Source organism: Aythya marila (assembly GCF_965140915.1).
Source record: "Aythya marila genome assembly, chromosome: 3".
NCBI lineage: Eukaryota > Metazoa > Chordata > Aves > Anseriformes > Anatidae > Aythya > Aythya marila.
In genome coordinates this window covers 6,833,784-7,039,830 of record NC_139044.1, presented here as the reverse complement: position 1 = coordinate 7,039,830, position 206,047 = coordinate 6,833,784, and the positions used below count along the sequence as shown (strand labels likewise).

Sequence of the window (206,047 nt, the reverse complement as noted above, 5' to 3'; positions counted from 1 at the left end):
CTAGAGGCTAGCCTGAAAATAAGGAAAACAAAATTGCAGTTTAATCTCTTCTACTCCCAGATCTGACCTCTTTTTCCTGTTTCAAGCATAGCTCACTAGAAAGAAAATCAAGCACAGCGAATTTAAGCAACTTGTATTTGTCAACTCAGGAGACTATCAGTGTCAATTTAAGATGATTTCTTTTCCTGAGTATGTCATATCAAGTAACACTGGAGTTGTCTAAACTAAGAGCTGGAATGGTGGAGATGTTATTTTCATGTCGGACTCATAGGAATTTTAGAACATAAATTATTTTGATAACATGGCAGGCTGCCTTTCTGCCACACTTCCTGCAAATGTCAAAATTTTTTCCACGTTTCGACTTGGAAATGACATAGTGTTGGTGAAGGATAAATTGTGAAGAATTACATGTCTGACTTCATTGCTGATTAAATATGACAAATGTTGAACTTTTATTTGAGGTAAGATTTTATGAACTTATTTATCTTCAAGGGAACTATCGTGAACACATTTCGTATGGCATAAGGTGTTACTTTAACATAAACTTAATTTGAAAGAAGAACCGTGTTAGCAAATTACTCACTTTTTAAAAGAAAGCTAACAGTAAGAACCTTTCTCTAACAAAAGAACATTTCTCATATTAGAGAAAACTCCTTCCCTGTAAATCTTGCAGTTTGGAGAGGAGAAAACCACTGGAGCTGGATTAGAAAATCTAGTAGCCTTCAATTTAGGCCTTTATTTTGCTGAGGTTATCTCATCTGTGGGAGATGTTGCATGGTCTTTGTTGTGTCAAGGCCTTGGGCTAATTTAGACTAATGTGTGATTTCATTTATAGATGTCTACAAATTCTCTGAGGATATTAAAATGTAATATTGTTGCTATATATATTTTTTTAACTTTTACTGAAAGTCAAGTGTGCAGTTTGTATGCAGTTTATCAGGCATGCAATTTGCTTTTCTTCTGCACTTTACAGAGATGTGATCGTATATTTCTGCTTCTGCAAACTCCAGCAGAAGTGTGAATGCTGGGAGAGGGTGATGTTGTGTTCTCATCAAAGTCCTTTGATAGTAAAAGAAAATGTGAGTGTGGGAGGGCGGGTGACTGAGAATGGAGCCCCTGCAGGAAGCTGTTCATCTTTTTCATTGGTCCAGCTGTGCAGCCACACCGAACTAGAAAATTAAGGGCTTGAGAAGTGTGATACAGCTGAAAGTAACACGTGAAATGAGGTGTGATAGTGTGGGAGAAGAACGAGTGCATTTTACTTTCCGCGTCTGGTTCACCACCTCTTGTGTCTTACAAAATTAGTGTTTTTTGTGCCTGTCAGTCAGTCCTGTTGCTTCTTAGATGTGGAGCTAATTTCAGGCTTCTCTTTGCAAACCGAGGTACTGTGGCTTACAGGTGCTTTCTCAGCATTTTCAGGGCACAACTTTGCAGCTCACCTTAACAAAATTAACTCGGAATTGTACAATGCCTATTTTTACGGACAGATTTACTTAATGTGGTAAGAATTTCAGGTGTCACAAATCCAGGCCTTAAATTGCACCGCTAATGCTGAGAAGATTTTATTTTGCTAAGCAATTTTATCTGGAATTGAACAGTCTTCCCACCTTTTGCATGTATGGGTACTTCTAATTCATTCAGTCTCATTCCTCTGTGTAGCAACTCTTTTCCATTGCTGTACCTAACAGGGATTTCTCTTCTCTTGTTCTTCTCTACTTTTCTTCGTATCAGATAAGAGCAGCAGCACTGGGAAGCATGTATTGATGTAGGTATGTGGCCTTTGTAACACTGGAGCCATCACTCCTTTCCTTTTTCTGGAAAACCAGCTTTGCTGCATACAGGAGTTCAAGTCTGACACTGGACTAGGTTTCAACCAGTTTGGATAAAGTGAGGGCTGCCTAGAAGCTTTTCACAGAACTATAATCCATCTGAGGAACAAACAGCCTTCTTGATATTCAAAATATTAGCTGGAATATATAGTATTCCTCTGATTAAACTATGTCAGTGCAGTTCCTTGCTCTGGCTAAGAGGCAAAACAGAAATGCCAGAATTCAGATCCAGTATTACCCAGAATATTTTGGAGTTGGTTTCATATCTAGCTTTGGCTTCTCGTGAAGCTTTGTGCAAGTCATTTAATCTATTTCTTGGTATACTCTTGGTCTGTAAAATGGAGAAAATATGTGATGCTTGTGCAGGGAAATGGGGGGAATACATTCACTTATGTATCGAGGATTTCCAAAGACATTTAACCAATTTAGATACCCAGAGCCCTTTCAAAGTCAGTGGAATCTGGAGGCTTGTCTGTGAGGCTGATCTCAGGCCTGCTGTGGCACCTTGCCACTGCCTTGAAACGTGCATGTTTCAGAGAGAAGGATGAGTGTGGATGAGTAAAAACTCTCCAGCATCTCGGTTCCCTCTGTGTAGGAAGTGCAGTTTGCCTTCCCCTGAGGGTAGGTGGCTCTTTTTGTCCTGTGCTGTTGTCCACGTTTTTGAAAGGTAAGTGTGAATTGCCTGGAATCAAATATACCTGTTTGACTAGCACAGCTTTCTAACAGGCAGGTCAGCTTTAGCAGATGGGATGTGTAAGCTGTTAGTATGCCCTAGTTTTAATTTTGCAGTCAGTATTTCTTTATAGCATTTAGCAGCAGATTTTCAGAAGGTATTTTGAGTGCTTCTGAGGTTTATGCCTTCAGATAAGAGGACAGAGAGTACTCCTGATTTCAGAATGTGCTTACACCTTCAAGGCAGACATCCGTAAAGGGAGCCCTTTTTGAAAACCTTAACCTAGTGCTTCCTGCAAAACCTCCTGGGCCAAGAATGGAGTGTGACAGTGTCCTGGGTTTTCAGCCCAACAAAAATGAGGCATCTCAGAAATGCTGCAGCGGAGGGGGACCTCAGAGGAACAGATTTGTGGGCAGAGCTCTGGCTAGTGACTGTTCTGCTTTTTAGAATCCATAAGCATCAGGATCAGCAGACATTTAAAAAAGTAATTTGGTTTCACAAGTATCTTCTGAACTCCGAGTTTGCTTTTCTTTCTTTTTCTCTTTTCAGAAAAAGTTATTAATACTAGAACAGGAGCAACATTTCTTATTAATTCTGTGGGGGGTGAACTTGGCAGGCAACCCGCCCAGTTGACCTGTTAATCATTCTGCAGACTCAACTTTTCTGGTGAATATCTGCACAACAGTGCTAAGGAATATATGTCAGAGCATTTTATTTCCTTTGAATGTTAAATTTACTTAGTGCTAGTCTGTGTGCTGCCACATGGAAAGCAGAAGAAAAATAACAGTAGGGATTTTCCTTTCCGTGGGATTATAAAGGGTTATCCTCTCACCCCTTTTTGCAGATACATGCGGTTGGAAGGCATCAAAATTCTGGAAGAGGCTGGAAGATGATACAACCGAAAGCTGACACAGAAGAGTCTATATCCTTGCATGCTCCCAAACTGTTCTCAATGAGAGTTTCACCACATCAGGGAAGAGCTCAGCTCTGGGAGGGAGACGGAGGGAGCACTGCTGCTCTGAGTCCTTGAGGTATCCCTTTTAAGTGGCTGCAGAACAATACCGAGCATTTCCTCTGGGTAATAAACCAACACATAACTTGCAATATATACTCATTTTAAATTATATGTAACTTGGGGATTCTTTTTATTAATCGGTTCAAGTTCCCTTTCCCTGGAAGCCCAAAGCCCTGAGAAATTAGTTCCTGCTCATTCATGATTTACTGTGCTTTAGGGGCTATTAAAATTTGGAAGACTGCTAACACCAAAAGTGATAAAGGCCCCAAATAAACCGATCGATACAAAGAAAAACAAATACCCTTCTCTGCCCGTGTCCAGAGCAGCCTAGGGTTGTTCAGTTAACATGCTTATGTCACTCAAGAAACCTCAGCACTCTGTTTTGCCAACAATAGGCTCAGTGTGTACGGGGCTGTGGGCCTCTTTGGCACCACAGCTGCAGGTCATAAATACAGTTCTGCAGATTAAAATATTAAAGTGCCCCTCTTTGGAGGCTGCAGAACAACGCCTGGGGTATTGCCCCCTGCCTCCGAGGCAGCCCGGCCGCTGCGGGGCTGTCAGGTGACCGCATGGAGCACACTCAAAGAGGTTCCCACATGTGGATTAGCTCTTCTCAGAAATGACATTCCTGCCATTTCCTGTGTTAGCCAGTGAGTGTTTTGTACGCCCAAGTTCCATTTCCTGCAGAAGGCTCCTTAAAGGTGGTTAAAGTGGTTCGCTGAACGTGAAATCAGCATGCCTAAGATGAAGTATAGGTACATGCTTTAAGGGAAGCACTAGTTACTCTGTGCGGAACATGTTACAGCTGGAGCCCCAACCTGTCCTCTGGTCTTTCCGTGTGTTTGTAAAATAGTAACAAAGAAAAAGGGGCATTTGGAAAAAATTACTTGCATCACCGGAAAGGAGAGGGGGAAGGAATATACTTACGTGGGTCCTACTCAATGCCTTGCTAGTACTTCCAGACTCCTTATTTATTACCTTTTGTCCCATTTTACGTAGAGGATGGTTTGCTTTCCAGCTCCCTTACGCTTGGAAAAAAATGTGCCTCTCACTGTAATGTTTGACAGCACTTGAAACAGTGAACTGTGGTTGCAGAAATTTTCACTTCTAAAAGCAATGATTAGAATGTGTCAGAATTTTAGGCCTTGGTCCTTTATGCTCATGTTCATCAATCATTTTTCAAATGTGTATCTTTAAGTGAGAACAGGCTTTTATCATGTAAATTCATCCTCTGTAAAAGGAAAAACAAAAAACACAACAAACAAAACACTGGAGCAAGAAAAGCATAATTGATTGAGCCTGCCTGCACTTTTCTCAAATCTAAGGAGAGCTTTTGGTTCATCATTTTGTCAGCAAATTGTGGCTGAGTTATTAATTATCTGTCTCTGTTATTAAGTACCTGGAATTTATAAATCTTTCAGGAAGGCATTTAATATACAAGTCTATGAATGTTGCTGGATCTCCACACTGGTGTCTTTAAGTAAGCTGTGGATGCTAAGAAAGATGTCATCCTAATGATGAGGGAATTAAGCCTGTTAGAGTAGGTTGCTTGATTGTAAAATAGCTTCTTTGGCACTTCTTAGTTGAGGAACAAGGGTCAGATTCTTTCCTTGTGCTTGAGACTCATCAAAACTCGTGTGGTCTGACTGCTGTGGGTTTATGGAGCCTGTTACGGTTCTGTCAGTAACTGTGCAGAATGGCTTTGGGGGACAGGTTGAACAGTTGCTGCTACCTGGTAAATTCCTTGCTGCTTTAAAGGGGAGGGTGCAAAACCAGTGGAGGGGACTTTAGCCTTCAGATTGTGGCACTGCAGTTTATTAAGGAGGACATCTGCCTATTCCTCACTAAAACTTAAGACTGTTTCCAGGAAACTGTAGTAGTTATTGAACTTAGCACTAATTCAGAATCAGATCTCACCCTCTGTGGCATTAGGATGTAACTGGTGCGTGTGCATTTATAGCACAAAATCAGTGAAAACTGAGGGGTTTCAGAGTAACAGGTGATGTATCAACAGCCACTGTCCAAGTACTTGAGACTACTCTGCTGCTGTGTCCTAAGCTCTTCTACAGGGACATATCTTATTATAAAGAAGGCAGTTCTTTGTGTTTCATATCATCTGCTCAGTTGGAAGGTCTGCAGAGATAACAGTTCTGCCTTTTTCAATAGTGGCTTTATGAGGACAGCTAAATTTCATGAGTCGAACTATATGAAACTGAAAAATTGTGTAACAACAAGAAAAAAATCCTATGAGAGAAAACTTTCTAATGGTACCTGTAAGGAGAAGACTGTAAAAAATGGAACGTGTATGTACAGGTCATGTAACTCTGAAGTTGAATATAGCTGTTACTTAACAACTCTTCTTCCTATAACTGCAGCTTGTCTTTTCGTTCTTGCCTTCCACCAAAGATTTTTCTTTTTTCTTCTTTAATTAGCAGGAAAATTTAAAAGAGGATATATATATGTGTGTGTGTGTGTGTGTATTTCTCTGAAGGTAGATGGCCAAGAGGTTTTGCAACATTCCCTTAGAGCTAGTAATGTTTAAAAGTTAACAGTCACATAACATTCATTTTAGAACAAGTGTGTATAAAAAATGTGTATTACTTTGGGTGGGATTACTCCAGATTCTTGACAAGCTTCATCCAATTAACTTCAGTTTGCATCTCCAACACGGCTGTTATTATTTATTAAAAGCCTTCTATTATGCAGGAAATGTAGCTGTGATGTAGGCATGAAGTCCAGCTGGCTTCTGATGTTTAAAAGTTGACCCCTGTGAGAAGGGTTTTAATTGCTAAAACACACTTCATTTGTTGTGTCAGGCACACTGAGCATAGGTAGGCAAAGTGGTAAGGATAATTTTTTATTTCCAGAACCAGAACAAATAATTACTTGGGGCAGATTAACAGTTTCTCATTTTTAGGAGATACTTTGTAGTGTGCATTTTATAAAGGAGCTATTAAAATAGTTCTTTGGAGTCAGAAGACCTTCCTTCACTGCACTGCTGCCTTTTCAGACTGATTCCCTAGTGTCAGGCAAGGAATATCATGCAGATGTGAAAGAAAGTAGGATAGATTTATTTGCAGTAATGGCTATTAGGGAAAAGCTCCTTCATTTTCCAGGAGGAAAAGAAAATCAAACACACACTTCCTTCATTAAAAAAAAAAAAAAAAAAAGTTGTTTGTTTGTTCGCTTGCTTGCTTTTGTTTGGTTGGTTGGTTGATTTTTGCCATCTTGGGACCTGAATGAAATATTTATTTCCAGTTGGCAATATGTTACACGGCATACCTTTTGTAATGGAATGGGCAAAGGACTAATAATGTGAGTTTATTAACAGCAGTAACAAATTATTTTACAACTCTTAGGGATTCTCAGCAATTTTACTAACTTGAATTTAGAAGTAACTGAACAGTGTAAATGAATTATAAGACAATACTAAATAGAGATGTTTGCTCACAAGTTAACTTGTAGCTCTTAAGCTATCAGTTGTTTACTGGTTTGGACCAATGAAGTGCTAAAAGCTAAATACTGTGAAATGTTAAACTTTGATGAAAGATATGAGGAAAGAAGCTGTTTCTTTTGCCAACACTGTGGTCAACAGCAGTGCCCTGACCTGATTACTTAAGCTGATGTTTTTCCTAAATCTGTCATGAATCAGTAATTATCAAGTTTTGCAATACTCAATGATTCTCTTGTGAATAGCAAAAAGATTTGTTATTGTAGGTTGGTATTTTCTAAAAGAAGTGTTCAACTCTTGCATCTGCAAGCTCTATACAGTATGTTTTGCTTTTTGCCTGGAGAGCTGTGGAATGCCACAACAAATCTCCTGAAGAGTTTCACAAAAAGTGAGGAAAATTCAATATGGCCTAATCTGCAAGTGACCCTCCTGGTGTCTTTTAAAATGAACTTTCATGTCAGTGTGTTTTTCCATTCATGGTTGGAAGACAGCCAGTTCAAGTACTCAGTTGTAGGGCTTGACTTGTAGGGCTTGTAATAGGAAAAGGAACTTGTACAACGTATTATTGTTAGCAGGGTGTTTTCATCACATTTTAATACGGTATTTCCAGAAAAATTCCCCTTTTCTGTCGCACCAAGTGCTGTGCAGCAGTGTGAGGTGTGTTGTGGAAGGGATCAGAGGAGGGATTCGGCCCCTGAATGAAGCTGGAAATTCAATCCATGCTTCTCTTGAGTGTGGTGGCATAACTCTTAACAGCTGGCTTTGAAGCCCCAATAATCCTCGCAGCTCATGGCTGAGTTTTCTGAGGAATAAAGGACCAAAATTAGGGGAACTTCTCAGTTAACAGGAACAAGAGATGCAGTAACATGATATGTTGTTTGTTGAGTCACTTGAAAAGGATGGGATGGCAAAACCTCTGTGGGGCTTATTGAAAGGACGCTTTTGGTTTATGTCCATGCAGATCTGTGGTTAGAGCCCCATGGAAATCAGACGTCACCTCAAGCTGTGTGTGGAGCTGCTGCCGTCCCCTGAAGCCTGTATAAGGAATGCAGCTGAGGATGAGGTAAGTGGGACTGCGCTCCTCTTGTGGGAGAGCTCCTGTGGTCTGACTGACAGCAGTCACTTGTTGGCTCAGGCTAGATGAGCCTTAAAGAGGAGAACATACAAGCAGGCAAATATATAGGCAAATCTTAAATGTCCTAAATGTTGGTTTGAGGGCATGGTCTGACACTGGTGGAGATTTATACAGATGACAGGGGACTTGATAGCAGAAAAAAGAAAATGAAAAAAAAAAAAAAAAAAAAGAGGAAACTTGAACCAGCCAGTTCTTTGCTGGTGAAAATTGCTTAACATAGATTTGTGGTTTTAAGTAAACGTGCACATTAAAAGAATGCTGACCTTTAAAAACATGGTTTTCAATAAATTGTTATTGTTGCTTTTAAAGCATATGGACTTACAAGCAGCAGAAAAATACCATAAGCCTATGAGATAGGAAATGCACCATGGAAACAAACTGAACCCTGGCAAAATAAAGAGATGTTTCCTGAATGGTGCTCTCCATTAAAAAGTCAACTCAGCATAGTTCCTTCAGAAATCTGTGTATAAGGGTACTACATACTTCCTAAATCACACTGCATGATAAACTGGCGATTCAAATGACAAGCACTGTGTTTTGCTTTAAAACAAGGAAGATTTTTGGAAGATTCTTGAGCCAAAGTTCTATGTTGTGCATCCATTGCTTAGGAATGCAACAAAATTAATTCTTTGAGCTAATGAAAAAGATCAAGAAATGTACAGCTGCCCTCTAGTGGTAAAATAGCAGCATGAGGTGTGTTTGTTCACAGTGGTGAAGCCGACTGTTTACTGGAAGGTGAACAAAAATGTGCAAATATTTTTAAAGGAATTCTGTAGCCACAGTTCAAATGTCAGACCAACAATGGAGAAGATGGAACATTAGACAATAGAGCAGAGGCATTGTGCTCTCTGGGGAGGAGGTCTTTCACAATTCTCACGCTATAGGATGTAAGAAGAGCTCCACAAACTTTATATCCAGAGCTTGTTCCAAAAATTCCCAGTGTGTTAAAGAAGTTTGGATTTGGATATTTGCTTCAGCTTATTTTAGGAAGAGAGATATTCTCTGAAACTGGGATATAGCTTCATACTTGAACTTTCCCTTGTTTGGAATTGTTGAAATTGATGGCTTTGTCCTAGCTATTCTCTACTAGATGAAACAACTCTTTCCTGAATGCTGCATTGATCCTCTTCACCTCTAGTTTGCACAGAATTCTGCTCTGGTTCATGAAGTGGAGAAAATTGAGCCAAAACTATGAATCCTCTGAACAGACTTACCTTACAAACAAAGGCAATGCCTTTTTGGGGAGTGCCAGCTTATTCTAACATAATATATGCAATTAAACTCATTTTCATCTTGTTTAAAATGGGCTAATAACTAACACTCCCCCATTTAAGTCAATTTACTTATTTAAAATTACATGAAAGAGAAAAGAATCAGAGAAAGTTATGTAAGTGTTGTAGCAAGCTGTTATGTACAAATGTTATGTCCTTTGTGAGGCTTCATTTGGTGCTTTGTCAAAGAAATTAACTTGCCCTGTCTGGATACAGTTATTTGGGAAAGTGTTTGAATTTCTGTAATCACTGCAAAGGTAGCTTTCCATGTGATGTTAGAAACAACTAGACTGGTTAAAAAAGATTAAACTTTTCTGTCCTTGTGTTGTATTTTCTGAAGCTGTTGCTGTGTGATCATCTTTGCTAAATGTGATTTCTGTTGCAATTCGGTTAAACGGAAAGTTGAGCAAGATGAATTCAGGAAAAACATCTCAACCTGTCAAGATCAGGAATCCTAAATCCAATTATTTGTGTTAAGGTTCAGGTCCTGAATAGCAGACTGTTTCAGGTTCACAGAGAATACAGCGCAAGAGAATTTGGCAGTGGCTCCATTGTGCCAGTGTATTTTCTGAGATGACTGTGTGTGTGTATGTGTAAGAGTGAGACACAGAGAGAAGGTCAGGAAAGGCTCTTGTGCAGAAGTTTCTTTGTATATATTAATATCAGTGCGGATAAAAGAAGAAGTAAAGAGAATATTGATTGCAAACAGTTTCAATCAATGTTTACTGCCTGTGCAGAGTCTTTGAAAGATTAAAATGAGAGGGGAGACTTCTGCCCAGGGAAGTCAATGTAATAAGCAGAGTCTAAAGAGTGTTGATGAATCAGGTTTTCCTTTATCCACGCTTATCGGGTACATCTCCCTCCTATTCATGTTTCTTACAACCTCTTTTGTTTTCCTCTTAATGAATCCAATGCTTCTTAGAAGGCAAAAATCAATTTATCTGGGTGCAGAAGTCCTGGAATTATGGACAGACCTCTGAACACACACGTACATGCTGAAAAACGTGCACACATGCATATACACATAGAACACGTGCTGCTGGTTAGGGACTTTCTGGCAGCGTCTGCTATATTTCTCTGCATGGGTTCTGTAGAGGCTTCTCTGCGCCACACTATGTAAAGCAGGTTTGGAGAAAGCTGAAGGAACAGGTAGCTCAGTAGGGCCACTCCTTCTGACATGATGTGAACCAGAATTAGTAAAGGTGATGGTGCTTCAGGTTGTCTGTGGGATTAGCAGCTAGAGGGAGTCCCTTGTAACCTGATCGTGGTGTACCTGCGTAACTGGGGAGTCAGCGGTTGGTGCTGGAGGGCCATAAACATCTCTCTCCAGACAATCCTGGTCTTGTCTAAATTGCTGTAAATGAGGCAAAGTCTTCTCTTCCTGGGGGGGGACTGATGTGGGCAAATCTCTGCGACCCTCCAGAAGAATGTTCTCTTGTTTTTAATGTAAGAGTGGACATCTTGGCTCAGAATTAGTCAGCTCCAGAGGTCAGAGTGTTCTTTGATCTGTCCTGAATCTGAACGAAGAGGCTGGCTGTATCTAACGCTGATTTTTGATGTGGAGACATGCAGATGCTCCACTGAAGTGGCTTAGTGATTTCATAGAGACTTTAAGGTAGGCATGGGATAGAAACTCCAAGGGATAACTAAGTCCAGTTAGACTCTGTGGTGTGGTAAGAGAGTAGAATATCTGTTAATTCATTGGCAGTAATATTCATATACATGTCATATTCTTAAAATAACATCATGAGTCTTCAAAATTTATCAGACCCCAGTGCCTAGGAGATAGGCCCAACCACCTGACAGCTGATGCTAGTATGTATGCTTCCTTAGAAACAACACCAGTGTAAACAGTGCAATGATAATTTGATGGTGTTCTGTTACCTCTGCCCTTTGTGTGGGATATTTTATTTCCCATTTGCAGTGCAACATATCCAGAGGTAGGTCCTGTTTTCCTTGCTTTTCCCATCTGTCCCATCGCTCATGCCAACTTCTCTCCCCAGGGATCAGTGTTCCCCCCTGCTACCATGGTTCAGCGCTCCTCATTGATGATAGGTAAGGATTTAGTTCGCGGTATCTCAAACAAAAGAAAACAGGTGTGCCAGAGGAGCAAACAACTGCTTTGTGCTTGGGAACATCCTCACCTTTCATCAGGCCTTCCAGCACTATGCTGAGGGTGGACCCCAAAGTGCTTCCTTGCTCCTCTGGGGCCTGTTTTCTTTTGTGTGAGATACTTGATACAGATTATATTTCCATCAGACTACCTGTGGAGGTCAGTTTGCATGAGAACATTTACAATATCCTTCAGGTATATGGTAGAAGCTGCAGCCATTGAGTTCTCTAGGGAAGCTTATATTCTTCTGTAGGTGCATGGCCAAGAATATAACTTAGATTCCCAGCAAAGACACACTCTTGTTCCGGCATTCAGCAGGGAGTATAACCTCCGCAGTGGTCCTCCCTGTAGTTCCAACAGTGAAAAAACTGTAACCATCATGAACTGCAATTTGTTTTCTGAAAAGGCTTGGCAAATTTCCATGAACACTAGGTATCTGTCTAACTAAATTTGCAAGTTCCGCCAGCTGCCCTGGGGAGCTTGTAAGTTCCTTGAAACTTACTCCTGTCCACATAGTAGTTACAAGATGTGACTTCTTTGCCAGCAGAGCTGGTAAATTCCAAGAACCCTAGATACTGGATTCAAAGAAATTACAACCCTGCTGGCCACAGTGGTCAAGCTAGAAATGTTTTTGTGTTTCATGATCCTTAGCTGTTTCTACATGTAGTTCACAAGTTGCAATTGTGCATCTACGTAAAAGACTTTGGCAACAAAAAGCTGGAGTTCTTGGTGGTAGCAATTTCAGCCAGCACAGTGCATCCATGGGACTTGGAGAAGTTGCAGAGCTGCTGGTTTCACAGCAAAGCTTCTAAACCTAGTGGTCTCTGGGCAGAACGTTTCTGAGGCTGTCCTCCAGTTGGTTTAGCAGAGAAGATACTACTCTCATGGCCCTCAAAATTCAGGGATGGGTATAATCAGTCACATCATTAAACAACCTTGTACTTTGCATGGAGCCTAAAATTAGTGATTTATAGAGATAACATATTCTGCCTCTCAGCTGGCAAGTTTGGAAACCTCTCTATGTCTTGATTTGAAGGAAGATTGGGAAAGGCCAGTTTTCAATGAATGAGAATACAAATTCTTTGGCCCTTCTATGGGAAGTTTTAGCTGAGAAGAGGTTTCTACCTTTTGTCAGAAAGTTTTCCTTTGGTGCAAGACCAGACAAGCTGTATTCAGATGGTAAGGAGGGGAATGTTTAGGTTTAGAAAATTAGGGTAAATTGGGCAAAAACTGAATTTTACAGTGATTTTTTTTTTTACAGTCTAACACTAGTGTTTTGTTTCACAAAACTGAAAGTTCCCTACAGGTTTTAGTACTGCATTTAGAAAGAAATAACACTCTAAATTTATTATATCTGACAATTGAAGAACATCTAGCAAAAGAAGTAAAAATATTCCAAATTTTTCTTATGACCAGCATGCATTGTATTACAGTGACTGTTTGGATCAAGGGATCACGTATATTCTTGACATCTTTTCCCTTCATATTCTGTGGAAACCATGAAGAGGTAGAAACAACTTTTTTTTTTTTTTTTCCCTGTAAATTGTGTAATAATGTGCAAGTTGAATCCTGCACCTTCATGATGTTTGGAGGCTGGACTTCACAACTTAAAAATTCTTTCAACATTGTTTTTTATTTATATAGTGATAAACATAGGTGTTCATAAGTAGCATAAATTGATATGAATCAGTAGAAAATATTATATATAGAAATTATATGGCTGTCAGAATGGGTTGGGAAAAAAAGAGAAGATTATTGAAGGAGTATGAAGTTTTTCAAAATGGGATATTATTTATATCTGAAAAACACCTTCCAGAGTCCAAGGCTTTTGACCCAGTAACCATCACTTTTTTCACTGGAATAACATTCCTATTACTTAAAACACAAAATGTGTCTCTCCATCTTGCAGCACCTGCTGTGCCCAAGGAAAAAGTAATGTCCTATGTTATCAAAATTGCTTTCTTCTATTTTAGTAAATGTAGTAGAGAAAATGAATTCTGTAGTCCTGTTTGATAGTATGTGCTTACAGGGCAAATGATGCTTTCTGAATATAGGTGGGTGCCTGAGAAAACACAGCTGCAGAACTGGAGTCTAAACATATCGTTTTGTATTTATTGTTGACTACATAAGGTGTGTGCCACAATATGTTTATGCTTCACATTGCCAACCGTGCAAAGGGGCTGTTGCAGCTATGTACATCCACATCCAGACGTTATCATATGCACATTACCTAAAACTTTGCCTGTGTCATCAGGCAAACAGCAGTAAAGATAGAAAAGAGGATTGCTCATTGGATCCATGTTTTCAGTGTCCTCTTGCTGTTCTTTTTGCAAGTAAGAGCAGCATGGCTGTGGGGGTGTTGCAGTATTGTGGGGAGGTCAAAGAAAATGATTGATCTTAGAGGAATGCCTTCTTCATAAAGTTCTGTTCTCTCATAGCTGAAACATAGGTTGTTAATCTTTCCTCTTCGGTAAATAAGGGAGCATGGTAATGTATCTTAGTGTCAGAGCAGGTTTTTTTGTGTGTCTGTAGTGTCTCTCATTCTAGTTCTGTGCATTAGACTAGTTCGGGTGTGTGCCAACATAATCTTCTGTGGCCATCTTCTCTTCTGATGTGACTCCTTCTTCAAAATGTTGTGGGCAGTCATCTTCTGGGTGGCTGCTCTGTGTGTGGTTTCCCCATTATATTAGTAGTAAAGCCAACTGTCAGTTGTGAATCTTCGTGCCCTCCTGGCCCGCTTCCCCAGCTTTGATTGGCAAATCTTCCTCTCTTTCATAATTAGTGATTGAATAGGGTTTGCTGGAAGGAGTGAGAGAGTAGATCTGCAGTGTTTTGAAAATTGGACTTGATGTGTATGATGCTAAAATCAATTTTGTCAAAGCTATTGATGAATAAAACTTTAGTGATTTTTTTCCTTTTTTGATTAAACTTAACTCTTCCTGTACAAGCTTATTAGTCATCTTACATATATCTCAAGTATAATAGCTGTAACTGTTAAGACAATAATTAAACTTCAAAGCTGTATTATTGAAGGCTCAGCAAGAACACCCCAAAGCAAAAGAATTTGCAGTTAAGACTATACAAATCCATCCTTAACTAGTCCACAGTGAGTAGGGATTATGTAGCACAGTAATAGCATTTGCTGTAAAGAGGATACCTGCAAAATCTAGACAACGGACTGTGCAGAGTACAGAATCTGGCTGAATGTTCCAGGATTATGATTTGGGGATTTTCTTTATTTCTTCTAATAGACATGGCTTTGCCTTAAAGGGTGTAGCTGAAATTCACTTTAGATAAGCAGGACTCTTCGGTCCAGAATTTTGCCTTGACAGTCATCTGTAAAAAATGTTAGCTGATGTTTCATTCCAAAATAATGAACAAAAGACTCGATTCTGCTGTTGGATCTGGGTTTATGAATCATCAAAAAGTGCATTAACCTATGCGTGTGGGTGGCTAACCGCAGCGTGTGCCCCGAGCTGTTGCACCATCAGGACTGTAGAGTCGTCCAGGAGGGTGGACAGCTTTGTGCGTCTTCCCTGTCTGTGCTGAGATATGGTCCAAGAGGGAGGTGGATTGACCAAAACTGGGGAGACCATAGACCTCCGTGCTAGTTAGTCATACCCTGCTGTCCGAGATGGGCATCTCTGGAGCACATTGCTTGGGTGTAACTCATTGCATGAGCCTGATGGAATAAATATGGCATCTAAACATCTCCAAGTATGCAGTCAGGAGAGAGGGGGGCTGGTCATTTAAAACATCTCTCTACTTGCTTAGATACTTGGGCAGAAACTCAAAAGATGTCTAAACTTGTCTGGAAGACTTCTTTGTGTCCTTAAAGCAGGAATTACAGATTCTCTTTTTGATGCAATGACCTGTTTCACCGCAGATATTTACCTTCTTTTCTTTCCTTGTTGCTCAGTTTTTTTCCCTATATATATTTTTTTTTTCCTTCTTTGTTCTTTCTCCCACTTCTAGGAGGAATTGTGGAATAGCATAGTACAATTTAAACATATATATATATATATATTTGGAACAACCAGTGTTTTCCATGCATACTCAGCTGCCAGCTTTTCATACAAAGGAAAGCTTGAAGGAAGAAGCTCTACTGAGCGGAGGTACAAGAAGAAGTAATTCTTCAGATGGTGCGTAGTTAAGCTGGAGATGCTTGCCTCAGTTATTATGGATGCTGCAGCTCAAGGGGGTGCAGGACGGGTTGGTGACAAATAAATTTGTTAGAGATGCTAAATGTATAGGAACATATGTTTCAGGGAGTTCATGAGCCACAAACTTTTGGAGCCTGGAAGAGCTTTTGGGAAAGTATCCCTGTGCTTACCTTGTTCTGGCACCTTCTTTTAGTTATTGCCATGGGAATTGGATGGATCTTTGGTCTGATGCCATTATGGCCATTTATACTGGAGGGGAGGCCTGGCCCAGAAGAGTTTTCTGTGTGTGTAGATTCCTTGGAAATACCATCATGGATTTTATTGCCTCTCAGAAGCAGTGAGAGCAGAGTGGGAGATTCAGCATGTTAGCACTTCATTAATAACTTATCAAAAACTTCCTCCATCTTATCTCGTCATTGTTCTCCCATATTTTGTGTCACAAACGGATGCGGTGCTCTGTGGGTATCAGACCCGGTGGAGCATTACCTGTGCTCACTGCAGAGACTGAGCTGGGGAGTGGGTGCGAGCAGTGGAAGTGCTGCTTCCCACGGGAGGGCAAAGCTTGCCCAGGGCAAGGCTGGCTGCGCTCTGGGCAGTGGGAAAAAGGGAGTACAGTTAGTGCCATTTTTGGGGGCTGTCCCTGCAGACTGATTTCACAGTAGCTGAACTGCGTCAAAAGTGCGAAAGAGGAGAATAAACCGATCATGGGATAGGAATAAGTGTCCCCCTTTTGCCTCCTTACCTGTTCCCAGTGGCTTCAGTGAGGGAGCTCAGAGGCTGGCCCTAAGCATTCGGCAAGGAGGCAAAGAAAAAGCAGAGAGGAACCCATCACTGCCTGCTGGTAGGGAAGCTGAACGAGGGCTTCTTAAACCCTCTGCCCTGTGCTTTCTTTGTGAGATGCCACATTCAAAGGATGTTTCCAGCTCTGTGTCTTTCCATCTGGGTTGTTCCTGTCTTTCTGCAGATCCCCCCTGAAGAATGCACGGACATTATTGGGGTTCTGGGAAGTTCAGTGGTTTGCTTTCACTGAAAAGCTGCTCCCCTCCCTCCCTGGAGCAGCTGAGCTCCTGTGGGGGGAGGCTTCTTTCCTCACCCACCGAGATGAGTTGATGTCTGTAGGCTGCAGATACTCCCTAGGCTGATGTTGCGTGCTGCCACAGCAGCAGCCGGGGCTTTTCTCTGCTGCAACAAGTGTTGCCTCTTGACGCTGCCTCCCCTGAGGGATCATTAGCAGGGTGGAGGCTATTTTCTTTCCTAGAAACAGGAAGAAAAGAAGAGGATGAGATGGGAGGCCTGAAACAATCTAGAATTAGATTACACTGTGAACTCAATGACATCAGCTCCCTTCAGTCTTCCCACCCATTTGCTCTCACAGCATTTCTATTTAGGCTGAGCAGGATCTGACGATACCTATAATGTTGTGCTAATTCCTTGGTGGTTAATTGGGTCCAAAGCAGAGGCCCAGAGCTGCCAGCCCCACTCCCTGTACTGTGGAGCCCATAGTTTAATTAAGTGCATGTTGCACTGCACAGGCAACTGGATCTAACAGGCCCAAAAGCACTGGACTGCAGAGAACTTCAACTGTTGTCAAGGGACAGAATCACCTTGAAATCTAGTAAATTAAAACCAAACCTAAAAGTAGTAATAAGGTTTGCAGCTTCTGTTGTAAGAGATCTGTCTCTCGCTTGCCCCCCTTCCCTCCTTTGTGCCTAGCTACCCACAAAGCTGTTAGGTTCACAGAATACATTCACCTTTACTGTAACTGAAGGTCAGTGCTTGTTATTATTATTATTATTTTTGTTAAAGACTGACCAAAGAAAAGCAAAAGTAAAACGGCTCCTGTGGAATGAAGAAAACTAGCTCTGTGCTTTATGGCTATAATCACTTCTGAGAAGGACGTGCTTTTGTTGGTTAGGATTGACCTGGCCTCTGCCTAAATGGGAGTCTTGTGCTTTGAGAGGGGAGGACTGCAACTGTGTGCCATGAGACCAGGGGGCAAGTGGCACCAGCCAGTGCTAACTGCAGAGCGCTCAATCCTGTTGAATTTAGGGAGTGAATCTGTCCACACATTGCCAGCTGGCCAGGTCCTAACATCTCTTGCATCCAGGCCCCTGCAGAAATAAGAATGTGGAATCAAAGAACATGATGAGTGGGACTCCTCTCTTCTCTTCTCTTCTCTTCTCTTCTCTTCTCTTCTCTTCTCTTCTCTTCTCTTCTCTTCTCTTCTCTTCTCTTCTCTTCTCTTCTCTTCTCTTCTCTTCTCTTCTCTTCTCTTCTCTTCTCTTCTCTTCTCTTCTCTTCTCTTCTCTTCTCTTCTCTTCTCTTCTCTTCTCTCATAAAATACTTTAGTACACAAATAACTATTTGCTATTACTATTAATTATTTAATCCTTTTATTGCTAGCTCGTTTCTGCCACAGTTATTCCTCACATTTTGTGTATATGTGGCCTGTGGGACTATGCCACTTGGTCATGCATGATGTGATTCATTTTTGGCACTAGCAAAGGTCAGAATAAATAAAATAACAAATTTCCCTTTGAATAAAAGTGTTTTTTAAAAAGATAACCAGGCAAAAGTAGAGGAAAAAAAAGTGGAAGGCCAGTGTTTCTAAGTCTTGACAGGCGTGAAATATTTTCCGAGGAAGGGAAAGAAAGGGCTAAGAAACTCTTTGGTTTCTTTCAAACTGTTCCATCAGAATCTCGGTGCCAGCTGGAGACAGCATGGATCCCCACGTGCAGGAACCTGGGATTTGCTTGGAGGGAGGGAATTGTAGGTCACAGTTTAATCTGATCACAGATGCAAACCAACACAGGTGCTGTTGATTCCCCAGAGGGGCTGGAATAAATTCAGTGTCACTGCATAAACCACAGTGTTGTGAAGCTGGCACTTACCTTTCTGACCTTGCAGACAACATCTGCTTACTCAGGCTTTGTGTCTCGCTCCTAAAATTACTCTTGCCACAAGCCACGTTTCCTGCCTTTCAGAGAGCGCTCCGTGCCTCTGCATGCACAGCGGTGCCTTTAGATGGCTTTTGTGCTATGCAAATTGCCTTCTCACTGGGATGGTTCACTCCGAGGATTTAACCTGTGGACCCGTGCCAGAACTTCCGATCTCCGAAGACATGGATTCTGGACTGAGGATTTGAATATGGATTTTGCTTCCTACCAGTGTAATACAATAAAAGAAACCTTTGGTTAAGAAAGCCTACAATTTGTGGGATGGAGATCGGTTCCAGATCCCTGTTCTTTTCCAAAGTTTGTGGCCAGCCTAAGCTCTGTGTGGAAGAAATGGGTAAAACTGATGAGGAAACAGCCAGGAGATTGTAGTTACCATTTTTGAACTTCCGGTCTGAATACTAATAATGAATAAACAGTGCCAGATGACTCTGGTTGTACCGGAATTAAGTTCTTAGGCATCCATTTTCCACTCAGAGAACTGTGGAGGTGATGTTTTCTGGCAGAGTGCAGATATGATTTGCTGGTTATTTTTCTGAGAAATCCTTGCAAATAAATTCACTGGTAGTTGTGATATCCCACTGTACATCTTCCTGATTCGGTTTATCCAGACTTCTGCTGTAGATTGGTGAACACAAATTCACCTGGGATAAGATATGCTCAGGATAGAGCTATGAGGCATTCAGCATATCCACAGACGTACTGGAAGGCCCAGATGCTTTCCTCTGAGCCAGTACCTAGCTACGAAATTGTGCTCCAGATTGAAATTGTGATGATGATGACTGTGTCCTTCAGGTGAGATCTAAATCAAGGCTCAAATCATTTTTGGAGATGTAAAAACTCAAAGAACTTGGAAGATCTGTCAAATACATATATTCTGTAAGTTGTCTTCTACTTACCCAGATATCGTGTGCTCCTGACATTGGACATGCCTCATTCAGTTCCCGAGTGAATTGCTGGGCATTGCCATTGCATGCTGTCCTTTGCTGTGTTCCAGTTCAGTCTGGCCTCTGTGTCATCAGTGAAGAAAAGATTCCTCTCTCTATACTTTTCCATTCTTGTGTATAAATTAGTATGCATATTTTAAGTGCATATACTATAAAAACATGTAACAGATTGTAAATGATTTTGCAGTATGTTGAAATGAGTGGCTATTGTCATTAACAATGCCTATAATTTAGGTATGTCTCACAAATCCTTTATGAAGAGAAATCCATTGTTGAGTTAACCACCTCAGGCAAGAGCAATCGTCTTTTCCTTCATTTTTTTTCCCCTCCCAATCCAGTTGTAATGCACTGCCATGATCTGAAAGGGAGCGAGGTGTCCCATTGAACAGTTTAGCTTTCCTTCTTACACTTATCATCATACTATGATTTTGTGACAGAGCTATCAAGTTTTTGGTGGGTGGACATTTTGCAAAATATCTAATCATTACAATATTACAACTATTCGTGTTAGAAACTCACAGATGCTTGTTTAGATGCTGAAGGCAATGCATTAGGAACTGATGGTGACTGATTATTATCCAATCAGTTCCTGATGCAGTATCTGCGACATCAAAAACTCTGCAGTGGCTTTGGTTACATCCAAAATTTTTCAATTGCAGTGTCTCCACTTAATGCCTTTTTTGTTAATTTTAATCTTCAAATGCTGAGGCTCAACAAGGCCAGTGTACTAGGAAGAAAAAAAAACAAAAACAAAACTGCTTAATTGCACTACTCAGTTTTTTTTTAGGGAAGACAGAACTAACTTTCCATGAGCACAACAATGGTTTATCTAAGAATTACTAAAAACAAATATTGCCAAGAAGACTTTAAATAACACTGATAGCAAGCCATATGCATCTACAAGTTTTTCTTTATTCAGAACCATTGTGCGATGGTTGAATAGCTCGAGAAAGCAAGTCAGCAAGTGTTCTGCCTCTCCAAAACCCAGGAAATGATGTAGACTCTCAGCAGGGTGAGTCCACAAATTCAGTAAGTGAAATTCATGAGAAACTAACCTTGTGCCAGTTTGTGTGCGCTTTTTGCATGCAGAATTTCAGCAACAAGAACTAGAGACTGGTGCTAGTATCCTACTTCTCATATGTTTTCTGGATCTTGAACCAACACCACATTTGAAAGGAAGAATTTAGTTTCAGCCCTGAGTCTTGATAGCTGGCCTGTATATTTGCATTGGGTGTGTATGAGCCAGATGTGTCTGCCCATCTGCTGTTGACCTTACTGTACTGAGAGAAAATAACACACAACATAAGCAGAATATGGTCATCACAGCCCTCAGACATCAAGATTTCTGCTTCCATCCACTGTGTTTGAAAAAGTGCAGTCAAAGATTCTGGAGGCAGTTGTGTTTTGTATTTCTGTACAGGCCTAAACCGTAACAAAGTAATCTAATTATTAGTAATTTGGGAATAATCTAATTATTGCTTCTATGGCACAAATGTCATGCAATCTATTAGATCTGTCTGTGAAAATATTCTGCAATCTGTGTCCCACAGTGATCTGGATGTTTTTGTTAAATTGGACTTGGAGTGTGGAAGAAAAATAATTTTCAGTGTACAGAGCAGTGAAAGGTGGTTGGAAATTGCTAACAGTGAATACGGGAATTTAAAGAACATTTTCCAGGGAAAAACAAACCACGTCAGTAACATCTGTTGACTAATGAGAGTGATAACTAACTCTGCATAAACACAATGAACAAACTCTACACTTCTACATCAGAGGTACTTCTGTTAGCAGTTACTGAGATAGAAAAATCATCACTTCACCAGGGCTGTTTTAGACAGCTCACTTTTATCTCAGAATGATTTTCTTCTAAAGTTTTCAAGGCAAAAAAGAAGTTGTCTCACACCTGTTTTGCTCAGCACCAACTTCTGTATATCAGAGTGAAACATCCTTTATCAGGATCCTTTGATCCGTAGCGTAACATGAACAGATTTTGGCAGACTACAGATGCTCCTTAGAATCACACATGTAAATAAAACCTAGGAAAAAAGTCTCTAAAGATCAGCCAACTGGAGCTCTCAGCCATTAAGATGTAGTGAAACGAATATAACTATTTTATGTGCACTGGCTCTGTATAAAATTCCTTCCTGCTGGGTATCCATAGGCTGATCTAAAGCCATCTAGCATTAATGGGAGTCTTGCATTGATTTCTTCATCTTTGAATGAGGCTGTAAGTGCTCAAGTTGCAAGCACTGCAAACATGGATAACAATATTATAATTATGGCTAAGGAGGTCACATATTTGTTTGACAGTTTAAGAGAAATATATGAGTGGCATTTGGTAGCAAGGAGGGTCTTAGCTTTCCACAGTGCTAAATACGTGCTTCAGCATAACCAGATTTACACTTGATTACTTGATAGCTAACTAATGATCTTGGTAGCCACCCAGAGTCAGTGATCACCTTATCATGAAACTGTGGTGACTTCATAAATTGATGTGGCTGAACGAGAGACAGAAGATACTGTTTTAATTTGCTTATTTCTAATGCTATCTCTAGTTAAACTTCTGGTGTTAAGGCAAAGAGCTGAAGAAGAGTTACACAGAAGTAATTGTACATCTTATTTCCCAAACATTGTGTTAATCCATGTTACCATGAATATGGACACGGATCTGATAGCTGTGTTCTTGAAGTGGCAGGCTATCACAGGATCGGAGAATCATACAACATCTGAGTAGGAAGGGACCTCGAGTCCAACTCCTGGGAACTCTTCATCATTTGTTCCTCTTCAGCACGTTAACTTAAACTTTAAAAAAGTTACCAGAATCCCGACTGGTTTGAGTTGGCACATTATTAAGGTCATAAACCCAGGAAAAAATGTTTGCAATTGTTTTGGGTAATGGAAAATTCAAGGTAGATGGTGGTTGTGGTGTAACACTAATCGCTGAACTTGTGACAAGACAGGGAGGAAGGGAAAGGTCTGGGCACAGAACCTTGTTTATCTTAAAAACCTCAGATGAGAAGGATTAAAATGCAGAAAAGCTACCATCTGCCCTGCCGTTTGGTGCTAGAGCAGTGTTTTCACAAGGTGTTTTTGCAAGTCAACTTTTCAGTGGTGTTGAAATGTGATGTGAAACCAGCAGAACGCGCTAACCCCGTTGGCACCACGATTGTGCTGCTGCTGCAGATCCGGGGGGGCAGGAGGCATCGTGGCAAGCTCTGGAGCTCAGCGTGCTCGACTGGTGTGAGCCGCGGGGGGAATCCTGTGCGCATGGTTTGTTCGGGTGTTGTGCACTGCAGCGGTACGTCTTGGCTCTGTAATTTAGGTGCCATGCCGGTCTATTAATCCATTAGAGCAAAGAAATTGCTGTGTTTAGCATAATCCCAGGTACCACTGTGAGAGAATTATTAACTGCTCACAGTTGCCAGCTGAGATTAAGCCAATTCACAGCCATCCAGGTTAGGCCTGCAAGTGGATTCATGTCAGCTAAGTTTCTTCCCTGAATGCCTTACAGAAGAAAAAAATGGCAAAATTCCACAGACAGCAACTGGTGCTGTGAAGATCTGTCATTAAAACAGTTAGGGTCTCCTTGCATCTCCTTTGAGAGAAGTCCTATTAAGCAACGGCACTTGTTGAGTTAAGACCTGGTTTATTTGGTGATATTTGGCATGCCCCAAGTTGCATGTAAACTGATAAAGCATAACTCAAGCTTGTTCGTTCTGGTTCAGCCACTGCTTATTTGGCTTTTTTTTTTTTTGTGTAACAGGGAATACAATAAAATGCAAATTCAACTCTAACTGCTGAGCAAAAAAACATTTATGTCAATCTTCTAAAAATGATGTGCGTGTTTCTTCAGCTCCTTGCACTTACCTCCTTTCATGCTCCTGTAACTCTACTGATCAGTACTTTCAAGCCAGGGTAGCACCACTGTGCAGAGAACTACAACCAAATCCTGCTCTTGTGTTTGGGCAGTATGGAGCTGTGCCAGCGAATCTGAAGGACACAGTTAGTAACTGGAATCACAAATGTTTACAGATAAAATGCAGGAACTGCACACAAGAGCAGACAAGAATAGAAGAACAAGTTGGATGTACTGGAGACATCTGGGGAAGTTATAAGAAGAAAAGTAATGTTGAGAGAAAAGCTATAAGCAAGTTTTCTGAAGGGTGAAGTATAAGCATGTTTCCTAGAGCTGATTGCCTACAGAAGATGATAAGCAAGATCATTCACTTTGTTTCATCACAATTTGCTGCAACAGTAAAATACTGAAGCAAGGAGAACCAACTGCTCCTTTTCCCTGCAGGTTGTACGGCAATGCTCTGCTCTCAGTATCTTAGTGAAGGCCACCATCGCCCTGCCCCAGACACGTCTCCGCAGCCCGTGTTGCACTTTGCATTAGGTGGCTTCAGACCGGGCACAGCAGCCGTGTGTGCTTTGTGTCCTCTCCCTGGGGCTCTCCGGCAGCGCTCTTCTGCAGCACGATGGAGAGACAGGGGCCTCAGGCTGCAGGGGGCCGCTGGTAGTTCCCGGTGAAGTCCTTGTCTTGCATGAGCCCTCCCAGGATGTGTCTTTGGAGCAGACGTTCTTGCAGGGTTGCGTTGCTTTCCTTACCTTGCGCAGTGAAACCGTGATGCCCAAACAATACAGCCTGTACCATTGCTGCTGCAGAGATGTTGGTTTTGCTCTGGGAGAGATCCCACGCAAAGTGCAGCCTTGCAGCATGCTGGCAGGGGAGCAGTTCAGAAAATCCTCTGAAAAAACTGCCTGCTACTGGAACAAACTAAGGGCAGGCTTGGCAGGTGGTCCGATTATATTTGCTCTGCCAGTTCAACAGTATTTGCTGGACAAAAGAAGGCATCAGGTGATACAGAAAGTCCCAAACAAAGCTCCAGACGAATGCAGACATGACCAAACTTTCTCGTCTCTTGCATATCTGTGGAAGTGGAGGAAAACTTGTGGCTGAAGGAGTAGGCACATATCTCTGCTGTTGATTTTTGTATGGGTGGCTACAAAACACGACACAACTGAGAATTTGGTTTCTTTGTGTTTCTTCTGCGTTACATAAACTGTTTTCCATTGGTGACATAAGAGTTAAAACCATGGGGGCTAAATTCTTGTAACCCCTCTTCTTGCTTGGTCATTTGTGGCACGCCCATTGTTCTTGCTGCCACTCAGCGCACGCGGAATTGCAGCCTGGAGGAGGCACTGAAATCCTGCTCTGGAGGAGGCGCAGCGCGAATGGATGGATGCTACATAACAATTGCTTTGGTTTGAACTGTTCGGGCATCCAAATGTATGTTTGTAGGACTTCTGTGGAAAGAAAGGCCCCGTAGGAATAGGAAGAGACCATTTCTAAATAGGAATTCAGGCGAGCGTTACGATGTGGTATAAATGGATACAGATGAACGTTACATATAGCAGGTCCCTGAGCAGGTTAGATGTCTTTCCAAGGGTAAACATACATGTTCCCTTTTTGCCTTTCCAGCTGCTGGATGAGCAGGAAGGTGTTCTGAGTTTCTGAGAGATTGGGGCTACCTTTCACTTAATAATGGTGCATGAAAAGCTTATGGTAAAAGAATGATAATCTTGCTGTAAAGCATGTCATCCTGTAATGCAGAGAATACCTCACGCTGCAAATGCAATAAAGGAAGCACATTAATCCCACACAGGCTACCTTACTTCTGGCACTTCCTGATTTTTTCATGGCTCGACTCTTCAACCTTCATGTTCTTCTGACATAGATTTTTTTTTTCTTATTGTTAATGTGGATGTCATAAGATTATGAAACGAGCGTAAGACCGATTAGAAGAGTTCAGAACTTCCAGGTGAAAGATCAAACAATCATACCTCAATATTTTTGATAGTGTAATTTGCAGTGAAAATGCCTAATGAAAAGTTCAGGCATAACGAAGGTTTCTCTACATTTAGGGTTGGATAAATAGGGTGGTGCTCCAGTTCTGCATGGTGCTAAAAGGAAGGAACCAGACACTTTGGAAAAAAAAAGCCAATAAATAATAATTGATAGTCACATGTCACTGTATGAAACCTGAGCAGCTCTACAGGAAAAGTGACCTGTAGTAGTGGTTGGCAGTCCTCATAGCGTTGGCAGCCGCAGGGGAGGAGTTGTGTTACCAGTTCACACTGTGGCACATGCTCAACATTTTTTTAATGTATTTTTTTATAAAGGGATTTTTTTTTTTTTTTTTTTTTTAGTGTGTAGTATCTAATTTTCCACTAGTCCAGTGTGATGATGGGTTCAAACTAGCTCTATATCCATAGTGCTGAATGACAAATATTTATGTCATGTTTAAAAATATTTGCTAATAGATGGGTGGATGGAAATAGGTGATTAGAATAAGGATGAAAAGCTTCTGGAGGAATCCTGATTCCACAGAGGATAATGAAAGAATTTGTGTTGATTTCGGTAGGGCACAGGTTTTATCCAGAAAATACGTAGTCCATTGGCGTTGGCATAACAACTCCAGTTTTATGATAAGATCTTGAAACTTGCAGAAGAAATTGCTTTTCTCTTTCATGTGCAATATTTTAGTTAATGCGATGGCATCATTCTAAAAATAGAGGTGTGAAAGCATAGGTAATGCTGGCAACATAACGAGATAAGAAATATTTAGAATGATGGCAGCAACTCAAAATATACAAGATGAACCAAAAGAGCCTCTTAATCAGAAGAAAAATTCATATACAAATAATCAAGGGAGTAAAATTCTAGATCAGCCTAGAGTTGATTCGAGACAGTTCTTGGAATGAAATTTTGATTTCTTTCTCAGGGTTGGATTTGCCAGCATAGCTTCTCTTTGATGCATTTCTTTATGAATCTAAATGGATGGGCAGGCTGCGTATTATTCATTAACAGCATTTTGAGCAATGTATGGCACCATACTGATATCTCTGCAGGGCTTGTGCTGGCTGAATAATTGAAGATGGATTTAAAATATTAGAGTGGAATAGCCAGATAAATTTTAAAAAATCGTACAAGGTAACTGATGTTTTTGTTGCAAAGCATATTTTATAGCTTATTAAAACAGTCTCTGTCAGGATGCAGTAGACAAGAACTAGTTAGATTTAATAAAAGTAAGAATAATTTATAGGGGTCTGATGGGGAAAATGTGTTGGTTCCAATTGCAATCCTGCCTCCAGTCGCAGAACTAGTATTGAAGGCTTGTGTTGAAACAATCATGGTATTGACATGAACGGGGCTTTGCCATTATTTGAGTTATTCTAGGATATCACCACAAGCTTTATTTGCAAATGCTGACATACCATTTGTACCTGCATGCGTAATTATTGGCTGTAATCATGGTAACTGCACATGCATGCCCTCATCGTTTGTCAGTTAACACTTGGTTGAGAAGAACAGATTAAACGCGCACCTTTATTTCGGTTTTGAGGTAAACAACAATCTAGACTAAAGGTGGTAACTCTGGTGGAGGAATAGAGGCTGGCTGAGAAGTGCAGGGAGCTGGAAAGTCGCACAGCAAGGCTGTTGTGCAGCCTCAGCGCTTGTCTGTTGTGAGCAGGGAGAAGAGAAGAGATGTAAAAGGAAGAATAAAAAAACGTGTGAGAATCGTTTTTGAAAAAAAAAAAAAAAAGCCATCCAGCTGATCTTTTTCAGCAAGAGGTGGAGCACAGCTGCTGGGTTTTGTGGAGTTTTGTGCTTAGAGCTGGAACCTCTGCTTTTCCCTGCCTTGATGTCATGCCTTTGCCTGCTCTTCTGCCTAAGCAGGATTTGCTCTCTCTGCCCTCCCTCTGGAACTGTGCCCCGGCACCTGAAAATGCCAGCGTGTTCTCCGCTGCTGCCTTCCCCTGGAGCTAGTAGCAGAGCACCGAGGTCAGAGCAAGGCAAGGATGGCTAAAATTGCACACCCTCGCAGTTGCTGTCTGTGGAGTTCACCACCAGCACCTTTCTGAGAACGGGATGAAAGTAAGGCCGTGTGTAGGTATGGCATAAGATGAAAACTTCACGAATCAGATAATTCTAGGAACTCTTTAAGAGGGAAAAAAAAAAGTTCCTTTTACCATTCATCAAGACCTGCATTCATAGATATTCTCGTGTCTGAAAAAGAAATGCTTCAGAGTGACTTCTTGCTACCACTGTGTTCGAAGCTTGATCTGCAGACCACTCATCAACCAAACTGCTCTTCAAAACATCATCATTTAAAAAAGGCTGAGCTCATCCAGTGCTGTGTGAACCAATCCCCCCATGAAACCTCCGTTGTGTTTCAGCTTCAATTCAGTTTTAACAGTGCTTTTCCAACATCCAGTGGGTTCATATATGTAGTTTCTATGCTTCTGTTTTCAACCTTTGGCTCGTGAAAATTATTAAGATAAAAGCTCACAGTCAGCTACGTGCTGTTTAGGCGATTTGGACTGAATTCAGCTCAACTCAGCAGAGGTGTGGAAGATGAAGAACTGAACACTTTATAATTACTGTGTCTGAAGATGCCAGATTGTAGAATCTCTACAGGTAATTGTGAGATTGCTATAAAGACATCACATTTGCCTGCAGAGATTTCCCAGTCTGCGACTTATATCCAGGGTGAAGAAGAGAGAGAAATATTTTCTTTCTGCTGGTTGATGTCAGAGTTTAAAATGAATTTTCAATAAGTTCTTGAAGAAGAAGTTTTCAGGAGGACTAGATGACTATTATGGGTAATATATAAAGTGTTGTTTGGTTCCGACATACTTTACACTCACAGTTTGTGTGGATCCCTGTCTTCCACAGGCTGCCTTGTGGATGCCTCACAATCTCCTTGGACTTAACATGGCTACAGCTGAGAACACTGCCTTTCCTCTGCATTCCTGGGAACAAGTACATCTCCCTGCCCCTTGCTCTGCCACTTTTTGGGTCTCTTCTACAGCAAACTTTAACTTTCCCCTCTCCTCCTTGACATACACTCTGGTTGTAACCGAATGGCAGTGGTTTCTTTTCTGCAAATGTTTATCTTCTTTCCTTTCCTTTTTTTTTTTTTTTTCTTTTTTCCTAGTTGTTGGTGTTGGGAAAGAAAGGACAGAAAACATTTTAGTCTCTAGTCATCACCACACCACCCCCTTGACTGCTGCAGTCACCTGGAGGTTCTTTGGTGCTAACCTTCTTTCCCCTTCAGCCAATGTAATTCTTGTCTGTTTTATGACTCTCCCACTTGTTAGGTCTTGTTGTGCGTTTTTAAATGTTAATTGGGCATTCTCTGAGGCCCAGATTATGAATAGACTTGTATTGTGTGGGTGCTTTATAAAACAAAAAATGCAAAAATACAAATCAGTGAGAGGAGATTAACTGTGGACTTTATAGCTTCTCACATTTGTGCTAATTCCAAACACTAAGCACACATACACAAAAAAAAACAAAACAAAACAACAGAATAATATTAAAAAACAGACAAGAATTTGGATTTGAAGGCAAAGCAAGTTTAGCTGAGTGGCAGAGACGAATTTAGGCACATAAGTTATGCAGGACAAAAAAGATTTGGGTATATTTTAGGTGTATTTTGGTGTAGTATTGGGCAAGCAGTCACCTTCTACAAGATAAGCCTGTAATAGGGAATGGCAGAGCATTCAGAGACACCCTGACCTGCCAAGAGCCTTCCAGCTGGGCTCCCCCATGGCTCCTCACAGGCTGAAAGCGGGGGTCCTGCCTTTTCCTTGTGTGTGTGCAGTGTTTTGTGAGCACACCTGGCAGCTGGACATTGCTGCCCAGCCTCTGGGGAAGAGGTGAAGTGCCCGTCAGTCACATATGGCAGAAATTTCAGAGATTACAGTGACTTTATGGAATTTGCACCTCCTTGGGTAGTCGGTTCTGAGAGTTAAACCTGGGTAGCTGCAGAGGGGAGAAAGCAATCTGCATCCTCTGTGTGCAATTGCAATGATTTGAGGCAGCTCAAGCTACAAATTCAGTCCTTAAGATTGGACTTAGATACAGTGGAGTACTTAAGAACAGACAATTTACGTCAATGGATTACGATACCTCTGGATTGTAGGGAGAAAAAATATGCCGAAAAATTTGAGAGATGAAAAAATGTAAGCTATTTTAAGACTCTTTTTGTGAGCTGCAAAGGAGGCTATGAAAGCCTCAGGTTATTGTGCTTTGAATAATTTCCTCAGTTCTGGTGCATTTTACGAGGTTTGTTTCTGCCAATGCTAAGTGATCCAAAGACTTGAAAGGATGAGGGAAGATCTTTGGTGTCTGTTGCTGTGAAAAATCCTTAATGTGCTTTATATGGAGACCAAAGACCACTATTTATTTCCTTTTGTCTTCTGGAAGTGAAAGGATGTTTTGTCCCAAATTCTTGAAAAATCCATGAATCAAAGCCTTCCTTTTGTCCTGCCTTTACAGTACAAACAAATGAAAACCAGCTTGTGTCCTTGCTAAGCAGATTATCAGGAGAGGTTGAAGAGGTTCTTCCTAGGGAACAGCTCCTTCTCGTAATTTGTTGTAATACCAGCGGAGCCCTAGCATGGTGGAAGTGAACACACACAGCCACATTTTCCCCTTGCCACACCCTTCAGTGTCGGCGAAAGCAGCGTGTGCTTTGTGTACAAGGACTAAAGTGGAGAAGATCCCAGTTTTGCTGCAGCTTTTGCATGTCGGTGCTCCGCTGGTCGGGCACACGCTGCCTTTCCTGACTCTGCGTCTCTGCGCTCGGGTCCCCCTCTGCCCCGCATCGCCCCCCTGCAACCCAGCGGCAACCAGTTCTGGAGTGAGCGAGCAAATTAATTAATGAGAGGAGGACTCTCGTAAATAACAGAAAGAAGTCTTGGTCGTGTGGCTGTTACTGAGAGCTCTGCGCTAGGGTTTGACACCCCGTTAAAGCAAATAAAAAGGCAAAACCCAGCTGACAAAACCTGCAAAACATCCTTAAATTGCTCAGTCTCTTCTTAAAAATTAACCACTATAGTCAGCCAAATTCCATTTCAAAGGGAATTGAGAAATTTGACTGAAAAGGTGTTTCAAGACAGAGACATTAGCTATTGCACATCTCTGAGAAAATGACAGTGAACAGGGAGACAAAGCTGTGCCTGCCTTAGCGAGTGCTTTGATGCAAGAACACGGGCTCTGCATGCTGAGCCACTCGTGCGCACAGAGGTAACTTCTCTGAAACTTTCTGGTGCTCTGTGTAATTAATAATTGCAGTGTTTGCCATCAACTGACTTGAGCTCATTGCGTCAGAAAAATCCTCCTCCAAGTGAGAAGGCGACAGAGCCGCATGCACCGAATGACGAGTGGCTACCGATGGGGTGGTTTTAGCATCGTTACTCTTCTTTGGTTTTGGTTTATGTTGTACAAAGCCTGCTTTCCTGTCCCTTTATCTCAGCCGTACCTGCGGTGGAGAGGAGGACAGAAACTTCCCCAGGGCTCATCTCGCAGGGCCTGCTATTTCCCGATGATCTACAACAATGGTTATTCGGTAACAGCTGGGCCGTGTCTTCCTCAGACAAAGCCACTGTGGGGCTGAAACCTCCCATTGCTGAAGCATAACCGTTGCCCTGGTAACGGTTAACTAGCACGTGTTTTATTGTTTCAGCCTGCTTTCCTAGGGTATTTGCAGGTGGTAGAAGATGCTTTCTTAAAGAGGGGTCATAACCTCATGAACTTTCAGATGTCGCAACAAATTGGGGGACAAAAACATTTTTTTTCTTTCAAATGGATTAAGTAAATCTTATTATATAGCCTTTACGAGACAGATGTAACTCACAGTTTGATTTTGAGCATTATATCCAGATGCTGATACAAGCATTTCTGCTGTCTTTTTTTTTTTTTTTTTTTTCAGAATGTGAGTTAAGATCATATTATGATAAGAAGATTTCAAATAAACGCAGTGAGAACATGCAAGCAGGAAGATTACCGTGACTTCTTTCATTTTGGGTTTATTTTTTCTTGTTTATATGCTTGTAGGTATTTCTTTTGAATTTGATATTTCAGTGATTTATCCTAAAAATGCACTTTGAATGGACCAGAAATCTCAGGTTGGTTTGCTAGATCTCAGGATGAATACAAATTATCGGAGAGCATGCTGATGATGACAATGATGAAAAAAATCACTTGCCTGCTACTTTAATGTGGAAAGTGACAAAGTACACTTAAGATGCACACGTACATGCGACATGCGTTTGTATATGTACCAGTCAGTAGGAAAGCAGAATTTTGTAAATAGGAATTACATCCTCATTTTTTCCTATACCAAAATTAAAAGTGCCTTTATGATGTACTTAGTGCATTCACCCCCAAAAATGTCCTGTGGTACACAGGAATGTTTCGTGTTACAAAGTTGTTTGTTAAGAGCAGACAGTCCCAGGACAAAAGAATGACAAGAAGTAGCATGTGACATAGGATAAAAATGTGGTTAGATTTTAATCTATTCAGCAAAATCCATTCATAATCTAGTGGGATGAAGAGAGAGCTCCCTCTCCTGTCTGTTTCATAAAATTTATAGAAGCTATTTGCATGTTTACTTTGATTAAGGTGTAAATAAAAACAACGTTTAAATGACGTTCTGTGATGCTCCTAATAAAAGGCATGTCGTCTGAGTGAGCAGTGGTTAAACCCCGCTCTGCCCTTTCTAAGCCACCCTGGACTTGTTCGGTGGTGTTGGCAGCTTGAGGGCAGCTCTGAAGAAGGCACCGCGTGACAGCAGCAGGCCCGTGGTGTGCAGGGTGGCTACCCAGGCATGGAACCGTGCTTCCCGAGCTCCTACAGAGACGGCCCCGATTTTAATGAAATTAGCTCTCAACCCAGTGGGCAGGCTCCTGCCCTCAGGATCATGGTTAATAATTATTTTTTTTGCTTTATTTTTTGGTATCTGGAGAAAAAGGAAAGCATTCAGGGCCTTCATTCATGGAACTTATTTAATGTCACAGTTTGTAGATAGAGTTTTGTCAAAGGTGCAGAAGTGGAAGGTGTTCCTGGGCAGGCCCATCTGCTGCCTTTGTTGGGAAGCACATACCTCCCTGGTAGCCTGGATACGTAGCTGTGCCCTGGACAGATGTGGAGGTAGGGAGGACAGAGTTTCTGCTGCTCGCAGCAGAGCACTTCTTTATATATATGTATTTTTTGCAACTGATACTTAGCAGTGAAGAATTAGAGGCTACTGGTCATGTAATCATAAGAAAGTGAATAAATTGTTGCTATCTAGCTGAAAACAGCCCATCCTTTACTAAAGTGCAGGTGTGGATGGGGCTCTGTTTTCCAATACTGGTGGTGTCTGTGGCTCTTTATTAAAATGCTGATTTTTCAGTTTGTGACAGATGTACATGTATGCTGAAAAATTTGGGCATTCATGTATGAAGTAGTCAGTGCTACTCGGCTGCTAGCTTTTGTTTTATTTGTGGACTTAATCCAGCTTCCCTCCTGTGTCTGTCCATGAAAAATCTTTCCTCGTCCTCTCCCTGTTCCACATCACCTCTTGGCTACAGATAGGAGCTTGCATTTAGGTTGCTCTGTCTTTTGGTGGACACCTCGTGACAAGAATCACTTGTCACTGGTTTGTGTATATGTCCATGGGACTAAACTCAGAGGTGAATCTGGTGAGTAACCACAGAATCTTGGCCAATGTCATAATTTATTCCACATTCTCCTGAGGAGGGGAATTCCCCTCTTTTGGCAGGCGGCTCCCTGCCCTGACCCCTAGCGCTATGGCAAAGCCCCCCCTGGGACCTGCCTTGGGACAGGGAAAAGGGCTCCTGGGCCAGGGCTCCTTATGCCTCGGGATCAGAGAGCAGCTGGGCGCAGCCCGAGGGATCCCCCACCAGCTCCTGGAGAGCTGCTGCCGGGGGCTCTGTGCCCAGCGGTGCTGAGCCTGGGGCCAGAAGGAAAATTGCCTGTTCCCTGAGCCAGCTGTGTATGTCCTTGGGTTTGTGCTGAATAAGGGAATGGGAATCACAGCTTCTGCTGGGATACAGCATACACGTCCTGTAGCGCTGGGGGAGAAAACAGCTCTTTTTTTCGGTCTGTTTCACAAATACATTGTGTAAGGACTTCTTTCATCTGGGCTTATGGCTGAACTACATGAAAACTGGCAAAATAAATTTTTGGGTATGTAACGCTTCCTCTTGTGATTTCTACACGATCTGTTAGACGTTTGAACTGGGGAAGGGAATCTGATCCAAGTGAGGTCAGGTAGGGCAACAAGCAACAGGCTGTAGGCTCAGCCTATTCCCCCCTCCCTTTTTTAGGAGGGGGTTGCCTAAATAAGTTAGCACTTGAATTAATTAACTACATTTCAGGCCAGAATTTTTCCCTGGGAGTGGAGAATGAAAGAGATACCCTCTCTGCTCATTGCCTTACTCAAAGCAAGTTTTTGATGTCGATACCAGGTAAAAACACTCTGACACACAGACACAACATGCCTGGAGCTATATGCTTCAGGCACATCGCACTGGCTTTAGCTTAACCTTAAGATCAATGTGATATTAATTAGTAAGTAATTACAGTGAGAGAATTTCTGACCACACAGTTGTTTTTTCATGCTGCAGGTTTGCTGTCAGCAGAGTAACCAAAATTACTGATGTCTGTGTAGTCGCACTGCTCGCCATGCCCACAACTGTTTCACTGTAAACCAGGAGCAGTTCCTCCTCCGTGCCCATGTGGTACCAAACTAGCTCTAAGTCTTTCATAAAACAGCTTAGAATCCAGACATAGCAGTGATGAATCCACATTGAATTAATTATATTCTCTAAACTTGAAAACTCAATGCACTCGTTTCATTTTTCACAGCCCTGAACAAGAAGCGAATGAGGCAATGACAGAGGCGCGAGTGTTGGCAGAGAAGAGGCTGCCTCTTGCTGTACAGTTACTTTCTCATTAATTCTAACTGCTGAAGAGCAGCTGCTAACTGTTGGTACCAGTTTATGACTAAAGCAATGTTCTTGTTTAACAAATTAATTGGCGTTATTTTGGGGAGAAAAAAGAATAATTACAGTGCTGTAGCGGTGATTAATAGCAGTGCCTGTCACGTATTCACTGTAACACTACATTTACCAGCAAGCCCCCCCCGGCCCCAATGTTAAAAGTCCAGACTTACCAGCAAACATGGGGACGAGCTGTTAACCTTGTGTTTGCATTTCTCCAGACTTCAGGATTGCTTTCAGGTCTGCTCGCTAACATTTGTAGTCACTTCAGATACTTCTGTGCCGGGATAAATGCTGACTGACATGAGCTTGGAAATGACTTAAAAAGAAGCCTGGTAAATGCTGCTTTGTGCTCAGAGCTTTCTGCCTTTGCTCACGTTTTACCACAGTGACTTCGCTAAAGCGATCCTCAGACCGGGGCAGTAATCTAAGAGAAGAACTTTTCACTGACTGCAAAAGAAGGACAATGAAAAGGAAGGAGAAGAAGAAGAAGGAGAAGAAGAAGGAGAGTTTTCCCTTTGCTCTCTGGTCCCCTCTGAGGTCCCCGAAGTGCAGCGCTGACCCTAGCACGAGTCAGGCCTGCCGTGCTGCCGGCTGCTCCTAGGATGGCAGCTTCCCAGTTGCTTCTTAAATAGAAAAGCATGCATCTGCTCCTCAAAAGTTTCGGAAGCATCAGAAAGATAGCAGAGAATTACATGCAAAACACAAGTTTTCTATAGGAAACAGCCTGGCAGTCCACACTTTGTTATTCACTTGATAAGCAGAGTCTTTTTGACAGTCCTAACCTTCTAAACTATAGGTCCTGCTGAGCCCAGCATGAGTCAAACGCTGGGTACCATCTGTCAGAGCTTTGCTGTTTTTTTTTTTCTGCTTTCCTCTTTTACTACAATCTGCTGAGAGGGGTGCGGAATAGAAGTTGCTTTTCTACACTTAAATGAGAAAGTAGAGAAATTCAATAAGGAGCATTAAAGAAATCCTGCTGTTCCCAAATAACTCTGTAGATGCTGGGCAGGAGAACAAATTATTCTGTGCTCTCTAAGATTTTAAAAACAGGTATATAACGTGCCTCAGGAAGTGGGAGAGAATCTGAAACCCAAAGCTGAAAAGATGATGCTGAAAAATGAAGTTACGTGAGCGGTGGTGTTAGCACAAGTGCTGAAGTGATGCACAGTTCAGGGGTTTCAGCTGTTTCCCTAAAGAAACACTCTTAAAGGGTATTCCAAATTTCCCGCTGATGGACATTTAATAAGAGGAGCTGGCTGAGAAGAAATGGCCCCCTGCTGCATTGTAAAAGAATTACCAAAGGGACGTTTTTATGTCTCATTAGTTTATATTCAGCCCTGAATTGGCACCTGTTCTGAATTCGGTCAAAGTTTGAAGACACAAATGAATGTTTCTTTAACATGTTGCTAACAATTCATCGAAACAGGGTTTTTGCAGGGTATTACAGTCACATGTGCACACGTGGAAATAGGAATGCAGCAAAAGAAATGTCCTGGCCTGGCAGCGCCGAGGGCCGGGTAAGAAGCTGCTCTGCAAGCGTGATTACCATGTCTGCATGGTGTGGCCAGGTATTTACACCTCTTAGCTGCACAAATCGCTGTTTTAGAGTCAATTCCCAGGAACCGCAGTGGCTGCTTATACCTGGGAGAAAGGAGTGCAAGGCTGTTTCATGCCATCAGTGTTAGGGCTGCCTGCCTGCTAGCCCATGTCTTTTAGAGCAGCCATGGGACTAAGGCTGCTCTATACGGGACAGAAACTCTTAAATGTCTCAGACAACGTGCCTAGATTTCCTCTCACAACATTATGTTGTTCTACCTCTACTGACTAGCATCGCATTGTTTCAATCTGTAGTTATTTAGCAGAAGAGATGCGCAGCTCACCTTAGCACAGATTGCAAAAGCTCTAATAGAGTTTTATTGTCCCCTTACCATTTCTTTAGTCCCAACAATTCGGTATTGTCATTTTGTACTAGGTCTGGCTGGAATGTTAACTTTCCCGGCAGCAGCCCATACAGTGCCGTACACGCCTCTGTCCTTGGTGCCGGGTGGCACTGAACAGAAGAGAGCCCGCTCCTGAGGGGCTTCACCCTAAGCTCACAGGGCACACAGAAAGTGAGAGAGGGAAGGAAGGAGAGAGAACAGGGTACGGCCACAGAACAACATGTTACCAAAATGTCCGGCCAAAGCTGAGGTGTTCAGCTGGATGTGCTGTTGTTTTATCACTGGAATTGGGATTTTTCACAAGTGATACAATGTAAAGTGTGTGTTTTCCCATTGTGTTATGCTGCTGTGTTAGCACAGCAATACTGGGATCAGAGCATGCTTATGTGGCTACTTTTTCTCCTCAGCCGCTTGCCGAGCAACATTTACATTTCTATATTTCATTTTGCCCTGAACATCTTCCGTTAAATGTACTACAGGCTGGATTTAATGCCTGATCACAGGAGTGCTTTAGGCCACATCTCTCCCAGAAAGAGCCTTACAGGTTGTTTAACTGTGTAAGAGTATAACACCTTGCAAGATCCACCCTTAGGGATGTATTGTGTGAGGGGAACGCCACATCTCCAGGTAGGTAGCTATTTCAGAGATGGGGAGCAAAAGCAATTGCTTTTCTCCCCGCCGCACGCACCGCAGCTGCAATAAGCCGGAGCACCTGTTCCTTGCATGCTCCTGCTGGTTTATGCTGTTTGTAGCTGCTGCCAGCAGGGTCCCGGGGGAGATCCGGGAGCTTGGTAATGGAACAAGAAAGGCTGGGAGTGCATAAGACGTGCGCTTTCACAGCAGTTTGCACTCTCATCTCAAAATGACCACAGTTATGGGGTCAAATCACATTCGTTTGATGTAATTAATAAAACCGCATGAGAATTAGTTGCACTTCAGCGTACCAGGCTGCATTTGTGAGAAAGGAGCTTTGCTAGTTAAGCTAGTATGCTATGTGAGTATCACATTATTCAATTTGTAAACATTTGTGTTAGTGTTGTGAGGCATTTAAAGCAGTACAGCAGTCAGTCAGGGCTATCTAATATTTTGTGGGTGTTTGTAGTAGGTGGTATTTGCTTTAATAAACTTACATTCGAGTTCCATCAGGATTACTACAAGGCATGTATGATGTGCTGTTTGTTTTCCTATCTCTCGGCAGCCCAAGGAAACTTCGGTTTAAAATTGTTATGTAAAACTGTGGCTTGTGTTGGTAAAAAGGATGTCATGCAAAACAGAGAGTATCTTTATTTTGTGTTGTATCTCAGGTGATACAAATCATAATGCATCTGACATTATGTCTGACCTAATTAAAAATTGATGAGAAGATGTGATTTTAAGAAGAGCTTGTTCTATCTTTTGTTATGTGAGAAAACTTTCTATACTGCTGCTGCTCTGACATCTCACAAACTGACTGGCTTGAATTTGGTTTTGGTTTGATAGAGTGAGTCAGCCTACAAACATAAGGCTTGAGCACACGCTTTCTAATGAAAATCTAGACTATTTGAAGATTATGTGATTGTAGCAAAATAAAGCAAACAGCAGCACTAAAGTGGTACTACTTCATAGAGATATTAGGATGATTATGTTGAAGCACCCCATCTATATGCTGTTGATGTCATAAGATGTAATCAAATGATCACAATTAGAAGTGAGTTATACGAAATTGAGCCATTAATAATAGCTAACCAGAGCTGAATTGTATCTAGGGTACAGGAATAGCCTTATAGACCCTCACACTAATGGACTCTTTTTTCAACAGTGGATGGTCCTTAAATTGCCTTGCCATTTGAGACAACCTGAAAAAAATATCTTCCTGTCTTTCTTTCTAGGCCTGACAATGTATGATCTTCATGCTAGCCAGAAATCCATGGATCACCACATGGGTGTTTTCACAATCACAGCAACAAAAGAGCAAAGGTAATTTTGTTTTTTTACGTTCTCCTCTACCCTGGGGTGCAGAAGGCAGCGAAGCATGCCTGTAATCTCGCTGTGGAAGGGAGTGTTACTGGGGAGCTCTCATGCCCTGCTAGCCCCTAGGCTGTCCGCGCAGAATCCCTTCATTTCTCAGGGGTCATGGGCTAAGTAAGGAAGGTCCATACAGTAGTCACTGTCTGCATTGTGTCCTTGAAGGACAGTGCAGTTTGTTGCACAGACTCCCAAAGGTGCCAGTGTATAGTTTTGCATCAATCTTCTATTACACCTTCAGAAAGAAGGGTGGTGTAGGAGGTGATGTCTGTGGAACAAAAGTGGATCGGGGCAGCTTCCAGGTACCTGAGTTGTAGAAGAACGGGGCTGGAATGCACCAGGATTTTTGCAGAAATGCTTATAATCCCCGAGGAGCTGCTAAAGGGTAGGGTGTCAGTTCATGTCCCTTTGCGTTCTTCATGTGTCTTCTAAGGATGTCAGCTGACTTCATGTGATACTGCTTTAACATCAGTTTGAATTATTCTTCTGCTGTCTCCTTCCACATGTTAGACAGACCCATTTAGTAATTATTATTTAGTACTGTTAGTTTTGTGTTGTGGAAGCCTCTTAGGCTTCTCTTTAAATTTTAAATACCCTAGGAAAAGAAAAACTCACCTAAGTCATGTCCCATTGCCATTATTTTTAGTGTCATAACTGCCATTGATTGAGTGAGCCTTGAGGCCTCGTGCTATATATTTCAAGTCATGCTTTTAGAAGACACAAAGTGAAAATATATATTTTTGGGGAAAGTACACTATCATGTCTTTCTCTTTTTAATATTAAACCCAATTAAAAATAAACTCTTTTAGATCGCAGTCTATGTAAATCCTAACAAATATTTCTGAGGTGCACTAGAAGAGAAGAGTTTATCTTCATTTGTGAAATCATTTAGTGAGTAGCCAACAGAACCTTAAAATTTGCTGTCAGAGGAAAATCTGTTTTCATGGCATTTATAAAGCTCACAAAATAGGTATTTGCCATGTAGTCTTTCTGCATTATATGTATCACAGCATGTATATAGTTCAGCATGCTTTATGGGATTATGTGCTTTCTCAACATTATTCATGCCAGATGACATAAGATTGCTTTTAGAGGTATGGCGTAATTAAATTTACATATGAATTTACTCTGATATTTGGCTTGCAGTCTTATGCAAATGACTAGCATTCCAATTTGGCACAAGTAAAATTACTGACCTTTCAAATGTTCATTTGGCTCCAAGTGTCCAGTGGGATCAATATAGACATCGCTGTCTATATTTTATAGCACTAAATAATGCTTTGGTTTAGTTTGAATTTCTCAGACCTCTGCCTTCCCGCAGATGCTGGCAGATATTTTTTGCAGTGCATCAGGAGCTACTGATTCCTCATAGACTTCTACATTTCTTCATTTTTTGTTCCACGAGTTGCACAGTCCTCTTTGGAAAAAGCCTGTCTTCTACTCCAAGATATCCATAGTTAAATAATGGTGAGATAATTTTATTTGCATTGTGACTTTTAATTTTGACCATTTTAATTTAGACCCTTTTAATTTAGACCCTTCTCTCTGGAAGGGTCTAAAAAAATAGAACTGTTTTTGAGAAGAGAGTTCTTCAGGTGGTCTCCTTCCAACAGCCTCAAACTCTCCTCAATATTTTTCCAAGAATAAACTGAAAATAGGAGCCCATTTTACCTCACTGGTAAATAAGAGCCAGTTTCTGGACCACAGTCATTCAACAAACAGTTCCAAGTGACATGTTTGGCATTTATCCACTCCCTGTTGGAATTTTATGAATAAGATGGAAAGAAAAATTCAACAATTTGAAAAAAAATACCAGTCATCTCATCTGAAGGTAGTCACAAAATGAGATGAGTGGAGTCTGTTTTGTATGACTTTCCCTGTAGTCCAACTAATGTCATGTTGAATGGGGTGAATTAGAGAAAAGAGACTATATCTTCTAACTGATTCTGTAAAGCCCCCTTTCATACCCAGTATTTTGACCTGATATTGTTACCTAAATTTCCAAATTTCAATTTGTCCGAATGTCAGTCCAAATGCCAATTGTATATTTTCAATTCCAAATTTGCATTTGGAGTGGAATGGTCAGTATTTGACAGAAAGGGATGATTTTCCCAGTAACAGAAGGACTAGCTTACAACGTAGCTATAGTTATAAACCACTGTTTTCAGCAGACAGAAATGCCGAGCATAATGGTATGACAGCACATCTACTTCAGAAAGATCAAAGAGAATCTGTCTCCTCTCAGATGAGCACGTATCTGGCAAAGATGCTAATTTCTGTAGCTGACCTTCCACAAATACTGATGCCTTCTATGGGGCAGACTGGCTAATATAAATTGTCCGAGCTCTGTAACAACAGCTGTGACAGTACAGACCACCTCAACATCCGCATCAGCATACCCAATTTTTGTGTAATGTACGAATTTCTCACAATTCTCTTAACTTAAATAAAGCAGTATGCTTTCAGCAGGAACTGTTTAATAAAAGCCTAGTCATTAAGAACAAGGTTGATAGGAGAAAATGTGGAGAGAGAGAGAAAGACAAAGGGTATGCCCTATCCAGCAGTTGACTAACACATTAGATAAGAAATAGTAGGAAGGTGCTCTTACCTGTCTTCTATAAACTCACTGTTTTTCTTGGTATTAATAGAGCTAAATCCTTTCAAATAGTGTTTTGTTGTTGTTGTTTCAAGAATCTCTGATGCCCAGTTATACTTCTGTGATTCTCTGGATACTAATTTGCTATTAGCAGCTCTGTTACCTGCTAGAACACATGATGTGCCAGAGCCAAATAATAGGAGCAAGTTATTAACACTTCAAGGTTGACCCGCCCTTTATCCCAGAATTCGTTCTGTGTGTCTTCTTATTGATCTGACTCATGCAGCTTTTTGTCACCTGGGAATTAACAATTCAATGTTTTATTTGACCATTTATCTCTTTAACAAAATTGTTGCAATCTCTTTGACCTTTTAAAATGTTTATGACAAGGTGTTTGCAGTTAATTGCGCTCATAAAAGACTAAAGCCCAGATCAAGTCTAATGTGTGCTAGGAGCTAACCAAGACTTCCTCAGAAAAACATTCTAAGGCATAATGTGAGCATTTCATTTATTTGCAATATAATTAGAAGAAATAAAGATTTCCAATACCTAGAGGACCCATACTTGGGAGAGCAACACCACAAAACATCACTACTGTATTCTACTTTCCTACTTTTGTGTGTGTGTCGGGGGGAAACATCAGCTGAGCGAAGAAATTACCAAAAAATAAAATTTTTGAGGAAAACTGCAATTTATAAGTAAGTGCACATGTTTACCTTAGTTTGGTATTGATGTCTACTGGGTGAACACCCGTGTTTGCATTGCCTAAGCAGTAATTTTGCTGTTGCCATGTGCCATTTTAGCCTTTGTATAATGGCGAGAGCTCAGTATTTGGGGCTGAGATGGACAGGTCCACCCTGTCAGGTTTGTTCCTTCTTCTGGCATCACCTTCCTGCAAACATCCTCACAGGGTGTCCTGCCCCCCTGTCCCGCTGCTCTGTCCTCCAAGCCCTTTCAGTTACACTGCTGCTCAGGTTCCTGCAGCCACCATGCTCCTGCCCATGGCTGTGGACAGAGATGATGCTCCCTGGCCTCTCTTCTGTGCACAAGGGCCTGTTGCAGGTAGGTGAGGCTTTGTCCTGGGGTGCAAACGCATTGTGGTAGAAGGAGCAGAGGCAGGGCTGCAGCTGGAGGGCTCCCCGTGCGGTGCTGCAGATTTTCATCCTGGGGTTATTGTTAGCATGTCATCCCCTAGGGCTATCTGTGCTGCATGCAGGTCAGCACAGCCCCTGCATCGGGCTGTACCCAGCCCCTAGAAGAGCCCGTCTTACTCTCTTTGGCAGCACTGCTTATTATCTCACTTTGGGCACCCCAATCAATAGCTAAAATAAAATAAAAAATGGTATAAATCTGCATCCTGCCAGTAGAATTAATGGGGTCACCCTGATGTCCTCGGCTGCTGCACTGGTTTATGCCTCCTACCTTGTGTGTCTGAATATGGCAGTCTGGAAATGGCTGCACGCAGAAAGCAGTGCAATTGTGTAGTCACTCACACACTGTGAAGAAAGTGAGTCCAGTGGCAAGCCATGTGAAATTTCTCAGCACCAGACAATGAACTCACTAGTACCCAGGCTGTGAAAATAAAACCAGTCACTCAAGAATCCTTGAACTATTTTTTACCTAGTAAAATATTTTTGTGTGTTCGTGACTAACTCTAAAAGTCTATGTCCACCGTGCATGTACTACTGCTCTCATGTTATCAGAGTAAAATGCAGTTTTGTGGCTTCTCCAGCTGTGTATTTCCCACAGCTAACCGAGCACATGTTCGTGTACTTTCCTGTAATTTTCAAGGCCTCCCTTTAAATGATAAGGCCTGAGGTGCTTGGCTTATTCACATCTGCTGCTTTCCTGGAGGTCAATCAAACAGTTCTTCATTCAAGAAGTAATGGGGTCTTACAAAGGAAAACAATTATTTCACTTGAAATCTATTGATCTGGTTTCTGTGGTTCATGTGGTGTTTTGGGTGCAGAACAGTTGCTTGAAACAATTTGAGATCAATTCAAGTGTAACTGAATCAATAGAAAACCATAACTGAAATGCACTACTCTTGTTTTTTATGAGAATATATTTTTGCTACCAATAGTAATATGAGAATATGAAGGGTGATCAAAACGGAAGGTCAAAATTAGAAGCTCTTATGTGTTAGCGAGAAATACTACTTCTAGAATCAAATTTCAGTCTGTGGGAAAGCTGAGACATGAATAGTGTTAGGAAAACATAGTGATTTTATATTTTCAAAAGCTTTTTTATAAAAGATTTCCAAAGAGCTGAGTTAATTTCTTTTCCATTCTGAGCATCGAGTCATCCAAAGCTAAATTTGCCATATTTGTGGCATTGTGTGGCATTGCTGATATCTCTAAATAATTTTTGCTGAGAGAGGGAAAATTTTTCATTTTTTAATTACATTACTTCCACAATAAATGCTAGCTCTAGAAATTTGTAATTTTCTAACCAGGTCTCTTTTCTATATTGCCAGCACAGTTTATTTTTATTTTATTCATTTTTCCATTTCATCCGGCTCTGTTTTCTGTTGAAAGTTTATTCAGGCAGAAAATTTCTGACCATTCTAAAGAAGTTGGAAACAATGGATGAGGAAAGGCAATCGGGGTATCAGAAGATGTATTTTGACATTAACCCCTTGCCTCCTGCCAGAGTACTAGCTGACAGCCAAATGAATGAACAGAAGTTTTTGTTACAGTAGTTGTTAATCATTACACGTAATCATTTGGTCCTTTGCTCAGAAAATACTGTTTTAAAAATCCTGTAAAATGTTGAATGCTCTTAGAAGTCTAACTAAAGAGGATGCTGAAAGAGGGAGGATTGTTTTCAGCTAAGTAAGTAGTGTTTCTACACATCACTTGTTCTGGGGGGATATGAACAGTTTAGGATCTACAGGATAAAGATGCTAACTGATTCTCTGAATTCCCCATTTTTGTGGGCAAGGACAGCTACCACAGGAAGGTAATGCATAGTTACTAGTGAGTAAATAGTGAAAGACAAAAAGTTTAAAAGTCTTTATCCTTTTGAGAAATTCATTTTGGTTGTGAAAAAGTAGTGATTTTGCATCTTAATAGTTGCCTTTCCTGAAAAAAGTATTTGACAAATGCTGGGTAGTGGATGTGGGGACAAACGTGCTCCATTACAAATGCGTACTACAATAGATTTTCACAAAAGACTGTTAAATTTTTTGTGCTGCTTAAGCAAGCTTCTGAATGCATAACTGCACCTAAAAAGAACTTTTTTGATAAGCATGGAATAGCAAGCTGCTCAGGTAAACCTGCTTCGTTTGCATGCAGAAATGTATTGGTGTTCAGAAATACAGGTGCCTGCAGGCATAAAATATTGCACACAGAGATGAGATTGATTTAGCACTGTGAATGTTGGTAGTGTGAATGTGTGTAAAATGCTCAAATTCAGGGAGATGCTTCAGATGCTCTGTTAGGAATTTAGCTAGTCATTAGGTTTTGTCTAAACTCACTGATTTTAGCAAAATACTCTTATGGCACTAGCAGCAAGAAGAATATGTAACGTACTACTTACTTTACTGCCCTTTGGATTGTCAGTATGGACTGATGACTTTCTAGTTAGGAAGAGAGTTTTATATTTTGAAAGACATGTTTTCCACACAGGTATGTCCTCAGAGCCAGGCTGCCTGGCCCAGCTCAGCTGTGTGGTGGTGCGAGGTGTTGCAGAAACAGCTGAGAGATGAGCAGAGAGTAGTGACGCACTGGTGGTAGGAGGGGAGATAAAGGGGGCAGGAGAAGATGGAGCAAGAAGACAAGAAAAATACACTAAATCTTTAGGAAGCGCTGAAAGGCATAATTAACACAGAGACAAAAAGGCTTGGGAAAAGAGCATTGACAGACACAGCAGTGGCTCAGTATGCAGCATGGATACTCAAATGCTGCATAAATACCCATTTTCACTTTGCCGAGCTGTCCAGGTTAATCACAGGCTTTGTGCAGTGGATACCTAAGAGTCTGCTGCTGTGATGTTGGGTAGACAAACAAAATTAGCCCAAGAGTCTAGTGCTACTGGTGCTCATCCAAACGTCTGCCATTCTTTTTTCTCTGGTGCTTTAGGACAGGCTTTGACTTCATTGCTGTTACTCAGTTCACTGGTGTGAGACAATGCAGAGTCAGCAACAGGGTCCTTAACCTCATGTCTGCTATAAAAGGGAAGTGTTCATGGGAACCGGTCCCCAAGTGCTGGGTTCAAAAAGGGATCATAAGGATTGTTTGACCTTATTTATGTATATATATAAGGACTACAGTTTATACTTGTATTTATATAGCCTGATAGAAAGAGATTCTGGCACAGAAAGACCTTGAACCACAAAATACCGAAGACCTCACTATGCATTTGCCATGTCATCATCCATTCCTGTAGGTGGCTGCTGCATCCCGCTGTCAGGGACAGGCTGCTGCGCGGAGTCACCCTGGTGAAGCTCTGCTGCTGTGCTGTAGGCTCTGGGCAGTGCCTAGTGAAGGCTTCCTGCTGTTGTGACCTGAAATTAGGTGCAGGAGCTGCAAGAGTGCTGAGGACTACTCATAATAGTATTTGGACTGTGCCTGGGTTGCATCTGATGATGCAACTTGCATGAGTTTGAATGATCGTTTGAACACCAAAAATAGAAGTGTTGAAAAGAAGACCCCAAATCAGAAGACACAAAGGTCTTCAGCCAAAACACAGCACAACAGATGAAACAGGTTTCCAAAGCCTAGCAGAAAGAAATGTGGGAAAGTCTTTTCTTGGAAAGTCTCTATTCTCTCACTTGCAAACCTGAATTTAAGTTCCCACAGTTTCAGAGCTCAGATACAATACTGTCAGCAAAACCCAAACATTTTGCTTGTAGACAACCTGTAGTATTGTTGCAATTGGCAATATTGGAAAAAATACAAAGGGTGCAGTTCTTAGTTTAGAGGCTCTGCAGTCATAAGGCATCGGAAATCATGCAGTGGGAAAGCAGCAGTATGTTAGAGAGAAAACAGGACAAAAAGTCCAGAGACTAACTCCTCTCCCTAACAAATAGCTTCATGTTTGAGTGTCTCAAGTTCATAATTTCCAGAAGTTTTACAAATTTATTTTACAGTGCAACAAAATGTACAAAGAGATCAAAATTTTGTTTGTGGATCTTAAAGCAGGCAACATAAAGTTGAGCACAGCATTTCTGCTGCACTGGATGAAAGTGGAAGTAAATAATATTTATAACTAGTTGCTCACGTTATTGTTGCTAAAGAAAATCAGCCCGTACAAACTATTAGTGCTCCTTTTTCCAGAAGGAACAGTGGTGCATCAACCACAGGTCTTCAGGCTGAACTCAAATAGGTGGGGGAAACCATGCTCAAGTTCTGAAGCAGTTGCCATTCCCATGCAAGCTCCCATAAAAGCCGTCTGATCTTCATCATACCAAGATGTCAGTTTTGCAGCATTGCTCACTAACCAGAGACAAGTGCTAGATACTGGGGCTTATGCTGAACACCGATTGCGATGCTGAACCCGTGCAGACCTGGTGGGTCCATGACTTTCAGAAAGTTATGCTACGCCGAAGAAATACCATGTTCCAAATGTTCAGAAATACCATGCCGTCTCTTCCTGCGCTGTCCCTTCCTCCCACCCTCACACTTAGTGGCTTACACTACCTAGTTTAATTTGCCTCTGGATGTAGCTTCCTCTGAATTTAGAGACAGTCTTTGTCCATCTCTTACCTCTTGGTGTGTTCTGCTTGAGTCACTCCGTAGCGGCTGCAGTGGAGGGGAGAGAAGCATTGTCCCCAGAGACGCTGCCGCGGCAGTGAGAACCGAGGCCAGCTGGTACAAGCCTATCTGCTGCAGAGACCTTCAGCGATATCGCTAAGTACAACATTAGGAACAGATCTTCCCAACTGAGACTGCTAATCTGAGGAAAACTGGGGCTAATATTCAACCCAGTTTTGTCTCCTTTTACCTTTCTTCATTCAGTGACTTCCAGTTTAGTGGCAGAGTTAAGAAGTGTTATCCTCAGAACAAAATTACTGCTCTAGGAGGTAAATAATCTGAGGGAGAAATGGTGATGTTGAGTATTTTCATTTAACATACCAAGTGGAATATCACAATTCATTTGGGTAATAGACTGCTGCAGGGACTAATTAGAAACTGTGAAAGTCAGAAATCATAAGGAGTAGTGAACCTGCTAATTAGCTGGGATTTAAAAGCTGGCAGAAAATCAAGATGCTGGGGGGCACAGTGTGGAAGAAAGCACTTGTCACGGGTGAGCAGGTAAGTGCCAGGTCAGGGTCTGTGCTTTTCCTTATCTGCTTTTCCTAGTGATGTCCAAAGCGACACACAAGTAGCACAGTCCACTGGATGTCTGTCTTTGTGGCATACGGGGTTAAGCAGAGCAGGTGGCTTATGAGACTGACACTGGTGTCTTTCTCTGTTACCTGCTGTAACAGTTACCTGGTCTGCGATATGTAGGTCTCCTGTTGGTTGTGGGATGGAGCTTGAACAAATGAAGTGAGGTACGCTATTCAATGAAGGCGCTGTTCCTAATGGAATGAGTTGATGTAGGATTCATGACAGAGAAGTGCTGGAATCGAATGGGGGTTTAATTTCACTGGGAGAGATTCATGCCACATGGTAGCCCCGAGATGCTGCTTGTAGAAAGGGGGTGTATCGTTTTTTAAGACAGAATGATTGTGAGAAAGATGGGAAATCAAAGTCCTTAGTCACCTTGAGAGACAGTTCTGAGTCACTGAAGAGAGCTCTTCTCGCACCACTGCTCTGTACGCTGCAAACGCTAGGACCAGCATCACCCCGTCTCCGCAGGGTGAAGGCTCAGCCCTACATCTAGAGGCTTTCCAGTCCTGCTCCGTGCTGGAGAGCTGCAGTCCCACCGGCACGTCTCCTCCTGCTGGCTCAGCGGCTGCCCAGGGTCGGGTTAGGGGGGAGAGGCAGCTCAGCCTGCCCGAGGGCGTATTGTGGCTGGCTCTTCCCGATCATGCCAGGCATGGCCTGGAGTGGGCTGACACTGGACTAACACCTTGTAGCATGGAGGGAGAGCAGCCAGGAACGTGGCTTACAGTCAGGGAATCATTTAGGTTGGAAAAGACCTCCAAGAGTGTCAAATCCAACCAGGAACCTGGCCTAGCATGAAATACCAAGTCTTGCTGCTGAGTTTGCTCTTTAGCTTTCAGTACAGATGCGACCAGAAGAAGGACCTTGTACAGGTAGCTGCCAAAAGGGATTCAAACTGAAGGATCCTTCAGAGAATAGAAAACACTACTGAGAGAACTGATGGGAAAGACAGAGCTTAAAGTAGTCATGGAAATTACAGGGGCCAGGGAAGCACCTGAAGATCAGAAAGCTAATGGGCAGGGACACTCGTGACTCACAGTGTTACAGGGAGATGTACAGCCATCCCCTCTCTGCTGGAGATGTAGCTAGTGGCCAGCGTGGGTTGGCTTCAGCAACCTGCGCTTGCAGCACAGGAAGGGGATTCTCTGCTAGCTCACACACACACACACACACCTTAGTGTCCCACTGGGACATCTTTCTTTCCTCCCTATGTTACAGAAAAAAAAAGAAATTGTGTCAGTGTTGTGGCAAATATCTGTCACACTTTTGCAAAGCCCTTTTAGCTCGAGAGGTGTCTGCCCTCTGAAGATTTGAGGAGCTTTAAGCTGAAGGTGTCCCATCCTGGCAAGTATTTGCACTCTGAGGCTGAGAAGAGGCATTGTAGGAGAAACTGTTGCAGTGGGTAAAATGTCAGGAAACAGCTTCAACATTTGTTTTTTCCAACCCTTTGTTTCAGCTAAAACCTATGTAATTTGGGAGCTAAGTGAGCACAAGCGTAGCGATAAGCAAAGGCTGTACTTTGGAGAGGAGTGCATGGCTTGGAAGCCTGGGCGGTTTGCAGAGATGCTCTTTTTCAGTCTCTGCTCATTAAGACAAAATAGAAACCCAAGAGAAGATTCCCAAGCAAAAAAATGCCGACGCAGTCAGTCTTCTCCAAGCTCATGCTGTTACTGGTCATTGCTTGTGGATGCAAAATGTATCCAAAGAACCATTTACAAATCACTTATGACTGTGGTACCCTACCACAGATTTACCAGAGGAAAAGGCAGATGAACTTTATATTTTAGTAGTGTTTTTCTCCATTTCTGACTTTTAAATCTATAAAAGGCTTGGTATATCGTATTGCTGTGGTTTTTAATGATTCAATACCTACTATGAAAGCCTGCATTTGGCCATATGAATGTTGTCTGAATAAAGTTGGATACGATATATCCTAAATTAATGATGAAAAAAGAGTGAATAAATGTTCCTGGGCTCTCTGGCCTGCCAGCGTCAGCACTTCGCAGCCCTTGTCGTTGATTCTGAGCCCCAAGGGAGCAGGTTAAGCCAGGGTAGCTGTCTGAAATTGCTTGGGACCGCCCTGTTTTAATCTATCCCTGGATGTTTATGTATTCTTCTGAAACCCCAATTTTTTCTGAACAGATGGGACAGAAGGGACTTCCAATACTACAGGAGTTTGTGGGGAAGTGCCCATAACTCCTGTGTCTGCCTTGTTCTGTACCAGCTCTTAACAGTGGCCTTTACTCAAGTGAGAGTGAAAATGTGGGAAATTCAGAAGGTATGGCTCATTAGTAGTTGGAAATTCCTAATTTCCTCACAGAGCACAGACCCACTGCTCTTCCCCAGACTCTGCTGGGAGGTGTCAGAGCAAGGGGAAGCCCTTTCCTAGTGGCGGTGTGCTCCAGTGAAAGCTGGCCACCTCAGCCTGTGCTGGTGTGCTGTCCCAGGCTGACATGCTTCCCAGCATCATGACCAGAAGAAGGGAAATGAAATTCCCTTTCCAAAAATTTAGCGTCTTCATTAATGTAGAGAAATGCAAGATTGCAAATAGAGTTAAGAACAAATCGTCACCATATGGCTGCTATATTGAGTCATTCCCTAATGGAAGGAAGCTTGAGTGCCTTTACCAAACAGGTTTTCGTTACGTAGGGTGTTTGGATTTCTTATATGTATGAATGTTCGATGTAACGTATATGTCTAAGTTAGTTGTGAAATTTTAGCTCTTAAATTCCTGTGTTTGAAGCTTTTTCTTGGTGGATAGTCCCTGTAATGCATTTATGCTTAATTTGAGAATATTGTCTGTAACCCTGTTTAACATGATTTCTGTTTAGGAATTACTATTTGTCCTTCGAAGCTAGCAGGTGCTGTGCCTGGGGAAGTGCAACTTCAAAACAAAGAAAGATCTGCCCTTGTTAAAACTGGGGAGAAGAAACTTTCTGAGGACCTTTGGCGTGCCACCAATGTGTTGTGTATAGCGCAGATGGTTAAACAGTGTTACAAGGCTATAGTCCGATAATTCTGTTTTATGATTCTCTATTTGTCTATCACCTCTTTGAAGTGAAAGTGGTATAGCAAGTACTCAATAATTTACATACTGTACAATATAGCCAAATATAAATGATGCATTATTTTTCCATTTAGCCCCATTTGAATTGATTGATTACCAAATCTTACATTTATCATTTATCAGCATTGCGATTATTTATAACTTCTGCTGAGTTTACAAAGAAATGCATCAGTCAAGGAGCTGAGTTGCTCTTCCCTAATTTATAATGGATATTGTAATGATCAAAACCTGATCCTTATGTTGTTTATTTATTTAATTTCATCAGCACTGAGCTTGGAAAAGATAGCCAGAAGATATGGGGCCAAAGCTAAGGTTCAGAAAGAAGACTTCCCCCCCTCCCTTTTTTTTTTTTTTTTTTTCCTTGTTTCGTGTTACTGACTTTTAATAGTTATTTTAAAAATAATTGTATCACAAGAAGGACAAGAATAGGTGGCCAGGCAGCCAGTGCCACCCAGGCCAGAGCCCCAGGGAGGATACACCCGCTAGCTTTTCATTCGCCTCCTACCTGCAGTGGCTGGTAACAGCTGGGCATGGCTGAGGTTTCACTTACTCGGCTCCTGGGGTCTTCATCACAAGCTAGTTGCATTTTCCCTACAGTGGGCTTTAGGCATTGTGATTTTTTTATGGGCTAGATCTTTGTGGTACGCTGCTTTACAATTTGGGCACATTTCAACTCTGTGTAGGGTACAGCTGGAAAGCAAGCCTGCCTTCCCTCCCCCGAATCCACACAGAGTCCTCAGTTACCCTGATTGTTTTCCTGGCTTCCCCTGCAGTGCAGGGCTGCCTGTCCCTCTCCTGTCCCTCCACGCTCCCAAGGTGGTGGTCCTTCCATGGGAAGCTCTGTGGAGGAGCCAGGTGGATACCCAGAGCTCTGAAATCTTCCCCATTTAAAACCGCAATCCCGATTCACTGCGAGTGAAGCGAGTGAGGGGGGTGATGAATTTGAGTCTGGTAAAGCAGACAAACAGGGGTGCTGGCCCTGCTAAAAAGTTCTTGAGTTGGAATAATTATAAAAGTTATTTGAGCAGAGAAATCACAGAATAGGTCCTTTTTCTGGCTGTTGATAGCTTTTGTGTTTAATCACTGCGCAACCTTGTGTGGCTGGGACTTGCCTAATTGATTTCTTGATGCCAATTGCAGCAGCAGGCAGGAGCGTACCCGCAAAGCGCATTGCTGGAGATGCACACAGCGTGCGGCTCGTGGGGCTTTTCCCTATCCTCTATCCTTATTAACGCTGGCGCTGCTAAAAGAAAAGAAGATTGAACATAAAAAGCTGAAGGTCGTCCATACAGTTGTCTCAATAGCAATCTGTGTGACTTTAACCCTGTTGAGGAAAAGTAATTACCCTTTGGCTTCTGGTGACCTCAACTAACCTTTGCTGAAGGACCAGAGAAAATAAAGGCTGACCAACAGCCTGCCCTTCCTGCCCTGTGGTTAACCCGCGCGGGGAATGAAGAACACCCTCAACAATAGGATGTGAAAATGTTGCCATGGAAATATCATTGGAAGAAGAAACAAAAATCTATTACAATTAATAGTGTTTTATTAGGTGACTCCTATAGAACTGTTTAATCCATGGAAGTTGCTCTATCGTGAGATCTGGGGTCAGGAAATTTCAGGAGGAACAGAAGCAGGAGGGAGAGCGTACCTCTTTAAAAATTCAAGAGCTGTTGGCAGAGCTGGGGTGGTTTGCATGAGATAAAAGAATGAGGTTTGTGTTGCGCACTGTAAGTATGGGAAGTAATAGCAAAGAATAGATGCAATTACTGTAATTGCAAATGATAACCACTAGCTATCCAATGGTCAGGGAGAGCAGTGATACACAAATACTTTGGTTTTGTTATATGGCGAATAGCAAGAGTCGTTTAGCTTTCTGTATTTTTGTTCACAACACTGAGGCCTTGCCTAGAGAACATCAGGTTATTTGCAGAGGGTATCCTGCTTTTGTGTCTCTGATATTTTCAAATCATCTCCTATCATGCTTTTATTTTGATTTTTTTTTTTTTTTTGCTCCTTCTGCTATTTATTAAATCTGATGCCTTACAATACCGAATATTAAATCTCTGATAAATTCACTGGTCTTCTTTGTTGTGTTTTAGGCTGAACCTTGTACTGTTCGCTACCCCAGCTGTGGCTGGTTCCAGCTAGAGCTGGCAGTGCTGCACTTTTTCAGAAGTAGCTTAGCAGTTTCTAGCAAATGTTGATCCTTTGAGCACACAAAGACAACAATATGTGAAGACGTAATCTGCATGTTGACGATCTACGATATTCCAGTTTTAGTGCATGATAAAGCACTTCAATTTAGTAAATTCCATGATGTTTCCTTATTTATGTGACAATTTACAATACTCAATTTAATTTATTTTTTAATAAAAAAGTTTTAAATGTGTGTTTCTATCTGTGTGTACCTAAAAAAATTAAATATTGTATGGCTTTTAAGAGAAATTAAGAGAATTTTAGCAGGTTTGTTTTAAGATGTTAATACACAAATACACAATTGTATGCACACGTTTTCTGGTATTTAAAATTAATTCAAACTAACACATTACTTACAATACATGTTTTAAGAACGTTGCACAAAGTTATACACCAACTTTCTTTTTTGGTCTTGTTCCCGAAGTACAAATATTGTAAATGCTAAGAAGATGTCAACCAAAATACTTTAATTAGTGTTACGGATAATCTTGCTGTTAGTTTAAATGGACACAGGACTGTGCCCTGACTGCATATTTCTTGTAATAAAAGCTGAAAGCATGAGAAGGAAATTAGTTGTGGTAAGCATCATATTAAAATCTTTTCCTTCTTTTAAAATGGTGAATAAGATTTTTTTTCTTTTTCTCCAGTGTTTTTGTATCAGCTTCCAGTAATACAGCTGTGGATTTTTACCACGAGAGTTCTTCAGCTTAAGAAGGTTTTCAAATGATAATTTGCAAAGAGTACACAGTATGCTGGAAAGAACCAAACTTACTTCTGCATGAAAAAGACTTTCACATGCAACATTGAAATAATTTTCTGTATTGCAAATACAATCATTATCTCAAGCTTTTCCTAGTTATAACAATATTGCTCATTTTGTAAGTTTTTTGCCACTGCAAATTTTGGAGCACAGAGTGCAGTGTGTCTAGATGCAGAAGTACAGTAAAGATAGTGCACTCTGCCTTTCATTTATATCATGGAAACTTGTCTGTTGTTTTAAAATGAACTCCATGTTGCTATACTCATTTATAACCGGCTGAACACTTAAAATGACTTTGGTCAGATTTCTTTCACTATGCAAGCTTGTATTTCAACTTACCAAACCAGTGCAGGTCCAGGATCAAGGCAATGTTCTTTCATTAATTTTCAACAATAATTTCCACGTCACTGGCTCCAAAGCATTGTTTGCTCAGATAACTCACCTGGTCGTGGTGCTGTGGGGAGCTATTACCTGTTTCGTAGACTGTCGCGTTTTCTCCCTTGGGGTAGTGCCCAGGTTCTCATGTTAATCCCTCTTCATTTCCAAGTGCTCCAGGTCCATGGTATTCTGGCTGAAGCTCAGAACAAAATTCAAGGAAGTCCAGCATTGTACGTGGAGTTTCTGCTGCTGTGTTTATTGTAAGAGAAAGAAAGCAGAAGAATTACCATGTGTTACTCAAAGGTAAGCATATTGATAATCTGCTCTGTTCTCAATACTTTGAGAAGTTTGAGAAATCCCTTTAAATTATTCACATCATATTATGTGTGTACTAGAAGCTGTTGTTAAGGTGTCTTCACCTTCACTTATGGATTGTCTTCAGTCCTGCTTTAATTTTGGCACATAGGGTGCAGCTTTTTTCCATTTTAGCCTAACATAATTCCAAGGCCTGAGTAATATTTGCAGTCGTGAAATGTTTGTATTCCAATTTGGGGAGAGAACTCGAGGCTCTCAGAACCATTAGTTGTTCCTGTTTGCCACAAAAAGAATTTTCTGCCTGACTTACTAATGAGCTGTATATACTCTGCTTTGTAATGTGTTTCATACTTTCATTCTCTGAAATATATTGTCTGCCATTGTCAAATGAATGGGAAATTAAATACAAAGTCTATTTGTAGGATATTATTTTACTGCACCACTGTTATTTTGATATGACCATACAGGTGTATGTTGTGTTATGCTAAGCACAGTATAACTTATATAAAAAAGGTAGGGAGGTAATAGCAAAGCAAAATAGTCAGAAATGTTTTTCATTCAAGTCCAAAGTCTGGTCACATGCAGTCACATTCTTTAAAACCTAAAACCTATTTTTACTTAAATTAAATCTGTTCATTGCTATTTTAACCATAAAACATAAAAATGTAGTTTGGTAGCTAATGATTAATCTCGCTAGCATAGAATCATATATATGTTGTGGAAAGTCAGAAATGAAATTATTTCTACGTTATTCTGACCTGATAAATTCACAGACATACATAAAATGCAGGGCTTTCAAATATGCTACAATTCTTAAAGATTTAGTTAATCTAACATTGCATAACCAGTGCATTTAACTAGTGGCCTCCTATTGTTCTATAGCATTATCTGAGAACATTATGCTTCTTAAGAGAAAGACTGCCAATACCGAGGTTTAAATGTTACATACATGTTATTGGGAGAAAAGAGAATTGATTCAGTCGTTAATGGTAATTGCGGCAGAAATATTAGTTATAACAAGATTACTTCATGGCAAACTATAATATTGAAAGTACTGAATGAACATCTGATTCTCAGAAACGTAAATACAGGCTGAATATCCAAGGCATTGCAGAAATGTTTACAGTTTATTTTAGCAATTTGCAAACACTACAGAGGAGATATTTTTATAAAACAGTATGACATTTCTGTAGCAAATTTCTGTCACTTTAAAGTCATCTCTTAGCTATTTACTAATAATACAGCAATAAAGCATAGAATATAGTTTGGATAAGTGTTTATTGGTATCCTGTATCACACAAACAGTTAAGTAAATCTTTATCTTGATAGTTTTGTTTTTAAATCAACAGCAGTATTAGATATCCTAAAAGTTACCATAGTCATTAAATACCTTATAGTGCTGTATCCCTGGTAATCCAATTTACAAAACTATATTCTCAGCAGAAACTCCTGGGGTATACAGTAGTTCTCTTCAGTAAGCCCTTCCTGCTTTTTCTTGTCATGAAGCAGTGATGGTACATTTTATCCTGTTGATAATTTGACTCTCTTTAAACTATTGCTTGTTGACCCACTGGATTGGTCTTTATTAGGGTGGAGGTAGCTGGAAGATTGAAGGACTGCAGACCATATATCATTCTTCCTTTTTTACTGTACCTTAATATTCAACATAGCATCATTATTCTGAGGCAAAAGCGAAAAGCTGGTCCATCATATATTCCACACATTGCTAGTCTTTCCTCTATGTCCTGCAGTGCTAGAGAGGGGGATTATTGCTGCAGAAAAAAAAATCTGGCCATAGTGTAGGAATAATCACTGCAGTCCGGCTCACCCCCACACCTCTCTTTCTCTCTCTCTCTCTCTCCTTCTCTCTCTCTCCCTCTGTTTGAGGCCCCAGCTGATTCAGTCTGCATCCATCCATACATAAATCATTGCCCTTATTCTATTGGTTACATGGTACATGGCAAGTATTGATTTTTTCCGTTGCCTCATTGCTGGAGAACCCATGGTTTTTGTGAGACTGAAAATGCAAAAATTTTTGCCGGAGATCTTGTCAAGGTACAAAAATGACAAGCGAGGAGGGTGCTATTTTAAGGTTTCTGTGACTTAAAAATCTTTGCCTTCCCTGTTCTACTCTACGTTTGCCTGTGTCCCAAAAAGTCGTGGCTTGTTTAATCACTGCTGCTTTAGGTAGGCTTAGTGGCTAAGCAGCAGCGGAATAAGTAAACAGAAGCAGGGCCTGGCCAGTCGGAGGAAGGCATTGCTTAATTATTAGAAGTTTAATCATCTTCTGAAACATGAACAGAAAGATAAAGAACAATATGAAAATGATGGCATTTCAAGGGAAGAAATGAGTCCTAGGCACAGGATGATAATATGCTGTAGAAAAAGGGGCATTCAATTTCTTTCTGCGTAACAAAAATCCAGCAGCATGCTTAATTCTTGCAATAGGTCTTTGTAGCATTTTGAAACCGATTTGCTAACCCCTTATCAGTATGACTGCTGCAATGAGTTAGTTTTCCTCAGCATTCAAAGATGCCTGCGAATGTCTCACAAAGATGGCACCTCATTTCCTCAAAAAAGTGTTTTTGAGGAACAGGAAGCCTGGGTTATGAGGCAGATTATGAGATGTTCTACTTCAGTAACTGACAATTCCCTGGTCTAAGAGTCTGTCTTACTGAGAGCCTGATCCAAAACATATTGGAGTCAACAGGAATGCTTTCATTGACTCTATAGGTGCTGGCTCAGCTTCAGCTTGCACAGAAGACAGTATTTGCTTTTTGTCAGAAACCACCACTTTCCCTCGTTTTGAAGAAGCAAAATGGATTGGGATGGGTGGTTTAGAGATGGGAGTACAATATGATTGTATTTCATCTGATTGCATCTTTTAACGCTTTTAAATGTGATGTATGCAAACGAGTGTGAATTTTCTTTAATGCCTGTAATGAAAAATATGACCTGTGCCTATTCCCTACCATCCCCAATTACTCTAGCTTGCTTTTATGTTTTTTTTTTTTTTTTTTTTTTTTTTTTTTCAATTGAAAGCCACTGTCAGTTCTTGTTTTCATCTACCTTGCCTTTAGACTCCGGTGTTCCACCAAGTATTGTGTGATCTCCATTTAAGGCACTGTACCCAATTTCTGCCAATTGCACATTGAAAACAGCTGATATTTTCTGCCTGGTGTTTGCATGCAAATCAAGTGCCTTAAACAAAACACACCTTTAGAGCTTTTGTGTTTCTGGGGTTGGAGGAATTGAGGATAAAGCTGAAGCTACCAGTAGGGAATCCCCAGCCTGACACCTTCTCTTGCTGTATGGGACACGCAGGAGCTGAAAATGTGGTGTGCTGCTGGTCCTCTGGTTGGAAACAGGAGCTGGGCTGTTTGACCAGCCTTTCCCCGAGCTGGCTGTGCTCCTGCCTGGCCTGAGCCGTGGGTCGTGCTGGAGCGAGCCATCTCCCCCAGGCAGGCTGGGCTGGGGCAATTGCCTTCCTACTGAAATGAGTTTTGGTACAAATGTATGGTGCAACTGTTTTAATCAATTTGATATGTAAGAAGATGTAACTTGAAATAAAAGAAAAAGAGTAAGACTGTGGGAAGCATGAATTTTGGATTCGTATTCTTTTTGCTTAGGAAAATTTGCCTTTGGCAAATGAGCTTCTTGCTTCACCAGAAGTGCAGGACCAGTGCAAAATGGGCCTGTTGTCCCTCTGGAAACCGTAATCTTTTCCACTGTGTTTTGTATACACATGGGCCAGACCTCTGTATTCAGTGGTAGTTTTTGTAGTAATTCAAATGAGAACTGCTGTGTTATCTTTGTGACAGTGGCTCTAACAAAAGGGTTTGGTACGTGTCTGTACATTAGTCATTCAAGCCAAGGTTTAAGTTCACTCCTTTAACCTTTATTAATAAAAAAGAAGGATTATTTGGCTAGCCAGGGTAGCAGAACACCCGTAGTTCAGTGGTTATAACACAGAGAAAAGACACTAAAGAAATACTTATCTCAATCTGAGTATTACCAAGTGTGTTTCATCAGTTTCTTACAGCGTATGAGGACAGAAAATGCTTTCAGAAATTGCCCGTTTCACAAGCTTTTAGGACTCGCCTTCAGCAGGGCATTATCCCCTTGTATATGTTTCCATTGAGCCACCCAGCCTGAAGGTTGGGGTGTTCATAATATAATTGGCCTATCTTTGTTAAAATATTTTTCCTCTAGCCTATGATACTCCTTAACCAAGGTGTGTTTGTGTCACAGCACTGGAGCATTTTGGTCAGAAGCCTGCAGCTGCCGTGTGCACATACCACAGAAAGGCTTTACATACACTTATGGGTTATGAACAAGGGAACACCATAGATTTCTTCCCCTCAGAAGGAACATAAGTCACGCGATAGTCCAGCAGCCATCCTTCCAGTGTGTCTGGAAAATCATCTTGACATTGCCAGTTGTTTCCAGAAAGAAAGTGGAAAACAGACAGTGTCATTCCAGGGCATGGACCAACACGCTGTCCTCCTGCAGATCCTATGGGAGAGGCTGTGCCCACTGCTCTCTGGGGATGCGGCCAGTTCCAAGAAGTGTGATGGGATTTTCGCCACACTGCTGAGACCCTGCTGGAAAGGGGAGCCACCTGCTCCCCCAGCTGGTGCTCCTGGAGTCACTTATGCTTACCGATAGATGGATGTAGATGGTGGTCAGCAACTACCCCAAGGCCCATGCTGAAGCTTTGTTGGGCACCGACCCCGAACCATAGCCCTTTTCTGGCCTGCTTCGTAATGGCAAGGTGAATTTAGTGCAGCCAATTCAGCCAGCTTCTTTCTGCATCTCTCTCTCGGAGGAAGACAAGCATTGGTCCTTGCAGATGGACATGAGAATTAATAAATAACAATGACAAGAGGTCAAAGGATTTGTCCTGTAGCAACTAATAATGATATCTTTGTAGAAAATACAAAGGAGAAGAACAGACAGCCATGCGGACTGCAAGCTGCGGTTGTGTAAGATGGAGCTGAAGCAGTCAGGGCCGTTAACCCTTCCCCGAGCAGAGCTGCAGAGCAGCTGCCCTGTTCCCCACGACCTTGGGAAGCCATCAGCCCACAGCGCTCCCCTCGGGGTCACACGTGGATGCCGCATCCGGAGTTAGGACGAGCTGCTGACAGCCTGGGCCAAGCGACCCCTGTCTCCTTTCACCCGTCGCCAGCGCCTTGCCATACTGCGCACAGCTGTATCTCTGCTAATGACACATCAGCAAATTATGTGTCTGTTGGGCAAGAGCAGACTTTCATCCTCAAAGGCCTTCATAAATAAGGTTGTGATGCAGAAAAATAATGCTTGCTAGTATCTCTGTCTTGTAGGTGAAGAAATTACACGAAGATCTGGCACTGAAGCTGGGATGATGTTCGAGAGCTCCTGCTTGCGACACACACGTGGGAAAGTTGCTAGAGGACCACGTACGTGGGGAAGTTTGACCCCTATAATGCTGCCAAGGACAGCGAGGTCTTCGGTGGTTTGCTTAGCAAGCGTTAGTCACAAAAGCATCTGGCTCAGCTCAAACCTGTAGGTTGCGCTTTCTCAATAAATAAATAAATAAGTAAGTAAAAGATGAAAAAGAAGGAAATAGCAACACAAAGTCCTTTTTGCAGGAGGGCCTGCCTCTCTTTCTGCTTTCCTCAGCCTGTTGTTGTGTAAATCACTCTGTTATATCCAGCAAATTAACTACACACACTGCAGCATGCTGAGGGAAGTCTGTTGTGGATTTATCTATTTAAATAGGAGTGGAATATAGTGCCACTTCATTTAACCCATCCTCAGTGCTGCATGAGATCCCAGAAAAGTTACTCAGCAATGATTTTAAATCCCATCCCTGGGAATTAAAAAAAAAAAAAAAGTAGCTTGGGACTATACAGTTGGAGGCTGTAGTCACAATAAAATCCAGGAAAAGGTTATTTTACCTGAATTTATCGCTTAGCAACCAAGAACCTACCTCCTGAGATCCCTGTTCGTGGGTTACCAAGTAACTGGCTGTGACAATTACCAAACAGCTGTCCCAGGAATCTACATAGCCTTTAACCTCCGTCAGCTGAGAGATGGGCTGATGACAGCTAACAAACAATAGAAACACACCCTAATATTTTATTTAAGAGCTGAGGGAAGCCACAGCTGTATGGTTCATTCAGCCAGCTGGATTTAACTGCTTCGAACCGCGTGGCGTGGCTTCAGGAAACTGCTCTGCAGTCATGCCCTGTGTTTAAAGAGGTGCTGGGGGTTTATTCCTCCGAACTTTATCTCTGATAATTGAATCCACACTATCAAGACAGGTTTTGCTGTTCTGTAGGAATGTAATTATGAAGGATTTTTTGTTATTTTTGTTATTTTGTTGTTGGTGGCTTTTTTTTTTTATTATTATTATGATTCTATTTATGCAGCTAACGGTTTACAGATTTTTTCCATTAATTTGTTGTGTTGACATTGGGGTTTAGGGAATGTAACTGTTCCACTGATTATCAGTGAAAGGGAGAACATTATGTATCAAAGTAATAAAGGAGCGATTTCAGAGGGAGGAAGTAAGACTGGTAAAGCAGAATTAAAAGAAAAAGAACACTGAGCTCGAATATCAAGAAGAGCTTCTTGTAAATGAGATGGATTATGTTTGGGGGTGGTTTCCCAAAGGAAACAAAGGGAACTGCAAACACCAGTGTGTGCAAGTAAGCCGAGGATAGTGTAAAATGCTGGAAATGTTGGATAGACTAACGCAGGTGTCAGTCCCCGTGGAAATGGCTTTTTTTTTTCCTTCCATTTTTACTTTCCATGATTTTACAACGTTACAAGTAGCAGTCAGCAAACCTGCCACAAATTGCAAATACACCATTTTGTGCTGGCACTTCAGATGCCCTGAGCTGGGAGAGATTTATGGACATGCCTCATGCTACAAGTTCTCAGGGGTTCCTTTTCGTTTAAAATAGAAACAGGAAAAAGGGTTTGGGAAGCTAAGGCCCCATTCACATGTACAGATCCCAGGCACATAAGCTGGAAGAGCAGGGAGCTCTTGCTTTCTCTTTCTGCAGGCTTGGTACAGGTATCGAGGGGCAGAGCATTTGGAAATCAGTCGTCTTGCTGCTGCTGGCCTTGCTCCAGCATATTCTAGCTGAGGTATCGTGGTGCACTCTGGCATCTTCCATGTGCTGCAACAGCAGGAGCCAGCTCAGGCAATCTTTCACTGGATTTCCACCAGCACCAAGTTCAAAAAGGGAACTTTCTCCTGGCTGCTTATGGTAGAAGCCTCGTCCTTCTAGAACCTGGGGGGTGTTCTTCAACTGGTTGAAGTGGACTAGATTTAATTTGTTTAGATCTGCATTTGTTTGGTTTTATACATCACTTTTAAAGCATGGCTGCAAAGCTGATAACCTTAACCTTTTCACTGCACACAGCTGTACTTATTTTCAGGTATTTGGGCTGAAGAGGAATTTTTGGTTCCTCAAATAGGTTTAAAAAAAATCAACCCAACAAAAATGCCTCACCAACCCCATAGCCACATCAGCACCATTTCTCCTGGTGCAGTAACATCTCTGGGGCATGAGGGCATCCTGCTGCACGTCCTAATCACCTTGTCTTACAGATTGTGGAAGGACCACACCGCCAAAATTGTTGTTCTCTTTGGTGTTGGAGTGTCATTAAGGAGCCCAGGTTATTGCATTGCCTTCTTGTTAACGTGTAATGGGGAGAGCTGGCGGCCTGTGAGCTTGGGTTGGTGATCTTAGAGGCCAGTTCTTGAGTTCATCATGCAATGTTATTTTTCCCTGTTTACGTTTAAAAACAATACTCAAAGAGCATTAGGTCCGCTCTCTAAAAGTACCTTAAAGGAGGCTGTAGCGAGGTGGGGGTTGGTCTGTTCTCCCACGTGCCTGGTGACAGGACGAGGGGGAATGGGCTAAAGTTGCACCAGGGGAGGTTTAGGTTGGATGTTAGGAAGAACTTCTTTACTGAGAGGGTTGTGAGGCATGGGAATGGGCTGCCCAGGGAAGTGGTGGAGTCACCATCCCTGGAGGTCTTTAAAAGACGTTTAGATGTAGAGCTTAGGGATATGGGTTAGTGGAGGGCTGCTAGTGTTAGGTCAGAGGCTGGAGTCGATGAGGGCAGAGCAGCGGCAGGGTGATGAATCTTAAACTTGTCACTGCCCAGAGCATGGTTCTTCTGCTGCATTTGTGTGGTCCTTGAGCTCAGTACCAAAGGTGCTTTTGCTCCTAAGCTGCTTACTGCCTTGTTTGGGTATGAAGGGAAGGGCAGGAGATGGCAGTGACAGTCTTACTCTCACCCTGTCCTGCTACTCATTCGTCTCTGGGGGAGAATTGGGATGCAGGAAGGCATTGCTGGGACATTCTTTCTGTCTCTTGATGACAGAGCATGGTTGTCCTGTTTTCTGGCTGGTAGCTGGTTGGTTACATTGACAGATGTTGCAATGATTCTTTTGGCACTATTCTGTTGTGCTGACTGTTCAAACAGGAAATTCATCTTTTAGTATTTGCACATGTTAAATGTTTGTTTTAGTAGGAATCGCTCTGACAGCAGGCTGGTCAAACAGTATATTTTTGGAGCAGCAAACTCTGGAATTCTCAAAGTCTTCGTCGTCCCATAGGTCTGCTGGTGCTTGGTCTGGAGCCCTGTTCCACGAAATACCACAGATCTGGCTTCTGAGGAGAGGAGACGTGAGCTTCTGAGCTCCAGGTTGCTGCTGTTTCACTCTCAGGATGACGTGTTCCTGCGTGTGCTCGATGGCACTTGGTTCCCATCATAGCATGGTGCAGGACTTCGTGAGATCAAGGAGGGTTTGCTGTATGATGGAGTCCGTGCTGGCTTTGTCCTCCCTGAAGTTCACGAAGATTTGGTTTACTGAGGTGGCCTCTGGTCTAATGTTAGCATGAGGAAACAGGAAGGGGGTTGTAGCTTGTGCTATACATTAGAAAGCAAAAATGTGCTCAGGGAGCATGGGAAGCTTTCCTCCCAACAAGGACTAGCTGGAGAACTTGTTCTGATGAGGCTAAACCTCCATCAAAATCGCTCTGGTGATAATTCCCATTTCAGGTGACATAATCTGAAGGAGGCTTCTCCCTTCAAGAACAAGCAAATGCTGGTGTGATTTAATGTGATGCATTTTAGCTTGTTTCCTGACTTTTCATCAGTCAAAACTGTGCATACTTGTTTGAGAACCAAAAGGTGTTGTGTCACTGAGTGTCATGGCATTAGAGATACCCTGGCCGAGATCTGTTGTGCTGTCCTTGGGATGAAATTTATAAAATGTCAGCAGCTATAACATTTACTTCTGTAAGTACACCGTCTATGCTGGAAAGACGAGTGTATTATGAGAAGTAGCTGCCTACAGACTTCTGGTGCATACGGCGGAGAAAAGGTTTAATCTGGTCAAGACCTCTCCAGACCCCTTCACTGTCGCTTAGGAGGTGAAGAAACAAGTGGCTGCAGCTCGCATGTGAAAGCTGCTTTGTGTCTTGCCAGCCTCTTGGCAACACTTCAGAGCTAGAGCTATTTTGAGTAATGGAGCTTGGAAGTGGAAAAAGGCTTTGTGGCAAACCTAGCATATGCATTTCTGAGAAACACATTCAGTTCCTATATGGTTATTTTTGTGTAATTTGACAGGAAAATTCGAACATCGAGGAGAGCATGTTCAGGTGAGTCAGATTACAGCTCGCACGTGTATTTGCACCCAGAAGTTACCCAATTGCATGAGTAACTGAGTGCAGAAATGTTTTCTGGTTTCTGCTTACAACAGCTTAGGTATAAAATCCGTGCTATTTATGAGTATATATGGAGAAGAGAAATGTTTGTTAGCTACTGGATCATTGAAAATGTTACACCTGCCAGAAGGCAGAAGATTCCTTGAGAATCCAGTGCTGATTAGCACTGATGAAATACAGGAAATACAGGGAAATACATCTTTCAAAAACTGACATTCGTATGTTTTGGCATTTGGAGCAATGTTGTCGGTTTGGATCTTGCATTGATTGCTCACCCATTAGTTGGATTTTGATGTGTGTAATTTCTGGAGCTTTACTATTTTGCGTTCTTTGACAGTTTTACCGATCACCGTAATTTTAGTCTCCTTATCTTTCTATCTTGATTGATTAATTTTCTTCTCATATGTGCTCATCCTAATCTGAGCAACCATGCCACTTCTGGAAGGGGCACACAATTTCCTAAAGAAACACCAGGGAGTTCTTTCCATGTGTGTCAAGTGAAAGTGCGTTGCAGGAAAAGGCACTGTCTTTTAACAAAGTTTGTTTTTAAGCTTGGAATAATCAGGATTTGAATGTTATTAAAGTAACATTTTTTTGCAAAAAGGAACTGGATTTATAAAAATGAACTAACTCTTCAGCCAGACCCGTTATGAATTGCAAAAGCAGCTGGGAGATTTGGCCCAAGAATCAAGTTTTTTTTTCTTTTTCTTTTTTTTTTTTTCTTCATCAGAGTTTGTAATAGATTTGGAGGGACATAACATTTATTTCTTATTTCTGTGAGTTTCAGTCCAGGCCTTGGAAAAACCCATCTGACAGTGAGTTTGTTTGTATACTTTAAATTTTTTCCTAAGTGTGCTAGGCTCATTAGCAAGCCTTGGAAAAGGCACGCTTTGTTAGAGCTAATATGGAAAACAAGATACTAAGGGCTCAAAGCTGTCCTCAGAATATAAATAAGCATACCTTCCTTTGGACCAGGTTTTGACCACCGTTATACTGGAACCCTTGTTTCTGGGAGAGTTTGCTAGGAAATGCTGTTCCTTCAACAAATTTCAACAAAAAAAGGGAGGCAAATCCTTTTTCCTTCCTTACATGGAGCAGCTTGGTTGTGCTTTAGCCTCAGAAGAGCAGCACAGAGCCCTGTACGGCCACGCGCAGAGGGGCAGTGACAGCTCAGCACTGGTTTCACTTGGTGCTTTGCCCAGCAGTCACTGCCCAACACCGTGTGAATGCTATAGGATCCCCTCTAGTGTGGTGCCCAAACAAGAAGATGCCACTCAAAATTATGTTTCAACGACTTAAGCAATAAAATGGTCTGTGACGTTGCATGGAGCAGTTGTCTCTACCTGAGCATCGTTTTTTAATGATTGTTTTTTTAATTAAAAGATTGGATTTGAGAATTGTGTATGTATGTAAGTACCACTCACCTTGTTGGCACAAGGTGGCTGTGTCTTCATTAATCACAATTTGTACTTCCCTGTTAAGCCAAAGTCATTTCTATTCACTGCTGGGCCTCTTGTTGATCACTTAATTCCAAAAGCCCAGCTGTTAAATAAAAACAGAGACCACTTCAGTCAAGGCTTAAGCCAAGCTTATGGTAGCACTAGAGAACATAAAGAGAGCAGAGCTGCAACAGTGCTGGAGAACTTGGGGTGTCCTGATTTGCTGCTTGAGGAAAACCCAGTCTCTTGAGGCACGGCAGAAAACTTCATTCAAAACATGCTCTGGAGCTCGAGTCTCCTCAAGCTGTTGCAGGTACTTGGGTCTTTGGTTCTTCGGCTAATCCCTAAATCAGTGCTTGCATGAATCTGAGCGTGGCACCAGGCAGCACCTTCGCTCATTGCTGAAATATTTAAGGCTGCCGCAGTACATGTGGCAAACCCTGTAGTAACATCTCATGATCCTGTTCCAGCTGTAAGGAGATTTTAGTGTATTCTATCTGCGATAGCAGAAACATTTTCATCTTTACAGAATGCTTATTTTTGCAGGGTTCATCAGCTTTCCCCATTACACTTTATCTGAAATCACATTTTGTGGCATCATTTAGTTGAAGTGGAGATAACAATATTTTATGATATTAAAGGACAGCTAGAGAAACGTGAACCACCCCAGGTAATCTGTGTTGTGCATGTATCCTTAGCAACTTTAAATGGTCCAAAATGGTGCCTTTTAATATTTTTTACGGTCTCCACTTTGTGCTGCAAAATTACATTTAGCTTGCTACAGCTGCATATCAACTTTTAAATCTTCATGAGCACATTTTCTTTTTTTTTTCCAGAGTTTTAATTTCAGGATTAAATGTTGTCTCACCTTGCAGTAGTGTGGAAGTGCACCGCTTATCATTTGGTGGTGTTGCCTAGAAGTGTAATCCTCTCTGAACTGGAGGAGGCTGCAGGAGAGCACTACTTCCCTGCCTACAGACAGCTCTGAAGTTGCAGGAGCGCAGGTCTTTTAGCAGTGCAATTAAACAACCTTTCCGGATGCCTCCCTAGCGCTCCAGGATCAGCAGAATTTGCCTCTGCGTTCTTTGCTGAAGAGAGGAAATCCTCTTTGGCTGGAACTAAAACAAAGCGGAGTCTTAGAAGAGCATGAGGAGTATACTTAGCTAAGCGCACAGATAGCAGAAGGGACGCTCTGCCCGAACAGTTTGGGTACCCTCTGTGTATTTGATTAAACCTTTCACTTGTCAGCAAAGCTCCTCCTGAGTGCATGAGCAGCAAGTCACTCCTTGCTCCTGGGCTTTGCAATCTCAGAGAGCAGCCTCCCTCACTGGATTCGTATGCACTACTACATCTTAAATTGGTTAATCCAGAACCAACATGTCTGGAGCAAGCAAATCCCTGAGTTAACTGTCAGTTCTGTCTTCAGCTCTCTGTGGCATACACAGTTGCCAGCCTTCACTGAGCACTAGTGTCTTTGTTTTCATAATGGCTGTGTGAGACGAAGTGTCAGTCTTCCTCTATTTTTAATTGGTCAATTTGTATTCAGGGAAATTACACAATTTCCCCCAAAAGAAGAGGTGTTCACATCCATGTCAGAAGAGGTCTGTGTTGTCAGTCACAGGCCAGGCTTCTTCCTCATTTAGTTTGCTCCAAGTAGGTTTTAGAACTCTTTTTATAAGAGAAAATAAAATTTCTTGTACTTAGAGGCGAAACTACTTGATTCTGAATTGGTATTTATCTGAAGAAGTTCTTTTTGTATTCTTGAAAATCTTAGCCAGAGTCAGATAACTGAGAAGGCTGGACTGGGACCTCTCATTACACATTAATTATTACTACTGTGATTGTTCCTTCTACAGAAGTCATGAAAAGCTCTCTCCCATAATGACCTCCTAACTAACGCCACGTTCCTTCACAGAAACCAGCATGCAGGAATTATTTCTTAAATGCTCTGATTGCTCCTCTAATCCATATTTAATGGATACGTAGTGGTGGAAGATAGCAGCAGATGCAGCTGGTGGTACCGTCTGTACACCACCGTGCCTTGGTTGGTGTCTGGGCAGCGGCAGCGCTCCACAGCAACAGGGAGAGGGAAGGACGTGGTGGCACCAACAACTAGCAAAAGGGCCGAGGACTGATGGGCAGGGAATTAAACCCTGTGCAGTACGTGGCAGCAGGCGTGCTGAGGTGAGGCACCAAGGAAGTCGTGCTGCAAGTGCTGCCTCGAGAAGCAGAGCTCAACACTGCATGTGTGTGAGAGAGCAGAAGCACTGGCCCGTGCAGGCTGTCCTGCTGTGCAGGCGTTGCAGGTGCGTGAGCCCCATGTGCTGGCTGCAAGCTGAGCCAGAGCTCACGAGGATGGCAGCGGAACACAACCGGTCCTGCTGTGCCAGGACTGCTCGGGAGGACGGCACCAACATCCCCCTTTGTTTCTCAGGTCATTGGGGTCCGCTGAAGACATCTCCCAGGAAAACCTTTAGGTGAATTTCCGGACTCTGCTCATTAATGTTATGCTAGTTTTATTTTCTTCTTTGTCTTCTATCACTGATCACAAAGTAATTGAATTAGCTGAAAAGAAGGATAAGATAAATTGGCTAAGAAGAATTAACTGTGTGCACCTGAGGTCAGCAAGCTCCTAGGAAATTCAAGGTGAGAACTGGCTGGACAATACATGAGATTTAGCAGGAGGATACCAAGTTTGCTGGAGAACCAAGGGATAGAAATGCATATGACAAAGTACCCATGAAAACCTGGAGGCTTCTGAAAAGTCTGGGCAATTCCTGTTTTAAGATGGGAGAGCTGCACTCACATTCTTTCCAACTGCTTTGTTTAATCAAGGGAACTTCCCTAAAAGTTAACTTTTCATCCTTGTGTGAAGAGGCTGTGCCAGATAGATATTTTTCCTTCTGTATTCATATTAAGGTAGTAAATTGTCTGTCCCTCTGTTCACTTGCTAGCTTTTATTTTTTTCATGGTTGCTCTGTAATTTAAGTTCATCTTTCATGAAAACCATATGTTGGATTAAGGACAGCGTATTATTTTCGTGCATTGTAATACACTCTATTACCTCTTCCATTATAGCGCCATGTAAAAGTAATTATTATTCCATGTGTCACTGTGAATACTTTTAAGATTCTTTAGGTCTTCTCTAGCAGGAGCTGATTTCCATTCTCGATTAACTGCTCTCATTCTTTTCTAGATGTCAGAATTAGCCAAGTATAAATATTTTATATAAAGACTTTTTAGAAATATGAAAAATTCATATTAAGAATGATTTTAAATTGAGTTAGATTGCAATTCACAACAATAGTAAGCTAATTACAGTAATTTATTTTATACATGAAGAAACCTAAATAAACATAACTAAGTAGTAATATAAAGAAAATAAATTTGAGTCTTAAACAATAATGCTGTAAAACAGACAAAAGAAGCAGTTTATACATCTGCGTTTGCTTTGACAGCTACACTTGCTCTTTTGGACAAAGGTTGAAACTAGTTGGCTTTTAAGAATTTATGAATTAATTTTTTTGCAGCTGCATTAAACTGATTGTATTAATGCCATAGAAAGACTTCCTTTGATAACTTTGTTAATTTTCTCTTTCCACCAAACCTCAGCTATAGCTGTATTAAATAAAAATACAGAAAATGGTATGGTAACCTCACCATCTGCTATACAGCTTTGCTTTTTGTTCTGGAGTTTGAGTTGAAATACATTACTTGAAATTGTGGGTTAAGTCGCTGAAATTAGATGGGACCCCTGCAGCCTAATCCATAGGAACCAGCCAATTCTTTTGAGTTTTCTGTGTTTGATTAGTTGTACTGTAATTAAAGAAATTACCAATAGTCTTCTGTCTGGATGTGATTAACTCACCAAGTGCTCATACCTATATTCTTTAAGCATCTCCAAATAATTTAAGGCCTCATTTATGTTCCTTAATAAGGAAACAAATGAAAATCGTCGACAGCCCTAATGCTGCGGCTTGTGTTACAAGCTGTTCTATATTGTGCCTCGGCGATGCCTGGTCAATTGTTTCTGATTAAGCTGCATTTTAATTAAAGAACTAGAATGCTGTTTGTATAAATGAGAATGTGCTTCTCAGTACAGCCAATGAACCCAGAGAGGAAGAAATCAGATAAAGATGAGCTGTGGGAGCAAACGGGTTCCTCTGTGCTGGCCCTGCACACGCATGGAGCTGCGGCTGGGACTGCCTCAAGTGTGGCTGAATTTCTCCTGGGCTCTCTAGGATCAGTTTGCATTCAGGGAGGTATAAAAAGGAAAAACAAACAAACAAACAAAAACTTTAAATAAATAAATCGAGAAACATTTTTTGTTTTTTACTTTTTGATGATAATAACCTTATATATATATATATATAAGGCAAATTGAGGTGTTTTGATAGATTTGCAAACTAAATGAGCAGCAAGTCGCAAATTTGTGCTTACGCAGGATCTCATTGGAAAGAACATCTTCACAGACTGTCCCCCCGGCAAGGTGCTCCCTGACTTCTGTGGGAGCAGCGGGGAGAGTCCGTGGGGATCAGGAGAAGCAGGAGCTGATTCCCAGCCCTTTGCTGCTGCTCTCTGGGGCTGGGCTGAACCCCCGGAGCCCTGTCCTGCCCTGCTGGGGCAAGCTTGTCCTCTGCTCCAGGCCAGGTGCCCAAATTCAGCTGGGACATTGCTGCTGCCATCCCACTGCCCATGGGCTCTGCACTGCTCTCCAGGCTTTGTGGTTTCTTCCTAACGGTGAGCAGCAGAAGGGGTCGGAGGGAAAAACAAGTGAGTTTTCTCTCCGCGATGGGCAGCACCTGGGGGGATAATGCATGAGTGCAGCTGCAGCTCCGCTTGGTCCCTGCCGAGTGTCGGCTTTCAGCAGCAGCCTGCGCCCTGCTGAGATAACACAACAGCAACGTCACGACACATTGTATTAAAAATAATCTAATTTTCTCCAGAACAGGGCAGAGAAGGGCTCGTGGAAATGGGCAAATGAAGAAGGACTGATAAGATGTTTTTGTTTCATCTGTCAAATATGTTCTGGGAATATTCCTGCGTGTTTTCACAGTAAATGAATTTCTTTATAGGCCTGGATCTTGAACTGTGTCCGGCACATTATTGAGGAGATGTAGGTCCCCTGTGATCCTGACACTCCAACAGTCTATCATTTAACTGTTTCTACCTGCAAAAGGAGGATAAAAGTAAGTTAACCTTTTGTAGCGTGCACATTAGTGCTCTTTGCTTAACACAAGCAGTGTGGAGCCTCACATGTCAAAATGCGAGGGACAAATGACATGAAATGTCATGGCTTTCTGAAGCATTCTGCACTATTTTGTATGTGAGCACAAAGCGCTTGTGTGTCAATTCTAGAAAATATTTCAGATATAGAGAGAGTCCTATAAGTAGGTTTGGATTACGTTTCCTATTAGCTACTAAAATATCTATTAAAACAGGTGATGAGGGATTTGCTGGGGTTTTTATTTGCCAGAGCTTTAATATTTGATCTCAGCATAATATATATTATACGTTTATATTTGATCTCAGAATTTTTCAGTGCACAAACCCTATCCTGTCTCACCAAAAAACTAATTGGTAAGAAAGTCAGCCATCCGTGGAGAGCAGCAGTGTTTTCTTGGGACTTGATAGATCACACTGTCCACGTTTCCTTGGCTCCTCCACAACCACGTGCTGCAATGTTGCTTGCACCAGAATTTGTGTTACTCTGGAATATGATATATAGTCAGGGGCTTTTACAGTAAATAGAATTTATGGCTTCATTTGCTGCAGCATGCAAATCAAAGTTCTCTCTAGTTTCGTACAGAAAAAGCTGCTCATGCAGCATTTGTCATTAGTTGTTGATTTTCCTCTGGCTGTAAAAATAAGCAAGAGATTAGCAAATAATTAAAATTGTGTGGGAAACGATACTGTCTTGTGCAAGATACCACATCATGCATCTCCCCTTAGCATTGCGATAATTGAAGGTTTGCTAGGCTTGAGGAGCTGCTGTCAGAAATGCTGGGCTCCTGTAAGGCTCTCAGAGCATTTGTTATTTGTCGGGGGTTTGTTACTTGCTGTGGTTTTGAGCTGCTGAGGAGTGAATAGAATAGAGATGCTGTGGAAGTCCCACGAATGTTGTTTGGCTCCAAAGCCAGCGGGATGTCAAAGCTGGAAAAGCCATGGTGTGGTCGGCACTGCTGAACATCTTCCCTGACCTCCCAGTGGTGCCCAGAGCCCCCAGTGCTGGAAAGTGAAAAAAGAAGCATGAAAAGCAAGGCAGGGGAGTTTGCCTGCTTGGATCACAGGTGAGGCTGCATTTGAGAGCCTCTGCCAAAACCTCTCAGTTCACAGCAAGGTGATCAAGGCTCCCTGTGGCTGAGCAGGGCAGAGAGTCTAAAGGCCAGAAGGACTGGTGACTTGTCGTTGCTCCCACAAAACGACGTGGCGAAACTAGAAACTGAAGAACCCCTGCCTGCAAAATGAGCTTCTCATCATCTTATTTTCTCTAATTCATCTGTTTTGGTTGTAAATTCTCGGGAGGCAGAAGCTGTCTCTTACCATGAGTTACTCAGTACTTAGAACAGCATGTCTTCATCATGGCTGGTACTTCTAAGAATTATAGTTTTTCCAAACAAATACGCATCACGGAGAAATAATAACACTCATCCTTCTTGAATGTCCTATCCAACATCACAGGGATTAAGTGGAAATAGAGAATAAAACTACTTTTCTGCTTCTAAAAATAATTCTTCTGGGTCATGTGGAAAATCATTGTGGAGGTTATTTGTGGGAGTTCAAATGTTCAGTTGTTCTGCTGTACTTTTTCTAGGAATTACTGCATGGCAGAGTGTCAGCCTCCAAAATTCGCAAAAAGCTCATGAAAAGAACTGCTGTGTTTCCTTTGGAAAAACTGGATGGCAGCGTAAGAAAAAAAAAGTGTTAGAATGTGTTACAGCTTTACTGGGATTTGGAAAGATAACAGAGAGTTTAGGATGTACCTATTGGTGTCACAATTCAAACTGGACAAGGAATTCACTCGGGGATAGAGCTCATTATTCTGAACATGTTGTGACCCACTGCGAGGACAGGGGTACTGCTCAGCAGTGGAAACGTGTCAGTGGAAAATCATGAGGTTTTCTCTGCAAAACAAAGAAATTTCATGAAGGTTAGTAGTGAGCAGTAAAGAAGGTCGATGAGATGACTGTTGGATTGCCTTCAAAGCTGAGGGAGGACTATTTGAAGTGCTTGGCCAAGGGGGCACAGCCACAAGTGAGTGTTTGTACGAGCCCTGGTGACAGCAACCTGCAAAGCCTGACCAGAAAAGGTGGCTTTCCTGAAAGCAGCTGGCACAGCCACGATGCTGAAATAGCAAGACTGCTGACCAGCAATTCCTGTGCTCTTTACTGTTTGCCAATTTTTTTTTTTTTTTTTTTTATAGCCAGTGGCTGAAAAAGGAAAAAATACGAGAAAACAGTGCTGGCCCAGTGCAGAGCAAGTCGTTTCCTGGTATTAAAACAGCTGTCAAACTGCTGTAAGCATTGCAGTTTGCAATTCTTTATTTTGAATAAAAGGAAGTCAGAACTGATTGCACACCAGATAGGTCACCTCTATGTAGACCCAGACTTTTAAAGGTTACCTTGCTCTTTTTAGCAGGTAGGTCAGTGTATATATGTTTAATTATAATTACAAAAATAAATAATCATGATGGGAACTTACATCTCTTTTTAATGTGTTTTTCAGCACAAAATGTCTTTTTTGAATTAAAGGTAGTAGTTGTGTCATGCATGGGAATGTCCTGGTAACAAGAAAGGGAGGTATGGGGATGGTAAATTTAGGAAGACAGTAAGGTGGGAAATCATATAAACATTTTTCATTTTCTCCAGTTCCGTCCTGCCTGCTGTCACTGGCATGCATTGATGGAAATGGGGGAGGGGGGGAGAGGAGGTGGTTCTGCAGCCTGTACATTGTGTTGTTTGCCATCTGCATGCACTGAGGAGAAAACTCTGACATCATGTAAATATCTTCATGTCAAAAAAGGAGGAAATGTCACCTGTCAACGCTCATTGAGTTTCAAAGCTAACGTTTATTTCATGTTCACCTGCCCCGTTGTATGCAAAGATGAGGAAGGAGGACACCATAGCACTGCTCATTTGTAGAAAAATCTGTGCTATTAAGATGGGAGTGATCTCAGCCTGCAATTCTAAATCTGATTCTTAATATCCGTAAACTTCAGGAGCCCATTAAAATTCCTCCTCCTCTGCCACGGCAGCAGACTGAGAAGATGCTGACATGCTGCTTGTCACCTCCTAGAGAAGGACAGGGCACAGGCAGGCAGGAACTGAAGCAGAGAAATCTGAACAACCCCAAAACTGCCTCTTCGGCCTTAATTAATTTACACGGCTCTAATTTGTAGTCTGCCTTAATACCTATTTAGCAACAAGATTTGCAAAGCTGAAAAAACATTTGCACTATAAAATAGCTTTCTAACATGATATCAAAACCCGATAATAAATGTAACACCCGGGGAGGCAGAGGTCTGGGTCGGAGGAAAGATGACTTAGTTCTAAGTAAAACTAAATGCTGCAGAGATGTTGGCATAGTGGAACCGCCGCAGGCAGGGGAAAATTAGGTCTTTACTGAAGAAATAAGGGGGAAAAAAAAAAGAGTTTTACTACTGGCTCCTACCCTTATTGGCTTCTCAAATGTATGTAGGGAGCAGAGGATAATTACTGAGTAATTTGTAGTGAGTTGGCTGCGCCCTGTAGCGCTGGATGTGTGTGCTGCCCGTGCTGCTGCTGAGGATGCTGCTCGGGGCGGCAGCCGCCCCACTCTGAGATGGGCCCGGCCCCGCCGGAGGAGCTCTGGAAACTCGGGCAACCTCACACGCGGGCCTGCCGGGGCCTTGGGCCGCACGCTGGAAATTCTTGTTTCCATGAGCAGTTTAAGTCCGGTGGAAAACTCCCACTGACTTTGCTGGGATTATCCATTTGTGGAAAGTTATTTGGAGGGAAGCGCATTCCTTTGTAAAGCGGCTGGCAAGAAGTCTGGGCAGCGCTTCGGCTCGGTCCTGGCGTCTTGTTTTTGTTGGGCCCGATTTGCTCTGTGCCTCGCGCAAGGGGACCGAGCTCCATAACTAGAGCTTGCACTTTCCATTTCAGTCTAATGGAGGTCATACTGAAAAAAGGAAGTACAACCTGAGCGCCTAAGTGTTTTCAGATATCAGAGCCCGTGAGCTGTGTCAGGTTTGTGTCGTTCAGCATCTGGCTGCAGGGATCAGAGCGCAGCCCTGTCTTTTGTCAGGGCCCTGGGACTCCCAGGCAAGGAAAGTCGCATTGTAAATGGAAAGTGAACTTAGGGACAAGGTTTGTCATGCCTTTTCTGAGCGTTGCTGTAATTTATACGCTTTTTGTATCTTTAAGCCTTACATTTCTATTTATAATTATTTTGTGATTTCATTCATCTATGCATTTTCAAAAACACTTCAATATTGGACTGGAAGGTAAAGGAGACAAGTCCCCATGCTAGCTTGTTTAAAGAGCATGTTATCTGCTGTCTGGCCAACGTGTGTTCTGTGATGCTTCAATACGAAAGAATCCTGTGCTGCATTTAAATGTAAGAGTTTGTTAGTAGCAACGCCTCTTCCTGGGGTTATTTAAAATGAGAGCCTACGTTTCACACATCCTACTGTTGTCTGAAATACAAAATCCTGTCCTGTATTGCTATGCCAGAAAATGTTAGCGCATAAAGTGCAGAGCAGGTCACAGTATTTCTAATTCAGATTAATGACCCCATTCAGCTTGTCTCCTTAGCAGGAAATTAGAAAGTGCTGGGAAGGAGAAAATAGTGATTCATAATGCGTGACTCTTTGTATTGGCAGTTGCACTCATTAAAAGCTAAGATACTGTTTTGATATAAAATAATTGAGCCTGACTTATTTATGGCTGTCTCAGCTTGCAGAGATTCCCTGGAAGACTGCTGGCTCAGTGCCCAAGGGAGGAAGAAGAGGTGAGTGATGCCCATCATCCCGGCCAGGCGAGGTGTGCCCCTGCCTTCTCCTGCGGCAGAACTGACTGCTGCTGCTCTTCTCGGGGAGCCTAAAAGGGCAAACACCTTCTTCTTTGGGAAGGTTGTGAGCAGCCAAGGAAAAGGCAACGGCAAACCACCTAGGAGAGCAGCTCACATTTATTGCATCATTTGGTACGTGCGGTTATGTCTGAGTGCAGTGGATGCAGCTTGGAGATATGGTATGACTCCTCGTGGCTCCTGGCCTCTCCAGAGCAGACTGGCTGCGGAGGCTGGGTACAGAAGAGGTCAGGTTGTGCGCTCTGGGTGCGTCTTTCAGCCAGAGCCTGGGGTATGGCTACGCACCCAGCTCTGCTCCCCAGCCTGCCCTTGATAAGGGGCAGCCAGCCTTCCATTCCTGAATGGGCAAAATGAATTTGGATGCAAAAGAAAGTAAAACTTTGGCTGGAGAAAGGATCCCAGTTCAAGAGCATTTATACTGAAGCGTGGGAGAGTAATATTCATACATATTGCATGGCCATGCAGTAGGAAGGAGCTCTGTGTGCGTGTGGCAGTGCACAGGATGTGCAGCTTCTTCGTTCTCCCTCTCTCCTCCGAGCCTTGTGCAGGGCAGGAAGGCGGCTTTGGGGTGCGTTTGTTTTCCCTGCAGCTGGTGGTGATGACACACTTCGGCAAAATGCACGGTGCCCCTGCAGTTCTCGTCAGTTTGTGCCGTTCCCCCCTCCACAAATCCATGTAAAAGCCTGCGTGAGAGAGGAAGCAGCGCTTCTCAGGGGTGTTCCCACTAGCAACAATGGTGCTATGCTGAATTTTTAGAGCTCTCCAATGGTTTTCAGATACTTCTTTCCTCCTTTACTCAATGGTAGGGCTGCTATGGGGCTCCAGGAGCAGAGGAGACCTTACCCAAGTGAATTTTCTTGGCAACAGCAAAAAAAAAATCCACTCCAAAGAACTCAAATATTTGGTCTGCTAAAATTTCCCAAATCTCTCGGTTCTGTTTGTGTTATGATCCGTTATGATCTGCAGCTTGCATTGGGAGTTCAATAACTTTGCAGTGACTGCAGCAATCCCACTAGCCCAGTTAACTGCCTTGCTCTCCTTTAAAGGTTTTCGACAAATGAACTTCCTTCTATGCCCACTCTTCTTTCTTTTTTTTTTTCTTTTTCTTTTTTTTTTTTTTTTTTTTTTTTTGTGTGTGTGTGTGTGTTTTGTTGTTGTTGGGTTTTGTTTTTTCAGGCAGCAGTTCAGCAATCAAGGAATTAGGACTTGATTCTTCGTTCAAACACACAGTCTGCCCCTGCTGCGAGAGCTCTGCCTTTGGGCTAGGGAGAGAGCAGAGCTTTTCTGTCGGGTAGGTGAGGTTCCTGCTGGTCGCAGGGAATGCTTCAATGGTCCTGAGAAGGAAGGACCAAACCCTTCAGTCCCCAGGGAAAGCTGGAGCTCCCTGGTATTAGGATTTTGCTCCTGCATTTGAGTTCATTTGCCTAGCCAGTGGCGTAGCTCCGGTTCCTGGCAGGTGTCGGTTTGAAAGATGTCAGGAAAGATAAATGCTTGTAGCAAGGTCTGATACGTTCTGCAAATCCTTAACCAGCAGCCTCTGTGTACGGCGGCACCACCTCTGGCCATGGTCTGCAGGAAAAGGACGGTCAGGACTATTATTCTGTGCCCAGGTCACTTCGTGCCTGGTCCTTTGGAAATGTGCAGTGGACTGAGATCCAACGTGCAGAAAAAGGACTTTGGGGTCAAAGGGGACCAAGACGTGTGAAATGTCAGTGTGCAGGAGGTGAGGTGTGTCAAAGACTAGGATGCAAATGATCTTGGGTTTTCAGATTTTCTGCATTGGTATTACGTATTGTATACATTATATACATTCTGCTGAAATCCTGTATTCAGGGTCTTTTTTTTTTCTTTTATTTTTCATTCTGGGTTCGGCTTGCAGTCTTTAAGAAGCGTAGTCACTTGGTGCTAAGATGTGGCACTGCTCACAGCTTAGTGTTGCCTTGATTGAAACACCGAGGTCAAAGGCCAGCAGAAGCCAAAGGTCCCTGCAAGCTAACCATATGCACGGGCTCGCTGAGCTCTTCTCCCTCTGTGTCATGAAGACAAATGGCATTTTTTAAAATTCTCCCAATGAACTAGCATTCATTTTCTGGCGTCTCTTCCTTCTTTATTGCTTCCTAATGAGCTTCATTCCCATCACCTCTAGCCTCCTGCTTTCGAGTCTGCATTTACACCCATGCATAGAAGAGTAGCAAATTGAACAAATTAATTAAGTTGGCCTGTCTAATGAAATGGGCTTGGGTGACTCCTGGGTTTTCTCCTCTTGCTTTTTAAAGAAATCTTCCATATATCTTTGATGGCTTTTTCTGTCTGTAGGCTTGGCATGAATACCGAATTCTCTTTGTGTGGTGTCTCAGGTTTAACTGAGAACATTTCCTTCCCTGTGTATATTTTTATACATACATACACATGCATATATACACACACACATATATTTTTACTCTTTATTTGTGTATTTATGGTGGTCATTTTACTTGCTTGTTTATTTTTTTAGCAGTGGAATTTTCATGAAAGTGCTTTTCAGGAGCTGTTTGGGGCAGCAGCATTACCGACGGGGGAATCCGTGCTGTTCCAGTCCACAGCGCTTCCTCCCAGCCCGGGACTCACCGGGGTCTGTTTTCTCTCCTGTTTTTCCCATGCTGCTTTGTTTGCAATTTGTGCTCCCTGGGACAGATCAGCTGATTCACAATCAAGTGTTCGCTAGATTTTCTGTGTTGTTTTATTATTATTTTACCCGTTAAAAGCTTGTGTGGGAGCTGGCACCGAACAGTGCCTTCCAAAATGAAATGTTCCTGTTGAAAACTGCACCCAGATGCAGTCATGCTTATGCTGCCTTTTTCTTTTTTTTCCTATCACTTTTTTTTTTTTCAGTATCACTTGGCACTGGAGGAAGTCAGCTGTCTTAGACTGTACAATTCTACTAATTTCATTGCAGTTTGGGCAAACTGAGGATCTGTCCCACGCTTGTTTTTGTTCCTCAATCTCCCAGCTTTACTCTTTACATCAGGTGAGGATCTTGACCTTTGTGCTGCAGGCTGCCAGTGTATAAATGCATGCAGCACCTCCGTGTGTAAATTAATTACTACCCTTACTTTGCTTTGCGAGACTCTGGAAGTGTGAAGCAGCATGGCGAAACTGGGGAACTTACAAAGGGTAAGTGTGGATCTAAGAAAGGGCTCTTCCAGTCTCGCCCATTTCCTTGTATCAGCCGCTGTCTGTGAACGCCCGCTGCATGTGAAGCAGTCAGTGTGATGAAGCTGTTCTTTTGTGTGATACCAGGTGCTACCATCAGGCAATCCAAGTTTACCCTTGGAGAAGACAAATAATGACAGCCGTGCTTTTGTTTTGTATCAGTAATGCTTTTCATTCCTCCTAACGTGCCCTTTGCTGCATATCACTGCTTTCTTAGGAGGGTTTTAAGCCTGGTTACAGATGAATAGCACTAATGGCCTCCACCTGATTTTTACAAGATAGCTATTTAATCCAACACTTCTAAGTGCTGTTTCCTAACACAGTCCTACTATTACCAGATGAAAGTGCTATGGATTCTTTCCAAGGAATATGTGAATAATTTTAAATTGCTCTGCTGAAAGTGCTTTTACTGAACCTTTTCCCCTTCCTGTCTGCGCTCTGTTTTCACTTTGAAGTAATGAATACATATAGTCCTTTGGTGTCTAGATAGTTACCTTGACCATTTTCTTCCTTTCTATTCCACAGCTCATCACTTCATTATACCTGAAAAGTGAAGGTTATATATAAAACACAGGGATATCATTCTGTACTGGTTAGAGATAGTACCTGAAGCTTCAGTAGTGGTTAATGGAAGATCTAAAATGTCGGACTCTGAATTACCAACAGGAATCTGAGTCTGATTCAGCTTCCAGTGTTTGTACTCTGTTAACTTTGGTAGAGTCATTACATGATGAGCAGTATCAATTTTAAACTCATCCTTCTGCACATCTGTAATTCACTGCCCAGAAGTGTCCAAAATTTTGTTCCTGCTTCTTCTATCACACAGTTTATCCTGCAGTACTTCACCATTCGGCAACTCAGAAATGTGCAGCTATGAATTCTTTCACACACTTGATACAGTCCAGTCCAGATGATGGGTTTATTTCAGTCTCTGGATGTGAAATTGATAGCATAAACTCAGAAGGAATTGGGGAGATCCAGAATAAAGCAAAAGCTAGCAACTGGGAGAGCATACTAAGAGAAAGAGGTTCTCAAAAGCTCTTTCAACTACATTTTCTCTCTAGTCTTGCTGTTTTTCATATGCTGTTGGTATCTTTGTGTGTTCTTACTACCCCAACAACAGAAAGGACATAAATGGCTCTTTGGGGGAGACTTGGGATGCAAGAAAGTGCTGCTGAAGACATGGGCTGGATCAGTGTTCCTAACAATGTCAGCCTTTGGGAATAGGACCTGCTACTTGAAAAGCTGCAGTGGCATTTTCTTTTTTTTTTTTTCCTTTTAATTAGAGATCAGAAATACGTTGTCTATGTTGAGAAGAACAGCAAGGGTAATCTCACCTCTAGGTGTGGTTTTGGACAGTTTGAGTAGTCCTTTGGCAGTCAGGGTCACTGGCTACAGCTTTCACAGTTTCAGGATCCTTCTTCCTGGCTGGAATTTCCCATAGATGAGGCAAGAAGAATTCAGATTATGTCAGAGGGCCAACGATTTTTGTAAACAGTGAGGATCTGCATGCCTCACAGTATTGCAGTCCTGATAGAAGAGCTGTCTCTGCAGAGGTGGAGGACTAAATTGGACAGGTTCCAATTGTACAGTTTAAAGAACCTGAGCATAAAATACAGATTAAAAGATTATTTTTTTAATGCCCCCAAACCATTTTCTGTAAACTGGAGTTCTTGCATTTTTTTCCATTTTGAAATGGGCCAGAAGTGTCTGTCAGACTGACAGAGCTGTTGCTGCTTATGCTTATGGCTTGAGGTTTTTTTTTTTTTTTTTTTTTTTTTTCTGAAGAAGGAAGAGCACAGAGGTACCAGTGCAAGCCTGCTCACGCTGCCCCAGCACCTCCACACTCTGCCGTGTGGGCATCACTGTTGGGAATTCGACTGACAACTTTCACATGAACTCAAGAACTGGCACTAGGGCTGGTTTTAGGAAGCACCTGAGACCATCTCCTGAGATGAAGGCTACCTCATAACAGGAATGGAGGTGCAATAACTTCTTTAAAGCTGTGCGCCAGGAATAACGGGCCTGGGAATTACCCTAGGCCAGTGTCTTAATTGCTGGCTGATTCAGCCTCTTTGTGATGCTGCTTCTTCATTGTGCCTGCTGGTCTAGAAACAGAGGGGTCTAGACCTCAGAAAGAGGCATAAATGCAACAAAACCTGCTAAATTTGGTTTCCACATACCTGTCATGCTCTATGGGAGAAGCAGGTCTCTTCCTCGTGCCTTTGAATGCTTTGGGAAGGGGTTTTCAGGGTAGTGTTACAGCTTTATAGTGAGTGATCTATTTGTTTTGGTCTGAAAGATCTCTTCATATATTTAGGAAGAAGCCAAATAAGGGGAAAAACAAGAGGTTGAAAGGAATGCAAAATGTGTATTTGCTTTGTCAGTTTTCTTCAGGAAACGAAGCCATGAGAACTACATGCTCCGCATGTTTGACATTGGTTCACTTTATGGGAATTGGCACAGCAGAGAATATGTATTTATAGGGACATATTAACACAAAATCTGCTTCACACAGACTACTGATTTAGATGTCTAATTTAGGAGCACAGGCTCTCTCTGTAGTCACTGGAGCCTACATTAATGTCTCAGAATTAGCCCTGAAAGGACATGCCTTTTCTTTCTTGAGTTCAGAGTGACCTGCGGATCCTAATTTAGGCACGGAAGCCCCATGCCCAGCTTCGAAGTGTCGTGGTTCCACTCAAGTGGGCAGCCGAGCTCCACCACAGCCGCTCTCTCACTCCCCCTCCTCAAAGAGGAATGGGGAGAAAATATGTGAAAAGGGCTCAAGGATTGAGATAAGGACGAGAAAATCACGCAATAATTATTGTAACGGGCAGAACAGACTTGGCATAAGGAGATAGTAAGATTTATTGCCTATTACTAACAAGCGAGAGAAGTGAGAAAACAAAGAAAAAAAAAACAAAAGCACCTTCCCCCCCATCCACCCTCTTCCACCTCCTCCCCCCGAGCGGCGCAGGGGCAGGGGAATGGGGGTTATGGTCAGTCTACAGCACTTCTTCTCTGCCGCTCCTTCTCGGTCACTCTCGTCCCCTGTGCTGTGGGGTCCCACCCACGGGATGCAGTCCTTGATGAACTGATCCGGCGTGGGCTTCCCACAGGCAGCAGCTCTTTCAGAACTGCTCCAGATATGGGTCCGTACCACGGGGTCCATCCCTCAGGAGAAAACTGCTCCAACCTGGCTCCCCTACGGGCAGCAGCTCCTGCCGGGTCACCTGCTCCTGCGTGGTCTCCTCTCCACGGGCTACAGGTCCGGCCCAGAATCTGCTCTGGCAGGGGTCTTCCACAGGTGGCAGCCTCCGTCGGTGCAGGGCCACCTGCTCCACCGGGGTCTCCTCCACGGGCTGCAGCGTGGAACCCTGCTCCACCGTGGTACTCCATGGGCTGCAGGGGGACATCCTGCTTCACCATGCTCCTCACCACAGGCCGCAGGGGACTTCTGCTCCGGCGCCTGGAGCACCTCTCCCCCTCCCTCTACACTGACCTTGGCACGTGCAAGGCTGTTTCTCACTCCCTTGACTCTCCCGGCTGCTGTGTGGCACAGCGTTTTTTTCCCTGTCTTAAATATGCTCTCACAGAGGCGCAAAACAACATCGCTTATTGGCTCAGCTCTGGAAAACAATGGGGCCCTTCCCAAACGTGGGGCAGCTTCTAGATCTTTCTCACTGAAACCACCCCTATAGCCCCCTGCTACCAAAACCTTGCCACGTAAACCCACTACACGAAGTCAGGAAACCCACACAGCGTTGTGGGAGTGGAACCTCCTCGCTCAGAGTAAGTTGCTGGGAGAACTGGGACAAAGCAGAGTAGCTGTTTTAGAGAGAGGGCTGTTAGGCCGTGGTGTGTCCCAGCTGGACGTGCCCTGTTCCTGGGGGACGGTGTGGCCGAGGCACACCTCGTCTCCTCGCCCCCTTGATGGTGGGGAGGCAGCCGGTGGGAACAGGGAGGTGCCGCTGCCGCTCAGAGGCTGGGCTGCCTGGTGCCTGCTTGGGTTCCTCAGCCCACGAGAAGCCTGGGAGCAGCCAAGGCCACTCTTGGCCTTCTGCTCAGGGACTGCTTTCTGCTCACAGGCAGCGAGCTCCTCAGGACACCGCTGCTTTGTCCGAGTCGAGTGTGTCTGAGGGAAAGGGTGATCCTCCCGGGCTGGATGCAGCCAGACGGACGTGCCTCAGTGACATCAGGGCAGGGGCACTGTATACAACCATCCCTGAGATCCCTCTTTCCTCAGTGACTAGGAAGGAGCTCCCTGCTGCTAAGCCAGCTGAGCTTGCTTGACTTCAGGTGGCAGGGCATGCAGCAGCAGCAGGTGCCCACAAGTACATGCATTCACTAGCTACCATGGGTGGTACCTGAGGGAAGACGTGGAGAGTGGAGATGATTCAAGTGAGGACCGAAGGGGCCTGTGAGCCTTCGGCCTCTCCATCTGCCTCTGCCAAGGGCTCTTCCTCTGACCCTGCACAAATTCCAAGCTCTTGCTCAGCCTCCACCTCTTTGCGAGGAGCGTGATTTTATTTACAGGAGGTGATGTCACGAGAGTGTTGTGAGGGGATGTGACTCAGTGTTTGTATAATGCTTTGAAGATGAAGAGTGCTAAGTATTGTTATTTGAGATGGCAACAAAATAAAACAAAATATGTTCGGTGCAGCTGTTCAAGCCAAATCCATTTTCAGTTAATCTTCCAAGCAGGAATTCGAAATCAAAGTAAAAAGTCTTGCCAACTGGAACTTTACAGCTTGATGGGAAAGTATGAAAGAGAATTAATTGGGTTTTAAATAGTTGTAACTGTATTGTGATGCAGCATGATCTGGAGCGCTCGTCTGCTGCTGGTTGCCAGTCGGTTTGGAACTGTAGAGCGGGGCTTGCTCGGGGGAATGTTTTTTGCAGAGAAGAAAAATAGTTGGGCCATTGTGCATGGCACACTGCAGAGACTGACAGGAACTGGCCCCGTGCTCCCTGAAAACGTGTGCTTTTTCCACTTTACACTGCTTTTTTTCAGTAGTGCAAAACAGTGGAAGCAACAAAAATTGCCAAGCACCGCCACAGAGCACCTGGGAGGGAATTGCCTCCCCTCCCAGAAAGTCCGGTCCCTGCTGCTGCCCCAGACTTGGATGGGGGTTATTGGTCAGCAGACACTGTTTGCACTAGTGAGATGTAGGAGAACTTGCTCTCTGGCTTTGCCAGCCTCCGTCCTCTTGGTGGTGGCCTTTAGCTTCTCTTGCCTTGGTTTTGGGAACACAGATCAAAATCAAACCAGTTCAATCAAAACAGTTCAGCCTTCCAGAAGCATTCCTGAAACCCCATGAAGGACAGCTATGCCTCAAAATTGCTTCTGCCACATTGCTGATGTCTTAAAATATGAGGGCAAAACCTGTTGTAAATACCTGCTTCGTGCAAGGTCTCTGTAAAATGGGCATAACAACACGTTTGCTTCCCAGGAGAGTTGCTAAATCCAGATCGTTTGCAAAAGCCTTTCAAGTCCTGTACTGAAATTAGCAAAGTTCCAGTCCTTTTAACTGCCAAAAACCTGCTTCTTATAAGGAAAAGTCAGTATGCACTGGATTTACATTTTTCACCTGATGTTCAAAGGGGCTTCAGCATGGCTCTCAGCCTCTTGTGTTTGGTGGGGTTTGTCAGTGTGTGGCGCCCTTATGAGAGGGTTATTTATTGCTTTCTCACTTTCACTGAACGCTCTGTTTTCTAGCTAAACCGTACTGTTTGAATTTTCCTGTTCTGTGCAGAGGTATGCCTTCAGATCTTATTTTTTGTTTTCTTAATACTTTTGAAGTTAGTTGTTCCTAAAATATGACTCAGTAAACATTTCAGCACTTTAATTTGGCTTAAATTTACACTTGAATATTGAAGTTCCAAAATAGTTTTATAAGCAAATAAAACAGATGATGGCTCTGGAAGCCTTTCTTTTCAATATCTTTCAGTTACGCTAAGCTATATACACAAGTAACTGCCTTATAAACAGCTTTATATTGCACTCTATTGCAAATCATTGGAACAACAGGCTGTAATGGGTTGCAAATGCCGTAATGTTATGTGCCACAGTTTCTGCAGCCAGAATGAGCGAGATTGTTGGAAAGATACCATGTTGATAAAAGCAGGCATAAAGAAAATAACTTTAAATCTAAACTCTCTATATCACAAGTATTAGAACAAAGGAAAAATTACAGATATTTTTTCTTCTCAGAAACAACTTGAGCCAACACAATTTTGCTTGCTGAAATGCTTTTTCTATCATATTCCAAGGAAAATTTTTATTTCCTTTAAAGCCACGTTTGCTGTGACAAAAATGCATCTTTGCATAAATCATTTTCGCTCACCTTTAGAAAGCAGATTCTCTCCAAGAATCAATTAATTAGCTGTCAGAGGAAAGTGCAGATCATACATTCACAAACAGTGGACAGAGCAGTGTTGAAATACCCGTGGCAAACATTCATTACTTGAGGTCTGGCAATATTAAAAGCATAGCACAGGGCTGATAGATTTTTCCCCTTCTGGAGAGAAACCTATGTAATCAGTCAGATGCTTATATTTTATTCTGAAGTGCAAATGTAATACAGCAATTGAAAAACATGTCCTGGAATCCTTACGCCCAGCAAACATTGGACTAGCTTTTCAGTTCCTGCTCCCTGAAGTGCCACAGGTGTGTCTGACAACACAGAGTGCTTGTCCCAGAGGGCTGATCTTGTGGCCTGCCCGTGCTCCAAATTTCCTTGCTTCAATGCATAACCCCTTGGAGAGGGAACTTTGCAGGAGAACGCCTGTGCTGAGTGCTGCGAGAAGACCTTTCAGGGAATGGGTAGAAGATGAGCATGGCAGTGCCTGTGGTCTTGCTGGGGTCTGTCCAGTACGTTTTGCCTTCGCTCCTCTGTCTGGGTCACACTGATATGTATATGTGTATGTATACATTCATCCACTCTCAGCCACAAACCAGCACTGCCTTGATTTATGGCCATCATTTGGAGACTGAGCAGAGTCTCCCGGGTCTCCAAACAGCCCTGAGGAGGTGGGTATGGAGATCGCTGCCAGCTAGAGCTGCTGGGCAGAGGGCAGGGAACTCTGACGCTGGGAATGATTTTAAGGCATGGGTTTCTGCCCTGTGGGAATGGTTGTTCCTTAGGTATCCTGACGCAGATGGAGTGGCTCTATAAGCGGGGGAAAATCCAAATGGAAAACTCGAGTGGCATCACCTGGGCTTTTCTGTTTTTCCCCAAACTCCACAAAATCTTGTACTTCTGTATGACTGCAGCTATCAGCTTGGGGAAAAATAGTTAATACTTGTTAGCTATTTCACAAAATCTTGATAACAAAAATCGCAGATTCACAAAAAAGGTATACACCTTTTCCAATTATTATCTCTAAAATGCTGACTTTTCAAGTGCTTTGTGAAACTCATCCAGAAGCTCACGAGACCTGGTACCACATGGTTCAGCTTCTTATGCCCATTGAACAGAGACTCCCCCCACAAAACCCTGCCTGGAAAGTTTGGACAGAAAATAAAGCACTATTAACTGAGGGACATATGTGGTTCCTTTGTGTCAGCAGTGTTGTGGGTGTCAGCTGTGTGACAATTGTACAGTTTAATTAAGGCAGGGCACATCAATGTGTGCAGTTTTATTTGAGCTTGTTCTTCCTTGCAAGCCTAATGGACTTATGCAGCCCCACAAGCCTGAACGAGCCTATGGTACTTTTCCCAGCGGTCGTTGGCAGGGATCCCTGGATTTATAGAATAAATTGTCCAGTTCTAGAGAAATCGAGCTATTGTAAAGTACAATAATTAGAGGGGCATTTTTTCTTCATATCTTCCTTTAAGGAAGGTGATGATTGGGGTACAAGGATGGCTCCCAGTCACACTTCCAGGCACAAATGCTTTTGGAGAAGCTGCAGTGGACATAATACACCAGTTCTGGCTGTCTTGGTGCTTACTTTATCAGCTGCTTTCAGGCTTATGGACTGTAACCAGAGGGACTGTGGACTTTTCAGAAAACATGCCTGATTTCTTTGTTCAGCACAGAGTGAGAGCAGTAATTGTGAGGCCCAGTTTAATTTTATTTCATTTTGATTGCATTTGTGTGTGCTGTGTGTGAGAGAGAGGAAAGCCCGGTGGAAGTTTCCTGGGTGCCGGCCCCGATGGGTAGAGCAGCAGCCATTGCAGATTCGGTATTTCTCTTTTCCTTGCCTCAGCCGTGACTCGCTGCAGCTTGAGGCATTGCAGTTATCCTTCCTGAGCCCATCTGCACAGGGATTCCCGTCTGAAAAATAAGCCTAGTAGCACTGGCTCAGAGCGATGCTGGGAGGGAACGATAAAGAATCGGAGCAGGGCTTCTGTCCTGTTCACATTTACAGATGCTCGCCTCATTTTTCTACCTGTAAGTGACGCCCGAGGTGTCCCCCTCTATCAAGCACTACCGAAAGCCTCGTACATTTGAGAATCCCGTCAGCGCTCCTCAAACTGCAGGCAGCTGGATGTGTAAATCGCTGCTAGCAATACCTGCACGCAGAGAGAGGGCGACAGGGGAAGGAGGCCCTGTGAAATAGCAATTATTTTTGCGTGCCCTCAGCCAGCAGCAGCCCTATTCCCGTGCCAGGCTCCCCAGCCCCGGCAGGGCCCGGCAGGGCTGCGGGCTGAGGGGCGCTGCGGGGAGGAGGCGGCGGCGCCATTTGCCCAGCGGGCGCCGCGGGCCCTGAGGGCAGCCCCGGGCTGGGGCCGGGCGGGCAGGGCCGCGCTCCGCCGGGCCTTGGGCTCCACCTGCCGGCCGAGCCGCCACAGCGGAGGGCAGCGCCGGCCGGGCCGGGCCGGGTGCCCCCTCAGCCCCGTCCCCGGGGCTGTCCGGGTGCTGGGCACCCCGCCGGGTCGTCCCGGAGCCCTCCAGCCTGCTCAGAGCCGCCCTCTCCTCACGGAGCACGCAGGGTGGCAGGCTCTGCTCACACGCCCCGGTTGGCGCAGAACCAGGCAGATAAAGCCGGGCCAGCATTTCGGGTCAGAACCAGGCACTGAGGAGGTTTATTTAGGGTGTGTTTGACTTAGATAGATAAAGACGAGACAAGAATATCACTCGTGGGTTGTCAGTATCATCCCGTTTTATTTGCTTTTTTTTATTCCTGATTTCAGCAGTGTCAGTACAAGCCCTGAGTTACTTCTAAAAATTTAAAGGAATAAATAAGTTTTATTCTTTAACAGATGTTCACTAAATAACAACTCCTCAAAATTTACTAAGCGGCCTGAAGTGATATCAGTGTTTGCTCCTCATGCAGTACCTCTCGAGGACAGATGAGGCTGCTCTGCAATTATTTATTTTATTTTGGGGAAGTGATGATAAGGGGGCAGTGACCTCCTTGCTAAATATTTCCTGAGGGCTCTCACAAGCTCTGTCTCCGTCCCAGTGGTTTGTTAGGCTGCCTTCCCTGTGGACGAGGTGTGGGTGAGGGTCTGGGGAAGAGCAGCATGCAACCCAAAGGGCCTCCACTTCCCTGTTTGTAGAGGCTCCTGGGAGAGGGCATTGCTAGGAAAGCTTGATTACATGAATGAAGAGCACTCAGCATTACTACAGGGAATCATGCCTACTCCCGTAGAAGTAGTTTCATTATTCGAGCATCTTGTGTTATGTTACCGGCCATGAATTCCTGGAAGGCAGCATTAACCTCAGGGTCTGTCCTCTCAGCCTCGACAGGGCAGTGTTTTGCAAACCTTTCTTTCTGTTGCAGCCTTTGTGTAGTTTCCCTGGCTTGTCTCCTTCCAGACTGGCTGACTGTAAAGTGGAATAACGCGGGACTGTTTCCCCTGCCTTTACTTGGGGTACCTCTAGGTCGTGCTGCAGGTGGCCACCACTTTTCCAGCCCGACAGCAGCACTTTGTACCAGCGTCTCTGTGTTCAGCACTGGCTGCCACTTTGCTGCCATGGGCATGTCCAGATGTTGGTTTCTGTTTCTAAGGCACTGGATGGCCTGGACGCCAGCTGCCTCAAGGACTGTCTCTTTCCCCTTCTTCTGCCAAAATGTTTTTGCCTGCTGGAGGTGCTCTTGCTGTTTTTACTATAACATCAAGGTTGTAGCTGTGAGGGTAGAACACCAACAGCTGAAATCCCTTGCCAAACAATTGACTCGGAAGTTTTTAGTCTGGCCTTAATCTTCATAAGCAAATTCTTATTTAGGCTGCTTTACAATTTAATGCCATCATCAGATTTTTAGCTAATAATTTCCCAGAGGCAAAAAATAAATGGTAACAAAGCATATCCCTGAAGTAGGTTTTGGGTACAAAAGCCTGAGCCTGAGCATGTCTGTGTCTGTTCAGTGGGGAGATGAAAAGAACAGAATCAGCTTTACGGATCAAAAATGTATCTCCGTGTTCTACACATATCACTTGGTATGGGACGATGGTATGCAACGTCATGAAGAAGAGCACATCTGACACCATCTGTCGGTGAGCATTACCACAAGGAAAATCACTATCTCCAGACAGAGATGTTTTGTACCCTTATAAATCAAAAAGAAAATCAGGTAGTTCAGTGCAAGGCATTGTCCTGAGAAAGAGCATTTAGTTGCAGCAGACCAAAATGTTTTTTCCTCCAAGGGAGCATATTGAATGAGCTATATTATTCTCTAGACAATGGACAAAAATATTCTTTATTATGAAAACTTAATGCTCTTTCATAAGCATTAATAATGGCAGGGGTATGTGGGTGGGAGAGCAGGTGGGTAGAAATTATAGATGGAAAAGCAAAATGGGATAGCTATGGAGCTGTAATGTTTTATGAAATATTTCTCCATATGATACTTCTTTCCTTCAGAACATTTTTATAAAAGAGAAATGCTTTACATTTCCTGCAGTCCTCAGGCTTTTACTTCATTGTTTATTTATTTATTTAAGTGTAGCGCTGCTGAAGGGCAATGGGAAGATGATGGTTGAGGAAAGCCTTCGTTTTTCCAGATGATGTATAGTACTAACAGCAATGGAAATTTCCTTGTGCTCTGGGCCAGTCTTAGGCACAGAACGCTATTCCTTTCCAGGTCTCATTTGTTCTTCAGCATCTCTCCCAAGCCTGCTGAGATGGGACAAACTTGCTTGCTCTTCTGGTGTGTGTTCCCATGCTTTAGAAATTGGATGTTTTTCCCTCTTTACCTTCTTTGCAGGGCACAGAGCGATAATAGCAGCAGTGGTCACTGCATACCTGGATGGACTCACCTGAGCTCCTGGGGTGGGCTCCAGGTCAGAGCACCAGCAATCCTTCCATCTTAGGTTTGCTTGGAAAATGCCATCATATCTGATTCCTAGGTTGTAGCAACCAAATATCTCAACTCTCAGTTTAACACTTTTCAGTAAATTCATTAAAAAATATTACTAGTCCTTCCATTATGAATTATAAGTAATGACTTTTTATTTTTATTATTATTTCAATGTCTTTGCTTCACTACTGCTATTACAAGCCATCTTACAGATAGGGGTAAAAGTTTAATACCATCCCACTAGTGAGACCTACCAGGGAGAATTTCCATTCAGGGTCCAGAAAACTTTATTAACACTGAATCAACACAGTTCTGCTTTCCACGGTGTGTACAGAAACACTTTCCTGAGGTGTTCAATTGCATCTTGATTGAAACTTGTGTTTGTAGTTATACACATTTCATGTCTGAAAATAAAATGCAATGAGCATTGAAACATTGCTATGTGGATCTCACCAGCTAGTTTCGTTCTAATTTAAAGAAATAAGCTATTTTAAAGAATAATGATAAAAAATAACTGGCTCAAGAAAGGATGTTTGCATCCCTATTATTCAGAACCAAATGTTTTAATAAGCACAATTAAAATCCTCAGTGGCCCTTCCAGTTAGAAAGTTGTGGATATTTCTGTCACTTAAATGGAAAAAAAAAATCTGATAATTAAAGTGTTAGAGAGAGATGTATTCAGCAGGGCTTGAGTGATTCCTGTAGGTTCTCGCTAGTGGGCTCCCCTTTCCTTGTCACCTCAAACTATATGCTGGAGGCATTAGATCTGTATTTGTTTATGTAACAGGGATAACATGAGAAGTGTTCTATTGATTTCATTGACTGGAAACATGTAACCAGCACACACACACACACACAAGAAAAAAAAAAAAAAAGAGAGAGACAAGTTAGAATAGATACCAGACAGCTGCTCAGAGGCTTTTACAGCCAGATAAAGAGTTAAGACCTGAGAAGTCATTTGAAAGAGGTAAGTGTATCAGCTGGAGAAATGTTTTTGTCCCTCTACACTTACAAGTTCAAGTGTAATGCTTGACAATTACACAGGGGCGTGTGAAAAAAGAGGGTCTTAGAGGAAGCTCTGGCTGGGCAATTTGCATGGGTCCATAAAGAAAGACGGAGAACAGCAGAGCATAAGGAGTCCCTGCCTGCACATCTAGAGGGGAAAATGCTGCAATCTGAATTAATTTTCATTAAAAAGGTGTGTGAAACAGCAGGAGGACAAGCCTAAGCTCTCTGCAGATGGAGAGGGCAGTGATGGGAAAGCATCGGCAGGGCGACCCTGTGCTGCAAATGCTCTTTATAAAGAAAAAGCAAATACGTTTACCTGTCAGCTGTGTGTGTGTGTGTGGGGGGGGGCGCATTTTATTGTAGGCTATGTGTGACAGCTAGTCTGTATGGATGCTTATGGCCTTGGGGATTAGTTTTTGTTTTTAGCACCTGAAAACCCTTGATAAATACTGGAAAATCCAACAACAACAAAAGCAACAACAACAACAAAAACAACAGAAGGACCTTTTCCCTTCTCAAAAAGGTCAGTCCATTAGCCACAAAAACAACAGATGTTGAAAGGAAGTAATTTTAACTGTAAGATTAAAATTGGCAGCGGGGGAAGATGAGTTGCCAAAATGTGTCTTTGTTTTGCTGTTTCTGAAAGCCTCGGTTCCTCCTAATGGAAGACTTCCATGTTTGGCCCCTGTACAGATATGCTTGTGTTACATCGGAGCTGCTGTGGCGCAATCAGAAGGCTCTGGCTGAAAAAGGGCCGAGAAGCACCTCCGGAGCTGTCAGCCCGTGGCAGGCTCTGCACTGCCTTGAACACGAAGGGTACCAGAAGTGGGGCTTTTGAGGTAGGTCAGTGAAGGCTGCAGTCACTCAGCCAGGTGAGAGTAGTTGCCCCACAGGAAGAAGCGGTGGGGGTTTGGTTTCTGGGACTGCCGAAATCCGGCTGTTGTGTCGGCTCGTGAGCGCCTCAGTCCCAAGGTAGCAGCAGCTGCCCTGGCTTTTCTTGAGGAGTTTCATTTTGGTTCTGCTGTGGTGTAGTTGCTGTAGGATTGAAGGTGCAGTGCAGAGTCCCCTGTACTGTGCCCAGTTTAAGAAAAACAGATTAATTCAGGAGGGGGCTGCAGAAATCGGCAGAATTTGGAGGAGAATAAGAGAGCAGACGTGATTTCCCAGAGTGTATAGGATAGTTCAGAAATGCCATTATTACTTGGTAATAAGTTGTATGGAATCCCCTGTAATTGTTACACATCAGTAAGAATAAGTAAGAAGCATTTTGTATATGCAGTGGTCAGAGGAGAATAATCAAAATGATAATTCAAAACATACGCTATTCTCAGGCATTGATTTTTAAATTCATGTTATCCACTAATTAGTTAATGCCTGTAGAGTGCTTTTAAGATAGAAAATGCTTTAAATTGCTATGCACTATTGTTACTATCATTATCTACTAGGTTTAATTAGTTCTTGTACATTTTAATTGGATTATTGAGATGTAAAGTGGAGAATATGATTTGGGACCAAACGCCATCCTCAGAACCGCAGTGAAACGAACAGCCGCAGTGCCCATACACACAAATAAGAAGAGCAGCTTGTCGACCTGCTTGGATTGGTAAATGTCGGTGTTTGGCTTGTGTGGGTGGGTGCATCTGATGGTGTCTCTCTGCCTTAAGATTATCGTTGCTGAAGGCCACAGTGGGACACAGCCAAGCTGGCCCAGTGGTGGTGTGTTTGCAGAAGGATGTGTCAGTGCTCAGGAGCGATTTATGGTCCTAGAGGACTAGAAACAAGAAGAACGTGGCACAGAGATGAGGAGATTCTCAGTTTCCTGGGGGGAGACCAGAACATTTCTGTCACCCTTTGAAGAAGGGGACCTGGCTTTAAACCAGTAGCATCTTTAACAGTATCGGGTTGTAGTTTATCTTTTTTCTTTCCACATTTGTAACAACGACAAAAGCAGCCGACCTTGTCCTTCAGTCTTGCCTGTGGGTCAGAAGGATCTAGGGAAAATAACTGAGTCTATTCAGCTGTATTTATTTATTTAGAAATAACTACTTTTGAGGGAAGCATCTAAATCCTACTGGGAGAAAACCTCAGGGATGTTTTCCTTTCAATTTGGTCCAAGCACTGCTCCCCAGCCAAGATCGGGGACTTTCTGGGTTTGTATAAATTTATAGATGGTCTGGTTCTAGAATTTGTTTTGCTTCCAAAACAGTAATTGGGCAGCTGGCAAATCATCCCATCTGTTTGCAGCTAGGCTCTGTGTTCTGCATTTTTTCAGAATATTTTGGCTTCAGTGCTTATAAGACCCCCTGCTTACCAACTCCCCCCCCCCCAAAAAAAAAAAAAAAAAAGTATTACAGTGAAAAAAGGAATAAATTTGCTCTTATGAAATGCATTAATTGAAGTTAAATCAGCTGGGGTTTTCTGGTGCACGGTTGACTTGCAAAACTCTCTAACATTTTTGGTATTGGAAGGAAGTTCTTACCACTTGGACTACCGAAACTGGAAGGGGATTCCAGGTGACACAAGAAAAAAGTCAGTGGTGTGAGGGTTGTTGAGGGACAGTTTAGTAATTGAGTAGAGTACTGAGTACTGATCCAGTACTCATTGCCAGTAATGGAAAAGTCACCTACTGAAGCCAGTAAGTTTTAGGACAAGCTGAGACATCTAACATCTGTGTTTCCATAGCACTGAGTTCCCAATTTAAAATAATAATTAAATAAAAAGAAATCAAAAACAAACAAAAAAACACAAACACACCAAAAGCCTGAGGTCTGTTCTCTATTTTAACCACAAGTTCCTGTTACTCAGTTCTGGGGTCTTCTCTAATGGCATCTTATCCCAGTTCTTCAAACTTTGTAGGATCAAATCCAGTTGTCCCAATCTTCAGATATTAGGAGTATTTATTATTTTTTTAAAACCGTTGATGAATGTTTGCTATGTCAGCCTAGGAAATGAAGTTTCTGGATTAGCTCCTCTTTTATTTCACATGGTGCTGCAGTTACAAGAATTCCCTATGCAGTGATCTTGCTTTGTGTGCATTATTTATTTAATGTTACAAACAGAGAAAATACTCTGAAGTACTCCCCTCAAGAACCTTTTTTTTTCTTTGGCCTGTAATTTTCCTTGTCAGAAGCAATGGTTTGTAGTGCAGCCTATGAGTTTATCTTCAGAAGCACTTGCCCTTGGCGATTGTCATACGTCAGTTGTGACAAAATGTACAGCAGTTGGATTTTCCTTCCATTCTGCTCCCTGTTTGTTCCATGTGTTGCAGTGTATCTTATCCCTAATTGCTGGCAATTGCCTGAGGTTGGCAATATTTTGCTGGCAGTTCTGAAGCAACAGTTTGCACTCTACTTAAGCTAAATATTGTTTCTCAGAATCTCTTCCAAATTGTCCCCCTCTCTGTTTTACCTCTGCTCCATTCAGTTTAACACTTCTGCCTGGGTTGTTGTGCCTGTGGCTGCTCAAACCATACACAGTGATTTTCTCTACCAATGAGTTTCTGCTTTACTAAGGACAAAACACAAAAACAAACAAACAAATGAAACAAAACGAAAAAGCCACAACAAATAAACAAGCAAACCTCAGTTCAGTGCACTCCAGTTATCTCACCAGCACTTTGCAGAATTCCTGCCTATCCCGAGTTGATTAAATAATAACTAAAAGTAGATTAGAAATCCTGATTGGGGTCCTTTCCTTTTGCTTTTACTGTTAACAAGCTAAAAGAACAAAATCTCCAATAATGCTTAGATCATTGCAACACTGTGTTGTGTAATACGTTATGGTAGGGCATGTAATGTTAAGCTAGCACTAGATAGAGTAGTTCACTTAGCTAATATATTGAGCACAGCTTAATTAAATATTTAATGGATTTATCTCACTGAGAGGAATCAGCAGAATAACTAAAGAGTTTGTGCGTGGAGAAGAAAGCTGCAGAGGAAGGTGATCTGTGAGGATCACTGTTCAATAACCTCATGAGCAGCATTTCCAATTCCTGAATAACTTTCTCCCAAGTGTGGTACCATGTGTGTTAATATATATATATAAATATATAAAAAGAGATATATATGTCTTTATGTGTCTGTGCTTCAGCAGCTACTTCTCTTCAGTAAAGAATTTCCAAGTATTACTGCATGAGATGACGGTCAATACAAAACTCTGTACTTACTGTATGTGGCACTGACAATAGTGTTAGAAGCCGATACAGCCTCTGAGCCCACCTACAGCATCAGAACAGGCCGTGGAGTGAAGGCATGGGTAGCAGCTTTAGTTTTGGCTTAGGCTTGCAACTTCACCTGGCATTGTGATAACTTCCCTGAGATATCATTAACGTCTTCCTTCTCCAATATTTTTTCATGTTTTTCTCATCAAAAAATCATCTGTGAAATCTTTTTTTTTTTTTTTTTTTTTTTTTTTCAGAAAACATTTTTGGAAAAATGGTGTTGGCTTCCCTCTGTTGCTTCCACTGGATGGAGTGAGAACCGATCCATTTCATTTTCTGAATATGCTCAAAGAGCTCTGCACGCTGGCTCCTTCATCCATATTATGATGTTGGACCAGATCACTGAAGAATTGCCAGTGAACCAGAGACTGAGGGCTTGATCAGATGCACGATACATATATTTTTTTTAAAAGTTATAGTAATTTTTAAGCTGATGTAGTAACAGAGGGAGTGTATTCCGTAGGAAGTATCACTTTCTGTAAGATAAGCTCTGAATACTTCACTTCGTAGGAATCCAAACATTGAAGGTTGGTAGTTTTGTTGTTGTTTTAATTTAAAAAGGGATAGAAAAAAATGTATGTTGTAAATGCTTGGCATTAAGCATAAGTCCTGTTATGTTGGCCTCTTAAATGAAGAGGCCAGAAGATAACCATCTTCATTCCTGAAGGGTCTGTGCCAGCATTTGCCACTTGCACAGGGCTCTGAAGCAGAGGATTATTCTGTAGGCCTCGTGCCTTCTCTTGCTTCCCACCACACAGTTGTTTAGTTTACTTCCATCAGCATTAGTGGAAAGAAGGATCTGGCCCGTGATTAACTCACTAATCAAATATGAACACAAAATGAAGTCCAGTGTTACCCAAACGATGGACAGAAGTACAATTAAAACAAACCCACAGATGCTCTGGTTATGTATCTGTTTTGGGTCCCAGCCAGAACAAACTGTTAGCTGTGTGGAGGAGTTGCCAAGCTCTTCATGATAAAACCAACCCCATAAATGATTGTAATTATTTCATTCTAACATCTTTGGATGTCTTATTGCATCAGGTACGTGTTCTGCTGGGTTGGAAAGGTGCCTGTTTCTGTATTTCATTTTGTTTCTAAGGATCAGTCATCCAACCACTTGTTTAACCTTGAGCAAATTGTGGTGCGTGTCCATTTACATGCTCCTCACTGTAGTGAACAAACATGTTGAGGAGTATTGCCCAATACTTTCAAAAGCAATTTCCAAGTCAATTTGAGCAGCAGAAGCTTTTCCTAGCACCCCCGTGATTAATCCCTGATCTGGGGACATCAGATTTGTCCTGTATCCATCTGATACAGGTACTGCGAGCCATGTGAGCCAGTCATTATATTTTAGCATTTGGTTTTGTTTTTAATTTGACTCATGAAGCTGATGAGGCTCACCACACGTCTGTGTGATCACTAGATCATGAGAGGTGTGGAGGTGGTTGTAGGAGGAAGTACAGAGCAAACTTTTTTTTCTTGAAATTTTGAAAAGTTTCTAAATTTTGAAAAAAGATAATTTCTTATGAAACAAAGTGTTTTTTTTTTTTTTTTTTTTTTTTTTTTTTCCTTCGAGAATAAATAGAAGCTATTTAGATAGATATCTAATTAAAGGGTTTAAAGCAGAGACTTTTCCCTCTCCAGACTGCTAGTTTGATTTTTTTTTTTCTTCTAGATTTCTTCTACATTTTCTTAGTTGTAATCCATGAATGTTTTTCTCTCTCAAAAACATTCTTGGGATAAGAAAGCTGCATGTTGCCTACTTTACAAAAATGCTGATAGTGGCACTGAAAACTATATTTGTGGAGTTGTTTGGCACCTAAGCGTTGCAATAAAGCTGAAACATCAGCCAGAAGATTTAAGAATTGCGCCGTATGCCCTCACGTAGCCAGCCTTGTCCGAGAGGTTTGCAGTCTCTGCTGTTTCCACTCATTTTTGGTTTCTGTGGCTGTACCGGAGCGTCGGCTGTGTGTGCTGCTGGGTTGGTGGCCGGTGTTGTTTGGGAGCACGTTCGCAGAGGAAAGCCTGGCAGAGCCGAGAATGGTGGGAGGCTGCTGAAAAGCCATGAGCACGTGGGCACAAGAGCTTTGGAAATCCCACGAATATTTGAGTGGCTTCCCCTTTCACATAGCGCGCTGTATTTAGTCTCATTTAAAGCTGGAAAGGACGCTGGCCATCTATATTGCTACGGGTTTGTTAGAAGCTGCAGTATGAATAAACCATGCCCAAGCAGCGGGGTTAAGCCAGAGGAGGTGAGTGTAGCTCAGACACCGGGTGGTGACCACACAGAAATTTGGGTTGGAGGCAGGTTGGCCGGCTGCTCTCACCTCTTGTCTGAACCCTGCTCAGAAATAATTTTGGAAAGTCTGCACAAAACCAATTCAGCCCTCCGCGTGTACCATGACGGCGACGAACGCATTCGGCTGCGTGACACACTTTTGGCGGACGACTGTTGAGCAGCTTTAGGGCCTCACTGGAGATACCCAGCGAGAGGTGTCTGTAGGATCAGCGTGCCTTTATTCCCGGCTGGGGCAGCGCTGAGTTCCCCGCACCGCAGCCTCGCCTTGGGGCCGGAGGTGCCGCAGCCCCGGGCTCCCGAGCGTGCGGCGCGGGGCCGCCAGGGGGCGCCCGCGGGCCGCAGGGACAGCGCCGGGCCTGGCCCCGCCCTCGGCCCCGCCCTCGGCTGTGGCCACGCCCCCGCTCCGCCCGCGCGGGCCCGCACGTGGCGGCGCGCCCCGCTGAAAAGCCGGCGGCCGTGGCGCGCCCGCACGAGCCGTGCCGCGCCGAGCCGGGCCGGGCCATGCCGGGCTGAGCCGAGCCGAACCGGGCCGTGCTGGGCTGTACCGAGCTGTACCGAGCCGTGCCGGGCTGAACCAAGCCGTACCGGGCCGTGCCGGCACCGTGCGCTTGGGGAGAGAGCCGAGCTTGCGTGGTTCCTGCTCTTTTTTCCTTTTTTCTCTTTTTCTCTCCCGTCTTTTTCCCCCTTTCCCTTCCCCGCCCGGAGGATTTCCCCGCCCGGCTCCCTCCCCGCCTTCTCCTCCTCCTTTCCGCCGGGCTCCGCTGCCCGCGCCCCGACGGGCCCCCCCCGCGAGCCCCGGCCGCCCCCCTCCTTGGGGTGCCCCCCGGCCGCCGCCATGGCCAAAGTGGCGGCGGAGGGCGGCGGGGCGGCGGCGGCCGAGGACCTGTCCAAGGTGTCGGACGAGGAGCTGCTCAAGTGGAGCAAGGAGGAGCTGATCCGCAGCCTGCGCCGCGCCGAGGCCGAGAAGATGAGCGCGATGCTGGACCACAGCAACCTCATCCGCGAGGTGAACCGCCGCCTGCAGCTGCACCTGGGCGAGATCCGCGGCCTCAAGGTACCTCCCGGGCCGGGCCGAGCCCCCGTAGCGGAGCTGGCCCCGCTGGGTCGCAGCCGGGTTAAGCGGCGCCGCCGGCTGCGTGCGGAGCCCGCTGGCATCCCAAAGCCTTTGCTTGGGTTGCACAGCTTGCTGTCGCTGTTTTAGGGTGGCGTACTGAACTCAGGGAGCCGGCCGTGTCCAGGATGTGGGGTACACAGTTGGTGGGAAACCCAGGCGTTTGGCTGGGGGGGACAAGAAGCAGTCCCCGGTTTGCAGAGTGAGGACATCTGATGGTAACGCATCTCCGATCGTGCCACCCTCAGTGGCATCTTCTGCGGGCTGTGCCGAGAGGCAGACCAAGTCTTTAACGATTTAGCCTGCTTGATTTAACTCTCTGCTTGAGTGAGGATCGTAGTCCCTAATGTTTCCTTCTCTGCTTCCCATGGCTGGGGAGAGAGTGTGACTGCTGACAGGTAATTACCCTGCTGTAGCACGTACAGGTGCATTACACACCCAGAGAGTTAGCTGAAGGGAGGCATGGCTGCAAACACTTTCTGTCTTGCTGCTTTGAGAAATGAGATGGTTTTCAGAAATTCCTTTGAGGTGAAGTTGGAGGGAAGGGGAGAAGACCGAGAGGCAGTGGGGGCTTTTGCATTTTTATGTGAGAGTATCTTGATCTGCAGAGTGGCTGTAGACAAGTAAATTATGGAGAAAGCATCCTCGATAGTAGCATGACGTCAGATAAATAGCATGTGGGGGAAGACTGTTCCTGTCTCCCAGGTTTTCCCCTTCTGCAAAGTGCGAGGGAGTCTGTGTGAGTCCCCTCTGCCTACTGAGAATACGTGGTGTCTGGGGGTGAGACCTGTCAGTGACAGCAAGTCGGTAAAAACAGATCTTGTGTTTTAAAAGCAAGTTAAATGCGACAACAGTGTCTTTCTCCTAGCTCTGTGTGACGGTGTTGTGCCATCGTATGGATTTATTTATCTGCTGGATAAATAACAGGACGCACCAAGATGTGTAGGAAGGAGTGACAAATTCCTCTCTCCATGCTCAACTTCCTAAGTGGTGTTTAACTTCCTCCATTTGTTCAGCTGCCTCAGCTGGAACTTCTGAAAGGAATTTGGGAAAACAAGGCTTTAAGCCCTCCTTTGTCCCATGTGAAAGACTGGGGCAGTGAGGAGCGGTGACCAGCGATGCCTGCTCTCAGTGCCCCCTGCTTCTGCCTGCTGAATCGAGGGTTTCCACACAAACTCTTCTATTCTACCATGGGATCATTTTAAGTACTTCTCTCCAGCATAGATTTGCTGAGGCTACCTTGTAGCCTCGTTGAGATTTCTCCTTTGTTGAATCTGGGTTTAAATCATTCAAATTCCAAGTTGTTCTGAGAGGATCAAATGCACACGCATCTGGTGGTGCTGCAGAAGCTTCATTTTCTGAAGAAACTGCTAAAATGGGCTTTTCAGAAGGCTAGATTTTTGACAGTTGGGGCTAGTCTCTACTTGTAATATTGTACATAAGGAGGGATGAACGTTTAGATGAGAGAAAAATAAATATGGTCACAAGCCAGTTTAGTAGAACTAGGAACGTGAAATAGTGAAAATATTTTCTTTGGCATGTTATTCTGCTTATAGTAATAGCTTGAACGTTTTTGCTTCAGATGGGTCCTTGCTTAGAGAAGGGTGTGGAATCACGCTCTTTGTTTTATTAGCAGTGAAAAATCTGTTAAAGCAGATCAGTTATTTCAGAGTGGTTGAAGCGAGGCTGGTGAAGTGGTGATTGACAAGGTTCTCTTACGGAAATCTGAAGTGAAATCAAACAAAACCCAAATATCTTAAATCTCTAAAACGCTTTTTAATGTGAATATGCTTTAGGGAGCAGGGACTGTAAATGTTAATAATCGAGATTACAATTTCTGATGTACCTTACGGTCTTACTCAGCACTAACTTGCATGTGAATATTTCTCAAGGGAATGAGATCCTCATGAGAGAGCTTATGATCTTTGCCCAATTTGGGACCTAAATTATTCTGATATTTAGGATGAACATGAGTTAAGCACACAAAAATTTTATGCTGTATCAGAAGTTAGTCTTTGAATCCATCAGGGTTAGCTCCATGCTATATTCACTTTTTTACTGGACAGCAGCTTTGTTTGAAACATGATGTTATATGCCAGATCTACAGAATTATTTATGCCTTGCTTGAGTGCTTAGATGTTGGGCTTATGGCACTGGCTTGTATAATATAATGGTATAACATTGATTCTTTTGGACACTTCCCTGTCATGAGTCTCTTTCTTTTAAAGGATATCAATCAGAAGCTGCAGGAAGATAACCAAGAACTGAGAGACCTTTGCTGCTTTCTGGATGATGACAGGCAGAAAGGCAAGAAGGTGTCCCGTGAGTGGCAGAGACTGGGCAGATACAGCGCAAGCGTTATGCACAAAGAGGTTGCCTTATACTTACAGAAGCTGAAGGAATTGGAGGTGAGACAAGAAGAAGTGGTTAAGGAGAACCTGGAGCTGAAAGAATTGTGTGTGTTGCTGGATGAGGAGAAGGGCGGTGGAGCAGGCAGCCGGAGCTCTATTGACAGCCAAATCAGCCTGTGCCAGTTAACTGCAACGAGCGCTTACATACGAGATGTCGGCGATGGGAGCAGCACTTCTAGCACGGGAAGTACAGACAGCCCAGATCATCATAAACATCATCCAAGTACTAGTCCAGAACATCTCCAAAAAGCTCGGGGTGAGGGAAGCCCTGAGCATCAGAAGCACAGGAGTATCAGCCCCGAGCACCTCCAGAAGCCGAGGGGTTCTGGCAGTCCTGATCATCACCTGAAAGGACCAAGTCCAGAGCATCACAAAACCATTGTCAAAGCACCTGAGCAACAAAAGCACAGCAGTAGCAGTCCAGAAACTCTCCCAAAGCACGTTTTGAGTAGTAGCCCTGAACACTTTCAAAAGCAGAGGCCTGGTAGCAGCCCTGAGCATCAAAAGCACAGCAGTAGCAGCCCAGATCATCTTCAAAAGCACACGCCGAGTGGAAGTACAGAACATCTCCACAAAGTGAGGGGTACGAGCCCTGAGCATCTCAAACAACACTATGGAGGGAGCCCGGAGCATCTCAAACATCTCAGCGGAGGCAGCAGAGAAGGTACCCTCAGGAGACAAGTAACGGATGACCTCTCCCCTCACCACAGAAGTATATACAACGGAATGAATGGTGGGTCGATAAACTTAGGGAAAATGTGCTCTGAAAACTATTAAGGCAGTTTCTATGGTATTTCAGATGTTAATGGAAAAGGAATATGCATTTTTTTTAATGTGGAATGAAAGGCAACAAGTCTGGTGTTAGCATTATTCCTGTAGCAAGTGAATTAATCAGTGTACCTGTTTGCCTGTCCAGTAGCTGTTGGGTGGATTTAAAAAATGGAGAAGTGGATCTTGAGTGTTCGTCTGTAAGGTACAGAGAAACAGCTCGTGGCCTTGAGCCTGCTCTGTGGTCGGTAGGTGTCAACTGCCTGTCCCTAGGCAGATCTATGTTTAACGTTGGTTAGAGGGGAGATGCTCATGTTTCTTGTCCTGCCTATGTTTGAGTCGGCGGAGTGGAGGTGAATGTCTCATGTTTCACTTTCACCCCAACCTAGTTTCTCTGAGGCTTTCAAGATTGTAGAAATTCCTGTTTGTTGGTGGAAGGATTCTTACATGTTTTTTTTCCATAAACTTTGGAAAGCACCCAGATGAAGAGTGAGGCTCGGTATAAATGAATCTGATACCTTCTGCAGCTTTGCAAAGCCCCAACTTGCGTGTGTTTAATTATAACAAATTAAAAAATGAAGGAGGATCTTAGGGTGCTTTATGTGTGTGATGGTGTTATTGCTGCACTTCAGAAAAATGCCCGACAAACAGGCCAGCTTCTAAGAGCTGTGTATCCTCAGTGATTGCAATTAACTACTTAGATTTGAATTGTGACCATCTTAAATTTCAGTGTTTTGAAAGCCTGGCAGTTATGACACTATTGAAAGGAATGAAATACAGCAAATGAAATTATTACGAAGTTCAAACATCTTACTGTGCTGCTGGAATAACTTCTTGTAGATTTAGCAGAAGTTCTATAGTATGCTCCATTTTTTTCCACGTGCTTTGAGATGTTTTCATAAAGGCAATTACCATCTTGTATACGTGAAAACCTGTTTCTCAGACCTTTACAGAAGATTTGAAGGCAAGCTCTGAAGTGAGGATTTTGCCTTAGTAGATTGTCTTGGATGGAGTTCACGTGTTTACATTTCATAAGCAGCTGCAAGAAGTTGTGTTGACATCGGTGGAACCGAGCACTTGTTGGATCTGCCTGGGAGATGGAGTGAGCCCTGTGCCGGGTGCTGTCCTCACCATTTATCATGTTGCTCTCTTACATCTGTCCGTTTTATCTGTGATGATTATCTTAACTTACAGAATGCCTTCAGTTAACCTGCTGTGTAGGGACAAACCCAGGTTCCTAGTAGTGAAATGGATATATTTCACAGGGCTGACAAACCCCGATGTGGTAAGTGTTAGACTTCTCATGCACTTCTAAAACGTTTTAAAACGATTAATAAGAGTGCTTGACAACTTTGTGAAGATGTGTAACACGTACCTTTTAAAAGCTGGTCTTGTAAAACTTCCCTTAAATACCGTATTTCCTTCAGTTCTTTCTGTTTAAAATGAGTAAATTGACCTGACTGTGAGCAGGGTGAAGTATGGAACCAGAAAGATGGCTTCTAAATCACACTTGCTGATAACGTAGAAAGGTGATGTAAGGTTTTAAGTATTTATTTTTAAAATTCAGTCACAGACAAAGGTATGTTTTTCTCTGCTCCCAGCATGGTGGGCTCTCTGATGGGTTGGTTTTTTTGGTCCAAATAGTCTTGCTGAGAACGCAGCCATGTTATTGCCAGTGAGAGCAGTTGTTACTTTAAGCATGAGATGACTGGCGTCCTTTGTGCAGAGTATTTCATTGATGTACAACTTGGACTCAAGCCACAAGGAGCTGGAGATGGCAGCTGCTGATTTGGGAGTCTGTTTATTGACTTTAATCAGAGTTTTGCCTGTCCTGCTCTCAGTATAATCATTTTTGCAGAGGACTTGGCTCACCAGTGAGTTGTCAAACGTCTCTTCTTTCATATTTGTATAACTTGATGCAGGCACGGGATAGATGTTAGCTGTGAGGTTTACTTCTGGCACTGGTCTGACCTTGGACTCCAATTTGGTTGGTGGTGGAAACTGACAGCTCTGCTGTGAGGAACCAGCCTTAAACTTCAGGAAAATAAAACACTTGGTCCTCACAGCTGGGCTGACTGCTGGGGTTGGGGGTTTTATTTCTGTCAGACACTGTGAACGCAGGGAAGAACAGTTAACATGAACATGGTAAAAGTACTGGCGGTCCTCGCTTGTTCTTGTTGGGAAAGCAATGTGTATATCTTGATTTACACACTTCTTGTGTACCTGTATGCATGAACCTGCTGCTTGATTATAGGTGGGGAGCGGTGCATTGAGTTTGTTTGTTTTTTTTTTTTTTTTTTTGGCATCTGCTGTGAGGAACTTGGGAAAATACAGCTTGGAAGTCCTGTTGAGAAATGTAAAGGGATGCTATTCTTGATTCTTACCCCAAAATCATGCAGTAAGTAAACTGTCATGTTGGTGAAGCCTCGTTCATTGTAAAGCTCGGAGTGTAGCAAGCTAGGAGGCATTCTTACGCCTGTGTGGTTGTTTTGCAGGGCAAATAGTACTTGTGCTCTGACATCTATCTGAGCCGCAAGGGTGAAGTGTTTGTGATCCTAATGATGACTAGCAAAGACTAAAATCTTCTGACTTAAGAGTATAAAATGATGTGATCAGAACTTAACAAACTCAGTAGAGGGCTGGCTGCTCTCCATTGGTCTTGACTCCAAATCATGTTTGAGAGGGGAAGGTGTTCCTCTGCACATCAAACCTCATTCTTAAAAGTACTGTGCTGCCTACCTGAAATTGCTGTCCCTAATTAGAAAGCATGCATGCTAACAGCCTAGCTACTTCTGTTGGAACGAGGGCTCCCATACATTGCTAACGGTTCCTGTTTGCCCTAAATTATGTCTTGTTAGCATCTGTGTGACCACGGGGAACCAATGCGTTCAGTGACGTGTGGTTATCTGTACCAGAACCTCATGTGTAAACACAGGGAATGGAGTTAGAGTCATTGCAGGTTGTGGTCAAACTCTCAGGCTAAATTCATTTCGATGTCATATTACAGTGGCTTCAGAAATAGGATGCGCAGCTAAAGTCTGCTTTGCAGGATATGGTATATGCAGCAGTCATTCTGGCCTCATGAGTATTTCAGGCTGTCATGAGGTACAACAAGAAGGTACAGCAGGCTGGAAGCTCTCTTTCATCCTTAGGAGCAGCTGAAGGAATAAAGGATGAGGTGATAACGTTTTCTTTCGTAATTTTCTTCATTTTCTATTCTCAAAGGTTTGCTCTTGTCATTTTCCCTTGTATGACAGTTCACTTTTCATTGATAAGATTTATAAAGCTTTAAAAAAAGAAAAAAAAAAAAAAAGATAACTTAGTACAGTATTTGACACATTCTTCTGAAACATGTATCCTCAACTTTTGGAGTGACAGCAAATGGGGTCTGAAAGCTAAGTTTGGCTTGATGGTTGCTAACAGAAAACACGTGTATTTCCTTTTTTTCTTTTTTTAAAGGCTCCACCCACATAAAGCATGATCACTGTCTTGCTGTGATCGCTCGAGTGTTCTGGCTAATGAGCACAGAGGTATTTGGGATAGAAAGGCTGCTGAAATTAGAAGAGAAAATACCAGTGGTAACAATATTTTATAGAGAGCATTTATGCTCCAGAAGAATAGATGACAGTCTGTAAGTCTGACACAAATACGTGGGGTGTAAGTGCCTCTGTATAAATTAACGTGCTTTCAGCATTTGCAATCTAAGTGGTGTTTTTTATTCCAAGCAATTTATTATAAACTTTCTATTTTAAGCAGTCCTTTGTTTTACCCTGGGCTTTGACTTTTATGTGAAAGGAAAATATCAGAAGGCTTTCATACGTGCTTTTTGCTTCCTGCTGAGGTTATTAATGAAGAGCAGTAAAACTGCTGACTAACATCGCCCGTACCGCGGGAGGTGTGAGGGCTGAGAGAACAGATGCAGCAGCACCTATGGAGCAAGAGTATTTGTAAGTTAAACTTGGCTTTGATCTGGAACAATTCCTGCTATAAATGTGCTTCTTAGGAGGAAAATAAAATCAGAAAACACTTTTATTTTGCTGCGCTGAGTACAAAGAGGGAACTGCAGTATGGCTGCAGCGAGAGAAAACTTGTACTAATGTTACTGAATTAACTGATACCCTCTCAGTGGAAATAGCTCACATCCTGCTGGCCAACAGTGAAATGATGTCATTCTGCGTAGCTTTGCTCACGTTATTTTTCTTACAGTTGAAATGGAAGTAATTTGCCTGTCGTGAATGCAGTGCACACAACACTCTGTGTAACTCGGGCTTTCCCGATGGTACCCACTACTGTACATCTGCCACGTGAGGCCTGATACAGCATTGCTCACTCCTGAGAGCAATCAGTTGTGCAAGCCAAGGCTCCGGGATGGATCGAACTTTTTGCTTGTCAGTGTGAATTCATCCACTGTTTATTTCAGACATTTGTTATTTTAATTGTAGAGCTCTGAAACTTTTATGTCAATGGGAGTCTCAGCTGAATTCCATAGGTTTTGCATCAGACTTGTAAATCAGTTTTAGTGATCACGCACTGGAAGAGAACTGGGATATGCTATGTGAACGTGTATGTGATTAGAACATGCTGGGTTTATTACCAGACTCGCTTTTTTTGTGGAGTAATTGGTCAGGCTGGAAAAAGTGGCTTATCATACCAAAATGATGAACCTCCTAGAAACTCACGTGGGGCTTGTGGGAACAGTTTACACTTACATATCCTTAATTACACCCAAACTGGTTTTGTCAGTGAAGTTATTTTACTGTGTGGTGAATCATCCTTCCGGCAAAAGTACTGATATCCTAATAAGAAGACTGAGGCCCCTTTGTAAAGAAACTTGTCTCGTTTCAAGCAGTTGTATGGATGTTCCAGCACTCTGATTGCTGGGAGGTTTGGGGCATTCAGACTAGGGCTGAGGTTTGTTTCTGCTGCTGTCTGATGCAGTGGTGCAGTGGTATCACACGTTATGGTGGACGTGTAGCAAGGATTCAGCAGAACAGCTGAACACCACCCCTTACGGGGCTACAAGTAAACCACAGCCACGTGTGGTAAGTAGCACTGTGCGAAGTCACCACGTAGAGGTTTTATACTTCCATCCTTTTTCTCCTAGGTGGCATGTCGTGCTATACGATGCTGGTTTTGCAGTAAGGACTTGAGGCTAATTCAGCCCGTCCTTGGAGGCAGTGACCCTTTCACTACAAGTACCCGAGCAGGCAGGAGGTTCCTACATGGGGTATGCTGTCCTGAAGCCACCACCAGCACACCACGTGCCTTTTAGGACAGGGTCTGTGCTAGCCTGCGACGGCTGCCTGTGTGATAAGGTAGGTGTGAACTGACAAGCGTACAGCTGCTGCCAGAGGGCCAGGTACTTGTTCCCTGCTTGTTGTGACATGCTGTAGTGACAGAGGCCCGGGGGCAGCCCTGCCAGCAGCCCTCCCTTCAGACCTTCGAGCCATGCCCTTGCTGCTGGCATTAGGCAGTGAAAAGGGGAGGTCAGCGGCTCTGCCGCCTGGCTCCAAGTCTGCTGGAACCTCTCTGACGCCTGGACAAGGACCTCCAGAGGTGAAAGGCTAACAGCAGATCATGGCCACTACTGACAGTGTCTTGACAAGCACTCTGCAGGGCAGCCCTTGGCATCCTGACTCTGTTAGTGTTACACCTGGGATGTATTGGTTTTTCAGTTTATTCAACATATGTTTTTAAAATTAACTTATTTACTGAGTGTTGAGTAGGAGCTTGTTTCAGCACGTACTGAAAAAATAAAGCTTATTCTCATCCTGTTTGGTCAAGATGCAAGACAGAATCATCAAGAGCTTGGAGGGCAGTTAGTGTTGTCTTCTTGAAATAGGTGGGCAGATCTTATTTATTTTTGTGCTAGAATGGAGAGTTCTCAAATCAAAGCCTTGTCTGAGTCCTTGCTGGGAGAGAGTACCTTTAACTGGAGGACAGGACCTTATGTGACATTGTCTTGTGCACAGCTTCCTGAGTTACTGTGTTTTGATTTTGTTGAATATATTAGAAATATTACAGCGATTAAATTACCAGAGACAGAGAATTTGACAATTCTAATGCAGAGTTAGAATATTATAATAATAATTCTTGGTAAGTGTTGCTTGTTTTAGTACTTGAGCCTGGTAGGATATACTGTGTGCCTTCATTAAAAGGTGTCCTGTTATTTTTTCTATTCCATCTATTAATGGAATGTTTCTTGAGATTTTAAAAAAAATAATAATATTAGGAAGTTAATAATGGAGAATTTCTGCAGGTTGTGTAGGGACTGGAGCTGGTTGGGTTAATAACTAGGGAAGAGCACAGCAGTCAGTGTAGTATGGGGTTAAAATTTGATACCATCATTCACACACGAAGTGCATAGACAGTGACAGGTGTTGCAGGACAGTGAGGCATTCCCAATTACAGGGTATTTGATGAAGTATAATAAAGCTTTGTGTACATAAGAAATGTCGCTAGCAATGAAAGTTCATTGGTTTATGAGCTAGTAAGTCATGTCTTAATTAATAAACTGAAGCATAGCTTGTCTTGGGTCTTATTGTCATATACACTGATGTATAGTTACTGAGAGGACATTGAGAATTATCTTCAAGTAATGGTCTTGATATAAATCTTGTCTGCATGTTCCTCTTGAATAGTTAATGAGTAGGCTCTATTTGGAGAATCAGCTAGGACTGAAACACCGAGCTTTGCTTCTTAATGCAGAAAGAAGTAAAAAAGCCACACTGGTGAAAGGTCTGCAGCTGAATTATGTGATGTTTGTGGGATGATTGGCTTTCCCACAACCTCACACTTGAAGGTGTAGAAGAGCCCACTGTAAGTGTTGATGTTCTTGTCTGTCTGAAGATAACTGTGCTATTAAGCCTTAGTAAAGAAAAACTGATAGAGTACTGTGCTGTGGAATTTGGAAGAGTGCTTTAAGAGGATACTCAATTGTAACTAAACTCTTAAGCCACGCTGGCAGACTAGCCAGGCTGTCACTGCTGTGAAATGATGCAGAGCACAATGGCAGTCAAAGCCCTGAGCGTTATCAGGCGTTCCTTTGGGTAACACAAAATGAAAGATAACATGTGAAAACACAGAAATTGCTGGTGTTTGGGAGAAGAGATCTAATTTATTTGATTTAAGGCAAATGTAAGCTTCTAAGTAATAGGAACTGAGAAGGAACTATACTCTGGCATTTTGTTCCATTGCTGTTAATGGCAAGCTTTTTGGTTTGCCTTCATCTAAAACAGCCAGTCCTGATTCCTGATGGAGGAAAAAGGAGGCTAAAATGCTGATTGCATCAGTGGTCTGATCCGGTGCAGCAATTTCTAATTTTTGTAAGATGGTTCTTCTGGTTGTTGCTCTTTTATATGAGGATGCATTTTTTTCCCCATACTCTTATTCTCTAGCTGTGACTTGTGATATTTATCAAGGACTTCACAGTTTGGTCTTCACCTTTATTGCAAAACTCAATGTGAAGGGTTTTAGTAACATTCTTTGTGTACGTGAATTAAGGATTTTCATTAACGGGGGGAATTCACAGTCAAGAAATCTAAAAGCATATTTAAATAAAGAAAAACCCACCCTTCTCTCTTTCCATGCTTTTGATTTTTTTTTTTTTTCAAGTTCTCTTGAAATCAGATTGCTTTTTCTTGGGTTTTCCAACAGTATCACAACAGAAAGATACCAAAGAAAATGAGAAAATGGAAGGGATGGCCTGGAGGAGGCCTTGGACTAAAAGACATAGGTACACTAGTAGTAACAGCAAGTTGGTTCTGAGGGAAGTAATTTAAGGTGGGGGGAGGATATATACTAAAAGCAATCAAGCAAACAACCCTCCCCACCCATACTATAATGGTAGCAGTCTATGCACATTTAATATTTTTGTAGGTCTTTTTTAGTGCTTCAAATTCTGCAAATAACACAGAGGAGAGCCAGGATCATGATTTGAGATCTGGCCAAGCATTTGGTGATGCACAGCATGAAAATGTTTGCAGATTTATTGATTGCGAATGGGAAAGCTGGTATCTTGAGGTAGGTTGTCCTAAGAGATGAACAGTTACATAAAGCCTGTGAATAACAAGCAGTCTTAGTTCAACTTGTCAGCTCTTCTGTAAAACTTGGGGCTTCTTTGCATTCTCTCTGCATCCTTGGTGAGAGGAGGGCACTAGCAGTTTTGCACTTGTATACTTTAGCAAGTTAAATGTTTCTTTGACCTTTTATTTTTCACTTTGCTGTGAGTTAGTACAGATAGGCCAGGTTACATAGGGGAAAAACGGTTACAAGATTTATAGTATTGTTTTGAAGAAGTCCGTATCATTATTTAAGTGGTTATTCAGACTAATCAAATACAACAGTGTTCAAGACCTGTCACAAATAACAGATGTGTTACATCCAGGAGATCACAGTGAGCCATGTGGTAAGCAACACTACTGAACTTTTGTTTGTTTTTTTTTTTTTTGGTACCTTCTCAAGGTTAGCCAAATTATTCCAGGGCTTTTATGCCTGTTATATCAAGCAGATATCCGAAAATACCTTATTTGATTAGCAGTGAGACATTTCTTTCAAATGTTTGGCCTCAAAGGTCACTATATTTATTTCACTGCATCTCTTTTATCTTCATATGAGTGGTAAAAATGTGCATTGATCAACACTTTCTGTAGGCTTTTGGAACATGTATTTGTAACTGGGATTTGAAGGGGGGGGAAAAAAAAACAACACATGCTTTTGACAAAGGGTACAGGTCTGATTCATCACTGTGTAGTGTACTCCTATATGAAGTTCAGATAAGCCTGGAGAAAAGCATTGATTAGTGACCCACATCCCCTCTTGGCTGCTGAGTCCGATTTTGTTTTACAGTGGATGAATCCTAATGATGTTAAAAATCCATCTTACGATTTTTGTGGTTAGAAAACGTTACTGATGGCATTAAGGTGGGTCTCTAAAAGTACTGTTTGATTGTGAGGAAGAAAAAAACGCTTCACTGAAGGCAGTTGAATGCATCGAGCGTGAGCATATGAATGATGTGAAGCAGAACCTGAAAACTGGCTGAGATCCAAGTATTTCGCACTTCAGTCCTTGTTGGGCACAGGACTTGTACTGAGATTGGATGCCCAGACCAAAGCAAGATGCCTAAATACCCGCGTCCCTGCAGTGCCCTGAATGAAGTCCCTTGCCTCTCTTATTGTAGTTCATCTTGCTTCCTTGTGGCTGTTTTAAAGATTTTTGTAACTTTAAGTTAACTTTGAATTTTAGGCTTTTGCAGTATCATTAAATCCATAAAGAAAACGGATTTAATGCAAACAAAAGCAAAGCATTCCAACAACATTTTTTTTCATAACCAGATCTCCAGCCACCAAGACCAAAGGCTCTGCAGTCCTAACTAAACAGCAGAAGATACCAGAATCAATGTCTCCTCCAGGTACAGGTGCTAAGATCTCTTTGATTTATTCCTTGTTGTTGGAACTTGGCACGTGGTCTATGTTCCAATCAATAATGCTAAATCCTACATGTTGACTGCTTGCTACCATAGCACATGAATATTTTGGAAAGTCAGGAGGACAAAAAGCATCTGGACTGTATTTAAAATTAATCCTAATTTCAGCTATTTGCATATTTTACCTCCTTTATAGAAATAATAAAATGGAAAGATTTCCCTACACTCTAAGAGACAAGCAAAGTTGAGCTCGAGCTGATAAAAATGAATTGGTGGATTGCCTGCCAGCATGGAACTGACTGATTAGGCTATTTCGGAAGCATGGCTCTGAGTTCTGTCCTCTCAAGCAACTCCATCATCCTGGTTTTGATAAGAACGAGTTGGATATTTCTAACTCTTTGCATTGATCACACTACTGCAGTTATATGCACTTGTAGACTCAAGGAGTACCGAAAAGATACTTGGGGAAGTCTAAACAGTACCTCAAAAGGACTTGCCTTACCCTTTTTCCTTATTACTCTACAGCCACCTGAATTAAACAGTTCATTGTACTTAAAAGATAAGTCAATGCTTATCAACTGCCACCTGGGAATGTGTGCTGTAGGCACTGAAGCCAGGAGTCAGTTTCCTGGGCAACATATTTTATTCCAGCTCTGTTGCCTGGTGATGCTTTTTATTTTAATGCTTTTTACCTCTAACAAAATCAAAATAGATGATTCTGATATCTGTTTGAGAAATCAATATTTGAAGGATTAATGAAGGATGTTTGAAAGAGAAACAGCTTTTTTTTTTTTTTTCTTTGAGGGCAAAATAGCTGTTAAATTTGTCAGTGTGAAAAGTTCTGTACTTGTAGTATAGCAGATCTTGGTTCTGTCTGTTCTGCATTTGATGGAGGTGCGCTTAGCAGATATATATTTTTCAGTAAACTGATGTTAGGTGTCAATCCTACATGTAATAATCTAACATGAGGTTTGGGGTATTTTTTTGTCTTTGTTACTGGAAAAACAAGGTGCTGACCAGGTGCAGTCAGGTGACACTTGCTCTCAATTTTATCATTTTTAATCAAGTGCTTTTAATAGCCCCAAAGTTTTTGTTAAAACTTAATTTGTTCTTGTAGTGCAACCCAGAATTGCATCATGATGCATAGGAAGCAGTAGGCTCTTGAAACTCAGGGGAAAAGGCCTGGAATGGGAGATGAAACTGATTAGTAGATTATTGCTGTCTGGAGCAAGAAGAATTCAGATAATGCTCGTGTTGAGTCTGTCAGGAGAGGCTGTTTCCCAGGGAACCAGGAGCATCTTCACTCCAAACACTCGAGTCTCGCAGTGCCTGTGTCCTTACCAGCAGTGCAGTACCCGGGTGCCTCGGGGGGTGAGCGGCTGTGTGAGCCAGATGAAGAGCAAAGCAGCCAGCTGCCTGACTGCTCCCGCTAGCACGGCTGTTGATACAGAGCTTTCTACCTACTAAATCTGTGCCCCGTTCCCTTTGGTGAAACGCACTGGGAAGGGTTCTGGAGAGACGCTTTCTTCACTGCTCCAGGAATCTGACTGGGAATTTGGGGAGTACAAATCTGAGAACACTCAATTTTTTCCACACCCAGAGGTACTTGTTGCATATAGGCAAACAAGTTTCTCTATTTTAATGGCGTAAATCAGAAGTAGTTTGACTTACCGGTTGCAGGACCGTTCTCTCCTGATGTAGGCACTGTCCCTTTAGCAACCCGATGGGTTTGTAGCTCTGGGCTCAGTCCAGGTGCAGCTCCACGGAGGGGCCCCAGGATTGAGCTGGCGTGGGGCTGTGCTGCCTGGCGGTCTGTGCCGCGTGGCACTGCCAGGCGGGGAGTGCCTGGGGTGATGGGCTTGCAGAGAGGAGGTGTTGGTTGCCCTGATCTCACGGGAGCAGGCGAGCAGCTGTCCTTCTGTGTGCCTGTCCTCTGCTCCCTGATCAGCTCCTCGCAGCCGCTTCTGGGCTGTGCCCGAAGCCCAAATGGCTTCTGATCTGTGTCATCCTGCGCTTCCCTCTGCTCCCAAGGGACTCTGCTGGCTGAGCTTCCTTTCTGCACGAGGAGTTTTTCTGATCTACAGCTGCTGGACGGACAGATGTCAGTCTGGGACAACCTGGTGGAGAGCAACTGGATCAAATGAGCCAAGTGCAGGCTTTGTGAGAGCCACGTGCCAGCTCCTCCTCGAAATCAGCGGAAGGGGGGCCCAGAAGCTTGCTTGTAAGGCACTGAACGCATCGAAGTCAGCTACCGACGGTCAAGGAGAAGTAGGCCTTTGTGTGAAATCCTCATATTTAAACTTTCTAATGGTTCTCTTACAGTAATATTGATTATCTTTATTATTCACATGAGAATAACTATTACATGATGTGCAAAAGTGATTATTTTTTAAATGTTGGCTTTTTTGCATGTGTGAAGTTAGAAGAATGCTCGTTATTTGTGGTTCTTCATTTAAGCAGCTCGTTCTTCAGGGTTTTCCTTTTTTTTTTTTTCTTACTACCTCGGTTCTGCAGTTTAGAGGCAGGGCATGATCAGAGTTTTAAAAGCGAATACTTCTTGATAGGGAGGAGTTTAATTTGGGGCTAGAGTAAGGTGATGGAAACAAGACATCAGGAAGTGGCGGAAGACAGCTTTAAGCTGACATCTCTCACTGGAGGAATCATGATGTTGAACTCAACTCTTGCTTGAAATGAGAGGAAGGGCTGGAGGTGGCATTTGAGGATGGAGTCGCATGTGTTCGGCTGGCTGGAGGGACGCTGCCTGGTGACAGCCCTCCTCCAGGCAGTCGGACTCGGTTTCTGGTCCTCACTAAGGGAACTGGTACAGGCACGGTGGTCTCATGGAGCTGAGGCCTCGACACCTGCAAAGAGCTGTGGATGTGCTGTTAACCTGAGTGAGCTCTTACCCTTGTTGGAAGTGCCTGGATGCTATTTGCAACTTACCAGGAGTTCTCCAAACAATTTACCTAGGAAACAAATATTGTGATCTTCACCCTGTGCATGAACAAACAGTGGGCTGCACAAATGGCAAGACTGGATCAATCAGCCACCAGCTGAACCTTAAATCCAGATTTCCTGCGTTCTAGCTACTGATTATTCCATTGTATTATACCAGTTTTCTGATGGCTTCTGTCTGTCTGTGTTGAGTGTGGCATAAGAACTGGGGCTGAGGTTACTCACATGCCCAGAAAACACCTTAGTGAACAATTAGCTTGATACAAACACTTTCAGTGTGTTTCCTTTCAAAATCAAGTTTTAAGGCAACCTGTTTCCTTCCTTCCTGAATTTCATGAATGATGCTAACCAGGCCAGTGGGGATCAAAGCTATTTTTATTTTTTGTGTGTGTGTAGCAGGCACACATTGTATGATGTGAATGTACCTCTTGCATTGACAGGGTGTCTGAAGGCTCTCCTTCAACATAGTGACTTACAATAAATCCAAACTGAGGAAAAAAGGAGTGTTGTGATGGCTGTACTAGGGAAATTTTTCTGCCTTTTTTCTTTTGGCATGTTTTTAATGTTGCAGGATAGGTGTGTAGCTGTAGTCGTCTTCATGCAGGAAATTAAGATGCTGGTATGAATCTGAGGTGTTACCAGCTGGGGATTTTAGTCAACTAGTTGGGTACAATCAAAAGGAATATTGATCTTTCGTCAAAATAAAATTGAAAAGGAAAGCTCTTTCTCTTAAAAAAAAAAAAAAAAAAAAAAAAAGCGTGGGGTGAGGGGGGAATATTGTGGCAAGATGTTCATTGGAGCCTTAGTGTCAATCCCTAGCGTGTCAGGGAACGTGCCAGGGAGCAGGGGAAGTGCTAGCAAGATACAGATCTCCCTGGTGGGCCTCAGAGTACGAACCTCTGCGTGACTTGGCAGAGGTGGGAGAGGGGATCTTGGTGAACTAGTGCATTTTGAGACTTCTGGCTGAATGCCCTTTTCTTCCAGTGGACTCTTCTAGCAGGTAGATGGCTGCTGCCATCCATCGAGTCCTGCAACCTGAAACCTTTACCCGAAGTCATGCCCGGGAGCGGCTGGGTTTGAGGCAGGCTGGGCGATGTTCTTGCCGTCTGCCAAAAGGTGGAGGCTTCCAGCACAAAACGACTGTGGCGTGGTCACTTCTAGAAACTGTGGATGGCACCGATTGGAATTTGGTCCAGGATTTTAACGCTGCATCGTGATGCCTGCTGGGTGGGGAACCAGGCTCTGACACTGCACACTGACAGCCTGAACGCTGCCATCCCGCAACAAGCGACAGCAGTGCTACGGGAACGGCCCTTGCCATGAGAGTGGGAAGTTCCTGCAGTTACAGCAGCTTCCTGCCAGCCCAGAATTGAGCTTTTAATGACACTTCTTATGCTGAACTGGGGATGGAGTGCAATTTGATGTTGAAACTTGTCCAGAGATTAAAGGAACACTGGCACTGTTACTATTTTAATCTTACTCGTAAACTAGAGCAAACATCAGGTTGTGTGTCCTAGGTGTGATTTAGCAACCTGCTAGTCTTTTAATTATCTCCTTCCTAATGAGATTGGTCTGATTATATGGTACTTGAAATAAGTACTTCTTGGGGCAGTAGCTTGTGGGGAAAAACTTTATTGCTTTTCATTTAACAGGTGCTTTGTCTTTAATGCTGAAATATGGGAACATATGGTGCTGCTTCTGATGTAGCACTTGCCTAAATATCTGTGCTTTAAATTTTTTTTTTTTTTGCAGAGCCATATAACTTTTTCCTGTGAAAACATTCCTAATGTATTTATAAAACAAAACAAACAAACAAACAAAAAAGCATGGGCTTATCACATTTCTGTCCTTTTAAACTTTTTACTGGATTAAACTGTGAACCCCTGAATTAAAAAAACAAACAAACAAAACAACAGAGCAAACTAATTAAAAATATAAGGAGTGTATTAAAAATACAAACAGTGATAATTATGTGGAGGAATAGTTTCTCAAAACTCCCAGATATTTTGAAAGGGTCAACACATCAGAGTGCAATCCCCGTCATTTTACTTTTAGGCTGAACTTGTGGGCTATCGCTGACAGTAAACACAGGATCCTCTAACACTGTGTCCAGACTATTCACATGATAACTGATGCATCTTGTGGTTTGCCTTCAGCTAGGTGAGTACGCTTTCCCAGTGATGGTGTTTCTTTTGCCTGAGCCAGATGAAGCTTGAGTCATGAGAGTGCATTAAAAAATACAAATTAGCAACCCATTCATCTACAGACCAAGAAGAAAACTGAAAATGTCTCTGAGGTTGAAGACCATGACCTAGTTGAAAAAGTTAGAGGAACAGAAGGATCTGGGAACTTTGTACATTGCTAGACTGCTATCTAGCATGAGAGAAAATGAGCAGGAGGCTGGAGCCTGTTCAACTTCTTCCTAAAAATTGGGCAGAGATATTTCTTGCATGGAATTACACAGTTCTGGAGCTACTTCTTACATAGTGGTGGGAGAGAAGGGATGCTGCTTGGTGTGGTCCCTGTGAAGGAAAGTAACTTCAGGATGTGGCTACATGATGAGCATCACCCGTGTTACCTGCGATGCCTGGGAATACTCCAGGGTTGGTCTGGTGCCAGGCTGATCCCGGGGGCCTTCTGCTGCCCCACTGCTTTCCGGCAGCGAGCTTATCCAGGAGCCGAGAGCTTGAGCACACAGAGATGGAAATGAGCAGACAAACTGCCCGAAAATCTCCTAGCATGCCTCCTGGCAGTATGGGCAGGCTGGGTGAAGCCAACACGTGAAGCTCTGGTTGGCGCCTGGAATAAATGACTGCGTGTTTTAGGAGCCGGGGAAGCGCAACAGGTTCCCCCTGTGCTGCGTTGTAAACGCTGAACCAAGCTCTGATGATCTGTGAACCTCAGAAAACACAATGGAGGGTGAAGCATCTTCAGTCTCCAGGAAAGGAGAGAGCAAGCAGCTCCCTTGGCCGTGCCTGGGGAGCATGAGGGCAGAGAGCTCTGTTCCCAGAGGGGTTACAGCTGGAGCAAGTGCACAATTGCTGGAAGCGGAAAGGAAAGAGAAGGACGAACTGAGTGGGATCTCCTTCCCCTCGCTCCTGAAAGCAGGCACTGGGTTCAGAAGCTGATTGCCATCTCTAGGGAAATGCCACTCGTGTTAAGGCCGTCTTGTAGTCGCTCAGAAGAGGATTTGTAGTTTGTATTTCTGTTTTGTTTTGTGTCGTGAAAAAGAAAGTAGGCAGATTCGGAGTTCTGCTAAAGAGACAGAGACTGCAAAGTGAAGGATTTAAGGAAGGAAAACGTCATAATCCAGTTACCCAAAGTTGGCTCGTGCTGCTGTGGATTTTGATGAGTTTGTGCTGTTTTCAACAGTCTCCCTGCTTTCAGAAAACGGAGATTCGGGGAAGCAGGATTAGATTATAGGGGCAACCAGCACTCCAGTATTTACAAACTTAAAATTGTAAGAAGTGTTGTAGGTAATGGCTACTTATCTGTCACTGATTGTGGGTGATAAATGAAACAATCAAAGGGTTTTCTTACAGATATGCAGATTTTTTATGTCAGTTGCAGATATCAAAGTGATATCCCGCCTCCCTTCTTCTGCTGTCAGATGAAAAATAGCTGAATTACAGCATCTGACAGCCGTGATGTAGCTGCCGTCGTGGTAGCACTGACCCTGGCTGGCTCTCAGTGGGCGCTCAGGAGTTTTACTTCCATGGCATCTCAGAGCTGTCCGGGACTTCTGGTGTCTTGAGAACTCGATGGTGCCTACCACAGCTCTGATGTAATGACTGAGACTGAAGAAGTGTGACTGCACCTATTTTAGCAGTCCTAGCAGCAGGTACTGTAGAAATGTGAGTTTCTTTTTATACACCATCTATTCCTCTAGCAAAGCTCTCTGTAATTCCCTGCATATTGGGAGGCAGAAGTCATTTTTGTAGAAGTCATAATTTTGTAAACAGTGGCTGTCCTGACATCTGTGAGAAGTCTGTGTTAGCTGAAGGACTCTGCTACTGGATCTGAGCTTTCTTATTTAAAAAAGGAGACAGCAAAATATGTTTTCTACCCACTTTGAACTAAATTAATCTTAATTTCTGAAAGCCACTACTAGGAGTCCTTTGATTATTGCTGCCAAAAAGGCAATTACAGGAGAGCAAGTAATTGCCTAACATTGATAGAGGAACTAGCACTGTAAAGTGTTTTGTCGGTTACATGGGGCAGACGGTCCCTTGCCTCCTCCTATAAACACAATTTAGACTATCTGCAGGTAAGAATGGAGGTAATCCAATTATTTGGATTCTCGGGTTTGCTGTTTAAGTTCTTCTCTTTATAATTTGTAGCTACAACAATACGTACTCTTAAAAGTTTGTCAGCTCTTTCCCTTTGAAATGCAAAATTCTCTCTGCCTGCTTTAATCTGGCTGCATTTTACTGAAGACGCAGCCATGAAATTGGACAGATTCAGCAATATGGCAGAGAGATCGAGTCCAGCAGTACGTAAGGGTCTAATAAAGATTTCCAGTGGAAGATCCAGATGGCTTTCACTTGTTGTTCTTTCACCATGGTAGAGCTGCTTAAAAGCTTAGTGCTGTGCGTGTCAGCGGAATCAGAATGATCCATCAGGCCAGGAACAATGCATATTAGTCTGAAGTAAAATGTAGCTTAGTAGATGTGTTTGGCTGCAGCCTTTTTAACACGCTGCATCTGCTTTTTCCGTGGGCAGAGCCTTCTATCTCCGGCCCTGCATCGCGGTCCTTTCTGACCGGCTGTAACCTGATGTGCTGAAGTGCTGCTATTGACCTGCGTAAGCTTTCCTGTGTCTTCTTCCTTGCCAGTACAAAAGCAGCTTTTGCTGACTTGAGGACGTGGTCTTTTTAAAGGGCAAAGTATTCTTCATTAAACCTGGCACTGCAAGAAATCGTGTGCTTCAGGGAGCTGAAGCACACCTAAAGTTCAGACTGTGTTGTTAAGTAAACTTTAATTAAATCTGGGCTTAGAAACTATGCTTTGGGCATTTCAAAAGCTTATGTAGGTCAAGCCACAGATAACATTGACCAGAATCCTCAAAAAGAGGAAAGATCTGGCCTCGTATTTTCTCCCTGCAGCACAGCACAGCGAGGGAGGGTGGCAGTGCCCTCGGAGGCACCGCTTCGTGCTTTCTGTGCCGTGTGATTTTGGTGCCTGCAGTATGCTGGGTGAAGCCTAGGAAGAAATAGGATGAACTTCTTTTGCGTGCCAGGAAAAGATTAGTGCATGTCTCTCTAATACAGTTTGTCAGAGAAACTTGGGATCCTATCCAGACCCGGTGTGACTGTCGTTCAGGCAGCACTGTGCCTGTTCTCCTGAGGGCTGCCTTCCACCCACACCAACACTGAAGTGTATTGCTGTAAATCTGCAAGTGGCTAAAGGGATGAGACTCTGAAATGCTTGCTTACCCTTGATTTACCTTTGATAGTGGGTGGGGTATTTTTTGGAGCAAGATGGGGATATAGGAATTCCTCCTGGTTCCTCTTGTTAGTCCTTGTCTAGCAGCCACTTAAACGACAGAGTGCTGTCTGATTAATGGATGGTCTTCATTTGTGGCAGCATGAAGTCCCTGTGTGTGCCTGTGCCTTAGCACTTGGAAACAAACAAAAAACCCTGTTAACTGACTGAGGGAAGAAACTGACGATTCGTTTTCTGTGTACCCTTACATGGCAATATTTATTAACTTAGGGGACCACTTGCTTCAATTTAAATCAAGTTGAAAATGTTCACTCAGCTGTGTAAATATAATAGATACACAGATGGATAGTTGTATCAGATTAATTAAAGTAAAAGCAATGGATTAATTTCAGTTAGAGACTGCTGTGCATTGCTTGATAGTTGTTGAATTAGATGTTACATAGATGCGAGGCCCCATGTAACGTGTAAAATGCAATAGGCTCACTATTTTAAACTTCTGTGGAGGGATCTTGATGTGCTTGCTGCTGATCAAATCTCCAGGGCACCATGTGGACCTGCTTTCATAGGAAAACAAGCAGGTGAAGGCAATATCCACCCCGCACCCTCTTCCTTCCATGCAGCGTGTATGCTCTCGTGCAAACCTCCAGGTAGGATGTGAGCTACTTCTTCAGGAAATTCTGTGTTTCAAAGGGGAAGGTCAAGCACAAGCCTGTTAGCACATAGATTATATTGTAGCTGTTCAAATGTACAGGCTGGGAGTCAACAAGTAGAAGGGAAAGTAGGATTAACACAAGACTGTTGCCAGTCTATTGCTATACTGAGGGCAGGAAATTAGGGATGCTCTGTGCAAAAAATTAATAGTATGAACCTCTGTGAGACATTCTTGCTGTACTCCAGCAATAACTGTACGTGTGTAGCACTCGAGCTGTTATGTTGTGAACTGACTACATTTCTGGAGACTGGAATGACGATTTGCCTATTTCCTTTTGCCATTGCTTTGGTGACAGCAAAAGGCCAGCAGTGTTTGCTTGCTTGGGAGAAGATGGCACATGCATAAGAGCACTTCTTGAGGAAATGCAGATTTTTCTCAGTGGTATGTTAAAAGTCACAATTACTGTGGTATATTAAAATATACCAGTGGTATATTAAAAGTCAAAAAATTAAAAGTGGTATATTAAAATATTAAAAGTGGTATATTAAAAGAACAGTGGTATATTAAAAGTCACAATTACTGTGGTATATATACAGTGGTATATTAAAAGTCACAATTACTGTGGATGGGATTTTGGCCGTGTGGTGTGGAGCTTTTTCCTCTTACACCAAGCAGTTGTACAAATTGTTTCACTGCTGTTCAGGAAACTAGAACTAGGTAGGGAAATGTGGTGGTGATGGTTGCTGTTGAAGGTGTGGAGAGTGGGATGTACAGGATTGTGCAGCCTTTAGATGGGGTTCTGCTGTGCTGCAGCTATTTTTGTCCCTTCAGATGAGGTTAAAGGCAGTGCAGACTCCCATTTACTCCTGTTTCTGCACAGCTGGCCTGTGAATAGACATGAAGAAAGCCAAATGCACTTCAACGAGACAGCACAGGGTAAGAGGAAAAGTGATCAAAATCTTGCAGTAGATGAAGAGCCTTGTAACTCCATATAGATGAAACCAAGCATTTCTAAATTTATCAGAGGCTTTTCTGTTTAAAGCTTGTTTTTTCTTAATACATCAGACTATAAAAGCCAAGTGATTTGCCTGTTTTCCCCAGCCACGTGTCATACTTGAATATTCAACTTTTTGCCTAAAACTTTGCTTCCCACAGTAATTAAAGTATGACAAATCCATGTGTGTGTAATGAAGGAAACAGCTGGGGTTGGAATAAGAGCTCTGAGCACAGCTAGGCACACGTAATGCATCCTTTAGAACACAATCAGGGGATTCCTCAAGAAAAGAATGGCCAGGAAACCATGGGGAGGAGGGACAGGGGGATTTGGAAAATGCTGAAATTGCTTTTATTTCATTTTTGGTAGGAAGGAGGAAGGGATTTGAATGAGAAATTGATTGTACACAGTTTGATCCTCTTGTAGAAATACTGCTACTGATTTCTAGAGGAAGAGGATGTAGCTGCACTGTATGCCTATGATTCAGTTCTTTTCCATTGGCATAGTCTCTCAGACTATCTTTTTTTTTTTTTTTTTTTTTTAAGACCACCACAGAAACCAAGCAACCAAAAAGACCCCACAGCAAACTTGGACCTGGTGCTTAGGGACATGGTTTAGCAGGTGATGCTGGTAGCAGGGTGATGGATGGACCAGATGACCACAAAGGTCTTTTCCAACCCTCATGATTCTATGAAATAAGCAAACAACATCTGGACTGAAATTAAATGAGATGAAATTAACTTTTCCTTCCTTAATATGATTGCTCTGCCAAAGCCAGGGGGGCTCAGAGGAGATTTGCCTTGAACTTTAGTCCTCAGACCTACCTCAGCTTTGCTGAGAAGTTCGGTAGTTGGAAAGGTTTGGTCATTTTCTAAAAATCCTGTAGATCCATGAAGTTGCAATTTTCTGATTTATTTTGAGCTCTGAGGAATATAATGTGAAAACCTATTCAGGTTCTACTAGCTGGCCAGAGCCTGCAGTCAGTTCAATAAAAGGCACAGCTAAATTTACCATGATGAAGTGCTGCTTCATGCATGAAATAGATGCCGTGGTCTTGTGCTGTTGATTTGATGATTTATTACCTTTAAAACCGCAGAAACAACACACAGAATTCGTTTTTGATGGATTATTCATGTTATCACCTGTTTGTACCCCTTGGAATCTCTTATACGATTGATAAACATTTAAAAATAAATCCCTCAAAAATAGAGATTTTAAAGTTGTGCCTTTCACAACCAGAATGCTCCCCTTTTTCCCCCAGAGATGTTTTCCCCATGTCTAGCGGTGCACTACGCTGCAGAAGATGTTTGTAGCTGCCTTCAGGTCGGTTCAGCAAGTCACTGGTCTCACCCTTTCACGCTCTCAGGGGATGACCTGAGCTGTGCCTGGGTCACCCCCCGCATGCTCCTCTCCTCCCCTCTGCAGTTTCCAGCCTCAGCCTTGCCAGGGAGCCTGCTCATTGTGCTGTGCCCACACCTGGGCTCGCTCAGCTATGGGCTTTGCAGCCCTGAGTTATGTACCTGCACGTACCTCTCAGCTGCTAGGGGAAGAACCAGGGCTGGCATTAGCAAAGACTGGAAAGCCGTGGGGAGAATCCAGTGCAGGATGCAGAGGGGAGGAGTATGTCAGAGCCATCCTCTCTCGCAGACTGACAGCCGTGCGGTGGATGTTGGCTCTCTGGAGGGCAAATGCCCCGTGGCATGGGGCTTAGGGGTTTCTGCTGCTGTACAAGAGACGTGGGGTTGACTCTGGCACTGTGGGGATTTGAGAATAACTTTGCTGTTTACTTAGTGGGTTCCTTAATTGATGTAAATGTATACAGCCAGTCTGTACTGGAAATCTCACTCTGGTAATCTTGAATATACAAAACGAGCTGACGATGTGCATCGAATCCTGTAGATGACCAATGCACATTGACCTTGGCAGGGGAAGGAGCAGCTCAGCAGCAGCAGGCATTGCACTTGCAGGTGGATGCACTGATGGGAGCATCGGTGTCAACAGGGTTTGGAAGTCCATGGAGTTAGGCAGCGCAGAGTAAAGGCTTTGGCAGTCTTGCTAGCACCTATGTGTTGGACTTAAGTGACAATTTTCAGGTGCTTAGTGGCTTTGGTCCTTACCCGACATACAGCTGGTGAGACAGTGGCTTTGCTGTGGCCAGAGGTTGTTAAGTAATCCTGCTGCACACAGGCTCTCGTGCAGCTCCAGGGTGGCAGAAGGGCTCAGCGCTGCCTTAGCGAACAAAACCAGAGGCTCAGTGTATTTCTTTCTTTATTTTTAAATAAAAGCCAGAGTTTGTAAGCAAGGCTCTTCTCATTGTTTGTAGGATGAGCAGGGTCAGTCTGGGTTATTACCTGGATTTTTAGCCTTTGGAAAGAGCACAGTGTTTTTTCTTTTTATAAAGGAAGTGATTGGAAAAAACATCTTTTGAGTCAGTCATAAGTACTGTCAGGGACAAGGCTGAAATATTAAACTGAAATTCTTTCTACTTGGTTTTGAAGTCCTGAAGACCAAGAAAATCAGAGTTTTTCCAAGGTTCTTCACAATGTGAAGAGAAACCCTGCTTTTCTCATCACAACACCTATTTAGTCTCTTGGTCACAAACATCTCTTATCGCATCTTCTTGCCCCTGTTTGTTCCCAGTACCCTGCCACCCTTCAGCGTTACGTTTTTGCAGGAGAAAATAGGCTTAGTTACAAGCAAACCTGCCTGCTGAGGATGGAAGGGGTCTGAGGCCATTTCCTTTCTGGGAAAAAGTCCCTTCTCTGAGCTGCTTGTTCTCTTGGAAATGCTGTCTTCCGTGTTGGAGATGTCACAACACATCTTCAGAAAATTCGGAGCTAAGCAATTTCAAAACATCTTGTAGCAGATCTCTGCCTCTCGTGGCTGGGAAAGTGAGGAACTATCAGGTGATGGCAACTCCCCGCACTCTGATTACCTGAGAACAGCAGCAGTGCCCTCCGAGCCGCTCACCGCTGATTGCTAGAAATTGTAGATAACAAGCCCTGCAGAGCAGCAAACCAGCAAATGTTCTGCTTGATAGAAGTCCATTGTGGTTATTCTTTGTAAGTCTCCCTGTTTTGATATCTGTCATCTTGGATTTATCAGGATGATCAGCATTTGGACTTGCATACTTACATCTGGCTATTTCCTTAAAGGGCTGTTGGCATCGCAGCCTTCACCCTTGGAAAAACCAGTGCAAAGTGTGAGTGAATGTTGATGTTGCAGTAAACATGGGTTTGTTTTCAAAGACTAAGCTTTATGCTCAGTGTAGTCATAAAGCAATTTTCTCAAATACCGACTTCAGGAGTGTAAAGTCATCAAACTTCTGCTATGGGAAAATCTTTTCATACTAGACAAATGTGTCTCAGGTCAAAACAGCTTTCTTCGTCTTCTGTAACAGCTAGACCTATGTGGACTCCTCACTGGCTCTCAGAAATGTTCCTCCTTTGGCTCTCCTGGTGCTGCTCAGCACTGCGTGGACCTCAGGGAAGCACCTGGGCCAAATGGGAGAGCAGTTCGCTGTTCTCCCCAGCACAGCTGCCCACGCTTCCTGCTGATGTCCTGCCCTACTGCTCAGCAGCGCAAAGCACACTGCTTTCAGAAGCACCCAGCATTGGCTTTGCTCTCAGTGGCGCAACATGTTTTGCTGTCTGCTTTTGCAGATGCAGCCACAGTTTCTCTTCAGTTTTCACTTTCTTGACAACAAAAATAACTAAAAATTTATTTTTTATTACTGTGAATAGTAGGGATTTTTTTGCATAATGCTGAATCTCATAGATTTAAAACAGAAGCTTTTACAATAGCTTATGGTTGCTACTAGAGGAGACACTAACAGTTGTTACTGTGCTTTAGACAGGATCCTATGACCACTCTAGGAAAGTTTGGGTGGAGGATGATCAAACTAGCTCTCTTGCAGACATGTTTGGTGTGGCAGACTTGGCTTAATTTTTATATAAGACACCAAAGTGTGTGCTTAACACTATATATTTCACTTTAGCTTTTGCCAACTAAATGACAAAGGGATGGCAAAAATGTTGTAAAGAAGTGATGAATGTCTTGGAAATCCCAAAGAAGTCTGGAACAACTCTGTTGGTGTGCTGTCTCTGCACCTGAAGTGACCGATGTGGTTGAGTGGGAGCTTTGGTTCTCCATCTGGAAGCCAAAAAAGCTTTTGTGCATGAAGCACTCCAAAACACTTGACTACTGAGAATTAATACTTGACTACTGATAATTAAGTAAAGCAATTGATTTTGTGGCATGTGTGTGTTTTATCTTCTTTTTCCTTCTGTATTCTTTACATTTCGTTAGGGAAACCAAAAGAAAATCCTTTCCCAGATGGGAGATTTCCCAGGTAGGCAGCATCAGCAGGAATCGTAAAGCCTGTGACGGACAGCGGAGAAGTGCCAGGCATAGTTTATGGGCAGTATTCCTTACACACAATGCAATGAGTAGTTAAAACAATGAACAGATGTGCTGTCGAGGTTTGAAGATGCTGTACTGGAGCCAAGAAAGAGGTAGAAAGCTGCGAAGCACTGGTGCATGCTGATGGTGACTTTTGTCTAGATATAAGACACAGCAGGTATTTCGAAGGTAAACAGGGGTTGCAGAATGCCAGAACTTTAATCTGCTTGTGAAATTTATCCCAGGGCTGTTTAGAGTTATGTCAAATGTGCGGGATCTGGAAATGCATCCCGTGTCAGGGTGCAGAAGATCGGTTTTCTCTTCAAAAGCCAAATTCTCGTGCTGAGTAAAAGTGTGAGGGGATTACTTGGGGAGAGACAGGCAATTGTAGGAAGTCAGTAATTGCTGCGGTATCAGATGCTGGATGCCACTGTCTGGCTGTAAGCTCTGGTGATGGTTTGGATGTTGTGTCAGAAGAGAGAGATGAGAAGGAAAGCGCTCAGGAATATGTTGCAGTAGTCTCGGTGCTGACGCTATTTTTGGAATCCTTACACTTGCCTAGGCAGTACCTTGATTTCATCAAGAAAGACTGATTGTGTTTGGGGTTTTGCAGTGAAAAGGGAATCATGATGATTTTCTTGAGGCCAGTTCTCATCTCACAGACACTTCTAAACATCTCCTTTTTCCAGTAAGAGGTGGGTCTGATTACATGACCTAGTTTAATTCAGTAACAGCTGGAAAATAGTGTTTTTTAACTTATTAACACATCTTTCTTGCTGCTTTCACTTTTCTTCCCCAAAGAGTTTTAAGAAATGCAATGACACTGTTGTCTGTAGTGAGGAGGGAAGAAAATGATTCCTGACTAAAGAGCTGTGAAAATTAAATATTTAATTTTCTTCAGCAGTGGTGAGAGAAGGACCTTGTGAATGTGAATGCAGGGCCAAGCTGGTGAATGCAGGGCCAACCAGCCCCTGCAGCCACAGAGACTGGGTACTGCTTCGTGTTGGTGGTCCAAATAACTGAATAAAAGTTTTAAAATTTTAAGAGCTGGATGCCAAATCTTCAGCTAACGTAAAGTGGCATATTGCAACAGATTTCTGACTAAGATTTTTGGCTTTGATTTTTGAGTCTTCGATCCATTTCATTCGTTACATCCAATAATGACAGCTCTTGTAAAAGCTGCAGAGCTTCTGAAAGATAGCAAAGATACCAGCCCAGCGACGCTTACATTTTTCTTTTGCATATTTGTCCGTACCCTGCCTCATTAATTAAAATAAGAGCAAAGTTTAGCCAGTAAGCACAGTGTATGTTGTGTAATTTGTGGTACAGAGTTGAGCAAAGCTGCGTACTGCGCAGTAGATCTGGCTGCAAGGGGAGGCAGCAGGCACCCGGGGCCAGAGGCAGCACTGTCACTGCAGTCAGCGTAACTGCCTTAACCTTCACCTGATCACAGAACAGTGCTGAATGTTGTGTGTTTTTTTTTTCTCTTTTCTTTTTTATTTTGAGGAACCCCGTGTGCATAACAGATCTCGCTAAATTTCAGCATTTTTTTAACCACTTATTTCATTATCATGGCACCTGGTATGCACAGTTGGCTCCAAGCTCTTGCTTGTCTACCTCATCTCTAGAACTCTATGCAAAAGGTACAGTTTGGGGGCTGCCCTAATAGTGCTGTAGCTTTGAATGATCTCTTCCTAATGAGCTGACAGCTTAAGCAGGGCCGCATGTGTATTTTATAGTTTGATGCACAAAGAAAGCTAGTGGCAAATCCAAAGGTTTCAAGTTTTGCAGCAGCAGAACTTGAAAAATAAGATGAATTAAACTGTGGATAGAGTTGTCTGGCTTTGAATATTCTGCTTTGGGGTTCAAAGCTAGGGAAATCAAGCTTCATAGCCTTCTTCCTGGGTTATTTTATTTGTGAGTGAGCAGCTGAGTTGGGACCTTTTTAGCCTGACTTGAAATTACAGCCCGATGGTTTTCTGATAAATAATCTGTCTCCTGGCCTTGTCTGAGTCTTTAGGGAAAAATGCAAGCTGCATGTAAAGATGCAGGAAGAATAAGCTGTATTTCACTTCTGTATTTTTTTTTAAACCTTAAAGGTTTAAAATTCAAAGCTTTTAAAGGTTTAAAATTCAAAGCTTCCTTCCTAGAATTCCCATTATTTCTTTGGGATGGTAAAGGAAACCTTCAGAGAAGAAGCATTATTGTTGGGCTAGAATGGAATATCCAACTTGTTACAGCTGATGGGTTGCTCGTATTAGCCTCCGTCTCTCAGCTGCAGTTTGGGCTTCCCAGGGGTGTGGATGAGAATTTCTGTTCACTTCAGAGCAGGCGAGGGCACAACGCGGATGCCATTGCAGTGGGGTTGAGCAGTAGGACCCATCTCACTTGAAACAGTACCCATATTACTCTGTATTTTCGGTATTTTGCTGTTGATGAACATAAGGCTGGCCTGTGACCTGCAGCACGGGTCTCCCCGCTGGCACACGGCTCTCACTACACCACTGAGTTTCGGGTGAGAAGAAACAGTGCTCCTTGCCTGGACTCCACCAAGGTCTGCCACCTGACAGTCGGGTATTTGTAGCGTATACGCAAATGCTGAGAGTGCCCCTGTTCTATCTGGGACACTTTAGTTACTATATTTAATGCTGTTACCTCTAGAGAAAAACTGTGGCTTTTGTTTTCTTAATTTTTTTCTTAGCTTGCTGTAAGCTTATGCCACATGTCACTCCTTTCTGCCTCTAGAAAACTACTGCCATATGTCTGGAGGTTTCTAAACAAGAAGAATAAAAGACTTTCAGGCAAGCAATGAGATAAAATTGGCATGATATAGGATTGAACAGAAAATGTTAGGCTACTGCTATGCCTTCAAATGCCCTTTCACCAAACAAAAAAATCTGTCTTTAAATACATGGCGGGGACATGAAAAGACAGTGACATTTGAAAGAGAACAAAGAGAACATCTGCAGAATTCACAACTGAGATGTGACTGAGTACAGGTAGAAAACCCCAGCAAAGTAGTAATTGAACAAAGGTTTTCCCCATGGGAAGTCTCAAATACTCGTCCTTCTGACGCTTTTTCTTAAAAAGATTCAAATGCCTTTGGGAGTAAAGACACATTATGGATGGTGTTTGCTTAACGTGTGAGTTGTGCTCAGAAAAATTCTGTAGCAAAACAAACTTACTCAGCATACCTAAATATAGCAAATCTGTCCAGTTTGGTAGAACTCGATGTAAAGTAATTATATTGTATCAACAGACATATTAAAAAAGATATTCTCTTGTGCTACTGCTAGCAGCCCTCTCCCACTTTCATAAAACCCTCCTTGGCGATGTGAATCGTTTGCTGTTGCTTGAATTCATGAAGCTAGAGAGCACAGAGGTCACCCCCGTGCGAACGCCGCGCTGTTCAGCTGGGATGGCTTTGGTAGAGCCGTGTGGCATGGGGTGCTGCTAGGCTGTGTGGGGTTGTGAATGCTAGGAAATAGGTGTGCACTTTGTAGAAGCTTTATAGTAATAAGTGAAGTTCTGGTCATCACTGTCTCAGGGACAAAAAGGAGTATGTTGGTGAAGGACAATTAAAATGACTTAATTTTTGAAGAGAGGAGGGAAAAAAGGAGATATATAAAGGATGAGTAATGGCAGAAGACAGATGGGAGCTTTACTTCTCACCTAGAGAGTGTAGGAGATACTCTGTAGAATATAAAAGCAAGTAATTCAAAGTCCACGGAAGAAAAGTAAGTGTTGTTTAAATACATAAGTAAAATGTACAACCAATAGAGGTGGCTGATTCTTAAAAAGGTGGCTATAATAAAAAAATCAGATATGTTTAGGGTATTTGATTGAAGGAATGTTTGGGGTCAACATAATCAACTGGAACACGTTGCCCCACAAGAAATCTATTTCAGGATTCTCTTTACTCCTGTCTGCTAACAGCCAGGTGTGCTCCCTACTACAGGGCACATCTGAACCAGGGGATTGCTGGCTGGGCTGCAGCATCTTGAACATGCATGGTGGAGGCTAGTCTGCCTCAGTGCAGTAATTCCTGGGCCGCTGAAACAGCAAGTTGATTTGTCCACTTCATGGCTGTATTTACCCTTTTACGCTGAAGCTTCATTTCATACAGCCATCAAATGTTTGCACTAGTTATTTTGTTTGGTTGTTGACCGCTTCAGTTTTCAGAGACTTGCTCATTTGGTGGGGAACCCTGAGCTGAGAGTCTGCCTGTATGCACAGTGTGGGTGCAGCTGGTCTGCATCATTGGCTTGCACTGAGCTTGTCCTGAGGATGCTTTGATTTTTGAAGTCTGTGAGCGTTAAATACTGTAGCCTGCCTCTTTTAGTGCAAGTGGATGGTTATAATTAAGGGAATTTGCAAGTAGAAAACTTTGTTTAGGCTATCTGTAGAGAAATAACACCATATGGATTGAATCCTGAAGACATACACACATTTTGATATGAAAATGTGACTGAACAGTTATGAAAGAGATTGAATAGACAGAAACATGAAACAAGGATGAGGAAGAAGCCCTCCAGCAGGATCAGGAAGTCAGAGAAAAGGCATTGCTTATGTATTCAGCAGATTCAAACAGGGCAGGAGCTCAGGACCAAATCCCAGACTGCTTCATTTGGGGCTCTGCCCCCCCGCCCCTTCCCCTGGTTCCCCAGCAGTGTGACGGGGACTGCCCTGCAGTGCTGTGTGCATGGCAGCTCCCCCCTATGCAATCCCCTGTGTTTTTCACAAAAGGCAATGTTTCTGTTAGGAGTCTGCCTGACACAGGTGGGAGAAGGTCAAGACGCCAGTAGTGACTCTTTTATCACAACTGCGAGCCCAAAGGTGTCGTAACTTCAAACTGCATCTTCTCAACCTGTGCCCTCTGCTATCCTGGCCCTCTTTTTCTGATGTAATCATAATTTATTGCCCCTTACGGTTTGACCTGGAATATCCAAATCTGTTGGTGAGCAGAGAAGACTGGCTAGGTTGGATTTGTTCTTCACCTGCTGCAGCCGATGTTGGCTGCTGCCCTTCTGCTGCTTTCTCTCTGGGCCCACCCTGTTGTATCTGACTCGCGTCAGCCTCGTAGGCCCGCAGTTGCTGGGCTGCAGCAGCATCCCCAGCGTCTCCAGCACCGTGAAAACACAAATGGATATTGTGCTGCCCACAAAGAATATGTATGCACTACAAGAACAATAAGAGGCGTGCAGCGAGAGCTACACCAGGCAGCTGTAATGATCAGAGTGGTGATAAATACATTGTTTATTGTTTATTGATATATAAATATATATTTTGCTTTCTATGTGTCTAGCTAAAATTCCTTTTCCCATGAATTCCCCCATTCACCTCCCACTCTCCTAGCCGCTTACCAGCTTTGGTGTATTTCATTTTCTTAAAGTGAAAAAAAAATAAAAATCAAAAAAGGACTAATGAAATGATTTTTGGCTTGCAGTTTCCTGTGGGGTGTGGAATTAGGTCATTTGAAGGAATTTAAATTCTTGACTAGAACGAGGTGAAAGGCTAGTGTTTGCTTCATTTGTCATTTTGCTAGAAATGTAATAAAGCCGAGGTAAGGGACTAGGGTATTATTGTTCTTGGGTTGATAACAGCTGCATGGAAAGTACTGTTCAATTCTTTTACATTACAGAACTGCCAAATTATAAACAAACTCAGTGGAACACAAGAAGTTCTTATGAATTTTATCTCTTCCACTTTATGATGTGCAATATCCTGCCCTTTATTAAACCACCTAAGGGAGGGACAGTGAGATACAAGGAGAAGCCTGTTACTGTTCCCCAAGGCCTTCTCCGTCCCTCATTTATTTGACTTCTCATTTTTATGAAAACTAAACTCTCTCCTCTGGATGTGATGTGGTGCTGTCTGACACATGTGGACACAAACTCCATGCAGGAAGCCCTGTAAGGAGTCGGGAGCTTGTCTGCCTGCACAAGGCAGAGCAGGCTGCTGCTCAGCCCCCCAGGCACACACTTCTGGGACTCTTCCTGCAGGCCTCCGGCGGTGAGAGTTGCACAGTTTGCCTGGGTGATCCATACCAGGGCTTTGCTGCTCTCCTTATGAAGCTGCAGGGAATGGTGAGCTCTTCCTGAGCTTGCTGAAATGGTTCAGAAGGTGCTTGGTCATTGAAAGGCGAAATCTTCCTTTCCCCTGTGCTGGAAAGTGATTGTGGTGAAGACTTTTTCCATATCAATTTCACATTCCCTCTTCCTTAAGTACACTTAGATTTGGTTTGTCTGTTAGCACATCTACACCCCCACCCTTAGCAAGTTGGGTGTCAAATCCCCTCATCAGCATGTCACCAGCGCGCCTCTGCAGCCAGCTGTGGAGGTGGCCTCTTAGAAGGTGCTGAGGGGCATGCAGAGGATGGCCAGTTCCTTGTTGTCTGAGGGACACGGTGCTGAACCCTATTTCTGCGTGGCAAAAGGGGTAACTCCTGTTCTCTGCCTATTAGCTCACATGTGGGGGAGAAGTCTGAGCTGGAGGCTTCACCTTCACCTAGAGCCAGAGGATAGATGAGCAGCGCTTTGCATTAGATTCTGGGTCACAGTTTTATTCCTTATTATATTTTACTTCTTAGGTTATAAATTTAGAAACCCATTAAAGTTTTGTCCTTATGGATTAGGCATACTTAAAGCAACTGTGGGATGTTCTCTGAAGGACATGATAGAATTGTTGACAAGATTAAGGACGTGCTCAGGTGTCATCCAACGCCAACAGAAGTTAGTGAGGAGCCTTCACTGACTGCTCAGGGGCTTGTCTCCGGCTTTCAAAATGTTACGGGAGGAAAAAAAGCTTGTTTTATCTCCCGGGTAAGTAATAATTCATTACTGCTTTATAATAGAAACTATGGGCATTGATTTCCCATGGATTTATGTGTGGTGGTTTTTAAGACTAATTTTTATAAATGGTTTCTGTTTGCAGATGTAACCAATCTCTTACTGCAGGGTCAGTACAGCTACCATTAAGCAAACAGTTGTTATTAGCAGTTTTTTTCTAAAAGCTTAATTTTGCTTAAGCATTTGTTTTCAAATCAGAATATCCGAAAAATTGCAAAATGGAAAAAAAAAATATTGCAGAATTGCATGGATTTGAATGGACCTCCGGAGACCATCGGGTTTAATCCCCTGGCCAAAGCAGGTTCCCTACAGCAGGTTGCACAAGTAGGTGTCCAGATGGGTCCTAAATATCTGCAGAGACTCCACAGCCTCCCTGGGCAGCCTGTCCCTGTGCTCCGTCACCCTCACCGTGAGGAAGTTCTTTAGTGTAGTGGTGCGGAACTTCCTGTGCTCTGTTTTGCACTCGCGCAGAGGTGCAAACAACAGCGCTTCTTGGGCTGGCTGTGGCCAGCAGCGGGCCCTTCTCTACCATGGCGCAGTTTCTGGATTCTTCTCGCAGAACCCACCCTGATGGCCCCCCCGCTCCCAAATCCTTGCCACGTAAACCCAGTACACGAGGCAAGAGAACTCGGAAATGGTTTGAAAGAGATTTATAGCAGCATGACAGAACATGGCACCTCCCAGTACAAAAAAGACAGCTCTACAGGAAATGATCGGTTGGCAGATTGAAAACAAACAGAAGAATGTGCTTCTTCATACGTCAGGCACGGAGCTGTCGGTCTGGCTGCAGACATGGGAGATGCCAAAAAGCGCCTCACTGTAGAAAACACCAAAAGCTGCACGATGAAGAACTCCTCAAGGGCCGTAGTGAAGAAAGCACCCAAAGCTGCACGATGAAAAACTTCTCAGGGCCTGGAATGAGAGAAAAAAAGCACCAAATGTTAGAAGATGAAGGATATCTCAGGGGCTGGAAGGTGAAAACAACACCAACATTGGCATGATGAAGAACTCCTCAGGGAAAACGCGGTGAAGAACCCCAAAGGCTGGATGGTGCAGAACTCCTCAGGGCCGCAGTGAAGAAAAGACCACAAGCTGTGCGATGAAGAACTCCTCAGGGACCACAAGATGAAAAAAAACACAACAAGCTCCATGAAGAATTACTCCTCAAGCGCCACAGTGAAGAAAATTCAGAAATCTGAATGAAGAACTCTCCTCAGGGGAAACGTGGTGTGAAGAACCCCAAAAGCTGCACAATGAAGGCATCCTCAGTGGAAACGCATTGAAGGAAACACAAAAAGCTGGACGCAGAAGCACTCCTCAAGTTGCAGTGAAGAAACCAGCAAAAGCTGCTCAAGAAAGCACTCCTCGGGGCCTGGAATGAGGAAAAAAGAACACCAAACGTTAGAAGATGAAGCACTTCTCAGGGGGTGGAAGGGGAAAACAACACCAGAATTGGCATGATGAAGAACTCCTCAGGGAAAACACGGCGAAGAACCCCAAAGGCTGGATGGTGCAGAGCTCCTCAAGGCCGAGTAGAACAAAAAACCACAAGCTGCACGAAGAACTCCTCAGGGCCGTAGTGAAGAAAACACCAAAATGTGCTCAATGACGCATTCCTCCGGAGTCACAAAGTGAAGAGAAGCCCAAAAGCTGCGCGATGAAGAACTCCTCAGGGACCACAAGGTGAAGAAACCCCAAAAAGCTCCACGAAGAATTACTCCTCAAGCGCCACAGTGAAGAAAATGCAAAAAGCTGATTGATGAAGCACTCCTCTGGGGAAACGTGGTGTGGGGAAAACCCCCAAAAGCTGCACAATGAAGAGATCCTCAGCGATGTAGTGAAGAAAATAGCAAAAGCTGCTCAAGAAGGCACTCCTCAGAGGCTGCAGTGGAGAAACACCAAAAGCTGGACGATGAAGCTCTCCTAAAGTGGAAACGTGGTGAAGAGATCCCGAAAAGCTGAACGATGAAGAACTCCTCGTGGGCCGCAATGAAGAATACGCCAGAAGCTGCATGCAGAAGCACTCCTCATGGCCTAGAATGAGAAAAAAAAACACCAGATGTTAGAAGATGAAGCACTTCTCAGGGGCTGGGAGGGGAAAACAACACCAAAAGCATCATGATGAAGCTCTCCTCAGGGAAAACATGGCGAAGAACCCCAAAGGCTGGATGGTGCAGAGCTCCTCAGGGCCGTAGTGAAGACAACACCAAAATGTGGCCGAGTAGAAGAAAACACCACAAGCTGCACAATGAACTCCTCAGGGCCGTAGTGAAGAAAAGACCACAAGCTGCACGATGACGCATTCCTCCGGAGTCGCAAAGTGAAGAGAAGCCCAAAAGCTGCGCGATGAAGAACTCCTCAGGGACCACAAGGTGAAGAAACCCCAAAAAGCTCCACGAAGAATTACTCCTCAAGCGCCACAGTGAAGAAAATGCAAAAAGCTGATTGATGAAGCACTCCTCTGGGGAAACGTGGTGTGGGGAAAACCCCCAAAAGCTGCACGATGAAAAGATCCTCAGCGATGTAGTGAAGAAAATAGCAAAAGCTGCTCAAGAAGACACTCCTCAGAGGCTGCAGTGGAGAAACACCAAAAGCTGGACGATGAAGCTCTCCTTAGAGGAAACGTGGTGAAGAGATCCCGAAAAGCTGAACGATGAAGAACTCCTCAGGGACCACAAGGTGAAGAAACCCCAAAAAGCTCCACGAAGAATTACTCCTCAAGCGCCACAGTGAAGAAAATACAAAAAGCTGATTGTTGAAGCTCTCCTCAGGGAAAACATGGCGAAGAACCCCAAAGGCTGGATGGTGCAGATCTCCTCAGGGCTGCCGCAATAAGAACACCGAAAGGTGCACGACGACACCCTGCTGCAGGGTCACCCAGTGAAGACAACACCGAGAGCTGCACACAGCAGCACTCCTCAGGGGCCACGAGCAGCGCAAAGGCCGCGCCTCGCCTGTGCGCCACCATCGCCGGAGTGCCGCAGCCCCAGCACACCCAGCACTATGTCAGCCACCCTGCCCTGTGACATCTCTGCTCCATCACGGCCAGGCGCCGCCCCATTGGCCGCCTGCCTTGGCGCCTCTGGGCGCAGCCAGTAGCGAGGCCGCTGGCGCTTGTTGCTAGGCAGCATGGAGCTGTGGCAGCCGATGGGCGCCAGGAGGCCGCAGGGCGGGGCTGGCCTCCCAGGGCTGAGGCCTGGCGCAGTGCCTGGCAGGAGCCATGAGGCTTTCCTGACACCACCTCCTCTTGGAGCTCTGCCTCGCCTTGCCCCCGGCCCTCCAAGAGGCACGTTTTGGCGCTAGGAGCACACCAACTGCTCCAGCAAGGTGGCGGCAGCATTGTGCAGGGCACACTGACATTGCCCATCAGTCGATCCCTCCTCTGTCCCCGGTGACACAGAGTACACTGCCCGCTTAGCCGTGCTGCCCACAGACCTGAAATTGGGTCCTCAGTGTCCTGCAAGGGTACAAACCAAAGCCAGTTCTGTTGACACAGCCCACAGGACTAAACTCGGTTAAACCATGCACCGTGAGAATGCCAGTCTCTTTCTTCCTCACCCAAACTGCCCAGTGCCATGTAGCTTTGGCATCAGCTTCTTGCAGAACTGGATCTTCAGTGTTCGTGCAGCTCTGCAAAGCTTCCGCTCTGCAAACTTTTGAGTCTGTGGACTGTGGAAGGACCAAGGCCCCGCTACGCAACTCGCCGTTCGATGTCGTCTTCAAAAGCAGGGGTTCTTATCGATGCAAGCCAGGCCTAGAAAGACTGCATCTTCCTGTTTTCAATTGTTAGGGGTAATCCAAGTGTGAGAAGACTGTGGAAACATCACCACCCTCTGAGCTTGGCCTGTCGGCCAGTTCTCAACCCTCCTTTGTGTCCACTCGTCTATCCCACACTTTCGTAGTTTTTCTAGCAGTGTGTAGTGGGAGACAGTATCGAAAGTGTTGCTAAAGTCAAGGTAGATGACATCCAGTGCTCTCCTTCCACCTACCCTTGTGGTGATGCCATCATAGAAGGCTACGAGGTTGATTGAGCACAATTTAACCTTGGTGAATACATGCATACTACTCCTCATAACGTCCTTCTCATCCAATTGCTTGTAGATAGCATCCAGAACAAGCTGTTCCAAGACCTTTCCAGGGACAGTGGTGAAACTGACTGGCCTGTAGGCCTGTACGTATTCACATACTGGCCTGTATGTAAATTCATATTCCATTCATATACCTGAGAAATCTTTGGGAATATTGGGTTAGTGAGTATCTTAAAGATACATACACCGCTCTACAGTTTTAACTATCTCACTCTAAATATAATCAAATCCTATTAATTCTAAAAATTCTGAAAATCACGCATAATGAGAAATGGAATGTTACAGGAAAAATACAACTGCATGGAATGAATGGCTCTCTGAAATAATTATACATACACATTCTTGCATTACCTTACTTGCCCTGAATCCTTATTTTTAATCTCACCTCAGGCAGTAGAGCTCTCTTTTGCAGTTACTTTTTAGACTAACACCTTAGCCAAGGGAATGAGACAATTATAATCTTGAAGTCCTATTTCTGGAGGTTTCTAACTCAAACATGGAAGCGTTTACTCTCAGGTGAGATCTGCTGCATGAAGTACCCGGCGGGGCCTGGCAACAAGGTTATTTGTTCCATTAACTGTGTGTTGGGTTGTGTGAGCACCTCAGAAGGGGCTTTTCCTGCTTCAGTTTTGTGTAGGACATCAGCAGGGGAAGGCGATGGCTGGTTTACTGGAAATAGTGGCGTGCTGCTTCTGAAGCCTTCATCATTAAGGTTACAGCTGGGAATGCAGCTATGGGTGGGAGATTCCCTGATGGTCTGAAAAAGACTTTCACAAGGTAGCCACTGAAATAGAGAGATTTCTGTCCACCTAGGGTTCTTTGGAGCTATGGCTGGTTCCAGATGTTGTCTGTTCCACGGGATGCTTGGTAATGTATTCTGGGGTCACGATGTACAGCAGACAATGTTTGCTGAGAGCTACTACATGGAAGCAGCTATGAGTCTGCAGGTCTCACTGCTTTCTAAGTGCTCCTCATTTACCTAACAGCAGTGTGAATCCTCATGCAAGAAGTTGATAATTATTACTTAGTAATTATTATATGATTCTTGTAACTGTTACCTTTGCCACATGGGAATCCAGTTAGTTCTGTGAGAGTGGTAGATGCTGATTTCAGCTTTCTTCCATCAATGGGCTGAAAGGGTTCAGGAGCCTGGCAGAGGCTGAGCTTCCCTGACCCTTCTGGAAATCCCTCACTCCTTGACCCAGACGTTGTGAGGAGTGGCTTCTTGGATGTACTTGAATGTCTGGGTACTCAGGATTGCATTCTGATTGCATCCTCCCATGGCTGGAAGATGCTTTTGAAAGAAATTGGGATTTCTTGAGGAAGAAGGCTTCGTTCATGAGCTGTGATAAACAGCTAAACCTTCGTGCTCTGAATTGCACCTGTGAATGGATGTGCAGGATCAGGTCCTGAGTACAATGAGCTCAGCAGAGGTAGAGGTAGCAGATCTGGTCCTTGCTTATGTTTAGCAGAACTGCTACTTTAAGTCATCTTTAAGAGAACCCAGTGTTGCAGTTTTGATATGTGGTAGCTACTGCATTAAAGGCACTACTAGAAACTGGTTAACTGTGTTGTGAAGGTGAAAATTATCTCCTGCAAGAGCTTTAGTGTTTACTGCACTGTTCAGGGCTTTTAAAAAAAGTATGTGATGCTATTTTCGTGCAACTTATTATTTATTTACAGTGTCTATTAATCTCCTCTTAATTATTCATGTAATTTAAATTTTACATGTTACTGCCACAAGATATAGCTACCTTTTCCATAAGAAACCTTGTACTGTCATGTATTATACTTCAGGGCAAGGTTAAGACTCAGTCATTATGCATTATATCTGGATTTAAGAAACAGTCACGAATTTCAGTTCTGTCTGTTCCTCCTCTTGGCTTTCACATCTTTCATGACTTTGTGAAATACCTGGAAACTGCAAACTTTGCTCAGGTTTAAATGTACAGAATTGCTTAAGCGCTTTACATTTTTATATACTCATTTTGTTTCAGTGAGCCTTTACATCTCTATATAACTAAGGATTAAAAAAATTCCAAGTTTTCATCTGACTCCACTCAGTTCAGGAGAGGTCTTCCCTGCTGGCCTCAATGGGAACAGAGCTGTCACTTGGCTGCCTTTGAGAATCTGACCCATAACTTATTAAACAAGAAGTTCCTGCCAGCATTTGCACTGGTTTTGCAATGGATGGCAGCATGTACGGTGGGTACGTACAGCATTTATGATCTAAAAGTGCCCATTAGGTGAATTGTTGCAGATCCTTAGGGAGCTGGTCGTGGCTGCTTGCTGCCTGCACGTCACCCCAGCCAGTGCTGCAGCTCAGCTGGACCAGGCACAAGCCTCTGCCAGGGAAACGAAGAAGTCCTGCAACTTGCTCAGAAAGATGCATCAACTGGGGGTTATCACCCCTGCTTCCTGATGCTGGTGGCAGTTTGTGGTCCCTGTCCTTGGCCCTGTCACTTCGGTGGGGCTGTGCTTCTCGTCACAGGCTGGAGGTCCTCTTACAGTGCCTACAGCAATCACTAATATAGTAGCTGTATAGGAAAATGCAACTCTGTGTGTATTGTGTATGATATTTGCATAACTGGAAGTGAAAACCAAGTTGCTGTGCTCTCGCTGCGCCAAGTGCAGGTGGTGGAAAGACGCCTGGAGAACTGCAGCGCACGTGATGTGGCACGACCACAGGAATTGTATTGCCGGGTAAAATAGTTTTTGTTCTGTGTTGGTGGAATCGCTTTGTAATGTTCTTCTGTCTGCTCTGGGAGCCCAAGTCAGTGCAGTTAAGGGAAAGGTTACAGCCTGGGATGTAGTCATCTGAGTTCCACCTCAATCCCGCTCTACATGTCTAAATCTGTTCCGAATCTAACTTGAAACCAGAGGCACATGTAGGCAGGAGAGGCACACTGTGGCAGGCGCACGTACGTCTATGTCTCTCTTAAAAAGCATCACTTGGTGCTTCAAGGCTGAGCATGTCAGGTTCCTCCCTCGGGAAGAGCCGCGGCCCCGCTGGGTTCCTGTTGTCCAAGGTGCAGTGGCCGTGGGCAAGGCAGCTTTGGTGCAGCTGCAGCCAGATCCTGACCTGACAGTGCGTCCTCTGGGGCAGCAGAGTGGACAGCCTCCCATCATTTAAGTCTCTGACTTCACTTCTGCTGTCATTTGAAGGAACTGCTATTTTTTTTTTTTTATTTTTTCTGTGTTTTGTAAGAAGTAGAAGCCTTTAAAGGAAAATGCCATAAATGCTTGCTTCCTAGGGTGGTAAATCAGAGAGTGAAATGAGCTGAGGAGTAAAAAGTGCTCTCTCTGGAGGTGAGGAGAGGCCCCTGGAAGGGATGTGGGCAATTCTGCATTGAAAAGAAGCACTGAATGGTGGGGATCTGTTCTCGGTCCCAGTGCTCTTGACTCAGCCTGCCAGACATGCATGGGAAGGAGGGACACGCGGTGGGGCTGGGCACTCGTTGCCTTTCCCTAGGCTGCAGTGAAGGAGGTCCTTCATGGCTTCCTTCTCCTCTTGTTCCTTCTGCACAGCGTAACGCCATGATGCGTGATGGCTTCTTGTAACTCCCATTTGGAAGGGTTACTTCTTGCTCCTTAGCAGAGCAGCCTGACGTGGTTGGAGCAGATAGGTAAGAGGGTATTAGCCTAACATTCCCCTTCACAGCTCGTCAACAGCTGGTGTTTGGTCTGTGTGCGTGTCTGATGCTCCGTGGCACAATTTTCAAGCTAAAACTTCCACGGTGGGCAGGATTTTGCTCCCTGAGAAATGGCTCTTGGGTCACAGGGCTCAGTGCTGGGGCCAGTCCTCTTTAATATCTTTATTGATGATCTGGATGAGGGGATCGAGTGCAACCTCAGTAAGTTCGCAGATGACACCAAGTTAGGTGCGTGTGTCGATCTGCTCGAGGGTAGGAGGGCTCTGCAGGAGGATCTGGACAGGCTGCACCGATGGGCTGAGGTCAACTGCATGAAGTTCAACAAGGCCAAGTGCCGGGTCCTGCACCTGGGGTGCAATAACCCCAAGCAGAGCTACAGACTGGGAGAGGAATGGTTGGAGAGCTGCCAGGCAGAGAAGGACCTGGGAGTATTGGTGGATAGTCGGCTGAATATGAGCCAGCAGTGTGCTCAGGTGGCCAAGAAGGCCAACGGCATCCTGGCTTGTATCAGGAACAGTGTGACCAGCAGGTCTAGGGAGGTGATCGTCCCCCTGCACTCAGCTCTGGTGAGGCCGCACCTCGAGTACTGTGTTCAGTTTTGGGCCCCTCGCTACAAGAAGGACATGGAGGTGCTTGAGCGGGTGCAGAGAAGGGCGACGAAGCTGGTGAGGGGCCTGGAGAACAAGTCCTACGAGGAGCGGCTGAGGGAGCTGGGCTTGTTCAGCCTGGAGAAGAGGAGGCTCAGGGGCGACCTTATTGCTCTCTACAGGTACCTCAAGGGAGGCTGTAGCGAGGTGGGGGTTGGTCTGTTCTCCCACGTGCCTGGTGACAGGACGAGGGGGAATGGGCTAAAGTCCAACCCAGAGGTTGGACTGGGTGATCTTGGAGGTCTCTTCCAACCTAGAAATTCTGTGATTTTGTGATTCAGTGGCTGGCTGCAAGGAGCACAGAGAAACATTCAAAACAGCAGAAGTGACAATGAGAGGCCGGATAAAAGAATTGACAGACCACATCATGGCGCAGTGCAGCCCCTTCTTACACTAGTATTAACCTGAAAAATAGCAGCAAAATTAAGCCTTCAAAATGAAAAACCATTTTAACTAGATCTGGAAAATAATCTTGGCTCTGATTGTGTTAGCTTTGCTAAAATCATTGATCCACTCTTGAATGTCCTAAATTTACAGCCATGTGGCAGGTTTTACATGCACAAGAAAACTGTTGGATGGAAATAAAAGCACCGTGGAAATGCTGGGATGAAAATGCTGGCGTGCAGAGAGAGCAGCATTATCCGTAAGCGCTCTCTTACACGCCACTCCTCTTGGTAAGTGGCATATCGTGTGACTGGGGCTGGCATAATTAAAAGAACATCTTGTGCAGATCTTCAAAACACTCATGAAAAATCCGTTTGTATTCAGTGTCAAATATTTGATTCTCCAATACTTCTGTAAAATGCTGAATTCATTCATGGGAATTGGCAGTAGAGCTATTCTCACAGCAAATACAAGATCTGCAGCATACTAATATTGACTGGTACATATTTTTACGAGGTTAAATGTAGCTATATATGAACATTCAGAAGGTTCTGTGTGTATATGTTAGAGCTTTGAAAAGGGCCATGGATGGCACATACAGAAACGGGACTTCTTTTTTTTTTTTAAACTCTTTTGAAAGTTCTCCTTTGACTTTTCTTTGCGACAGGATCTAACTTCATTTGAATGTCATGTTTGGTTTATTATTATTTTTTTGAAAGTGTGCTTTGCTTAAATAAATCTTCAGACCAAACTCATCATTCATGCAGCCTCAATCCTCCTGCCTCTGTTCAAAACATATTTGTCTTTTATGGGTTCCCCAGCTGCAAAAATACAATGTGAATGTCTGCTGCAGGGTCAAAATGATGCTTCTGTATGTGAAATTTGACAACATGCATATTTATCCAGCTGATAAACATGTCAAACAAGAGAAATGTTTGACAAGATGGTAGGAAGTAAAATTTTGAGGACGTGGAGGCATATGTCCGCTTTTACTGCTTTTCCTGGGCTTTCAGTTGTTTTTGTTGGCATATCTCTAAGTGTTCAAGCAAAGGTTTGTGTTGATGGATGATCTGAAGGTGTAAGGAAATCATGGTGTAAGGAAAATATTAATTTCTCGGTCTAGATACTGTGACACTTGCGTTAGAGAAACCAGGGTAAAGTCAGAGTACTTCATTGTGGTCCTTAGTGAGAGTTTCTTCAAGTAAACAGAAAAAAATGAGAAAGAAAGATTTGCTCTTTGTCATTGCCTTTACGAAGAGAGAAATCATTTTTAAAATGCATACATCGGTTGTTTCAGTGTAATGAGTAAAAACTGTATAAATCTTACATATATTATTAGTATTTAGTTATGGGGGGAAACAATAATTAAGCTATCTTGTTAGCATGAAACAGATTTTTTTAGTAGAGACTCTTCTGCTGGGGATAGCAATCTTGCCTTTGATTATGTGCTATTACATTATGAAAACCACAGTTCAGTCAAACTCATCTTTCATTCAGCAGATTTTCAATTTAATGTGGTATGAGCTTATTGAACTTGGTATGAAGATTGCTAAAGGTGACATTTCAAATAAACATAATTTTTCTGCAATCTTTTCACAGAGAAGCTGGCACAAATGAATGACAATTGTGAAATAATCTTACAGTTAAGAAATATGACTTGAAAAATTTGGTTGTTTTGAGTAGCAACATTCCTAATTTCTTTTACACTTGATTGACTTTTCTATTGTAGTTCACAGGGCCAAGAAGACTTGATTATAGAATGAAACAGTTCACCGTGCTCTGTTAAACTATGCTCTAGGTAAAAAGTGTTTAAAGTCTCTTAAAGTCTGTAGCACCAAGAGCAGCGGGCAAAACCAATTGCTGGTAAAAATGTAAAGTTACAATTAGCAGGTGAAGGCTAGCATTTGGGAAATGTCTCTGGGCATGATGAAAATACCTACCCATCCAACAGGATAGATTGTAGCTTGCTGGCAGAGGGAAGGAGATGGTCCTGGGAGAGCTGCCCCTAGCTCTGCCCTGAGACTGCAGCTCACAGCTGCTAAGTTGCTTTTTTACAGCTGGGAAGGAGGTGACAGGGAGTCCAAATAACTTTGTCCTTGGTGTTGGGCCTCACTTTGGGTATGTAAATAGGTTAATATGTAAATTCTGCAGGAGAGGAGTCCTGCCTCCTCTGGGGCTTACACGTGCTGTCGAGCTACGGGTTGCATTTGCACTCATTCCAAGTTGCAGAGGGTGGTTGCAACAGCCTTCCTGAAATATCTGTGTGAATATACACCCTTAATAAAAGCATAGGTAGTGCACAAACACACTATTTACCCATGCATCTCTGCCAGGAGTGCAGGTCACCTCCCCTTTGCTGGCTGGGCTGCATTCCCTGGCTGTGTGTCGCGACGCAAGGTAGCTCCTTCCCATCCTCTGTGCCCAGCTGAGCGGCAGCGGGCTCGGCGAGACTCGTGCTTTGTGTCCCGTTACGCTGTGTCAGAGCTCGGGTCTGCTCTGATATCAGTCATCTCGAAAGTTATATGACCCATTTTAGTGCATTGTAAAAACGGAAGCGATTAGCGGCAATACACCCTGCCAGGGTGGCAGAGCAGCCGGTCAGAGATACGCATCAGCGAGGGGAAGTAGGATTTAAACTCCCTTTTAATTTGTGCTGAGACATTAACTGTGAATTATGAAGCAGCATTATTTAATGAAATATGTGGTCTTTAATTGCTTGGGTGTGTGCATACTTAACACTCAGGGCAAAGTAAGTGGTGTATCTGATTGGATTAGCGGCAAGTTCAATCTAGTGTGTGACACTGCTGATTCAAGTCTTTTTGATTTAGGAACAGAGTGACTTTGGCTGATCTGAGGGTTCAGTGGGTGTAAGGCATTATTTCAACAGGGAAAAGGACTTAATTTGAGAAGGGTTGGAATATGCAGTACAGAATTTTTATTTTCCACAGTATAGGGAAGCTTTTCTATGACATGTGAAATCTCTTCATGCGTGATCCCCAAGAAGTCCATAAGGAGTTGCAAAGACATTTCCCCAGCATATCAACACTTCCTGTATAATTTGTGAAAATGTGATTTTTCCTTTGTATTTATCAAACCTGAATCAAAAGGACAGATACTTTTTTTCCTGTAAAGACATTGATCTGAATCAGCAAATGTTCTTACGACATGAAGATGAAAGATTTTGTAAATAGGTAATAGAAATAAATAAATGTAAATGCAGCAGGAGCTGAACTTCAGTCTTTACTCTTTGGAAAAACATCTTGCCCCTTCATGAATATTTTTAATATTGAAAGACAAATTGAAACTGTCCTGCATTAGTCATAGGTCAGTGTGTTAAACTCTGTCAAACAGTGATGTGTCTTTGACTAAAGATTTTGGAAACGTGATGTGAATCTTTCGGTTGTACTCGTCAAAATACCAGAGGTTAGGTCTGGCTAATGCTTGTCATCAACACATTGTGCGCTTGCTGACTGTGTGTGTATGTATAAATAGTTTTGTTTTTCATCTTTCTGTGTGTTACTGTGAGAACTCACTTGTGACAGAGGAGTCACCAACTTCCATCTCCGACACTGTTGACTAGATCTATTAAATACCCTATGTGCTAATAGTAGTATTTTTAAGAAAACATCATGAAATGTCACTTTTGGCAGTACTGTGACTGTTGTTGCAGTAATTATGGTACTTAATGAATGTGAGGTCATAAGAGCTTCCAATGAAAAACACTTTCAAAATTTTTTTTATGTATTTATTTTACAGTTCTGAAATGTACCTAGTTGGCAGCTGAAGGAAGAAGCTGGTTATGTGGCACCAGCAGTGGGTCTTACTTGGGCATTGCCGTGAGGTAATGACAAGCAGGACGTGGCATTGCATAGTCAGCATCTCTGAAACAAAATTGGCTATTGTCAGCATTGAACATGTTTAGTAGCAGACGCTTGGATGCTGAAGGGATTGTAGACTTTCTCTGAAGGTAATGGATGACCTGAAGAATGCCATCTAGAAAAAAATCTCTTTTCTTTACATTTCCTGGGAATTCTTTACTGAATCATAAGAAACATTGTGTTCATGTTAAGAATAAGGCATAACGATAAGGGGATTTTCTGAAAATAAGTTCACTGATTATTACTTATTTCCTCTGATTATACTTTTTTCCCAGCAGGTCTGCATTCCTCTGACTTCCACAATAAGAGATCTGTCTCACTCGTTAGTTCAAATCAGGGTCACGTTTCCTTCCCGTCTCTCTGCCTCCTTCCTTTTCTCTTTTCCCTTCTTAAACCTTCAAAACCAAGCGCGAGCTTTTTCCCTTAATCTTTTTTTTTTTTTTTTTTTTTTTAACCAAAGGATTCAATCCCTTTGAGACCTGACCCTTTAATCTCATATTCTTCTAAGACAGAGCAATGACTTCATGTTCATGCTTAACACAAGTATAAGCATTTTGATCAAAATATCTGTGTCTGTGGCAACAAATGGAATACCATCAGCAGGCAGATCTGGAAGCTGACAAAAGGCTCTGCTCGTTACTGGTCTTGTTTGTGAAGAAGCCGGTGTCTGTTCAGTGACCAGTCTGGAATACACAGGTGGTCTTTGATCCATTTTTTTGCCCTGCAGCAGTGCCCTGGGAACAGGACCATCGCCCTGTTCGGTGTTCACGTGTGAAGTTTTTGTGTGAAGCTCAGGGACACGTGAGATGTTGCTGTGTGTTGTGTTTCTTCTCCATTCAGCTGAAAGTAGTGTCCTCAGCCGTGACTCCATCGTGGTTAGATGGTGTCTGGAAGGAGCTTTTGATGTTTAGGTGACAGGGATAAATGTTTCATTAAAGTGTTGCCCAGAAGCCCTAATTCTGGTTATGTACAGACCTTACCCTGGTTGCTGAAGTCCTACACCTGGCTAAATCTGGTGTAACGCTGGTGCTGGAGCATCGGCATTTCCCTTTCCTCTGCTCATGGGAAGCTGCCCTTGGGATGGGTATTAGGAAGAAGTCCTGAATCTGTGGCCTTTTAATGATCTCCCTTGGGTCACCACGCATGGCCTGCCGCCCTAGCACTTTTCTTGCTGCCCCATGCAATGTAAATCCTTCCCGTGCTGCCCGTGGAGCCGGGCTGCTGCTCACCGTGCAGCGAATGCGCTCAGCAAAACTCAGCCAGCCGCGTCGCTGCCGCTGCCAGCGCTCCCATGGCAAGGAGGGGAGGAGAAGGCCGGGAGTGCTGCGAGTCAGTGAGCTGGAAGGACGTGTCCCCAGGTGTGTCTGTAGCAAGCAGGTGTGCAAGCAGGGGATATCGGAGTGGGAAAAGCGTTGATTTACTGTGACTTTCCAGCCCGTGAAATGGCTTAGGGACGTGTCAGCTGCCTTTGGGCTTCTGCCTGTTAGTGACAATGGGACTTAACCAACCAACCAACCAAAAAAAAATACAGAACAGCAACAAAAAAACACCTAGAAAGATAGTGAAGAAAGCAGTTGCAGATGCAATTCCCCTTCCTATTCCTGCAGCTCCCAAGGAAAGGCACTTTGCTGCCTTGGGGAACATGGGCCGGCCGGGCTGTGCGGGCAGCCTGCAGCAGAGGGGCAGGGAACCTTTAATGTCTGCTCTGCCCGACGACTGCTGCCACTGCCCGGTCTGTGGAGCCTCGTTGAAATGTGTTTATGCTGCAGGAAAGGCACATTTATAACTTTCCTGAGCTTCTGGCACATTTCCAGGAAGAAATTGTTTTCTGTGTCAACTGTTCCTGGAGCCAGTATGTCGTCGCTGCTATTAAGAGAATAGGAGGGAATGAGATTCCTTTCGCTCTCCTGCCCCGTGCTTTGAGATTATTATTTTTTTAAGTCTTTTTTTTTTTTTTTTTTAAGTCTTGGTTAAGGCTGGAAGTTACTGTTGAGTCCTTGTGCACGGCGTGGTGTAAACGAGGCGATGGAGGTTGGGCGAAATACGTTGTCTTCTGCTGTTTCCGTGGACGTGAAAGCAGGGCGGAATGGCAGGAAGTAATGCGGATGGATTGCAACTGCTGGTCATGCTTCATAATGCCACGGAAATGGAGAATGGAAACCTGCTGCAATAATGTATCAACTCTGCTCTTACATTTACATCCCAGTCCCGTGAAGAATGTTGTTCTTAATTCTGGTCAGATTGCTTGTCCATTTTTGCCAAAATTTCAGCTAGGAGAAAAGGCTCAAAACCTTCTTTTGACCATATCCACTTCCAGCAGAGAAAAGGAAACTGGGCGTTCCTGGGATTATTATCGAAATTCCTCTGCCTCCGCAAGGCAGGAAGCCAGGCTGCATTGTTTCAGTGGCATTTCTCTAACCTTAGAGGCCTGTCTGTATTTCTGAATTCTCTTCAGAAATCTCAGGATGCTGTCTGCATCTTGTTACAGCACCTACCCTGACAGCTCATTTATGGACTTACTCTGCCTTCCTTGCCCTCAGCACCACGGCATCTGAGCTCACCCAGGGTAATGTAATAGTAGGTAGTGTGGTTTAGTTGTCTTTTTAATAAGAATTGCAGTGGCCACAGATATGTAATATAATCTGATTTGTAATCCCCCCAGCTGTTTTACCTGTAGCTTTCTTTCAGTCTATACTTACAGACACATAGACACATAGACTCTAAAATAATTGTATCTTTCTGTCTTAATTCTAGGAAGTCTCAGGAGATACAATCCTATTTTGCAGCTGCTGGGAGAGGAGGATGGCAGTGTTTTCTTCTCTTTCTCTGGCCAGTTGAAGGAGCACACTTTTAGCCTTTGTAATCCTATTAAAAAAAAAAACAAACAACCACGCAGCAACAAAAAAGACAAAATCCCTACCATCCCAACCTTTGGAATGTGGCCTGGATGAAATCCCAATAACTCTCAGGCAGAAAGGGAACATAAAGGTGTGGCAAAGCGCACAGGTGCGCACGCAAACATGCGGCCCTGACCTCTGGGGTCTGTCTCATCCTTCTGCTATAGCGGGCAGCAGAAGGGGGACGTGGTGCTGAGCGGGGCATGGCAGCAGGTTTGGGGTCCCAGGGCTGGCAACAGGCTGCTCTGCCTACATCTCAGTGGGGTTTCCTTCTCACCTGGCAGTTTCCAACAGCCTGTGTAGCCAAAAGCGGTGCTCCATTATTTATGTGTGTGAGGAGAGGAAGTACGTAAACTGCTTTCCCATTAGCGAAATAATCGGGAAGTAAACCACAAGGAGACCTTGTCTGAAATATTTGTGGTGTGTTCAGATGGTGTAGATAAGCAGCTGTGGGAGCTCTCGGGTTTGACTGCTTCAGAGCTCCGCGTGGATGTCGCAGCCCCTGTACGAGGGAACAGAGTGCTCTGTCCCCGACGGGAGGTGCAGGTGATTTGAGAGCCTGCAGAATTACCGCAATTGTTTATTTACCATCTTCAGGTTCTAGAGTACCTCCTCTGTTTGGCTGATTTCATCCAAACGGAATTAAATGGCACTTGAAAGCTGACAAAAGGAGCAGGCGAGGCGTGGCGTGGCGTAGCATCCCCTCCTGTTTCACAGTGCGCTTCCTGAGGGGCTCACCGGGGGCTGGCAGCGAGGGCAGAGGCTGTTTTGTGCACAGCTTGCTTCTCTCCGGGGCTGCTTGGAGGAGTCCTCTAAATGTTTTGGAAATGTAGTGAAGTGCAGACACTCCATCAGCCTCTCCGTGATACCCCTGGTTAAGCTGTAGCACTGCAGGCAGAGCGTGGTGCTCTGGTGTCCCACGTTCGAGGTTTACAGGGTTAGGGCTGCTGAAGGAAAGCTCACGCTGACATTTCAGTTTGCTTAATGAAGTGGCAGCGCTGCCGGAATTGGCTGAGGATCAGCACTGGGTTGCTGAGGATCAGATCCTGGTCCTGCTGTGCCTCAAGGCGGCTGCACTCACAGGGGTGGGTGTTGTGCTGCAGGAGCTCTGTCAGCAACACCCCGGCCGGTCCTTGTGCTCTGGCTTCAGGGCACCTGCTGGGGCTTCCTCCCCGCCTGCTGGCTGTTCTGCAGAGCCTTCTCTTTCCTCCCTGCTCTAGCTTTCAGTCAGATGGAGCACCCTGCTCTCTTCCCACCCCCCTCACCCTTTTTTTTTTTTTTTTTAGGAGAACGCCTGTCGCTCTAGCAAAGCATGCCTGGGCACCCTTGCAGGCTCGGCTTTTGCACAGCCGGAGCCTCTGGTCACTTTGGTTGTTCCCAAACGCCCTTTTTGCAAGAGGTCTGACCCAGCCAGCAGTGGGTGCTGTGCGTAGCCTCAGGCTCTGGGGTGCCATCCCTCATGGGCAGGAGGCTGAGGCAGCCCTGAGGTTCAGGGCTGGCTGTAGCACTCATTAGAAAGTCTGACTCACTGTTCCGAGCTGAAATTGTATATTGGCAGAGCTTTTAACACAGCTAGTAAGGCATTCTTGGAAATGTTTACAGCTCTGGCAATAAGCACAAATAGTACGTTTTCTTTTTCCCTTCTCCATTCTGCAATTGAGAATCGAAGTCAGGGCTTCCAGCATTGCAGAGGAGCATCTCTGCAGTTAATCACTATTTACCAAATACATTTATTTATCTTGTATGTGTATGTGAACAGTGATGCACCTTATCATTATAATGATGATGTCCCTCCTCATCTGTGAAGTACTGGGACATGTTTATTTCACCACCACAATATGGTGACAAAAATCTGAGGTCTTCTGTTCCAAATAAAGTGAAGGCTTTCTGTAAGCATGTTGAATTCCTTCTCCCCTTTATGGCATACAGACCACATACGGACTTGGTTTTCTTAACGAAGGACCGTAATGCTTGTCGTGGGTATCTGCAAGCTGCGGGTGGGAGAGAGAGCTTCTGTTCTGCTGCTTCAGCACTGGCTGAGATCAAAGGGCAGAAGCATTTATATTTCTTACATTTCTACTTTTTTCGTGTGGTTTGGAGACAAAGTAAATAGTAGAAGTATTGGGGCTATTAGTCCCTTAGTTTGCCTGGTTAATTCATGCAGCTCGACATATTTTTGGGGTGTTTGTGCAGAACTTTGCTAGCGTAAGCTTGCTTGTCAGTTGGGTTGCGTACTTTGACTCTGCACTCAGGTTGGGTGAGCTGCGATGTGGGCTACGAAGGCTCTGTGTCCTCGGGGACGGGCAGAGCAGCAGTAAGAGCTGGTCTAAATTTAGTGTCTTGGCACTGTGCGTGCTGCTTCCTTCCTCTTCCTTCTCCTCTCCGACATTGGTTACAGAATCGATTTCTTCATTTGGTTGGGACAGTTATTATCCCTCCTGCGCTTGCTAAATGGAAATGCTACTCTGTCCGGCATGCTGCATTACCAAAGCCTTTGTGCCGTCTGGATTCTAGCAGCACAGGAGTGGTTTATAATGCTTAAAAGTAGGAGAAGCCACAAAGAGTTTGATAAATGGTTGTATTAGGGCTGTGTAGTTCCTGGTTTTGCTCTCTCGTGGACATCATTTGAATTTGGTTTTGAGTCACACAGATAGTTACCTGTGAAGAGGGGGTGTAGAGGCTGGATAACCACCTCCTGACTGAAGTGGATGAGCATAAAAAGCATCCCCGGGTTTGACCTGATTTGGAATTTCTGCTGACACAGTTTTCAGTTTTGGCCTCCATCACAGGTCTGCAAGCGGAAGCCAATGCAATTTATTAACCAGAGCTTACTGTGTCAATGCTAACATTCCTCGCCAGGCTGACTTTTCTCCATTCTGTATTTCTTTGACCTCTGGTGACTTGGGGCCTGAAAAATCGAATTCTCTGCCCTCAGGAGGGTGCCCGTGAGCGTCTGTGGAGAGCTGCAGGGATGCTGAGGGTCCTTCAGCACACGTATTCAGCGCCTCGGTCGCTGCGACCCCCTGGGCCTCTGCCTTTTGCCCAGGCATGGCTGTTGCTGGGAAACTTAGGATTTTCCCTCATTGTCTGTGAGCCCACCGGCCGCAAACACACGAGATCGATGCGAGAGCAAGCTAACAGCCGGTGGGAAAAGTTTTAGTAATAGCATAATGGATTTGATTTTTCTCAGTTTTCATCAATAACATGGCAAATGCATTTAGCACAGGCTGAAGTGGAGCTAACAGGATCTCAGGCTGGCCAGGGAGAAAAGCTTTGTCGTCGTCACCTCTAGTTTCCAAAAAAACCCAACAAACCAAGGCTAGCATTACAGCAGACCATTAGCGTGACGGCATTATCCAGCTGTTAGCTGGAGTGCTATGGATAGCTTTAGAGACGTTTGATGTCTGATGTTTGATGTCATTTTTAGTTGTTCCCGCAGCTGAATCCTCTGGGAGACTTTTTCAAACTGGAGCTTTCTTGGAAATGGATTCAGCTGCAAGCTTTGATGCACCCCAAAGCTAAACATGCAGCAAAACCTCCAACAAATGCAAAACTAAATCAGCAAAGTTCTTAAGTGGGAGCCAACCCCTTATTTTCAGTAGCTCTGTCACAGACAGCATTTGGGTGACTTTAGGGGTGTTCCTCAGGTGACTTTGGCAAAAGCAAAGCCCTCGGTGCTGCTGCAGCAAAGGAATTGTTAAAGGCATGGCTAGGGCTGCCTCAAGGCAAAGGGGAGTATTTGCTTATTGCAGTAAATAGGTCATCTGTGATTAAAAGCTGCTGCAAATCAGGAAACGCTACCTTCATGTGAAATCTGGGTAAAAATAGCTGGTGCAGAGATATAATAATTAGCACACCTGAGTGCAGTGTGCCCTGAAACGGGAAAACACGGCACACAACAAAACGAGGTGGGGGGGTAGTACGGCACCGAGGGTGTGTGAATTAGCACGTATGTGTTTTTCAATTTGCAAGGATTCCGTCCCGAAATCCTCAGTGAATGAGCTAAGCGTAGTGAGCTGTAGTTTGAATTGCAGGGAGAAGCGGGGAAGGGCTGGATCCATAATCGCAGGAAGTCTCAGCATGGCGTGGGAGAATCTCAGACAGCAGTGGTTGTGAGAAACGCAAACCTTGTCCCAGTGTTCACACTGCTCTGTTTGCTGGCATGAAACTTTCTGGGAGCTTCAGAAAAGTTTGCCCAGGCTGCCTTCTCTCTGTCCATGTGGCAGCACTAGTCCTAATACTGCTGGGCTGCAGGGGAACTCTGCTGCTCTTTCATAAGAAGTTCTCCAGCACTCATCTTACATAACATCCCCGTTGAGTGTGCAACCACAACAGCAAATCAGAGCAGACAGGGCTAAAAGTGACCTTCAGAAGTTGCCGTGTGCCAGTGCCGGAGGCTGGACGCTGCTGGTGTGGACGTGGAGCAGCTTCAGCCATTGAGAAACGCAGGTGGAGGAAAGGTGAGTTAGGGTAAAGCCATTAGCGGGGTTTTCCTCACATTCAAAGTAGCTGAAAGGGGATGGATTGCAGTAATAACAAGTTTCAGTCATGAATATTAATACTGAGGTAATTAAATCAGACGACTAGGAATTATAGGACAGGGAGATACTTCACGTGTCATTGAATCTGCTCCCCAGTTAGCATGGAAACCCTTTCAGAAATGTACGGAGCTGTCAGTTAATCACAGGAGGGTTGACAACGGCCCTTGCGCAGCCTGGTTTTTCATCTTCCATTTGTTGAAAGATTATTTTGTTTTCATCGCAGGATGCTAGGTGTGGATCTGAACGACCAAACCCTGATCTGATGTGCAACTGCCAACACAGGGCAGGGGCAGCAACAGCAAACGACTTTCTGTGTCGAAGCTGAGTCTACCTGAACCGAACCTGCATTGCCAGACATCAAAGTGTCCCTATACATAACGTGCTGAATTCTTTGCTGAGGCAAATTGTTGGCAGCTTCACTCGTTTATACCGTGTGTGTTTAAAATATGCGTATCGGGATGTGACAGCTCCCCGGATTCTGGTGACCTCCTTTAGGAGCATGAATACCAAATTAGCTGAGCCAGTTGAAGCAGAAGATCTTGACGTTAACAGAAGCGAGACGGTGTTTGCATCCTCGTGAAATCATATTTTTCCATTTTCTGGCCATGAAGATGTAAGGACTACTGCTTCTCTAGTGCTCTTCTCTCCCAGTACCTCCAGCCTCCAGGTCTTGTCAGCTCGGAGGATTTTCTCTGTTTTCTATGGGTTGTGTGGTTTGCTTATCCACTGTATTACTACTCATCTCCAAAGTTGAAAGGTTCTACCCATTTTTAACATCCATGGAGGAAGTTGCTTCATGCCAACTGACAGGTTGATCCTTTAGAGCTGATCAAGAGGTCTGTGGATACCCCATGGTCAGTTGTTGTGGATCTTAGAACAGAGGCTAGAGGCAGCAATGTTTTTGGAAAAAACACCCCCAAAACTGTGCTAATGTGAAGATGCCCTAAGCTGGACAAGTGATGTTGATGGATTGTGGGCCCAGCAGCTCCTTGCCCTCTCCCGTAGACCAGCCGTGAGCGCAGGGCTCGCGGCTCGGCCCCAGGCCATGCGGGTGCCCGGTGCAGGAGCCACGGGGTGACAAGGACGGAGCCAGCAGAAGCTGGGGGCTTGGGCCCTGCTGTGGTCCTGGCTGTGCAGGGAATGTGCTGCAGCTCCTCTGGGTCAGACGTGGTCACAGGGAATATGGGAGAGCCAAAGCCTGCTGGCTGTTCACTTACATCAGTATGTTTTATAATTCGGGTTTGTCATGTACTGTTTGGTTTGCAATAGACAGAAGCAGGAGGTGGCATAATAACCATCATGCTCTTTTGTTATCTGTTGTACGCAGCTCCACATAAACAGCAGAAAAATGAACAGCTCGGTTATCCTGTCAGCTACCGAGTGTGTTGCTTGCAGCCCTGCATCACTTTCCCCAGCTGGGCTATCAGGACTGTGTGAGAAAATACAGAACTGTTGGCTAATTCGGCAGCACTGGTGGTTAGCAGTAGGCGCCCTGGTAAGGCAGCCTGGTTGAGCTGGAAGCGTTCTGCCTCTGTAACTCGGCGTACCCCAACATCTGAATGCGTGAGCACTGCTCAAGGGACCAGCGCTTTTGTAATTCTCCTTAATAGGGGAAAAAACAAAAGCCAACAAAATACCCAAACCCAGGGGGAAAGAAAAAAAAGCGTCCTTAGAAACCAAGAGTTCCGTGTGACATCCTCAACCATTCTAAAATAGCAGAGGATAATCTAGCTTAAAGAATGTTACGAGTGACTTGATAGATTGAGAGCAGGCGCAGTCGCACAAAAATGGGCAAAGCCAAGGCACAAACATGCCCTTGGCAGCGTCATAAGGGTTTGATAAGATTTGACATAACCTAAAAATATCTACTGGCTTCCAGAGTGTGGCTGTCAACAGAAAAAGAGATCAGCTACGTAAATATTGATGTTCTCTAATAAGCTGTTAGAGTGATGGATATGGAGAAAGGGCAGATTGTCGCTGAATTTTCCTAAAAGCAAGATATTACTGTCTGTGCAGTCCTCTGGAAGGAGTTTTAGTTTCAGCCCGGGAATGAAGCACTGGCCAACGAGCACATTTTCAGTTACACTCAGAGCATGGGAAGCTAAAGTAGGGAAGTTTGCTTGGTAGGAATCCATTCATAAGTGTGGGAATTGTTTAAAATTGCTGCTTCTGTAGAAGTGCCTAGCAAAGGGAGATGGGAAAGAGCAGAAATAATAGCCAGGAAGCCCGCAGGAGGTGAAACTGATCGTTTGGCTACTGCAGGATTGTGTGTCTGTGGTCAGGTCTGGTCTAGATGTTGGCCCAAGTTAGTTGTTTGTTGGTTTTGATGAAGATGTGTTCGATCTCCACGTAGTTGACAGCTTCTGTGCCATCACTCAGAAACATAATAGTTGGGCTTGGATGCTGTTAATGCATACGCTGTTCCTCGCTGCTTGTGTTGTGGGCAGAAGAAACTCAGCACACGTGTGTGGAGGTGTATCTGTAAGTATCTGCAAGCATGCCTATGGCTCAGGGTGCGATCTGCAGATAAGGCAGGGCCTTTGTGTATTTGCAATTCTGTGAAAACGAGCAATGTTGGGTAAATCTGTTTGGGGAATCGTACAACAAAAGCTTTATGACTAATGACATCAGCTAAAAATCATCTTGTTTGTGCAGGTTATGTTTCAGAGCAGTGAATGCCTGGCACTTTGTAGCACTTTATTAAATGCTTTATTGTAAAATAACATTACTGTTATGGACGTGATGCTAAGTTTCTGTACTCTTTTCCCCTTGGGAGACCTTTGTTTTCAGCTCAGATACGTATTCCTGCTGAAGTGTTGCTATCACCAGTTTATTCTGCTTCAGTTTTGATTGGCTTAATTGTCCCATGGAAATTTGCCTGGAATGACGATGGGAGTGGCAGCAGGTAACTGTTTCCTGGATGGCAGCTTTAAGATTTGCTCTTTATTGCTCCTTGTTGGTCTCCAGGCTGATTATGAATTTGGATCATATAGTCCTTCTTATAAATACTTCTAAGAGGCAACATTTTTTTTTTTGAAACTTTGTTCTTGCTTTCAGTGGTGACAGTGTTTCACTGCATTTTCAATTCATCTGTCTCTTATGTCCTTGGCTGCCTTTTCTGCTTAGTTCTTCCTCTAAGCTCATAGCATCACAGCATAAATATATTAACAGATACTGAAATATATATGCATTTGGTTTGTGTCAAGAATACTCACATAAATAAGGATTTGCTAGATCAAGTCTCTCGGAGCTGACCTAATTTTCAGTTTTAATCAGATTACAAAAGATTTCAATACATGTTTCATGTTTTAGAAGGGTTAACAAGTGAGGAGATTTTGGACCCCATCCCCAGCTGGTACGAGCTGGCAGTGACGTTGTGACCTGGCAGCACTGTCACTTAAGGAGCAGGGAGAGGCCTCAGCTCTAGACTGCACCACACACGTGAAGAAACAAAACCGAGGCAGGCTTTGCTGAGAGCTTTGTGCTGTACGAGGGCGAATAAATGGTAACAGAAAATGACAAAAAACCTAAGAGGTGAGATGGGGACTTGTGTGAAGAGGGCTGGTGGGCACAGCGGGGAAGCTGGGCTTGAGCATGAAGCCCAGGCCTGAGCTACCTTGGCAGCAGCCATGTAACCGGTGGGTTTAGAGATGGCTCGTGCCACAGAGAGCACCTACTTCAGCCCCCCACCTCCCCCCCAAAAAAAAGGTGGCTCCATGGGAGCCATCTTCTGTGGAAAAGAGCAGCGAGAAGAGATGAGACGTGCTGGGAGCTGTTGCCTTTGCTAATGGCCCTAATAGCGAGGGAGCTTCTGCAGCTCCTCCCAGAAGTGCTGCTGCTGGGAAGGAGGCGGATTTGGTGGGAGGGACCCTGTCATATGGAGTTAATTGAATAAGCTGTTCATCTTCTAAGTGCTCATCCAAACTGGGCTTAGTGGCTCTCCGGAGATGTACCCATCACCAGCTATGGAAATCCTTCTGCAGCAGAGCCTCAGATTACCCCTGCCTTTTGTTATACAGTGCTTTTTTTTATTATTATTTTTAATCCAGTGCCTTGCCGTGTATTAATCATTTTCGACAAATTCCCATGTTGTTTTCCTGTTGTGTAAATTCCCGTGCACTATCTGGGCGTGCATATTTTAGCTTACTGCGGCCTTGTAAGAGTGGTAAACGAGGCCTCATTTCCCTGCTTTAACTTTATGGGCAGGCTGGCACGGTGATTTAGGCACCGGAGGGAAGCGGTGCCCAAATTCCTCCGTCAGTTTGAACCAGATGGCAGCTCTGCTCTGTGCAGCTTCGTAGCAAGGGACAGTGGTGCCCCAATAGCTGTGGATTCCACAGCACTGGTCATGAACGGTACAATTTTACTGTTTACACAGTGCTATGAGCACAAATACATCAAGAGAACAGACATCTCGGAGAGGCTGGGGGGCTCCTCGGATCAGGCGTGAGTGCATGGTGGGCTGCCAGCCGTGGGCAAGGAGGTGGGAGAGTCACAGCAGTGCTTCTGGACTGAGGAGAGATCTCTTACAGGCAGCACGTGTTACTTTCTCAGGCATGTATTTCTTTTAGGTACAGCATTTTAATAGTAGAAACTCTGTGTAATGCAAGAAATGAATGGTAAGAAAGCTCTCAGCTGCTTCTAGGGATGGATCATGGACCTGCTCTTAGGAAGAAGCAGACTAAGTGTGACTCATTTTCAAGAGGGAAATAAGGCTGCTGAAGGGAACACTGAGATGATCTTTCAGTACTTGTATCCAAGGGAAGTCACTCTCTCTGGTGACCAAATTTCCTGATGCAGGTCAGTGAGGTTTCCAGTGAACAGAGGGCAGGATTATTTACACTGCTCTCAAGAGGAGCAGAGGTGAAAATTAGCAGGTATCTGAGAGGGAATCTGCTGTACGTACGAGGCAATGCAGTGCAGGCTCTGACACCAGGATGCACAAGCCGATCTATGTGGATAATACGAGTTTTTTTCTTTTTGATTTTAGAATCAACCTTGTCCTATGTTAGGCAGCTGGAGGCAAGAGTAAGACAGCTGGAGGAGGAAAATCGCATGCTGCCCCAGGTGGGTGACTTCTGCTGGTGGGAACAGTAGCTGGCAGCTAGACAGCAATGCCTGAGTCTGCGTGCTTGGGGTGAAACCAGTATCACGGGTCATTTAATGTTACTGCATTTGAACACTCAGGCTGAGCCTGTGGGGAATCAAAGGCACTCACATCTCTTGTTCATCTTGCTTGTGACTGAGGGGTGTATTTATTGAAGACTGTGACAATACTTTCATTCATTTTTCTTCTTTGCAGGTGTTGATACCTTGCTAAGAAAAATTCACTAGAAGCCACTACTTATAGCTGAAAATTAATTTAAGGGTTGAAAATTACAGTGATCTGGGCCCTTACATTCTGGTTTTATTGCAAGATCTTCTTGTTATTTAAAATATCCAGTGTTTTTTATAGTTAACCAAAATATTTTGCTGTAAAAAACAAATGTTTTAATAATAATTGAGTTATATTAGCAATATTTTGGAGAATATATTAGATACATAAACACAAGACTGAAATTAAATCAGATAAATAAGCAAATCTGAAGTTAAACGTTTTCCCGGTATGTTTTTAAAAATAAAAAATGTAGAAGTTCTGTAAGAGTGAATCAAAGACACTTGTAATTTTATATATACCTTTATACATACATAACAGTGCGTATTTCTACCATATTTCATTAAGTAATCCCTAGGAAAATTCATAAAGTCTACAAATGAAGTTGCCCACTGGAAGAAAAAAGTTGCATGTTGTTTAAATCAAACACTAATTTAAATGAAGATACTGCTCTGAAGAACACAAGTGCTTTTTATTGAACTTAAAGTACTGTCATCTGAATGTAAAATTCAAGACAAAAGTGAAATGCAGCAAGAAGTAAAATCCACAGATTCAGATTTATCGATGTGTATCAGCCCAAATGCCAGCCCATTAGGTAGATTTCAGCCGGGTTAACCAGTTCCTCCCCTTGGGCAAATTTTAAGTCAACTTTTCTTCTTGCCTGTAGTATGACAATTGGAAGGGCCTCTACAGCTCTGGTTTTGCTCTTGACTTGCTATGCAACCACAAGCTATTTATGTACCTTCTCTGCGCCCTCGTTTGCTGATCTGGAAAAGAAGGACAGAAAGAATATCTGAGTGTCTACCATTAACACCTAGACAGTCTTCAGTTGAAAGGCAAAGGCTAATCCTCAGTGATAAATATTATTTTCTTGTCAAAAAAGGTGTTCAGGGCAAATGTCAACAAACTTGCATGAAAAATAGCATTGAGCCTTGGTTTAGGTCTGGGACAGCAATGGGGGATAAATTGTGCAGAACATTTCTCTGTGGGCAAATTTTTTTACAAGTGACCTCGTGTTTTATTTGCCTAGGGTTTGAGGTGCTCAAGTGGAGCCCCGTGAAATGTGTTACCTGATCTTGCCAGAGTCTGGGACACCCACGCTGTGGATGTTGAGTTCATTGAAAACCTTAGATGGGATGCCAAAACCAGAAAACAGGGCTTGTGAAAACAGTGAAATAGCCCATGAAAACTGAAACACAAAATGATTGTTGTGGGGCTTTGCAGGGGAAGAAGCGGGTGGCCAAGGCTGGCAGACTGCTTTTTGGTTTAGATACACAGGCTGGAGTTTGTCCTGTTTGGTTTTGTTGGCACCAGCATCTGAGGTAGAGCGCTGAAGTTTCCTGACGTCTCCAGACACTTGTTTTGAGGAATAACGAGTGGCATGGGCTCACAGTGCCTAGCACACCTCACTCCCTGTTCCTCCTGAAGAAAGGCATTGCTCTGGGGAGAGGAAGGCACACAGACATCAGGCTTATTCTGACCTGGCTCTCCATTATGCCAGCATTACCTGTGCATGAGTTCCTTCTGGGGCTCTGCCGTCCCTGTGCCCACCACCCTGACCAGCTATCGGCTCGTCGGCCCCGCCACGGAGGCAGGGACATGGGGTGGGAACACCAAAGCTCCTGGCGCTGGTTCTGCTCCCCTGAATGGGAGGAATGGGAGCTCGTTAGGCTTCAGGCCAAACCGAGCGCTTTGACAAATCAGCTGAGAATAGGCGGCGAGTTGCACAACTGGAGAAGGTTTTTGGCACAGCTCTTACGCAGCCACAGCGCGGTGCCTCTCAGTGTCACCGGTAAGGGTGCCGCCGGCTGTCAGCACAGCACCAGCGGTGGTGTTGAGGGGCTGCAGGAGGTGCAGGGCTGCCGGGGGGCAGCTCCTAGCCTGTGCTATGCTTTCTTCTCTCCTCTCTCCTTTGTGTCCTTTCTTTCCCCCCCTTTCTGCTCATGTCACCCATGAAAATGCACCAGCACACTTACTTCAGGTAAACCTCTCCTTCCATCTGCACTTCACCGTGGTTCTTTTTTCCTGTATGTTGCTTTGCTTCTCTCAACCCATACATATGAGTTCACTTTTCAAAACCCCGCAGACCTCTAGTGTAAAGGTTTTATTAATATTTAGTGGCAAGAACGTCTCCAGAGGAAATGGTTTTAAGTGGTGCCATCACCGTTCGAATGGGAACTCAGCTGGCTCTGCCCTACTGAAGGACTTCCTTGTCTGGGGAGGTGCAGCACCACCTCTCAGCCAATATTTTAGTTTAATCAGGTAACAGGAAGGGTATAAAGTGCACATATTCATTTAAGCCTGTCAATTTGTCTTCCCGTGCTGCAGAGTTGTTCTGGTGATGGTTTATAGCATAGAAACGTGGGTTAGCAGTTGTGAGAAGCCACAGATGGATGTAGGTAAGCTCGGTTGGTGAGGGCAGCCATTAGCTGTTCTTGTCTTCTCTTCTTTTCCTCCCTCCCAGATAGCATAGAACAAGATGTGATCCAGACCCTTTTGGTTTCTGGCCACAAATAGTTTTTTTTGTGCAATAAAACAGATCCTTTCCAAGATTTATGGTACACAGCTGGGTCTTCTGGTGAGAATGCCAAGGCAGGAGACAAGGGGCAGAGCACGCAGCTCGCACTGGTGCTTCTCAAGCACTGGTGTGGGTAGCAGCGTGTAGGGGCAGAAGGATTTGAGCGACGTGTCTGTTCTGCTGGACGAGTTTCAGGCCAGAGTAGTGCCCCCTGGCAGTAGGGCAGGAACGGCTCCTTGCAGCCCAGGGCTCTGCGGCTGCCTTGAAATGGACACAAAGCCACAGCGATGCTGTTTGGCTGCTGACAGCCAAAAAGCTGCACGACAGTATGGCTGGTGCTGCAGCCAGAACAGAGTGCGGAGCACATTTTAATGAAGATACCCAGCGATAATTAAGAAAATACGTAAGGACCAAACAATGGATTCAGATCCCAGTTACAGCTCCCTGGGCTGTGCTAGAGCTGAGTTACCAGGGCAAATAATTCCAGATAACTGAAACCAGGAGAGGCCTTCCAGACCGCACGTGGTGTGTAGCTGCTATCCGTGCCTTACGCTGGTGGAAGGGAGACTGGGATCTGGCATCCACATGTCAATTAGCTGAAGATAGTCCTGAGTTTTCTGAGGGATAGTATTTCAGGGCTGATAAGCTCAGCTGAAACGTTACGGAAATGTGGACATCTGTCATATAATGACAGTGAATGCATTTGCAGAAGGTATTCTTGGCAAGCCACCCAGCTTAAATTGCTTCAGTTTGTATTTGTTTCATGGGAGGAGGGAGCACGAGGTAGAGATGGAAAGTTGAGATGTTTTCCCTCTGCAAACTCCTCATCCTAGCAATTTAGCAGGACCTTTTAATGAAGGGGAGAAGTACCGCCAGCACATGGCCTCTTGAGCAAAGAAGCCGTGCGGGTCAGTGGGGCTGGAGGCTGCCCGCAGGATGCTGAATGCACAGGGGGACATCTGCAGCCACAGGGCAGGGGTGGTGCAGGCTGGAGCTGAGCTGCTCTGCTCCCTTTCACGGGCACGTTTCTGCCTCTGCTTCCTCTTTCTTCCTGATATGAGTCTTGGTGCTTTTCCATCCCCTTCTGTTGCAGCTCCTTTTCCAGTGTTGCTTCAGGCACATTTTCTTTTTTTCTTGTTTTCCTTCCTGCGTCCTTGCTAGCCTTTTCCAGTCCTTGTGTATTTAAGTGTGAAACAGCAGGCATGACCCTTAGGCACACACTAGTTTATTTTTAAGCATTTCCAATGCTTTCCCTTTTTCTTCCCCCTTCTGTTAGAGTATTACGTTTTATTTCAACCTACATTTCCAAATCTTTCAAAACCCTTTTTGCTGAGATCTGTATTTTTGATTTTCCCTCTGCATGGCCTGGTTTTAGCTACGAATCTAATTAAAAGTTGGGAACCGCTTGGTTAGTGTTTTTGTGCGTGTGTAAGATCTGTGTCATATACAGTCCGATGCCGGTTATCTCCTCCCTTTAACAGCCTGTAGAAGAACAGAGAATCCTTCAACCAAAGGGTAATTACACCCACTGAACTAATCACGTCATCAAATATTTGCTGAAAGTAAATCAACGGCATCCCTCCACCCTGTGCTTTCATGTCGTGTCATCCCTGCTTTAAATTCACAGGTCCCTTTCGGCCCCTTGGCAGTCGGAGCACGCTTGGGGTGTGCCATGAGGACACGTGGATTTTGGTGGCAGCATGCACAAGGGGAGGTTCCTGCAGTGGTCTGAGAACAGGACTTGCCATGAATAACCACAGCATTTGAAAGCTGACAGGGTTGTTCCCTAGAAAAATCGTTGCTGATTTGCTTGGTGCGTTAGTCCTTCAGCAGAGCACCACGCTGCAGTTTATCACGTTTGTTTTCCCTTTCTCCTGCCTGTTTGAAACAAGCTAACAAATACAGCTTGTATTTTATTTTTTTTTTCCTTTTTTGTTTTTTCGCAAGCTAACAGGGAAATTGAGGGCTGGGGAAATTGGAAAAAAAGCTTTGAAAATCAGGTAGTGATTGAAGCGGGCTGGCAGTTACGCAGCAGGAAGGATATACTTCCCCAGGAAACCACTTGCCTCTGGGATAAAAGGCTGGTGGAGGACGAGGCGGCTGCATTTGCTGAGGTCTCCTTTGGTGCAGGGATGGAGCCGTGCTCAGTGGACAGGGGAGCTGTGTCTTCTCCAGGCTTCGAGAGGTGGCTGCAGGTGTCCTTGGAGCAGTTGTGGATGTTTTTTTCTCTCCTTGTCTATCCCTGCATGCCGTGGGGAGGCGGCAAGTCAGGCAGCAAGCAGTGTGCTTCCTTCTCCCCCTCTGTCAGGGCTGGCGATGAGCTGCCCATCCCTCGAGCCACTCTTCGTGCTGCAGCAGTGTTGGTTCGTGACTGTCTGTATCAACAGCATGGGCTGAAAATACGGTGCTCTCCACTGGCTCGAGAAGAAAGGCTCGTGGTTAGTTCCCTTCATCAAAGAGTGCCCTGTTCTACACAGGGGTCTTCATTGTGCCCACGAGCAGGGCCCAGCGCAGGGTTTGCCTCTGGCGCTGTGGGAGCATGGCCTGAGCATCCCTAACATTTCGCAGGCAGTGCAAGGAGATGCTAGATTTCCATTCATCTGATTTTTTTGTAATGTGGTATTACGGGGTTGAGTCAGATTTCCTGTGCTTTCTATTCATTAAAGAGTTGCATATTGGCATTGGATGTTTTGTTGATCTACTTACAACAGAAAATGGATGTGCTTGTTTAGTGATTGCACTTCTCTGCCTCTTATCTCTGTGGCAAAATGTACGGAGGATATTTTGTGGTTTTTACCTGCTTCGGACAGTGCTTTCTGCAGCCCCATAACCTGCACACAGGACACATTAGGCTCAGAGGAAGGAATGCCCAAAACTTGCTGTAGCCTGGGCAGAAGGGCCAGGCAGGGGCAGTAGGGAAGGCTGGCAGTGTAGGATGAGCAAAAAAGTCAATTCTTTGATGTTGACCTTGTTTATTCAGAATGATTCACGCTGTTTAAAGTCAGTGGAGCCACGACTTGATCCCTTCTGGCTGATTCAGTCCCACTTCCACAGCTTCACTCCTTGATAATGAATGAGGAGATCTGTCTAAAACGTGTGGGCACGTGGGGTGCCTACTTTGAGTGGCTGAGTGCAAGTGCTGTGTGGGGTCAAAGAGGAGGAAGGGAACAGGTTTCCGCTCCTGTCTTCAAGGTCCTGCTCAGGGTCCAGATGTGATCTGGGTCAGGCAGTGGTGGAGAAGGGAAACTCAGGTCAAGTTTTGCAGGAAGGATAAGCGCTGCCATACTCCCCGCTGGCAAGCGGCGGCTCTGATGGATAGGTCTGAAAAGCACACTCTTTAGTCTCCTAAGGCATCTTGTTTTCAGACATCACCACATTGGCAAAGTGCCTCTTCCTCTTGTTTTGCTTCACTGCCTCAGAAACTCATAATGCAGCCAGCAATGCTGCAATGTCTGCGGACTCGAGGGACCTCGGGAGGAAGAACAGACCCATGCTCACTCTGGTGCCATTGGAACAAGCTTCCTCCAAAGAAGGCAGAAGCTCTGCCGCCCTTGTGGGGTGGCCTCACTGGGATGAGAAGTCCCTGAGCTGCAGGATGGGGCTTCAGGGCTGCAAAACTTGCCTTACTTCTTAAGAAAAGCTTATGTCTCTTATCAAGGACAGAAGCAGGTAATCCAGAGGGCAAGTGCTAACTTTCAGTCTCCTACCAACGTGTTGAGAATGCTGCTTAAAGCAGTGTGTGCACAACAAGTTCCCCATCCTCACGAAGGGAGACAGAAGTGTGCTGCCTGTGGCGCAGAAGTGGCTGTGGAGGAGACGTGCCTGGAGGAGGTCCTGAGCTCTTGACAGCAGCACAAGTCACAGGATTGTGATTTTCTCAAATTCAAGTTGCTTTAGATACACAGTCTGCACCAATTTTCCCAGCATCTTGATAACAATATTTATATTTTACAATTCAATATTGCATAAAATCTTTGCTGGCCCCGGAGTCAGTAAAAAATAAAATAAAATCAGAATGCTTTGACTCATTAAGAAAACCCCAAAGCTGACTGAGGGAAATTCTTCCAAACCAGAATTGCTCCAATCTGCTTTATTACCCCTTTTCTTTCCTCTTTCATTTCCTTTCCCAAAGTATAGCATTAAGCCTGCCCAGTCACCGACAGATCTATAAATCCTTCCTGAAGAAGAGTCCTAATTCTCCCCCGGAGATCACAGCAAATTGGTAACAGCCGCTGACGGGGGGAGCTGCGGGACGATGCAGTGCGTGCTGCTCAGCCCGGGCTGAGACCCCCGGCTCACGCCGCAGCCACTGCTTGCCGGGAGGGAGGCTCCACAAGACAAGTTTGTGTACCAAGGCGGGTTTCATGTTCAGACTCAAGATATCTTTTCTGTGGGCTTAGCACGTGTAGCATTCTATGTTTTGCATTGCTTTCAGGGTTTTTGAACAGGTGAGGTTCAGCCCTGCAGTCTGGGTGCAGAGCAACGCTGGGGTCGAGCCTACTGTGCTCAGTAGCTGCGATGTGCCCGGGGTTGTGCCTCTCCCTCGGCGCTGCTGCCAGCAGCACGGCGCTGCTTCCAAACAACGTGTCCTGACAAAGTCCTGCGCGGCTCACATAGTTGTTTTGGACAGGGGAGACGGGATCTGTGAAATTCAGCCTCATGCCATCTCTGTTCCCTTTTTCTCTCCCATCCACCTTCATCCTTCCTATTGTTTAGATTCCAGACACCCCCAAAGAGAGCGTGACGTGCTGTGTGCTGCTCAGCAGGGCAAATGAGTGCACGTGGGGGCACTGATTCTGATCAGAGGCTCTTTCCACTGTCATTAGTTTATTTCAGAAATGCATTTCCCATGTGTTCCTGCAGGAATTACTGCTGCATTATTTTTTAATGTTTCCTGCGGTGTTTGATTCCGTAAGAAAGGGAAGTTTCCTCTCTCGCTTTAAAATGTTTGTTTTCTTATCCTTTACCTTTCTCATTTTCTAAACCCAAATCTGCATGGAGAGTGACAGTGAAGGATGCCCTCAGAAGAGCAGGTCAGGTTGCAAGCACCTCGGCAGCAGCTGTGTGGGTGCAGGTCTCGCAGCGCTGTCGGAGCTCAGCCTGTTCTTAGCATCCACCGGAGCAGGCAGCTCGCTCAGGTTACCCCCCAGTCACTCCAGGAAGTACCTTGCATCCTGTGAAGCACAAGGTGACTGAGCTGCAAAGGTTTAGGCACCTCGTGTTCGTGTGGCGGTGTCCTGCAGAACCCTCCCAAGTGGTCACTGGGAAGAAAAAGCCCTTTGGGTTGTCAGAGCTTGGTACAAAACCCCGGCCCAGGTGAGGGGGGAACACTGCCCAGGGCAGCCAGAGCTGGGGGAGGAGTGTTGCCTGCTCCCAGCTCCTTCCCCGCTCAGCTGCGGCTGTGCTCGCATTGCAAACTCTGCAGCACTGTTTAAAAAGGTTCTGTGACTTTTGTGGAAATAACGACCTCCAAAATTGTCGGGCTGAAGTTAAACGTTCTCAGAAACCTTTCTCTGGCATCAAAATCATCTCTCTGAGCCTCACAGTGCTTCTGTGAGGAAGCATACTGAAATTGTATTGCTATGCCCAGATTTTCCAGGTAGATGCCCTTGAGCGCCAGAGTGAGAGATGCTCACCAGTGGTGCTTGAGCTGCCTCTCGGGGATGTTGGTTACTGTGGCACAGAAAGAGGGTGACTTTGGAGTAAAACATGCCGTCAGTGCTTCTCAGCATTATAAAAAAAAATGACGTTTTAATCAGTTACCAACCCTTTTCTTTATTAAATAGTCTTTAATCTTTTGCGAAGGATCCCATTAAGATGCCAGGAGGGGCAGAGGGGAGTTACTGCTCAGCAAACGAGCCAGCTAGCATCAGTGGACATGGCTCAGCCTCTCAGCAGTCTGAATCAGTGGTAAATGCTCTGAAGGTAACGCCTCTCCGGTACAGTCCATGCAAAACGTCGTGTCTGTTAACTCGTGTCGTATTGTCCTGGCAACATTCCTGTGGGCACCACTGGGATGTTGCTGTCATCAGCGGGATTGTTTTTTCTGTTTGTCACTCATTGCATCTGTGGGCTGTGTGTTCCTCGGGGCAGGGGGCCGGCCGTCACCACGGGGGCGATGCCAGCTGTAGCTTCTCTCCGAATCACTTGCACTGCCTTTGTTGGAAGATGAAAGTGGCGTTTTTCTGAATAAGCAAGTCTTTTACTTCGTCTAGGATGCATACTTGTTCTCCAGTGAAGTACTATGGATTGCTGTAACCCGTACAGAGAAAACCTTTAAAGCAGACATGAAGCCAGCATGCGTGATATACTCATAACGATAGCAGAGTTTTGGGCTGAAGGCCATGCATTGTGATCCTGAGGTCTCTGTTGAAATTCATGAGAGCAGCTGGAATTATTCTGAAGTCAGGGTTGGATTGCCCAGACCTAGGTTGTTTTGCTACACAGCAATTAATGCAGACACTCAGAGGGGCAAATTCACGAGTTCTTACCTATGACAAACGTGAAACTGTTGCAATTAATGACACTACAAAAGCTGTTCTGAGATGCAGTGGTTCAGCAGGTGATCGCAATCACCACCAGGCTGAGTTCACAGCCCAGTGCATGTGCCTCAGGCTCCTCTGGGGAGGGATCCAACCCCCTGGCAGCCTGAGCAGGGCTCTGACGTGATTGTTTTCTGGTGCTTCTCGCAAGTCTTCTCACCTGTGTTATCATCATTTGCTAAACTTGAATATTCATTTGGTTAAGCGGGTGTTACTCCCCACTTGCACAGACATCGTAGGGACATGCTGCTTACTAGGAGGACAGAGGTTTGCACTCCATCAGGGAAGAGCTGGAAGGGGCATCTGTAGGGATTCGCTCTTTTTTTTTTTTGGAGCTTTTTGGAGATGCACAGAAGAGCTCAGTAGTACTGCTGACTCATCTGGACATCCGCTTGTGTGGATGGGGATTATCTTCAGGTAGCTGGGTGACGTTGCCTTTTCCATGAAGCCTGTGGACATAGGTTTATGTAGGTGCCCTGTGCGCAAATCACAGCAATCAGATCCTTTCCTGTAACATAAAACCAGGGTGCAGGGCTTCACCACAGCCTCCTCACCTCTGTTAATCCAGCATCTGAGCGGGGAGAGCAGTGCCAGCCTTGCCCCAGCCAGGAGAGGTGTGACCCAGCTCCCTGCTGCTGAGCAGCGCCCAGCGTCCTGCCTGCACCTCCCATGTATTTCACCTGCTGTTGCCTAGAAAAAAAAAAAAAAAGCCATGCCAAGTAATTTTGCCAAGAGAGCACATGTATCTGTTGGAAAAAGCCTTTTGTAGTTCTCTTAAAATGCCCATTGGCAAAGGCACTTTGCTGAATGGAACATTTAACAACATGCTCTTGACAGCCTGTAATAGCTGGTTAGTGGAAGTGAAATATTTGAACAATGGCTGATACCTTGCTTGCTGAAATGGATTGATAAGAGGTACATGGAATTTAGTTCAATATGATGTGAAATCTCAGCTTTTAGTTTGCTAGGAGGTATTGCAGCAGGCAGAAATAGATATAAATGATATGGTTATATTTGAAATGGAAAGTGAGCTGTCAGCTAAACAGACTGCCCGACCTGCCCGTCCTCAGCCAGCGAGGAGATCCTGCTGTTTGCTGGTGAGGCACAGGGGCTGGATCCTGCCTTTCTGGGGAATGCAGAGCTGCCACATACTTCAAGCAACTGAATGAGATGCATGGGGAAGAATGAGCCCAAATCAGGAGCTGGGTTTTCTTTACAAATGTGGCTGGTTAGATTCTTGGGGAAAAAAAAAAAGTGGTGGGGAGGAGGAAGATGATAATTGTTACAAAACTTCGGTGTTAGTGCAGTCTCCTAATGCACAGCAAGAAAGGTAAAATCTTAAAAGAAACAGAAAAACTTCCATGTAAATCCCTCATTGCTGGAAGCAAGGCTGAAAGAGTGCAAAGAGCCAAACAGCCCGTCTGGTACAGGCTCGTCTGTGACCCGATCCATCACAGAGTGCTTGAAAGAAGAAATTCCCTGAGTCTCGCTCTGGGTCTGCGACTTGGCCACCTTCCCACGCTGCCGGTGGCTGTGGGATCGTTCCCTGTGTGCCAGCGATACCGCCAGGGATGGATTAGCAGCCGTTGTGTATGGCAGGGTACGTTTCTCTCTCTCTTTGCGAGTTGTGCACGACCAAAGTGCACGCTTGTGTGTGGGGATGTGCGTGTGCTATTCCGTGTTCTTCACGAACCAGGGTCTGTGTTGATGGAGTGATGCCAGACATCCTATCGGACTGCCCCAATAACCAAGGGCAAAGGCTTAGCTGCAAACCTCGCATCAGGTTTTCCTGTCCTGCGTTCAGCGTAGCCTACTGCAAGCTCCACTGTGCCATCTGCAAATTAACGGGAGGTGTGGTTTAATCAGAGGCAAGGTCTGAGGCTAAGTGTAGGAGTTGCTGCAGAAAAGCGAGTGTCCTGTGATGCCTGGGAGGTCAGGCAGGAAGATCTAATGATCTCTCCTGCCCTGAAATGCAGAGTACTGTAATCAGCCTAATTATCTTTAAATGCAGTTGGACAGTTACATGTGCATGTCTGTACTCAGGAAGGACCTGTGAAAGCTTAAATATACTACTGCTCTTATTTGTGGCTGAGAAACAAATTGCTACAATGCCTTTTTTCTTTTTTAAAACATACCCTTGTCTCGGAAGCTCAGGAAAACATAAATCAGCAGGTTGGTAAAGACGCTTCTCACTGCCTCCGTGAGACAGAAAAAAATGTGGCTGGAGAAGTGTGTGTGTAAGCTTAAAGTGTTTAATTTTGTATGCCATATTGAGCCTGGGAATACCTGAAGATACAAAGTATTTTTATTCAAATGCTGACAGCAAGCCCTTGAAGTTTTCATATGGAAATCAAGTCAATTACTGTTCTAGTAACGCAATTACTGTTTTAATAGGAACACAATAATTTTAACACCTTGGTCTGTATTGATTAGAAAATTCTATGTGTGATAATGTATTAGGGATAAATTACTGTATGAGTCAGCTGACCTGAATTTATCCTTCAGAAGAATGAAATTTGGCAAACATGAAGTCTGGCAGCCTCAGTTTCCCCATGCGTTTAAAGGCCCGTATCTGTTGTCCATGCTATTTCTTTGCAATTTATGGGTAAAAAGCATTTTTTAACTAATACATATTTAATAGTCTATTAAAGTTCTCAGGATATAAGTAAAGCCACTTCTAAAATGCTAGTATGCTAAACTTGACATTATCAACTCATTTTTGTAAATCCCAAATATATACTTGTCCTTCTGCCTTGTCCCTTTGTTCCCCAGCCATCCAAGGCTCTGCCGCTGGCATTGAAACGCTGCCTTTTCTTCCAACTTTATGATCTAGGTCCGATTTGACTATGGGTATATTATTAGACCTTTAAAATAGTTGGTTATTTCCTCCCTGGTTTTGCTTTTTCTTATATTCATCTAGTCTCTGTTAAAAGAACAGTGGAGTTGTGATGAACTAATTATAATGTTTCTTTTCTCTTTTGCATCCTCATTACAGTTTCTTCCAGTTTGTAGCTCGCTGTTTTGCTCCAGCTTCATGTGCTGCGGGTTTTTGTTTGCATGAAACATTTGCCACAGCATCGCTTTGCCTGTGAAAGCACTGGAATGATGACAAGTTTCATTTGGGGCTCCATAATTTTGGTGCATAGTCTTCGTGGGTACCAAATGCAATTTGGATGCATAACTCATGTTGTGTGGTTCTTTATGAACGTTTTATCAAGATAATGGCTGTGGGAATTTTCTCCTCAGGATGTGCATATGGTACTTACACCACCTCATCACGGCTTATTTGAGAATGCTTTTGCTTTGTATTTATACACTTGAAGTGTCCTAGGAGAACATAGCAATGTATAGGAGCAGGCTTAGAGGTAGTTTATCATGTGGTAGTGAGTGTGGAGGTACTTCCAAAGCACAGGGACGTCTGGATTAAGTATGGAGAGGGGATCTTTGTCATTTTCCTCAGGAGACTGGTAAGTTTTGTTCACAGGGCTGCAGAAGGCTCACTGGGACTGGGGGCTGAAGGGAAGATGGGATATGCTGTGTGGGGCTGGTACAGTAGCTGGGCAGGGGAGTCAGGGAGCCCAGAGATCCGCACAAGTATTTAATGCAGCACATGAAGTACTGCGGCCATCAAACGCTGCCGCTGCCCGCGGGTAACGTGGCTGCTCCCATCTGCAGTTAGGGGGCAGATTTCCACCTGGCTTCCAGGGAGATTTCTCCATCCTTTCACTTTGGTGTGTTGGAAGGAAGCCAGAAGTGAATCACCATGACGCTATGGAGAACGTCATAGCTATCCCTTGTTCAGGAAAGGCTTCTGCTAAAATATTGAGTGAAGTCTTTGGTACTGAACTTTATATTCTGTCAAAAGTATTTAAAACGCATTCAGGAATGCTCAGGCATTACATTTTCTCTTGAGTGCTTGCAAGCACAAAGTAATTTCATTAGTGCTGCATGTGACAAGTCAGTGTTGAACTAGTGAGCTGAGAAGAAAGCAAGCTTATGTGCAAATCCAAAATGCATATGCAACGCGGAGGCCAAACAAACGTGTGTGCAGGTGGCAGCAATATGTCCAGATATCATGCCTATGCAAAGAACGGTGCATTTGCTAGCACAGAAGGGGAGTTTGATGATAAATCTGCAGAAATTTAGCTTATAACACACCGTGTTTCTGAAAAGGAGGCAAATAAAATTACTGTGATGCCTTCGAGATCCAGGTCTCTTTTGCACAGGGCAAAAGTGGTTGTTGATAAAGATTTCTGTTTCCTACTCACAAAAATGGCACGAATGTTTCCTTTGACCCCACCTTGTCAGTTCTGTTTAAGATACCAGCTTTTCAGGGCTGTCTTGTATGCCTTTGTCCCTTCCTAGCAATCAGGGGTCACTTGTTCAGCTGGAAATAAAGAACTTTAAGAAGTGTCACCTTTTAGTTTATTTTCATGTCAGCATGAGCTGCTTGGTAAATATTGCCTAATGTTTATTGACCAGGAAAATTGTTGAAAGGCGTATCTGCACAACGTGCCTTCTCACAGGGGCATTCAAGTGGCCTTACCTTTCGGTTAGGGGCTAGGAGCGTCGGTGACCAAATGTCAGAAACTCCTGTCTCATCAAAGCCAGCCACAAAGGGGTTGCTTTCCCATCCCTTGCACAGAATAACAGTAGGATCTTGGGGTGGTTCTGCCTTAACTTGACAGCTCTAGGAACTGGGGCTTGTGTCTTTTCAGGGTGTCAGCTTCCCAGGATCCAGCTGCTTTGCGTTTGTTCAGTGCCAGGGAACGCAACCTGTGTTTCACTCCTTGGCTTTAGGCACTGTTAAAATACACATAATTAATGACAATGGAAATCAGTTTTTGCTTTTCTCAAGATCTTGTAGCGTTGCTCCAGGGACTGAGTGGTTTAGTAGTAGTTCTACTTTAGCTGGTTGCTAGTTGATGACGATTATTAAACAGAGGGAATGTTAAATTGCACTGCGCAGTATGGTGGTGGTCACCTCTGCTCCTGGTGGCCCCGGAGGAGGTGCCTGCTGATACAACACGAGCTGCTCATCCTTCTGCTTCTCATTGGTACATCTCTTTTTAAGTTGTTATAAAACACGTTCCAGAATTCCTTTTTGGTATGATTTCTCTGCATTTTTAATTCCATAATTGTAAAGTGGGTGTTATGCAGTCATGCATGGGAGCAGATGTAAGAGGAAGGAAATCTTTCTAACAGATAGGCCCTGCTAAGAAAAAGGTGGGTAACTTTTACCGAGTGGGAGATCTCATTTGGACAAAACACACAAGCATGTACGGGACAGTGACCACATGCACAATTCCTCTGAGCTCGAGGAAGAACGAATGAAAACAGACGCTTTTAAAGCCATGCTGATTTTAAGAGAACAAGTAAATCCTTTGTAATGAGCAGAACTTCTTTGTGCTTATTGAACTGGCAATGTTTAGACTCCTCTGGACTGAGTTTTGTGCTTCTGAATTGTGTTCTGCAAGAGATGTGGCTTGGGAAAGGTGGAACCAAGTTTCAGTTGAGGCCTGTAAATGCCCTCAGTCTTGTGTCTGAAGCATAAAATACCTTGGTGATGCACGTGCTAGTTCATTCGTCTCCATTTCTAACCATTTTTAGAGGCATGTGCTTTCCGTGTTCAGAAAGAATGTTGTATCTCTCGAGAAACACTTTTCCTGGTCCGTGTCCCTCCCCTGTCCCTACATGTGCTGCATGGTCTGCGCAAGGAGCGCGGGGCGCCTCCGCATGCATGCCTGGATCAACGCCGCGTGCCGCACCCGGTGCTAACGGGCTCTCTTTCTGTCCCTCCCTTTAGGTTGTGTGGAGGAAACTTGGAGATGCTGCAGGGTCGTGCCCTGGAATTAGACAACATTTGTCAGGAAATCAGTATAAAGGACCTATGTAACAGGCCCCAAGCACATCCTCTCTCTGAAGAGAAAGAGTTCGATCTGCTGGCAAGAGACAATGACCTGACTGTGTCCCCAGCGCTGTCCCAGCTGGTGACGGGGTGGCTCCATGCGCTGCACGAGACTTCGCTGGGAGCTAGTGGAGATGCTGCACAGAGGTCTTTGGAGGAGCTGGGTTTGCAGTGCCCCCCAGTACTGCTGTTTCAGTGTACTGGCTAGTGAACTGCTGCCTCGTCATTGCAACGCGCCACATTTAGAAGCACTGAGGTATTTCCATTCCTAACTAAATGATAATTGGGATTCTGCAGGAGTTAAATAAGTTATTATTTTCGTTAGTTACAGTGAAACTCTGGTAAATCTGAACAAATTTTCCACTAGATTTAACAGAAATTTTCCACCAGACTGGAGAGACATTGATAAACTGTGCCTTTGGTCCCAGCAGTTTTGACAAAGTCACTTCTTAGCAACTCACACTTCGGTCTGTAAAGTATCTAAAGTATCAGCTAATGGTGCTTAGGCTTAGACGATTTACAGCTGGTTCTTTTTTTTTTTTTTTTTTTTTTTTTTGGCTTTGGTAGACTACCTGCCTTTGGAGGTGCTAAAAGACCATACCGTCTCCTAACCAGCCAGTAGTGTAGCATAACTACAGTACTTGTAGTGAAACACAATTTCTTTCTAAATGAAAGTGAAGATAGCTTTCTTTTCAATTTACTTTGATGCAAAACGTGATGTCTGATGTTCGCAGCCCTTTAACAAGCAGAATACTTAGGTATCACTATTATAGGTCTCGGAACAGAATTTCCATCAGAGTTCTTTTCAGAAAGTGTTTTCCAATTGCTAGGATGCTAATTTCTACTGTTTAATTTACAAACACGCTGGTTTATTTAACAAGACTCTATAAAAACCTAAAAGATTGCACTGCATTATAATAAAGCTTTTCTTGCTACTGTAGCATTCTTTGAAAGCAAAAGGTTTTATTATACTCGGAGCATGTCTTTCATTATTATGAGGCAGAAAGCTCTTGTTCGGATTGCCCGAGATTTGACCAGAAGGCGCCCTAGGTGTGCTTAGTTTATTTTTTACCTCTGTGTATGATACTAGTTGTGTGTATTGAACTGCAATGATAGGTATTTTGTGTATATCTAAAAGCAATGATAGTTTGATGTATGAATGTGCAACAGGCTTGTGACTGCTGTTGCTTAACTTTTTACCATAGCTGAGCATCAAAATAATTAATAAAAGTTTAAAAGAAAAATAGGAATGCAACAATTCCTGGTTTTCTTGTTTCTTCTTGGTTACTACGATTTGAGCCCAAGTCAGAATCCTTTCTCCCTGAGCTTGCAACATGCGGTGTTCGTGAGCTATTTGCAGTGGAATGTAGCTTGGTTGCTGTACAATCTTTTGTTGTGTAGGAGTATGATGTAAAATCTGCTAACTGTCTTCAGAAGAAGTGTGTTAATTTGCAGCAGTAGTTATATGGGTTTCTGTTGTTATTTTTACTTGGTACCATTTGATGTGAGGCCTCTTATCCAGCATTGCTTTCTCGGGCAAAACTCCTGGTTGCTCCGTCTCCTTGAGTTGGAAATGCAGAACCCAGCCTTCCGTTTTTGAGGCATTGCACTCTTGCATAATTTCTTATATGTATAACCCAGCCCAAACAGTCGTCTGTTGCCTTTATATGTTGTTTTCTCTCATACATATTGTTTGCATAGTTAAACTTAAATTGTTGTATTCCTATATATCTATCTATATATATATGTATGAAAAAATGTAAAACATGTACTTGTGCCTGCAGTACGTATGTGCAGGGGCTAATTTGAGGGACACTGGTCTTTTGACACTACTCTTGTGTAAATTTTGATACTGTATTAAAACTATTTTTTTACAGTTCCACATACGACTGGGTATCAAGTATCTGTGTTCATCTTAGCAATGGTAATAAATTATAGAATCTCACCATCGTTTGCTCTCCTTTAATGACCGAAGCCGGGAGGTGCTTGGCTCACGTGTAGCTCTGAAGGAGCTGTTTGAAATGTTTCTTGCTAGGGTGAGAAACTAGCTGCATGTGGTGGATTTTTGTTCACCTTCTCTCCAGGTCTCTTCAAAAATCCGAGGTAAGTGGACACGCTCATATCTTTTATGCTAAATGAAGCAGCTGCTGAATGCCTCGATGTACAGACAGCGGGGTGGCAGCTCCCAGGTGGGACTCGTTGAGTCCCCAGCTGTGCTGCAAGGGCAGCCCCAGGGCACCTGTGTGGGGCCATGCCAACCCCCTTCTTGTGCAGCGCTGCTTTGGGCAAGGACAGGGCAACGTGGAGCTCCTGGAGCCATTTTCCTCAGGTAAGCAGTGTAAGTGTGTTGGTGGTGTTGGGGGAGGCTGGTTGTGTCCCACCATCTTGCACCAACTCTCCTGGAAAAAAAAAAGCAGCTAGTGCAATCAGTATCTTGCAGCTACTAAATCCTGTGAGGTCTGCTAAAAATACAGCTTGCTAAGAGGAAATTGTAGGCAGCGCATAGAGAAGAGGGTCAGTGCTGTTGGGGCTCCTCTAGCCTGCTGATACTTTTCTGCACTAAAGAGTAAAGATTGCTGTAGTAGTCGCAGACCCTTGCCTTGTCTGTCTTGCTTGCTGCCCACACGGTTTGGTGTTTTAAAGTAAAATGTAAGCACGCCCAACCTCATGGATTCGTCGATCAGTTGTTTTTAGCATAACTCTGTAGCAGTAGAAAATTTGCACATGTTGTTACAGGGCCATTCTCAGCTCTTGAGCTGAGCATGAATGAGCTATAAAATTCACTATGCGAGTGGCTTTTAAATAGCACTTGCAGAGCAGATGTAGTGAGTGGATTTTCCTTGCTGTGGTGGAGGAAGGCTGTTTTGCATAAGGCTTAGAAAGTAAAGAAAGGCAGTTTGTTTTTCAGCAAGTGAATGGTTTCAGTAGAGCCTGTTCCCCAAAGGTTGCAGCTGATGGACGTGTTTATGAACACAGCTCCAAGCCTACATGCCCTTTTTAATATTTTGAGCATGGACTGGGAGCCAGCCCAAACAGGCTTTGCAGCATGGGGAAGGCACCAGCTGCATGCTGCGAACATCTCAAACACCAAATGCCCCCGGGCTTTTCATGTATCCTGTAATGTCCTGCTTCGTGTGTTGCTATTGGGTACCTCCTCACCAAACAGTGCTCTTGCCAGGGCACTAGTTCATTTAATTCTTTATCCCTCTCTGAAATAAGTCCCAGGAGACTGTGAATTCTTTATACTAATCTCACCGGTTTGATGTAGAAAAAGATAGTAAAGATAATGGGGGAAAAAGATCTTTTCAAGACTGTCCTTTCTTTTGAAATCCTGCAGAACAGACTAGCAAGCAGAGCTGCCAGATATTATAATGCCAAGACCTCTTACTGTTTCCAAATTCATGTTTCCCAGGCTCAGGTGAACCATGTGCCCTGGGACCCCAACCATGAACATCCCCAGGCTGTGACTTCTGGTCATCCAGACACCTGAAGGTAAGAGCAGCTGACTTGATAGCAGCCCTGCCCGGATTTAATAAATAGAGGCACTTCATTGTTTAATCAACCAGCAAACAGGCATTTGCTGGGCTGCCTCATGATTATGGCACTTCCTAACACGTGCAGTGTGGCCCAGAAGTGAATTGCAAGGTGTGGGTTGCCAGCTCTGGGAAATGCCATCTGAACAATACAGTAAGCTGTAAAAGGAGGAAAGAACAAATTATCTTTTTGCTAATAATGACTTCTATTCTAATTCCTTAGTCCCCTCTTCTTTGGTGATTCCAGACACATCATGATTATTTTTTTAAACCCAGAAATAGCATGGTGTGGCTGCGATTTTCAAAATGTGGAAGAGAAACTTCAGTTGTTACGAGAAGGCAAATAGTGGGGCCACTTCACAAAATGATCAGAGAGGAGGCTTAGTAATTGATGAAGGAGCATGAGATTATGTGGAACAATCCTGAGCACTCCTGTTAGCTTTGGTGTAGGGTCAGACAATGCACAAGTGGCAATGTGAATGAAAATCAAGTTTTAATTAGTCCTACAGAAACAAAAAATATTTTTATCATGTTCTAATAATGCTCAGAGAGAGAACATGGACCAGACACACAAACCTTACTTGAATCTTTTAATTGAGAAAGCTCAAACACTTCCATAGGAGTCATGAGAAGATTGAGAAATATTCACTGGGGGTGAACGAAAAATAAGACTGTAGTGTCTTTGGGTACTTAATTAGCTCCTGTGGCTGTCTCCTCTGAAATCAGACTGCAGGGTCTGCCTTTCTGCCTTTTGTTTCCCTTTTCGTATTTCCAGGACATGATGAGAAGCTTGTACTTTTCAGATACTTCACCACTTACCGTGATCATATTTACAGCATTACTTCAGACATTTTTCCCCAGGCACAGGAGCTGAGGTTGTATTTCCCACCTCTCATATAAATGTGTTGACCAAAGAATTACAGGCCCTATTTAATGTGACCTTTGCTGTTCTTTTCCACACTGTGTTCACTTTCTGCAATACTTTCATGCTTTATTCTGTGGATATGGATTTTTTTTTGGTGTTGTTGGTTGGTTGGTTGTTTTTTTTGTTTGTTTGTTTTGTTTGAAAACAGGAGGTTATGAGGTGGGGGTGTGAACATACCCTGAGGTTTGGTGAGGTCTTCTCTGGACAGACCAGGGCCAGGCTCCGGGTAGCTCCAGCCTTGTGCAAACATCAGTAATTCTTGTTCCACCAGCCGGTGGGGAAGGGCCCCAGGGCTTGCTTTCATCTGAAACTGCTTCCTAAACAGCTGGTTCACAGAGAAGTGCCAAAATAATAATAATGAATTATTGAATATGTTTGTTAGGACATGATAATTACTCTTCACTTGAATAAGAATTTGTTGTAATTCTCTCTTCAGTGCAGTGGCCTTGACTGTGAGGTTTGTGTTCTGAAGTTCACTTGGTGTTTTTCCCCACTGCTATGAATAGGCTGAAGTAACTTTTTTTTTTTTTTTTTAATAATTTGCTTATAAGTCTTCAGATGAAAAAGTAAAGGAAAAAATAATATTGGGAACCCATCCCCAGACTCTGGAAATAAAGAGGAAAAAGAGAAGGTGTACAGGGAGCTGCCCTGCCAGGATGTGGGCTGTAGGTGCATCTCTTGCTGTGCTTATTTCCCCAGCGGTGTAACCCATCTGCTGGGCAACTCACCCCATGCCTATGCCGACAGTAGAGGCTTGAGAAAGAGGTTGTATGAGAAAAAAGGTGTTTTCACTTGTGTGATGGTATTTTTGTTTGTTTGTTTTTAGCATTGCTCTTGATAGGTTGATTGCTCAGGGTAGGGTTTGCTATGAGCAGTAGTGTTGTGTTCTCTGTGCTCAAATGCCTCAGCTAGAGGCGGGTGATGGCATCCTTTTTCTCAATCCTTCGTGACGCCAGTATGTCTTGGCTTGGGTGAGTACGCTGAGTGCTATCAAACCCTAACATCACCCATGGCTTCAGTGTACAAGTCAGGGAGTGGGAGGAAAACACTCTCTGGGGTTTTGAGGTGGCTTTCAGAATAGGGATCGGGTTTGTTGGCAGGGTGGTGGCAATTGGCTGAACATCTCTCTGTGGCATGGGGCTGTCAAGCTGCTCTGTTTTCACAGGCATTACCCTTCATAAGGGAGGAAATAATCCAAAAATATGTTATTTTTCTCCCCCTACTGAAGGGGAAATGTTCACAGACTCCTGCACGTGCCCATTTAAAAGGCACCAGAGCACCCCAGAGCCCACCCTCCACAACCTTGAAAATCCCAGGAAAAGCACACCATGTAGCATGGAAACGTTTCCATGGGAACTGTTCCTCTACTCCTGCTAATAAAATGGACCTATAACACAAATGATAACGGGTCCCAGTTTCTGCACCAAACTACAAACAGTGAACGCTACAAAGGGAGCCAGTAAAGAGCAGAAGTGTAAATCAACAGAACTGCTAAATTGGGTACATGCATGCCTCCCCACAAAAAAACACAAGCATATAAACAAAGCCCTCAGGAAAAGGAAAAAAAAAAAGATCATTTTAATTATAGCACATGCAGCCAACATAAACCCCATGGATTGTGCGAAATCAGTTTTGTTCTTCTGGTACGCAGCAGGAAGCTCTGTAGCAGATCAAATACGTTCAGGGAGGCTGTCTTGCTAATTGCCACTCCTAGCTGAGCCAAAGCAAACTATTTAGACAAAGGAGAGAATTCACTTTTTATTTAGGATTAATTATGAAATAGCATGTCTGGATGGGCTTCACAATAACACTACATTTCCTGGGGAAAAAAAAAATAGTTCTAATCCTGTGAAATAATTGGAGAATTAACCCCTTGCTTCAGGCTGGAACCCCCCAAGATGTGCAAGACGAATGCTGTCTTGAATAAGGTCTTTACTTCAGTCACAGCAGATTATGAAACTCATTTTAAAGGCAGATTTTCACATATTCTTGTATGTTGGTTTTTCTATTTTCTAATATTTAAGCCTGCTATAGCCATTTTGCATCATCCTTTTGGATTATCACAAAAGATTCTGGAGTTTTGCACTGGCTATTTCAGGGCTTAGTTAGATATGTAACTTGGTCACTCGCACTTTGTGCTGCTGGTAGCCTACCAAAGTTGACTTGAGGTTTTATTTTCCTCCTGTGCTTTTCTCCTGCAGCATGCAAGTAATGTGCTCTCCGAGCAGCTTAGCAGAGGATTAGTGTACATAGCCATGGACAAATAAAACCTGTGGCAGGGAAGAAGATGAGATACTGACTAAAAGAAGTGAGTTGTTCTCAGATTTGGTTTACTGATTTCCACACTTGGGCAGCAGTTCTGGAGTCGCTGATGGTCAGGTGCCACCATAGAAAAGGGGGATGGGGTGATGATGAACTTCTAAGTTATGATGCATGAATTAAATTCTGCTACTGAAGTTTTGAACAGTTATAGTAAAAGAACTGTACAAATTATTAGTTTCCTACTTTTCAGAATCAGTACATAACGTATTATACCCTTTCTTTTGCTGTGTCTGCATGCAGGTGTGCATGTGCCAGGCTTTATTGAAGATCACTGAAACAAATGGGACTTAGGTTAGCTTGTGGTCTGGTGTGTAGTGCAGTTAGGTGGTGTTGCAGATGCGACCTTGCTCTCTTCTGAGCAAAGTCTGTTCTCTGCTATAGAGCCCCAAAGGCATTGCATTTCTCTTGGTAAGGCACTCTCAGCACAGAGCTTCTTGGCTTTCCTGATCAGGATTTTAATACCAGACCTTTAAAAGGAGAACCCAAAGTATAATCAAAAGTAATCACATTCAAATAGTCTGTGGTCAGATTACTTGTTTGCACCTTGTCATCTGGTAGCATCTGAATGAGTGATTTCAAAGTAAAGCATGCTACTTTTAAATGGGCTTCTCCCCACACACACGTAAAGCACCTTGTGTCCAGATGAGTAACCTGTAGCTAGAAGGACTCTAAAGCTTTTTCATTTGATCACAGCAAATAAACTATGTTAACATGTTAAAACAAGAAGAGATTTTACCTCCCAGAGATGACTTATAGATAGAAATTTTTAAAATGTTCACCTTGTCATGCTAATAACTATACAAGCAGGAGAAAAGCATAAAATGATGAATAATTAGTCTTTGTCTCCACAGATCCCATCAATAACATTGGGAGAAAAAAATGAAATAGATGTTCAAGTCTGTATAGTCAGAGACAGCTTCATTAGAAGAGCAAAGCTGCATAATTAGCACATTACTGTTAGTTTGCATACAGGATAATATCCACTTGATATTTCAGAGTGCTACAGACCATCAAGGAGGGCCAGTCCATGCCATAGCTGGGGCATACCCTTGCTGCATCCCATGGGGAGAGCGTTGCCAGCTTGTCCCAGAACAAGGGCTTGATGTGGCAAAGCAGAGCTGCTGCCATCCTTCACCCACTTGGAAAGCGTTGTTCTTGATGCGCTGCGCGTGGTTTCCAGTCATGCAAATTACTGGGCAGACAGGGACAGAGGCAGAAAGGCACCATTATATTTCTGTAATCATAAATTATGCCATATGTTACCTGCAGTTCAATCTCTAAATTCTGTGTTGACCCCAGTAGCATGTGGCTGTAATTAAGCTGTCTGTGGAGCAGGCCTGCCCGGTGATTACACATCAGAGCCTGGCTGAGCGTGACGGCGGAGGAAGGGGGTCAGGCACCTGAGGACCTAGACAGGTCGCTTGTGAACAGATGAGCTGTTACCACAATTTAATCAGGCTGTGGAAAACATGCTGAAACGATTCATAACAAGTAAACAGGATAGGAGTGGCTTGTAATAATCTGCAGGGGAAGCTGTTGCTTTTGGCTGTGGCACGTGCTAGTGGCTGAGTGCCAGCGGGGAGCACTGGGGACCAGACTCTTAGAGTAGGCCCTACCAGATGTTTAGGGTTCATCCCCACACATTGCTCACCCATTAGTGACAGCGGAGTCACTGTGTGTTCAATCCAGTTTGATCTTCCTCACCATGAAAAAGTTTCCCTTAAGTCTGCCTAGAATTTGCTGTGTTCCCACTTGTCACTTGCCTCTTACCATTTCACTGGGCAGCTTTGTGGAGAGGCACGCACCATGTACTCCAGCCCCTGTCCATCCTGGTGGCCTCCCATGGACTTGCTCCAGTATGTCCAGGTTCATTTTCTGCTAGGGAGGCCAAAACTGGGCCCCGTGCTCCCAAACAGCTCACTGGTACTGAGGGGAAGGATCACCTCTCTCAGCCCTACTTTATAAGAGTACTAGAAGTGTTTAAGTACTGTGGTGACAAAAACTGTGTTGGTACCTTGATAGAACAGAAACTGCAGGAATATTCTTATATAACTTCCATAATACGTATGTGCTTATGTTAAGTAATAACATTGCTGTGTACAGCAAAATGGTTCTGCAAGTGCTAATGGAAAATTGAGATTGTTGTAAAAGTAGGTAAGTGCCAGCAGTGTGCAATAAACATTCTGCTCTAAAGCCATTTTGGAGAAATGTTCAGGTTAAAACAAAGATGGTGTAGCTCTGAACTACTTCAAGTTATCCAACTAGCTTCCCTTGGCCCTTTGAAGCTCTTCCTTTTCTAATATAAAAGGTCTATGTGACCATATACTCTTTTTTCTTTTTCTTTTCTTCCCCCCCCCCCCCCCCCCCCCCCCCCGCTAATATCCCTTCATTAACAGGAAAAAGGAACAATGGAAAGCAGATGACTTTTGATAACATTCACAGAGATCTGGTCTGCTACTAAGTGATGCTGAGACTAGTGCAGATAAGGTTTTATCTTTGATCTTGATGAGATAATTGATGCTCGGCATCCTTAAGTGATGCTTATGTGTCAGTTGAAAATTTCATTGCCTATTTTGTTCCAGTGCTTTTAAGTAAGGGACTGAGATTTGTTTCCATGCTTCTGGCCTGAGGAGGTGTAAGAGAACCCAAGAATTCTTGCTCCTCAGGGTTAACTCTTTGGGGTGGAAGTTTTGTGAATTTGGGACCAGATAACCAAGTCAGGACACCTGCGCCACTGGTAACTGCATTGCATTGCCTGTCACCATGGGACGTACTCTGATGTGCCAGCTCTGATGCAGACATGCTGTTTTATCTTTTGTGCTTTGTATGTCAGAATTTGGGAGGAGAGCAGGGATGGGTCCTCTCCAGCATCCCACAGCTTTTCTCTGTGAGGGGAATTTCCAGATGGCATAAAATGAGACAGCAGTTTTCTCTGAGAGAGATAATGAAAATATCTTAAAATAGCCTCTGCTTGCCTGTGCACTGTTATTACCCAGCCTAGAAGGCTTTCCAGAAATAATAGAAAAGGGTGTAAGCGAGGAAGTTATGTTTCAGCAGTGAAGCAGTGGTGCTGTGCAGGGTCTCCTGTTGCATCTTTGCAGAGTGCTGAGGGGCTGCAGGGCGGTGCCTGCCTCAAGCTGCATTGCCTTCTGCTCCCCCTTTTTCTCTTCTCTCCTCAGGGCTGGCAGGAGGGTTTCTCTCTTTTTTTTTTTTTTTTTTTTTTTTTTTTTTTTTCTGCTCACACCTTGCTGCTGGGCACCATTTTGCTGTTCCTGACCCCTCCGTGCCAGAGGTGGTGCTAAGGGGCCAGGCTGTGCTGGGGGCCACTGGAACCTGTTGGCACCTCACAGGGCTCCATGGCTGACACCCAGGCACCCGCAACCAGCAAAAATCCTCTCAGAATTTTCCCCCAAAGCACAGGATAAGTGTATTCTCAAAGGGGGCATTTTCCAGGCTTGCCAAATGACTCCCCTGCCCCACCACAAGCCCTGGCAGAGGCTGAAGGTCATGGCTGGGGCCTGCACTGCCCAGCAGCGGGGTGGCGGCAGCCATTTTGTGGGTAGGGCCAGCAGCTTGCGTTTAGGGTTTGGGATGTGCCCAGACCTCTGTAACACAGCATGTGCAAAGGCACGAGTACATCCCACCATGAAATGAGCTGTGGTAAAGCTCCCAGGTGCGTAATCTGAAGGGGAAAAAAATTGGTTTGAAGTTTGCTATTTCTAGTCATTTCACGTCACGTCATGTCACTCATAGAGGGGGGGGAAAGTGTTTCATTGGGAAGACTGGCAGTCATATAAATCATTTGTTCCTCTGCTCACTGCCCACAGGTAACTGTGAGCACGCAGCAGTGACCATGTGTATCAGGGAAAACATTCTTGGATGCATAGCATAAAAAAAAAAGTATTCTAACTCATATTTGCTGCATTTAAGTTTTATGGCAACATAGAAACATTGTAAACAGCAAACTCCATAAATCAGAGCAGGAGTTGGAAACATTGCTGCTAATTTTCCAGTGCTATCCATTTGTACAGGGAGGAAATGTTAGGCAAACTGATTGTTTTTACCTAGAAGTAATTAAATATGTTCCCTAAGAGGTTTCTGAGCAAACTGTTTATTAGCCACATTTGTAATTTCTATTTCTCATGTTATTATGCCCTGTATTCTGGCAGCCTAAACAAGAGGAGCTAAAATTACACGAATTAAGACATGGTATTAAAAGAGAGTGGTACAACTGATCCAAAATAGCACTCGGAGTTGCTCTCTGTTCAAATGTGTCCTACAAGTTTTCATTTTTTACAGAGAAATACAGGGCAGGCCTCCAGTGCCATCGTAGTCTTAGCTAAGCTATAACTGCACAGCAAACCATTTTTAAAAATTTCTGCTTTGGTAATTGAAAACAATCTGTGCAACATTTAAACCATCAGGAAAGGTAGTTCTGGTTTAGCTGGCTGGAAGTACACTTAAAAGAAAGGTGTTTGCCTTTCTGATTGCCTTCACGTTTTTATTGCTATTTTATAGACACAGTCCCAAGAACTGGAATTTATTTCATTGGTATACATGACTGGAAAATTATGTGAAAATGATGTATTTTCTCTTCTTAGTTTGGTATATCTGTTGCAATCGTTTTTGGTAAATTATATGAAAAATGTCACATTTAGTATTTAAAAAGGTTTAAAATTTAATCATTTGTGAGTTATTGGTAACTGTCCATTGTTAGTGGCTGCTCTTAAAGGCCTAAGGCCTTTGGAATCAGAGATTATAAAGCTATAACTGTGGTAAAAATGGTAATATGTATTGAAATGAAGTGACAGAACTACTGCAATAAAAGATAAACGTGCAAGGTAAGCTCCTGAACTAATGCCGTTTGATATACCTTTGTAAGCGGATTTTCTCCCTGTTTACCTCTTAGCAAAATTTGGTCTGTAAACAGTAGAAGTCTGTCTTGTTCAAAAACAGTTATGTTTTCCAGGTGCTCTTGCTCTCATATATAACTACAGTAGAGCATGGTAGGACAATTAAGTATTTATCAAAAGGATACAGATACTTGACAAACTACATAGTTCTTGTTGAGTTATAAAAAATATAACTGTTGTAACAACAACAACAAAAAACAACCCATGTCTGAAATGCTCTATACTTTGTAATTAAAAATCAGTTTAAAGTAGTTCAAAAGGAGGTTTTCCTCATTCTGAAGGTTAGGTTTTTAAAGGGCTTTAGGGAATTTACAGGATCGATCGGATATCTCCTATTTCTGTTCACTCCTGTGTAACAAATTTATCCAACTCAGAACAACTCGATGAGGGAGTGGTAATGAACAGTGGTAGCTTTACATGAATAAGACACCAGCCTGGACCAGGTTTTCCTCTGCATGCAAGAACATAAATTCATTTCATGCCAGTCTGTAGTTCACTGAGTGCTTTACCAAAACTTTTTGTTATGGGGGAATCTGTCAGATGGGATGTGTGAATACAATTACAGATAACCCTGTGAAGCTGCTCAGTGAAGGTGCTTTATAAGGTGTTGGTGGAGACAGGTAAGTCTGTATGGGCTTTACTCTGGGTTTGTAGGACCTGGCACTGAGACGCATGCTTAGTTCGTATGTGCTTGGTTTAGTGTTTGTCTTGGTCTTTGACATGAATTCATTTTCTATGGCACCCCTGGCAGGTAAGTGGGAGTCCCTGATGCCGTTCTCTTGGGAATACTGCTCACAAAAATACTGCTTTTTGAACTGCACTCCTGGGGGAAGATCTCTCTGAACTGCTCCAGACTTAATCCCTATTTCTTCAAAGTAATTTCAGCAAACACTGGCAAGTCTCAAACAGCATTATTAACACCCTTATAAACACCTTTTCCCTCTATTTTACAAATCCTAAAAGACACTTTTTTTTTTAAGTCAGTGCAAAACATTTCTTTATTTACATGAAGAAATTCCTTCATCTATTCAAGAGAGACGCTTGGTTTGTGCATGCTACTGCTGTGCACAGGAACATTTGCTGCTGATTAAAGGGGTACGGCTCAGTTTGCAAAGCAAAGTGCCAGTACAAACATATTTCTCCCCTTCGCCTTCTGGTCTCTTTCAAACTTGAATTTTCCAGGTGCTAAATGGTCTTCACTCAGAGAAAAGACCATCTGTGTCTTTTGTTGATGTTCAGATGAATAAAACTTTGCAGAGAAGAGCTTATTTCACTCTTTCTCCTTTCCCGCCTCAACACCAAAGTGAGCGGCTTTGCAGGAGGAAGGTTTTGTGGCTGTGCCAAACAAATTGGCAGAGGTTGCTGGGCCTTGCAAAATCATGCTGACCTGTGACTGGAGTGGCTCTGCACTCCCTTTATCCTGTAGGAATTATCTGTGTAGGGTTTTCAATCTGTCGGAGAAATGCTATTTATCCCGCTGGTGGTGAAAACAAAAGCATGGCATTGTGTGATGCTTTAGATGTAAAGTCAAAGGGACCGCTTCCCAGCCACTGCTGTTGGTAGGGCTTCTCTGCTCAAAGCAAAACTGGGGGATGGAGAAAAATAAGAAGCAAATGAGAATTTTCTGAACGCCTTTGCTAATGCCTTTCAGTGGGAAATGTGAAACTCCAGGCTATAATTGTGGAGGTGGTTTGATGACTGTGTGCAGTGCAACCCTCCAAATTTGAACACAGACATGCGTGTCGTCCTCTCGGCCATGAAGCTTGTAGCTCCAAAACCAAAAGGTTTCCCTCAAAATTTAGCAGTGCTCATTTGTTGACCAGAGGAGTCAATAATGACTGGGACATTCACTGGGCATTGGGCAAATACCAAAATATAGTTCAAGTTTCAAAATGAAGTTCATGTAATACGAAATACCAAATTACAAAAACAACAGTATTCTGTGTTTCTGCAATGTCTAATTAACTGCCTGGTGAATAAAAGTGGTGCTATTTCTTGTCTGTAGACTTTGTCTAATACTCTGACACCCCCTTCTTGAACAGGAAGGCTTCCTCTGAAGGCCCCAGTGCTGCAGCAAGAGGAGCAGTACACCCAGGCATTGTAATGGCTCCGATTTGCTGGACTGTCGTCCTGCCCCTCAGCAGCAGCAAAAGTGAGTCACAGTTTCCAAAACACTTGACAAATTTCTTTCATTTGCGGAAGCAGCGCCCAACAGAGGGGCAGCAAGTAGGCCCTTGCCTAGGCAGGTGGCCCGGGTACATCTGCAAGGGGTAGGTGGCAAAGCTTGTCAGCAGTTGATCTGCTTTAAAAGTGTATGTATTTTAATTTAAAATAACACTGATTCTTATGTGGTGTTTTGTCCAATGTACCAGCTGTTTTCACAAATGCATTTCTACCTATTCCAAGACTTGCTATAAATTTTATAGTGGCAGAGGGTTTAATAAATTACATGAGACAAGAATGAAGAGGCAAGTCCAACCTTTAACCAGAGAGCGAAGGAATCATGTGAATGTAGAACATTTTTTTTCACCCTCTGTAATGAATGTACAATATTTTTTGCCATTACTAGCTGCTGGCTCTAGAAGAGAAAATACAGAAGCTAGTGACCCAAGGCCATAGAAATGAGGGAATACTAGTACATAAAACCATTTGCACTAAAATATTAAACTTGTCCAGAAGATAAATAATGCTGTTTGTTAGTAGCGGTAAGAGAGTGATGGTATGCAGTCAGCCCTCATAGGTTAGCCTGTGCCACACATTGCCTGTGAGCTAAGGGCTTGATGGATGCTCCCTGCCAGCCTGGTGTGGCAGGAATAGATCAAGATTTGGTGTTTCACACTTAACTCAGCAGATCACGAAAGAGAAGCTGTGAAGCAGAGTTGATTGTTAATTTGTTGAGTGTACACATTCATGCTGCTGCAAATCTGTGTAACTCAGCCCATTGCAGGGCTGTGCAGTCTTTAAGGGACTAATGGCTTGTTCTGCAGCACTGCACCTGCCTACACCGGGGAGCTGATATGCTTTTAAAATATATATATTTATAAGTTTGAAGAATTTTAAAGAGAGCCCCTCCTCAGAGCATACAGGGTGGGCAGCTCAGCAGTGGTGTTTGAAGAAGGTGGGCCCACCATTTGACCTCTGTTGTGTGTGCCACCTCTCTCTTTGCTGCCGGCTTGAAGCTGGCATTGCCCATGGTGAATTGCAGTGCACGCCCAAATCCTGCAACTGCTCTCTGCCTCAGTTGGGCAGTGCACAAGCTGAGGACATGCCCTGGTACCATTCTGTTCCCATTTTTGCACTGACTTTTCTTTCCTCAATATCGGGCATGTAGTGGAAACAGCTGGCATGGCAGCAGCTTCCCAAGCACGTGATTAATCTGCATTGGTAGCCTAGCTTTTGTGGTACCTACAGGTGAGTGTGTGCTGGGGACAGCCAGATGTTATCTTGCCTTGTCTGAATCCCAAAGGGTTATTGGTAAGCAGTATTATCAGTGTACATGAGTTTAAAGTAGATACTGCTAAATGTGTTACAAACTTTCAAAAGTGAATTTGCCAAACTGATGTTATTCTAGGGCAAGAAATAAATAACTTGCAGGTTTGCTTGCAGTCAGTCGTGCATGGCCATTTAGAGCCAATGATGCAACAACAGGTTGTTAAACAATTTTAAACAAGCCCGTTTTGAACGTTGTGAAAGTAACATTTAATGAAGTGAAACATGGATCAATGGTAAAATCTGTGCGGTGGCTCAGTTGTATTGATTGCAAGGTTCAAAGGCTTTCGGTATGGACCTGTTAAACATCTATAATGTTGAGGCTGAAACGATGCTTGGCAAGTGCTAACGAGGCTGAAAAGGCAGTGTGGGTGTGTTTGCTGCTTTCACGTAACCTGCTGGCTTTCTGAGTCGGTCAGAAGGGCTGGGAACCTCCAGGTCACACGGGAGGTGCTGCCAGTATCTCCCATCCACGGGCAAAGAAAGGGAGAGACGCTGGTGTTGTGGCCAAGGCACCACCATGGCAGCTGCGGCTGCTGAGCGTGGAGGTGCCCTTGCTCTCCCTCAGCAGGAATGCCTGTGCAGTGCTTGCCTTTGGCTTCCCGGCGTGGTTTTGGCAGTTGCACGTGCCTGTGCACCCGAACAAGCTCTAGACTTAGTCTGAGCAGGGCAGGCTGCGCCAGTCTACCCCTGCGGCGTGGCTCCTCCATGCTCTGTGCTGGCGGTGGTGCAGAGGGCCACACGAGGTGGCTGCAGGGCGAGGATTCGCTGGAGACTGCATCTGCCACAGCGGCTGTTTGGTGAAGCAGGTGAGTGTACAGTTTGGCTGGATTTGGCTTTGGCCCACAAAAAGCTGGATCCTGGCTTCAGTCTGGCCTCCGACATGGGAAGATGCATGGTCAGGCAGACAGTGCTGCAAAAATAAAATCAATACTGATCAACTGAAGAGTTTTAATCTTGCCTCTTAAGACTCCGCATCTGTCCGTTCTCTTACACGTTACATCAGTGAACATTACTCACTTGCAAATCAAAATATTGTGACTTACTGTGTTACGTATCAACACGTATGCACACATCCCAAATGCACCTCTCTCTGTTGTGTGCACAGAAACTCACCCAGCCAACTTCCACGGGCAGTGCAGCAGGGCAGTGCTGTAGGAAACGGCGGGGTTTGGGTGCTGTGCTTGACCCTGACAGCTCACACTCCTGGTAATTGGGCTGATGACAGTCAAGCTCCAGACAACTGCATATAAAGAGCACTTTTTCATAAAACAGCAGGTACGTCTCCTGCATATGTTCTGACAATGGCAATTAAAAACAGCAGCTCACCAGGGAATTGCTAAATATAGTATGGCCTGAAGTTACGAGCTTCTGTTTCCTGGATTTTTTGTTTTGACTCGTGCTTTTCCCCCTTACGTGTGGTGCAGGAGAACTTAAAGGTCAGGTGAGCAAACCAGCGGTGGGGCGGGAGAAGGAATTTAGAATGAGGTTTTGCTAGCCCGATGTAGCCCAAACTCCTGCTGGTAAGGAGGAGAAAGGAGTGCTGAAGGTGAGGTGTGGGGACTTGAGAACATCAGGGCGGGCGCCCTCCAGCTGGGGCTGCAGTGATCTGGGACGTAGGAGGCCCTCTGCAAGAAGCGTTGCCTTTAGGAAACCCTTTTCCTTTAGGCAGTGCAGAAAGAGGGAGAGCTTTAAATCTTGGCTGTCCTAATTCAGGACAACTTGATGTCGTTGCTGCAGTAACACACACTTTGCTCGTGCATAGATTTATTTTACAGAGACTGAATGAAGGAGAGAGCGCTCTCCTCCTCAGTGGTATAGAAGCATTTATGGATGGTTTGGTGTTTGGTTTAACAGCTTATGCTTTTAAAGACTTGACATCTTGTTTGTTTTACCTAAATAGATATATGCTATTTCCGGAAGCTGTTGCTACTGCTGGGCTTTTATGACAATCTTTTCATTTGTAGTGTGGGAGAGGTCACAGCATTTTGCTAACTCAAAATATGTGACAATGACAACAAAACCCAAATTTCATTAAAAGAAAAAAAGGGTCAGCACTGTACAGGGTGATTATAAATAGTGCCGCCAGTCAGTACCTGATGGTTTATTGGACCTTATGAAACTCCTGGTATCCAAATGCGTATTTTAAGAAGCCATCTGACCTTGGGCATCTCTCCTGCTGGGGGATGCTCTCTGCTGTGTCAGTGGTTCAAAATCAATAACCTCCAGCACTGTCCTGTGAGCGCACCGGTATTTAAGGGTGATATTGTAAAATGTGACATTATTCTGCTGACGAATGACTCGATACTGATATCCCTGTGGAGAAGGGTGGGCAGGGTTATGTGGTGACTCTAAAACTTCACTGATAATGAATGAGGAAAGGAAAAAAAAAAAAAAAAAACTGCTGGGGATGCCATTTTATCCATTTAGCACTGGGATCTGCTGCCCTTGTATCAACCTTTATCATCATGGCCCACAGGTGCCTGAGCTAAACCTGCTTGTCTGTTGTGTTTTCCCAAGTTCATAAGATTGTTAGAACTCTGAAACCCAGAGGTTATTTTATATCCTGCTTTTAATAATTTTAGCAGCCTGAAGACCTGTGTTTGCAGAACTGCTTGGTGCCTGGCTTGGACACAAACCCAAGGTTGTAGTCCAAAGATCAGTGCCCAGCTCTTACTTTTAGGGCTGCCTGGAGACTTTTTGCTGTTGTCTATAAATTGATTGAGGCTGGGCCCCAGGGAGAGAGGAGAGTCGTTTGGTGCTGGAGCAGATGGGGATAAACAGGCGCTGACTGCACCTAGCGCAGCAACTAAAAGAGGGCTTCAAGCTAGCAGAAGTGTCTTCCTATAAAGGATGAAGCAAAAATGTGAATGTCTTTTAAAGATTGATACTTAGTTTATGCGAGGGGAAATATGTTAGTAGACAGGGGATTGGTTCATTGATTTGCAAAGGTTTTTTCTGTGCTTTAAATATTTACGGCTCCAGACTAACCAAGATATTATCTGTAGAGGAGTGCTCTTTGTGGCCTTGGTTGAGCATGGATTTTCTGCATTCCTGGTTTTGGAACTCAGTTGTACACCAAATCTAACTGAGCTCTGAATACTTCAGTTTTCTTTCTGCATTTGAAGAGATGACACAAACTTTCTGTGAAGTAGTTTGACAAATCTACTTATGGCAATCAGCTGCTCTGTAGCTCAGATTTTAAAATTAATCGCCTTTCAGAAGAATAATACTGTTACTTTCTTGTAAGCATGTGGCTCCTGGCATCCGCCTGTGTAAACAAACCTCATCTTTAGCTGGCTGCAGACTGTGAGGGTAAGAGAATCGCTGAGTGCAAGTGTATGAATTGATGTGCAATTGCAAATTTCCCAAATAACTTTTTTAATAACATCTTTTAAATGTTTTAGGTACTAAAGGGCTCAGCGTGTCTCTTCCTAATATACAGTGTGATTAATTCAAATGAGAAAAAACAGTCATGCAGACAGGCTTTACAGCTAATGAGCAGGATGCATAAAATATGCTCTGCCTCACTGAAGTATTATTGTCTTCTGACATTTTTGCAAACTCCCATGGAATTTGTTTTGCATCAACTGCTGTTAGTGAAGACGGAGTTGGTGAATTATTGCCTCTTTATTTTGAGACCTGAACTAATTCCCTGTGCAGGTTTCTGCAAGTTTTCTTTGCACAGTTCTGAGTCCCAACAGCACAGGCAGTGAAGGCGGCAGTAAATGGCATCCCTGCATCACTGAGGGCTACATTGTCAATCATAAGCAAAGGCAGTGGACTTGTAGATCCCTTCTTTTTTTCCCCCTAATATATCATCTTCAAAGTTTGTTTCCTGCTTTAGTCCATTGTACATTGCCTGTGCAATGGGTTTTTAAATGTATACATCCCAGACCTTGACAAAGGGGGCTTGTCATCTAACCCAAAGGAAGCTCCCTGAGTCACTTCTAGATGGTGGGCAGTGGGGACCTTCTGATGCTCACCAGCTGTCCTCTGCGAGAGGCTGTAAGTAATCTCTTTGTGTTATTCACACTGCTGAGCACATTTTTGCTAACTCTCTAGTAATGGTTCTAGACCTGCCTGTGTGTCTCCCAGGTCTCAGGTGTGCAATCACTGTCCCTTCATCCACTGCAGACGTTTGATAGGAATAAGTGCATGGCTATGCTGAAGTAGCAACCACGACCTATGCTTAGCATCTGTAAAAACTGACTCCCTCCCCAGCCTGCACAACAACAACATGCTGCTGGGAAAGTGTGTTGAAGGGAAATCCCCTTGGTAAAGCCTCGTGCATGTTTTCTTCAGTGAGCTTCCCCACTGTTTGATTTTGTGCCTGGTCACGGGCCATGTGCAGAGCACCTCCCAGCACTCTGTATGTGAAATGACAGTAAGCCCATTTAGCAGAGAGCACTTTGTTTCCCTTGCTCAATCAGAAAACATTTTTTTGCTTTCTAACTTCTTGAGTCATCCTTTAGAAGAAAAGATTTGCTACCCTAGAAGAAAACAGAAGTAGAGTTGTTAAAGAGATAAATGACAGTCAGCCTTAAACCCTGCACTTTCAATTTATTTGAAGAAAATGTTCAAGGAGTGTGAATATAGGACATTTGTCTCATGTTATTCCCAAAGCAACCTGCGTGTTCAGCTGCAAACATCCCCACCTGCTCCTCTAATGAGCTCAGATCTCACAGTGTTCCCCGTTCACCCCTTTAAACCTGGACAGAGCTCCCTGAAGCAAAAGGGTGCGGCCCAAAATTTAGCACAGGGTGAACCCTCTACACATGCAGTTGGAGTCTCTTCAGCTCCCATGCTACTGGAGTTGTGAAGGCTACATTCAGCGTCACTGCGGGTGGTCCTAATGTAGGATGCTGTGTGTGAAATTAGAGCAGTCCTGGGGCTGGTGAGTACCCCGGGCTCTGGCCTTCAAGGCAGGATTTTTCAGCATGATCCTTTTCTAATGCACCACTGGAGTCTGACATTTACAATCGGCTGCTTACGCAAACTAAGGAACAGCAGAAAGAAACTGATTTTTTTTTTCTCCTTGTCCTTTACTTTTATAAAGTAAATATCACAAAGAAGTGCTTTGCAGGTGCTTTTTAGCACAGTAAGCATAATGCCTGGGGAATGCAGTTGAGATCCTTGGCCAAGGCTGCAGAGTCATTGTATTTCAAAATTCATATGACTTTGGTGAAAACTCTGGACCAAGTGCTTGCAACCTGCTGAGATGTCCATAGCAGTGGAAAAAGTGCTCCAAAATGGTTCAGTCAGCTGCTCTGGCAACTGTCTTCACACCGTGCAGAGAGAGGAAGGGGATGTCTCTGAAACCCTGCAGAAGTGGCATGTCCTGGCCCAAGCACCCTGGGCTGAAGGGAGCTGTGGCAGTGTCTAGCCCGAGCTCCTTTGGAGACCGGAGGTTACAAAATGCATTCAGCTGTACCTGAATGCTCTGAGCTGACTTCTCTTGACCCGACAAAGTAAACTCGGCAGCAGAGTAAATGGGTGGCAGATGGAGGCAAAAACATGTTTTTGTGGTCTCCCGGGAAAAGATTCTTTCTTGGGCAAAAACATTCCTGACAGCCTTTCTATGTGTTTGTCCTTGTACCGTATGTTTTTTCTTCCTGTACAGCCAGATGAACATTTTCAAAGGGTGGATCCTTCCTCTCGTTCAAGCATAAGGACCTTTGGTGTTTTTCTGATGCTGAACTCTGCTGTTAATTTGCCATTTGCTTCATGTGATGGGCTTTGCCTTTTACCAGCCGCTGTTTCCTGGGGTTGTGTTGACAGGGGAGGATGCATCTCTGATGGATTCCCGGGAAGGCTTAGTGCAGGGTCCTTGGGATGTGGGCATTGACTAAGGAAAATAAGTGAAAACCTTGTGTCAGCACCTTCCAGTAAATATTCTGAAGTAATTTGATATAATAAACCTAATGTCCTAGGCCTTCTAACTGGCTTTTCACCAGCGAGTGATGATTTCTGCCTGGAGAGCCATGGGGATGCAGATGTGTGTGGGGAGGACTGGGCAGCCCCCGTTGGAAGCCTGTGGCTGCATTCAGCACAGCAGACTGGCGGCGTTGCAGCCACTTTGCTGTCCTGCATCCAGTTTTGGGAGTGTAAAGGTGAGTTGTGTAGGAGCTGTGAGATGGGACAGCTGTACCCGACAGCCCTGAAGGTGCTGTCTGCAGTCACAGACCAAAAGGAGCGTCTCTGAAATAGTGAAAATGGCTTCTTGAGGTCGTCTAAAATATCAGCAGGTACGAAGGAGACAGCCTGACTCTCCCAAGCCAGTAACCTTCCTGCTTTTGCCATCCCAAGCAAACAGACTTTTGTTCCTTACTGGTATTTAATTTCCTTTGCCACTGATTTTTCAGAGGGTCAGGGCAAATACCAACAGTGCTTCTTTGGCACCAGCACAGTCCTGGCTGTCGGGCTGGGGTGAGCTGCAGCAGTACCTGCAGACCAGCCTGGGGGCTGGCTGGGGACGCTGGAGCACTTGGCAGCTTTGCTCATACCTCTGCTCCTCCCACCAGGTGCCCTGCATCAGCTGGTGGCCCCTCAGCTTGTGCTGAAAGCGTGTTGCAGGGAGACTGTAAGCTGTGCGATCAGCTGTGATGTGAAATCCAATATCTCTGGAAGAGAAGAGGTTATTATCAGAAAGCTTTTGTGTAAATGGTGGGATTCTCTGTAACAGGAAATCTTTGTCTGCTCTTGGAACAGGCTGGGTGAAGCTCAGCAGTGGTGGCTTCAGTAAGGATGCGTGAAAATGTGATCTGCAAAATGCAACTGGAAATTGCACGTAACAAAATGCCTTCTCCACAGGAAAAAGTGGCAGTCAGTTGTTCATCTGGTGCACAGTGCTTGGTGCAGAACATTCAGATTGTATCTAACTGCAGCTTTGCCATTAGAAAAATAAATCCCAGGGTAATCAGTTTTACTAGGGTTGGGCAAGCATGCAGTGCAAGGCTGGACACTAAGGCAGCTGGTGCACAGCTCTTGGCACGGTGCTTCCCAGGTCCAGACACACTCCATTTCTAGTAACTCTTGGTGCCTTTAGTGACGGGCATTACATAGCCATTGCATGTACTGAGTCAGTGTAGGCAGCATGGTACATAGCAAAGTGTCTTTTTCCAGTGCTCAGTATTAAAACTTATGGTTTATAAAGTGATCTACCTGTGGAGTTACATATATTGGTCCACTCTTTGTCAATGAGGCGGGTATTTCCTGATATTGGCAGTTAGGCTTGTTGGGGCAGAAAAATAAATGAGAACAGGGAATTACAGAAGGCTGTAAACGCAGTTGAGCACCAACTATACATAATTATACCTAAGAAATGGCAATAATAGCTGGAAACTGTTGCCTGGTAGAAAAAAAAAATCCTCACAGGAAGAATGTCTCTGCTATTTGTAGCCAATTTCACATGGTCAGTAACTCAGTTATGCACTGCTCTCTGTAGATGGTACTTAAGCTCATAAGGTGGCATTTAGCATGTTATTAGGTCACGTAAAGGAGGAGGCTGGACAAAGGACTGATGGGGCCACAGGGGGCAGTGGGGGCTCTGCTCCCAGTTAGGTGTTAGCAGCAGTGATCTGATACCTCTTTACTAGGACCATGAGAAATGGGAGGTTATTGGGGAAAAAAGTCAGCACGACGTAAAAACTGGCCTCGTTCTTGGCAGAAGAGGCCAAAGTGCAAACACTTGTCTTAAACCTGCAGGTGGTCCACTCAGCCTGGGACTGAGCCATGCTTACAGGCCTGATCATTAGGGGAAGTATTTATCAGCCCTGCGTGTATCGCACCTCTCCCCTGGGTGAGCGGGCATCTTGCTGAGCCACTGCTGTGGGTTTTCCTCCAGGGAGAGAGAGAAACAACAATGTGGCTGAGCCCCATCAACCAGGGACTGAACTCCTCCTGAATAGCTAAACACAGCGCGTGTGCTCCTGATTTAGAAATCTGAATGAATCTTCAGAACGATTCCAGTACCGCTGAGGCTAGGGGTGGCGTCGGGCTGTGTTCCCTGGTGTTGCTCAGCAGCCTTGCCTGCGCACGGCATGTCAGTAATAACACGTGGCTGCCTGATCTCGTGTGCTCCTGGCTGCGGGGTCACAGTGCCTGCACCTGCAGCTGGTACCCAGCATGAACGAGCCAAGTGTGGAGGGTGCAAGAGATCAGCTTGTGGCTGTTAAGCACAGGACACACTGAATAGCTCCTATCCCCGCATGAATTCCGACCCATTTAATTCACCATCTCTATTCAATAAAACAACCGATTAACTCTGATACCATCGTTATCTCTCCCAGTCAATGTATTTGCCTCAATCAAGTCTTTCTTTCGGGACAAGAGAGTTCCTGATACCTCAGCAGACTATTTGCAGGTATCAGTTTTGTTTAGGCACTGTGATCACTGGCTTTAACGGGCTGATTTCATTCCTGTAATATTCATGTTCATAACAATAACTTTTTGAGAAACCCATTAAAAGTCTGTGATGGTAATTTAAAAGAAAGGTCAGACACACTGTTCCCCATTCAATTATGATCAAGTTAGTAACTTTTGATGGATACGTTAAATGATGCTGTCATCTCTGGGCATATCACAGAATCAAAATTACGCTCCTATTTCATTTGGAGCGTAATACCTGCAATTAAATGGCCTTCTAGTTAGGGCAGCTGCTCGCAACAGAGGAAAGGTTTGCTCTTCTAAACTGCATTCAGCCAATTCTGCGGGTGTCTGCCAATAGACAGCAACCCATAATCTATATATAAATTGCACAAACACCCTTCATGACAAGAATATTATTAAAGCTGCAAAGTCAGACACTTGGAGGTGAAGAAATGCCAGCATCGAAGTTTCCTGAGTGATCTCAGTTTGTTCTCTCCTTCTACCACGCCCATGCATAACGATGCAGTTTGTAATTACATAGGCAGAAATTGTTTGTTTTTTTAATGTCGTATCTCTATTTATTTACTCAAAGGTTTTGGGCACCCCACGTTGGGGTTGTGCAGTGCCAGGGGCTCGTCTCTGGGACCATTAGCTATGGTCCTATTATTTGTGAAACAAATCAGGTGGTTTATGGAATAACACCAGCACTGGATGGGTTCTGCCCTGGAAGGAGACGTGTTAGGGGTGCTGGGTAGATGAGGATGTGAGAATGGAGCACGACACGCGTTGTACAAGTGCCAGCAGAAGTGGGCTGCGGACTCCTCCTACATTAGAGTGAGTGAAAATATACTGGAGGTCTTTCTGGAGTTTCCCCTAACGTCACTGGGCTCTGTTGAGCCCTGGTGGGATTTTAAGTATTATTTTAAATGAGCTCATGTCCTGGGGAATTTGGAGCATCACAGCAAGAACAAACAGGACAAGTCTCACTGGTCATCTCTTTGGTGGGTATGAGATCAGCTCTTAGATCAAAGCTTTGCTGTGTCTTCAGCATGTCCCTTCAGCCTAAATGCTATCAGTTTGTGCCAGGTCCCTCTTCCCTCACCATTAGGTCTGAAAGTTGCCTTTGTAACCTCTTTGTGATGTCTGGGCCAGAGGGTGTCTCAGTGCCTCACGCTCGCCCACTGCAGAAATTGGGGATTGCAAGTGCTTTTCTCGTGTCTCTCTGTGAAACAACAGCATGATACAGCTATTGAAGCATGAGAGAGGAGCTTGGGTCCAGAAAATGAGTAGGAATTCATATTTTCAGCATTAACTCTACAGTCGCTCTAACTCTTTTATATTGTGTGCTTAGTTGTATTTCCTTTTGAACTTGTTCATGGGAAATGCAGCAAAAGGGGGAAAAAAGTTTCATGTAGTGTGATTTTTTGATGAAGATGTTAGAGACGATGGATAAGTTTAAATTTATGGAACAAATGTGTTCATTTTACATGAAAAGTTCGATTGTTTTCTTTTTAGAAAGAAGTTTTTGTTTAATACATGACTTTACTCTTGCTTCAGAAGGCAGAGGATATCCTGGTATGGAGCCAGGGAGTCATAACAGACATTAAACTGAAATTAGACATGAAAGACGTTTTAATCTTTTGTCTCTGCAGCCTGGGAGAGTGCTCCTTCTCAGCAAGCACATTGTGGAAAGGGAAACGCGACCTCATGGAAACAATGCAATTCCTCCAAGGCAGAAAAGTTTGAGTGCAGTATTTTTGGAAGCACTGGTCTGTGTTTGACTGGTCAGTCTGTGCAAACCCACCACTTCTAGTCTGATTAGTGGGTTATTCTGCTGTTTTAAGCATCTGGCAACAGATGGCCCAAAAATCAGTACCTTAAACTGGGGAAAATCACCCTGGGAAGACCCAGGGAAGCACAGAAATTGTATACACCTTCATTCCATGAATAGTCTATGTGAGTGTACAATGAGTCTAGCAGAAATCAGATCCTGAGACAAGAAATGTGAAGAGATGGGGCAAAAAGGTTACGAGGACCACACCAGTAGCCAAGGAGTTTGCAGATCAAGGTGAGCAGCACGCAGCACAAGGGGGCTGCTTTCTGGTGGTTTTCCCTGGCTTTTAGTGGCTTTTAGTGTCCTTCAGACTGCCTTCTGGAAGGGAAATATCATTCCCGGAGATAGGATTAAGCTGCTAAAGGTTGTTTGGAGGAAAAAAAAAAAAAAGCCACTGGTTTTGTTTAGAGAGAGCTTTACCCTCAGCCTTGTTTTTTGTGCTTCTGGTAACAGTGGGAACCGGGGCTGTGCAGATAGAATGAAAATACACATCAGCTGGGGTTGGAGAACCGTGTTCACTGGTTTGCTTTATTTCCTTCAGTTGTGTTTGCTCACACAGGGCTGCAATCTGGTAAGTCTCTATTTCAGGTAGTAAACTAAAATATGGAAGGTGCTTAAATTGCATAGATCTGAAAGCTCACGCAGAGTTTTGCTTCTCCAAAGTACAATATCATTTAACTCAGCAGAAAAGTGCTGCAGATACAGTATGAGTAAGACTCTCATCAGACTTGTGATGGACAAGGTGTGCTTATGAGACAGATGTCTCAAACACAACAAATACACTCAAGTCGCAGTTACAGCTACGGCGCATCTTGATACCCTCGTAGCAAAGATTCTCTCCCTCACAGATTTATAAGATTATTTTTCTTCCCCTGAGTTGGGCTGGTGACTGAAGGTCGCGTGCTTGCAATACACTCTTGCTGTCATTTGGTTGGCCTACTGGTTTCCCACTCGCAATGACATCTGGAGGAAGATCCGTGCATTCCCAGGAATGCGAGACCCTTCTTGTTTGGGCGACAGGAATCTGCCTTCCCAACTCGTTTGCTTTCTTTGACCTTTTGTTCACAGAAAGTCACACGATGCACCAGTCTGCCAGGGACCTGCACGCTGACTCTTAATTGTGCACCGTAATCAGCTGCTTGTTTGCAGCCCTCTGCAATGACTTGGCTTTGTCCTCCAGCCGAGGGCACAGCAGGAACAGACTCTGCGGGGTGGGGGCATGAAGGAAGCCACAGCGCTGCTGGAAGCCTCCACTTGGTGCTGTGAGGCTGACCGGGGTTGGGCGAGTGTAACTTCTGGTAAACTTAGCCTCTCAGCGTCTGCCTCAGCTTGTATTCTATAGCGTATTGATTGGTAAAGGAAGCACAAAACGCTGCATAAGCTGCTATTCCCTTTGGCAGTTTCCATTCCCCAAGGAAAAACTGGACCCAAAGCACCTGGATCCTCAAAGCTTTAATTGCCCTACAAAAGTATCCATGCTCCTGGGTTCATTGGACGTCAGGAGAAATAGGCACCACTCAGCATCTCCCAGGAAGTTGCAGGCTCACAGGAACGAGCCCCTGATACAGGCTACTGCAGGGGTTAAACTGGGTGACCAGGGGAAGAAATTTTCATTGCCTAATCCGAGGTGAAGGAGCTGCAAAGTTTCTTTCTCTGCTTTCCCCAGAGAAGAAAGAGTGAAGGACCTGTCCTGCTGCCTTCCTTTTGCCTTGCATTAGTAAAGATCTCTCTGTAAGTTCTGTAGAGAAATGCGGGTACTCAGTTGTGCAAAACCACCTTTATTTCAATTAGCTCAACTAGCAATCAAAGTGCACTGTTGCAGAGATGAGAAGCACCGGGGATGGTCTAAGAGAGACATGACTTTATTTGTTCAAGGTCTGCTCTGACTGGAGAACCAAAGATAGAGGTGTAGAAATGGAAAAATAATCTCAGCCTTGAATGAAAATGCAACATGCTCAGAAATGAGTTGAACAAGATAATACATGCTCGCGCTGTAGCCATCAGTGATGATTTTGGAAAGGCTGAAGCAGATAAGCTTAGTCCTGAGGCTGCTCTAGTCTGATGGAGGAGATGAGCCTACAGCTTGGGATGGCTCTCTGGGTCCTTCCTGGAAGATTTAGCTTCCAGGAGCCTTTCTGGAGCTTTAGCCTTTCTCTTCTAAAACAATCATCCCCTGCCTTGAGGAAATCTCAGGAAATATAATCTGCATAAATGTAATTGCTGCAGCCCTATTGTGACTGACATGTCTGCTGTTATCTCTCAGGACACTAAGAAAAGGTTGTACATTTTTCTTCAAGGGAAAATTTCTTAAATTCTTGACAGCTTTTTGAAGAGAAGTTTTATATGCAGAGTGAAAATCTTTGATGGAAAAGTGGAAGAGTGAAATAAATATGAATTATAGCTCAGTTGTTTTGCTTCTTAAAGGTGAGGTCTTAAATTTCTGAAGTGGCCATCTAGTTGCTAAAAGGTGTAACCTCTACAATTTGTTACAGCACATTTTCTCCTTTATGGCCAATAAAATAATACAGATGCTCGTGTCAATACCCCTCTGTCATAGCATGCAATTTCAGGTGTGTTCGCTCAAACCAGAATGCCACAGAGCTGTGTGTAGTTTGTTTCAGTGGTCCACGTGGTGGGCAGAAATTGGAATGAGCTTTACAAATCTGATAGGTGGTGACAACAAATCAGCACAATGGTAAAAAGATGAGAGATGTCATTCAGCAAGAGTAAATTGCTGTACTTCTAATTATAATTACTGTTTTGAATAATTTGTGGTACTCCTGTATGGCGTCTTACCTTTTGGGGAGTAGATAAATCTGACTTAATTTCTTCGAAGTACTGCAAGAGCTGTTCAGTGGCTGGGCACCACGGCACAGGCTGCACAGGGACTTCAGAAGCACGTGCTTGCACGCTTGGTACCTTGGCACATTGTTTTTTGCCGTATGATAAATCAGTAAGTGATTTTTTACCTACCACAAGGGAAACCAGTGTAACTTAGAAGGTGTTGTTGGTAATTCAGTCTGCTTGCATTTAAATAAATCTGTCTCTATCTGTCTGTCCTCACTTCTCTATACTTAAGATAATTCTGTTTAATAAACTCATGTTATTATAACTTAATACATGAAATATCAAAATATGTAGTATGTAGTAAATTCAGTCAGTAATATAAAATATTGGCTATATTTGGTTCACTACACTTTAGCTTATTAACATGAATTTTAATTAAGTCTAGTGAAAATGTTATTTCTTTCCTTTAGCAGTTCAGTGGAGAAGTAGGACAAATTCCAGCCATAACTGCATTTAATCTCTTCAGGGGAAAAAAAAAAAAAGATATGTTATGCTTCCTAGTGGTGAGCGTTGAGGAGAACATTATCTGGGGAGATCTGATGTCTGGTTAAAAAATAGACCGTTGCTTTATTTTATCTTTATTTAGAAATAAATAAATAAACTGATCCTGCATATACGTGTTTAACTTTACACGAGACTGAATTATATTGGGCTATTGCCGTACTTCAGATTAGATGCATAGACCTTTTCATCAATATCTTGAAATGTAACAAAAATGAGGGTAAAATGTTATAAAAATCAAATGTGTGTTGCTCCATCTTCCCTCCCACATTCTCTTCAGTGTTTGAAGTGCTGATTTGGCCATAACCAGCACCCAGCTTGTGCTATAAGTTCCCTTTTGTAGATTAAACATGAATTTCTTCATAACCCTCCTCTTGAATTCCCCCTCAGTACCACCATGTGTTTTTGGTTCTGTTTCAATCTCTTCTGTCATTCAGAGGCATCTCAGTCTAACCAGATTTGAAAGTATCTTTCATCAAAGCTTGAGGCCTTGCTTGTATTTACCATTGCAAGACCAGCCTTTGCTCCAGCCCTGGGCTTAGCCCCAGCTGTACGAGCTGGCCAAGGGGTGGACTGGTGGCTCTGCTTTGGAGACAAATAGCAGTGAGGATAACAATTTCTGCTGCTTGGGAATAAAATCAGGTAATGGACATTATGGGTACAACCGAAGGAGTCAGCTTTTGGTGTTGGTTGCTTTGGATTTTGTGTTGCTTTTTTTTTTTTTTTGGTGAGTATAGTAAGGCTTATGTTTGGTTGGCTATAATGTCCTTGTTCATAAATGGTAGTGCTTGTATTTTGAACACTTGCAAAATAAACAACCAATTCATGGGCTGTTCTGTAGATAAGTGAATTAAAGAAATCAATGTGCTGATATTGATTTCTATTCAAATGCTGAGGAGTGCCTGCAGAAATCCAGGTGATGATCATAGAATCGTTTTCATTTAGTTTGGAAAAGACCTTAAAGATCATCAAGTCCAACCATGATGTACTTGCTGGAGAGGGAACACTTCACTGAACAGATAAGGAGCTGATAAAGGAAACTTCTGGATTGCAGGTGCCCTACTGATGGCAGGACCTGCCTGAAGTACCACAGGTCAGTGACACACTTCATGGTCTGTGCAGGGTATTTCTGGTGTGGAGCTGGGATGAGAAGGCATGAGAATGCCAGGCATGAGAAGGGCATTTCCTAACTTCTGGGCATTTTCACTGGTGTAAGTAGGGATAGCTCTGCCAAGAGAGCAGTGGAGATGGCTCATATCTAAAGCCCCTCAGTGTAATCATTTTGCCATTGCTTTTTCAGACATCTGATTTTTTTGACTTTGGCTGAGGAGCTTCACTAAAGCTGTACAAAATCTGGGGTTACTCAACTGTTCATTTCCATTCTTGCATGCAGCCGCTGATCCGAGAGCGACTGCTGAGTGCGTGGCAGCTGAGGCGGTGGGTATTGCTCTGTGAGGGTATTGCTCTGTGAGGGTATTGCTCTGTGAGGGTATTGCTCTGTGAGGGTATTGCTCTGTGAGGGTATTGCTCTGTGAGGGTATTGCTCTGTGAGGTATTGCTCTGTGAGGGTATTGCTCTGTGAGGTATTGCTCTGTGAGGTATTGCTCTGTGAGGGTATTGCTCTGTGAGGGGAAGCGATTGCATTAGGTGCTCGGGGAGAGCGCTGGGGAGCGTCCCGCACGGCATTTCCAAATCAGAGTGCTCCTGAGCTCTTCCCGAGCTTATTAGCACTGAGCACTATTAATTCAAAGAGGCTGCCCTAGGACCTCTTGGGAGACAGGGAAAATTAAATAAAAGAGCATAAGAGCCGGTAGGTGGATCCTTAATACCCCTGGTGAAGGGAGCCCAGGCTAAATGAGAGTTGCACCTCAGCCTCTGCCAGCTCTGTTTTGGTGCAGACACGGCTGATGGGCTGGAGGAAAGCTGTGGCCCTCCTGGTGTTAGACCAGCATCTTTCCTGGGGATCCCTGCCCAGCAAAACGAGAGCAGAGGGAAGCTCTGCTTAAACTTTGTTAAAGGAAGATGCTTTCTAAAGGAAAGTACTTCTCACAGGGAGTTAAAAAATAGTAAAAAAGTGTGAACAACAGGCCTAATGCTTCTATTGTACTTTGAAAAATAAGGACAGGTCTCGCTGAAATGTGTACTCCTACAGCTGGCAGGAGCGATGATCCTGTGCTGGGGGAATTCACTTTCTCTGTGGTGGGCTTCTGGCTCGGCTGCAGCCTTGTCCGTAGGGATTTCACCTCCTGGGCACGCTGCAAGGATGGCAGGGTGCCTGCAGCTATGAGAGGGATTGGCATTTTGTAGGAAAATCAAATGGCTGTTTTTTTTTGTTGTTCTTTTTCCTCTTGGAAAATCTTCATAGGATCAGGAAAATAAATATACGGGCTGCTCTTGACATGCATGCCAGAGCTGCACCAGGGGGCACAAGTGGACACCGGGTGCCCAGCTGTCCTGGGAGGAAGCAGGTGATCTGTGCCTGAGGGAAGTGCACAGAGGTTGCCTTGTAAAAAGTGCCATGCAAGTACAACCAAGCACTGGGCAACGTGACCTCTTCTCTCCCCCTTTCCCAAGGATATTTGCTGCTAGCTAGATGGGATCTGATTCTGGTCCCACTTATTTTGCACTGCTGCAGCTGCTGAGCACTCAAGTCTCTGACCAAAGGCTTCGGCTGGCGGATCTGCCACCACTGGCAGCTGGTAGAGCTTTGCCTGCTTTGTGCCTGCGTTATTTGCATCCTATCTGTTCAAGTTAATGGCTCTGAAAAATGTTCCAGCGTGGCTCTGTTTAGTGAAGTGACTTTGCGAGGGCCCGCAGAAAACAACCTCCGCAGCAGAGCTTTCAGCGGGGAAGAGGAGCCTCAGCTTGCCACTTCTAAGGGACAAATCTTGGTGCGTTTACTCCCAGTACCCTTGCTGTTGCCCAGGCATTTTAGGGCAGGCAACATTTTTTTTTTCCTGTCCTGAGAGGGATTTCATGTCATTTTCTATCAGAGCTATGAGCTTATTGAAACAGCCTGAAATCTGCCCTCAGCCATCACTCTGGGGCCTTAGCTGGGGTCAGTGCCCTGTCCTCTGGCATTGCCTTCCCTTGCAATATTCTTCAAAATGCCATTAATGGAAACACTAAGCAGAGTTTTGGCTTTATTTGAGCTGTTTGTTGTTTGTTTTTGCATTGCATTGCAGTACTCTAGGCGACTGGCCTATTAGCAACCACAGAAAGCCAATATGTTCCAAGGAGATGGTGAGCAGGCTGGGCACAGACCACCTGAAGGAGATTAAATCAATTCCACCGCGCTCCCAGAAGCTTCCCCACGAGTTCGCAAGATCTGAAAGTGCATTAAGATAACGTCGGCAACCTGACCCCGCAGAAGGAGAGGTTTGGGGAGGTCAGGATGAAGCTCGGGTTGTGAAGTGCATCTGCGTGCCTCGGTGGCGCAGGCAGTCGGCAGGGAGCTGCCGGGGAGGTTTGCTCGAAGCTGCAGCAGCTGGGCCCTGCCATACCGCGGGACCCCTGAGTCTTTGATGCCTTCCTGCCTTGCGTCGGTGTGGCGACTGCTGCTACTGTCAAGGCAAAACGTAGGGAGATTGCGGGGAGATGGAGACGCTGATCTGATTATAGTGACAGACTGTGAAAACAAACCCTTCCTTGAGAGTAGAGTTTTGACAGTTGATTTTTTTTTTTTTTTGTGCATTCGTGAAGCTTAGGGTGATTTTTTTCCTCTTTGTTCAAAGCAAGAGGTTACATGCCTTAGGCATATGCAGCTTTGCAAAATTAAGCCCATTAATAAAACAATCAACACTTTTGAGCCAAATATCTGCCTCTTAAAAATCTACCGAGTGCCGTGTTCCCTTTATGCTGATGCCTAGGGTAGAAACTAGGCTGTCGAGCACCAGGGTGGGAACGATACGCCAGGCTGTCAGGGGGGCAGAGCGGGGAGGCTTTGGGATGCTCACAAGACAGCTTCAACTGCATAGGCTCAGCTCCGCTTTGCAAAGCAGCTAAATGAGGAAGGGTTACCTGAGCCAGGAAATACAGAAGCCTGATTTCTCACGGATTTAAAGCTCATAGCTAGTTGTGGGTTTCAGCAAAGCCTCTCCTGCAGCAGAGCCACTGATATGGCACCAGGCTTGTAAGAAAGCCAGCCTGCAGTCACTAGAGAAGTAAAAAAAAAAATGCTCATTACGTATGCAATCAGTTCTGCTGGCGAGACAGTGAGGAGCTTTCTACAGAATTGTCTGTGGAAATCTCTTCTTTTTTTTTTTTTTTTGCAAATAAAAAAAATGTTGGAGAATTCTTTAAAAAAAAAAAAAAAAGAGTTCTTGAAGTTTTTGAGAGGCAAAAAAGGAGAATACCATACAGTGATTTTTTTCTACCAACACAGAGTCTGCAGTGCTTGGGCTCCTTATTCTGCCAGCATTTCCCTTCCCCTCCTGTCTTTCCAGGTGACTTTCAGCTGTGAATTTTGCCCTTACCTGGGAGGCCCGGGGACTGCCTCACTCCCAGCCCCAATGTCCTTCTGCCACCAGGTGCTGGGCTGCCTGGAATCCTCCCTGAGCTGGGGTGTGAGCCTGGCAAACCTGGCTGGGGTTGTGCCTTGCTCCACAGAGCAGCTCCAGGCAGACCTGGGCAGGAGCGGGTCTGGGCTGGCGCCTG

General features: G+C 43.9%; 1 protein-coding gene and 1 long non-coding RNA gene across 9 annotated transcripts; one reads left to right on the top strand and one right to left on the bottom strand.

Annotated features, from left to right (window-relative positions):
* Positions 1 to 13,145: 13,145 nt before the first annotated feature.
* On the bottom strand, positions 13,146 to 46,825 carry LOC309876224. 3 transcript variants are annotated; one of them, XR_014317135.1, is made up of 4 exons: positions 46,662 to 46,825; positions 19,504 to 20,278; positions 16,393 to 16,904; positions 13,146 to 16,238 (listed from the first exon to the last, which is right to left on the bottom strand). It is a non-coding gene; the product is annotated as an uncharacterized lncRNA (long non-coding RNA). The 3 variants fall into 3 exon arrangements; XR_014317137.1 differs by having other exon boundaries at positions 13,146 to 16,904; positions 19,504 to 19,614; positions 20,071 to 20,278; positions 46,662 to 46,792; XR_014317136.1 differs by having other exon boundaries at positions 13,146 to 16,904; positions 46,662 to 46,792.
* Positions 38,251 to 174,596, top strand: CCDC85A (coiled-coil domain containing 85A). Of its 6 annotated transcripts, none has more exons than XM_082756231.1 (5): positions 38,251 to 38,309; positions 53,859 to 53,992; positions 100,559 to 101,474; positions 157,306 to 157,382; positions 172,556 to 174,596. In XM_082756231.1, the coding sequence occupies exons 2-5, from the start codon at positions 53,978 to 53,980 to the stop codon at positions 172,643 to 172,645; spliced, it is 1,098 nt and encodes a 365-aa protein (XP_082612357.1). In that variant the 5' UTR covers positions 38,251 to 38,309; positions 53,859 to 53,977; the 3' UTR covers positions 172,646 to 174,596. The 6 variants fall into 6 exon arrangements, with proteins under 6 accessions (XP_082612357.1, XP_082612356.1, XP_082612355.1 ...); XM_082756230.1 differs by lacking the exon at positions 38,251 to 38,309 and adding an exon at positions 46,946 to 46,978; XM_082756229.1 differs by lacking the exon at positions 38,251 to 38,309 and adding an exon at positions 47,101 to 47,210.
* Positions 174,597 to 206,047: the final 31,451 nt, after the last annotated feature.

Coding starts and splice junctions, on each gene's coding strand:
- CCDC85A (XM_082756226.1), top strand. CDS start 98,055: ATGGCCAAAGTGGCGGCGGAGGGCGGCGGGGCGGCGGCGGCCGAGGAC. Junction 98,274..100,558: donor GCGAGATCCGCGGCCTCAAG/GTACCTCCCGGG, acceptor TTTCTTTTAAAG/GATATCAATCAGAAGCTGCA. Junction 101,475..157,305: donor TATATACAACGGAATGAATG/GTGGGTCGATAA, acceptor TTTTGATTTTAG/AATCAACCTTGTCCTATGTT.